Source organism: Nilaparvata lugens, chromosome 4, assembly GCF_014356525.2.
Source record: "Nilaparvata lugens isolate BPH chromosome 4, ASM1435652v1, whole genome shotgun sequence".
Taxonomy (NCBI): domain Eukaryota; kingdom Metazoa; phylum Arthropoda; class Insecta; order Hemiptera; family Delphacidae; genus Nilaparvata; species Nilaparvata lugens.
The window spans coordinates 65,509,704-65,715,245 of NC_052507.1; the positions used below are offsets into that span (position 1 = coordinate 65,509,704).

The 205,542-nt window shown below is 34.9% G+C and overlaps 5 protein-coding genes across 8 annotated transcripts in view; all 5 read left to right on the top strand.

Annotated features, from left to right (window-relative positions):
• The window catches only part of LOC120350922 (glutathione hydrolase 1 proenzyme-like), a gene marked incomplete at its 5' end in the record, with an annotated part of 52,537 nt that extends 26,735 nt beyond the window's left edge, over window positions 1–25,802 (top strand). The window contains 2 exon segments of the mRNA XM_039426219.1: window positions 23,838–23,951; window positions 25,214–25,802. Of these exon segments, the coding sequence (XP_039282153.1) occupies window positions 23,838–23,951; window positions 25,214–25,366 (267 nt within the window).
• A 15,190-nt stretch (window positions 25,803–40,992) lies between these two features.
• Window positions 40,993–55,231, top strand: LOC120348840 (NADH dehydrogenase [ubiquinone] 1 alpha subcomplex assembly factor 2-like). 3 transcript variants are annotated; one of them, XM_039426221.1, is made up of 3 exons: window positions 41,016–41,145; window positions 53,415–53,861; window positions 55,091–55,231. In XM_039426221.1, the coding sequence occupies exon 2, from the start codon at window positions 53,419–53,421 to the stop codon at window positions 53,839–53,841; it is 423 nt and encodes a 140-aa protein (XP_039282155.1). In that variant the 5' UTR covers window positions 41,016–41,145; window positions 53,415–53,418; the 3' UTR covers window positions 53,842–53,861; window positions 55,091–55,231. The 3 variants fall into 3 exon arrangements, with proteins under 3 accessions (XP_039282154.1, XP_039282155.1, XP_039282156.1); XM_039426220.1 differs by lacking the exon at window positions 55,091–55,231 and having other exon boundaries at window positions 40,993–41,145; window positions 53,415–54,002; XM_039426222.1 differs by lacking the exon at window positions 55,091–55,231 and having other exon boundaries at window positions 41,028–41,251; window positions 53,415–54,002.
• A 10,074-nt stretch (window positions 55,232–65,305) lies between these two features.
• On the top strand, window positions 65,306–84,637 carry LOC111051054 (claspin). The gene is made up of 10 exons (XM_039427063.1): window positions 65,306–65,460; window positions 65,901–66,299; window positions 70,597–70,689; window positions 71,072–71,152; window positions 71,844–72,034; window positions 72,507–74,815; window positions 75,797–76,097; window positions 77,816–77,966; window positions 78,573–78,788; window positions 84,039–84,637. The coding sequence occupies exons 2-10, from the start codon at window positions 65,916–65,918 to the stop codon at window positions 84,330–84,332; spliced, it is 4,020 nt and encodes a 1,339-aa protein (XP_039282997.1). The 5' UTR covers window positions 65,306–65,460; window positions 65,901–65,915; the 3' UTR covers window positions 84,333–84,637.
• Window positions 84,638–87,056: 2,419 nt separating this feature from the next.
• LOC111051047 (acylphosphatase-1) lies at window positions 87,057–98,787 on the top strand. The gene is made up of 4 exons (XM_039426223.1): window positions 87,057–87,264; window positions 91,948–91,964; window positions 96,564–96,673; window positions 98,536–98,787. Exons 1-4 carry the CDS (start codon window positions 87,105–87,107, stop codon window positions 98,648–98,650), a joined length of 402 nt encoding a protein of 133 aa, XP_039282157.1. The 5' UTR covers window positions 87,057–87,104; the 3' UTR covers window positions 98,651–98,787.
• A 2,484-nt stretch (window positions 98,788–101,271) lies between these two features.
• LOC111051045 (cell growth regulator with RING finger domain protein 1) lies at window positions 101,272–191,545 on the top strand. Of its 2 annotated transcripts, XM_039426225.1 has the most exons (7): window positions 101,272–101,712; window positions 104,015–104,035; window positions 114,759–114,916; window positions 176,798–176,969; window positions 184,796–184,937; window positions 187,559–187,666; window positions 189,607–191,545. In XM_039426225.1, the coding sequence occupies exons 1-7, from the start codon at window positions 101,603–101,605 to the stop codon at window positions 189,994–189,996; spliced, it is 1,101 nt and encodes a 366-aa protein (XP_039282159.1). In that variant the 5' UTR covers window positions 101,272–101,602; the 3' UTR covers window positions 189,997–191,545. The 2 variants fall into 2 exon arrangements, with proteins under 2 accessions (XP_039282159.1, XP_039282160.1); XM_039426226.1 differs by lacking the exon at window positions 104,015–104,035.
• The last annotated feature ends 13,997 nt before the right edge of the window (window positions 191,546–205,542 follow it).

The window sequence follows — 205,542 nt, forward strand, 5'->3', positions numbered from 1 at the left end:
TAAAGCCTTTTTCGACAATTCGAAAGTACGTTGAATACGATAGAAATATTGCTCAAGTTTAGCTCGTTTGAGCTTTAACTTCTTTTCACTCATGATTGGATATTGGAAAGGTCTTAATGATTTTCATTTACTAATTTTCGAATAAAATTACGAATGCAACAATGAACGATTTTCATTGATGATTCAAGCAAGCAAAATGATAATGTTAGTACAAATTGAACAGAGAAAGCTCAATAGACGAAGCAAGCTAAGCGATAACGTTATCAGCATTGCAAAGTAACGGTTCCGATCGGACAATAGAGATAAGAGTGAACCAACTTGATCGGCTCAATTCATAATGTACAAACAGGTTTGAACCCTAGCATGCACAAACGATTTACAATAAAATTGGATAAGTGCTTGCCAAATATTTGAATAAAAAATAGCCAATAAAATCTGGCCTGGTGGACCAATGTAAATAGCATAAATAACTTTGAGCAGAGATCAAAGGTCGGTCAAGGTCTTTACTTGAGAAAGCAGAGAACAGCAACACCTTAGACATTATATTGAGGTACAATCAAAATCATAATGCTATACAAATATGTATATATTGGATACATAGCAGATTAGATTCATTATGCTGGAATCATCTGTGGAGAATAGACATTTTGTCGATCAACTGTGTATCTAGAACAATAAAGAAAATGGTACTCCTATTCTCAAAGTGGGCCGACTATGGTGAGACAAATTTACCATCAATCTCCCCATTTGATCTGAAAATGGTTGAGGATCATGTAGAAGATGAGGAAGAGGAAACTGATATGAAGGAGGACAATGAGGTAGAGGTGGAAGAGGAAGAGGAGGAAGAGGAAGAGGAGGAGGAGGAAGAGGAGGAGGAGGAAGAGGAAGAGGAAGAGAAGGAGGAAGAGGAAAAGGAGGATGATGTAGTGGTGAGAAATACTACTACACCTATACTTTTGACTCGAAGGAGCATCAATTACCTGAAGGAAAGAGGTTGTGAGGTGATTCAACATCAATGACAGGGTATTGTCTCTAGCTGAAACAGTGTTCTAGAGGTATCACTGAATATCATCTGAAGACTATCAGACAACATAGAAGACTTGCCAAGGACTAGTGCTGGAAAAGGAGTCTACTACCTGGGACATCACCTGCTCGACATGGACCAAGGAGAAACATCATGGATACATCACTTTTCTGCACACTCAATATGATAAACAACTTGGATTTTGGAACAGAGATATACCTGCTTGTAGTAAACTTTTCAATGAAATGGATGTTGAATTAATCAATAAATAGCTAATTGTATTCCAAACTGTTTACTTATTACCTACCATCTCCTTAGATATAGTTCTCTTTAAGTATATTCTGAGTGCCACTGACTGCACTCAGAATGCTCATGCTCAGCCGGCGGGACAATTGCCAGCCGCAGCAGGTCGACTGTTGGTGGCGGTCAGACGACCGGTGAGGCGACCGGCGGGGCGACCGGTGGCCGGGCGAACGGTGGCGGCCGGACGACCGGCGGCGGCTGGACGACCGGCGGTGGCCGACTGGCGGCGGCCGGGCGACTGGTGGTGGGGCGACCGGTGGCGGCCGGGCGACTGGTGGCGATAGTGGGGCAACTGGTGGCAATAGTGGGGCGACTGGCAGCGATGGTGGGATGACTGGTGACGATAGTGGTACGACTGATGGCGATAGTGGGACGACTGGTGACGATGGTGGGATGACTGGTGACGATAGTGGTATGACTGGTGGCGATAGTGGGACGACTGGCGGCAATAGTGGGATGACTGGCAGCGATAGTGGGGCGACTGGTGACGATGGTGGGGCGACTGGTGGGGCGACCGATGGGGTGATTGGTGCCGGCCGGGCGACCGGCGGGGCGACCAGCGGCGGCCGGGCGATCGGTGGTGGCCGGACAACTGGCAGCGGGATGACTGGCAGTGGTGGGCCAGTCTACCCACTACATACAAAAAATATATCCTCTGGTTCTGTTGATACTGACCTTTAATACTTACCTTTACCACCTTGGATTTGAGCATAGAACCTCCAACTCAGAAAGCTGACTTGCTAACCACTACACCATAGAGGATTTATGTTTAAAGACTTAAATTATATAGAATATGATACTTCTTCCGATTGGCGGCGGCCAGGCGACCGGTGGGGTGACCGGTGGCGGCTGGGTGACCGGCGGGGGCGACCGGTGGGCAGTTCAAGATCAGTAGGGAAATTTATTTTTCCCTTTTTTCCCTTTTTCCCATTTATTCCCAACCTTCTTTCCCTTTTTTTCCCATTTATTCCTGATTTTTGTGTTTTAATTTTTTTTTTTTTTTAATTTTTTTTATTTAATTTTTTTTTAATTTTTTTTTTTTTTTTTTTTAATTTTTTTAATTTTTTTTTTTTTTTTTTTTTAATTTTTTTCAATTTTTTTTTTTCAATTTTTTATTTTTTATTTTATTATTTTTTTTTTTTTTAATTTTTTTCAATTTTTTTTTTTTTTTTTGAGGTTAGAGTGGTTGACCTGGATGACCTTGAGGTAGGTGTGGTTGACCTAGATGACCTTGAGGTTGGGGGTGGTTGACCTGGATGACCTGAGGTTAGGGTGGTTGACCTGGATGACCTTGAGGTTAGGGTGGTTGACCTGGATGACCTTGAGGTTAGGGTGGTTGACCTGGATGACCTTGAGGTTAGGTGGTTGACCTGGATGACCTTGAGGTTGGGGGTGGTTGACCTGGATGACCTTGAGGTTAGGGTGGTTGACCTGGATGACCTTGAGGTTGGGTGTGGTTGACCTGGATGACCTTGAGGTTGGGGGTGGTTGACCTGGATGACCTTGAGGTAGGTGTGGTTGACCTAGATGACCTTGAGGTGGGTGTGGTTGACCTAGATGACCTTGAGGTTAGGGTGGTTGACCTGGATGACCTTGAGGTTAGGGTGGTTGACCTGGATGACCTTGAGGTTAGGGTGGTTGACCTGGATGACCTTGAGGTTAGGGTGGTTGACCTGGATGACCTTGAGGTTGGGGGTGGTTGACCTGGATGACCTTGAGGTTAGGGTGGTTGACCTGGATGACCTTGAGGTTAGGTTGGTTGACCTGGATGACCTTGAGGTTGGGGGTGGTTGACCTGGATGACCTTGAGAATTTGGCGGTTCTGGTGCACTCGTGCACCAGAACCGCCAAATTTATACTACTCATACGTCCATACTGGCTTTAATATCTGTTTGTACAGAAGTACTTTGTCTCGGATTGAAAGGATGGAGTTTCTTCCGATTAGCCAATACAGCTTCTTATATTTGATGCCAAGCTCTTCTCTCTTCTTCTTGACATGGGCCTTCCAGCGAAGCTTTGCGTCCAAGGTCGGATACTTGATACTTGGCATCATTAGCATATGGTACAACTTGGTTGTTGATAGTTATTGGTATGGGCAGGTCCTTCTTATTGGTAAAATTGATGTGAATCGACTTTGTTTCATTCAATTTCATTCTCCACTTTCTAGTCCAATCTTGAATTTTGTTGATGGATCTCTGTAGTTTCTCTGTTGAAATATTAATATTACTGTCTACTGATGATATGGCTTTGTCGTCTGCAAATGTTGCTGTAGTATTCTCATCAAGGCTGGGAATATCGCCGGTATAGAGTAGGTAAAGAACTGGTCCCAGAACACTGCCTTGGGGAACTCCTGCTTTAATTTCCTTCAAATCAGAATATGAATTTTCATGTCTGACCCTAAAGTATCTGTCAGTCAGATAGGATTGTAATATATCTGTATATTGCTTTGGTAGCACTTTTTTGAGCTTGGAAATGAGACCTTCATGCCATACTTTATCAAAAGCTTGCCCTATATCAAGGAAAGCTGCTAAACAAACTTTTTTCTCTTCTAAGCACTTCTCTATTACATTTATAATCCGATGCACTTGATCTATTGTTGAGTGTTTCACTCTGAAGCCAAATTGGTGATTTGTAATTATGTGCTGTCCCTTAATTATTGGTTTTGGCCTACTAAGTAAAATCCTTTCAAACAACTTGGATAGGACCAGTAACAATGATATTGGCCTATATAATGATACTTAATGTGGCTCTTCACCTGGCTTCAGTAGCATTATAACCTCTGCTACTTTCCATATTCCTGGTACGAATTTTAGTCTGAAACAAACATTCAAAATGTTTGTTAATTTCACTATTGCTTTCCTTGGTAGGTGTTTGAGGACTGAGCCGGTTATCATGTCAAATCCAGGGGTTTTTTGTTATTTAGATTTCTTATTTCTCTTTTCACTTCTTCTACTGTGACACGCATTATTACTTGATTCGGCTGTAAGATATTCTCATCCGCTTCTAAAGTTTCCTCTTCACCTGAGTTGATTGGCTGGAAAACGTTTACAAGATGATCCGCAAATGTCTGTGCCTTTTCATCACTACTCCTTGCCCATTGTCTGTCATGCTTTCTGAGAGGAGGAGATTGTTGAATGGTTCGTTTTATTTTTTTAGCTGCCTTCCAGAGTGAGTAGTCTGTACTGCATTCTGCTGTCAAGTTTCTCAAGTAACTATTAATTGATTCATCCTTGATACATTGAATCTCTCTCCTTAGTTCTTGAGTTAGATTGTTCAAAACTCTTTTGTCTTGGGGGGAACGTGATTGCTGCCATCTCCTTCTAGCTCTTCGTTTTTCAACAATTAATTCTCTGATTTCCGCAGGGTAATTATTTCCAGTGGTTCTTCTTCTGATTTGTAGGGTATTACACCATGCTGCCTGTTGGATATCATTCACAAACTTCTCCAACTCCCGATCAATATGTTCTTTGTTTCTTAATGGTGAGTTCAATTCTTTCCTCCAGCATCTGTTGGAAGCCATCCCAAGCAGTGCGGCTATTTGCTAATGCTGGACAAGTATTTTCGTTCCGTAGAATTGATTCACTAAGAGTCATAATGATGGGTGAGTGGTCGGAATTAAGGTCGAAACTATCCTCTAAATGCAAATAATTAACTGATATATTTTTTTGTCAGGAAGAAATCTATGAGATCTGGGATTTTCCTTGTATTGGTGGGCCAGTAGGTTGGATTACCAGTTGAAAGATCTTCGTACCTCATCTCTTTCATTGCTTCGAAGAGCTGTCTTCCCTTGTGAGTTGTTAAGCGTGATCCCCAATGCACGTGCTTTGCATTGAAATCACCACCAAGAATGAGTTTTTCCCCTAACATATCAAGCAATGTCGAATACTCCTCTCTTCTGATGGAATATCTGGGAGGACAGTAAATAGCTGCAACAACGAAGTGATAATTTACTGCTTGAACTGCTACACCTATCAATTGAATTCTATCACTTTCATGTTTCACTTCTTTATGATGTTGTAGATTGTCTTGTCTCTGATAATGATGGCACTCCCACCCCTCGCGACATTGCTGGGATGTAAAACATGATAGATCTTAAAGCCTTTGAATTTGATAAACGATTGATTTGTAAAGTGAGTTTCAGATATAAGACATATATCTATTTTTCCTATGTCTAGAACTGCGTCTAACTCCTGTTGCCATTGTAACAATCCATTTGCGTTCCATTCCATTATTTTTAGTGAATGAATCATTTGAATTTCAGTAGTCTACTCTGTTCTAACTTCTGAAATTTAGATTGTAGTGGGGTGATTGTTTGCTCTTGTCTATCCAGTTTTGCCAAGATTAGCTGCAAAATATTATTGGTGCCTTCTTCTACTTCACTTTTTGGTTCTTCCAATTTCGATCTATTTTCTTTTGAGACAATCTGGGCCAAAGTCAATTTCTTAACTGCACTAACATTGTTTAGATTGTGAGCTTCTGTATTTTCCGTAATTTTTGGTGGGATATTTTGAATGATTTTCTGTCGTGAATCTGCAATAGTTTTTGTTTTAGTAGAATTCCTGATTTTTTGCAATTCGATTGCAACAGTGCAACCTTGATAGCTGGCTGGATGTGCTTCACCGCAATGAATACATTTTGGTAGAGCATCATTGGGTTTCAAACATTCCTTTGTTTGGTGTTTACCTGCACACTTAACACACCTAGGCTCCTTGTTACAATATTTTTGAGTGTGGCCGTATGCTTGGCAACGTTTGCATTGCGGTATCAGATTGGCCTTCTTCAATGCTTCAACTTTCACTCTACAGCCAAGTATATTTTTCAATTCAAATACTGTTTTTATATCTTCTTCCGTGCTGAATGATACCATGAACATATCTAATGGTTCTCTTGTCTTCCACCTCAGCTTGTTTACAACTTCTAGAACTTTCAATCCTATACTTTCAAATCTTCCAGAATCATTTCTGTACTACAAGAGTGATGAAGCTTTTTAATCATCACTCTTATTGGTCTCGACTGTTTATCTTCATAGGAGTGCCAGTTGAGCCCATCTTTAATCAATTCTCTGTTAATATTCCGATAAGTTTCTGAATCAACTGCATTTAAATGCAGTTTTACTAGTGGAAGTGATCAATAGAGATCAATAAAAAAAATGTATTGATATCAATAGGTATTTGGGCCAATACACATCAATAGGTATCCATGGATATGTATTGATGTGTATTGGCCCAAATACCTATTGATATCAATACAAATCAATACATGTCCATGGATATCAATACATAACCAGCTGTATTGATATCAATACACATCAATACATTTCCATCGATATGTATTGATGTGTATTGGCCCAAATACCTATTGATATCAATACAAATCAATACATATCCATGGATATCAATACATAACCAGCTGTATTGATATCAATACACATCAATAGGTATCCATTGACATGTATTGATGTGTATTGGCCCAAATACCTATTGATATCAATACAAATCAATACATATCCATGGATATCAATACATAACCAGCTGTATTGATATCAATACACATCAATACATTTCCATGGATATGGTCTGGCCCAAATACCTAATGTTATCAATACACATCAATAGGTAGCCATGGATATCAATACATAACCAGCTGTATTGATATCAATCAATACCTACTATTACTAGTAATAAGTAATAGTAGGTATTGTATCAATACAGATCAATAGCCATCTATAAGCAGCCTGTCTCCTTCATAGAAAAATCCTCTTTTATATCTAGGAGAGCAGCTCAGGATGAAGATAACATTTGCAAGGATTATAATATTTTAACCCAGCTGCAACTGGCATTAGACAATTGAGTATACCTGTTTAATTATCTATAATTAATATAAGTGAATTGGATTCAGTGAATAGATGTCTATTGACATATTGATGAAAAATTAAGGGATGTAAATAGTTAAGACATGAATAATGTGAGAAGTTTGTTTATCAAAATAACTCATATGCATGTCATTTATCTATTAAGAAAGGTCCTTATTGTGGTGCTCCAGAATACTTTAATCTCTTCCTGTTTGAAGTAGCAATTTTTTGAGCTACATACTGGTTTATGTTACTGCACCTCAATTCAATCTCAATTTTTGTAGCATTCAGATTTTCCTCCAGGATCCGGTGTTTGAACATTTCTAGAACAAATAACAGTTCTAAGTATACAATCTTTACAAATTAGAAAATAAGGATTTTATTTCCTGAATTAATCTGCTAGCAAATGTATTTAATAACCTAAAAATGTATTTAAATATGCATGACTTGTATCATTTTATGTGCCCACTGGTTTTACATTGGCCGACTCATATTGTAGGAATACAAAAACGCATGGTGGCTCATCTATTTTGATTAGAGACTCATTGAGATTCAAGAGAATGGACGTATCAGATTTCACATCAGACAGCCTCTTTGAATTGTCTGCCATTAAATTATTGCCAGTGAATTGTATTATCCTATGTCTGTATAGAGCACCAGACTCCAATGTTAAGGATTTCCTTGTCAAGCTGGAGGAGCTACTAATATATATTACTTCTAAACCATATTCGTATGTTGTCTTAGCTGGTGATTTCAACATGAACATTAACATATCTGACTATGAGAAGACAGACGTAAAGCAATTTATAAATGTTCTAAGATCGTTTGATTTGTATAGCATGCACTTTCATCCAACAAGAGGTCATGCTTGTATAGATAATATTTTTTCTAACATTGATACTAATTCATATGATTGTGAAATCTATAAGCAAGACCTTGTATCAGATCATGCCGGAGTTTTGGTTCATATTCGTCAAGATAATTTTCTTCTCAAAGGGCCTAACCGACAGGATGATGAAAACAACTGTTGTTTAATAAGAGTAGTGTCTCCTAGTAGGTTATACAACCTAAGTCAATTCCTTTCAAGTCTGGACTGGTCACAGATATTCTATGTATGGGACGTGAACGAGGTAGTACAAAAATTTATGAATATACTGTCTCAATACCTGACGACGTTTTGCCCTATGAAAACCCACAAAAATAGAGCCAAGGACTCAAACATGCATGTTAATAGTTGGTACACTCCTGAACTCAAGACCATGAAGAACCACCTGTTAGTCTTGTATAAAATTTGGAAGATCCGAGGTGCCAATGAAGACAAAGAGAGATTCAAAGATTTCAAAAAACTACACTGAAGCGATTGCTAGGGCAAAGTTGTCACTCAACGACAAGCTGTTGACAGAATCTAACAATAAATGTAAAACAGCATGGAAAATCATCAACAATTAATCTAAACACAAGAATAAGTCATCAACTACAATCAACATTCCTCCTGAGAAACTGAATGATTTTTTTCTTAGTGCAGGAGTTCATGCTCAGGATATGTCTATCTCTACATCAGTTACAATGGAAGATATGCTGGAAAAATGTAATCTCATCAATTTAAAAAATGTGGCTGCACCAAGATTTGCATGGAAAGAGGTTGACATTGAAACGGTGAAGTCCATAGTGAGAAATCTCAGTTCCTCAAGAAGTGAGGATACCTTTGGTCTTTCAAATTATATGGTGAAGAACATTATCGATTCGATTCTCCGTCCACTGACATGTGTAATTAATTTGATTATGATACTTGGAGCTTTTCCTGAATGCTTGAAAATGTCGATAATAAATCCAATCTACAAAAAAGGTGAAAAGGAACTGCCAGAAAGCTACAGACCAATAGCAATAGTCTCGATCGTAGGTAAAATCATTGAGGCATGTCTACTGAAACAGCTGTATGAGTACTTTGTAGAAAATAATTTGCTCAACCCCAATCAATTTGGATTTAGACCAAATCATTCAACAACTATGGCGATTGAAAAGGTTGTCAACTACATTCTTGAGAGCTTCGAAAGCCAATGTATGGTTGCTGGTGATCTACTGGACCTGAGTCGTGCGTTTGACTCCATGTCACATTCAATATTGTTTGAAAAGTTGAGATACTATGGTATTGAAGGTAGCGAGCTGACTCTGATTCAAAGCTTCTTGAGCAATAGACAACAGGTGGTAAAAGTAAATAATAAACTATCTAGCCCAAAAGCCGTGAAAACAGGCGTCCCTCAAGGGTCTGTTTTGGGGCCGTTTTTATTTCTAGTGTTCGTAAATGATTTCAGTTGTAATATACCATGCTTTTCAATATTGTATGCCGACGACACTACAATTCTCAATTCTGGTGCGAATGCGGAAAATCTTATTCATGACCTTGACGTTTCAACAAAAACCTCAAAAATATGGTACAATGCCAACAGCCTCCGTCTTAATGAGACCAAAACTGAGAGGATATTATTTTCCTTGAAGAGCAGAATAGATCCTAGCCTAAAAAACTACACAAAGCCGGTCAAATTGCTGGGCTTAATGCTGGACAGTAAGCTATGCTGGGAAGACCATATCGAGTTTCTTTGTAAAAAACTATCGAGAGTCACCTTTCTTCTACGTAAACTTAAACTATCAGTCAGCCCTGGAGTTTTGATGATGGCATACTACGGTCTCTTCCATTCACATTTAAATTATGGTCTCCGTTTATGGGGCAACTGCTCTTCTGCCAGCAGAGTGTTTCTATGGCAGAAAAAAACCATAAGATGCATTGCAGGACTCAAATTCAACGAGTCATGTAGAGATGCTTTCAAGAAACTTAGCGTCCCAACCCTTGCTAGTATGTATATTTATGTAAATCTAATTTACATGAAGGAAAATGAAGATAACTTTATGAAACAGCAAGAAAATCATGATCACAACACAAGAAATAAATTTGACTTAATAAAACCTTCTATAAGGCTGCACAAGACTTATAAAAGCCATAAATACCAGCAGGTTATTCTTTTCAATAAACTTCCCTTAACATTTAGAAGTCTTCCAAGCAGCAAATTCAAGAGAATAGTAAAAGAACTGCTGAGACGTAACGCATTCTATACAATAGAGGAATATCTTGATAGTCAAATATTGCAATGTTAAATTTACACATGTTAACTTTTGACGTGATAACGTCTCATAAATTGGTTTGCCGGGTGGCACTTCAAGAAACTACGTTACGTTTCCATGTTATGCGCTCACAATGAGTGCGAGTGAGAGCGTTCGTTTCGGTTCACGGTCGTCTGGAAAGAGCACGAATAGGAGCAGTGGCGAGCAACGAACGCAACAGCAACCTTCGACCATTAATATAATTATATTATATTAAATATAAATTATATTAATGGTCGAAGACAGCAACCGGAAGGCATTCACCTGGAGAGAGAGAGTGAAACGGAGCAGTCAACCTGCGCAGGCGCCGCAAGCAATCTCCTGCGACTGCGCCTGCTTAGGTGAATGTAGTAAACCTGCTTAGGTGAACCTGCTTAGGTTATGTAGTAGTAATAACAATGTTGTGGTTCAGTGCGAGATTCTTTGTATAAATTAATGTTTTAAATATAATTCTTTGTATAAATAAATGTTTTAAATTGTTACTATTATTCCATCCTTCTTCCTACTATACGAATGAATATTCACATTAAAATTATTTTACCACTCAAGTCGTTGTCACATAAAACTTTCGCCTGTATACCGACTTTACAGGCAACCATGCAATTTTTTTAAAATGAGAATGAACTACTCACCTTGTTTTGCCTGCTTGTACGGAATAATTTTATTGTCGCGACTAATTTAAGACATTTTCACATGGCATGACTGTACCTATTATAGCCTATTTATTTTTTATTTGTAGTTTTTTAACTTGACACGATCCATATATGTTATGTTATATTTGTTGATCAATAAACAATTCTATTCTATTCTATTCTATTCTGACTCTCCCTCTCCAGAAAGGAAAGTCCAAGATAACACAAGAGCGTTTTTTTCACGTGAAAATTATGTCCTCACAGTTTTACATTATAACGTCATATTCTGGTGGAAAAGTCGAGAAAATCACATTTTTTCAAGTGAAAAAAAGTGTAAATGTTCCAACTTTTCACGTGAAAATTACGTGAAACTGAAACTTGAAAATAACATTTTTTTTTGTTTCTACATTTTCACGTTATACTGAACTCTCAGAAAAGAACGAATAAAACGGTTTTTTCTACATTTCTTGTCCCACATTTGGTCATTTCTTTCACATAACAATTTCCAAAAATTAACATGAAAATAACGTTTTTAAAATACATTTCTACAATATTTTATCGTGAAAAGATGGAGAAGGATTACCTTGATTATTCTGAATGAATAACCTTTTCAATTCTTTATTTTTACATTAAAAAACTATAAATCTTATAAAACTTTTGAATAACCACAATATAATGTGAAGTAAATTCTCTACCCTAACTTTACAATAATTTTACACAAAACTGAATAAAAATTAAATTCAACTATAAAGTCTTATTCAGACAAATGGATTTTTCCTAGTAAGTAGTGATATATTATGCAATCTAACAGCTGGACACTATAATTACAAAAAGAAAGCTCATTTTCATTTGTAATCATTCAACAGCTGACAAATTTCAAAAATGTTTCATGTAAGCTTCTTTTTTCAGCTGTTGGACTTTGTATCAGCCACGGTATTTAGATAATCTTCTTCCACATACCGTGGTATCAGCCATTTGCTTGTATTAGCTTTGCATCGATAAAACCATAAATGTCTGGATGGCCAATAGGGAGATTTTTGCTTTAATAAAATGGTGAAACAACAATAATTTATATTAAAATTGAATTTATTTTCAAAACATCACAGTTTTCAACCCTTCAATAGTTGGAGACTGTTGTAGATATAATAATGTAACTCTCAGGATAAGTTATTGGTCAAATACTCCACCTATTGACATACAACTGAATTTCAACTCCTCATAAGGGGGTGACTTGGGGGTTGTAAATCAAAGATTTTGAATGTAAATTCCCATTGTGTATTATCTTAAAAGCCTTCTTAAAACGAGAAAGATGAAATCAATAAAAATCTTCTATGATACTTTTATCCAAAATGGCAGCTGATTGAAGTTTTTGTTTTTAAAGAAGTAATTGATAAAATTCAATCAGCTGCCATTTCGGATAAAAGTATCATAGATTTTTATTGATGTCATCTTTCTAGTTTTAAAAAGGCCTTTATAATGATGTATCACACAATGGGTGTTTATATTAAAAATATTTGAGTTATAACCCCTCATTTCTTTACAAACTGTAACTTCAATCATCCACCGTTTTGGATTCAAGTTTCATAGTACATTTTAATTGATGTTATGTTTCTTGTTTTGGAAAGCCCTTTAAAATAATGTACCACACAATAGGCGTTCACATTAAAAATATTCCAGTTAAAACTCTTGAGTCACCATATTATACATTCTGAACCGTGTCAACCCCTTTTGAAGGGGTTGAAATTCAGTTGTACCGTACGTCAAGAGTTAGAGTATTTGACCAGTAACATCCTGAAAGCTACAGTATTATATCTACAACAGTCTCTAATTTATTGAAAGGTTCCCATACATATGACTCACCCGGTGTGATTACTAACTTATAATGATTAGCACAAGCCTAGAGCTCATGTTTATTTATTTATTTATTTATAAGGTTAGCAAAAAAAATACAAGAATCCGAAAAGAAAAACAGTATATAATGTATATAATGTTGTGCCAAAATTTATTTATTCTTTCGAAATTATAACTTTTCCAAGATAAAATTTTATTAGAGTGCTGGATTAACATTGTGATTTTCCCATGGTATCTGAGTAGTTTCATGATGTCATTCCACACATTACATAATTAAATTCTGATATTTCCTCTATTGTTTTCAAACGTTTTCTTAGAGTACTTAGAATTGTTGTAAATGCAAAATCATCATAAAAAATCAGTTGAATGTCCATTCTATTGCTGAGTCTTCTACTTTGATCGAGGGAATTTTCCTGTATTCTGTCTTTGTTAGTTGTATTCCTTTCTCGTTCTATTGAGGGAAATTATTGTCGTCCCCACCACGTCCTTTGTAATTTGGTATTTTCTAATGCATAATATTGCCAGCCCTGATACCTATTTTTGAGCCTGATTCGGTCGACTTGGAGACCTGAACAGGAGACCGCTTTTATATTCTGTAGAGTGCAAACATGTTTTCTGAGCTTAATTATTTATTGGCCTGATTGAATAATGTCTTTTCCAGACAGTTTTTTATTCTCTCCTGGAGACTAAAATTATCTTATTGGGAATCATTTATCCCATCAGTTTTGGAATCGCTAATCCTTTTATTAAATTATTAATGGCATAGTTAATTTCCATTCAGAGCGGTTGACTGCTGCACTTTATTATTATTGTAGGCTATGGATTAGTGACAGTCGAAAACCCATTTAAGGGTGAGTAATGAATATTTTATAGTATTGTTGTATTGTCTTTATGTTGATAATTTTGATATTACTTTGATATTACAGGTAACAACCCCTGATTTAACAATTCTTCTTTATCAATTATTGTATGATTGAAATTTTACTCAATTTTGCAGTCTTACATCTGAGATGTATGACAATATCCTAATGTACAAGAAAGTTATACTAAATGGAGTATATTCCTATTTTTTATTGATACAGTCATTTATATCTCTGGAATTTTGTAATGGTGAGTAAAGTTTGGAATAGGTACTCACTGGTTGTACATCAACTGTAACTCTGTAACTGTTCATCATTCTTTTAACTTGTAATTTCTTTTCATAATCCCATTCATTATAGATTTCAAATTCTACAATTAAAACCTATAGTATTCCTCTATTTTTATATTTAATGTAAATTGTATGTATTGTATTCATTATATAACTTCTTGAGAAATCATTCATTGGATGCAATATTTAGTATGTTATCTATTTTAGCATTACTATAGCTGTGACTTGTGTTGCAGGTTTTTTTGTGTGTGTGTGTATTCTTGAATACTCATTCCAGGATTGTGCTGTAAATATGCCTTGCTGTCGAACGAGGGCTTACGAATTCGCCGACCGAGATGGCCGGTGATATCGGACATCTGACCTTGCTGTGCGGGGCTGAAAGACGATCTTCGATCTGACGCCACTAGCCCGATGCCTGGAGGCCATAACCCTTCAACTTCATCCATTACCCTTTGGACACCGGACTCGAGGACAACAGATCTTAGATAAGTACTTGGTACCCCCACTACAATATCAGATGTGCCCCATAAATTTGGTCTCTTAAAGACATATTGTATTTGGTCTCTTAAAGACATGTGTATTCGGTCTCTTAAAGACAGATTGGTTATTAGATTATCCATGTAAAGATGTATTTTGTAATATTCTCTATATTATTCTCGTTATTATAAGAGCAGTCAGTCAACCACATATCTATGTTTTTAATTCCAAAACCCTCAAACCCACTAGAATTAGGATCACATTATTGATCAGATAAAAATCCGCAGATCTCAGGGTCTAGCACAATTTCAACAACTAAGCCTTCTCCGACAAAATCATTTGTCACCAGGAGATCGGTTTCAATGTGGACATCACCCATAGAAAAAAATTGTTTGACTTTATATTCTGTTTTAAATTAATCAAAATTGAGACTTACTTAGATTTCTCTTTGCTGGTAAACCGAGTTTTTGGAGACTTCAGCCAGTATTTGATTATAGTACTGCTTGTATGTCTTTTTCTTTTGTGTTGGAAAATTTCATTACCACAGCTCCTATCAGAGATGAAACAAAAGTTTACTTATAATTTAACATATTTCAAATAATATTTCTTGACTGGAAAATTGGAAAAACACACATGTTGCAAACACAGTCTCACTCTCTCTTATTATATAAAATATAATATTGCTAAAATGAGAGGACTACACCAATAGTTTTTCTGAATTGGAATGAGATATAAAGCTGTTAATATAAATAAATGAATCAATTGCTTGCTGGAAAAAGTTTAAATAAAGCCTGCCGGTCCAGAAAACAACTGAATAAATTTTAATCTATCAATCCACAGTCATATATTATTGATATTAAGTTCATTATAATAACATGAGTGTAGATTAGTTTGTGGTGACTTCAATTAGGTCTACTTAGGTTAGGCTAAATAAAAAGTTTTGCTACACATTTAAATTTATATGTACCAGCATATAACCCTGGAATGTGTCTGCCTGGAATAATAATCATCTTATTTCCAGCAATGATAAATTCAACAGGCTTTTCTCTTATTATTATTAGGTTATGTTATGCGTGGCCTATAATAGTCTTTCAAAAAGATTATCATTTAAATATACAGGGTGATTCATAATTATGGTAAAATAATTTAATACGTGATAGTAGAGGTAAAAATAAGAAAAAAGTTCCTATAAACATATATCCATAAACGCTTCATTAGTGAGCTATACACGGTGAAAGATTTCGCCCGGAATTCAGTTCCTCTGGTGAAATACACTGATGCTGAATTGTTTGGGGACTAGTTTTTGAAAAACTTATGCTGGACTCATATGGAAAAATATCTGAAAAATTGAATAAAACTAGTCTGGAATCTGTAGTGTGAGTAGTTTTTGAGAAAAAAGTTGAAATATGCAAAAAATCTAAGTAGAAAAACACAGACTTCTATGTTTGATGCCCAATAACTTTCTTTAATGACCAGTAAACAGATAATTTTTCGCAATAAAAATTGTAGAGAATGTAATTCTGAAAAAAATGATGTAAGCTGTGTAAACTAAATTTGAATAAAAGGTGGATAAAATGTATTCTTATGTAGTACATTACACCACAAAATTTGCTGTTTTATGAGGAGAGAACTAATAACTCATAGGTCGTAGCTGATTGCAAATAGAACATTGATTTTAAGAACAGCTGTTCCAAAACAGCTGATTCATTTTGTTTTAAATAAAAAAATATTTAAAAGAAATTATCAGCTGAAAATTATTTTCAGAAATATTTTAGCTAACTGTTGAACAAAAAAACACTGTAGCCGCGCTGTGTTTTTTGTTTAACCTATTAACCAGTCATTTGTAACCATTTCACTTTGATTTTGTGTTGAGTGTTAACTTTTTAAAAAATGGCAGGTAATTTTAGACATTATTCATACTCCGAATTAGCTGACATGCATTTAATGTATGGAATGGGACACTACTGTAATAGTACTGAAGCAAGACGTTTGTATCAAGAGAACTTTCCTAACCGAGTATGTCCAAGTTCAAGGTTTTTTGCCACTATTCATCAACGTCTGTCTGAGACAGATTCTTTGATATCCAAAGAGCACATTTATGCAGGCAGACCCCGATCTACTAAGACTGTTGAGTTAGAAGAACAAGTTCTTAATGAAATTTATGAACATCCTGAGAAGAACACAAGAGAATTGTCAGTGCAGTTTAATGTCAATCAATCTATTATTTTTAGGATACTAAAAGAGCAACAATTACATCCATATCACCTCCAGAAAGTTCATACTCTATTGCCACGAGACTGTATTCCCCGTGCTGGTATTTTCCGATGGTTTTTAGTAAAACTTGTTTACCCAAACTTTTTAACAACCGATTTATTTACCGACGAGGCACACTATACAAGAACAGCTATCGTTAACGTCCACAACTAACATATTTGGGCAGCTGAGAACCCTCATGCCATCAATCCCAATCTTCCACAACATCAGTTTTCAGTAAACATTTGGGCAGGAATCATAGGAGATCATCTACTTCTGTTTGAGCTTCCTCCCAGTCTTAATGGCATAATCTACTAGTCTTTTGGTATAAGTTTAATGTCATTTAGATATGCTACTTTCATATAAAGAAAACTTTTCATAAAAAACCGAATATTTTATTTGCAATCAGCTACAACTTATGAGTTATCAGTTCTCTCCTCATAAAACAGCAAATTCTTGTGGTGTAATGTACTACATAAGAATACATTTTATCCAAGTTTTATTCAAATTTAGTTCACACAGCTTACATCATTCTTTTCAGAATTAAATTCTCTACAATTTTTATTGTGAAAAATTATCTGTTTACTGGTCATTAAAGAAAGTTATTGGGCATCAAACATAGAAGTCTGTGTTTTTCTACTTAGATTTTTTGCATATTTCAACTTTTTTCTCAAAAACTACTCACACTACAGATTCCAGACTAGTTTTATTCAATTTTTCAGATATTTTTCCATATGAGTCCAGCATAAGTTTTTCAAAAACTAGTCCCCAAACAATTCAGCATCGGTGTATTTCACCAGAGGAACTGAATTCCGGGCGAAATCTTTCACCCTGTATAGCTCACTAATGAAGCGTTTATGGATATATGTTTATAGGAACTTTTTTTCTTTTTTTTACCTCTACTATCACGTATTAAATTATTTCACCATAATTATGAATCACCCTGTATAAGTATTTAGACCTACAATAAATTTATTCTTTCATTTTACGGTACATCAATAAAAACAAAATCACTCGACTTACCTATATTTCCTGGATAAAATCACAAAAATTACCATTGTTCTTTGCAAAAAACCGTTGGTCCTTTGCAAAATTCATTGTGGATTGTGCAATGTGCATCATGTAATCATGATCATTCTATCGATAGACCCAAAATGTCAATATAATATTATCAATACATCGATAAATAATAATTATCAACTATTAATAATTACATATTCTCAAACATCATCTACATCTTTGTTTGGAAATGCGTTATTCAAATTACATAGTTTAAATAAGTAAAAGTAGAATACAATCCTGATTTCTACATTTTTGAATGCAATATAATCAGTTTTCACCGGGAAAAAAGTTAGAATTAGTTTGATATATCGATTGTTAAGTCTTTGATATTTCCATTTCACAGTATCAATATTATTGATAATATATCGATATTTTCATTCGATACCATAGTAATGGTGGCAATTTCAAAATTATTGACAATGTTACTGTTATTAATACATTTGATATTAATTTCAGGTGGAAATTATTGATTTTTATGGGGGGACATTTGTGTTTGACACTGAAATAATGTTGGAAACGATAAAATAATAGGTTGTTATTATTTGAATTGAAACCCCAAAAATCATTTCAAAGTCTGTATGAGTAATTCCAGATACTGCATGATTTTCCTCATAAACTGTGATCTAATTTGAAAAAGTGTTATAACTTTTCCAATTTTGAATGGAATCATTTCAAATTCTAGGACAAGGTTGATAATATGAACAGAAACGTTCATGAATTTTTTCAGAATTTTTCATGATGAACCAAATTTTTTATTAAATTTTAAACGTCAGTAGCACGTTAACGGCACATCTGACAGGATTTTCACATAGGACAAAAAGTGCAGGAAATTCACTTCTACACCCGAATCATTCATCAAAAATACATTGTTCAAGGAAAATTGAAAATCTGCCAAAATTATTACAAAGTTTTTAACTGCATTTAAAATTACCGCAAAAGGTCTATAAATCGTTAACGGTGCATTGTAGACGATTTTTGCAAGAGACAAAAAGTGGTGGAAATTCACTTCTACACCCGAATCATTCATCAAAAATACATTGTTCCAGGAAAATTAAAAATCTGCCAAAATTATTACAGTACAGTTTTTAACTGCATTTAAAATTACCTCAAAAGGTCTATATTGTTAACGGTGCCCTATAGACGAATTGTGCAAGAGGCAAAAAGTGCTGGAAATTCATTTCTATACCAGAATTGATTAACAAAAAGCTTAATGTGAGACTTTTTTGGAAAATTCAAAAAATTTTCCATCAAAAATTTAATTGGCATGACATTTTTTTTATCTCAATAACAGTGTGTTGTAAACGATTTTGCAACAGATAGAAAGGGGTTGTTAAGACTATTCTCTATCTTCAAACAATCTTTTTTTTTGATTTTTGTATTGTCATGTTTCTCTGCGCAGTAGTTATTAGTTTGTATCTTTGCAGCTGGAGCGCTAGTGGTCCACTGCCGACCTGATACTGTGCATTTTCGCTGCATATTTTATTTATGTTTGTTTTAGTTTTTGGATATGTTCTGAAGCCTTTGTCATTTTATTATTGTATTTGTCAATTTGTTGTTCGGCTTCCGGATATTTTTTGCATCTTTTTAAACATCAATTTTATTGGTGATTTCTTGATCAAGGTAGCACCTGCTTGCTATCCACTTCCTGTCTTCACTGTTTATCATTTGGCTGTCTAGCAGCAAATTCGTGTGTGTCTCCATTCATTCTACTTTATTCGTAAAAATTGTTTCACCTCACCCTGTTTTGCTTGTTTTATTTGTTGGAGACATTTTTTCGGTTCTTTGGAGCCATCAACTTTAAAAATCGCATAAGTAGTTCATTTACTATTTTATTTCTAATTTGTCAACGTGTTCGGGAACTCTTGTGTGTGTGTGTGTGTGTACACCTTGTACAATATTATAAGTTACAACTTGAACTCTCATGAAAATAGTTTTCACCTCGCCCTGTTTTGTTTATATCAATTGTTGGATATTCTCGACTGGTTCTGTGGAACTATTATTTGTTTTTCAAGACTTGAACACTTCGATTTTACATACTTTATTTCCATTATGGCATTCTCAAAATGGCTGCTTGTGTGTGTCACCGCGTCTGTCTACAAGTTTAAATTTGTTTTACATATTACAGACTCTTGTTTTTACATCGAATGCTAACCTTGTTCAGTAATTCTGTGCTTGCATTGTGGGACTGAAAGTTTACCCATCATTCATTCTATTGATAATTATTGTGATATATTGCCAATATCACTAATTAATGTGACTCTCAATTGTAAATCGCATTTTACAAATATTGCAACTGAATATTTCCAAAACTTGGGAAATATATCCTTCAAAACATTGATTGAAAACTCTTCCTCTTCAACTGGCTGCTGTTTCATCGGCATTTCAAACAAGTTGGAATCTTGTTTCTCTCCTGATGTGTCCATTTGAGCTATTGGAAGCTCACGCTGTCTTTGAAGGCCCTAGACCAAACCGGGACCTTGACTTTGGCCTATTCGAGCTATTGGAAGCTCACGCTGTCTTTGAAGGCCCTATACCAAACCGGGACCTTGGCTCTTGCATTATGTTCAGCAGCTGAGTATTTTTTGTATAACTTACTTTGTATTTTTATTACTACCCTAATCTATTGTTTTTAACTTTCAGGTTAGGAATTCATGGTTGTTCATAATCAACTTCACTTTATTTTTGAGTTATTGCTCTTGAGAATTGTTTGTCAGTTTTTGTAATCAATTCATGAATGTTCTGTGAACATTGCAATTATCAATCCTATTTAATTCTTTGCTATTATTCTTTTGATTATTGCTAAAGCTTAGTTTCTGCATTTTGCAATTTTGCTATTTCAGTATAGACTACTGTTATTCATATAACCATTATGTTTAATTTTAACCTACCTGTTTTCTTTTGTTGGTATCAAACCAATTCAAATGTTGAAGCCTTGCAATTCAACATATTTACATCTCAATTTTCCTAGGTGTTGTTTGTTATTAGAAATGACAATTGTAGGTTTAATCTAAAGACTATTTATTATAGACACTGGTATTCTATTAAACGTTTGTTTAGTAACTGTTTCATTATTCCATTTTGATAACCAGATAGATTATTTTCTATGTGCATTACTGTTATATTCATAACTTTTTACTGTCACTCTTTAATGATTAAAATTCAAATTATTTCAAATTATTACTATTTCAAATTGTTACATTGCAATCAGTTCTTGCATTCAGATTACTGTTTTTACTTGTTCTTTTTTGCTAGAATCATTTTAATACTGTTTTCAAGTTTTGTTCATGTACTTAAATCCTGTTCTAAACTTAATCCTAATCTTGTTCATAACAAAGTTAAATTCTATTCCAATTTATATGTCGACCAATCACCCTGAGGGGTTATTTCATGTATTCAATTTTTTATTTCTTGTTCATGTGATTTGACATTCTTTACTGCTGATTAAAGTTTGTATTTTACTAACCTACTTTTTCATTTGGCATTTCACTTTAGCCTACATGTTGTTGATTAGTTTTAATACTGAGTTGCCTGAAACTGTTTTGCATTCATTCCAGTGCACAGGTTTTTGAATGCACAACGGTTCTTGCACTCATGTGGAATTTCAGTCAGGTGTCAAATCAGTCAAGACACATCGTTTCTCTTATTTCAGAATTTGATTTATTTTCTCCTATTTATACAGTCCACTCTTTTCTAAGACTAAATTCCACAGGGGTTGAAATTTGATTTTTCATCCAAACTGTTGGTCAGAAAGCCTAAATTGAGAGTTGAAAAAATGTTTGATTTTCACTTTTAACATTTTCATATTTTATTCATGTGAAGAAACGTGATTTTCACATCGTGTGTTAACAAGGGTAATATCATCCTGAGAGCTCAGAAACCTGTCCTTATTGATATCAATGAAGATTTTATATAATCAATAGAAGCTCATTGACTGTATTTACCATGATTTCTGTTTGTTTGTATTTACTTCTAATGATACCCATTTACTTTTATTGATATCACTAAAAGTTCAGTGATAACAATAGATTTTTGTTGACTGTATTCACCATTATTTCTATTGATATCCATGAGCACCTATGATATCACTGAATATACAGTGATATCAATAGAAGTTCATTGACTGTATTTACCGTGATGTGTATTGATATCCATGAACTCCTATTGATATCACTAAACTTGTAGTGATATCAATATAAGTTCATTGACTGTATTTACCGTGATTTCTATTAGTACGGTATCCATGGATTTCTATTGATATCCATGAGCACCTATTGATATCACTGAACGTACAGTGATATCAATAGAAGTTCATTGACTGTATTTACCGTGATGTGTATTGATATCCATGAACTCCTATTGATATCACTAAACTTGTAGTGATATCAATATAAGTTCATTGACTGTATTTACCGTGATTTCTATTGGTATCCATGGATTTCTATTGATATCCATGAGCTTCTATTGATATCACTGAACTTGCAGTGATATCAATATAAGTTCATTGACTGTATTTACCGTGATTTCTATTGGTATCCATGAACTTCTATTGATATCACTAAACTTGTAGTTGTAAGTTCATTGACTGTATTAACCGTGATTTCTATTGGTATCCATGGATTTCTATCGATATCCATGAGCATGTATTGATATCCATGAGCATATATTGATATCAATAGAGTTTTTCTATCGATTTCTATGGATCTCTTCCACTAGGGATTACTTTAAATGTTTCTTTACTTAACAGTTTTATCCTAAATTTGTCAGCTGGTGACACTTTTTTCAAACTCTTAAGAAGTACATTCAGATTCTTAATACTATCCACAATGATTGGCGGTGGTGGCATTTCTTTGTTCTTCCTCTTCTCCTCCTCACTGATTGGTTTTCCCACAGGAGTGATTTTATTATTCAAATTTTGTTGCTTCTTTTTTGCAGACTCATTTTTGATTTCTGGCGATGGGGTGCTAAGCTTCCTCTTCTTGGTAGCCCGCTTAGTACGAGCTCTGATCCATTCAGTTTCTTTAGCCAATTCTTCTTCATTTGTCGAGTAGTTCTCGGCTGCTGAGCTGGTAGGCTGTGTGCAATGGATCTTTTTCTCAATATTGAGAATTTTTTTTCCAAATCCTGCATTTTTTGCAAGAGTTCGGCGTTGCTTCTCTCTAGCTCCTTCCTCTTCTCATCAGATTCCTTCCAGGCGATGAAAAGTACCTGCTCGGCTGAAGATTTGAGTTTATTTGCTTTGATGTATTGATCCAGTGAACACTGGATTTCTGGTGTATTTGCCATGTTGTTGGTGTCCATGTTCTCGTTAGTGGCTTCCTTTTCTTCTTGCTCTGATGCAGGAAAACTTGGTGGCTTCACTAAGTCGGACATAGTGCGATTTCGCTACCATACATTTCAAACAGCACTTGTAATCAACACTCACGCACACGGAAACGCGAACGGAGCTATATTACCGCCGCGAAAAGCAGGTCGCTTTGCTTGCATAAAATACCGCGGTTGACGACCGATACTAGATGCAATATTTTTGTTCCACTTTTAATCGCAAACAAACTGCTGACTCACTACTTCTACACTACACTATTACTACTCCACTATACGTCCGTTCTCTACGAGTTCTAGCTCAATACTGTGTTCATCCATATGAGCACCAAAACTAAGCAATAAAATTTCAAAGTACACGAATATTTTTGTATTTATTAAGAAAACTTATTATGAAGTAACTTACAGTGAATTCAATGCCTACTTGACTTGGATATGTTGTACGATGAAGCTTTTTTTTAATATCTTTATCATTGAAAATGGTTTCAAATTCAATTCAGCTGGATTGTGAAACTCACTAAACAGACTAATATTGCATTTTTATGATTTTATTGGCGTGTAGGCCATATCTACATAATTGGAGATGTTTTCAAATTCAATTCAGTAGGATAATGAAACTCACTAAACAGACTAGGTATCTAATATTACATTTTATGGTTTTATTAGCGTGTAGGCCTTTTGTTATGGGTAGTTTCACCTCGCTATCTGTATTATGATAAATCTTTTTTTACAAATTTAAATCTATTCCAAATTCCTTAGGTTATGATAATCAACATATTTTATGGGAGATCAGTGAAGTATGCGGTGGACTGTCCAAGGATACATCATCAACTTTACCCAGTGACTGTTTTCTATGAAGATGGAATTCCAGAGGTGAGAGGACAACATAAGTTTCACTTCACTACTTTACTTTTTTGCCCAAAATATTCCCTATTTATTGATAAATTGATCTGTATAAACAGCCGCAGATTTTTTCAAGAAAATTATGTGCCGAAATGGGCTGAATAAATTGAAATAACCAGACGTGCTGTAGCACAAATGGCTGCACTTACTTATGGTAGTAAATAGACGATTTTCACCAGTCACTGCAATTTGCTGCTTAATTAATGCTTAAGTTTCTGAAAGTCCTACTACCTTGAGCAAAATGAATCATAACTCCTGAGTATAGCAATGATGTATATTTTACGATTATTTCAGCTACTCATCAGAACTACAGTTACTATTATATCATATTCTTTATACAGTAAGTGTAATCATTAACGGTATCTACCTATTTACAAGTTTCCCCAAGTTATTGTCATAAGGTAGGCTAAATTATCAGATTTTTTTATTAAGATTTGGTTCATTCTTGTATCTATTTATTAAGTTATTGTCATAAGGTAGGCTAAATTATCAGATTTTTTTATTAAGCTTTAGTTCATTCTTGTATCTCCAAAAATCTCATTAAAGTCTTCAAAGTTGTCATTCTTACATCTTAGAGTCTCCTCCATTATGTGAGACAAACACAGAAAAAAAAACATGATAAAAATCTCATTTCTTCAGTCTCGAGGCCGTTCTTGAGATTGACTTCCAATTTATTTTATTTTGAATAGAAGTGCACTCCAATAGGGCTCATGCCTAGGTGTGCCCATCTTTATTTCGCTTCATGCTTTTTCTTACACAGCAAAACAAATTATATTAAAAGTTGTATTTCCATAGTTTTTTTTCATTATTTCTTGCTAGTTACGATGTTAGTAATAATATATCATGTTGTACGAAATAGATTAATTTTTTAATTGAAAAAAATGAACTTTCAGTACCTATGATCCTACAACTGCACTAGATATATGGATTTTGATTTTTCCATATTTTTCCATTTAGGAGCCTTGACACTTTCGATGGCACATAAATATAAACCACTCATGCTTATAGTCCACACTCTCGCAAGTCGCACATCCACACTGCAATGTGATTATTCGTGGATGCTCAGCTAGTCACTTGCCTTCACTCGCCTCACCTCGAAAAAAATCGGAGTGAAAGCAAATGAAGGCGAGCACTGGCAAAAGCCACACTCACGCTCGTCGTCATTTGTTCGCACTAGGCGAAAGTGGATAATTTTATTTAATTCAACAAATCTTCCTAATGTATTTTGACAGGACACCACTACTATAATGTCAGGAGCCTCCTACTCCTACAGCATGCAGAAGGAAGCCAGAGCATCTGGAATATCAATAATTACACGAAAAAATAAAGACACATTCCAAGCATATTCAGATTGGTATCTTAATGGGGCCTGTGATGGTTATTAAAACACGTGATAGAAGTAGAGATAGGATAGCTTTCTCCAAAGAATGTAAACTCAAATTTTAGTTTAAACCATCAGCTGACTCAATTAAAACACATTTTAATGAACTCAACCATACATTGGTTAAACGAGTTTAATAGTTAAACTTACTTTGGAGAGAGTGACCATTAATATAATTAAGTAAGTATGTAAAACTCAAGTACAGTAACATTCTTTATAGAGAAGTAATTGATTAACACTTGCAAATAAAAAAGAGGTGGATAAAATTATTATACATAATAATTATGTTTTAGGTATTTAAACAATAAGGTAGTGGATTGATATGGTAAAAAATTTGCATTTTATAATATTCATTAAGATATGTATTAAGTTGCTAATGAAATCAATATTAATAATGTAAATTATTATATAAGAATAAAAAATGTTTTTCATGATATTTATTCTGCAATACATTCTTTCAAATATCGTCCAATGTTGCTATAGCAAGAAATTTAAAAGCACATTTTTGAGCAGATCAGCAAGGTAAGATTTTTTGGTTGTTCTCTAATCGTTTTTCAATTTTACTGCATTATTCTTTGCAAATGTTTTATTAAAAATGAAAATAGCAAAGAAGTATAAGAATAATTCTTATAATTATTATTAAAAAATGTCATTCTTCAAATTCACGAAACTTAAGTTCAAATTCACTACAAATTGGCGTGAAGGGTATGCGCCACCTTAGTCCTCCAACACACCCAGAACCTGACAGGAGTGGACAGCGACTATCTCATCCATCGACACCGTACACCAGCGACAGGGAAAGACTGTTTTGAAAGAGTCTCGAATTGGTGTGTGCGTTAGATGCCAAAACCGGACACTTTTACATCCGTACAGAAACGACTAAGTCAGACACATTGAGTCTCTGACACTTCCAAAAAAAGATGGTCAGGTTACTTCTTGGACGGACTGTACTACGCAGAGCTGTCTGGTTCTCAAACAATGGTCATTGTTCTGATGAATCCCCACATGTAGGCTATTCTTAACAAGACCATTGACAATTTATTTCTGAAGCCGGTAAGAGAGAGAGAGAATGAGAGAGAGGGAGCAAGGGAGGGGAAGAGAGTGAATGAGAGAGGAAGCAATAGAACTAAATAAGGTTGAGATAAGAGACAATGTCATGCAGGAGTATTGTCTGATGGTGGTCACACACACACTTCTACAGTCACACTAACTTATGAACAGAATATTTCAAAGAAAGTACAGTCTGTACCAAAATTGAAACCAGTTTACTTCCTAGCTATTCTGCCAGCTTAACTGACATAAGGGACAAAAGCTGATAGCGACAACCAGAGACTGTTTTCCAGGTAGAGAAATTAGTCACAGACTCGCCCCACCAAAACAAGACACTTCTTTTTCAGCACAAGAACGACAAAAGTAGCCACCGCCAAAACAAGACTGATTTTCAGTGCTAGGATGGATGTGTCTGACTTTGACGGTGGTGTATACTGACATCGCCCTGGCGCGAATAACGAAAAAAAAATGAGACAAATTGGGCTATTTCGTCAAACTGGGACAACGACAAACTAGGTCTTTTTTTCGATCCTGCTTGTTGCTTCACACACACAACAAGCTTGGTTTACTCGCAGAAATCCACCACCACTGGCCAAAAAATTCTATTGGCCAAACATAGGAAACGTATTCCAACTTGTCGAAAGTGGCATCTTTCTACTGAGCTGTAGATGATTATTTGTCAATGAGTTCAGATTCATATTGTTGGTTGAATCACACAAAAATGTAATTTATAAATATTGTTTGCTATTTTTTGAAGACATAACATAATTATTATTATGTATATAACTTATATTTACTGTACCAGTTGGAATATATTGTTGGGCTCTATTTATTTATTCAATTTAAGGTTTTTAGTTGAATAGCATTAGCTTTAAAGCCATTAGACTGTTATAACTGAATGTAAATATTTTTGATTTCTGATACAGTACTTCTGCCGGTACAAACTACTTTTCAGTTTAACCGCCAAGTTCGATTTCACAAAATCAAAATGTAACTTGCAGGGTCCCAGCAAACTGCATTGAATCTAATTGCATTAGTGTAAACGGAGGGGAGTTGTTTCTACTCTTCTATAATATTTGCTAAAGTTTAGTGCTATCAATCCATCTACCGGTATTTGAATCCTTGATTGGTTGGGAGCTTTTAGTGGATTCGTTCATTCAAATGCACAGATTATCATCATTGTCACCTATTCTAGCAACTATAGTAACTACGAGCCAGGAACTTCAATGAAATTACTTTTAAAATTTAACTTCAGGTTTATTGAACTCTAAATAGGTAGAACGAATTAATAAGAGTCAGGTAACATGTCAAATTTTCAAACAGAACAAAGTTATTCAGCAATTGATTCAGGTCAAGAAGACATACTCCATTTTTAATCTATACATTTTGGGAACCTGCTATCTTGCTGCATTTAAATTCGGGCCTCGGTCATTCTATGAAATTAAATTTTGAGCTTAATAAGAAAAACAACAAAAGTTTGGCACTCACCATTTAAACAATATTCAAACTTGGACTCTTCAGAAACACTCACATACGCTTTAATAAAACTCACTATACTTGAACTCACATGCACAAAAAATTTCCTCATTCTACTCCTACTAACTCTATAAAATTTGGTTTCCTATTCAACTAGATAAAAATTACTGCTAACTGAAAATTTAACAATTTGTCCCTCTGAATGGGAAATGGGCCCATTCAGAGGACCGAGGCTTGCACACCGTTACATGTTTTCCCAGTTACATCTCAATTCGAACTGTGGCCTTTTCACTGAAAATTATTCCCCCTCCACGAGCGTTGAGCATAACTTCCAGTGGAAAAGCCAAAGCTGCAAAAAGGTCAATGCTCGTACAGTTTTCAAACACAGTGGCTTTTTCGACATGAAATTGAAACTGCACTTGGAAAATGCACGAAAATTGCTTTAATTTTGACAACTAAGCAACAAGTTAGCAAATTCAAACAAGACAGAGTCAATTCTCACACTAAAAACGCAGGGTTCAATGAACTGTAAAATCAAAGTTCATTTCAGTTTAAAAACCTGAAAAATAATATAAGATACACACAAACAACTACAATTTATAATACCCACTCAATATTCACACTATTACATTACCCCCTCCCCTAAAAAAGACGAATTCACCAAAATTTCATTCACTTTTTATTTGCTTTCACACTAACACTTGACACTATTATCTGGTCGACATCAAGCCTGGAGCTGGGACCTGGAACAGCCCTTCGATATGGATGGGGGTGGTCGAAGAGATGCACCCATGAACCCGACGGTAGTACCCAGACATTTCAGCCCATGGTAGGTGGTTGACATCAGCACAAACTGCAATACAGCTGTAGGTCAATTCTGGCAGTCGGAAGCCAGTCAGCTGTTCGCTGGCCTCAGCGACATCAGGAAGTCAGCATCCTCCCGGAACAGTGGACATCACATCAGCAGTAGCAATGATGTCATCGGGAGTGGGGCATGGATGGAATGGCCCCATCACTCTTGCACACAGTAGCCTCTTGTAGACAGGCCGTGATATCCCAGAAGACAAATCACTGTTTCTTCCAACAGGAACTAACCTTTTCAACTGTTATCACTCAACATTTCATCAAAACTCACAACTTACATGAGAGTTGGGTGTGCCAGACCCAGAAAAATTTACTAACACTGTAGCTCAAAATAGAAATGACCGGGCCCTTCAAAATGAATTCAACTCAAAATATTCACTTTCCACATAAGACAACAATAAATTTGAACGCATAATATATTTTCTAAAACTTCAAATAATTTCCCAAGTCATTATCAACTGTCATTTCATTATTTCGTATCAATTAATTTCGAACTAAATTACAATTATTCTATCTCTCTGTATACGGTTTCAGAACAATAGCCTGCCAGCTTGCATTTTCAGATTAGCCTTCAATATTGTAGTCATAACGTCCAACTTATTATTGATTCTATCTATTACGTTTTCAACTAATTTTCCGTTCCTTTCTACCACTGTTTATTCTATATTCCTTCTCATCTGCTTCTTTTGTTTCATTTCTACTCTCGTTCACAAAATAATATAATTACGATTTACTGTTTTACTCTAATTTCCATTGTTCTCATCGTACAGTCCAAGGAGTATTTTTTTCCAACCCGTTACTTTCTCTCTCATTCTCATTTACACTTGTTGATATCTACACCATCTACACTTTTTCTCTCTTTTTCCAACATACACTTTCAAGTCAGCTATCTCTCTTTCAATTATTCAGGTCAGATCCACTCGCAGCCTTAGCTTAGTCGAATAATAGAACTAAACCATGAAATAAAATACTTCCACTACTTCTTATTGATTGGCCAATTTCCCTATCGCCCTCTTAAGAGCCAGCATAGTCGAAAATGCCTACAATCAAGAACTTCTAAACAGCTAACCTATGGATGCCCGATCCATGTTCATAACACCAGTTCACCTAACTGTGTTATCTCTTTCATTGAATTTCCCGAATTCAATCGCACCTTGGAATTCCCGATTCCAAAACCTCTCAGTCCCGCTGAATCGTCGTCATCACTCGATAACACCGCCTGTATTATCCTCAGTACCTCAGGCCCGCTGAGTAAAAAAAATCACATCTTAATCCATTTTACCTTATTTACCAATAATTTCTGCCCAGAATAAACCGAAATCTCAAATTACAACCTACTTGATCCAGCCGTAAAGTGAGTATTCAGTTCAAACGGGCGGAAATAATACTATTCATTCATCATTCTTCCATATCAAATCTAATCATCTCAATCTCTCGCACATAACTTTTTTTTTCTCGAAATACAACTTGATACAAAAATCAACTTCATACCTCCTTGCACTATCTCTTACAAAACACAAAAAAAAACCACTTAACATTTTCCATAATGAAAATGAATAATCACATTTGAATAAAAAGTTACAATACAAAGTTTTTCAAATCAACAAAATCATTTCTCTCTATTGAACAATGCGTTCTACATTTTCTATAATTCCATCAGTCTGGTGCAATGTTGCCAGCTTTGGCAGTCACCGGAAAGCTCATTTTACAAATTTCTATTCCATTGTTCCAGATCTTGGAATCAAATTTCACGTAGCAATATTCTCAAGCTCAACAACGAATTACTGATTTCTATCTTCATAATACGTTCAACTACAAAATAATGTTTAATTCAAATTTCCAGATTTCAAAACTCCTTTCATAACAGAAACTAGCACTTTTCATCTCAAAATATTTCACGTATCACACTTACATAGTTATGTTATCACAATAAAATGTTATGTTCCTGCTCGTGTTACTAAGAAATTATTAATTTTGAAACATGCTGTTTTCTCAATACTTCTTATTAATCCACAAAACTATTGATTAATCTGGCATTTGAATGTTTGTCATTTTTGCAGACAAACCCCACACACATGACACCATTTCTGTAAGCGGGTGGACGTACCTTTAACCCTACACCACACCTGACATCATTTCTGCAACCGGTGACATATTTGTTTCTATTGAGTTAACCTTCCAAAATATGAAATATATAAGAATACATGTGGATCGATAGTCATTCTTGCAGATTATACCACCACTAGCCACCAATGTAAACGGAGGGGGGTTGTTTCTACTCTTCTATAATATTTGCTAAAGTTTAGTGCTATCAATCCATCTACCGGTATTTGAATCCTCGATTGGTTGGGAGCTTTTAGTGGATTCGTTCATTCAAATGCACAGATTATCATCATTGTCACCTATTCTAGCAACTATAGTAACTACGAGCCAGGAACTTCAATGAAAATACTTTTAAAATTTAACTTCAGGTTTATTGAACTCTAAATAGGTAGAACGAATTAATAAGAGTCAGGTAACATGTCAAATTTTCAAACAGAACAAAGTTATTCAGCAATCGATTCAGGTCAAGAAGACATACTCCAGTTTTAATCTATACATTTTGGGAACCTGCTAACTTGCTGCATTCAAATTCAGGCCTCGGTCATTCTATGAAATTAAATTTTGAGCTTAATAAGAAAAACAACAAAAGTTTGGCACTCACCATTTTAACAATATTCAAACTTGGACTCTTCAGAAACATTCACATACGCTTTAATAAAACTCACTATACTTGAACTCACATGCACAAAAAATTTCCTGATTCTACTCCTACTAACTCTATAAAATTTGGTTTCCTATTCAACTAGATAAAAATTACTGCTAACTGAAAATTTAACAATTTGTCCCTCTGAATGGGAAATGGGCCCATTCAGAGGACCGAGGCTTGCACACCGTTACATGTTTTCCCAGTTACGTCTCAATTCGAACTGTGGCCTTTTCACTGAAAATTATTCCCCCTCCACGAGCGTTGAGCATAACTTCCAGTGGAAAAGCCAAAGCTGCAAAAAGGTCAATGCTCGTACAGTTTTCAAACACAGTGGCTTTTTCGACATGAAATTGAAACTGCACTTGGAAAATGCACGAAAATTGCTTTAATTTTGACAACTAAGCAACAAGTTAGCAAATTCAAACAAGACAGAGTCAATTCTCACACTAAAAACGCAGGGTTCAACGAACTGTAATAGTATATTTCGCACCTAGGGCCGAAAATGAGACTTTTCCGGCTCGAAATCGGTTTTCAAGTCCGAGGCCGTAGGCCGAGGACTAGAAAAGATTGAGAGCCGGAAAAACATTTTTGCCCATGGTGAGAACGTTATTTTTCGCCACACAGAAAGATAAACAATATAAATATGAGAATAATTGTTTATTAGGCACTTTTGAAAGCAAAACAGGAAGGTCATAGCTCTAGCAAATCTGAGGTAATCTGAATATTAGGAAATTGTCCAAGTATTTTTATTTTTTATTCTGATTTGTCTAAATAACCTAAAAGATTATGTTCAATTATATAAGAGGTTGAGTTTATACTTTTTATTCTTCCAAATGACAATAAGATGATATTATTATAAATGTTTTGATTCTTGAATAATAAACACAAATAATGAAGTTTTTTGATCAGCTGTTTTAGCACACTTGAAATTTGGCCAATCTGAATGTCAACGTCAACAATGCTTGTTGTCATTGACTTCGGAAGTTTAGGTTAGAAGTTCTATCCTACTCTGACAATCGAATTTGAATAGTTTATAATATATATCTTATCTGTATTTTATTCATCCAAATAAAATGACAGTATATTATAGCAGAATACTTTATTCAATTCTAGAAGCATAAACTGATTCAGTTTCATAAACTATTTGTAAAAACGTTCAGCACCATGGATATTGCCCAAGTAGTTCCAAAATTATCCAGGTCTCGTGATAAACGCAGTACTTTGAGGTTTGAGGTTAGATTCTATTATACTCTGAAAATTGAATTTGAATAGTTTATAATATCTTATTTGTATTTCATTCATCCAAATAAAATGATAGTATCTTATTGCAAAATACTTTATTCAATTCTAGAAGCATAAACTGATTCCGTTTCATAAACTATTTTGTAAACACGTTCACATCAAATTAGAATCAGCTGACTTCAAGGTTATTTTACAGCCCTAGGGCCGTAAAAATTTTACCGGCCTGGTCAGAAAACAATCACTTTCGGCCTCCATATGACGCACGAAAAACAGCTCATTACATCCAAGTGGGGCGAAAAATCAAAGTTCATTTCAGTTCAAAAACCTGAAAAATAATAAAAGATACACACAAACAACTACAATAATACCCACTCAATATTCACACTATTACATTAGATTTTTTTGATCTCAAGTATACCTCGAGTTTCCAATAAAATGAACAAGAATTTGGTAGTGATGGAATTTTTACTAATTTATTATCACTATTCCTGGAAAAGGTGCTACATTCAGCTTCTGCCTATGCTATAGAAGGATAGAAATCACTCGAAAAGTTGAATAATTTAACATGCTACATCGTTTTTATCATGCATTCATAATAAGGTGTCCCTATACAATAGGGTACCTAGTTTGTTATTTATAGCTTACCGGTATGGCAGATAATATGAATAATAATTCTATTTCAATATAATATCAACGTTAGTATAAGAAATAGATAGTATTCCATTTTATTCACCATATTCAAGTATCAATTTCGAGTAACTAGTCGAGCAGTCAATGGTTCGGTCGATAGAATTTTTCGGTTGAGTAGAGCCAGGATGATGATCATTAATAATATTAGAATTACTAACCTATGAAATAGATAATGCAAATTGAAGGTGGTCACCTTCTCTGATCTGAGCATATTAAATCTGAGCCTATAAATATCTTAGTTTTGTTTCCAATACAGTTAGATACTAGAAGGAGATTAAGGAAGAAATTATATTTACTTCAAGTTTTCATAAATTTGATTCCCTGAATATGATGGAATTCCCCAATATAATAATATTACTAGAACTAATGATAACTCCTTTAATGAACACATTTACTTTTCAGCCTTTTTAATGTTACTACAAACTAAGAGGAATACAGGTTCAGTGCTGCCAAAAAATGATAGATGTAAAATAGGAATAGACCTATAGTAAGGTCCACGTTATAATGGCAGTGGATAAAGATGGAAGAATAGTGATGCCGATTCTCTGCATTAATTAATTATATTTTTACACTGTCAAAATCATAATTGGCATTGTTGTGGACCTAGAAAGGGATAGTACCACTGGCTTTGTCAAATGATAGCAAAACCAAAGTTGATCAAATACTGTCATTATAACGTGGACCTCACTATAGTTTGTCTTTCATTGTTCCACTTTGGAAGCGTCCGTGAAAACTGACCATTTTTTGGCGAATGGCGGCTTTCAGGGTTGGCGGCGGAACTCCGGCGACCCATGCTGATGGTTGATCTAAAAATATATTACAAGTGTGTGGAAAAAAATTGGATTCATAGGAAAAACATAAAATAGAAAATATGAAATAATGTCAATATTCTTGAAATTTAATTGTAGATAATAAAATTTTATTTTTCATTATATTCAGTATCCCAAGACGAGTCGCCTAAAGCCTTGTACACACGTCCGTACAGATTCGCGCGAACAACCGTATGCACACCTGCCTCGGCATTCAAAAACTGTACGTCCTTGCGGACGCGTTCCACGTATGCCTCGGCATTCAAAAAGCTATCTGATTTGCAGACGACACGAAGACATGATGGATGTAAATTTTCCACATCATGACAACAATGGCGTCATTCCATCATTGAAGATAATTATTACAAAATGCAGCTGTATCATTTATTTCAATGACTTGTATAATAAAATCGAAAATAAAACTCAACAAACGATGTTGGTGGGTTGAACGATTGTAGGTTTAAGTAAGGAAATAAATTACTACATGACATAAGATATGAGATTGTCAATTCAAACTTTATTAGGATGTCAAAACATTATTTTGTTTATATACGGTACTGAAACTAATTCAACTAGTTATCCAAACAAATGATACCATCATGAGGGAAGCAATAACTTCACAAGAACGATTGGCCCTAACTTTGAGATTCTTTGCATTAGGCGATTCATTTGTTGGTTTCCAATATCTATTCTGAATCTCAAAAAAGGAAATTTCTACAATAATTCCAGAAGTTTTGATGACCTAATCAAAGTACTTAACACTGTCCTAAAAAATTGACAGTCTCCTTTAACGAAATTAGCCACAAAGGCACAAATTGAATCAAATACTGAATTGCTGCCCATTTTAAACTAACTCTGCTCATGACAAAACAAGATTCTCCAAGAAATCAGCTTCAAGATTTACCTTTAAGGAATACTAGTTCAAAGTTTGAATAAATCTCTCTAGAACGAAATTCACAGCCACAAAACTCGCCATGCTACCAATCTGGAAGTTCCTCGCAGCCGGTTGGCCAGCACGCAGAGAAGTTTTCCGTCAGCTGCACTAAGATTTTATAACAGACTCCCAATTGAAGTGAGAAATAAACCTCGCACTAGATTCTGCTCTCTCATCAGACAGGCATTAATGAATAGACCAATTATTTATTCATTGACTGAGCTGGCTGAGGAGCCACTATTTTAAAACTGTTTTATTCATTGACTGAGCTGGCTGAGGAGCCACTATTCTAGAATGTTTTAAAACCTTTGACACAGTCTGTCTGTTACCCCCAGTCAAGGACGAAGACATCAAGTATCTCTATGGATAGCCCAGCTATCTAAAACATATTATATAATATTGAAGATTACAATTTTAATTACCAACTCTGATTGATAACATAAAACAAACACAACATGATTTGATAGCCACAGTAAGATAATAAAATGTGAGCTATACTTTTTTGTAGGAACCCTGTAGAGAAGCTATTTTCACTTAAATTATGCAGTTCTAAATTTGATAATCGTGATACAAATTATATACTCCATGCATGTTTCTATTTAAATATTTGATAATCCACATATCCTACAAAATCACAAAAATCCTACAATTTACAATTAGTTATTAGATCACAATTTGATTTGTCATTCATTAACCTAATTCATTGGAATTAGGTTATGACGCCTTCAATGTTTACGTTTTGCCTCACCCGTATGGCAAAAACGCGTCCACACGTACATTCAATGCTCGCCCGAGGCGCCTTTGAGCACGCCAAAATACCGACTGGAGCCGTCATTCCATTTTGATGATGATATTATTATCCAATGATGATTTATCATTATATTCGATATGATAATCAATATATTATCATCATTTCATTCAATAAAAGTAAGAGTACCTTTCAATAATATAATTAATAGAATATAATGATTGTTATTTAACTAATGTTGAAAAACACTATAGCTAAGTCAGCATATTGTCATTTCAAAGCGAAAACCCAACCCTCTAACCTCCCCTTTCATATTTAAAACATTAATAAACATGAATCTTTGTAAAAACCCGTAATCCCTTCCAGCATATTGCAATTTCAAAGCAAAATCCTAACCCCCTAACCTATTTTTTCACCTTTGAAATATAGAAAACCATAATTTTACCTGTACCCTAGCCCTTTCCAGCATATTGCAATTTTAAAGCAAAAGCCTAACCTAGCCTTATGAAACAATTTTAAATATAACTTGAAATAACCTAACCCTTTCACATTCAATACTTTGGATTTCAAAGCAAAATCCAAACCCCCTAACCTATCCTTTCACCTTTGAAACAACAAAAAACATAACTCCACCTGGACCCTAGCCCCTTCTAGCATATTGCAATTTCAAAGCAAAAACCTAACCTATCCTTATGAAACATTATGAAATATAATCTAAATAAAACCCAACCCTTAACCCTATTTTGTCAATTAGTTGAATTTCTACATTGTTGATAAACGATGTGGCAACCTTGCAATGCGTGAAAGAGATAGCGCCATCTGCTTTGTTGAATGATACACAAGGATAGCAACACCATTGCAAATCACACACTGCCATTATAACGAGGACCTCACTATAGATACTCAAAGAATACTTTTGAATAACTATGTGATAACTGTGACCGTTGCTGGCCGTTACTCTATCTGTGACAAAGAGAAGCTGCTGTCATTGGCGGCACAGAGAAGAGGTTGCTTTGAAATCCACTGAACTCTATACTAACTGGAATGGACTAGCAACACAAATAAAGTGAGGCAGCTGGTAAAGATAGGCAACTAGCATTGCTGTGGGATTCGTCATTTTGTAACACATTGGCTCTTATGGAAAAATACATTGCACAGTTTCAATTTCTATTCTATTCCTATATTGTATGTCTTATTCTATGGAAGCGTTATTTTTCCTTTATTAAGCAGTTCATTTTTAACTTTTTGAGAGCAAAAAAAATGAAATAGGTTGAATATGGATAAAGAAAAGATTTTTTTCATTTGTGACTGCAGTAGTTTTAGTATTGTCAACTTTTCACAAGCAAGGGAATAACTTTGGGCCAGATTTCAGAGAAGCGTATCATCTATTCATTTAACAAGGACAAATATAAAATGTCATGAAATGATTGGGAATGAAAAAGCAGGCTCATAGTCCTTATTATTCCAATCCCGAATTTTGTTCGTACACAGTCCAAAGGAGGGCTGTGTTTAATTGAAACTATTGAACACACTCTTATGTTTATTTTGATAGGATATACTATTGTTTTTTGGATTATATGATTTAATGTTATTGTTAAAGGAAAGATTTATGATTTATTATTGTTTAAGGAAATATCTCAATTTAATAATATAGGCCTACTTACAGCAGGCTATAAATGTGGAATTATGTAGGTGTGCATTGGTGTAATTTCAAATCATCTAAGAGTGGGAGTTTCAGAAATGAAGCAAATAATGAAGAAACATTTTATTATATTGTATGACTATGATAAGCAAACAGTAAAATATGCTACATAATTACCAGAATACAATGAACAATTTGAAATTGGAAGGTTTCAAAAAAATTGCATGGTTGCCTGTAAAGTCGGTATACGGGCGAAAGTTTTACGTGACAACGACTTTGAGTGGTAAAATAATTTTAATGTGAATATTCATTTGTATAGTAGGAAGAAGGATGAAATAATAACTCACAATGATAGTGAGTGAGAGGCACGAGTCCCTTCCACTCGGGCATGGTTAGCCCGCGCCCGCCTAAGAGTGAGAGAGACAACCATTGACTTGACATTTTGAAGTAGCGGCGCAGTCGCAGGAGATTGCTTGCAGCGCCTGCACAGGTTGACTGCTCCGTTTCACTCTCTCTCCAGGTGAATGCTTCGGGTCGCTGCTGGTTGCTCGCCACTGCTCCTATTCGTGCTCTTTCCAGACGACCGTGAACCGAAACGAACGCTCTCACTCGCTCTCATTGTGAGCGCATAACGTGGGAACGTAACACAGTTTCTTGAAGTGTCTCCCGGCAAACCAATTTATAAGACGTTATCATGTCAAAATTAATTACAATTCAGCTGATAACAATCTCATATTTTTCACAATAATAGTAGATAAATAAAATGAACTATGTTGACACATGATGATTATTAAATATGATGATTATTAACACAGGATTATTAAATATATGATGATAGCAATGTACTGAGTATTCTGATAATATTTCAAATCATGTAAGTGTGGGAGTTTCAGAAATGATGCAAAGAAATCTATGAAGAAACATAATTATATTAATTGTATCATAATTATGACCATATGATAAGCAAACAGTAAAATATGCTAAATAATTATTATAATATTGTAAATTGAACGATTATTCATTTGAAACGGAAATGTTTCAAAAATTAATCACAATTCAGCTGATAGCAATATCATATTTTCCAAAATAAAAGTAGGCTACTAAAGTAAAGTAGGTACCTAAAATAAATTATGTCATCTCATGATGATAACACAGAAATTATTAATCATTTGTATTTATTCTTTTTTGAATAAGGATTCATTTCTTCTCCAACTATGTTTTTTATTTTAGATGCTAATAAAGTAGGCCTAAATTTTCAATTAGCATAGAAACTATCAAAGTATACTAGGAATAAAACCAAATTTGTTGTTTTATTTTTGGTCAAATAAACTGATCAATATAGAAAAAAGTATTGGAAATGCATGTAAAACAAAAAGGTTTCTTCAAATTAATTAATAGACTAAAAATGTTTGACTTACCTGTGAAATGGTATTCCATTTCCTTGAACATGCCCATTCTTGCATCCAAATGCAACACAATACATCACCATTTTTCGGTCGTATTTTTATTCAATTCTACGCATTTTACAACAAATACATCACAATATTTAAGAGAAAAGGTTGTGATCTAATACTGATAGCCCTAATACTCATTCAAATCCATTTTTCAACTTTAAAAATGAAAAATCATACTCAAGAGCTGCAACAACCTGCTTTGATGTATGAGTACGAGAGAGAAGGGAATCCCACATGGTATGCCTGTCTCACTTACTCCGCCTTACACACTTTTAGCTGTAGCTTAGCATTGGACAGCCAGTTAGTATAGAGTTCACTGTTGAAATCCCTTCTTCTTTGTGTTGGTGGTCAGCTTTGTCACAGAAACAGAGTAACGGCCAGGAACAGTCACAGTTATCACATAGTTATTCAAAAGTATTCTTTGAGTAACTATAGTGAGGTCCACGTTATAATGGTAGTGGATAATTTGCAATGGTGTTGCTATCCTTGTCTATCGTTCAACAGAGCAGAAGATGCTATCTCTTTCACGCATTGCGATGTTGTCACATCGTTTATCAACAATGTAGAAATTCAACTAATTGACAAAATATTTTATCTCAATCATGAAAATTTATTATAATATCTTTAAGAAATATATTTTTTTGACAAATAAAATATGATTTACTATTTTCAAAAATGATGAACACTTGAATTCATCAGATATACCAGTATCAGCTGTTTGGGTGGCAAGGCTGAGATCTGGCAACCGTTTTCTCCTATCTTCCTACTCTGCCATTACAACGTGGACCTCACTAGCACTATACCAGCTTATTGCTTGTCAGTAAGATTCAACTTATGCATCATAAAATGGATATGTTTAGTTCTAGAAAATTAACCACATGTTTATGTTTTGTTCTAAAGATGACAAATAAATCTAAAGTATTCATATGAAAGGGTGAGGGTTAGGTTTTATTTTGGTTATATTCATTATGTTTCATTAGGATAGGTTAGGTTTTTGTTTTGAAGTTGCAATATGCTAGAAGGGTCTAGGGTCCAGGTAGAGTTATGTTTTTTGATGTTTCAAATGTGAAATGATAGGTTAGGGGGTTAGGATTTTGCTTCGAACCACATGTTTGTGAACATGTTCATGAAATGAACCACACATGTTTATGTTTTGTTCTAAGGATGATGAATAAATCTAAAGTATTAAATGTGAAAGGGTTAGAGGTTAGGTTCTATTTAGGTTAGGTTTTATTTAGGTTATACTTAATGATGTTTTATCAGGATTGGTTAGGTTTTTGCTTTGAAATTGCAATATGCTAGAAGAAGCTATGGTGCGGGTAGAGTTATGTTTTTTGATGTTTCGAAGGTCAAAGGATAGGTTAGGGGGTTAGGATTTTGCTTTGAAATCTAAAGTATCAAATGTGAAAGGGTTAGGGGTTAGGTTTTTATTGGATATATTTAATAATGTTCCTCTTCCATAAGGTTAGGTTAGGTTTTTGCTTTAGAATGGCAATGTGCTAGAAAGGGCCAGGGTCCAGGTAGAATTATGTTTCTTGATATTTCAAAGGTGGAAAGATAGGTTTGGGGGTTAGGATTTTGCTTTGAAATTGCAATATGGTGGAAGGGATTAGATGTTTTTACAAAAACTTATGTTTATTGATGTTTTAAATGTAAATGGGGGTGGTTTGAGGGTTCGGTTTTTGCTTTGTAATGACAATATGCTGACTCAGTTATACTGTTTTTAACATCAGTTAAATAACAACCCTTATTTTTATTAATTATTTTCTTCAAAAGTACTCTTTCTTTTATTAAATAAAATGATAATCTATTGATTAATATGTTTAATTTAATGATAAATCATCTTTGGATAATAATATCATCATAAATTGAATGATGATTGGCTCCAGTTACAGAGCTCGGTAACCATCATCAGAAAGAACGTTACATTCAAAGAACTGACTGAATGGAACGGGAAAAACCCGTTACTAACGCATGCGCGATACGGTGCTGATTGAGACCGAGAGTGGTTTGTTGGTGGTCACTGGTCAGTCAGTTTTAGAGGTTATGACTTATGACATAAGAAATAAATTGAAATGCTTGTCTGGTTGTTTTGTTAAACTATTTATTGTGATTTGTGACAAATGTAAGTAAACTTAAAACTATGATATAATTTTCACTTAATGCAATCCTTTCCAACAATTAAGTTCCAGCCTATATTATGAAAATATCAAATCGAAATGCTTCTCGACGTAAGCAAAATACAATATTATTAACTTATTTCAATGTTTATTTATGATTTTTAGTGATGTGTTGATTACTTAATGGTAAACAAAATGCGATTCAATAATACATCATCATTAATTATTAGTCCAGTCAATGAATGCTCAAAAAAGGCTATAGAAGGAAAAGTTTGGAAGACAATTTTTGACCCGGCAGCTCTGTTTAGGGTAGTAGAGGACTGGAGGTAAACGTATCAGAACCCCTACCAACTGCGTTAAGGAGGTGGAGGTGGTTCCAAGGTACCATTTTTGGGTTTCTCGCAAATAAATCGTAAACTATGAATCTTACGGACATGACTTTTATATACAAAATTAAAACTTGCATTATTTATAAACTTACCTACAATATTTATTCTACAACTTTCTCTATATCTTCAATAGTTTTCGAGATATCCGCTCTTAAAGGTGTGACATTTTTGAAAAAAACTCGTTCGCTTCCAATTTTTTAATATTTTTGCTCTTATAACTTCTTAAAAATCGATGGAAAAAATCCATACTGATTATGAGCTTATACAGCATCAAATTCTCTTCAATTTTATGATTGTATAACTTCACACTTTTACGCATTTTCCTAAGACTTTTGCAGAAGCTTTAGTGTTGCGTGTGATATCTACAGTTTTGCAATAATAGACCAGTTGACAAAGGAATTTGGAAGGAGTGTTTTGAACACAATTTTTTACTCAACAGCTTTGTTGGTACTAGCTAGGAGAAGAACATATCAAATGTCCCTATCCCTACCCCATGTGCTGAAGTGATAAGGGTGGTTTTAATGTTGCATTCTTCAGATTTTTGCTTCCACGCTTATAATCTTGGCAACAATGCGTTCAACAATTTGATCTATCAGTCTCAAATTTTGAAATTTGAACACATATTCTTCAAACCTTTTTACAGATCAAGTTTGTTGGACAAAATAATTTATCGAATCCTTTGTCCTTTATTCAGAATAAATCTCTATATATAAAAATGAATGTCTGTTTGTTTGTTAGTTTATTTCTTCCCTATAGACTTGAAAACTACTTGACAGAACGGCATGAAACTTTGGGGATATGTTTTGTAAATATTGGGGATGGTTTCTGACCAAAAATTTCAATAGGGGGACTAATAATTTATTAATAAATTTTACTGGCCCATCTTTTGGAATTGCCAAAACATGATAATGATGAAATGATAATGTCAAAAGATAATAATGTTTCAAGATCACAAAAATTAGCCCCCTATTTTCAAGCCTGAATAGCCGAGTGCATAGAGCTTCTGATTCTGATGCTATAGGTTGCAGGTTCAAATCCCGTCACAGTCAACTTGCTCCAAATTTTCTACTGTATTAAAGTGTTATTTTATAATATTTTTGGTTGGACTTCTATAGAAACTTGACACTGGAATTATTGACTTGAATAGGAGAATGAATTCTTTTGAAAAGTGTAGTGTTTTGCCATCTAGATTGAGTAATAAGAATGCCACAAATAATTCTCATCCAATGGTTTCAAATAATATTGAATCTACAAATGGACACAGTGCTGAGATTAGTGTATCTTATAGTGATGCTCTTAAGAAACCTGTTACTTCTGTAAGGTGAAAACCAAAAGTACCAGCTAGAAAACAATCAAATACTAAGGAAACAGCTAAAACAAAATCTGATACTAACAGCTCAAAAATTTTCTGTGCTGATAAAGTTGGTGGATCGAGAATTAAGTCTGTAGATAATAGAGAATGGCTTTTTGTTTCAAAGCTTGCACCTGATGTTTCGATGGAGAATCTTCAATGTTTTGTTAATCAATTTAGCTCGAAACCTGTTTACTGTCAGGAAGTAAAATCAAGCTTCAATCACTACAAATCTTTTAAGCTTGGGGTTGCTGCAGGAGACAAAAAAAGTTTTTCCAACCTGCCTGCTGGCCTGATGGTGTTTTGGTGGCTGATTTTAGATTATCCAAGCAAGTCAACAAGAAGTATTTTTGGCTGACAAAGCCTCCCCTAAAGATAAAATAGTGGATACTGCTATTAATAATGAGCCGGATGAGGTGGTTGGTGTAGTAATCCTTCCAGCATGAACTGTAGTATTGACAAGATAATAATTATTATGATATGAGTGTTTTGACAAGAGTAACTGACTTGCTGATTTGTTTTATTAATGTACAGTGCCTGCGAACCAAACTGGACCCACTGACTGTTTGAATTGAGGAAATTGATCCAGCCTTCTTGTGCATATGTGAACACTGACTCAAATCACAAGAAGTCGAATTTTACCAAAACCTTGGTAATATGACACTAACCAGTGTGCAGTGCCGGGACTCTGTGAGCTGTGGAGGCACAGCAATCTATGTTGACGACAGGTTGATGGCTAATGTGAAGCCAATAACCTTGAAAATTTTAGTAGTGACACCATTCTGGAGTTGTCTGCAGTCATGTTTGTTGGTAGCTCTGTTATTATTTTGTCCGTGTACAGGCCACCTAACGGTGACATTCAGTGTTTCTTTGACTCGTTGGAGGACTGCCTTGTGTATCTGAGCTCTCTGCAGTGCCAACATATCATCATGGGAGGTGACTTTAATATCCACTCATAGGAAAATAGCCCAGCTGTGAACCAATTCGCTGATCTGTTGAAGAGTTTCGATTTGCTCATTAGAAACTGGAGACCTACAACGGGTGAAGCATGCGTAGACACCATTGCCACTAGCTTGGACTCTTGGGACTACACTGTGAAAGTAGTGGAGTCTGTGGTTGCTGACCATCAGTCATGAATTATGAAGATTGTCAGCTTGTCCGAGGGAGATGGGTGTAGTATACCAGATGTTATGCAAAACACATGATATAAATTAGTTAATATTATAAATAGTTTGTTGATATGGAATTACTCTCTCTCCTACATGTTATTATAAAGATCACACACGTATCTTGATACTCAATACTCAATCTTGTTATTCATTTTATTCTAATATTCTACATGGCGCAGTCTGTGAATAAAAGTCACAGCAAATGTCAACCATTTGACCGAACAACCGAAAATTGGATTTATTGGCATGAAAGATTCAAGATTTTCCTACAAAATGAAAACATAAAAAATGAAGACAAAAAGCGAGACTTACTACTTAAGAATCTGGGACCGCAACCATTCAATATAGTTCTTGATTCTATGCATCCGACCCCCATAAACAACATTGGATTTAATGATGCTACAGAAGTCTCAAACGCAAGTACTACACGAAACCACAAGCACCTCTATCCCAGAGAGTTTGTTTTTCTCGACGATTCCGGAATAAAGGTGAGACCATAACTCAATTTGAACTACATTTAAAGTTTCTTGCAGTAAATTGTAATTTTGGTGATATTCTAGATGAACGTTTAAGAGATCAGTTCATATTGGGTATCAACAACAATAGTTGGCAATTGGAGTTATTGAGAATACATGCACCAACACAAACAATTTTCACAAAGATAGTAGAATTAGAAAAATTGCTAGGAACCATTAACCTTCAACAGCAGGAAATTAAGAACAGTTCTACAAATTTGAATAGAGTGAAAATTTCTGATGAACATCAGGCAATGGAATCTAACCCTCAAAAGTACAACGAACAATCAACTCTAAAATTGTACAAAAATACACATTGTCTCCGTTGTGGAAACCGGTGACATTCTGATGGTGTTATGTGCACTGCAAAGGACAAATTTTGTAAAACTTGTGGAGGTAAGAACCATTTTGCTAGAGCATGTCTAAAAGTAGGGAATGCTATAATTGTAAAAGACAAACAGATAAATCAGGTTCACGAAAATTTATTAATAGAAGATGATAGCCTGTCACTTTCCGATATTGAACATATAAGAACTCTGGAAAAAGGTTAAACTCAACAACAACACAGTAAAAAAGCTGTATGATCCAGGTGCTGCTTACAGCGTTATTAACAAGAAATTATGGAAAAAATCTGAAAACCCACTCTGAAACCGACAAGTAACCTTACGGCATACACAGGGATTGACATTGAAACACTTGGAGAAACACATATAAATGTCAATGCTTTTGGTGACTCTAGGAAATTACCAGTAATTGTTATAAAGAAAGATGACATACCTTTGTTTGGACTGAATTGGGTCCTCAAATTCAATCTACCCTTACCTCCCGGTACTGAAATATGCTCAGTAAAAAAACTGTTTTTTAACTTTTGAAACTGATAAAGAAGCCAAGCGTCTGCAATCAGATGCTGATAATATTATGCTTAAAGAAAGAAGATTGAACATTGCTCCCACAATTATAAAACAGGCGTTCCCAGCAAGAGTTTTGAGGCGACTACATCGCCGCCTCCCAACTTATAGATGAGAACTAATAAGAACTTATAGATGTCCTAGAAATAGCACATTGGGACTCAGGAGGATAACTCCCAATACCTAAGCAGTTTTACATGTCCAATAATGGAATACCTTACTATTTTAAAAATGGGTCTGCCTTCTTTCAGCCTCCCCAACTTCAGGCTGCTCCTATGCGCGTCGCAGCAGAAATATATCCAGTTGCTGCATACATGCCGGCTCAAGCGCCCCAGGCATACGCATCGATGATGTATCCAAACCCGCAGCTGGTTTACATCTCAAATCAATATCCGCAGCAGTACCAGCCTTTGCCCAATCCGATGATGTTTATGCCTTCGTTGAACAACGGCATGGACACACCTTCGCAGATTTCAATGTCACCCCATGGCACCCCGCCCTACTTTGTGCCACCCCCGGCTGCCGGCGACTACTACACCTACGGTGCCCCTCCCGCCATGGTGGCCGCCATTCCCGAGCAGCCAGCGCTGCAGTACTGGCACCTTACAAGAAAAACTAAATAAGTTCCTATTCGCCCATAGAACGTCCCCAAAATGGGCAACAGGAAAAATACCTGCTTTTATGATGTTTGGTCGCGAGTTACTCTGCAAAATAGATCTATTGCTACCAAATGTTAACGACAGAGTAGATGAAGAGCTAGTTAGACAAGAGTACAGCAAGCCGAGAGTCAACGTGAAGGTGTTTGGAGAGGGCGATGGTGTATGGGTGCTAGACAGATCAGGCAAAGGCTACAAAAGGGGAAAAATCGTTAAAGTAAATAGACCATACTCCTACCTAGTGAATGTTGAGGAAACGATCAGAAGATGCCATGCAGATCAACTGCGATTTATGCAGATTGAACTTAAGAAGAAAGGGGGAAGATGTAGTATACCAGATGTTATGCAAAACACATGATATAAACTAGTTAATATTATAAATAGTTTGTTGATTTGGAATTACTCTCTCTCCTACATGTTATGATAAAGATCACAAGCATTAAATACTCAATCTTGTTATTTATTTTATTCTAATATTCTACAATGGGAGTGAGCCAACTTGGGCAGATAGATACAGCTTCACATACAGAAGGATTAACCCTGAGAGTCTCCCACTCTTTGCCTCTGCTCTTTGAGGGATTGACTGGGAATACCTGGAGGCACTTTGGAGTCCAAATGTGGCTTTCAGTGAGTTTTTCAATGTAGTCTTCAACTCACTGTTCAATGTATTTTTCCCCTCTAAACTGAAGAGGTCCTCTGGTGTCTCGAGTGGTAAGCCTTCATCAGTGGAAGCCAAGCAGTGGTATACAGCCGATCTGAGCAACATCAGGGCACTGGTGCTAGTTGTCAACAGGCTCTACAAGTCGGCCATTGCTGGTGAAGTGAAAGACAACTATTACTCAGCCTATCTCAGACTCAAGAGGATTTATCAACAGGAGGTGAAGAGGGCATAGAAGTCTGCTACTGAGGATGTGATAAGACAAACCCCCAATCCCTGTAAGGCTGCTTGGAACTATAAGAATTATAGGTGATCTTGAAGTAGGATCTGCCCCGGGCATTGATAGAATTCCAGCTTCGTTAATTAAGAAAAATATTGATTCTTTGAAAATACCATTACTTCATATTATTAATTGTAGCTTCTTGCAAGGAGTCTTCCCTAAAAACTTGAAAGTTGGAAAAGTCGTTCCCATACATAAGTCTGGCCCTAAAAGTCATTTTGTTAGTTACCAACCTATCAATTTAGTCAGTGTCATATCCAAAGTCATCGAGAAAGCAGTTAGGCAGCAATTAGAGAAATACTTGATAAATAATAACATTCTATTTGAGAATAAATTTGGTTTCAGAAAGGACAAAAATCTTAATGACAACCTTTTCCTCTTAACCAATCAAATACATAATTTAATTTCTGTTAACAAAAAAGTTCTTCTGACCTTCATTGATTTAGCTAAAGCTTTCGATTCGATTGATAGGGATATTCTTTTAAAAAAACTGAAGTATATTGGTGTTCGGGGTGCTTCTCTCCAGTGGTTTGAGAGCTACTTTAGTGGAAGGAGTCAAGTTGTTTCTATCTTGGACAAAGAGAGTGCACCAATGAATAACCACTTTGGAGTGATCCAGGGTAGCACTCTGGGCCCAATACTGTTTTTAATTTATATAAATAACCTGAGTAAGGTAAATATTGATAATAGTCATATATATTTGTACGCAGACGATACCGTGTTGCTTTTTGAGGGGAACAACTGGGATGAGGTTTTTCATGCAGCTGAGGTAGGATTGGGTGTTGTGAAGGACTGGTTTGATGATAATCGACTAACCATCAATATCAGCAAGACGAAATACCTACCTATTTCCATTAGAGCCAATGGTGATCCAATCAGTCTAGAACTGAAATTACACACCTGTGGCGCACAGAATAATTATGTACAATGTCAGTGTGAGTGTATTGAACGAGTATATGAATATAAATACCTCAGCGTGATATTTGATTGTCGGCTGAAATGGAGCAATCATATACACTACCTTAGAAATAGGCTCCGAAAATTCATTTATGTATTTGCATCTTTAAGCGGAATCCTTACACCCACTATAATAAAACAAGTTTATTTTGCTTACTTTCAGTCCATCTTACAGTATGGTATTATAGCTTGGGGTGGTACATTCAAAACTACATTGACTTCTTTATCAAACTGTTCAGAAACTTATAATGAAAAGCGCCTTACACAAACCACTAACATATCCATCAGATTATCTCTTTGAAGAATTTAAGGTATTAAATTAATGTACAACAATTATACATAAGAACCCTAACTTTGTATATATTCAAACACAAAGTAGCTATATTTTCTAATATCATTCACAATTATAACACAAGAACAGCTGTAAATATCGGTATCGTCAACCCCAGACTTACTAGAACTTTCTCCTCCACTTCGTCACATTATAAAATGCATTTCCTTTTTCAAAAACTGCCCATCTATTTGAAAAATCCTGACAATTTGAGAATAAGTCACTATAAAAAATTAGTCAACGATTGGGTGACTTCCCTAAACCCAGAGGAGCAGGAAGGTATTTTAGTATCACCTTACTCTTTCTGATGATTGTACCTTTTTTGGCTAATAATTGTACATTACATAAACATTGAGAGTGAATAACGAATGTGTGAATGAGTGCGCTTGTTGGATGTGAGTGTTCTCGATCCTTGGTCAAAAAAGCAGGTTTTCAACAATTATTGTATCTTTTTTAACGATTTTTATTTTGTTCGTTGATCTCACCGTGCTTCCCACTTCGTTTTTAGTTTACCCGATTTGGTTTATTTTAACAAAAAAGCAGGTTTTCAACAATTATTGTATCTTTTTTAACGATTTTTATTTTGTTCGTCGATCCCACTTCGTTTTTAGTTTACCTGATTTGGTTTATTTTATTTTATTCATAATAATACCTCTCTCCAGATTGACTTTTGTTTTATTTGTTACACTAGTCTATTCTTTCTTAAATAATTTTTTTATTGTATTTAGTCATATTTTCCATAGCTATGAATAGTTTAATTTAAGATTATGTATATTGGATGCTACTAGACAACTCGCTCCTCTCTCACAGGCATGTGCCCATAAGAGGAGCCTCTAATGGAATGTATTTTTATTTTTTACATGCAAATATAATTGTATTGTTAATCTTTTTTGGAGAATAAAGAATTTCAATTTCAACATTATTAACAGTGCTAGTAGGAAACAGCCTGTTATGTCAAAGAATGCGAGTCCAGACGACTTCAATATCTTCTCTCTGGACTCTGTAAAGCTGTTAGTGGATGGTTTTCCTGGATCTCCTGCGGATGCTGTCAATGGGATGCCTTTGTGTGAATTCCAGTTCCTCAGATGGAAAAATATTACCACCCAGGACCTTCTTAATATAATGCATGACTTCAAAAATTCTTCTAGTCCAGACATCTTTGGCATGTCTCCTTTACTCATGAAGTCTGTGATTGGAGATATAGTGTTTCCATTGATCAACAGCTGCTTGGAATTTAGAGTCTTCCCCAACTTGCTTAAGACTTCTAGAACAATTCCTGTCTTCAAGGAGGGTGGCCCTGAGGAACTGGGAAACTTCAGGCCAATTTCAATTGCCCCTGTGTTTGGCAAAATATTTGAAGCTGTTTTGTACACCCAACTCAGTGCCTATTTTGAAGAAAACTCACTCTTCTCGCCTCAACAGTTTGGATTCTGAAGGGGACGTTCTACCACAGAAGCTGTTCATAGCTTGGTTGAATCCTTGCTGGCAGCAATGGCGGATAAACACTCAGTGGCAGTAACCATGTGTGACCTAACCAAGGCCTCTGACTGTGCTTCTCATTGTATATTGTTAGAGAAATTCGAGAGATATGGCGTTCAGGATGTGGCCCTTGGGTTGCTGAAGGATTATCTGGCTAATCGTAAGCAGGTGGTGTCAATGGCAGTGCTGTGTCGGATGCTCGTGATGTGTGCTGTGGTGTGCCTCAGGCATCGTTCCTGGGACCTCTCCTCTTCCTCATCCACATTAATGACCTCGGGCTGGATGGAAGTGCTCTGCTATTTGCTGATGACACAACCCTCTAGGCCAGGGATGAGGATGTCGACGTGGCGATACACAGGTCTGCCCAACTATTGGAGGCTGCCAGTGATTGGCTCCGGGTGAAAAGACTTGCACTGAATGAGAGGAAGACGCAAAATCTACTCTGCACTCTGAGGCAGAACCCTCCAATCTTCGGGGATTGCAGTGTGAGGCTGCTCGGATTCATGATGGATGCCACTTTGACATGGGAGCAGCATGTTGACATGATCTGCAATAGACTGTCAAGAGTCTCTTATTTGATGCGTAAGCTGAGGGGTCATGTTTCTTTGGAGTACCTGGTTGCGGCATACCATAGCCTCTTCCACAGATATATCAATTATGGCATAGTGCTTTGGGATCATGCAGCAGGCTGTAGAAGGACCTTGCTTCTGCAAAAGAAGGTGCTCCGGATCATCACCTCATCCCATCGGCTGAGCACTGTGTGCCAATCTTTAGGAGGCTTAGGATTATGACGGTCTATAACCAGTATCTCTTTAGTTCCCTGTTACTGTTGAGAAGAGAACATCATACCTTTCAGCAGAGAGGACATGTACATAGTCACTTCACAAGGAGGAGGAATGATTTGCCTCAGGTCAGACTGACTCGATCTCATAATAGCTTCCCTGTCCGTGCACTTGAGATTTACAACAGGATGCTGGTGTATTTCCGTGAACAGGAGGAAAAAATCTTCAAGAAGGCACTTAGTGAGAAGCTTGTGAGTCTGGCTCTCTACTCCCTGGATGAAGAGTCAAGCCAATGTTTTCTGAGATCTATAACTGGCCTCCCATCTTGATCTCAGTCTAGTTATCAAGTTTTAGGTTTTATTTTTTTATGACGCAATCTATCCAGCAAGTGCTGGTCATGGATGGAGACTACTGAATTACTGAAAACTCTTTCCCGTATGTTCTGTGTTTGACCTGCAAAAAAAAATAAACCACATGCAAAGAAAAATGAGTAAAGAAAGTGTTATTGATTTTAGAAACATTTATTGTGTAAAGAAAAATCTTATCAACGATTCAACAGAGAAAATTAGTTTCTTCATGTATTAATAATATTTAAAAGTTTATAAAGTGATAGAATTGCAATTGATATTATTGAAAGTCGCCGTTACCATACTCAAGGTTGGTTTTGAAACAGCTATATCTAATATTTAAATTGAATTTAATTATTTAATTTCCTGGGCCATCTATTGACAATCAACAACTATGAAAACATTAAATTCCTCTTTGAAGCACTGATTTAACCTACCTATTTTTTTAATTCAACACTTTAATGGTAGATATTACTACCAATTGATTGAGAAGAATATGTTTCCGGAATAATAAATGCTGTATAACTAAGCACATAGGAAGTCCGTATTAAGATGTAAATGAAAATATGGATTGTCAGATAAATTTCACCAAATCAAGTCAAGTGTGACATGAGATACATTGACTTTCTAACGGTACTAAGTTCGCCGGATAAGCTAGTAATGAAATAACATTGAAAGTGCATAAGGAAATAAATTGTTGTGATTTATCACTAGTCAGCTGGATTATTGCATGCAAAATTAATAATATTCATTTTTTCTATTCATTCAAAACATCATCTGGTGCTATTTGGAAGTAATCACAGACTGTTGCTTATGTGCTGAGACATGATTTCAGCTCATAAAAAATATGCATTTATTATTAAAACTTGATATGAATCAAAATTTATTTTTTAAGAGAATTAGGTGGCCATGGGAAACATGATTTCAATACAGAATTCCAAGAGAAAATGAATGGCCAAAATCGCACATTGATATCTCAAACCCTTTCAAAGATATTCACATTTAAAAATACCAATTATTCTACAGAAATGGAATAAATGAATAGCCTACATTAAAAATACATCAATAAATTTTCTAGGTTTAGTGATAGAAGAGAAGCTACTTTGTTTAATAACATTTTAAAAAATACATTAAGAATTTTTTAGTTTCTCTTATTCTTAGGTCTATTTCTTTTTTGTATGATTTATTGGTATCTTCAGATGCAAATATCTTTAAAAGAGTTTGAGATAACAATGGTCGGGGTTCGCCTTCCATTTTCTCTTTGAATTATGTATGGAAATTATATATTTGTTTATCAATAACACATGACCTCCTTCTCATTTAAAAAAATAAGTTGGATTTATATTGCGGATTCAATATGGAGGACAAAAATTTTAATTGTAGTTCTTTATTCAGATTAGAATCCCCAATGAAACCTACTGTCAAATTATCCTTTTAAAAGAAATATTTCACTGTTTCCATCATTTTCACCAACTCTGTATAATCAAAAGGTGCCGAGTTCAATGATACAGCAGTTCATGAGTGAGTTCTTCAACCCAGGGGGTCACTAGTTATATTTTTACATTGTTAAAAACTGATCTGACAAGGTGGAAAAGGTTGAATGATAGAGAAGGATAGCAACACCAATGCTTATCAAAGACTACTATAATTATAACGTGGAACTCACTACAGACAGAGTGTACGTTAAGAGGGGCATTGACTGTCATATAAAAACCATTGTTAACAATAAAAACTCCATTTAAAAACCATTCTTAGAAAAGCAGCTGTAACTGAAGTGTAGTTACTGAAGCAAGAAATACACTGTAACCTAATAATTTTTGTTGAAAAAAAAAATTGGTTTTCTTCTGTAATTCTCAATAATAATATCCCCAAATTTAATAACAGAAGTTTTCGGCTAGCACATGTTTGATAATCCTTTTATCGTGAGTTAAGTGGAAGAGGGGGCCCTTATTGCTTCAAATTCAATTTTTTTTTAAACATTATATGCGATTATGAAATACAAGATAAGCCTGTAACAGTTTTTGAATCCCCCTACTAGACTATCCATCTGTGGAGAAGGGGAGAATAATAATAATTATTATAATTATTAGGTATGTAGTTTAGCTACCTATGTATTTACTGTATCAACGTCGCCTACAACACTTGATTTCATGTAAATTTAGTCTGATAAAATACATAATTTTCCAGAAAATTATTAAAAACATGAGATACCCTTGTATTTAGAACATTTCAAACAACTAGTTTCGGCGTAATGGAATAAACTGAATGTCTTTTTTATCTCAATCATAATATTGTGATCTAATTATCTAAATAGAATGTTCAACTTCTCCTCGAAGCAATTCTCAATCAAAATGTATTTCACAGTAGGAAACAATGTTTTAGAAAACAATGCATCTTGTGATTCATTGCAATTTATAAAATTATTCATGTGAACAACGCTTACTTGTTCCAGAATCATGTCGAGGGAAGGAAGAGGAATCGTTGTGTCAATTCTGAAGAACTTTTGGGACTCTCTGAAGCCGAGACAATTCAGAGGAACACTAGTTGGTGAGGACCATTACGGCACCAAGTACTACGAAATCACTGGCGAAGGCAGGCAACGAAAAGAGAGGTACTTTGTGCCTTTGACCAAAGAAGAGTTCGACCAAGAGATACCCAGCGAATGGGAGTCGTGGCTGAGAGGTCGCAGGGTGACTCCGCCCACAAAAGAAGAAATCCTCAAGAACTACCAGCTGATGGTGTCGAAAAAAGAAAATGCCACCGAGCTCGATCTGAAGCACAAAGGAGCGGCAAAGATCGAACAGGAGAAGCAAGCTACTGGTTTTCATTCGTTTCCTGTCTATGAAGAATACAAAGACGACCCTCTTAATAAGAAGTAGATCACATATTTAAATGAAACCAGCTTTAAATACGTGTAAATAATTCCTTTCTGTACGGTACTATTATTATGTAGCTTAGTTTGAACGTGTTGAGTATCTCATAATGCGGAATGTGATTTTATTCTTATCTATTAAGAAAATATATTGTTATTTTAAAAATATCATACTTCATTTCTTCGCCATTACTGTCGCCATAACAGTGAGTGTATCTGACTTGGTCCTAGTGACGATTGGCAATGGATTATGTCAAACAAACTTGGGCCCGGTTGCACAAAAGCCTGTTGAATTCTAATCATGATTGAATGCCACAAGAACCAGTCGGAAAAGGCCTTTTGAGAAAGAAGGCTTCTTTGATTGATTCTCTTTATATTCAATCACATGTTTAAAATTCAACAGGATTTTGTGAAACGGCCGTATTTATTGATTACAATATGAGACTTGTAACAGTTAAACTTATGATAAAACCGAATTTAACAAAATAATCATATTCTCACTCTCTAGGGCAGTATTTCTACCATAGGTATTTGCTGCATCAAAGGTTTCTCTTTAGGGCGATACTTACTTAAAAATAACTTTTTTTATAGTTTCTGTCGTAGGTTGTTTTAAGTCACCGGTCATAGGGAAATGTGATATATTACTTACTTTACTTGCAATTACTTGTTGTCGTCGTCCTTGACCGGGTTTACCAGACAGACTGTGACATTAAAATAAAGGCTCATTAGCTAATTCTGCCAACGAGTAAATTGCTCTATCAATCAACTTTTGCCTGACGAGAGCGCTGAATCTTGCACGTGATGCACTTTTTACTTCAGTTGGGAGTCCATTGTAGAAGCCCAAGGCAGCTGATGGGAAGCCTCTCTGAGTAGCAGCCAACCGACATCGGGGAACATCCAGGTCAGTTGCATGGCGTGTATTGTAGCTGTGTATCTGATTTCTTGTTGACAGCTGCTGCAGGTTGTCTCTGACATACATCAAGGAGGACAGGATGTATTGGCTGTGGATGGTGAGTATCTTCAGTTCCTTGAAGAGTGGCCTGCAATGCTCCCTGTAGTCCGCAAAAGTAATGGCCCTGATTGCTTTCTTCTGCAGGAGCAGCACATCATGGCAATAAGGCGCGTGTCCCCACAGGAGGATTCCATACAAGATGTGACAGTGTAAGTAAGAAAGTATACAGTGTCAGTAATTTCCTTGGGGATAGCTTTGAAGTAATGTGATGCCACGCCATCTTGATTATATAGTTAAATGAAACCAGCTTTAAATACGTGTAAATAATTCCTTTCTGTACGGTACTATTATTATGTAGCTTAGTTTGAACGTGTTGAGTATCTCATAATGCGGAATGTGATTTTATTCTTATCTATTAAGAAAATATATTGTTATTTTAAAAATATCATACTTCATTTCTTCGCCATTACTGTCGCCATAACAGTGAGTGTATCTGACTTGGTCCTAGTGACGATTGGCAATGGATTATGTCAAACAAACTTGGGCCCGGTTGCACAAAAGCCTGTTGAATTCTAATCATGATTGAATGCCACAAGAACCAGTCGGAAAAGGCCTTTTGAGAAAGAAGGCTTCTTTGATTGATTCTCTTTATATTCAATCACATGTTTAAAATTCAACAGGATTTTGTGAAACGGCCGTATTTATTGATTACAATATGAGACTTGTAACAGTTAAACTTATGATAAAACCGAATTTAACAAAATAATCATATTCTCACTCTCTAGGGCAGTATTTCTACCATAGGTATTTGCTGCATCAAAGGTTTCTCTTTAGGGCGATACTTACTTAAAAATAACTTTTTTTATAGTTTCTGTCGTAGGTTGTTTTAAGTCACCGGTCATAGGGAAATGTGATATATTACTTACTTTACTTGCAATTACTTGTTGTCGTCGTCCTTGACCGGGTTTACCAGACAGACTGTGACATTAAAATAAAGGCTCATTAGCTAATTCTGCCAACGAGTAAATTGCTCTATCAATCAACTTTTGCCTGACGAGAGCGCTGAATCTTGCACGTGATGCACTTTTTACTTCAGTTGGGAGTCCATTGTAGAAGCCCAAGGCAGCTGATGGGAAGCCTCTCTGAGTAGCAGCCAACCGACATCGGGGAACATCCAGGTCAGTTGCATGGCGTGTATTGTAGCTGTGTATCTGATTTCTTGTTGACAGCTGCTGCAGGTTGTCTCTGACATACATCAAGGAGGACAGGATGTATTGGCTGTGGATGGTGAGTATCTTCAGTTCCTTGAAGAGTGGCCTGCAATGCTCCCTGTAGTCCGCAAAAGTAATGGCCCTGATTGCTTTCTTCTGCAGGAGCAGCACATCATGGCAATAAGTTGAAGTAGTTAAAATTAGTTCTAGTCCTAGGGTAATCTTGGAAAATTGAGATTAAAATTAAATTATTAGATGAGCGACAGTTCAATTCTATCTTTACAAACCAACAATATAAACATCCTAGTGTTCATCATTTTTACAAGAACTATTTATTTCAGAATTTGATAACACAAGAAACTTACGATATGACGTCCGCCAAATTTAGAAATATAAATAAGCTACATCTCACTTGATACCGTAGCCTATACAGGCCTAAATAATCTCACTGTTTTCTTGGATCAGGTTAGAAATCACCTGGTGCAGAGTCTCACCTAGAATCTAAAAAAAATCTAAATTTCCAATTAGAAATTTTAAATTATATTAGTACCTACTCTATTTTAATATTAAATAAGAAATGAATAAACAAGAGGACTGTATCTTAATATTTAAATTGGATGATAAAGCTTAGTGAAGAGGAATAAAGATAACTTCCTCTCTGATAATACCAGAGAAACAAAAATTTTCATATCCCATTGGCTAGGATGCCAACCCAAGTAAAAAGCCAGTTGGCCGTCAAATCCGGTTTCACGGCTAAACGCAATAAGAACTAATGCCCCGCGATTTTCTCGGAAACTTGGTGTCCCACTGTCCCAGTTTGTAATTGTATAGAATACGGTATGTCTATATGCATCTTAACATGACACTGCGAGAGGTTTTTGTACCCTTGAAGGTGCAATTCCTTAGCGGCGTCTCGAGACGCGTAGTTAGAGCCGCCGCGGCTAGAGCATATAACCTATGAATTCATTAGATTTGATGACTTATTTTTATGAATTTTATGTTGGCAGATATTAAAAGTGTTGGCTACTATATTGCTTCTAAGATTCATATGTAGTGAGACACGCGTCTCGAGACGCCGCAAAGGAATTGCACCTCCAGATTCATTCAATATGGTTTGGTAGTTTGGGGAGGTACGTTCGATACGCATGTAGCTCTTTTATTTAGAGTGCAAAAAATGATAATAAAAACAATATTGAATAAACCAACCATTTATCCCTCAATGAGTGCTTTCAAGGATATTAGAGTCATGACAGTAAGACAAATGTATGTTTTGAGCGTGATTAAATATTTTTGTAGATACAATTTTAATTTTATGCAATTAAATAATGAAAATCATAGGACTAGGTATAATTTGTACAAATTCGCATCATATGTTTCAAACCTAACACTTATTCGTAAGCAATTAATTTATATAGCTCCAAAACTAATAAATTCTATTCCACCGGGGCTTATCATAGAACTACCTTCCAAAAGTGTACCAGGGAATATTAAGAAATGGATAACTGAGAGTCATTATTTTGATTTGTATATTGTGTAGATAATTTAATTTACATCCATTGTAATTGTACTACTATTCTGCTAAATTTAAGAGTCTCGATACATAGCTTGATTAATTCTCTTAGAATATAAGTTGTAATTTATTTATGTTATTTTGTATACATCTTTTTTTTTTGTTTTAATTAGATGTGGATGACCGAAGTTTGACAATATGCTTCTCCTACTGGCGAACAAGTGATTTTTCACTTATGCCAGTGGTTTCATTTCCACCTCTTGTACCTTTATTTTGTTGATAGAATGTAAGTAAACTAGATTAAGGTACATTATCCTAAATTTTGTAATTGTTGAATTTTGTGGAGGAAATAAATTTGATTTGAATTGAATTGAATTGAATTTATCCGCTTAAAATGCTCATTCCACACTATCGCTGGTGAGCTTGGCAACGTTGGTCTTGCCATCCACAGTGCGATGTGACCATTTGTGGATGCTCGGCTGGCCACTCGCGTTCGCTTGGCTGGTATTTGTTCGACAAAAGTTGGAGCTAAGGTAAGCGCTGGAAAAGCAGGCATCCACACTCTCGCGCACGTCATCATTTGTACGTATTGGGCGATACTTTGGATCCAGCATTAGTCTTCGAGAGATAGTGTTTCCAGTGTCCAGTATACAGCATCCCTTACCTTGAAAATATCATTAATGCATTCCATTCAACCAATGCTGGCAGTTTGATTTGACGCCACTTGAAGTCCTTAAGTAGTTGAATGATATGAATAGAAAAAAAATAATTTGGTAAATCAAATAAGGACAATAGTGGCGTTCACTAATAGCCACCATTACAGTCAAAACCAACCAACCCCCTTGATATCAAGCTATTCAATTGACCAAAAATGACTTTTTTGAGTTATTTTTTGTCATTTTTAGTAAATTGAATAACTTTCTCAAAAATTAATATTTTCAAAACATTTTTGTTTTATTAAATCAACAATACCATGAAGAATTCATCCTCCAAGTCTCATGGACTTATCTTTTACAGAATTTGAAATGTTATGTCCCAAAAATTTGAACTTAAGGCGCTCATATCTCAAAAAGCAATGATCGGAAAAAAATGTTTATCGGAGAAAACTATTTTATTTTGATAGCTTGATGATATACAAATCGAAAAATATCACCAGTAGAAAGTTTATTTTTAGCCTTAAACTGTCGGTCCCGGCTGAAGTATGACAGTCGTAAGGCCCATTGATGGCTCAAATTATGTATCCAGACGGTGGGACCTTCCCACAAGGGACTCCCCACAAATAAAAGCCATACGAATTTACTTTTGTAATACGATGGGTTGGATTGATTTTGACAATAATTCTATTGTATTTGTGTATTGTTCTTGTAGGAGCTGGAGCGACTGCTACCTTCCTGAGTGTGGGCCTGTACTACTTCGTGAAGGGCAACAGTCAGAATCAGCAATACATGATGCGGGCCAGAGTGGTGGCCCAAGCGTTCACAGTCGGCGCTTTTGTTTTTGGAATGAGTGCCGCTGCCATCAAATCCGTTTCAAAGACTTGATTATTTCAAACACCTTGACAGCTATATCTTTAGAAAATGTGTAATATTCTTGTAATTAAAATTATTGTTGTTTTCAATTTTTTGTGAAATGGATGTACAATAAATATGTTTTACAAAAATTGGTCACAGACTCTGTCATCAGTCAAGTTTATTCAACTTCGAAGAATAATTTTTTTCTACAGAGTAGGGTATAATTTATAAAAATTATATTTTGTTGGTTTTAAGTTATTGTAAAATGAAATCAAATATACTATCATTTATGAATGTTTTTACATAAATTCTATAGCTCTGCCATCTAATCTATATTTTTTTAAATAGTTTTACACATTCACGACAGAACTTAAATTTGAGGACCAAGCCCGACTCAACATTGAACACTAATGTGCCTTTTAAATTCTTGCTATTATCAGACTCCCTATTTACTCGATTATACTCTCATATTTCAATGTTTCAGAAGTTATAAACAGATAGCTTAATAGTCCGGGCGCAAATGTCATTTTTGAGTAACAGCCGTGGGAAAGATGTCTCAATTTCTTTCTTAGGTCTAGCATAATAAGGATCGTGATGATAAGTCGAAATCACAGGCAAACACCTCGGGGACAAGATGGCCGCCAAAATTTTCAGGGTTTTGCTATATCGCTTGTATTTCAATAACCGTTCAAGATATTCAACCGTTTTTTCAGACAAAAATATTTTTAAAATCTTCCTCTACAATTTTTGTTCTATAAAATTTTCCTCTAAAACGCATATTTTTTTAGTTATAACCTTCAAAAGCCTAAAAAACAGTTTTTTCTAAATTTCTTCAAATTTCGTTTCATTATAACTCTCTTTTGTGCAAAAGTTACAGAGCAATTTTGAATCTATGAAATTTAGAGCGTTTTTCAACTTTGAAACGATATACCTTCGTACGCTGTACGTCAAAAAATGAGTTCTCCAGCGCCCTCCAAAGAAAACCCTGCATGATTTCTGGTGCGTTTTTCCATATGCATGAGATGACAAGCTAGAACTATGAAATCGATTTTGCAGGACTACTTCAAGATAGAGACTTGCAAATGGTCTCAATCTCTTCGTTACAACAAGCCGAATAAGAATATTGATTATGGAAACAACGAAAATATTCGACATCATCGAAAAATACAAGATGGCGGTCATTATTGACAGAAATTTTTATATAGCTTGTTATTCAGTTATTGTGAGAGATATCGATTTGTTTTTACCTCCAAAGTGTTAATAGTCCAGGCGCTGGCTTACATTGAGCATACATGAGAGAGTCAGAGAATTTGACTTCGGATTATTGTTAGGGGGTCTTTAGTGTATATGAAACTCGATGTCGTCACGTCCCAGGGTGGTCGACAGCTTGGGGTGGAGGGGGGTAAGTTGTAAAAATCGGGCGTTTATAAAATCGCCTGTCCTGCAGTTACTATTCATAGTAGGCTACAGCTTTTAATTTTGTCTCAATATTATGTACACATAACTGGCTTTCAATGTGGTCCTATACATTTTTGCGATAAACCGGATAGTTTTTCCGTAAAAGAATAAAATATCTCGAAAAATGTATTTTTTTATTATGGACTTTTTGTTATTTCTCGAATATTCAAGTAATTAGCCGACTTAGAGGAAAAGGCTCCCAATAAACGTTGTAGGCCGTTTCGTGCTGAATCCAATGATATATATAGTTTGAGGGTTACGATCATAGATGCGGCGGTGGGAGGGGGATAAGTAGCACTGTTACGCTGCGGCGCGGTCCTCCCCATGATTAATGCGCGTTATGGCCTGTCTATCGCATCGCTCCTACTAGTCTAAGCATTCAAATTATGTATTTCAGGAACGCTATCTCATGTATTTTCGGTCGCTGAACACGATTTTTCAACTCTCAAGCCTTAATAATTGATAATTCTCATCATAATATACTAATTATGGTCAAAATTACAAACTTCATCTCATTATCATTATTTATGATTACATTGTAATGATAAACCATCCTGTTAGGAATCCTAATGTGTTTCTCAGTCGATAAAAAACTGATATTCCATTAGGAGAGAATAATTATTCGATTTAGTTCAATGATCACTTTGGAATTGCGAAAGTCAAGTAATGGAGTAAGTTAAACAAATAATATAGGCAACCCCATATAGAGCACCGTGTAAAAGGAGTAAAATATTCTCTTTATATAAATTTACAGTTGAAGCACAAATAATGCCAATTACTCCCATGTGATATGACTAAATATTTGATTACAAAGGAAATACAACTCTAAAGCTGCGTTTACACCAGAGTTATTAAGGAGATTTTAATATAACTTAATCTTTATAGATTCTATTATATTGAACATAACTTATCATACATATGATGGACATATGTGTTTGCCAAGTTCCGTTCAATCTAATAGAATCTATAGAGATTAAGTTATTAACATTCAATCTAATAGAATCTATAAAGATTAAGTTATTAACATTTTGTTAATAACTTTGGTGTAAACGCAGCTTTATCAACTGATTTCTGTAACTTGTATCTACGAATCTCACTTTTCATCTGGCTGAGTTTGACTGATTGTCTTGGGGTGGTACTTGAATGAAAGTGGAATGAGAGATATCTTTGTTGAATTTGAAATATTTGGAGAGAATACTGTTGGAAATCTATTGAGGGGAGATCAGTATAATTAAGGTGTGAGAGCAAGCAATCAATTCATTGAAACAACTACAAGGACTCATAAACGGTTCAAATATGAGAGATTGTCAAAGTATATTTGAAAGAAGTCAGGAGCTATTTGTGGAGTTTTTTAGAATCAAAATCAATGACTTCTTGAAATTTATGACTGATTATTGTAACATAGCTTAAATTATCTTAATTGTATTCATGCTCATAAGGAAGGACTCTGGTACTGCACATAGAAACTGTACGAGAAAAGATCCCATACTTTTTTCATTCAATCACAAAAACTATGTTATAAAGTCTGTGTTATATCTAGAAAATATGAAAAAATACCCATAGAAGTAGAAAATAATTTCTAATAAGGAAACATTAGATCTATACAGTCAATACATTGACTCTCTGTCAAATGAAACCTTGAAAATTTAATAAATGTGACAACCGATCATGCTTTGAAGCAAACCCTCATTCGATCATCCAAAACTGAGTGATTGGAATAGCCAGTTCTTCAAAGGCTTTCCTAAAATGGCTGCTACTATATAAATAAATCTTCCATCAAAGATATTCTGTTCAAGTATGTTGACATTATTATGGATATCACTGGAGATTGTGAAGAAAGTCATCTAATGAAGTAAAACAAGAATAATGAGAGGTGAGAATGATTTCCAGAAGCATAATCTTCTCAAGAGAACATAACATTTTTCTTCAAGACTCTGATGGACAACAGAATCTGCATAATGTTATCAATAGTCTGGAAGCAAGTGAAGAAGTGTGTGATTATCTTTTGAACGTATAGAAAGAAATAGTTATTCGGTCTCCAACGATTTTTATCTGAACATAGTTGTGGCAAATTGTAAAAGTGTATTCTCACCTATAAAAAGAAACAGAGTTCTTTCATTCTCCATGATGCAATCCAACAAAAATCCTAGTCTTAGTTAATTCTAGAACAAAAAGATCTGATCTCTGTATTTTTACTAGGTAGCTGTTTAAAGATAATTCAGCATTGAAGTTTTAGTGCAGCATGCATTTCTACAATAACCGCAATCTCTGTCAACATCTGATGGATATTTGAAAAAAAACTCTTAATCTCACTTGGCCTAAAATTGTAAGTGAAACTAGTTGTGGATTTGACTAAATCCCTAAATATCGTTGACAAATTCGCATAATGATGACATGGCTCTCCTGAATTCAACTCCTACTTCACTTTTCAAAACTTCAATACGCTGCAAGATTATGGTAACTTTGTGATGAGAAGAGTTATGAAAATTCTCAATAAAGATGGAGTGATACAGGTGGACATAGCTTTTCATGTCTATGGTCTAAAATCAAACAAAGGTAGTGAACATATTAGAAGCAGCAGAGTAAAAGAATCACTCCAATAATATGCTCTCCAAACCATCGAGACTTGATTTCTAAATCTGTGGCAGAGATTTATTAATGTGACATGCAAGAATCTATAAAGGAATAATCCATAAGTTAGCTACGTGCAGGAATACATAAATTCATTCATTTGTGGATAAAATTACAAATCATATAAATATGTTTGGGAATGAATAACAGGCATGGCCCAAAACTATTCGAATCCCAAATTTTGATACTGAATAACTTGTTACCATTTCAAAACAGTCTACAAAACGGGAATACCATAATGGATGAATCAATCAAAAGTTAGTGAAATATCATTATAATAATACTGTTAGAAATAATATGGATGAATATTTAAATTTTCATTTCATTTTGATTTGACACATATCTATATTATTATATTTGATATAATTTCTCAAAAGTTCACGACAAACTGAAGATTCACGAAAGATTAACATTTTCATTCTAAACTTAATCATTATGATAATGAATGAATGATGAATTCCATTTCCACCATGAAGAACTAAGAAATTCCGCAAATATTTCTTGGAAATTAACTGACCACTATATCAAGTAAGCGTGGCCAGTGTGCAATTAATAATATAATTTAGCCTGCAGCGCATCACAATAAATTAATTTGAGATAAAAACAATAGAACATAAACATATATGAATATTATCTTTATTCTATCCTAATATATTTCTTGAAACCCAAGTTTCGTTCATTTCAAACAGTCATTTCTTAGTTTCCTTGCAGAATGAGATGAAGTTTGTAATTTTGACCATAATTAGTATATTATGATGAGAATTATCAATTATTAAGGCTTGAGAGTTGAAAAATCGTGTTCAGCGACCGAAAATACATGAGATAGCGTTCCTGAAATACATAATTTGAATGCTTAGACTAGTAGGAGCGATGCGATAGACAGGCCATTACGCGCATTAATCATGGGGGAGGACCGCGCCGCAGCGTAACAGTGCTACTTATCCCCCTCCCACCAACCGCATCTATGATTGTAACCCTCAAACTATATATATCATTGGATTCAGCAAGAAACGGCCTACAACGTTTATTGGGAGCCTTCTCCTCTAAGTCGGCTAATTACTTGAATATTCGAGAAATAACAAAAAGTCCATAATAAAAAAATACATTTTTCGAGATATTTTATTTTTTTACGGAAAAACTATGAGGTTTATCTCAAAAATGTATAGGACCACATTGAAAGCCAGTTATGTGTACATAATATTGAGACAAAATTAAAAGCTGTACTATGAATAGTAACTGCAGGACAGGCGATTTTATAAACGCGCGTTTTTTACAACTTACCCCCTTCCCCCCACTATAAGAGAAAATGTAATATACTTCTTTTTTTTTTGTAATTTACATTTTATCAAATCACTTTGAGAACGACATAGCAATCCGAAAATCAAGTAATTCTACTTGAAAGTACGGTACTTGTAAAAACTGTTACAAGATTTATTTGGAGCTCCACCACATTTTTCAACTTATTGCAGAACATAAGTTTTTAGTGCCTACTAAAAACAGCAATTTCTCAAATAAATGAGTTTTAAATCTTAGAAGAAAAACTAACATAATATTCTACCTATAAATGCTTGTACTCCATGCACTCAAGATAACTATTACTTTAATGGAACAACATAACATCAAATGGATAGTATCAGTTTCCTCTTATGGAGCATTGTTTTTTTTTTTTTTGAAAACGCACATATTATTATAATTTATGTAGCATGTCTAAAAAAAGTTTTTTTTTCTCTTCCTACCACTCTAGTCTTGATTACATTTTTACCTTTGCCAAGTGGTAAATTTTCGTTGTTGAGTGCCAACTTGTAATTTAGTTTTTTAGGTATCAGAATACAAAATATCTTTGTTAATAATATTGTGGTAGGACAGTAGTGACATTCTCTCGCCTTTAAGTTCAAATCACCTTGAAAGTACAATCTCGGGAGCATTTACGTCTTTCAAATTTAACCGCAGACCATTTTTGTAATTTGACAACCAATAAAAAGTCGGAAATTACTATGACGTCATTGATCCGCGGTTCGCTTCGTTTTGATCTAATAACCTTCCTTATAGAGTTTAATTAGAAATAGAATTAAAATTAAATTAATATATTGAATGTTCATTAAATCATTGATGAATAGAGAGATATGAATTTTATGATTTTTCTAGATTGTCGATACTAAACAATCGACTTTTCAGCCAGCTGTTAGCTTCCCGCCAATTTATTGTTTTGTTTGCCGCGTTGCATGCAAGAGGTTGTCAATTTTTCACGTTTTGGTTATGAAAGACACATGAAATTAATAATAATTATTGTATTAAAATAATTGCAATTTGGTTTGCAATCATATTCATCAATCATCACTTCTATTAAAGCCAGGTAATTCAAATAATCTAGATATTTGCTCATTATGTACTTGAAATGAAATACCTAATATAATTGATAAACTTACTAACCTAATAACTCTTAGTTTAATGAAATTGCTATGATTTCATCTTATATAAGTGATTTAACACTACAATTTAATCAATAGAGTCTTGAAGTTTCCTCAATCATCATTAAAATGCATTTCTATTGAACATATTATATTTTTAAACAATTAAGTGTTCATTAAACACTTATAGTTCTATTCATAGTTGGTGTCATCATCATAAAAAATAAATTTAAAGTGTATGAAAAAAATTAGTTTTTTTTCAATTCTTGATGTTACTTTATTATTGTTATTTATTTCCTATTTATAAAGTTTATATTATTGAGTTGATACGAATTTATTTGATGAATTATCTCTGGAATCAAAACTATTGGTTTTTTGTGTTTAGGTGCTGGTATTAAAAATGCCTTCGGAGTATGATTCACATTCAGATGACGATGAGGAGATTGTTGTCTCAAAAAGGAAAAGAAACGTAGTTTTGGATGATGACTCTGACGAGGACACTACCACTGATGTCCTCAATCAAACAAACAAAATTGATTCAGACGATGATCTCAAAAACAACGACAGCCTAACAAAAGATGATCCTATGAACGACAATGCAATTTTGGATTCCAGTAAAATCAAGGCTTTGCCAAAGGATGAAGTCAATGAAATTGGTTCAGATGATAATTCATCGGAAGATGAATCTTTCAGTAAAACTCCAACTAGAGAAAAACATGTAACTGATGATGAGGATAGCAATCATAGTGAGACTTTGTCTAAGAATAGCAAGAAACAAGAAGAGGTAAGTTTTAAATTCATTTTACAATTTTTCCTAGATAAATCGATAACAATGTTCTCAACATAGGGTACTAGTATACTGTACTACTAGTCAATATCAGTGTTTTGTTTTCTACTTAAATTAGGATGTTTGTAATTAAATTTTATACTTCGGCAGGATAAAAATAACGAGCATAATCATTATCATAGTAACTAGATTATGATTCTGCTCTTTATCATTTCCCTGCTTAAGGATAAGATTAAATTATAATCGAAACTGATTATGTTCTTGTTACTTACTTACTTACTTACTTGTTACTTGTTGTAGTCTTCTCCATGGTCGTTGACCTGGGAATCGTCAAATTTCTTCCCAATCAATGGGGATTCACGGTCGGTGATGCCGGTATGCATGGTCGTCTATGAACTCTGCCAGTGCATAGTAGGGTCTCATGATCAGGTATTTCTTCAGACTTCTAGTAAAGGCACCGTAGTCCTGAATTGCCTTAAGCTCCTTGGGCAGAAGGTTGAAGAGTCGGGCCCCAGAGTAGGCCGGCGACCTGCTGAATTTTGTGAGCCGGTGCTGCTGGAGCTCAATGTCAGCTCCATTTCTTGTGTTGTGGGCATGTCTATTTCCCCTCAATTCTGGGCTACTCCTCACAGCCAGGGTTGTTACTTCGTATATGTAGAGTGCGACAACTGTGAATATGTTATGCTGGATGAAGAGCGCCTTGCAGTGGTCCATCATATCTCTTCTTAGGATAGTTCTCAGGGCCCTTTTCTGCAATCGCAGAACTCTATCAATATTCGTCTGGGCTGCAGACCCCCAAGCCACAATGCCGTACTTTAAATGAGACGCAAATAGAGAATGGTAAGCCATGAATGCAGTTTTCTCCTCTGTGATATTTCGGATCCTTCGGATTACAAAGATGGCAGATGACAGTTTTTTGCAAAGCAGTTCAATGTGGTGCTGCCAGTTGAGGTGACCATCGATCAGTATGCCCAGGAATTTAGTATTTGTCTGTGCTGGTATGCCTATGTTTGTTTGGTCCTCAATGTTTCTATTTTTTGGGGTGAAGCGAATGTGAACTGTTTTATCCTTATTTATGGTTAGATTTAGTTTTTTGCATATTTCGTTTGCTTCGTTGAGTGTTGTGTCCACCACTTCTTCGGTGTGTTCATGCTTTTTATATGGTATTAAGATAGTGGTGTCGTCTGCAAAGAGAATACAGTTCTTCCTATGGTCGATTTCTGTGGGGAAGTCATTTATATAGATCAGAAATAGTAGTGGCCCCAGTATTGACCCCTGAGGAACACCTTTATAGACCGTCCTTAGAGAGGATCTGTAGCTTATTATGCTGTTTTTCTTCTGATGGTTGATTTCAACATATTGCTTTCTATTCAGGAGATAGTCTTCCAGCCATTGTAGGGCTCTCCCTTTGATGTTCAATATCTTGAGCTTTCGTTTCAGCAGGCCAAGGTCAATGGTGTCGAATGCCTTCTGGAGGTCAATAAAAAGACCTGAAACAGTTTTACCCTCCTCCCAGTGTTTGCTGATGTTGTTACATAGTTCGGAGATCGCTGTAACCGTTCCAAGGCCCCTCCTGAATCCGTGTTGGTGTGCTGAAAGTAGGCTGTTGTTCTCAAGGTATGCAATAAGTTGGTCATATACAGCTCTTTCAATCAACTTTGATGTGATAGGCAAGTTAGCTATGGGCCGATAGTTCTTTGCATTCAACCTGTCACCTCCCTTGAATTTGGGAAAAATTTTTGAGATTTTCATGCTCTGCGGAAAAACAGCCTGGAAATTGATGCATTTACTATGTCAAGGAGTGGCAGCTTTAGTTCACGTTCACAATGTCGAATTATCTTGCCAGTGATATCGTCGTGTCCTGATGAGTTATTAGGTTTGAGATTTCTAAGGAGTTGCTCTAATTTGGCCATTGGAATGGTTTCGAATTCTTTGAGCTCCTGTTTATTATTTGCCAGGTGGATATGGTCAGAGGTATTTTCAGAAGCAGTCTCAGAGGGTGGCTGCGTGAAGGCAGAATTGAGGAGGTTGCTAACATGATATGGATCAACTATCATTTTGTTAGTTTTCTTGAGTCTTAAGTTGTCCATTTTTCCCAACCCGCTTCTGTTTCTTTCCTCATTTATTATCCTCCAGAGTACTCTGGTTCTGTTATCAGCTAGTTGGATTTTTTGTTAATGTAGGATTTTTTCTTTCTTTGGATGTCCTGTTCATAGATTTTCTTAAGTTTTATAAAGTTCTGCTTATCCTCTGGTGATCCTGTAGTAATGAACTTATTATTTGCCTGATGTACTTGATCCTTTAGAGCAATGGTATTGTTGTCCCAGAACACGTTCTTAGTTGATGTAATTTTCTTTGGTTCTCTGGGCATTGCTTCATCTATGTTGAGGCGCAGGATCTTTACAAAGTTTGAATATTTATCCTCTATCAAGTCCTGGTTTATAACCTGTTCCCAGTCAGTCTGACTGAGTCTGTATTTTAGTTTGTGTAGGTTATTTTTTGAGTAGTTTCTGGCAAATTTGAACATTACTCTCCTGGGTTCTGTTTTATGCTGAATCTGGCAGAGAATTGAATTGTGGTCGGATATCTGGTTTTGGCAAACAGTGACTTTGATGTAATCAGGTGGCAGGCTGTGGTAACATCTCAAGTTCAACTGTTGAGCATGATCAGTTTTGAAATAAGTCGATTCCATTCATTCTGCTCAGAATCAATGATTTATAGACCATACCAGCTCTATTTGTTTACATAGCTAATTAAATTTTAAAATATCTGAAATAGCTTTATCAATAGAACTTGATAAAAATTATTTAAAATAGTGTCGCACATTGAACGGGAAACAGTGTTTACTGTTTCTTATTTCTAAAGTCAGTTTTGAATAACCATTAACTGAATGAAAAACAGAAAATATATGAAAAGAGATAAGAGGTTCTCTCTCTGATATCATTCAATAATTTTATTTTGAAAAATTCAATATAGGCCTACAGAGTTGGACAGGAAGATATGAATGTTGAGAAACAACAAGCTCGTTGACCATATCTTTTTAACTCCAATTAATTATTCCAGTGTTCAGCTTAGATTCTGCAATTAAAAATAATTGCTCAAACTCTTCTGATGCAGTTCATGAGGAATCACTCAATTTTTTTTTATAATTGACGGAACGTAGTGAGGTCTATGTCTTAACTCGGATGTATGTATGTAACGCGATTACGGCCTTACACATTGATAGAATTCGATGAGAATTGGCAGGAATATTATTTTTTTCAACTGCGTGTCGATGTAGTACACAAGGTTTTTTGAAATTTTGCATTTTAAGGATAATATGAAAAGAAGAGGAATTCCTCCATTCTCTGATATCACTATTATTTATCATCTACTCTTGAGATAGGATTAATCAGACTATAGAATTATTCATAATCAATCAGCTGACAAGTGGATTACACAGATGTTCTGGAGAAGCCGTGTCTATTTCTTTAAGGTCAATAGTTTCAATCAGAGACCTTAAAGAGTTATGCATCTTTAAGGTCTTTGTTTCCAATATTTTTTTGCAGTCATGGTATTATTATGCGTGCCCATCAGTATCAATATTCTCACATTTGAAAAAAACTAATTCGATAGATGATCAAAAATAATCAAATGAACTAAATAATGCTGAAAAAATTATAGCTTATCTTTAATTTATTGTAAAAAATAATTTTCATCAGAAGGAAATATTATCGCGGAACTGGATGAATTATATCATATGGAATACAAATTCAAACGTGAACTGAGTTTGTTAACATTTCAAACAGGTGACATCCGATACTTGTGGATGAGAAAACTTCGTGAGGTCTACTGTTGACAGAACTACTAGTATGTTCTATTCAGAGTTCCAAGTCTTCATAGTCTGTAAATGTAAACTTTGGTTGGACATAGAATGCTTCAGAGGAGTATGAACAACAACTCAAACAGAGTTAGTTGATGGAAATAGCCGCTATGCAATAGATTCAACTAATTTGTTATCAATGTTGATTTTTTCTTCTTATTTGTAATGGCAGCATCTAAGCTATTCGTTGAAATGATTGGTTTAAAATCGAATTTTGGTTGAAAAGTGAGAAGATGTAAAGTTATTTCTGATGATCCATACCTACCTGCTCTCCAACCATGTGCATACTACATTCTCGCTGTAACTCATGACTTATATCACGGAACACTTAGCCTACTCCTTAATTCTCCTGGTTTTATTAATACTCCTTAATACACTCCTGGTTTCCTTACTCCGTGCTTATATGTTCTAATTGGAAAAATTGTTTTACAGAAGAAATATACGTTTGACCCTAGTATTTATGATGCTGAGGAATCGGATGAAGAAAATCGCTCTAAAACCCCTGAACCAATTGTCGAAGACGAGGTGAGTATTTTCGTTTTGCACCAAAATTTTCTTCTAAACTTACCTTGTGATTTTAATATTCTGAAATGAAATTTTTGCGTCAAATTATGGTTTGGATGAATGGCTTTTTAAATATGTTAAAATTGGATTATAACTGTGAGTCAAATGCAAGAATAATGAAGCTTTTATAGCTTCACCTTATTAAAAATACTATAAAAGTATCTTATCTATAAAATAAATTTTGCATTGTAAGCGTGATTAATATTGTCTCCATTCCATATAACTGAGTTCCATAGATGCATAGAAGATAATAATTTGATTGTATGATAAATTAATGTTTCTGTATCACCCTTGGAATATTATAATTTTTTTTTTTGTTGATTGATTTGTTGTTTTTTTACAGGGGCATTATGAAGTTCCAAATAAACATACAAAAAGTAAGAAGTCGATAGGAAAAGAAAAATCATCCAAGCAGCAAAATAAGGTGAACACAAATTATTCTCTGTTCTTAGCCATTCTTTCCACGTGTGCCAGCCAGATTTTCCTACTAGCCTTCATTAGCCTTTCTCATAGTGCCAATTTCATTTTTTGTAATTTTCATTTTTTTGTTATAGTATTAATGACGTTTATCGACGTGTTATATTTTTATTGATGTTTCCTATTGCATTGTTATTGCTTTAATGGAATAGAAGTATTCTTATTCTTAAGAACCGAAGAATATTCTTGCCTTGCAGAATTGTTTCTATTTGAAATATTTAAATTCAATGTTGAAAATGGAATTTAAGTTTTTTCTCACAATTAAGAACAATGAGTACTTAATTAAGAATATTTCATACTCCTCCATCGAGAATAAAATTAATTCTATTCAATATGGTTGACATATTTTTATTCTCTATTAACTTATGTAGCTGTTCTAGTTCACGTTTTGATGAAACTAATAATCAAGTTATTGTAAATCAATGTAGTAGTGCTATAATTTTTAATGATTGTCAGCATTGGTCGAATAATGTCAGCATTGATGTTACCCCTAAGAAATGCTGACAGTTTGAAGTGAATATCTCTCATCAACTTATGTTCCGATAAATTATTTCCAATGAATTATTTACATGTAGGATAATTTCAATTGATTCTATAATAATGATGAAATTTATTAATCATTCCTCATTCTTTTACAGCCCAAGAAAGAAAAACCAAGTGATAATATGCGTGAAATAAGGAGAGAGTCTCAGCGTATGCTAAGGGAGTCACGGATCATCCTTCCCTATCATATTCCCAAACAGAGAACTTTAGCCGAGTTCTTGAGTAGGAAAAAATCTGTACCCTCAATTCCAATTAGAACAACAGCTGAGCAACTACTTTCATTAAGGTACAGTTATATAAAAATTATTCAAACTGTTTATTGATACAACTAATTTAATTATTGTTTGTTCTGTTAATAATTATGCACAAGAAGGTGTCATAGAACTTTTGCGCTCAATTCGAGCCTCATTATTATTTATGACCCTCAGTGCAGCTTTTTTATATGCTTTCCAATTATTTAATCTATTTACGCAAGCACAATGCTAGTTACTTAACTAATTTTATTGATACATTCAATTTGTGTTTTCTAATAAAAACATACGCTAGTTACTAAACTAATTTTATTGATACATTCAATTTGTGTTATCTAATAAAAACATACGCTAGTTACTAAACTAATTTTATTGATACATTCAATTTGTGTTTTCTAATATAAAAACAGATAACAAACACACAAACAAACTTTTAAATTTTCTTACAAAATTCAGTGTTATTTGTCTATTCTATTCGTTTAATTGAGTTTTTTTTCATATTCCCAGCAAACAGATCGAGCAACAGGAAAAAGAATCCCAGGAATTTTTCAAGTCGGACAGTTCGGATAATGATGAAGACAACGATGATAAAGATTATGTTCCCGATGATAAAGACGATTTACCCAACAATGAAAAGAAATCAGAAAATACTTCAGCTCAAGATGGCAAATCAAATGACGACAATAATAAGTGTGATAGCAGTAAAGTGGATGAAAATTTTAATAAAGAGAAAGTAACTGACGATTCTAGTCTTGGGGAATCAGGTGGTGTTAAAGCTCACGAAAATGTCGCGAATCTGTTAGCTGAGGTTGCAGAAAAACTGCAAAACGAGGTGAGTGATAATTCTGTGGAAGAATCTGGTAAAAATGAACAACTTGATGGAAATATTATTGACAATGAAAGTTTTCTGGGCGAGAAAAATGATAGTACGACAACTAGAGATGGAACAAGTTCAACCTTGCAAGAAGGTAATGATGACGAGTCAGATTGTGAGGATTTCACTCTGGATCTGACAATGCCCGAAGACGGTGAAAATACAGTAGAAGAAAAGGAAAGGAATACAGGAGAATCGTCAACTTTGAAACCAACAGTGATTGGTGTTAGTGAAACTATTGTGGAAGAGGATAAGGAAGAGGAGGATTCGTTTACACTGGACTTGACAATGCCAGAAGATAGTGTAAATATTCTGGAAGGCAATGAAGGTAAGAATAATGGAGGAATGTCAAGTTCTGTTCTAACAAAGTTGAAAGAGGATAGTGTTAATGTTGTGGGGGATAAAGAGAAAGAAAAGTATGAGGAAGAGTCGTTCACTTTGAATTTAACGTTACCTGAAGATAGTGAAACTATTGGAGAGGAAGACAAAGAAAAGGATATAGAAGATAGTGAAACTGTTGGAGAGAAAGACAAAGAAAAGGATATAGAAGATAGTGAAACTGTTGGAGAGAAAGATAAAGAAAATGATATAGAAGATAGTGAAACTTGTGTGAACGGAAGTAAGGAAAAGAATGTTGGTGTTGTTAGTAGTAGGAAAGATGGTAAATCTAGTAAATTGAAGAAATTAGAATTACTGTCTAAAATACACTTTGATCTCACTGAAGTTCCTACTTTATCGAAAAGTTTCAAAGGAGAAATAAACCTCGATTCACCGCCGAAAAAGGCGGAGGTTATTGATTTCAGAGAACGTTTTCTAAAACACTACGCAATGGACAGAAAGAAGAAGCCGTCGAAATCACCTGTGAAACTCAGTGTGGTTAGTGCGACTGTTGATGATAAGGGGCATGTGGAAGATATCAGCACAGAGATAATTAATACCTCAAGTAAGCCCGATGAACAGTGGCTGGAGGAAATCAAGGAAGCTGAATTGCCAGGCGCCAAACATTCAAAGCTCAAACAGTTTCTGCAATTGAAAGCTAAAGCCAAGTGGAAAGAGGACTACGAGAAACGTCTGCAGGAGTACAAGATGAACGAAGAAGAAGCGGTGGAAGGTGATAAGGCCGATTACGAACACGAAGCGATACTCGATGATGAAGATGAAGAGGAAGACATGACGAACTCGGAGGAAGAAGAGGAGGAAGAGCCTGAGGAAAACGATGTGGAGCTAGTGGATAAGAAGAGGAAGCAAAGTAAGTTTGTTGAGGATGAAGCCGATGAAGAAGATGAAGATGATGATGGTGATAGGGAAGAAGAAGAAGAGGAGGAAGAAGAAGAAGAAGTTGTGGAGGAAAATGAAGATGTTTTGCTTGGTTATAATGAGAGTGATGATGAGAATGATGATAGTGAAGAGAAAAGGAAGAGGAGGAAGAAGATGGTTAAAAAGAGGAAAACGGTAAGTGATGGAGAAAGTGGAGAGGATGAAAGTGAGGATGAGGAAGAATCAGGTAGTGACTCCCCGAAAAGGAAACGGAAGTTGATAGCAAGCGAAAATGAAGAAAGCGATGATGATGGCGACTCTCCCAAACGAAAAACAAAATTAATGTCTAGTGACAATGAAGAAGCGTCTCAATCTATGGAAGATTTGGCAGGTCTATGTTCGGGCAAATTCCCCACCCAACCCGTATCGTTCTCACAGTTGGAAATGGCCGATTCTGATAATTTTTTGAAAGGTTTTGCCGACTCGCAAAATCTTGACTTGTCTCTGCCGGAGCAGTCGCAATCACTTGACAGGTCGAAAGAAGACAGCGAAGAGGAGGAAGAAAAAGGAGCCACAAAGAGGATGAAGAAGTCAATACTGGATTCTGACAATGAAGATGGGGAGGACGATGGAATTGTGCTGAATCGGTCTCATAAGAAAAAAGCCAAAGCTGTTGAATATTCAGGTAAGAATATATTATACTGAGGCTAAGTCCCTCCTATGGCATTATCAGGTCAAATAAACCATTAGATCTTCGGTTTTAATGGTCCTTTAGGTTTAATTATTGTCCTAAAAACCGGGCCATATTCCAGATCCCAAAGTAATAAGAATATCACCCTTAAATATTTTAATGCATGTAATTTACTGTACTTACCAAAAATAAATTTCACAATAAATTAAGGAATGTGACTATGGTAAGATTTACATCAAACTGTCAGCATTAGTCAAATGGGAAGCGTTGATGATATTTATAAGGAAAGCTGACAATTTAAAGTAAATCTTACTATAGTTACAGTTGATTGTCACAAACTTGACCTATCTTGGAGAAAATAAGAAGTTGTAAGGGAAGAGGATGTAAATGATATAATGCCAAGTATATTAAAAATATCTTCATTCTTGTACAACAGTAGTAGGCCAGTATAATTCACTTATAACAGTAAACAGTATTGTAAAGATGGTTCGAATTTGTAATCCCAAACAAAATACAGTAGGTAGGAACAAGTCTGACTTTTTTAAAAAATAATTATCTCTGAATTATAAAAGAGAATATTCCTTGAGAGCGGCCGATAAATTAGGACATCTGAGTTTTTGAAGGCCAAGTTTGCGAGACCACTATATTATATGACTAATTACGCTACAAATATGTATCCAGTACTCGAAATATAATTTGAAAACAACAAATATTCCAAAGTAAAGTAAGATATTTTCACTTTATTGTATATCTCCTAAACATTTTTCAAATATCTTCAACAATTTCTACAAGTGAATCCAGAAAGATTTCCATTTGAAAGCCAAACATTACTTAGCCATTCCATTGAATTAATAATCGCAGTTCGTGATAAAATCCAAAGTAAGAAACTTAATTTTATCATTTGGTAAAGTTTTATTCAAATTCTGTTCAATTTTATCACAGTTCTGAAGGTGATTTCCTTTTTTTTTTTTGCAGATGATGAAGATGAAAAAACTGAACCCCAAAATGACGATGATGATGTGGGAAGTGAAAACAGCGAAGAGTTGGTTTTGGATGAAATCGGAAACGAAGATGTAGAATTGGAGTACGATTCAGAAGAGAATGAAGTCATCAGAGATCCGAAAGCGTTCTTCGACAAGGAAGCCGAACTGTCCGAATCGGAATGGGGCAGCGAAGATGAGGACGAAAAGGATCTGGATAAATTCGAGGAGGAAGCAGGAGACCAAGAAGTGCTTGACCAGGATCAGGTCAATAGAGAACTGGGCAAAATCCATATGTAAGTTTACTTTTAACATGCATTTGATTGGTGAATCAAGAGTAGTTTCAAGTAGGCTACCTGAAGGTGCATTTTAGTTTGAGCGTAAACTTCCGCAGTCGACGACGACAAGCATTGTTGTCATTCATATTGTCCAAATTTCAAGAGTGCCAAAACAGCTGATCAAATAACTTTCCATTATTTGTGTTTATTATTCAAGAATCAAAATATTTATAATACTATTAACCTATTGCCATTTAAAAGTATAAACTCATCCACCCCCATTAAAACATAATTGAACTTAATCTTCTAGGTTATTATTTGGACAAATTGAAATCTATCCAATGTGAGATGCTCACCCTGTCGTGGTCGACGACGGCATTTACGCACTAACGAAACCCCAGCTTTAGATGAGATTCATATTATAGTCAGTGAATGATGTACTTATTGTATGAATCAATAAATTCAGTGCCAAATTTCATTTTACACCGCCTTTTATAGTAGATAGCTGAGTTTCAAATCATCCCAGTATATGACATCACTGATATGACATTAATTATTGTTGAATCTTGTCAATAAATAATCTACTATATTATATCAAATATTTTATACATTATAATTATTTACAAAAAATCTAGGTTTTAATCCGATTAAAACTTGAAGAACCGGCTCTGCTAAATATCATTTATGAGTTTGAAAATCACTTCCTGGTGGTTCGGAACCCACCTAAAGCTGTACGTCCACTCTTGTGACAGGTTGATGATCCTTTGCTGATGCATTTATTTTTCACTTGATTAAATAAATGACCCTTTTCATCAACCTTGATCATATTAATTCATCTTAACTTATTACGTCAGAATACATAAATAATTTTGATTAGCCTATACATTATTGAATAAAAGTCCTGAAAAGAATCAGAATATATCTCAATCACTTACATTAGAATACATTATTGAATAAACAGTTTTTATAGCCATCTATTTTTAATTATACGAGAAACCAATTCTGACTGTTGATCCACCATTATCAATTATTGTTACTGATGGTTGATCGATTTATTAGAGGTTTATAATAGTGTAATAACCAATCTACTAGCTATTGCTTATTTTGTAGCAACGGAAACTAGTTTCTTATAAATATGTTTTAGTGACTTTCAAGTATTTTTACTCAATATGAATATCCATCGCAATATAACCTCCACTGTTACATAGAGTACCTTCATCATGAGAATATTAAATTGAAGAGAATTGATGAATTTAAAAATTTAAAATGTGTTTGTGTTGAACTATCCGATTCATTATAAACCATTATTTTGCAAATGCTATATTATTGCGTGAGATCTTAGAAGATACCAGCTTAGTTAGAAAATACCAGCTTTATCAGCAAAGTACTATCTATAAAAGTTTGTATTTATATGTGCATTCTCTTTATGAAGAAAAAAAACCCTGATAAATAGAACACTGTAATTAGAAATGTTTTAGAATTGTTTAATGAAGGAATGAAAACAATCGAAATCAGGGGGTTTGTAATAAAATACAACTTGATTTGGAATTACAACGATTTACTGGTATTCTCATATCTCATTATATTTCAAACACAACTAAAATTTTTTGTCATTGAACTTTCAAATCGCCCTATCAAAATACGTCCTTATATGAACCTATTTTGTTTTTATTTTTCATTTATTTCATATAAAACTGTTTATTTATAAAATACCGGAACATTAATTATATTTCAACTCATTTCGGTTTTATTTCCATTACAGATAGTGGCTTTGCTGGCGACGCCAACACAAAAGACTCTGATGAAGAAGATTCCGATCAGGAGGAAGATGAAGAAAATTGGAGGAAGAAGAGACACGAACGTGAACTGTTTCTAAATAAAAAGAATGTGAGTGGTCCTCTTTGTACTAAGTGTAATGATGATATCAGTTCAAGTAAATTCTCAACTCAAATCATTTTTATCAATACAATTCTACAAAAAAACATTCTGATCTACTATTTTTTATAGCATTAGGCTATCTATCTATAATGATTTTTACACTATGAACAGAGATGGTGAGGAATTTCTTCATATTAAGGTGAAATAAATGAGATGTTGTTAGTTCCACATAATTTATTTGAGCTATACTTAAGTTTGAATGCACTTGGCATCATCATTAGTGGTATTTTTGATCTTTTTTCAGTGGGCCACTCACTGATGATGATGCCTCAAGTGCATTCAAACTTGAGTTTTGCTCAAATAAATTAAGCGTAAATTACAACATCTATTTAATTTCACCTTAATATGGAGAACATGAAAATAGAATGGTTCCATTAATGGATTCAATAGAATACATTTGAAATTTTATTTGATGGTTGATCTTCCCAACTATTGGTAACAAATAATATTGAACCAAAGTGACTATGAAGTTTGTATAAATTGTTGGATAACCTTTTGGACTGAACTCGTTTTTGTGAATTGGAAGCGTGAACATATTTATTTTTTTCATTTTAGGAGAGACTGAAAGAACTTGGCATCGAAGAGGAGGACGATGATGATGATGATGATGATGATGAAGAGGAGGAAGAAGGAGGAGGGTTGCTAGGTGTGGGCAGAGCTCTCGTGAAAAAGCTGCAAACCTCTGCTAAACCAGCCGCCGCTGCCCCCCCTCCCACTAGCAAAGTCACTGCTGCTGCTGCTGTTGCTATGAATTGCAAATTTATGGCAAAGGTAACACGTCTCACAGTATTCCATCCTTATTCTATAGTGAGGTTAGTATAGAATTTATTGAATCACAGACGCACTAAATAATCAAGCATAGCTCAGTACTATGATTGTGACATGTCATAGTCGTTTTATAGAGTTAAAATATATAGTCCAGTTAAGGATAACCTTTCCTAGAGGGAAAGGTTTGGAAGACAATTTTTGACCCCGCAGTTCTGTTTAGGGTAGTAAGAAGATAAACATATCAAAAGTCCCCACCACTACCCCCTGTGATAAGGTGATGGGGGTGATTCAAAGGTACCATTTTATGGTTTCTCACATATAACTCGAAAACTATACGTATCTTACGGACATAACTGTTTAACACAAAGTTGAAGCTTAAATAATTTCCTAAAATATTCATACCACAACTTTTTTATATCCTCTCCAGTTTTTAAAATCTCCGCTCTTGAAGGTGTGACATTTTTGAAAAAATTACGTTTGCCTCCATTTTTTCTGTTTTTGCTCTTATAACATTTTAAAAATCGATGGAAATGTCCATGCTGATTATGAGCTTGATGTATAATTTCACACTTTTACGCATTTTTCTACAATTGTTGCAGCTTTAGTGTTCTTTATTTCTATAATTATTGAGATTAAATATTTTGTTAATAATATTTCTACATTGTAAAAAACATCTGGCATCGTTGCGGAGCTAGAATATGATAGCGCTGTCTGATCTGTAGAATGATAGACAAGGATAGCAACACTAATGTTAATTAAATACTGTCTTTATAACGTGGACCTCACTATAGCAATACTCCATTATTGGTTCTCGTGGAATTAATCACGGTTGAAATTTAACCGGCTGTTGTGCAACCGGCACTAAAAGCAAAAGCGAATCAGCTGATGAAAAATCTCTAAAATACGTGAGCATTTGCTCCAGAGTTCAGGAGCATAAGGTAAGAGTAAAATGTAAAGCTTATTCATATAAAAATGAGCAAATGCTTTTGCTCATGAGCAAAACCTTATGCTCCATGCATAATGAGCATTTGCTCTGATTTTATTAATATGGGCCAATGATTAACCATTATTGTCATGCATTGTTGTTTAATATTGATTTTCGATTCTTGAGCAAGCTTGGTAACTAGAAAGCTTGATCAAGCGAATCGAGGAATTACTCATTTATAATTTCTATATCCAGGCTTATAGTCCAGGCAATGAATGCTCAAAAAGGGTATAGAGGGAAATGTTTGGAAGATAATTTTTGACCCCACAGTTCTGTTGTGGATAGTAAGGAGGTAAACATATCAAAAGTCCCCATTTTCATTGTTCAATGAAATTTCGTGATATTCCCAACAGTTCCCGAGATATTCGCTCTTGAAGGTGTGTCATTGTTAAAATGACAGGTTTTTATGCCATTTTTTTCTCTTCAAGGGCTTATAACTCTCCAACAATGCATCATAAAAACTTATGCTAATCGTAGGTTTGTAGAGCATTGAATTCTCTTTGAAATGATGTATTATTTCTCTAGTCAAAGTTTTCCTCTCATTGTTATAACAGCTTTAATGTAGGGGATGGAATTTTCATTGCTGCAGTAATTGATCGTTTGACAATGACCTTTGATGGGGGTGTCTGTGACATAATTTTTCACTTTGCAGCTTGACTTGAACTAGATAGTAGGTGAACATAGCAGAAGTGCGCATCTTTATCCCCTCTGTTGAAGGTGTGGAACCGCTGAGTTGACACGTATTGCAGCAATGAAAATTTCACCCCCTACATTGAAGCTGTTATAACAATGAGAGGAAAACTTGGACTAGTGAAATAATACATCATTTCAAAGGGAGTTCAATGCTCTACGAACCTACGATTAGCATAAGTTTTTATGATGCATTGTTGGAGAGTTATAAGCCCTTGAAGAGAAAAAAATTGCATAAAAACCTGTCATTTTAACAATCACACACCTTCAAGAGCGAATATCTCGGGAACTGTTGGGAATATCACGAAATTTCATTGAACAAAAAGTGTAGAGAATTTATCAAGCTTCATTTTTGAATAGTTAGTTATGTCGGTTAAACGCATTGTTCTCAAGATATAAGCGTGGAAGTAAAACGCTGTAAAATGCAACTTTTAAACCACCCTCATCCCCTTAGCACATGAGTTAGGAATGGGGACTTTTGATATGTTCTCCTCCTAACTAGTCTCAACAAAGCTGCAAAGTCAAAAATTTGGTTTAAAACATTCCCTCAAAATTCCTTTGTCAATTGTTCTATTGTTGCAAAAATGGAGATTTCACACTCAACACTAAAGCTGCTTCAAAAGGTATAGGGAAATTCGTAAAAGTGTGAAATTATACATCAAATTGAAGAGAATTTGATGCTCTACAAGCTCATAATCAACATGGATTTTTCCCAACGATTTTCAAAAAGTTATAAGAGCAAAAATAGAAAAAATTGGTGACAAACGTGTCTTTTTCAAAAATGTCACACTTTCAAGAGCCGATATCTCGAAAACCAGAGGAGATATAAAGAAAGTTGTATAATGAAATTATGTAAGCTTTAATTTGTTATAGGACAGTCAAGTCCTTAGGATACATTGTTTTTGAGTTTTATGTGAGAAACCAAAAAATGGTACCTTTAAACCACCCCCACTCCCTTAGTACAGTGGGTAGGGGTGGGGACTTTTGATATGTTTACCTCCTTACTACCCATAACAGAACTGAGGGGTCAAAAACTATCTCCCCAACTTTTCCCTCTATAACTTTTCCTTGACTGGGCTATTTATTACCTTTACAACACAACTACAGTGTGCTCAAATATTGTGAAAAAATGAATTTTGAATATAGAAATATGATGGAAGATTGGAAGAACGATCAATATTCTGGAAGATTGTGAAAGATTATTAATTTGGAATATAGAAATATGAATAATTCTGGAAGATTGTGAAAGATACCGTAATTAATTTGGAATGTAGAAATAAGAATAATTCTGGAAAATTGTGAACGATTATTCATTTGGAATATACAAATAAGAATAATTCTGCAATATTGTGAACGATTATTCATTTCTAATATAGAAATAATGAAATTCTGAAGTCATCTAAATCTACATTGTGATTTACTTTGTATGGTATAGATTCATGGGGGTGTGCAGCTGACTATTTGTTGCACAGAGTAGAAAGAATTCAATTAAGAACCCTGAAGTGCATAACATCTCGATTGCCTCTCATCAATTCAAATATTAACTTTGATAATCTTTATAATGTACAATTTTTTTACCATACACTAACTCCAAAGAACTTCTATATTTACAAGATTAAAATATTTTTCAAGAATAATATTCAATACAGATCCTTTGCTCCACCATCTCCTTACAATTTAAGATCACCAGTTATATATCAGTTACCTCGATTTAGAAATATATATGGAAAAAGATCACTCCTCTACATACCTCCTAAATTATTTAATAAATTGCCTCTGAATATTCAAGATTACTCGAAAAGTGATATTCTTAGCTATGTAATAAATAACAATAATCTCATATAAAGAAACAGCTAGCAGAGATTTTGCTGGTACATTAATTTTATTGAGTCACTGCCGCCAGCTAGAGCAACCACTTATAATTATTTCTTGAAATTCTAATTTCATCTTCTCTCAATTTTTTCCCCCATGAATGTTTATTATAATTTTTGTTTTCATAAATAGTGAATACTCATTTTCATGATTTATGATTTGATTGATATTTTTCTTTTACTTGAGTAGTTTATCTAATTTCTTTTCTTAAATTTGTATTATTTTAGTTCCTAGATAAGTTTACCTTCCTCACCACCATCCTTCCTTTACATCCTCTTCTTACTTCCCAACTTCACTTTGCATGCAATAGTATATTTCGCACCTAGGACCGAAAATGAGACTTTTCTGGCTCGAAATCGGTTTTCAAGTCCGAGGACTAGAAAAGATTGAGAGCCAGAAACACATTTTTGCCCGAGGTGCGAACGCTATTTTTCGCCACACAGAAAAATAAAACAATATAAATATATGAGAATATTTGTTAATTAAGCATTTCCGAAAGCGAAACTGGAAGGTCATAGCTATAGCAAATCTGAGGTAATCTGAATATCAGGAAATTTTCTAAGTATTTTTATTTTTTTTCTGATTTGTCTAAATAACCTAAAAGATTATGTTCAATTATGTTTTAATGTGGGAGGTTGAGTTTATACTTTTTTAATCTTTCAAATGACAATAAGATGATATTATTATGAATGTTCTGATTCTTAAACAATAAACACAAATAATGAAAAGTTTTTTGATCAGCTGTTTTAGCACACTTGAAATTTGGCTAATCTGAATGTCAACGTCAACAATGCTTGTTGTCGTCGACTGCAGAAGTTTAGGTTAGAAGTTCTTTAGTTCTATCCTTCTCTGAAAATCGAATTTGAATAGTTTATAATATATCTTATCTGTATTTCATTCATCCGAAGAAAATGATAGTATCTCATAGCAGAATACTGTATCTAATTCTAGAAGCATAAACTGATCACATTTTATAAACTATTTGTTAAAACGTTCAGCATCAAGGATTTGCCCAAGTAGTTCCAAAATTATCCACACGTTTCGTGATAAACGCAGTACTTTGAGGTTTGAGGTTGGATTCTATTATACTCTGAAAATTGAATTTGAATAATTTATAGTATCTTATTTGTATTTCATTCATCCAAATAAAATGATAGTATCTTATTGCAAAATACTTTATTCAATTCTAGAAGATGATTCCGTTTCATAACTTATTTTGTAAACACGTTCACATCGAATCAGAATCAGCTGAGTTCAAGGTTATTTTACAGCCCTAGGGCCGTAAAAATTTTACCGGCCTGGTCAGAAAACAATCATTTTCGGCCTCCATATGACGCACGAAAACCAGCTCATTACATCCAAGTGGGGCGAAAAAAATGTTTTCTCTCTTCCTCTTATCAAATCTGTTAATTTTGTTTCTATGTAATATACGATTCTATAATTTACTATGTATACTTATATAGGCACCTACTGAAAAACCTTCGGGTTTAGTGGGACCTCGAATATAAATATTTTGTTCAATAAAACTTGACTGATTGACTGTCTGCATGTTTGCAATGAGAAGCATTGATGATATTTATAAGAAATGTTGACAGTTTGAATTGGATGTATCTGAACAATAATTTGAACAATTTTCATGAATTATGTAATACTGTAGATGCAAATTTCCGTTCAAAGTGAGTGTAACTGTTGGTTTTCATTTTCAGAACATGAGAGGTTCTTTCTTGACAAGCAGCGACCACTATTTGTCTCGTCTTGCGCATATCACTACTAAGGTTGGCTCTGAAGGCAAAGTCAATGGTCCCAAAAACTCCAGAAATTTTGTATTTTCAATTATCAGTCCGAAGAAGGATGAAGTGAAGGAAGCGGAACCGGAAGAAAGCAACAAAATGAAGAAGAGGAAAGCGTCCGAAAATGCTGCAAATGCCAAGAAGAAAATACATTTCTCCGATGACAAAGGAAATCAGAAACCAAAAAGTCTGCTGGAAGCTCTGGGTTAATTTTATCACCTTTAGTCAAACATGTTCAATCTTTTAGTTCAATCCAAAAGATTCTCATATTCTACAGTCAGTGCCTTTCAATATAGAAAAGTATTATTTATAATGTATTTACTGTAATGTGATATATTCAATGATGTAAATTTTGTATGAAATAAGTGAAAGTAGTGTACTCTATTATTTTGTATTGAAGGGATCATTTATTTTTGTAATTTCAATGACTATTCAAAATATATGTTTAATACTCTTATCTAAATTTTTATCACTATTAAGTGAATTTTTTCAATAAAAAGTATATTTTGTTTTTATTTCAGTTGTTATTCATTAATTTAATCATGGTTATTTATTTTAGAAATAGGAACGAGAGTTATTTTTTCACTTTGAAGCTTACTTCAATAAATTTCAAATATATTCATTGAGAAGATGAATTGACATAAAGATAATTATCAATTTTTGTATAACTATTGTGCTGATATGTGAAACATTAATTTAATCATGGTTATTTATTTTAGAAATAGGAACGAGAGTTATTTTTTCACTTTGAAGCTTACTTTAATAAATTTCAAATAAATTCATCGAGAAGATGAATTGACATGAAGATAATTATCAATTTTTGTATAACTATTGTGCTGATATGTGAAACAATGTCTATAAACGTGTTAAGGTCTATTCACACCAAACTATTTTGATCTGCAGAGTGGCAGAGCAACAGAGTACAGATATCTGAGTGTCCGCAGAGTTTGTATTCACATAAAAAAAAAAATCTGTTGGCCGACAGAGCTTTTCGCTCTACTCTCAGTTGCGCTCTGGCCGAGGGAAGATGTCAAACCAGTATGTGCCGTGTTAATACCTGGCATTCATTTATAAAAGTGTTCCTTGGCTCAATAGGGGCAACGATGATAGCAGTGACGATGCTATCTTCTTTTGCTATACTCTTGTAGTAGTTGTGGTTGATCTCATTGGGTGTACCCAAGAAATAAGAAAAGAAAAAATTATGGCGAGTTCCATCACTTGATGCGAGATCTCCAAGCTGATGAAGACAAATTTAGAAATATAGGGAGTACTTCAGACTAAGTAAGGACCAATTCAGTGAAGTTTTATCATTTATTAATGATAAAATAAAAAAAAGATAACCAACTACCGTAGGCTACAGAGAATCTATAAATAGCAGAGAACGACTAGCTGTCTGCTTAAGGTTCAGACAAAATATTGATGATAGTATATTGATAGTTACTGTTCATTTATCATTGTATTAATTATATGCTAGAAGTAAATATATTATTGAAACTTTTTTTTGCATCGTTTGTTATATGATAGAAAAGTCAGCGGCAGTCGGCATGATAAAAAGAGAAGAATAGTCAAAATAAATCATACAATACTAGGATCATATTTCATTAAAGAAAACCATGCCTACCAACTTCAGAATAATAAAAATACCTTTGTTCTGAGCAAATTTCTCTGTTAGGTGTTTGAGGTAATATTTAGAAGGCGTTTCTTCAAGATCTCTGCCGAGTTAAGCAAACGCGATCCAAATAATTAATTTTAAGGCGCTGAATCCAAATCTGAAATTAGAATAACTTTTCTATCCATTTTTAGAGAGTTTTCTTGGAAACGTCGGCTGACAGATATCGGCAGATCACTGATGGCGGTGTGAATACCTGCATTTACAATTACAGATCTTTTTCCATCCACAGACCCTGCAGAGCTGCCGAGTTTGATGTGAATACTACTTTACTTTTCCATTTAAAAGTTGATTTCAATTAATATTGTATTCAAACACATTATTTTATGCCTACGATAGGCTTGCTATAGTGTGGTCCACCTTATAATGGCAGTGGATGAAGATAGAAGAATAGCGATGCCGATTCTCTGCATTAATTAATTACCTATTTCTACACTTTCAAAAAAACATAATTGTCATCGTTGTGGACCTGGAAAAGGATAGTACCACCGCCTTTGTCAAATGATAGCAAAACCAAAGTTGATCAAATACTGTCATTATAACGTGGACCACTATAACTGTCATTTTCATTACTCCGGTAAAAATATTGAAAATACTAGGATCTCTATACATTATGAATCTAATCTAATTTCTTGCATGAGAAACCCTGTAAATTACGTTTTTAAAAGAAAAGTGAGTATTATAGATATTATATAACTGGACTGTTAAAAATTTTATTTTTACTGGTGAAATCCAGTGAGTCATTGTAGCCTACAATAGAAATAGTGTCGAAAACTGAAACCTCATATAAAATTTTCATTAAGCCTATATTCATAAAATTTAATTTGCTACCAAACGCCGCCCAATGAGAGCATTAAATTGAAAATTTAATGAGACGAGACTAGTGTTAAAAACTACCGGAATGCTTTTATCATGGCAAAAGTAGTAATGCTATAGTGAGGTCCACGTTATAATGACAGTATTTGATCTACTTTGGTTTTGCTATCATTTGACAAAGCCGGTGGCACTATATTCTTTTCTAGGTCCACAACGATGCCAATTATGTTTTTCACAGTGTAGAAATATACGGTTTAATTAATGCAGATAATCGGCATTACTATTCTTCTATCTTTCTCCACTGCCATTATAACGTGGACCTCACTATAGATCTGATCATTATCTCTTCTATTCATAGTAGATTATTTCGTCACAATGCAAGTGTTACATTTTTGAACTATTCAAATTGCTTTATCACTGTTATCATTATCAGAGTTCAGATGCAAAAAGCAGTCATTCAGTCAACAGCTGACTGTTGCTCTGTGTGGTTGGTAGTCATGGCTACCAAAAGAAAGTTGTTTATTTTTATCTACTCCTCAATCATAGTGCTAATAGTTTTCTTTAGTGCTTATCCGTTATTTGACAAATTTTTATATTATAACAGTGAAATGACACGATTAAAAGCGGTTGACTTTGAAGTTTTTGGCAAAGTGCAAGGTAAGTTATTTCTAGAAATTTTGTGATTGTGAATTGAACTTTGTACTTTCGTATAACCTTACTTTGGTTTTTGAATTGAAAACTGATATCTATGCAATAGGCAACAATTTTTTGTTTTTCCAATAAGAAAATTAAAATTATGATTTTAACCTTTCAACAATGCTTCGGTGTAAGTGCAGGTCCAGTGCCAACATACCTATTATCAAATTTTTGGTTGGGATCGATTTAGTATGTTATTTTGAGCACAAAATCACAAAAATTAAACGGCGCTCACTATTGTTTTTAAAATAAACTAAGTTCAAAGTAGCAGAACTCTACATGCATTTAACCTAGAAGTAGCAACCATAAGTAGCTAAGGTTAGGAAAAGCTGTAGGTTAGGAAAAGCTTTAGGTTAGGAAAGCTTAGGTTAGGAAAAGCTTTGGGTTAGGAAAACTCAGATTAGGAATATCATAATTTGATGATTTAAATAATCAAAATGGCTGCTACTCATAGGTTAAATGCATGTAAAATTGTGCTACTTTGAACTTAGTTTATTTAAAAAACAATAGTGAGCGCCGTTTAATTTTTGTGATTTTGTGCTCAAAATAACATACTAAATCGATCCCAACCAAAAATTTGATGACAGGTATGTTGGCACTGGACGTGCACTTTAGCCCAATGCTTCTTATAGAAATCATGATTGAGAGTAATTCAGATTTTTAAAATTAAGCAAATTTTTATTGAACAAGCAGGACAAGACAACCAACCGGCTCTTACAAATTTCTTGAAGTGAGAACTTACCTTGAAGAAAATTTTATTTATTTCGCAAACTGATCATTACATTTACAACATTGGCCGTTTTCACACTTACCAATCTACCAATTATTACCATCTGCTTCATCTAGCCTATTACCCAAGCTTGTAAGGTTGGTTGCGTCATAAAAAACACACATACAGTTATAAAATTACACGTCATTAAATTCAATACACGGACGTAGTTGAACACAAAACAATTCAGATGGCAGATCCAAACATAACTTACCACTTTAATAAAAATTTAAATCATCACCCAAAAATTCATTCACCTTGTCATACAGCAGCTTCAGGACGGTTCTTTTAAAGGCGGCCTTATCCAACTGCTTTACACCAGGAGGCAGCTTGCTGAAAAATTTCAGGGCAGAAATACTATAACTGGCCTGTGATCAGTGAAGGCGCCTGATGTAGTAGGGAATGCGTGTCCCTACGGGTTGCCAGAGTATACTGAGTATCCTCATGACATACACCAACCTCAGGAGGGTTTAATGGCTGATGACCGCCAGTATACACTTTGACAATCAAAGATAGGCTAGCTGTGGGCAAGATAGTCGCTGCCGGTTATGACTCTCACAGGCCCCTTTTGCAGCCTCAGGACATCAGCAGCCCCTGCCGAGTAATCCCGAAGGAGTAATCCATAGGTGATGTGGCAATGGAAGAGAACGTGATACATCATCACAAGATACCTTTCAGTTACCAGGCCCACCATCTTGAGCAGCAGGAGCAAATGCGTGAGAGTCGGCTGGTTACCCGCTGTATCTGACTGTTCCAGCTGAGTTTGTAGTCCAAGACAAAATCCAGCAGCTTCACTGGATCCTGAGGGTCACGCAGCTCTTGTGACAAGCTGCAGATGATCCTTTTAGCTCAGTCCTCATTCAGCTGGAATTGATCAGCAAGAAACCACAAAGTAGCAGATCAAAGATGCTCTGCAGATGCCAAAACTGCTCATACTCAGCACCCGATGACAGTAGAGATGCATCATCCGCAAACATGAGAAAGGATTGTCAAGTTCACTTATCACGACTACGAACAGTGTAGGTCCCAGCACTGATCACAGGAACGCCAAAAGTTACAGACATGCACCCACCACCATGGGAGACAATAAGCTGAGTCCCTTAGACCATAGAAACTTAGCTTTCTGAATAGAATGCCCTGGTCTTGACAGTCGACGGCTCAGCTCAGATCACACAGAGCAAGAGCAAGAGACTCACCATCCGTGAAGGCATCAATCCGCTCAGCTATATGTTCCACTGCACCCACTTTCGATCTCCCAACTCGGAAGCCAAACTGCATGTTGGAGAACAGATCATTCTCCTCAAAGAAAGCCTCCTGCTGAGGCTATTGATCACTGCCTCAATCACCTTGCCAAATACAGGAACTATGGAGATTGGCCTGAAAGTACAAAGGCCCTTACAATCCATCTGGAAGATAGGGACAGTTCTAGAAGTCTTCAAGAAATCAGGAAAATTTCCAGATCTCAAACACCCGTTGACAGATGCAGAGAGAGAAACTGCAATGCCATCCACAACCTTTCGAAGCCTGCTCACAGACTTGTCAAACACATCTGGGCTTTTAGAGAGATTAAAGGGCGTATAATTTTCTTCTAGGCATCTGATGTTGGTGGGCAAAAGAAGGAGAGATGCTCATTTCCCGGCTGGATTTTTCCTCCCAGCAAAACAATTTGATCAATGGCAGCATCAGACAGGGCACCCACTATGTCCTGAACTGAACTCACAAAGAAGCCGTTGAAGTCATCCGGGCTTGCAATTGTCGGCTGACACTCAGATGTGTCATCTGATTGGCTATTTATCACTAACTGCTGATTCTCAGCTAATCGGAGGACAATCAGGGAGTCTTGACGATAAATGCGGGCCGACAATTGTTAGTAAGTGTGAAAACAGTTATTCAGATCACAATTCTGAGTGTCGGCCCACCATCTTGAGCAGCAGGAGCAAATGCGTGAGAGTCGGCTGGTTACCCGCTGTATCTGACTGTTCCAGCTGAGTTTGTAGTCCAAGACAAAATCCAGCAGCTTCACTGGATCCTGAGGGTCACGCAGCTCTTGTGACAAGCTGCAGATGATCCTTTTAGCTCAGTCCTCATTCAGCTGGAATTGATCAGCAAGAAACCACAAAGTAGCAGATCAAAGATGCTCTGCAGATGCCAAAACTGCTCATACTCAGCACCCGATGACAGTAGAGATGCATCATCCGCAAACATGAGAAAGGATTGTCAAGTTCACTTATCACGACTACGAACAGTGTAGGTCCCAGCACTGATCACAGGAACGCCAAAAGTTACAGACATGCACCCACCACCATGGGAGACAATAAGCTGAGTCCCTTAGACCATAGAAACTTAGCTTTCTGAATAGAATGCCCTGGTCTTGACAGTCGACGGCTCAGCTCAGATCACACAGAGCAAGAGCAAGAGACTCACCATCCGTGAAGGCATCAATCCGCTCAGCTATATGTTCCACTGCACCCACTTTCGATCTCCCAACTCGGAAGCCAAACTGCATGTTGGAGAACAGATCATTCTCCTCAAAGAAAGCCTCCTGCTGAGGCTATTGATCACTGCCTCAATCACCTTGCCAAATACAGGAACTATGGAGATTGGCCTGAAAGTACAAAGGCCCTTACAATCCATCTGGAAGATAGGGACAGTTCTAGAAGTCTTCAAGAAATCAGGAAAATTTCCAGATCTCAAACACCCGTTGACAGATGCAGAGAGAGGAACTGCAATGCCATCCACAACCTTTCGAAGCCTGCTCACAGACTTGTCAAACACATCTGGGCTTTTAGAGAGATTAAAGGGCGTATAATTTTCTTCTAGGCATCTGATGTTGGTGGGCAAAAGAAGGAGAGATGCTCATTTCCCGGCTGGATTTTTCCTCCCAGCAAAACAATTTGATCAATGGCAGCATCAGACAGGGCACCCACTATGTCCTGAACTGAACTCACAAAGAAGCCGTTGAAGTCATCCGGGCTTGCAATTGTCGGCTGACACTCAGATGTGTCATCTGATTGGCTATTTATCACTAACTGCTGATTCTCAGCTAATCGGAGGACAATCAGGGAGTCTTGACGATAAATGCGGGCCGACAATTGGTAAGTGTGAAAACAGTTATTCAGATCACAATTCTGAGTGTCGGCCAACAATCGATAATGTGAAAACGGTCATATAAGTCAAAGAGAGTTTCATAGGGTGGATGTCACCCTATCAGGACAGTCCCTGGCTATTTTTTCAATATTGAACATAATAAACAACAGACATCTAATATTTGATGTTGCTTTCCATGAGAAACACTATATAATAACTTTGTTGTAATTCAGACACTGTGTTACTTGTAAATATATTTTAAAAAACACTTACTTTTTCTTAGAGTGTTGAGGAATGCATTTCACTCCTGAGGAGGGAGCCATCAGGCTGATGAAGCTCCTCCTCAGGAGTGAAATGCATTCCTCAACACTCCAAGAAAAAGTAAGTGTTATTTCAAATATTTACAAGTAAAACAGTGTCTGAACTACAATAAAGTTATATAATATTTCTCCACTGTCCTTGAAAAAGCTATTAGTAGGCATACCTTACTGTCTTCCTGATGATTTTAAAACTACTTCATCAACCGTACAACAACTGTTTCTACATTATACTAATGATTTAGTGAGAAATATATAATTATTCAACATCTAAATCGACTGGATAAATTAGGTCTAGACAACAATACTTCAATATTAATTATCATTCGAAATATCTAAATTATTGTGGAGAATGGAGCATATTTATCCATTTGGGGTGGCTTAAACTTTAGCAGTTTCATTTGTACTTTAATTTAGATGGGAAATTTTTTTTTGGAAAATCATGTTAACAAAACTCTTTTCTTATTGCAGGTGTCTTCTTCAGGAAGGTAAGGAATCATTTCACATTATCGGGACCATACACTTACACAATATGTATACAGAGTGGGTGAAAAGTCCGAGAACGGCTTAATATCTCATACACAAAGATAATTTGATGGTGGGTGTGATTGGGGATCCTACTCAAATTGAAAATACTACTTTACTATGACTTCAAAAATATGGTCCGCTATCCAACTTTACTTTTTTAAATAGGAAGGTGGTCATGTGATACATGATTTCGATACGAAATTTCAAGAAAAAAATGACGAAAACCGCATATCGATATCTCAAACCGTTTAGAAGATAGTCCACATTATTAATCAATACTATTCAAAGCAGAAAGGAGAGAAAAAAGTCCGAGAACGGCTTCATATCTCATACACAAAGATAATTTGATGGTGGGTGTGATTGGGGATCCTACTCAAATTGAAAATACTACTTTACTATGACTTCAAAAATATGGTCCGCTATCCAACTTTACTTTTTTAAATAGGAAGGTGGTCATGTGATACATGATTTCGATACGAAATTTCAAGAAAAAAATGGCGAAAACCGCATATCGATATCTCAAACCGTTTAGAAGATAGTCCACATTATTAATCAATACTATTCAAAGCAGAAAGGAGAGAAAAAAGTCCGAGAACGGCTTCATATCTCATACACAAAGGTGATTTGATGGTGGGTGTGATCAGGGATCCTACTCAAATCGAAAATACTACTCTACTATGACTTCGAAAATCTGGTCCACCATCTTAAATCAGCCTTATTGAATGCAATTTTATTTTTTTTCAAATAGGAAGGTGGTCATGTGATACATGAGTTCGATACGAAATTTTAAGAAAAAATGAATGGCGAAAACCTCATATCGATATCTCAAACCGTTCAGAAGATATTCACATTATTAATCAATATCATGCATACTAGTAGTTCTGTGAACAGTAGACCTCACGCAGAATTCTCATCCACAAATACCTGATTTGAAACTACCTTATGGAAATACAGCAATAGACTGGCTTCTCCACACATCTGTGTAATCACTTGTCAGCTGATTTATGATGAATAATATTCTTAAGTCTGATTTTTACTCTAATATTGGCGTATGAAGGAGGCTCTTTTTTCCTTTTATATTATCCTTGAAATGCAAAATTTTCAAAAACATTGTATATACGTCGACGCGCAATTAAAAAAGGAACATACCTGCAAATTTCATGAAAATCTATTCCGCTTTTCGCCGTAAATGCGCAACATATAAACATTCAAACATTTAAACATTAAGAGAAATGCCAAACCGTCGACTTGAATCTTAGACCTCACTTCGCTCGGTTTAAGAAATGAAATACATAAGTGGTATTGGTTAATAATGTGAATATCTTCTGAACTGTATGAGATATCGATGTGCGGTTGTCACCATTCATTTTTTCTTGAAATTTCGAATCGAAATCATGTATCACATCATCACCTTCCTATTTAAAAAAAATAAAGTTGCATTCAATATGGCGGATCCAAGATGACGGACCAGATTTTTGAAGTCATAGTAAAGTAGTATTTTCAATTTGAGAGCGATCCCCAATAACACCCACCTTGGAATCACAACCTTTTATGAGATATTAAGCCGTTCTTATACTTTTTCTCTCCTTTCTTCTTTGAATAGTATTGATTAATAATGTGAATATCTTCTGAACGATCTGAACGATCCAGGAGGGTAAATCCACTGAAGACGCTATGACTGAACTGGTTAGAATAGTGACCGATAATTTCCAGAATAATAAAAAAACATTGTCAGTGTATCTGGACTTGGCTAAGGCCTATGATACCATTCCACACAATACCCTTCTGAACAAATTAGAGAGAATAGGTTTCCGTGGACCAGTGTTGAAGCTATTTAAAAGCTATTTGAGTAAAAGAATCCAGACTCTTGGTTCTAGTAAAGTTACACTGTCAGAATATGGCCTTCCACAGGGGACAGTAATCTCGCCGATTTTATTTTTGATCTATATTAATGATCTTTTGAGGATCCAGATGAATGGTTGTCATGCAATCTCCTTTGCTGATGATACAGCCCTAATATTTACAGCATCTAACTGGCGAGAGGTCAGGAGTTTGGCAGAATCTGGTCTGGCCCAAGTTAAGATGTGGCTAGATCACCACACTCTAACTTTAAATATAAGAAAAAGTGTTTTCATGATTTTCTCACCATCTGAAAGGTCCATACCTGCAGACATATTTCGTAACGGAATAAAAATTCACTCAGACTGCTGCGCCTATCATTATAACCATAGTGAAGGCTTACAGGAGGGAGGTGGAGACTGTGCATGTCAATCATTAGAGAGAGTGAGAGAGACCAAGTACTTAGGTGTGATATTAGATTCTCAACTAAAATGGAATACGCACATAAATAAGACTTGTCAAAAATTGAAACATATTATCCACAAGTTTTACAGATTGAACGGTCTGGGAGACTTATCTATTTTGAGATTAATATATTTCGCTTATGCTCAGTCTGTATTTCAGTATGGGATTAGGGTTTGGGGTGGAGCATTGGACACACATTTCAACAAAATTTCCTTGATTCAGAGACATATAATAAAAGCTGCCCTTGGTCGACCCAGACGATACCCCACACATCTTATTTTTACAGAATTCCCAGTCTTAACAGTTAAACAACTTTATGTGAAAAATATTATACTTTATATAATTAAAAACAGAAACCTATTCACACCACAAATCAGAACTTATAATTTTCGAATGCAATCCAATTTCCAAATTAACAGAACTGACCTTACTGTATGCCGGAGACAATTCACATATATAAGCAATAGGTTGATCAATTTAATACCATCGAACCTAATTACAAGTAAGACAACAAAAACTAATATAAAAAAAATAGCAGACTGGATCAAATCAATAAACATAGCTCATTTTATACACATATGAAGTACTTTTAACAACTTTTTTTAAATAATTAGGTCCAAGTTAATTTCTTTTTTCTTTTTCACTTCAATAAATTTGTTAGTGTTGTATTTTGTTATTGATACTCGCTGCCAGCACACAAACCTTAGAGGTTTTGCAGGCAGCGCCTATATAATAAGTTTTATTATCAAAGTTTATTTTTATGTACTTATAGAAATTGTTTATATTAATGTGTAAAACTTTGTATTGTCTATTTTGATTTGTATTTTCGATATTATGGCAAATAAATTTGATTTGATTTGATCTGAGATATCGATGTGCGGTTTCCACCATTCATTTTTTCTTGAAATTTCGTATCGAAATCATGTATCACATGACCACCTTCCTATTTAAAAAAATAAAGTTGCATTCAATATGGCGGATCCAAGATGACGGACTAGATTTTTGAAGTCATAGTAAAGTAGTATTTTCAATTTGAGTAGGATCCCCAATCACACTCACTATCAAATTACCTTTGTCTATGAAATATTAAGCCGTTCTCGGACTTTTCACCCACTCTGTATATACATATATATTTCTCTGAGGCAAGCTGGTGAAGCTGGTTAAAGCTAGAAAAAGATGGAGTAGGAAGTATAAATCGTACATGTAAAAGAGGGGTACAAGAAAAATAAAATTGAAAAATAAATATTGGAGTAAAAAAATGTAAAACTTACTGTAAGTTAAGCCTACCTAAGAATAAAACAAAAACACTGAAAAGATAAAATAATAACTGGAAGTACAAAAAGGAAAATTGAATGGAAATGACTAATAGTCTACTATTTATTTAGAAATAATTTAATAATATATAAATACATCCCAGTGGGTAAACCTAAATATCTTTCACATCTTAGCACATACATGTAAAAAATATTAAGGTATAAACAAATCCGTTGCAAAGTACGGGTACATTTTGGTACATACTTATCACACATTCGGTGATTAGCTTAATTGATTATATAATCATAATTTATAAACCACATTATTAGGTATTAAAATAATTTATTGAGGTCTTAAAAAATGCGTCGTCACATAATTTTCAAATCTTATCAATAGCTACAATATTTAAATCGAGTTATTGGGAAGATGATAGTTGGAAAGCTGAAATTCTCAACCAATCCAAACGTGATTTTTAACAAGTAATGGCATTTAGATAAGAAAGAGAGTGGGTCACAACAACCTATTGCAATCTGCGCGTGATTATTATATTTTTAGTAAAATTAATCAGGAAATAGCTCTAATTTATTATCATAAATTGAGAATAAAATAATGTTAAGAATAATTTTATTTTAAACTGAATATATCTGTTCATGATCACTATTCATAAAACTTGAAATTATAAATAAATTACTTATTCTCTAGTGAGTAAATAAAATGATGTGTGAACAAGGTAACTCAAAAATATGCGTAAGTCAATGCAAATATTGTTTTATTATATATTTGTTTATTTCCAATGTTACTCGCAACATGCAATGCTACACTAACTTATTTTAATGAATCAAAGTTATGTTTGTATGAATGTTCATATCATGTTAACGCATCTGAATAGCTTATTAATTTTTAAACCGGCGACTCAATGTAACCAAACTAAATACAATTATCAATTTATTTATTGTTTTTATTATTGAATACTATTGAAGATTTTAATTTGTTTGTTGCAGTACACTGAAGAAAAAGCTAAAAGTTTAAATTTAGTTGGTTGGTGTGAAAACACAAGTCATCAAACTGTGAAAGGACAAGTGCAGGGCCCTAATGATGGCATTGAAGAAATGTGAGTGAAAATATTTGTTATAAATAATTAATTCTAATACAATTCTCTAGTTACCAGGATATGATTTACTCTGGGAAAATACTAGTCGTCTGTAGCCTATATAGTGAAACACAACTAACAATTGTCTACAATTAAATCTTTTGCCGCAAATAGCTAAAACTGTTACTAAACAAATTAAAATGTTTGCAGTGATGTAAGAGTTGTCTCTGAACTAATTATCCGATTTCTTATTATATTTCATCTATTAGGAAGATGGGCTCAACCGCTTCTTATCATATGTGCATGATAATGCATCATAAGTGTTCAATATGTCCTCTCTTGGCTACACAAACAATATTTAGAATTTTTGCGATTCACTCTTCATTTTATATCTGTGTTGGTGTTTTGTCTCGTTATAACTGTCTATTTTTATAGTTGAAACAGTTGAAAACATCATACTTTTTAGTAGAACATAGCCTAATTCGTTCTAATTTTCTTGAGATTTGATTTGAATTATATTTTCAAATTACATATTAAGGTGTTCATAGTTCTGTAAAGCCAAGGCTTTTCTCTAAGCTGAGTTATCACTCTTATTCGATAGGTATATTTGTGGTGAGTAATTGTGCGTTGCATGATGTAGCTCAACTGTAGTAGTACAGTACTGATTTTTTCTGTGCCAAGTATTTGGACAACTGTTGCCTGCCTCATTATAAATGTGGGTTATGTTTTGGATTGATTGATGACACTCCACGCATCTTTCATTCTTCTTTGAAAACGTTATTGTTTTCTCAAGAAGGATCATGATTGTAAAATATATTATAATTCAATTTGTTAATCTAATCCAGTTTTCTTGGATACTTCGATTTAAAAAGGTTACTATTCCGTATACGTCCAGAATCCAATGTTTAATCAATTCAGAATTAATTTCTTAATAATATTTTGAATTGGAAGAAAATGTGAGTCTTCGTTTTTCAGAATGTAACGGACCTGTTACATCGATTTCTCCATGCAACGCCAGAGCACCCCCATGTATTAATTTTCAGATTGAGGCTTAGGAGGTTTTTTCTTCAGCGGTGTGTTGGTTTCTGTGTATAAAAGTGGATTCTGGGCTTAAATAAAAGATGCACATTATACATATATGAATACCTCATCAAAAATCTAAGTAGGGCAGTCTTTGCAATATCAAGGCTAGCAAAAGTAATAAGTCAGAAAGTAAGCTTGATTGCCCACTATGGATACTTCCAGCCTCTCCTGGCCTACGGCTTGATATTCTGGGGGTTGTTACAGCACTCAATAAGGGTATTTGGGATGCAGAAGAGAGTTGCTAGGATTTTTTTTAACTCACCAAGAATCTTCTGTAGAGGTTCATTTAGAAGTTCAATAATGCTTACTCTTCCTGGCCTCTATATTTATGAATATTCAATGTATGGATTCAAATTGCTAGAGTCCTGGTTCACAGGGGCATATATTCACGTATAACACCAGAAATAATAGAGAATTAAGATTTCAGGCCCGTATAACTACATTCTATGAGACAACCCCTCAGTATTTGTTCAAAAAGATTTTGAATGCTCTCCATACAGAAATTACCAACCTGACAGATAAAAAGGAATTCAAGAATTGCCTCAGAAACTGGCTAATAAACAAAGAATTATATTGTATGACAGTTCTTCAGGGGTGCTTTCATATCTGTCAACTCTTGACTAATTGTTTGATTGATTTTTTGTTTTGTTTTTGTTGCTTGTATTATTGTTGTTGTTAGTTTTCATGTATAACGAATTGCCAAACATTTGTAAAAAAATGTTCATGCAAAGAATAATTCATTAGATAATTAAATTAAATTTCTAAGCCTCTTCGACATTTATTTGAATTTTTTGTTGCAGGAAAGTCTGGCTTAGTAAGAAAGGAAGTCCGAAAAGTCATATTGATAAGGCAGAGTTCAACAATGAAAGTGAAATAAGTGCTCTCACATTCACAGACTTTAAAATTCGAAGATAAGATATGAAGTACCTTGAACATTGTTGTAAAACAACAAATATCTCAGTTTACTGATATTAAAGAAACATTGGTAAGCTGGTATATGTCATGATCTCTAGTCTTTAATTTATTGTAAATAAATTATACAAGATCATGTATCTACTCTTTTTATTTTTATTAATATTACTTTTTCAAAACGTTCTATGGTAACTTTGAATGACTAACAGTGACTGGATGAATCTTGTCTGTGGATCGTTTCCCATGTTTCTATGTTATCGAATGAAAATACTATATATTGTCCAACCACAGATAACAGTTTAGCAGAGATTGATAAAGTTGTAACAACCGAAACCGGTATCTCAAATTTATTAGTAAATCGGTGGTTGAGCAATATCTATTATTTTTATTCAGTATGGATAGCTACAATAATATCACCTTCACAACTACTTAGAAAGTTTTTATGTTACTTTGAAATTATTATTGGTGTTCTCATTTGAATATTTCTGAATAATGTGTAAGTAGTTGAAAAAACAATAATCAAACTATATACAAACGCACTTTTAATGTATGAGGATGATAAATTCAAGAAATTTATCCTCTCTCCAGAGTTGAAGTTATTTTTTAATCAAACAGAGTGGATGAAGACAAATTTGAGACTACAGGGCTCATAGAGGATAAAACTCCCTACAAATCTATACCAAATAGTTACTTGTCATTTTTTCTTGCATTAATCTCTAGTTACCTAGTGGGTAAAGCGAGTCTAGTTAGTATTTTTTCATTAACATAAAAATACATTTTTGGCTTCTTTAAACTTACTTAACTAACTTCAAAACTATTTATTCCTAATTTAATTTATTGCACGTAGAAAAGGAAAATTTCTGGCCCACAATTTGAGACCAAATTCAATTTTGTATTTTCAAAGGGCATCCGAGGTGGATTGCACTGAGAATAGAAAAAAATACTTTTAATAATAGTATTTCCGAAAACACAGTGTTGGTAAGAAGTAGGTCGAATTATAATGTTATATGACATCAAATTTTGTATATTATCTATTCATCCTTAAAAGGATTAAATCAAAGCCAGATCCGATACCTTGATTTGGAGTCAAGATATACTTTTGTTTTACGAAACTATTGCAGTTTCGGACTTCAGGGATGTCCTAGGGGGGAACCAAGCGGTGTAACGATGGGGACTTTTGTTTGAGACTATGTACTACTCCCAGGCACTATGGGCCGGTTTCCGAACTCGGGATTTAGCTAAGTTCTAGACTTTAACTAGCTTTAAACTCTGGAGTTGGAGTGGAGTGGCCGTAGTGGAGTGGATTAGATGCTGGCTTTGTAATCCAAAGGCCCGGGTTCGAATCCCAGCCCGGGCAAGATATTTTTCTCGGGCCACTCCCGTGTTTCGGACGGACAGGTTACGTCGTCGGTCCCGGCTGCCTAAAAAGCAGTCGTTAGGTCATGTCAGAGGCCCTGAAATTGATCAGTTGCGACCTGAAAACTCTGACACCAGACCTGAGCCAGCCAGGTCACACGCTATTATTATTATTAACTCTGGAGTCAGAAAATTGGCTTTCCGAGTAAGAGCGTTAACTTAGTTGAGGACTTAAATAGATTTTGGAGTTTAGAGATCATGTTAGACCCTGGAGTTTATAATTTCGCTTTCTGAGTGAAGGGCTTATAAGTCCAGGACTTGAATTAGATTCTCGCCTCTTTCCGAGTCAAGGATTTATCAAAAATTTATCAAATTAAGTCCAGGACTTAAAACAGCGTGATTTTAAACCCTCGACTAGGGTATAGGGTTTAAATTCAAGTTCTAGACTTAACTGAGCAAACACAATTCAGTTATTGTTTTGGAGTAGATAAAAAGCCAAATAGATGTCATGGAATACCTAAATTATTTGGATTAGTCCATCTAAATTCATAATTTATAGTTAGCAAGTTCATTTTGGAATAAAATTGTATCAGATTATGCGAAAAAACCTAACCTCATTTTACGACTGTGACATAACCTAAAAATGTTCAAGCAAAATAATACAAGAATTGCCTTGGAATTTATATTCCAATCTGAATGTTATTAATCAATGTCATATTCAACATATCAATAATAATAACAATGATAAATTATTATTCCAGTATTTTTTCAAAACAAATACGTTTTCAAACTCAATAGCCTAATTAAATTTTTATTCCAATGTCACTGGTTAGAATCAATAATAGATATAACGTAAAATGAGATGTTTATTCATTCACCTTTCAAAAGTTTTGCTTTGAATAGGCCTACAAAGAAATCGAAACGTATTTTTACAAAATAGTTTTTAGAGCATGCTCATTTGAATTGTCCCGCTGTAATCAGCTGTTTCCGTTTTGCTATAATGCCAACAATACAACAGCAAAATATTGTGAATTTCCCTTCTAGCAGTTATATCAGGAACATTATTGATAAACTTATATATTCTCACGTTTTAAAAACCATGATCAAACTTCAGTTAATTTTAAATGTTTTTGCTGATATTTATAAATTTTAAAAACTCATATTTGAGTTGAACTCTACTTGATAAAACAAAATTGTAGAAGATGATTTCTGGGAAATTTTATTTTTTGAGCAAGCCTGCAGATCAGCTGTTCTGTTAACCAGTATTGTGTCATACGTCAAAAGTGGACTTAGCAGCAAGAGTTGCATTTTACTTGGCCAGTGTATTTTCAAGATGAAATTGAATGGAGGGGACCAATAAGAAGAGAAATGGTAAAAAACGATCGGAGGTCGCGACGTTCTTGTTTTGGTAAACCACTTTCACAATCTCCAACCTCAGTCGGCTCCGGGATGGCCTGAATTAAACGTGCTTGACTCCAATCAGTGCTAAGTGCGTGAGCGTTGTATTTTGAACGGTTTGTAATAAATATTGATAAAAACACACAAGTTTATTTATCTAGACTGTTCTTTTGTTAATCGCGTGTTTGACATTTAATTAAGATGCTGGTCGCAATGACAGCTATGTTAGTTTCAGTGGCAGAGTTGTCAAACATACTCTCTGTGTTGGCTGTACTAGTATGCTTCTGTGGAATGGTCTTGTTTATCATGAGGTTAGTATATTGGTTTAAAAATAATAAGCTAGTTTTTACAATGTACCTTCTGCTATTTATATTTGAACATGCTTGTTGCACCTACACTAGATTACCCTATATAAGACATTGGGCAAAAGCTTTTTAAAACCTCTTCAATGTTTCTATCATTCTTTATCAATTATTTTTCCTATTTCGGTCATCCCAACGGTCCTATGTCCGAGGAGTCGTCATGGACTTTCAATGTAGATCATGCTAATTGCTAACAACTTAGCCTATATTGTATTATCAAATTAAAATAAAAAAATATAGCCTGCAATAGCTTATGAGTATAATTTGAAAACAGTATTCTATTGTTTTGTAGGATACTGTCAACAAACTTGTAGATCTTGAAGGAAGGTAGTTATTAATAGAATATAGATTCTCAATGTTTATTGTTTTGATATAATAAAACCTAGTTGATTCATCCAGCTATCTGCAAGATTGTAGAACTATAATTATTGCATCAGATCTTGATGCAGAATAAAGCTTTTTATTTAAAGGTCTAGTTATAGGCTAACTTAAACAATCTTTGGTAACAGAAATCTTGATGAGATCAGCAAATATGAGATAAATATGCTAGAAAATATGACGCCAGGAATGTTGGCATATAAACTGCAGTAAACATACCATATTTATTGTTCTTCAAGTTGAGTTCTGTGGACGTGATACCGGTAGCAAATTAAAACAATTTAACAGCATGTGAAGTAATGTCAATAAACTCTTTAGGCATAAAATTATATTGCTTACTTTCTTGAGAAAATTAGGGTAATATCATGGGAGTTTTCATATTAAGGATTCAAAAGCATTAACTAATGTAGCTTAGTAACTTATAATTTAGGAGGTTTACCCAGTATTAGAATGATCTTGGTAAAAAATATCGTTGGACGAAACTTGGAAAAATGCCCTAAAATTGAGAGAAGAAAAATAAAACTTATTAGGCTACTACATAGAATTTGTTTTTTATTTATTAGAAGTCCTCATCATGATTTCTATCATTCCTGACGGTTGTTTTATTGAGTTACAATACAAATATTCATAATAAGGATAATCAAGTAAACAACGGCGGAAATGATAGAAATCATGAGAACTTCTAATAAATAAAAAAACAAATTCTATGTAGTTCAAAATTCTTTGTAGTTTTCTGTAAATTCGTTTTCAATTATTTTTGAAATTAGTATTTGTGCCGGTACTGAATTCTATAGAAACCTTGTTGCACAATATTTTATCAAGACTATAACTTTAAAAATAAAAATTATTAATGTGGGAGGAAAATATTGACTTACTAAGAAACATTGAATAAGGAATAAATAAGAGGACAGAGTTGGTCATTTGACGTCAATGAAACCTACTGTTTTCATCCATAGACGACACATCAAACCAAGTCATTTTCTTTTCCATTCATGGTCAATTAGAGTTTCGAGCTGCTAATATGTTGCAGATCAATGTCTTATTTATATTTTAATAAAACATCTTTTCGAGGACAATCCCAATATTTTTATGTGGGTTCCAAACTAAAAGGAAACCTCAAATTGCACCTTGTCTGACAGCTCTACGGTATATAATCACTAGATATTTCTGTTACTGTTCACAAATGTTCATCAGTTACACAATCATCCTAAATAAATTCATCCTAATCGTTAACATTTTAAGGTTTGTATGATTAATGGTGTAGCTGTAATTTACTTGCTAATGACATGACCGTTAATTGCTCAAGGGGGGTAATATCATCTAAGATAAATGTGAATTCTCAATAGTTGAGATGAAATATTCTATTGCTACTTACGAATTTCAGTAGGAGTTTGCATGTCTTATATGATCCAATCAACACTTATCAAACCGATTCACAAAATATATTTATCAAACCGAAATTATGTTACAAAACAAATGGAATGTTAAAATGGTTGTGGATTTTCAGCCTTACTGGTAAAAAATTAATGTATGATTAAAGTTTCAAAGCCTAAAACATTTTTTTTAGAAAATAGCTTTGGAAAATTGAAGAAAATTTGTAGAGGTGCCATACTGAAAGAACCTTCTACTACCACTTACTACCGTACTAGGCCCACTTCTATTCATTTTCATACTACATGCATGTATTTTACATTCAGTTACAATTGCATTAATTCTACAATATTAAATTATTCTCAAAAATAGAAGACTCGTTAGTTTTATTTTAAATATTAGTGACTCTATTTACTTATTTCATAGTTTATTCCCTAGACTTTTTTAATTTTTCAAACGATATTATTTTCAAATCAATTAAAAGAGCTATTGTTTTTTGTAGATGGGCCCTAGCTGCGATAAGGTATGTTTGAAACCCAAATGTCCAGAAGTTGATAATTTTTGGTACAAGGTGAAAGTTGCATGAAAACGGTGTTCAACATTAATTTAACCCCAAACCCACTTAATAAGTTCAATAAATTTTCATCACCAATTAAGGAATAGGTAAATTGCATAATTCTTTATTATAGAATAATAAAATCTAAATAAAGTTGAATTAACATTATAAATTTAGCCCATGACTTACTTTAATAAAAACTTACTAACGAGTTTCTAGTCTTGAAGAATCACACAAACCTCATGAATGATCTGAAATATTGTCACATGATCACTTAAAATCATTATTCAAATCTTGTGCTTCACTATGATCTAATAATTTATCATTGATTATGCATTCATCATTTGAAATTGTTAACCTCATTGGTGTGGTGAATTCTGCTCTAATACTTGGCTTTCCTGTCCTGTTGCAGGTTCGATTCACGGTGAGATCAATCATTTTATTAATATATCATATAATATTCATAATTCATTAGCTATAAAATTCTTGTCAATCATCATCACCGCTGATCATATTAATAAGCTTAATCATCAATCACGTATCATCTTTATAAAAACATTAATGAGCATAACCGTCATCACATTAACATCTTCATGAGAATCATAATTATTTGACCACATTAATAATGCGTTTTCTAGCTCTTTTAATTTAAAATATTCTAAATTCGAGATGTATTGTTTGAAAGAAATATCGTTTGAATCAATCATCCAATTATCAAGCTCTTAAAGAAATAGAGTAATCTAGAATTTACTGCAGCTATGTAATATAACTGGAGAATTTTAAGTTTTACAGTGAATATTTGGCTATATTTTATAATAGGGAATTTCATAGGTCAAAAGAAAACGAACAAAAACTATTCTCATTGATTAATAATGCAATGCATTCTTGAATAGAATATGATGCTTTCCTCAGTAAAACTGGTTGATATATAATTTTAGAAAATTCTTTCATTTTTTTAAATTTGAGGGGAGTTGGGAGTTCTCTCAAAAAAATTTTCTGCATGATGTCCTGGAAGTAAGGCCATGAATGAAAATCCTATTGAAATGAAATGATGAATGACCCATCGAGGTTCATCTTCTAAGAGTCATACGGCTGTTTTCAATATAAATCCTGTAGGCTTCCGGTTTATAAATGTTTAATGATCTGGTATTATTAATCTGTATAATTGATATATAATAATTACAAATTGGCTATTTAGATGAAAAATCCATGATAAATTTCCAATCAATTAATCAAAATTTGAATTGGTTAATAGAAGACAATATAAATAGCAAGGAGAGAACCAATCTCTTGTATCCGTGCCAAAGTGGTGAGTGCCATAGGCCAGAGGTATCGTTTTTGCGTCTGTTCGAAAATCTGCTGCATTTGTAGATGCTGTCCAAGTTATAAAAAGTTTCAATTCGTTTTGAAAATGGATAATGCAGCCCTTGAAAATAAGTAAGCAAATAAATCAGCCATGTCTTGCAGACATTTGCATATGAATTAATGTGCATTCTATCACCTTATGTTGAGTAGGAATGTTTGTTGCCCTTTTCTTCAACTGAATAAATCAATGGATCAAGTTCGACAAAGTGAGATTCCATATTCTATCTAAAGTAGTTTCCATGATTCAATACTATAAAGCATTCGTTGTTCTAGTACAATCAACACGAATGATCTTCAATATGGGATGTAGCTCAATGATCGGGCCCGTATCTTAGTGATCTTAGTGCTCAGATGTGATGTGACTCCCATGAGATCTCATGTTGCACTCCCATGAGATCTGACACTCCCATTAAACAGGTGACCACGGAGGAGCCGACTCCGTTGAATATCATTTATGAGTTGAAATTCGGTTCCCGGTAATTTAGAACACATCCAAAGCTGTAGGTTAACTCATCTCTAATGATACCTCCCACCACCCATTCTCAAGCCTGGAGTTTAAGTGGGCATCACCCTCAGGAAATTTTGTATTCTGTACAAAATTGACTAAAATACTTGAATCTAATCTAGTAAATGGTTTACCATATTGAATAAGGTGAATTTCCTTATTTTGCGTTTAATGTTTTCTAAATTCAGTCATTAGTGTCCATTTTTGTAATTTGTATGGTCATTCAATAAATAAATAATTTATTTGGTTTGTGAATGGTACTACTTACCTTACATAATTGTAAGCTCTGGTCTTTGAAGCATATATGGTACATGAATTTAAAATATTAACTCCAGATTTTATCAAATACATTTTTTTATCAAGCCTTCATTGAGGTTTTTGTAATAGTTATTTGTACTTAATAGACTCATCGCCAATATAAAAAAATTAAGCATGAAGATTTCCTGAAAATCAATGATCGCACAATAATATTATGGAAATGGTTGGCCCAGCAGTTAGAGCCGTATCCAATCGCTCAGATCAAATAATTAGCGCCATCAAATAATTAGTACTTTCGGTTCCTCCATTGGAAGAGTGGCTGTTTCAGAGCAGCTCCACTAACTGACAGCTATGAGCTTCAAAAAATTACTTCTCGGTGGTTGGGAAACCACCTTATAGCTCAGGTCTATTGATCTCTTATGGTTATCCCTCCCTTCACTCACAAACAATCTGTGATCATCTTCAGTAGAAAATCAATTGAAAATATCAACTCTGATAACCTGTCACTCGGAAAAAGTCTTATGTCGGCATAAACATCCACATAAAAAAATAATTTGTAAAAACCAACTGTGGTAATTGGTGATCTGCCACTCGGGCCCTGCCATGCTCATAATATTCCACAATATTTGTCCACTTTCTGTCCTCGGCACTCTCCATATTCCCTCACGTGTATTGGTTCTATATATTTCTAAAATATATTTATATACATGAGATGTGAACGACACACAAGGTCAACGGTTGGCTGAGACCATTTTTTCTGGAGTAATGAAACCGCTATTTTAGAGATCAAACAAGAAACCTTTCGGTTGGTTGTTGCCAAACGTCTCGTGTCGCCTACTAAAACTGCATTATCGTTCAAGGCTGCAGCAAAGACTGAGTGTAGTTTTGAGATCTGATTTTTTTATTCTAAATACAGATTGAAAAGTCTGACCACAGTTATACTCTAACGATCATCACATTAAAAGTATATCAATATTGATTGAGTAGGCAGAAATATACCACAGTGATTGGTAGGTTTATTTAGAAGAAATGTGTTGTGGTTCATGAGAGTGAATTTATATTTTTAAGCCGTGAAAGTATTGGAGGTAGAGTAGGCTGATTATTTATACTAAGGCCAACGTGTGTTACAAAATCAGTTTGTAAACTGGTTAGATATCAGTTTTCCTTAAGTGCCTTCGTTCTAGAGTGTTGAACTTTTGTGTCAAAGTCGTACGGTTTTCCCGATCACCGATGTTAATGTTCCAAGAATCTTTTACTATCCATATGGGATTCGTGGTATTGCCATTTGAATTTAATTTGATATTCATCTTGTGTGTTGTACGTTTCCATTGCGAGTCTCAAATTTCTTATGTGAAGTACCATAATAAAAGAAGATGATGTGGGCTCGCCTTATATTGCAGCTAATTAAAAGTTGGGTCCATAAAGAACAACTTACAACCCATTAAAAATACCATAAACCACTATAATATGGTTTACAATTTAAGGATATCTATACTATATCATATTAAAATTTTCAGAGAAGTCCGCTTTGAAATGTGCATAGTATGAGCATCAGTTCTCAAAACTATATCATTTTGAATTACAGAGATTGAAAATTATTGTATAGCATTCTAAACTAGTCAATGGTCATTTACTAAAGAAGAATTTACAAAGATAATAAAGACCTTGTTAAGACAACAATTATTCTTCGTATTCAATAACTATTATGAATAGGCTATCTACCACAATGGCACAATATCACTGCATGAGAAGATTTTTTATTATCTTGTGGTTTTCTTTCGTATAGGGTCTAAGAAATAAATAACAAATTTCCTGAATTATGCTATCAAACATTTACTAATGAGCTATAAAAATTCAATCCTGCGATAGACACTCCTAAAATTTTATTATAGTGTGATGTAACCATTTAATAGCTGTATTATATGTGGTAGGAGCGTAGTAATAGCATTGAAAAACAGAATAGAATTTATTCTATACTCTGTCCAGACTGCCATGAGCGCTGAAAGATTAAGCCGACCCTCGCTCCCCCACGCCCAGGCACACACGCCCGGCCTACCTGCGCCATTGATATACTATGTATACTCCGTAGACCCCGTCCCTCTACTCACACACACAAAAGGAGACTGCGCTTGTGTGTGTGGGTAGTAGGAGGGTCGGCCTAAACCTTCAGAGCTCATGCCAATTTGGACAAAGTATAAACTCAAACTAACTAAACACTAGTAGCTTCATATTGTCTTTGGTAATAGTTTTCATACAGCCGTCAGGCTCAATTAAGTGACCTCATACACCCCTACATAGACAGTTGCTCTTGTAGGTTTATTTCATAGATTGCTTCAAAATATATCCTCTTTTGTATAATTTTTACCACCATATTTTGAAGAAAATATGATTCCTTATTTTATTCAAATAGTTGATTTTAGTTCTATTGTAGTAGTAACCCTTTTTTATAGTAGTTTTTCTTGAAGTTTGTTATGGTGGGTAGCCGAATTTGTGTTAATTTTTTAAACATTGTTTTTTAATGACCGAACTTATCTATTCACAACTATGATTCTTGGAAGCATTATCTTATTCACTCAAATTCCATGATACAATGAAAATTACGATGGTAATGATGATGATGATGATATGGAATAAAATTCTTCAAATTTATGATAGAGAATTGTGATAACCAACTTCTATAAAATGATCTCATCAATTGGCACAAAAACTCTATTTCATACTGGTTTATACTATCATTTCACTGAACTTGGTTCATAAAAGTCTCATTTGAAGCATATTGGTTGATGAAGTAATAAATTATTGCAATATTTGGGGCGCGGCAGCATAACAAGATGATTATAAAGACGCAACCTGATATTAGCCGAGGGAACTAGTCTAGAACAATGAGATAGATAGTTTCAGATAGAAGTACAAATAGAAGTATTGCATGCTAATAATAGTTATTAAAAATTCCACAAAATGCTGGCAATAGTTCCAGTCTTTGTCTCTTTTAACTGGTTAGTTATGGGAAAGTTCTATAACCTCCATGATAGCAGGTTGAATGTTATACAATCAGTGACAAGAATAAAACTGTTTCATGCATTTTTAAGTTCAGTTAAAAAATGGGCTATAAAACATCCATCTCCCCGATAATTATTTCATTAAAAATAATTTATCAAAATTTTTAGAACACGGTAATAGATACAAGATACCATAAATTTTTACATATTAAAAAAAAATAGTGAAGCGATTTGGTTTTGTGGTCGCTCCATGCTCCTACTATTCCCCTTGTAAGGGTGGCCACTTCAAGAGCGAAACTCCTCTAAATATCATTTTTTATTTTAAAAATCGCTTCCTTTTATTTTAAAAACCCACCTAAAGCTGTAGGTCCACACATCTCATCATCATACGTCTCATTACCCACGCACACGTCTAGAGATCATGTGTGAATCATCATCCAAAAAAGATGGAATGAGAGATTATCAGATTTTTCAAAATGATGAAATGAAAGAGTCAATTTACGGTTATTTCATTGTTGTAGATGTGAAAATGTGATGAAATAATTTGCTGATACATATCCAATGGCTAATAATAATAATAATATAATAATAATAATAATAATAATTTCAATTTTAATAATAATTTCAATTTATTTCATTTAAAGTTACATAGTATCATATACATACAGTGTTTTGTTGCTCCTCTAGCTTAGAGCTAATTGAGGAGTATTCAAATTTCATACTACATCATAATAGTTATATATTATATAATAATACTAGAAATGAAAATTTTTGTAAAGTGTTCTATAAATTGAATTAAAAGAGTCTATTATAGTTTCCATCTGGGATTTGATATTCAAAGCTCTAATTTCTACCACCTGAATCACAACATTAGTCACTCTATAATCTACTAAATCGGTGCTCAACCTTGCAGACAATAATAATAATAATAATAATAGTGAGGGTGATGCCCACATAAGCTCTTAGGCTTGTGCGTGGGTAATGAGTGAGAGGGATGATGATGAGAGATGACGACTACATTTTAGTTAGACGGGACCGACGGCCCGTAAATACAGCTAAATGTATTAGGTACTTGTATGTAGGAATAGTGAAAAGTGAAATGAAAATCACCAATTTATCCTTCCTATAACATTTTAGAATTATTGATGTATGCAGTTACAATCAGGTTATTCTGTTAATTTGCTTCATAAGCTATTGGTATATCATTACAAAAATGTATTTGTTGAGATTTAACTTGATAGTATCTCTCGTATCAGCCCGAAAGTATCTCTTTTAGAAACTTGAATCTCAAAGTAACTTGAAAGTATCTCTCGTATCAGCCTATATTATTGTTGAAGGGTTTGATTTGAGGTTTTAGTAAAAAAATAAGTAGAAACTTGAAAACTTCCATGAGTCTAAAATACACCCTTCCTTTTTACAACATTACAAAGAAAAATCTTTAACAAGCTCTCTATCTATCATTCCCCTCCACAACCTTAAAAAATTAATTACAGTCTTTATTGTTCAGCCTAGAGGGAATATCAATTTCTTTTTATCAATTTAGTATCTCATCATTGTTTTATATGCCGTTATCCGTTGTTGTGAGTAGGTGTCACTAACCCTTCGGGGGCGGGCACACTGTTAGCTCAGTGTATTGTTTCTTTCAAACTTGGCTTAATTACAACATGGTACCAGTATACCTGTACTGTGTAGTACTGTAATAGTAGGCCAATATTACAGTAAATGAAAATGTGTGATGGAAAAGTATATGCACCTATTGTGAGGTCCACGTTATAATGGCAGTATTTGATTAACATTAGTGTTGCCATCCTTGTCTATCATTTGACAAAGCAGATAGTGTTATTCTTTTCTAGCCCCACTACGTTGCTAGATCGTATTTTAACAATGTCGAAATATAATTAATTAACAAATATCAAATATCAATAACAGAAATATTATGTAGTCTAATCATTGAAAAATATTTTTCTTGGCGAATTGAAATATCAAACAAGAGCATTTGATACTACATCATATTTACCGATGTCAGCTATCCACTTTGGAAGGCAGTGGCAAGACATCAGAGGCAACGCTGTTCTCCTATCTTTCTCCACTGTCATTATAACGCGTACCCTTCACTACAGTAATATTCACTTTCTTGGTAAGGGCTACTCGTATTCACATAAAAAATCAAAATTTCATTTCATGAGAAATAATGTTTAAAAAAGGGTAGCCTACTTATTTTTCAAGTTTTTTTTTATTTTTGGGCCTAGTTAAAAATTGATATTTCAACCGCCTGGTGCAAAAACACTAATATTGAATATCTATTTCAGTATATAAATATATATATAGTTTATATATAGTTCATGTATATAAATATATAGGTTGTGAAGATAAATAAAAGTAAATCATAGACTCGAGCAAATGGCAGTTTAGCCGCTTGGTACAAAAACCCTAATAGGGGTATTACAGTATCGTGGGCCTTTATAATATGATTTGGAGTAAAACTATTGTAAATTACCCAACAACATTTTAGCCGCCTGATAAAAAACCTAACCCTTCAATGGTTAGACGTAGAAGTTGTGACGTAGAAGTATAGTCAATTATAAAATCCAAGTAACATTTTAGCTGTGTATTACAAAAATATTAAACCCCTCCATGGTGTGAAGTAAAAGTATAGTAGATTATAGCATCCAAGTAACATTTTAGCCGTCTGATACAAAAACCATAACCCTTCCACAGTGTTGAAGTAAAAGTATAGTAGATTATAGAATCCAAGTAACATTTTTAGCCGTATGATACAAAAACCATAACCCTTGCCTTGGTCACCGCTTTTTTATTCGCGCGAGACCATTGTCTGAAAACTATAGCCAATCAAGAATAATCCATGACTAATTTTTAACGGAGCAAAGACCTTCGGTTTGACAATAGGTTTCGTCTATCGTATCAAATCGCCGTCAAGGTAACATGTTTGACAGTTGTTTGTAAACAGCTGTTTAGGAGCTCTTTTCATATTTCAAGGTCAGCACTGTTTGATTATTGTGAATAATGATTGTCGCTTCTGTCATGTGATAACGATCCCTGACTATTCATTACAAGGGTCATTTCGCCGTTTCATCTTGTATCATAAGATTTCCTACTACATCTTCCGATTTCCATGTATTTTATTATAGAATGCAATGTGCATTCTTATAACTTGTTAAGACAACTGTCATGCAGCTTTCCGATCCCACTCCGATCCGATAACGGATGACAACGGCCTAGAATGGTGCATGACACACATGTCCGTCATGTGATCTGTCCCACCACTACCGTGTAGGATCGGAACGCTGCATGAAAGGTGTGTCACCGGCTTTACAGACTTTTTTCATTAATTTATTAATTGAGAACTATTTTCACGATAGGTTCCAATTGATTTGTGTAAACTTTTCTAATTTGAAAAATATATATAGTGTTAACTTCACGAATTGACACATTTTCAATTGAATTATAACACTTTTTAGATTTTAATTTAAAAAAACTCAGCTTCAGCTAAAGATTTGTACCATTCTTGAATTCTTACAAATTCTTACAAGTTTGTTCCAATTTAATAAAATCCAAAGTTTTGTTTCTGTACAATTCTTTTGAAAATAAACTTTTTTATTCTTTTGACAATAAATACTTTCTAACATCATCAATGCACCTTCTTTCTCTGCAAGACGCAGATATATTTTTTATCACAGTTCTGTAATTCTATGAAAGGGTTATAATTCATGAGTCATGCAGTAATCATAATTCAGAATAATATACAGGTACAATACTACATTCAATCATTATGATTATACCCTCTATCTCCTATTCTAGGAAAATGTTTTGAAAATTCCAACTTCAAATAGAGGAAATATTTGAAAAATATTCCTTCTATTTCAGAAATACTAGACGTCCATTGTCTGTCACAAATAAAATCATTAAATTTGTCAAGTTGCTAATGACACATAGAAATAGTCGGATAAAAATAGATTAGTTACGGCTGAGTTTATTATTATTAGTCTTGACCTAGAAATAATGGAAATTAACACAGAATAGGACAGAGTTTCTGAAATGGCATCTGTAAATAATAGGTACTGTATTGCATTTTGTATGAATAGTTTTTTCGAAAGTTGTTACTGAGCGTTTGGTATATTCATCATAGGATTCTACAATTCTCAGAATTTTTAAACTATAGATTAATAATTTGCTTGGTACAATGGACTATTTAGAGAGTTTTCAGAAAATTTATAATCTAAGATAATTAACTAATTTGCTCGATAAATGTTATTTTTTAATGGATTATTTGCAGAGTTTTCTTTCATAAAATTTATAATTTAATTAACATAAACAATTTCTCCCCTGTTGAAATTTTAATTCTCCAATAAAATTCTAAAGTATCTCTTCACTTTCATCTAAAATATCCCAAGCTACTCAGCGTATTCTCCAAGAACTAAATCAAAGTTACTGGATTAACTCACTAGCCTGCTATAAGTCTAGTTACTTTCGCTAGTTGTACATACTCGTAGCAGTCAGCTCTTTCAAAGATTTCGCAATGTCACCTGACCTAAAAAATGTCTCCAACAAGATTTGTCTCCTAAGTTCTGATACCCATCTAAACAATGGCAGCGACAATCTTTTTATCCATTTGGTTAAGTATAGAGTAGTTGTAAATGAAACGCACTTTCTCCATAGGCCTACTCTCTTGTCTCATTCGACAATTTGCATTTGTAAGTTGGGCCTTATGAACTGATGAGATAAGGTTCACTATCGTTTGCTCCACCCTATCTCACTATTTAATTCATGTATCGTGTTGTCTGCCACAGCGCTATGATAATAATGTGATGGAGAAAGTTTTGATATTTGATATGAGACATTGAATAAAATTTATGTCATCCGTGTAGAAGTGGTACATAGGCTTGTATCATATTATTATCATAGGTATAGTCATTATAGTTTATGTGATGTATGATTTAGAATGTACGTTCAGTAACTGTGTTATACTGTTTCTGCAATAATGTAGTTTGTACAGTGTTTATTACAGTCATACATTCTTAGAACTTGTATCAAATATCATAATTATAGTTCAAGAAGGTATCAATACCAAGGTACTTTTCAATCTGTATTTGACTGTAGAATTATTATAGATAAATAATTTGTGGGATGTTGTAGAGGTGATATTGATCGTTACATAACCATATTTAAAAAGTCGTTTTCATTCCAAAAATAATTGAAATTTTGAGATGCATTGGACAAGTCTTACTAGATACTTTATTATTTTTTTAATCAATTTTTTTTAGTGCCAAAACATTTGAGTCAAAGCAGAGAAGGTAGTTTCAAGCTGTAGAGTGTTGAAAATGATGCATGTATGTGAATGGGTCGAAACATATTGAAGCAATATGCATTATTTCAACAATCAAGCTTGAGGCTAACTTCACCGATCCACTATGATTAGATCCTTGACCTTTGACCCTTTTGAATATCTCAATAATATATAAAAATCTTGTTTCATTAGTGTTACAACGTTACAGTTGAAAATGCAATCACTGACTTGATTTTGTAATGAAATGTTGTTTTGCAGGAACATGACTGTGTTCTGGCTGCAAGGCGAGGAGTTGATGTTCGGTGGTTCGGTGCACCCAGCTGCCGCGCAACCCAGAATTCCCCAAATGAAGATGATGAAAGTGCACATACCTTTCACATTCAAGCTGCAGGAGACTTCCAAATCATCATACTCAGGTTAGTATTCAGCTAGAATTACTGGCTTCCTTATTCTTTTTTCAAGATACTCCTTCAGGTACTTCTTATAGGCGTATTCATGTCATGTTATATGTTGAATAAATTATTTATTCATTTTCATTTAAAATTGTTGTTAATTGGTGAATAAAATTTGATTTGATTTGATATGTTATTTCTATCTCAATAAAAGTGGTAGCTGTAGAACAAATTTAAGGATAAATTTGTACATGTGGAGTCGCTTACTTTTGTTTTGGTACCGGTACAAACCGCATATAATGTGGTCCTAAAAACACGTTAAAACATCATATGAGGATCGACACTTTTCTGTGAATTATAGATGAAAATACTAGAGGGCAATCTGGATGATTATAGAAAGGTGTCAATTAATATTAGTTATATCACCTATTAATATGGATTGAATGGTAATTAGACTATTCTAGAAATTAATCAGATATATTTCTGAGAAATCTACTGCTATATCCATGGCTATTTTTTGCAGATCAGGACTCAAGCGTTGTCTAATTTTGCGCTTACTATTGTCCTGGTCCCTGAAATTAGACTAGCAAATTTTAACACGAATCGGGTTAGTGGATAAATCTTCATCAGTTTTAAAAATCTATATTTAAAATATGCTTATGCCTCTTATCGGTCGACGTATAGGTTGTCCACCTTTTATTATAGTCATACAAGATTTTATTCAATTGAGTTATAGTATTTCATATTATATTGAAATCTAGGGAAACTTTGATGAAAATGTAATAAACTAGTAGTTCTGTGAACAGTAGACCTCGCGCTCAGTGAGTTACATTGACCTGTTGTTGTTTTCTCAAAAATTAATAAATAATTTATCAATTGAAAATGTCTAGAAAAAATCCTAAATAAACATAGAGCTTTCTGTCCTATATCGTACCGTGACGTGTCGTCCCGGAATGTGAGTGTGAGCGCTGTTATCAGGTCTGGCTGCAACTGTCTACAACATCAACGTTAGTATCAACGGGTAGTATCAAAGACCTTAAAGGTGCATAGACTCACATGCAGCGCTAGTGTCGTACTTGGAATTGAAATCCGCCATTGAGGGGGCAACCCATAAGATTATTACATACCAATGCCACCAATGCCTTTGTGATCTATAGTATTACAAATAAATAATATATAATATCTCGTGCTAAAATACCCCAATGGCGGCCTTCAATTTCAAGTAAGAGCTATCATTGGAAAGGCATAGGCATTGTGGGTCTATATCTCTTTAAGGTCTTTGGGTAGTATTATAGTCAACTGTCTACTAACGTTAATGGAAAGATACATTTTCAAGATGTTCGATGTTTTTGAACGGGTAGTATTATAGTCAACTGTCTACTAACGTTTATGGAAAGATACATTTTCAAGATGTTCGATGTTTTTGAACGGGTAGTATTATAGTCCACTAGACAGCTGATTTATGATGAATAATTCTATAGTCTGATTTTTACGGTAATATTGGCGTATGAAGGAGGCTCCTTTTTCCTTTTATATTATCATTAAAATGCGCAATTTAAAAAGGAACATACCTGTCAAATTTCATGAAAATCTATTACCGCGTTTCGCCGTAAATGCGCAACATAAAAACATATAAACATTTAACATTCAAACATTCAAACATTCAAACATTTAAACATTAAGAGAAATGCCAAACCGTCGACTTGAATCTTAGACCTCACTTCGCTCGGTCAATAATGCTTCTCATAATTTATAACAATTGTGATGTCATTCTTAGCGGTTGTGGTATACCAAATCGTTATCTTGACATAATTCATTATGTTGTGTGCTTAGTTAATAACAGAATACTCACTATCAGCTTTCTTGTTTTCCTATTCGTTATTCAAGCAAATATCCATTTGAATTCAATTCATGGTTGTTACTCAGTAATTGTAGGTAAATACAGTACTTAGTTAACTTGGTAATTTGAGGTACCGTACTTCCACTTCTGTAGATAGAGTACGCAGTTATCTTCTAAATTAATTTACTTCCACTGGAGAATATTGGTAGACTGTAAACTTAATGCTATTGCATAACGTTTGAATGAACATTCATTACCCTTTAGTTACATGAAATTCCAATCATTATCTAGTTTATAAATAGGTAACAAAATTCATGAATGGTCTAGCTTGAAAATTTAAATTCATTTGTTGAATATTGTGCTAAGAATGGAATATATTAATCTGTTGAAAATGTATTATTTATGAATATTCATAGTGTATCAATGTATTCTTCCTACTTCAATGCAGAATTTCAATAGTTAAATTAGTAGACCATTTACCAATTAATAGAGAATCGAAAACTTTCCACTCATAATCAATCTATTAAAAACTCAGTTAATAATAAATATTATTATCAAGAATAACTGGAAATCGATTAGTAGCTATAACCATAAAGAAAATATAGCATTATATGTTATGCTATCTCTTCTCTATGTAAAAAAATCTTGAATGGGGTAACATTTCTTACACTCATCTCAATAAAGGAGTAATTCAAAAATAATTATCTCAATCAGTGTAGTCTCTCCAACAATCCATCTATCCAATATAAAGATGCATGAAAAGTATTCTGATGAGTATTGAATGAAATTTTCTTCTTTGCACTCTAATACTCATTTTTAAGAAAATGTAAATACAAAATGTATGGTCGTCAAAAATGGTTATTTTACAATATTGAAGGCTTTGTTGTTAGAATTAAACTCCATATTTTGCAAATCATAAATTAATAAGAGAGCATTTAGTAAAAAATAAGTATACAAGTAAAGTTTATGCACTGAAAAAATTAAAAATACAACCAAATCCAGGAAATACTTCTCATATTTTAGGTTTATTGAGTAGTTAATTTCTTTTGAGTTTTCTTTGTTCCATAATAATCAACCGTTGAAGTTTTTGCGGGTAGCCTAATCAAGAGTTGAAAAGCAGGTTTATTGGAAACAGGTGATGGATTGATAACCACGAACTTTTTATCCTCTGAAACTAGAATCCTATTGTATAATCCACCTGTGCGGGTCCATCTGCTTTCCTCCGTTCACCTGCTTCTCCTCCTCCTCCTCCTCCTCCACATCCTCCTTCTCAATATTCTTCTTATTCTTCTCCTTCACCTCTTTTTCTTCTTTCTCCTCCTCCTCCTCCTTCTTCTTCTCCTCCTCCTCCTCCTCCTCCTCCTCCTCCTTCTCCTTCTCCTCACCTGAGAACAGAGAAGCTCTCCTTCTCCTCACCTGGGAACAGAGAAGCTCTCCTTCTCCTCACCTGAGAACAGAGAAGCACATGTGTGTTACTCTCAGACGAAATTCAAGTTCTATAGTAAGAATAACTTGAACTGTAAGCATTTATAATAAATAAAACCAACGCTTTCTATCTAACCACTGCTGACAATTTGAAGTGAATCTCACTTTCTGTCTATTCAAGGTTCAATCCCCTTTTTTAGGAGCAGGTAGTTTCAGAACAAAGCAACACTATCGAATAGAGTATAGAATAGAATATTTTGGCGGGCTTGATTTCGGGGTTCACAATAATTGCTGTGAAAGTAAGTCAAGAATGTTCAAGATACATTGTATTTAATGTTTCTATGAAGAGGAAATGAATGAATTCGTTTCATTCATTAATTCAATCAATTTTAATCAAAGTAGGCCTAATTACAGTTGTCTTTTAACCAAATGCCAAAATTGCATCATATAGATTAGATGATGAAGAAATGAAATTGAACTTGATCATTAAAAATTAATAAATTGGTAAAAATATTCCTAATAAACAGATGTGTGTTTCGCTTACTGTCCAATGTTACATTCATGTACTGAACTTTTAAAAATAATACGGCAATTTTGCATTAATGTTCCCTGTATTCAAAGAAGGAGAAAACAAAATTTTGCATCAATTGATCATAATTTTGATCAAATCTGTTTCTTTCTAATTTGTACAATTTTTTTTATATATTCAACGGTACATTGCTATCTAGTCTAGGGACTAATGAGCAACTTTTTTCTGTCCTATAATACTAATAAATACTTCATACAGGAGAATCCTCCATAGGGTCTCCTATTCAAATTCTAATATTATTAGTACACTATGACTGTACTACACAGGTGGGTTTCACTCATTTCCACTGCTCTGCTTTTCACTTGACACAAGACACTTGAATCAGCACTAGACCAGTTCAAATGGCTTCTTCCTTTTCAGCCTCCTCACCAATCCTTCATTTTCCAGCAGGTGGATTGCTTCAATGTTGTTTCAATTTATACAAATGTAGAAAATGTCATGACATGGGGTTCAAGAACTAATCAATTCATCATCTAATCCAATACATCACAACTACATTACAAACATTAAAAAGTACGTAATTATTATAATTTATTATATTGTGCAATTTTTCGCTTATTGTTATCTATTCTCAATCCTCGACACAACTCGTCTCTATTACACTTCTATTTCCACCATCATATTTCCCAAACAATAGAAGCAATTTACTAATGACATCAACAAGTAACAAGCTCAACCTCTAAATAATTCGCTTCTATTGAAGTGAGGATTTTAACCTTAACGTGTATGGACTGTAATCATTATTCACCACATACTTGTGTGTCAAGGTCTGAAAAATATACTGCAAGTGTGAATGCATCGTTTGACATTTTATTATCTGTTCTTTTATGTTTTCCTTTATTCTTCTGTCAAATACTGTGTGGTTTATGAGGCTCACTGGTAATTAACAACGTACACAAAGTCATAAATTGTAGGCCACATCCCACTATGAGCTCAGTTAATTATTGTTTCGTCCATTGTTATTTTTTACATTGATCAAACTTTTGTTTCAGTCATTATAGGACTGTGGTATTTGATAAATTAGTCTTTCTATTCATCAGTCTTATTGAAATTGATTCATTAAAGTTGAATAATTCTGTATTATTTCATGTGTGTTTCAAAACTACCAAATCTAATAGATTCGTCCAAAAAATAAACAACATACTTAGTAAACATTAATAGACACAAAACATAAGATTGGATTATTGTGTGTATTTTTACTTCTATTTGAGATACCCATCACTAGTGAACCCCCCGGCTGGAGAACTCGTTCAAAATGCCACTGATATTCTGTCAGCTGTTTTCCATTGAAATCTACTGTTGGTATCGATTTAAAATATTCCATATTACTTCCACATTTATTTCCTCTCATGATTATTGATGCTATCCATATTATAAATCAATGTACCTACAATACCTAAAAAATACCTTGGTACCTTGGTATAAATAATATATAGTGATATTGAACATATATCCTTTCTCGCCTTGAGAGGGATGAAGGATTTGGCCAATCTCATTATCTAAAAAACTCAATCAGTATAATGGTTCAAAGAATATGCGTTGAACATTTGAAGTTGATTGATAAAAGCATTCGAAAGTTATCCTCGAACAATACACACAAACCACAAACGAACAATGACTGTAGCCTCATGTCAAAAGTAGGAACTTTCAAAATGAAACCTCAAATTAATAATAAATCCAAAATCTATATTTATGTTTACATATTTGTTACAAACTGATAACTCATAGTCAAGTCGTAGTCAATAATTTCTAACAACTATTTTTATTTCATTTTTTCAACATTATTTTATTAAATCTATAGGAGAATACAGTAATTTTATTAAATTTGCTACGTTGATTTCAGTAGAGTTTTCGAAAGCTGCTCGATTCTCAATTATTTTGGCTGCTATAATAACTTCCTCCTATTACTATGATCAACCTCTTATTCTCGTAACTATATCAGGTGATCAAATACTGTAATTGTTCTGTCAAGTAGTATCGGAGTAAGCCTGGATGAGTTCAGTAGCCTAGTTGAAGAGTTCACCGCTTCCTCTGGGTTTCATGGTACATTGATTGTTGTAATAAGATACCATCAGAGCAGATGATTCGAAGCGTGATTCACGAATGCAAGAACCGAAGAACTTTCACAGGAAAACGTTATTTTGAACTTTCCACGGATAGGAAGGAGGTTTATTCGTTGAAGGCGTGGAGGAAGGGGCTCGATGGGGAACCTGTGGGGGGGGGGTGAGGGGAATTTTCGATATAAAACCGACAGGTCACGATTGTTTCGACAACTCTGCTGAAAACCAGAGAGCATGATTTACTTGGAAATCATGAAACCAACTATTTTAGTGGCTTACTTCCAGTCTACTTTGAATCTACTTATCTTTTCTTGCAAGTGAGAAACACAAGCCTCTTGTTATTGCTGAGTTATGTACATTGTTCACGCTACCTTTCTCACCATGCTAATAATTTTGTGTATCTATGAGGATCGTTCTCCCTTCTAAACAGGTCTATCTGAAAAATGATTTTTGATCAGGTATCGGATGTAACGGTAGATTTATTTTCTTATTAAAATAAAAGTCCAAAGAGTTGAAAGTCCAATATTTCTGAATTTAATACAGAACATTTTTTAAAGAATTCACTAAATAATAAATTAGATAATAGGATAATATTTACAATAATAATAAAATCCTTAAGCATTGAAAGATTTTCAAAAATCAATGACTGCAATTGATACAGTTATATTGGGTTAATTTTTATGCGGTTTGCGCGAAAAAAAGTCAGGCGGTCCTATAACGTATATGATGTATGGGAATTCTGAATTTCTGTGAAACGGGCTCTGGATATCAAGATTTGAGACTTTGTTCATAGTTCCTAAATCAAGTGAAAGCCCTCGATTTCATTATTTGAAAAATTGTTGTTCTAAAAGCATTGTCAACCCTATTGTCTCTCTCGAACAACACAACCAATAAATCATCTTCTCAACTCATTGACTATCAACTAATATCACCAAAAACTTATTGCCTATCAACTAATATCAACAAAAAAAAGTTATTGGCCCGGTTGCGCAAAAACCGGTTATCATGATTAATTTCATGAGAACCAATCTGAGAAGGCTTTTTCGAAAAGAAGGCTTCTCTGATTGATTCTCGTAAAATTAATCACGATAAAAATTTAACCGGCTTCTGTGCAACCGGCTCATTGACTATCAATCAGTTAATAACTATTGATCCTCTAAGATCAATGAGATAGGTTGATCTAATAGTCTATTGTTAACCCTAATATTCTCTTCAATCATGAAACTTCAGCAACTAACACATCCTGCTTTCGTTCCTGCGTGCTGTACCTAAAACATGATCTTCATCTCATCATCCACTCACTAATTACAAGGAACTTGAACCAAATCCGGTTGTGGCAAATTGAAAATGGATTTCCAGTAATAACTATCATCCGAAAGTTGTCAGTTATACCAGGTTGATAAGACGTTATCTTATCAACGTGTTGCATAGTCATCGAACAACTTGGTAGCACATGGTGTGACGTCGAAAAAGCATTCAGGTTTGATGATTTTCAAGGATAACGGTGGTCGGCGAAACGTGTTCACGCGGATCCCGTTTGAGTTCATTTCGTCGGATGGGGCAATTTTCACCGGTGCGGTGGTGCTTCAACCTGCAAGAAAGTGAAAAGCTGTGTGACGTCACCACCCGCTCTGCAAAAAATGATGAGTTGGGATGCAAATTTCGATGATGATGGTTTTAAGTGCGACTGGTTTCCAGTTAACTGCTAGAGAAGAGAGTAGTGAGAATGTGTTGGAGCAAGCGAGAGAAAGAGAGAGAGAGAGAGTGAGTGAGGGAGTGAGTGTGTGAGAGTGGTTGCAAAGTGAAATTGCAAAGTAGCACCCAACATTTTTGCCAACCTTACAATTCCTGTTCCGAAAGAAAGTCGACAAGATTTTTCTCATCTGCTTTCTTTCTTCCTTCCATTTCACCGCATAAATTATGTTCTTCCTTCCATGCATGATTCATAGTCTGGTCACATGTGATTCTCTCAGTGCCGTTTGTCTTGTGCTCTACTGACATTCACTTCAAACTGTCAGCATTGACTGAAAGGGAAGCATTGGTATTATTCATAAGGAGGCTGACAGTTTGAAGCTAGTCTATGTCAATATATCAGGAGGAGTTTTGACTGTACTGTTCCCTGATTCCAGCAACCTGTGATATTTGTTGTCTACCTGGCGGTCTGTTGATTTTTTGTTTAAAGATTTCACTTTTGTTTTCAGTGTGCTCTAACTTTCTCAAATTTCTGGTTTTGTTGTAGTTATTGATGTTGAGCAATATGTTGTCAAAATCTAGTTCCAAGTTCACAGTTTTAGTTCCTTATTGTACTTGATCTTATTACACCATTTAGGAAGTTTGGGTGGGCTCATAGTTGTTCTACTATTTCAAATATTGTAGAAGTCGAATTGATACAAGCCTTGTTTGGAGATTTGATTATGAATAAAATAAATTATTCATTGAATTCCTTATCATAAGCTTTTATTAACTTTGCCTTACCACTAAGAAGACGCTCTAAGAAGACCAGATTTATTAATGATGATAATAATTATTAGCTAAAAGTTCCACATATTTTGATACTTATTACAGTTTTATTTGCCATTCTTTTACTAATTGTAATATTTAATTCGATTTACAGTTTTTCATCATGACAACTGATATCAATATTTTAAAATCGAATTAGGTGGAGCAGTGATCCTCAACTTGAATGCAAATATAATTTCCCTGAAGGAATTATTCCTGGAATATGACTTTAAAATATATTTTCATGTAAGCTGTATAATCTCTCTCCTGGATCGAAATCGGCTCTCCTTGAATAATACTTTGTTTGCAAACTTTTATGGCAAATTATCATCTAATTTTATCAAGAAACTATAGTCTATTTTGAAAACCCATTTTTGTCAACTTTAATGGTAAATTATCATTTATTTTATTCCCAAAAATATACTTTACAAGGAAGGTTGATCTTTTGAGAATCTCCAGCCAAGTTTAAGAATCATTCTCTATTTGACAATCTTCATGGTAAATTATCATTTCTTTCATTCCCAAAAAATACTTTACAAGGAAGGTTGTTTGTATCACACTTTCCTCTTGACTCCTTAGTTTTTCAACGTATTCTTATAAGGATTGATGGGCTACAATTCTAGAAGTTTTGGATATTTCTGCTCTGATTTATAGAACGGAAGTTGAAATTGGAATGCCCGTATCCAACATTAATTAAGAAAAAATGGGATTTTTTCCCTTTCTAGAATTTTTGACACGTTTGTTCTCGACAACACATCAAGCATTCAATATATGGCCAGCATTAACTTTATTTATTTTAGAAAATCATTCTAAGTTTGGAACTTAATTATCCAAGTTATTCGTGTTATTCAAGATTCAAGAAACAAGAGAAAAGTGACCGAAGAAGACAGTTTTTTATAGTGCTAATCAAGGGCTGTCTTTGAGGGTCAGTGAAGCAAAATAATTTATTGAAAAAGCTTCAGACTAGCCTACGTTTTCTCCAGCCTTTCGTCTCAAATTAACATTAGCTTTTGGCAAGCTGCCTTGAATTAGTGTTGAAAAGAAAAATAAGTAAATAAGGTGAAGAATGAACGACAAAAACGAAAGAAGAGAGTTACTATGGGTACCACTCTCTTAAGTTTCAACCAGAGAGGAAATCTTCCCTTATCTCTGGTTTCAACATTGGATACATGTGTCACCCATAACATTTATACTATACTAAACATTTTTTTCCAATCCATTGCCATGTAAATTCAAAAAATACAGTTTTCAATTTCATTCTAAAACGCTTTTTTCGATTAGTATACAGCAATGGTTGATATTTTGTTGCATTTGAAGCTAATAATCCTTTTGTTAACGAATTATTTGTAACAATCGCTATCAAAATTTGGGAAAGGAACAGTTTTTGGCTTTAAGCCTGTTGTTCCTTTCTCAATCATTCATAGTTGAGAATTATATTGTATCTATCATAGTATAAATGAATAAATGAATGAATACTTTTGCAAAACTAATGACAGGTAGCGTATCCTCAATATTAGGCCACTTTTGATATGGTTTGTGCCGCAACAAACACTACTGATTTTGTTGTCCTATATCTTCAGGTTTCATTTTACTTGAAAAAATATTTATTGGATGAAAATGATTGAATCAACCTACATATGACACTTTTGAGCATTAACAAAATATTGGTTTTCAAACAAGACAGTTTTTATTTGGTTTTCATTTAACAAATGAATAATTAAACCAATGCTTTTAGTATATTTCAAAATTATAAAATCGTTAAAAAATCCACGAGGCTATGGTAAAAGCTGCGTTGTTTTAATAGAATTTACAAGGCTTTGGACAGGTCAGGTCTAGTTGAACATGAGTATTTATTCAGTAGAAATCGGGACGTTCCGTTTTTGTAAGTATGCTAATAAGTTGCAGTTGCACTGATGACCCGACTCCTGTTATAATTGTCCAGTTGTCATGTTCATGTCAATTAATGTTTCCTGATCAAGTCCTTGTATTGTATGTTAATCTACCTTTTTGACATTGAAACTGTCTGCACAGCCTATTGGCTATTACTCAGTGCATAAATTATACTTAGTTTCTGTTGGTTTTTTAGGGAGTCCAAAAACTGATAGACGTTGTTCATTATAATTTTACGAATAAATTTAATAAAAAAATAAATAATATCATTTATATTGAATAAAATTTTATGTGAATTACATTGTTTTATGTTTAGTCTCATTGTTAATTATAATGTGGTTCGGGTCCCACCTAAATCTATAGGCCCTCTCATCTCTCATCATCTTCACCATCCTTCCCATTACGTGCATACAATCATATCTAGGCGTCTTTCTCAGCAATAAATAAAGGAATGAAATATTATGATATAATAATATTGATATTATTCTTCCATGCTAAGATGAATAACTTCCAATATAATCTGTTTTATGGGCATTGTAATCCTATTTTAGCTCTTGATCTGGCATATTTTACAGCGTCATACAAACATTCTGCTATTTATAAAGCCTGTTACTTATCAGGTATTATAAAGTCTATATTCTACTATGGAGATTATTCTAAACCCAATTCAGTTATATGCTGTACAGAATATATTCTGTTAAATGCGCATTGTAATCCTTTATTAGTTCTGGATCTGACATATTTTACTTCATCATTCAAACATTTTTCTATTCAAAGCCTGTTACTAATCAAGTATTATCAAATCTATATTCTACTACGGAGATTATTCCAAACCCAATTCAGTCAATGCATATTTGGAAGATTTCAATACTTATTGTTGAGGAAATCTTTGAACATCTTTATAAATCCTGGAATATCTCTTTATAATTTCACTCTTATTTGTATCCTAATATGTCTAACAATTGTTATAAGTTGTATCAGTATATCAGTTGTATCTTTAGCCGGTATCTTTAGTCTATGGTTGTATTCGTATCATTCACTTTCAAAATGTGATATTCTGTGGTAATTGAGGATGATCAGTTCCTGATCCTATTATACCTAGAGCGGCCAAACGTAATATTTTTTCGATAAAACTTGAGCTTGTAATCAGAATTTCCACTCCAGAAAAAATCAATCTTATGCACATTCAGATAAGCAATATTAATAACGACAGGATGCATCTTGGAATTCCTTCTATTAATTAGTTGGATTTTTCAATCCTTTCACGGATCGACGTGTTCTCCCTGAAACTAGTTATCAATGAATAAATTTGAACTGCCATCCATCTCAAATACTATGTTGAAAAACTATCTCATTCAAGTCTTAATAATATCCAGGAAATACCTATTAAAACTCTTCTCTTGTATGTTGAGTTTTTATGTTATCAGTGTTACTTCTGTTGTTTTTCATTGTAAAGTTGTTTCCAATTTTCCATATTTGAGTTTTGATGAAAATCTTAGATTATATGGATCTTCATTCGTTCATGCTTAATCAAGAAATTATCGTATTAATAGCACAATAGAAAGGCCCGCTAACCCTGATTATGTTATCTACAACACTTTTACACTCAATTTTTCGTAACAAAAATAACAATTTTTTGAGCAATAAACCACAAGATTACTTAGTTTATCAGATTATGATAATTTATCAGTTTATCTAGATATAGACAATTAGATAAGATTACCTGTGTCCAAAAATTAGTAAATATTTAACACAAATAACCTTACCTTTTCATACTATTTTATATGTTTGTTTACCAAGTCACTCAAGCAAGTTCAAACTGTGTAATGTTTCCCTGAATTCGTACTATAACCTTTGATAGTATGTATTATTAGCACGTAGCGTCCCCGGCGCATTAACATTGAATAAAAGAGACAGCCTTGCAATATTAATGAGCTATTTGTCTCTCTCACTCTGTCTCTTACTCTCGACCGACAAACCTTCTTTCGGCAGCCATTCTCATAATTTCATTTGTGCTTCGAATTCGGCCAGACCGTTAAGTTTGTTATTGTTGTTCTGATCTGTTTCCTCAATCTGAATTAATTTTCATGAATGGATGCTTGTTCCCTTGACCGTGAAAGATGGTGCTATTTCATAACTTTGCATTAGGAAGATAGTGCTCAGTAGGCCTACCTACTATTATTCTATTTTCTATGCACTGCTGATTCCAGACTAGATGCAATGGTATATCATACCCAGGTAGCAATAATTATTTATAATATTATTTATTGAGTTATTTCTCTTAGTTCTTCGGATTTTATACTGATTTGAGGACAAGGTGTCATATCGAATTCCAAGCCATAAGCAACTCTAGAACATTGCTGTAATGTATATCTTTCTGTATGAGTTCTTTCAAGAATGAATTCAATATTCAAGAATATTTTCCAAATAAGCACATAATACTGCACGATCCATATTTCCTTGTTATATTTCCATCCTTTTTACCCAAGCTACAACATCAATAATTAACCATCATGATTCAGCAAATCTATAAAGCTGGGTTTTTCGTTCGTGCGTTAATGCCGTCGTCGACCACGACAGGGTGAGGATCTTAGATTGGGTAGATTTCAATTTGTCTAAATAACCTAAAAAATTATGCTTGATTTTTAATGGAGGAGATTGAGTATAGAAATATATTGATATTATTAGAAATGTTTGATTCTTGAATAACAAATAATGAAAAGTTATTTGATCAGCTGTTTTAGCACACTTGAAATTTTGACAATATGAATGTCAACAATGCTTGTCGCCGTCGACTGTGGAAGTTTACGCACATACGAAAATGCACCTTAAAGGCTGAGTTCCAGTAGCATCTGATTTTAGTCCCTAGTTTAACACAAATGTTTAAATTGAATTCACCATAATTATTAGCTACCATGTTTGGGTAGATCTCTATAGACCAGCTTCACATATACGGCCAGATTCTTTGTGTTTTGTTTGACCAGCAGAGTCTGAGAGTCAACAACATCCATCTTGCCTCGACGACACAACACAACCAACACCCATCTAATGGAACGGTCACTTCAAACTGTCAGTTTTGTTGCAACGAGAAGCATTGTTGTTTTTATATTTAATCAGCGCCTGCAAAAGAAGGATTCGATCTAGAGACAAAGACAAAGGATGATCGGTTTGGCGGCGTCGGTTGGCCTTGGACGTCGCGGCGTCTCTTTCGCAACTGCGACGGGGTGTCCGGTGTCCGGTCCGGATCGGATCCGGATCCTTCGATGGTATCTCGGGGGTTTCGTCACACCGTCGCCTTGCGTGTGTATGATGTGGGCGGGCGTGTATAATACACTCTTTAGGCCTACCTATTAAATATGTACATTTTACGTAACCCGTGCTCCGCAAGGTTCCAATTAAAAACTTGACCTACTGAAATCTTGAAGAATTTAAAATAGGCCTTCAACCATGCTTGGTAAATTAAGAATCTATATGCAAAATTTCAAATTAATCAGTCCAGAAGTTCAGACGTGATGATGCGTCATTCGTGAATTTCGTATCCCGTACGTGTATAAGCCAGATCTTTCCTTTATTATATTATAATAAATTGTACTCAGTTCCTCCCTACATTTGAAACATAAATTAGGGCCCGGCCACACAGAGCGCAATATGCGATCCTATAGATATCTAAGATATAGATATACACACCTATAGGATCACTGATATCTCTGTGTGGCCGTGCCCTTATATATCTTATTATTATCTTATATACCTTATATTATCTTACTAAAATCAAAAAAGTTTGTCTTTTCATTTAAACATAGACACTGTATTTCATCTGTCATCTAGTCGTTCATGAAAGGAAAATTCTAAGATCCAGCCCAGTTGAAAAAGGAGAGGAGTGGAGGAGAAGAACCAATCCAGAGCTCGATTCATTGATAAATGATCGAAATATTGTAAAATGTATAAAGGCCGCTGCGGCTTAGGTGGTTAGGCCTTATCTGTAGAATGAATGACAACAGAATTCCTAAAATAATATTCAAGAAGGAAGAGAGGAAGGCCGAGAATAAAGTAGGAGTACGAAGTGAGAAATGATCTCCAATAAATGGGATGTAGAGGATGGAGACGATTGACAGAGGACCGAGAAGCGTGGAGAGCTGTAGTGGTGGTGGCCAAAGCTCATATTAGGCTTAAAAAATTTCATTTGTACTCTGATTAAATAATAAACTAGGAATTGTATATTCTGTTTATCATTCCACTGCACTACATGCCGTGTAATTCTGTTCGTGGTATTCAATGTTCTCCGTACTATAATTCTATATTGTTATAACCTACTAGATCTGTCGGCTCCTGTAAGTAGGTCTCTGCTCTGTGGTCTGCAACGCAAAGCTTCTAGAAACTTGTGCGGTCTCTCTTGCTCTGTATTTCTCTTTGTTTCTGCGTTGTCCAGTCAACTTGTGGGTCAGCTGAGTGGGTAAAGTAGGTTGATGATGTGGGTCAATGAAGGGGACTGTACTAGCTTTTTGCCCTTTCTTTTTTGAGTCGCCAGTTAGGTATCCAAAACCATCAATAAAATACTAATACACTATGGAGTATGGTATTCAGTATCCTATTCTATTAAGCGAATAATATCTATATATCTATATATGTGGTTGATTATATTTATGTCTAACGGATCTCGAAAACGGCTCTAACGATTTTCACGAAATTTGGAACATAGTACGTTTATGATATGAAAATTCGATTGCACTAGGTCTCATACCTGGGTAAACTCGCTGAAGAACATGAAAAAGATAATCCTTGGGAAAACAGATTATAATTTCGTCGTCTGTCGATAACAGAAGATGCGTGTGCCTTTGTGGGAGAAAAACAGAATTAAGTCCAGCTGTGTAATCAATCAGCTTATCTCACGAGAAATATTATCTATAAATTTTAATCGACTTGATTAAAATAATCTGATTTGTTGACATGACATGATATATCATTCTAAATAGGAGTATATCATAATATTTTCAAAGTTGATCATTATTTTACAGTTTTAAGTGATTAGTGAGTGTTATTTTGGTATTCAATTTGGTTTATAAACAATCTAAATTAAAACTTTCCTGTTTTCAAATATTTGGGTTGAAAATTGGGCCCGAATTTAAGTGTATGAAACATAACCCACTTTTTGGAGTATTTATAGTGTATAAATCAAATTTCGGGGAAGAAACCGTTTTGGGCTGTGCCTGTTAGTCCTTCCCCGATAATTTTAAAGAATTTTGTTCTGTTTATCAATAAATAAATAACTAGCGAAGCTCGGTTCCTCGATGTTAAAATTAATATAATGAATTCATCAATCTAATACTATTGGTCAAGTTTCATGTAAATTATATTACTAAAGTTATAAAGCTTACTGAGTATAATCTCTAATTTTTCCATGACTCTTTGTTCAGTTTTATATTTTCAAGATAATGCATTAATCATGCAATGCCATTATGCATTTCATCGTGAATCTCCCAACATGGCTTTCAAAATTGGAATAGTTTATTGCTAACAACTTTTCACACTAGTAGATTAATCATGAAAACACTAAAGACAAGATCAGCAGTAAAGCAGTAAAGCTCAACATGAATAGACAAAGGAAGATATAACCAACTAAAAATTTATGATATCTTGTGATTGTATTCATCAGAATGATTCCTTTGTTAATTGCATTTCATAATCTCCTCGATTTCTATTGATTTTCATTGACTTGAATCTATCATGTTTTACTGCTAATGAATCTCAAGACTATAAGATTTATTAGGGGGAATACATGTTAAGAAGACAGGATTTACTGTCATAAAAATGCATTCAAATATAATAGAATATCTTTAACCTTGATACCCTCTAGTAGAGAAATTCACCGGTTTTCGTTTTTCCTAATTTTGGTAGATTAGGCTGTAGTTGAGGGAAGAAATAAAACTTGGCGCCTTATATGAAAATTTGAATTTTATCTGAAATTTATTAGAAAAAGGTTGCAGAGTTGAGAGGGGATTACGTGTCTGGACCCACGTTTTTTCAACTGAAACAGAACAAGTTCCAGAATGCAGCGGCCCATAACCGTGTATTACATAAGATGTTCATTTTAGAAGTTGTGTTGGATACTATACAAAGTCGACCTTGACTGCCAGCTTTTTGATTTCCCAATTGCCAGGTGAATGTTCTGGAATCGTCCATTTTGTAACTTGAGCGAGACCGAGTCTAGTGTTTTCTTTGTCTAGATTTGTGTGCAGCTGTAATCTATGCCTGCTAATGAATTTTTAGTGTAGAATTTTGTGCCCAAAAGTAATCTGTTCGGTTAAAAGTTATACCTTTATATTTTCACAAAAATTGGCGAATACAGCGTTTTTTCATAATATTCTGATGAAGATGAAAATCCAATCTTGAAAATCAATTTCTCCGAATACTTTTTTCCTGAAAAAATAATCAATTCTGTCAAGCCCAAATTGTAGTATACAATTGATAATTCGATTAAGGTGAAACGATCAATTAAATTTTTTTTTTCAAAAAAAATCATCAATTTTAATGAGAATCGTCAATATTTTTTCCACTAAAATTGGTGAATAGAGTTTCTTTTTCTCTCAGTGTAGCTTATAAAGTCTTATCAAGTATTCTTAACAATAGAATTAAGGCCTACACAGAACAAGTGCTTGGAGAATATCAATGCGGATTCCGGCCAGAAAGGGCAACAGCAGATCAAATCTTTACAATCCGGCAAATCGCAGAAAAGTTTTATGAGCATGACCTGGATTTACATATTTTATTTATTGACTTCAAGCAAGCCTTCGATAGCATAGTGAGAAGTGAGCTATGGAAAACATTGGAGCAATACGCCTTACCAAAAAAGCTCATTATCTAGCAAAAATGACAATGAGTAGGACTGCAGCAATGGTCAAAATTGGTAATAGAAGGAGCAGCACTTTGAATTTAACACAGGTGTCAAACAAGGCGATGGACTATCTGCAATCCTATTCAATATTGCATTACATAGAGCTATTGAAGGATTAGACAGGAGAAATATTTTCCACCGAATGTATCAGGTATGTGCATATGCGGACGATGTAGCAATAATTGCAAGAAGGAAAGATGTCCTACAGGAAACGTATTTGTTGCTAGAAAGAGAGGCGAATAAGATTAGCTTGATAGTGAATGAAAGAAAAACGAGGTACATGAAAATATCAAGTAGTTAAGCAAGAAGAGTTCCACAAAACCTCCGAATTGGAAATAAAATCTTTCAAGGTGTAAGGAACTTCAGCTACTTGGGGGTTGAACTAAATAACGAGAACAAGATGGGTTACAGCATAAAGCAAAGAGTATTGGCTGGAAATAGAGCATACTTCGGTAACATGAAACTTTTGAAGAACAGGCTCATATGTAGAAACACGAAACTTAAAATATATGAGAGCCTAATTCGACCTGTTGTAACGTACGGCTGTGAATCTTGGACGTTATCAAAAGAAGACAAAAACCATTTAGGCGTTTTTGAAAGGAAAATCCTATGAAAGATTTATGGTCCAGTTAAAGAAGGAGAGGAGTGGAGGAGAAGAACTAATTCAGAGCTCGAGGCATTGATGAAAGGCCGAAATATTGTAAAATTTATAAAGGCACAGCGGCTTAGATGGTTTGGACATATCTGTAGAATGAACGAAAACAGAATGTCTAAAATAATATTCAAGGAGAGGCTACATTCAAGAAGAAAGATAGGAAGGCCGAGAATAAGATGGGAAGATGAAGTGAGAGACGATCTCCAAAAAATGGGATATAGAGGATGGAGACAATTAACAGAGGACCGAGAAGCGTGGAGAGCTGTAGTGGAGGCGGCCAAAGCTCATATTGGGCTGTAGTGCTAAAGGAGAAGAAGAAGAAGAAGAGTTTCTTTTTCAAATTCTTGATAATCTGAGAGGTAGACGTCCCAAAAGAAAAAACATTTTTGTTTGTTCGTCGTCTTCTTACAGGGGTAGAAGACGACGAAAAACATTTTTTTTTGGAAAGGCACATACATAATCGAGGATTGCATGAGAGTCGTTCCAACAAAAATGTCCAAGATCACTTTCAGGTGGTTCGGAACCCACTTACAACGGTCCATCCATATCGTATCATCGCTTCTCTCTCCACCTACGCATAAACCTGGAGTAAGATTTTATTTTCTCTGAAACCTCAACTGTGTTCTAATGCTGAAAAAATGAATGAATTGAGAATGAGACGTCGAAAGAGGGTTAGAGGAAGATACATCCAAAGAAATAGGTAAATCCCAAAATAAGGTATTCTAGGAAATCAGGATAACTCCGATTATCTGTTGATCTGTCAAATAGGATTTGAACAAGTTTTTGCTCTTCCTAAAAGAAAGCCATCCGATTAGACAATTGCACATAATACCACTTTCCTTGTTAGTCAACACCAACACTCAACATTGCACTGTTGAGTGAAAACTGGCAAATTTTCTGCACGGTTCTAATCAGCCAAAAGTGTTTTGAGTTCTATTACCGAATCGTATGTGTGTTTACTGCGAGACTCACTCTGAACTGTGAGCAGTCCTTATAAATGACTTCAATGCTTCTCATTCATTAATCAATGCTGACAGTTAAAACTGAATCTCACTTTAGTTGAGGGAGTGCGAGGTAATCGCTTTCAAATAACTTTCTTCCTTTCTCCATTAGACGGCGAATAAATAAAACGACTGAAATGCAAACACCCCACTGTGATATTCACTTCTTACTGGCAGCATTCCTTTCACATAAAACCAATGATTTCTATTTAACTATTGATGACAGTTTGAAGTAAATCTCACCATACAAGTCTTTCACTTTCATCTGGAGAGGTTGAAATTCAAGTTGTCCGTTCTGTCATCATGGTCGCCAAAGCTTAGGACTGCTTTCAAAGCTAAGTGACAAATCGGTCTTGCTAACTGTATATTTGACCTTTCAATAATGTTTACTCTCTTCTTCCATCTCAACTACACAGGATTCTTTTTCTCTTGTTTTGGACTTATTTCTCGTCATTCTATAGATCTACCTAATTGTTATGAATTTGTTGAAAACCATGGTTTGTTCATATGCTCAACATTCAAATTGAATTTGATTATATATCATTTTTGATTAAATCATTATAAAATATCGGGGCACCGAGCTTTGCTCGTTATTTTTATTTATTGATAAACAGAACACAATTCTCTAAAATGATCGTGTTAATATTTCACAGCTGGCTATATGTCATCATGAATTTCGGGGATGCGATATTTTGATTTTTCACATACTCACTCGCTCACTCATTTTTTATTATCCACAGACGACGAAAGTCTCAGCTGTTTCAGCCAAGGATGAATTATCCTTTTAATGTCGTTCAGCGTGCTTTCCCAAGGATGAGACCTAGTGCAATCGAATTTTTATATCATAAACCTACTATGTTCCAAATTTCGTGAAAATCCTTAGAGCCGTTTTCGAGATCTTTTGAACATAAATAACTAGATATAAATATAAATAACCAGATATAAAAATACAGAAATTGCTCGCCTAATATAATAGGATTCAATAGAAACACTATTTTTATTTTTAAACACTCAGGCCCGGTTGCACAAAATCGTGATAAATTTTAATCATGATTAAATTCCACGAGAACTAGAGAAGGTTTTTCTGAGAAGAAAGCATCTCTGATAGGTTCGCGTGGCATTTAACCGGGATTAAATGTTAATAGGTTTTTGTACAACCGGAGGTTAGTCTTGATTTGAACGTGCTCCTGATCATACTACAGATTTCTTTGTTATGAATTCGTTACAAACCATACCTATTATTACTCTCTCGGTTTGTTTGTATTCCTCCTAATTTTTAAGAGTCAATTATTTCGAAAAATATTCCTAATTCGTAGTTTAATTTGTGGAAAAACTGTTGGAGATACACAGATACTTTATTTGGAGTTTCAGATCACATCTTCGTCTTGCTTGTAGAAAGAACTTTGAAAAAACTTGGTAACTTGGAAGATTGGATCATAGCAATGCCATTTCAGACTAGATCCAGTGAACAAAATCCGATAGTGGTTTGCATTGCATGGAGAAAAAACTTTGTAACTACCACTGCATTTTGCGATTATTGGTCAATATTCGTGTTGGAGAATGACGCCAGTAATAATTATTGTCTGATTTGTGGTTAGAAACAAGGCTATTGAAATTTCAATACCAATTGGTTAAAATATAGGTATCTGGGTCATTTTTCAGCGATATTATTTCCCGAAGTATTATTGTGGTCAAGATTGTTTTGTTATTTAGTATACTATTCCATACTAATTGCTTCTAATTATAATTGTCTTTATTGTGGTTTGTTAGAACCCACATTTTTTGTAATAAAAGTACCCATAGCACTCAACGCACCCAAAAGACTCAATGAGAAAGTCACTTAGTTTTAAACAATATCCTCAATTCACCAAACCCTCAATTTCTGCTGATTCCTTGACATACGTTTACTGTACTCTGGTTTTTACTGTATTTAAATTTCACTATCTACAAGTCGTCAGAAATTACTTTTTCGCTATTTTTTGCTATTGACATAGTAGATCAATTGGTAAATACAAACAATTGGTTTGAAACTATTTCAATACCAATCATAATAGTTGATCAGAAAAGTCATATTAATATTATTCCCACTAAAAAAAACATAGTATTTGCCTCGAAGTGATATAGACAAGTATAAATATCATGGCTAATTTCACTAATTTTAGATTTTTACGATTTCTAACAATGTCAATATGATAATAATCATTTAGCAATTACCTGAGTTGATTTACAACTTCTACAGACTTGGAATTCAATTTATCAACAATAATTATTGATCAGAAAGTACTTATTTGAAACGTTTCACTGTTTCAACTGGCTTCAAATTCAGTCTTCTCTCTGTTGAACTTATCCAACCTGACCCAAACCCAAAGTGCACGTGTCTTAGCATCATCACAACACGCCAAGTTCAACGATTCCAAATTTAGATATGTTGTGGTTTTTGTGACCCCCTCCCCCCCCTCCACCTACTCATTTCCCAGTTTTTATTCAGGAGTTTTCCGCGTGTCTGTCTGGCGACCGATTAGATGACGCTCTCTGCTCACTTAGCGAGAACCACTACAATCTGTCAGCATTGGTTGAATGGGTAGCATCCATGTTGCTGATAAGGGTTGCTGACAGTTTTGTCACTATAAACAACAACTGGTTTTTGGCCGCTCGGCTATGACTAATCGACCTACGTAGCGCGGCTTAACTACAGTCAGATTTAGATTGTCAGTGATGACTGAATGGAAAGCATTGGTGTTTTATCATGAGGAATGCTGTCAGTTTGAGGTGAATTGCATTATAACGGCAACTGTTGACTGGCTGTGTTTTATATAGTTCGGTTGCAATCAGTTGCGTCAAGATCACACCATGCCATTGTAGATCATCTTCAATTTGGCTTCATCAGTCATCACACGATCACACATTGTTGACTGAGGCTTTGTTGAGTCAAGTTTTATTAATATGAGTGTTTGTCAATGTCAATATTTTTCTCGAGTCAATGTAATATGCCACCAATAAAAGTAGTAGTCTTATGTATGTGTAGTTATGTATAAAGTAGTAGTAGAATGTGTATTGATTGTAAATACTTTATTCAATTCAACATATACATGGAATAACCCTGATAGAACATAGCATAGCCACCTCTAATACAAGGCCCCGGCCTACGATATTGCAACGTCGCAGTGTACAGTGTCAATACCTAATATTGCTTATAATAATATAGAAGTAATAGTAGGTATTGACAGTGTAGGCCTAGAATCTAATTCATGATTGGTGAAAAAGATTTTAAAAAATACCAGCTGACCTTTTTCACCAATCATGTATTAGATTCTAGGCCTACGCTGCGACGTTGCAATATCGTAGGGTGGGGCCTTGTATTAGAGGTAGCTATATAGTCATCGCCATTATCTTTGATTATGTTGAACGTACTCGTAATAATATTCAATGAAAAACAAGTAAAAATTTTATCAAGAAAATAGTTCTAATGAAATTTTACTTTCAGTTCCTTGAGATTCGTTTTAAGGAGGTTCAACTATCTATTTCAGTTCCTTGAGATTCGTTTTAAGGAGGTTCAACTATCTATTTCTGGTGTAGTTTAAAAATCATATTTATTATTGCTGATGAGGCATACACATGAGAATTTTTGCTTGTGCGTGGGTAATGGGAAGTGTGAGGGTGAATTGTGAGATGATCAAAAGTCCATGCCTATTCGATGGGATTCGAACCCGCGACCAGGTAGCACTAGCAGACTGAAGGATGCAACGCCTTGGTCAACTCGACTATCTGGCCGGATAACTTTGAAATACACAAGTTTTTCTTGAATATTTTCCTGCTATTCGAATAAAATAATTTAATTCATTTGGATGATTCTCACAACCCCACACAAGCTTCAAACATAGAAAGATACATTCTTCAGAATGTATGATATTATTATTAATTATACTGTTTAACAATCTATAACAATAGAAAGAATAATTTCAAATTTCGTGCATGCTCGGAAAGGTAATAATCCCCCAATACAATGGTATTCCTCCTTATAACATAGTTACTGGTTTTTTAATACTCCCTTTTTAACAATAAATGTGATTATGAGTTCAATGTGTATAAAAATTTAAACGACTCCGTCTCTTTTTAACTAAAATTTCAAATCTGCAGCCTGCAGCAGCAGAATAAGTACTGCTAATGGAGCCGTTTCATTGGTAGTTGGCTAGCCTATCAAAGTTGGCTTGTTTATCAAGGAGAAAGGTTGTGATTGGCCGAGACAAGTCACGCCCATTGTGGGTGGAGTATCATACTACAGCTGCTTCCTCCGTCCACTCAGCTCAGCTCTGTTAAGAATGGACCGCCTACAATGAACGGGTGTGTTATCGGCCAATCTCAGCCTTCCATCTTGTTAATCAACTGCCAATCATGTTGCTATATATATATATATATATATATATATATATATATATATATATATATATATATATATATATATATATATATATATATATAGGAGACACAAGATATAGATTGAAAACACTTAAAAACTTACATTAGAAATGGGGAAATTTTCGGGAACTGAGTTCCCTTCCTCAGTCAGTCAGGCAGTCTGCTCGGTTGAAATTTCCCCATTTCTAATGTAAGTTTTTAAGTGTTTTCAATCTATATCTTGTGTCTCCTGTTTTAATTTATATTACAAACTTTAAATTGTCTTCTGTTATGTGCTATATATAGCTGTGATATAGGCTCTTTATTTCTTGTAATGTTTATTATATACGTTTTATACTATTTATTTTCTACTGAAGATAGTTAAGTGATGAGAAAAAGCCTTTCATTTGCAATTTATATTATGCTGCTCTATTTTTGAAATATCAATTTCCTAAGGATTGATAATGTCGTGAAAACCGATAATTGTTCATTAAATTTTCAACCAATAAGTATTAGAATGGGCAGATATAAGATTCAGAACAGGCAGAGATGCCTAAACCCTGAAAGGTATAAGAAGTGTCAGCTTCAATGCCAATTAGTTTTTTCAATATTTTGAGAAAATAAGACAAATTCTTACTTTAAACTTCATTAGAAAATATGCTACTTGTATATTTACAGCATATCTTCAGTATTTTATCGTTCAATGTTGTCCAGGAAAAGTATTTCTTACATATAATTCGACAACGATCTCCTATTTTAACTGAAAAATTCAGACAATCTTTACCTTATCTTTTTGATCTGTGATAAAACTTATCTCTTATCTCAGTCACACTTCTTTAGCTACTTCAAAATATTCATCTTCTCCACCTCTTATTTTCCTTCTTCTTCTTCTCCCAATGCTTACATCTTCACCACTTTCTTCATCCTATATTTCTTGTTCTGTAATGATAAGAGCTTACACATGAAAATAACTAAGCCACTCTGGCAATAATTGACTCTTTTGAAGCTATCAAATCTACAAGCCGGATCATCTCAGTTCATGGTCAAAATAAAACACGGATTCTGTTTTCGTGTTCTACTTGAATATTGCAACACAAGCACAACCTACTTTCAAAAATATGGTAAGGAGATTAGTTTTTTAGAGAGATATTATTGATAGATTCATGGACTGACTATGATATATTAATGATACGAGTTATGAACTTCTATCAATGACTACTATGAATAAAGGAATAATAAACGCAATGTTGGAGAGGTATAAACGCGGATTTAAAATAATACAGCAGCTGCTGGTAGAGCATGACGTTGTTAATTCCGGGATTGGCGCTATTTATTTTTTAGTAACTGCTTTTTATGTCTGTTGATTAATGAAAGTATTCTCATTAATTATTGTAAGTGAGCTCAGGTAAACTACTATGAGTTTAGTCAGTGGGAGTGACCAATCTCTAAACAGTTTAATACAGTCTAGCCTAATCCTTACGTGTTATTTATGTGTATGATGAATAATTATAGACTGTAGTATTTATTTAGTACACCGTGATAAAGAATTTAGAACTTCTTGTCCAGGGATTCCAAACCCAAAATCATAATGGTTGAATTATGTTCTGGCTTGAGAGGCTCGGTATTTGAACGTAAAAAATTATGTTTTTCGCATTCAATTTCCTTTCTGCTACAGATTCTCATCTTTTTATATTTCTGCTCCTATTTCTCTGCTTAAAGTTTTTTTCTATCTTCCAAATTTCCAAGATTTGCATATGCTTCAGTTATCCTGCTCAATTCTCTTCAATTTTTTGAAATTATTTTCTCTTTTGTTTTCAATCATTTTCGCATTGTTAGGTATCTTTTATTAAATTTCCTTCGTTATCCCCCCCTCCTTATCTTCTCCCACCCTTCCACTCTTCTTATTCTTCCTAGATCATCTTCTTCAACGTACTTTTCATGTCTTGTGATGGTTTATCTTATTTTCTTTTTAAAACGTTGTTTATCTCCAGTCCCAGCTCACTCTTCCACTTTTCTATTGATTCCTTCTCGTGCTCTCTATTTTCATTTTGTTTATCCTATTTTCTCCTTCTAATTTTTCTCTCTTCTTGTTTTTTAAGTGTTCACTTCTCTACTTGTACAACATTTGTACACTTTTCTGCTTCTACACTCCTTTGTTTTTCGTTCCTCAACTACACTTCTTCTCTCTTCCACTCTGTTCGTCTTCTGTTATGTCTCTCTTATTCTCCATTCTCAACCTTCTTATTTCAACTCCTGTTTTTTTCTGTTTCTTCGGCTATTCTACCTTACTACTCATTTCTACTTCACTAGCCCTTACTCAGGTATGTTATGTTTCGCTCATTCTTCTTCTCTAACTTTGTTTCTCAACGTATCTTGTTGTCCTTTTCTTCCACCAATTCATCACACTTCTCCGTCTCGCTTCACCTGTTTTTTGCCTCCATCAAAAATGTTGCAGGCGGTTAAATTCAAGGCCGCAGACTACGGTTTGAGAATGAAATGAGATCACCGACACACGGCAACTAATATACACCGCTGCTTTTCAAATGAAACCGCACACGTAACACGTGCAAATTTACTACCAGCTATTATATATCTTTAGTGGAAACTTCATTCAGCTATTTTGGCTACATACCATGCTTGCTGATGATAATTCATAAATATCTATATAGGATGTCTATATTGTCCATATAAGAATTGTAGAGTTATAATTATTCTAAATAATTATAATTAGTTATAATTATATAATTATTGCCCATAATAATTTTGAAATTGTGAGCCCCTAAATGGGATGATCTCAGTACTATCATGATATTCAGGAGCTGATTGAATTCGAAATTTATGTTCAAAACACAATAATCGCTATTGAAAAGTTGATTGAGTTTTTGGCTATTGATTTACTAAATACGTTACATTCAGAATCAATTCTTATATAAATGAATTATCAGGTCTACCCAAGTTATGTTTTAATTAATGTCTCTTTAACCATTGAGATTCAAGATAGAAACTTTAAACCAGTTTTATTGAATTCAACACGACGCAATACGATCAGTTACGGTACATAAAAATAAATTATTAATCCAGTCGAAAATAACTCAAATAACCAAGACAAAATTGAAAAATCACGTTTTGCAGCACATTTTATCAATATAAAACTCCCAATTTTGCAATCACATACTGCATCGTATTGAACTTAACTACTTAACCATTCATAAAACATGTTGAATGGTCATGGATAAACTAACTGGAAAATAGATTTAAATTTAAATAGATCTAAATTTTTTTAAATTGAATAGTTTGTTTAACAAGATTTTGGAATAAGGTGGTGGAACTGGGATCTCTTTTTCACGACATTCTGTGGTCTGTCCTCTTTAATGTAATAAAATCCTTTTTCATACAATGTATCTTCTATTTTCTTAAGAGTAAATAAGTGCAGTGGTGCTGTGATCAACCATGGAAGATACTCTACAATCTACACCTTGCACTATCGCTATCAGTAGCAGCATATAATGAAATGTATAGTATGGTTCATTTTCGAGAATAAGAATGCAATATGGGGGCACCGAGCTTTGCTCGTTATTTATTTATTGATAAACAGAACACAATTCTTTAAAATGATTGGGGAAGGATTAACAAGCACAGCCTAAAACTGTTTATTCCCGAATTGATTTATACACTATAAATAGTCCAAAAAGTAGCTTATGTTCCATATACTTGAATTCAGGTCCAATTTTCAGTCCAAACATTTGAAAACAGAAAAGTTCTAAATTAGATTGTTTTCAAACCAGATTGAATAACAAACTAACATTCACGAATCACTTAAAACTGTAAAATAATGATTAACTTTGAAAATTATTATATACTCTGATTTGAAAGATTTTCCTTGTCATGTCAACAAATCAGATTATTTTGATCAAGTCGTTTAAATTTCCAAATAATATTTCTCGTGAGATAAGCTGATTGATTCAACAGCTGAAAATAATTCTGTCTCTCTCCCACACTCGCATATTCTGTTATCGACAGACGACTAAATTATCATATGTTTTTCCAATGATAAATTATCCTTTTCATGTCGTTCAGCGAGTTTTCCCAGGGATGAGACCTAGTGCAATCGAGTTTTTATATCATAAACCTACTATGTTCCAAATTTCGTGAAAATCGTTAGAGCCGTTTTCGAGATCCGTTGGACATAAATAAATAACCATATAAATAACCAAATATATACAGAAATTGCTCGCTTAATAGTATAGGATATGCTTATGAAATGTAGAGTATGGTTAATTTTCGAGAATAAGAATGCATATAAATGGTGTGCTATAGTGTTGTGATTAACCATGAAGGATGAGAATGATTTCTCTACACCTTGCACTATCTTTATCAGCAGAATCAGCAGCTGCAGCAGTAGCAATGATAGCATAGCAGCAATAGTAGCAGAGCACGACTCTGCGCGGCGCGGTGTCCGAGATCAACCTTGACCGAAAAGTGCATGCTGCTTGTGCTGTCTGCCCCACTGCCCCTTACCACCAGCCATCAGCCACCAACTAGCAAGGAGCAACTACTACACTCTTTCGTAATGCCCCCTCTTATGAAGGGACAGGTGGGAGGGAACTGTACCCCACGTGGGGGGGGGACAAGCCAACCGATGGACACCATAGATTGTTTAGATTTAGTTGTATCGTTGGAGTAGTAGAGTCACGTTTCTGGATTTGAAAAGTATATGAGTGTAGAATTGAGCTTGATAATATTCCGTAAATCTCATATACAAAAAACAAGTATTTCTCTTGAATCATTCAACATGAATGAGATAATATCAAATAAGTTGAGATATAGAAATTGCAATAACAAGAATCAGATAAGAAATAAAATTTGGTTCAAGCAATAAAATTGATCTTGAAATTTCCGAAACTTGATTATGACATTCCTGATACTTCGATTATTACTCTTTAAAGGTGCGTACAGACTTTCGCTCTGCTCCGCAATCGAACGTTCATGATCACAGCGAGTGCGGAGCTTGCGTGGAGCGATTGCTGAGCGAGTGCGGAGCTTGCGTGGAGCGATTGCGGAGCTTGCGTGGAGCGATTGCGGAGCTTGCGTGGAGCGATTGCGGAGCGAGTGCGGAGCGTGTTGGAAGCGCGTATATCTGTACGCACCTTTAGAATGACCATTGGCTACTGTATTGAAGCAATATATTTATATTCATATTTATTCATTGATCAATTAAATACATTTCATTAAAGTATAACACTTTCCTAAAAGTTATTCCTAAAAGTTTATAATGCTATTCGTGAAATTGCAAATATCATTCTTTAAAACTGATTTGAAATTTATCTCAATCGATTAGTCAGAAGATTATGTGGAAGCCTAATTTGTTTCCAGCAGTTCAATCAAGCACTATGTAATTTACTTCAAGGGTCCAATTCCTTATATCGGGGTATTCTTGATAATTTTATTGTGTATCTCAAGTTTGAGTACATCCAAGAGTATAGAAAATGAATAAAGTAGGCTACTTTATAACAAGGGATGAACCCTATTATAAAGGAATGCCAATATAATATAGTATACCGAAAGCCACATTCAGATTTGAAGCCACAGATATTATAACCATTTATTTAAATCAATTCATATTCTAATTACAAATTATAATGTTGAGTCCAATCTAGAAATAAAGTATCAAGAACACAAATTTTAAATCAATTTTTGGCTAATACTGTTACTAAAAAAATCGGTTCTAAAAAGTACAAAAGGAACAGTAGGGTAGAAATAGAGTTCTAACCATAGACAGCGTTTGACTCCACAGGCTGGCAAAGACTCGTCTGACTGGCGAGTCGTGTTGTTGGGTTGCCTATGGTGCCCCTTCAATGCTCGCCATCACCACTCTCCAGCCTCCACCGCTATCCTCCAAATTCACATAACAGGCCATCTATTCCCGTTGTAAGGCCGCAGACTGCAATCAGATGTACCACTCTCCACCATTATAAGATCATCTCTGAATATTATCATTATCGCAAACCTTCAACAGAGTCCAATAATTGAACCTCATAATTCTGACGGTAATAATTTCTCCAGCTATCACTTGGAAATGTCAGCATTGGTTGGAATGCTGACAGTTTGAAATGAAACCTATCATAGTGTCGCCGTGTGTTGTTGCTGTTATAAATGCGAGTTGCTTCATCCAGTTGCCAAGGAGAGCGGCAGCAAGGGGACCGACCTTGTCTCCAAGAGTGGCCATTATTTTGCTTGAGTGTGATTTGGTGGAATCTGGAATGTTGTTTGGGGAATGTTTATTTATAGCGAACGTGTGTGAGGATTTGGGTTGAAGTGCCCTTCAATGTGTGTTAGCCAATAGTGATCGAAAAGTGAACATTTTACTGAAAGTAATCCAATAAATTATTAATCGTTCATGGTTGACGTTTTGCTGTAGATTTGCGAAAATTAATTAGTAGGCCTATCTTTCGTTTTTCGATTTCTTTTTATGCTGAGAATGATGCCTACTTTAGCGCTAGGCTTGTATATGAGTAATGTGATGATGATATAAAATATTCTCAGTTTATGGAAGGTTTCGAATTTTAGGAACTGATTTTTTATTGAATTGACTGTGAGTTGTGCAGCTGGTATCAAACAGTCACCCTCTACCGAAAACACATAACTAAAAAGTGATTGATTTATTTATATGATTTGAAGGTAAGTCGCTATCAACTTCGAAAAACATAGAATGTAGGATTGTCCATGATAATTGACCGAGCGAAGTGAGGTCTAAAATTCAAGTCGACGGTTTGGCATTTCTCTTAATGTTTAAATGTTTATATGTTTTTATGTTGCGCATTTACGGCGAAACGCGGTAATAGATTTTTATGAAATTTGACAGGTATGTTCCTTTTTAAAATGCGCGTCTACGTATATACAAGGTTTTTGGAAATTTTGCATTTCAAGGATAATATAAAAGGAAAAAGGAGCCTCCTTCATACGCCAATATTACCGTAAAAATCAGACTATAGAATTATTCATCATAAATCAGCTGTCGAGTTGACTGTAAATTGCATGCCATGACGCATGCAATTCAATATCTCAATGTAACTTGGTAAAAAATTAACAGCTGTGTAGACTATAAATTGCATGCCTCATTGAATGCAATTTTTATGCACTATTAAAATAGGATCCAAAGAACAAAAGCTCGTCTGGGCGCCCAGATGTCTTCTGGTTTTCTCGCGCTAAATTCTGGAAAGCGTTATAATGATAATTGAATCTTGTGTAAGCATGATCTGATCAAATAAATAGTTAGTGTATCAGTGTGGAAGTGCTTATGGTTTGGGACGTCGTTATAACTGCGCGAGGTCTACTGTTCACAGAACTACTAGTTAGACTGACTGTTGAAAGTGAAACAAAATACATACATATCCATAAACATCGATCAAATTTGCTGTAATTTATAATTAGATTCTACTAAAGCAATTCAAACTTGAAGAAAGTTATAAACTTTGGTTGATTAAAAAACCAATCGATCTTTTTATCAACTTTAATTCATATGAACCGCATGTACTATAATATGACAGTGTATATTACTGGATACATCTCAACTAACATATCGACGGTTATAAGATTCAAAACTACTTTCCGGTGGTGCTGAACCCACCTAAAACTGTAGGAATCTCCTTATCTCATAGTCATCCCTTTCTTAGTACAAGCCTGAAGTTCATGTAAAAACCATAATAAAAGGTAACTTCTTATTTTAAGAATCATACTTGAGAAAAAACCTATTCTGTAAAAACACTTGTTTCGGTGCGAATCTGAAATCTCAGGAAATGACAATTACTACCGCAGTAATTAAGATTGTATAATTAACAAGAAATTATGCTGGGTTGCAAATGATGATCCTTGGCTTGGTTGGATGAGTTAATGCATTGTGGCTCGGTCAATTAGCCCGCTCAAGGAACACAATATTTTTCTGGTGCCGCTTGCCCAAGTCGTCCTTGAAATGCGAGGAATATGTTGATCTGATGTGCAATCGTGAATTGGGTCACCAGCTACATGAACATTAGTTCCTTTGTAATGATACCTTTAATGCTCTGTACGTGTTTGCTACACTCTGGATTCCCAGGCTATTTGGTGAGATTGAAATGCTGTTGTTCTATTATTATACTATGGTATAGATCGGTTGATTATATTAGATGTATCTAAATTATAAATTTATGAAGTATGAACTACATTCCAGATTTTACTTATTTACGTTAAAAGTGTATCCAAGAGACATAGCTATTTCCTATGTCTAAACATTTTCTTTTTTATATACTGGCTCCCATTATTCATATCAATTTTCGTTCAGGTTTTGCTTTTTATTACTGTACCTTGAAATTTATAATAGGTCAGTTGTAGCATTAATGTGCTAAATATGAAATTTATCAAGTGGATATGATATTGAGAGTTGAATTGATATCTTATTAATCCTATTAATTTATCTAAATCAGAAGACATGTAAGGTTGTCTGGTACTTATAGTATAACTTATAATATTTAATAGATCGCCAAACAAATATTATTGTATCAATAATTGCCCGACTGTAATTATAACATGAAGTTTAACTGGAGTTATATTGATTCATAGTTAACCTACTAGAATATGTCTATATCTTGGCTCCAATGTGCTTGCAAATCAATCAAATGGAGCGCATGAATTAGCCATGAATATTGGGAATCAAATTTGTGTTACATTTCAATAATAAATCATCTATTATTTTCCTGACTCCTGTAATAATCATTAACTACTCATAGCTGTAAATATAAACTTCTTTAAATTTCATATTTTTCTCAATTCAATTGCAAACCTACAAATGGCCTATTGATTATGATAATTGGTATAATTAAGTGTAATGCCAAGTTAAAATTTGTTTTATATCTCTATAATTTACTTCGCAGACTGATTGTGAATGGAATTCACTATCAAACATCCAAATTGATTCTCCCACGTGGTTCGTAAAGCATGAAATTCAAATTACAACCTGAAAACAAGCGTTTATAAAGGGCGTGTACTCTTCAGCTCACCTTTAAGGATGTGCATAACGGGCACCTTTAAGGATGTGCCCGTTATATAAAACAAAAATTTACATGGACAATTCAATTTCGTCGACAATAATTATTATTATGTGATGATAAAAATGTATCTAGCATTATGTAACAGGTTAACAGTTGAATCTAACTCTAACCTACATTGAGGACCTACGTCGCTTACATAATCGCTGTACTGTAACGTTGCTCAACTTGCTTACTCACTTTTTGTGTGAGATCTCCTCTATAGACAGACTCACTGCAAACTGTCAGCATGCCTTATAGATTGCACCAATGATACCCATCCAACCAATACTGACTTTTATTGTGCGATATCTGTATTGTGATTCACTTCAAACTGTCACAATTCTCAATAGATAACACCCATGCTTCCCATTCAAACAATGCTGACAGTTTTAAGTGAATCTCACCAAAGTCACAGCTCTATTCGCTGGTTGAGTGATTGGAATAGTGTTCACCGGTAATTATAGGAATGCTGTTATTTCTACACAAAAATCAGCGCCAGCTTACTCTAATTTTAGTAATAATTCTTCAGTTTCATTGTTTTCCGTTCGTTTCCTACGTGAGAGTAAAGTAGGTGAAATTGCTCATAGAATGTGGATTTCAGTTTTCACTGATGGTCTGGCCTGTCTAGACAGTCCAGAGTCTTAAGAGATAGAGATTCGGACATTCTAGCTGTGTTACAGTGATAATTTTTATCAGTTTGAAGCGAAAGTATGCTTGTTGTTCAAGTAATCTATTGTAATCACACTATTGGATGAATCGATTCCATTTTTCCTGAAGGCAGGGAATTATTCACTGTATTGATTCTTATGTAACTAGAAACATTTCTGATAGAATGAGAAATTTAATTTTGATAAATTGAAATGAAAAGCAGAGAATCACAGAGAGATATGCTCATAAGAACTTAATAATAATAATATCGGGTGACCTGGCTGGCTCAGGTCTGGTGTCAGAGTTTTCAGGTCGCAACTGATCAATTTCAGGGCCTCTGACATGACCTAACGACTGCTTTTTATTCAGCCGAGATCGACGAATAACGTGTCTTATCCAGGTCTGGATTTGAACCCGGGAACTTCATATGTCGTCCTTCCTCAGTTTAACCCAACCTTCTGATAACTGATACTGATGATGATGATAATAATACTGATAATGATGAATATAGTACCAAGAACATAGAAACTGGATTTTCTGTTTGAATAAAATCATCCAAGTAGAATATTTATATCATATATTTTGTTTGTTTTTTTATTAGGGAAGAATTTTCCGATTTCTTTGTTCGATTCTATTGAAATTTATAACTCTAATTACCGTATTGAATCCTTGGAAAATAGAAGAATTTTTATTACGGTTTATACGCAATTTTACTATTCTTTGAAGGATTATCTTTTCCTTCCATATCAGTCTTGGTTTTTCTTATTCGAAACCTGGGATTCAACGAATAGTAAGTCTTGTAGACTAGCAATCTTTGTCTTTCAGCCAATAGGGACTGAAAGTTAGTCAGTAACTTTCTAACGTCCAATCGTTAGAAAGTAATTTATATTTTTCTCCTCTCATACCATGTCCCAAGTATAGCAGTTTAGCTCTAAGCCAATCCAGTGCTTGGGATTTCAGCCAATAGCAGCAGGCAGTAATATGTCGCTACATTTTTCCATTTCCAATCTCTTTGATGTCGAAACTTCAGTATTACACTGAAATTGTTGTTTGTTATCTGATGTTTAAATGGAATACTCTATCCAGCCCTTCCTGTATCAGGATGCTTACAATGAAATTATCCAGGTCTTGATTGCTACATTATTATCATTAACACTCTGTTGTTAAGTATTCTTCTTTTCAGAATGAAATACAAGTATGGTAAAACGACACTGATGTCTTCAGTTGTGTTAACACTCAACAAAAGAATACTTAATCAAGTTGCATAAGAAGAGAAAATAATCGTAAAGTACATATTCAATTCGAACCATGTTACTATTGACAGATTCAACCGAGTATCTGCACCTCTATTAACTAGTAGTATACTATAGTAATATCAGTATTGTATTAGTAGCATAGCTCTGTAAAAACTATTTTACTAGTAGTATGCAATGGTAGACTGTAGGCCTACCTATCGATATTATTATCATAATATTGCTGCAAGAGGCATGAGAACTATTCTTCAGTGATATTATCGTTGTCCCTGGTGAATATCTGATTTTCTACTGATAACTTTTATCAAAACCCATAAAAACGTATCAAGTAAGCATTTTTTGTTTACAGTTTGTTGCACTTACTGTGATAGGCTGAAAAGAACGTTTATTATAGGTTCATTGTGTTAAATGATAGCTTATTGCTCAACACGGCTGAGTATAGAGGTTGTTGGAAAAGTACAGTCTTTTAATTACCGACTTTCCCATGATGACGTTCGTGTTCATTCATGAATCAGCACCGATTTATCAATGAAGTTAGTGTAATTAATTTTGGATAGCAATCAACGATTGTTGGAAGTTATTATTAGGTACAAGTGTGCATGTCACATCTCTCTAAATATGAATTTAATGTTATTTTAATCGAATCCTAATTCTTATTCAACACAATTCAATTGAAATATAATTAATTATTTCTTCTTATTAATGAAAGTATGGTCGAACCACTTTTTGTTACTGTATTTGTCATTGATTGAAAACTATTACTTTGTAAAAATCGAAGAAATCTTACTTCATTAAAAATTATTAATAAACGAGATATTTTCGAGCTCAAAATTTATGTATTTAATAGAATTATTTTGTGAATTTGATGTTTGTTTCATGTTTTTACGAAAGTTTATTATCAATCTATCTAAATTTAAAATTCTTTGTTGCATTCTGATTTGTATATTCAGATTTATGATATAGTGTTTAAATTGAAATGGACATAACCTACATAATAGTTGGACAATTTAAGACAAAATTAGGAAATAGAAGAAGTTTTGGGCAATAGCCTGTTTTTTCTTTTCCGACTATTGTATTGTTTGATCTATCCAATAAATACATAAATCAAATAAAATATCCTTGATATAAGTCATCGAGAGAGAACTTGATAGTTCCAATGATTTGAATAATTGGTTGATTATATTGATGCATTCAAAAGTTTGACTGTCTCTCAAATATTTACTTTAAATATTATATTTTGAGATTATTTAGTTTGTTAGGAAACAAATTTATCTGCTGCTTGCCGCTCCAATTTATTTCTGGAATATCACTGTGTGAATCTTCAGAGTGCAGGTTCAAATATTCAATCCAGAATCAGTAGATCTGAGAGTAAATTAAGAAGCGATAAACTTGTGTCATTAGCCTAATCTTAAATGTTCAGTTTTTGAATTGTATGGAAAATATGAGAAGTATTCTGTGAGATTTCGCCGAAGGGTATTTTAGTTAGCAGCAGAAAATCATTGTACAATACGAATAATGTGCTCAAGCTGCTAAAAGAATAAATGCTGAGAGAAACTAATGATGACTAAATCTGGAATAGACTGATTCATTGTCTTAACTAAATCTGAAACTCTTATCTTACGCTATAATTTTGTTATTGTGCTTGATCGTTTGGAAGATCTTGTCAAAGGAAGCTAAAGATCATTCACATGAAAGAACCATACGTTCGCTTCTGAACATTGTACTTTCATTTGATTTATTTTAGTATCTTGGAAATTAATCAATACCATTCTTGTCTAGTGTGACTGGAATTGTTTTCTGGTCTCCAGCTTCCATTCTCTTCTAGATTTTTAATGTGGATACATTGTTGGAAAATATGATTGAAATAGCAATTTACTGTTAGTCTTTGGATATTTGTGATAGTGTGTACAAACTGTGCACTTGTTCACGAGTTAACAATGATGGAAATATTACCTATGAACCTAATATGCCGAAAAACACAGAACAGGACAGCAAAATAACAAAAGAGAATCTGATTGGAACCATGCCTCCAGTCACACTTTTAAGCATCCACTACTCTCTCCTGATTGGTCATTATTGTGTAGATCCGCCTTCTCTTCCCTGATTGGCCAGCAAATAAATCAAGACTTAGTTTCAAATTCTGCCACAAAATGGTAACAGTTACTGGGTGCAACTGCTCAGATTAAACAATGAAGGGGCGGTGCTTTGTGCCGTTTTCAGACTAGTATATTGTGTTTTAAAATTGGGACAAGTAGATCAAAGTGTTTGTTTTAAAAATTGGCCAGAGATCGAAAATCGACCAGAAATTCACTAGCTTTGACTGTTGAGTATAAATGAAAGTTTCAATTAGGAACAGTAGACCGACGATCCACTTTCAAAAACTGATCAGAGAACAGTAATTTTGTATTGGGTTTTATTTAATTGGGGACAGTGATCAAAGTATCACTTCTAAAAGTTGACCAGAGATCGATCTTGTCGCTCCAGAAGTTTGAGGCGATTTGACAGACACAAAGTACTAAGCGTTTCCAATTTTCCATAATTACGATCAAGTCTTTCCCAGCTAAGCGTGCATTTCTAACTGTCAGCATTCCTTATGTATGATTCAATGGTCCCCATTCAATCAATTCTGACAATTTAAGGTGAATCTGGATGTAGCTAAGCGTGCACTGACCCCATTAATTATATTGTTGCTGTTCTCGTTTTATCATAGCTGGTTTCAGCTCAAATGTTATATAATCAGCGTTGAACCTGCATTCCTTTTGAAGGCTTGCTGGCTCATTCTTCAGATTATAGCCTACAGTCAGTTATAGCCTATATAGTATGCAGTGTTGACAGATGGGTTGTCGGTTGTCTGCATCTGAGGTTGAAGCACATTTTCCATTGATGCATCATGAATGATAACAATTTTAGCTCTGTAATTTTTGTACAGTTATTTTGTGGAACTGGTTGATGATTCCTGTCATCCGCCCCAAAGAAACATTAGTTTCTTTTGATTCTTATCTTTACGCACTATAGTTTTATTTATTTTCTCATAATCTCTCTAAAGTTGATTTTTCCTGGATTAGTCTCCGCTGACATAATTTTAAATTATGTTCTATTCTTATAATTTTAAGATATCCACCAGACTATGATACCCCCTCCCACCAAACTTTGAAACTGTCACCACTAAAATATTTTCCTCTCATTGCTTGGTTTCGTGATTGGTTGAATTTGTACTCAACTCCCATTGGCTATTGTCATGATGGGGATATCCTCTTCCCTTGTGGCTGGTAATTGGTTGAATTCTCTCTTTCTCAACCACCATTGGCTACTTCTACTAGTTTGTTCGGCTAATAGTTACAACTTAATAGTAGTATGAGCTAGAATGAACAGTCTCAATGTGAAAATAAGATTTCAAATGAAATTATGGATTTGCTGATTCATTTCCTAACTTTTAAATTGATAGAATTGATACTTCATTTAAATTTTACAATTTATTTTTTACATGAATTTATTGTCATAGAATGATTCAAATAAACATTGTTCAATCCTATGGTACTGGTTGTCTAGTTATTATTTTAATAATTTGTTGGTTAATTTGTCCATCCATACAGAACTTGAATAATTGAGTCTAGACATCTTACGAAATAGTAATACAATAATTCCAACCATTTGGAATAAATTATATTTACTGTAATTCTCAAACTGGTATCCAACCTTGACTATACAGCTTCTTTCTTATTGAAATTTGCATAATTGTTGTAAGAACACAGAAGACAAAGCAATCCAGCATTGTATGATAGTGAAACTGATGATAGTGCTTCTTTAATATATTGAAATTATTTTCCAATTTCAATTTTCAATTATATTCAATACAGTGTGAATATATTCATGTATTTCATGAAAATATTTACAATAAATTCCAACATAGACTAAAACCGATTGTTGAGAGAATCTTATATTGGTTCGAGGAGTCTCGTAGACCTGTTGCTTATTAGAATAGATGGTTTTCGTGACTCCAACATTCTCACGAAAGAATCCCAACAGCAGTTGGCTTATAAACACGTCACATTCATCCCAATCCCAACCCATTTAGATAATTTCGCGCCCAACACTTCTCTTGGCTTATAATTTGTGGACTTTGAATGCCATAAGCCTCACCCCAGGCTTCAACAACAACTTTTGAACACAAAGAGCTTTTGTTCATTATTTTACACGCATCTCGTGTTCTCACAGCTAACGCAAGTTTTGATTTCGCCAATCAATGTAGAAAATACAAATGTAGCAGGAAAACTAGTAGTTTATTTGACAAACTAAATGTTGGGAGAATGGAAATTATCGTTTAGATACGGTGTCTTGTGCTAACTTAATTCCTTCTTTTTTCCTGAGCTTGATAATTTGTATCATCGTTTAGAAACAAGGAGTAGTGCCTCTGAGTTATCTCAACTTATTCTTTTTTCTGAACTTGGTAATTTGTGGCACGTCTTCAGTATTCTATATTAACTTGTATCTTTATTAGACAGTTTAACATTGTTTTCACCTTGCCTGTGTGAGGATCACTGTTATTAGCATATAGACTAGCTTGAACAATCGCCTGTGGTGTAGAGGCAAGATACAAGTTGGACACTTTATACGCCAATTATTCGCAAGAGATACAAGATGATTGAAACGTGATATATTGTATACAAACATTTTTATCACTTCATTTAGGGGGCTTGTGTTTCTTTGACGTCATGTCTTGAAGGTAGGACCATGATGATTGTCACCTCTTATCATTGTGTAGTGTGTGTGTGTGTGTGTGTGTGTGTGTGTGTGTGTGTGTGTGTATTTTTTAATTGCTTGGTTTCTGTCTTTGGTTTCAATGTATTGCATCTAAATTACACATTTACTCTTGATAACATCCTAATTATTACAAATTTTGTATTGGGACAACTCAAAAATACGTATTTTCTTATTCAGTTTCAATACAAAAACGACAAATGTTTCTTCGATTAGGGAATAATTTGTGAATTTGGAAGGTTGGATAATCTTGACTCTGGACTTGAACACCTTCATGTTGTTTTTTCCGAAGCTCATATGAACCCTAGAGTTGTGCGTAGCTAATGGAGAGATGATTGAAGCAGTTAAAGGAAGCAAGAAATAAGGACAGAACATTTTTTTCTAATTCTTTTATATATTTTGCATTGTATTCCTATAACTTTAGGATGGATTCATAAAAGGTACTATTAGGTTTGTCTGTTCTATTATCAAACTCATTCACTCTTAATTTTTTCCAGGTTGGTTGACTTGATTGATATGCATAAGAAATTGTCGATTCTATCACTATAGGAATGGTAAGTGGATCTTTTCTCTCAATATGAATCAACTCTCTTATTGGGTAGTCAAATTAATAGTTTTTTTATTGTTTCTTTAGAAGAATCTGAAGAACACTTCTCAAAGTATAATATATGATTGCGAAATATTATTCATTAAAATAAATTTATATAACTGTTGAATAAATACAACACAGTTGAATATTTATGAATTTTTTTTAGATATCAATTTTAACTATTTGGTTAAGCAGATTAATTAAATACTTGAGAGCCTGCGTGTGGAAGTTTAAAAAATAGTACTAGACTACTGTAGTCAGGGATAATAGAAAAGGAATATTCAGTTCTATTCTCTCTGACTGTGGTATATAGTACACTATAAGAAAGAAGATCTCAGCGCTATTAGTCAGATTCGTCAGAACTCTTTCTATATCTAGAGTCTAGACTGAAATCTGTAGTGACATACTTTTCTCCTAATTATTAGTTTGGCTGAAGAGGAAATTTATATTACTCACCGCATCTATTAACCCTAATTTATTCCGTACTAAGTTGTCGGTTTCTAATGATTTGATTGGTCTATTATCTTTATGTGTTTGATACTGCAGGTAATGAACGAACGATCACCTTTGTCGTGCATGTGTACTGAGTACTTTAACATTGAAATCTAGAACGCTCGTCATTTCAGAATTGTGAAACTTGTATCTCTTGGACTGTCTCTGTCACTTCTAATTAATTCTTAAGATAGATTTATCGTCTGTCGATATCCTCTGATCGTGCTAAGAATATAAATTGCTTGCTGATAAATTATTGCTTTCTCACGAGAAAATTTCAAATTATTGAAATCATTGTTTTATGCTGTTCAGTTGGGTTCACCTTGAATGTCTATTAAGTTTTTGTTCTGTGTTGAATAGTTTAGTTTTTGTTAATAGATAAGTTGTAGGGATCTCGTTTCATTGGAATTCTGTTTGAGTTGATATGTGAGATGTGTTATTACATCTGGAATTTTATAAAAAATGACGTCTTGTGTTGTTGGAATTTGAACATTCTTAATCGAATTCTTGTAGATGCTTTAATAAATGCTTATAGATGTTTGTAAATAGATTTTTGCTTCCTGATCATGATTGATAAATAATTAATTCTAAAATGGTGATATTTCACTGCAATGCTGCACAATGACTGATATACGAGTAACTGGTTTTTATTTAAAATTTCAGTATATTATGAGAAAATGAGACATTCCTAGAGTGGAAGATAATCTTGTTCCATATAAGATTTTCCTGAGAAAACTTCCCTTTTCTGTTTGTTGATCTCACTTCTGAGCTGTTCTTTTTCAAATGTTTTCTGCTCTTTTGAGGTATTATCACTTTCAACTACATTACTCACTATATAACTCCATTATTAAGATTCTTCTAGTTACAGTAAATTCGATAGAAGAAACTGTTCTAACTTATTGATTACCAAAACTTATTATAATTTCCAATAAATGAAATTTGAATAAATATGTTTTAAATCTCTCAAAATAGATACTGCGTACTGTTTTGGGCTCACAGAAAATTCATTGAAAAAATCTTTGACTCTGATGATTAGTTTTCATTTATAGTACTAAATCAATAAAAAGGTATTTTAAATTATAATTTCTAATAGTATAATAAATGAATAATAGATGATAGTAGTGATCGGATTGTTAATTAAAAATAAGTAGCCTACTGGACCCAGAAGGTATCATAGCTTTTATTGGACCGTGAATTCCATAGAATATGTTTTAATTATTTATGATTTAGCTGATTGAAATTCGCATCACACAGCACAGTTAGTCGACCTTCATTTCAGTTCAAGTGACACCCATGTGGCCTGACTGGCCTTAGGCCTTAGGACTCGAACTCAACCCAAACGTGCACCAAATAACTAAACTCAATCATTCTCAAACGCAAACTGTCATTCTGTTGAGTGGCTCCTCTCTGCCATCGGGCTTTGCTGCTTAATTTATGATTTTCCACTTCTTCTTCTTCTTCTTCTTCTTCTTCTTCTTCTTCTTCTTCTTCTTCTTCTTTTCTTCTTCTTCTTCTTCTTCTCCTCCTCTTTCTTCTTCTTCTTCTTCTTCTTCTTCTTCTTCTTCTTTTCTTCTTCTTCTTCTTCGTCTTCTTCTTCTTCTTCTTCTTCTTCTTCTTCTTCTTCTACTTCTTCTTCTTCTTTTCTTCTTCTTCTTCTTCTTCTTCTTCTTCTTCTTCTTCTTCTTCTTCTTCTTCTTCTTCTTCTTCATCTTCTCCTTCTCCTCCTTCTTCTTCTTCTTCTTCTTCTTCTTCTTCTTCTTCTTCTTCTTCTTCTTCTTCTTTTCTTCTTGTTTTCCGTTTTATCCGTTGAGAATTTTGACAGACTTATAATTGGTGATGAGATGATTAATTTGCAGCTTTCTAGAAAAGTAACATCATCTTTTCAACTGGTGCCTCAATTTTTCAACTTTGTTCGTGTCATCACTCATCCTAAAAGCCTGCAATGCAATCAAACACAGTTGATCGGTTTTCTGTCTCCATAATTAGAATGTGGAAAAGAAGTTAATTTTTTAAATGTGGAGAAGAAGTTAGTTTTTTAAATGTGGAGAAGAAGTTAGTTTTTTGAATGTGGCATTATTTTTCAATTCTAATGTCTGAAGGAGGACGATAGAGTCGTTTCTGAGTAGCGATTTCTAATTGCCCTACAATAAATTTTTGTAATCATTTTTAGAGATACAATATAAAAGTATAATAGTGAGAATAAATTGTTGTAATCATTTTTAGAGATACAATATAACAGTATAATAGTGAGAATATATTCTGTTGTATATCCATACTTTTTCACTGTTAAAATTTAAACTTGAATTTAAAAAACACTTTTGAAGTGAAAATACACTTACTTTTGTAGTGACGATCGTTTCGACCTGTTGTTGGTCATCATCAGACTGTCTGTTTAAGTTTAGAGAATATATTGTTATCATTTCTAGAGATACAGTATAATAGTGAGAATAAAAATTGTGAATTTCAGTAGCGATAATTGCTATTGTGATCAGAAGTAGCGGAAATAGCACCGAGCAAATAAAGTTTTAACTAAATTTTTATATTGCTCTTTGGATTTGATTATAGAAGTCCAGGAGTCCAATCAAAGATATTAGAAAGACTCAACATAATGCTTCAAATCTATCTACAAAACTGTAATAATTAATATTGTTTCAGAAGAATAATTTGTCTCGGTGATAGCGTTTATCGACCTGAAAAAATACTAATCTAAATTCCTTCATTCATCATCGAAAGCAACTACCGCATTCTTGACAGGTCGAGACGATCGTTGCTCAAAAATAATCAAAGAAATGAAGTCAAGTGGTCTCAGTGGAGATTCAGACACGAAACTCTAGTGAAAAAAGATGAAACTACAAAACAAGGAAACAAAAAGACGCGTTCGAACTCTTCCGTGTCTTTTATTAATATGATTTCTTATTTTATCTAGAGTCGCCCCTACTACAGAGTAGTCTATACTACAACCTCTTTGAGCACAGCGATAAAACAGCGATCCTGTAGAGAAATTCTCTTTATTCTTTCAGCACTTCTCATAAATATCATCAATCCCTCTAATTCAAACAATGCTGACTGTTCGAAGTGAATCTCGCTTTAGTCTTTTTTTTATTTTTCAATGACCTTGAAGCTACAGTTTAACGTTACTAAAACGTGTCGTTAGTGACCTTGCTACAGTAATCTGTTCTTACTATAAAATAGTAGGCATACTACAGTAAAAAGCACATGGCGCAAATGTCATTCATGATAACAATGAAACCTTAAAAATTAAATGTCAATTGGAAGAGGATTAGTATCAGTAAGGTAACTTGATAAACGATTGGGGTATTATCCTGTGACATTTCGGTTTAGTGTCTAGTTTCTTTTCATCGTCTAATAGGATCAATAGAGATACGAGCTTAATAGTTTAGAAGGTAAAGAAGGGCCAAAAATAAGAAGGTAAATTGATAACCAATTAAGATATTGAACAATACCTACCTTTGTAACTATGCCATATATTATTTCTTATTTTATCTAGAGTCGCCCCTAGGTTGTATACTACAACCTCTTTGAGCACAGCGATAAAACAGCGATCCTGTAGAGAAATTCACTTTATTCTTATATTGTTAATATATACTATATCGTACGTATAGGTATTATTCTTGATCTAATTGCTTTAGATTAATTTTCACTAATTCATCAAGGGAAGAAACAGTAGTTCAATTCATTGTAGTTATTATATTCCGTACAAAATAACTTTTGACTTGGAGGAATATGCGGCGCAGAGAAATGGAGGGAGATCAGCCAATTACTGTGATAGTCATAGGTAGAAGCGCAGTTGCCAATTTGTCGATTAGAGTCAGTCGACTGAAGGCTTTCAGAGAGGAAACTCCGTAAGTTTAGCATGAGCGCTTGAATGCTCACTAGAAATATTAGACAATGCTGGCCGGTTCAGAACGGAAACATCACCGTTGTTTTATGCCTTCTCTGCTGCGCATGTCTCTTCCAATTCAGAAGTAATTTTGTATGGGGTATAATGGTCCACGTCAATAACCATGTAAATAAAGGATTGCTCTGCATTTTATGAAATATCTAAATTATTTAAATAGAACCCTGTGCAGATGGTTTTGTGTGCTAAATTGCAAACTGAATTGAGGTAAATAACTATTAGTAGTTATATATAGCTCCAAAAATAAGAATAATTTATGGTTCGGAAATCGAAGCTGTGGTTGAACATTGGAAATTGTTGAGATAATTGAATGAAAGAATGCATTTCCATAAAAAAAACTGTCAAAATACAGATGTAATGCCTGGGAACTAGTCAATAAGAGCCAATAGGATGTATGGTATCCAATAAGAAGTCAACTACTGTAATAGAAAAAAAGATGCAGGATTTTGGCTGACGGGAGGTCAGCCAATAATAGCAAGGCTGAGATTTCAACCAATGGAAATCTGGCCAATCAGAGTGCATGAATTTCGGCCAATGGAAGGCAACCAATCAGAAGACTAGGATTCGAATAGCGAGTTACCCAAAAGGTAATTATAGTGAGATCCTCTCTAAACTGACAGCATACCTTTCTAAATAACATCAACGCATCCCATTCAACCAGTCCTGACAGTTTACAGTGAACTCAATGTAAACAAATTATCAAAAACCATTAAATAGAATAGGACTTTTGAATGCCAGTTTTTTTATTGTGTTCTTTTTCGTAGTGTATCTATGTTTTGCATTTTTGTATGTTTCATTAAGTTTTTGTAGAACAAAACATTTACGATATTTTTCTATTGTGAATGCTCTTAACTATTCAAGTAGAGCATAACAAGCATATAGCAGTCTAGACTCAAATAGATTTCTACTAATATAACACACCTATTTTATAGAGAAGAAGAGTTAAAATACATAGGGAACTTAATTCATGAATATAAATTTTCATACAGAACAAGCCCAAAATAAACATATTCCCCATACAGCCATTAGTTGAGTGTGGGTAAATTATACATATACAGAAGACTCTATAACCTACTGACTGTATATATGGTCGTTGAACTGTTCCAATGCTCTGAAACTCCAGTTATTGTAAGTAGAGTTTTTACGATCAATATAAATTCACATTTCCATTCACCTGAACTGCTTAAAGCACTAAGTACAACCCAAGTACCTCTCATAAAATGGCAGCTTTTTGTTTCTGTCCATAATATTCTGCGGTAGACAGTATATAGGTTGTAGAATGTAAACTTTAAACACTATTGAGGTCATAACCCCCATACCGAGTTCAACTTTAGAATAAGCTGCTATTAAAAGCCTCATTTCATTCAAGTTGCATTATGTAATCTGTAATGGTTGAAGAGTTGATTTTTACCTGGTTTGACCTGTTCCATTATACCATTTACTTTACTTACATGTGGGATAACTTATGTAATTGAAAATGCTGTACAATCAACAATTGGAAACAATTGTCGATAACAACGTAATTAGCATTTGAACAATTCTCATATTAATGGTATTATTGTGCTGGTCAAGAACGTTGCTTCTGTTAGCGATTGAACATTTTTGATTGTCTTTTAACCCGTTGATCATCCTCAACTTAATCCATTCTCATTGAATTGAGATTGCAATGAATCTTTTCAATTACCAAAAGTTGTTATATGATTTATACTTAATATTCAAAGTTCTCTTGTGGCTTTGAAATGACAATAAATTCTAGTTAGCCTACTCACTGTTTTTTTATGAATTTATCATTTTCTTCTCTTGGTCCAACCATCTATTTAAGACAACTCATTGCTTCCAAATAATTTTTCAAAAATTGTCAAACTTCAGTTAAAATGAAAAGTTAAATTTCATTAAAAAGGTTATTTCCACTTTATCTCATTGATACACGGAAATTTTTGATAATACGTCCTAGAAATATTGTTTGTAATTTTTACATTTTTCACGCGAAAGAATATAAAAATGGTTACAATTTGTTGCTTCTGCAATCACAATGAAATTCCATCAGTAACCGTCAAGCAGTTCACTACTTATATAATTATTACTTTCACAGCTTCTCTACTCTGTTATTTACTGCAATTATTTCTCTATTTTTTCACCTTGGGGTTTACATTGTCTAGCCAGCACAAAGGATCATCGAAATCTTAATAATTCATCCATGAAATGGAGAATCCAACACTGCTACCGTGTTCTATTGTATAGGAAACTGCAATTTATTGGCTATTTCATAATTTTGTAAGTTACTATATTTTTATAGCTTTTAGCGAGGTATCATAGAAATGTTACAGGAAGGTGCTGTAATTCAGAGATGTATATTTTCTATAATTAAATAAATGGGAGGTAATCATGAAAGACAAAGGTAGCATATTCTTTGTGACGAATCTGTGTTAAGAATTCAGGGCTGGGTTCATTGTTGAGAACAAACTTATTCAAGCTAGGGTTGGTCGCGTAGCAACCAAGAACTAGAATTGCTTGATTAGTTGGTATTGATTGCTATATAGACACCATACCTTGCTGCTGCCCTCAAAATTATTTTCTCGAATCGCTTTCGTAAAAGTTGGGAAATCGTCAATATTGGCGTGGTATTCCTGGGCAACCTTTTCATCATGCAAGCAAGCTTCAAATTAAAAATACACATGGCTCCCACATCATAATATTTTAGTTCGTTATCTATGCGGAATGAATGATTAAATCACTGTTATTCACCTTTATATTGTCTTATTGTGTATAGTCCAGATTGTCTTATATAGATACTCCAGAATGTATTTAGTGTGAGCATTCTGATATCCAATCCTCTGTTGTCCTAATTTGGAGAAAATCAACTTCAAATATAACTCCAGTCCAAATCTAGGTTAATGATGTCTCATAAGAGCATGGCAATGGAAAATTCAGCTATCAAATATAATCGTCCCATAGGAAACACAACAGAATAAGAAAGCCGTCAGTTTTGTTTACATACTAATTACTATTCCTGAGTTGTTTTGTTATAGGAAGATTCATTTTGATCTGTCAGGATTCCTCATGAATAACATCAATGCTGCTCATTTAACCAATGATGACAGTTTGAAGTGATACTTACTATAGACGTTCAAGGTAGCAATTCCAGCATAGACTATTAAGACATTCTCTTATCACTGTTTTTGTTACAAATTGGAAGAATTTTTCACTAGAAATATTATATAATTGAATGAATATAGTTGTCGAATATTGTTTTATGAGTTCTTGGATTAGGTTGGAATGCACCTGAACAAGGATTTTTTTTGGTGAATTTGGGATGGAATACATTTGAAACCTTTGATAGAAATATACTATACTTGCTCTTTGCTCTACTATTGCTTTATGCTAATAGTCTACAAATACTTGAAACAAAGCCAACCTGTAGATTACAATAAGGCCTCGAGTAGTGGTTTTAACAATACTTGTGATCAATTTACAATGACATTTCTTAAATTTTACAACACTGCAATAAATTTTCAAACAATTACTGACCGAAGCGAAGCTGAGGTCTTAGTTTCGACTCGATCGGCTTTCGTCTGTCTGTCTGTTTGTTTGTTTGTTTGTACCGCAGTTACAGTCGCAGTTATTGTCCGATTTGGATGAAATTTGGTATGCAAGTTCTTTGAAACAAGGCGCAGAAACGTATGTGTAACGATTTTTGATAAAACCTCTGGTTTTTTTTTGTAATATTTAAAAAACAAAACTAACCTCAATCCAGAAAGGATGTGTCTTTGAAGATACAGCGATTCATTGCCATACTTTTTCGCACCTATTGTTACGAGCACATGGTGGGCGAGTTGGTTAGACCGTGGTCTGTCACTCTGTTGGACCCATGTTCAATTCTCGTTCCTGCCAGTTTTGTTTTGCACATAATACTAATATTGTTTTATCTTATTCTAACTAGTAGTTCTGCGAACAGTAGACCTCGCTCATGAATACAACTTTCAATCTGATGAAAAGGGCCAGTACAGTATATTGTGAAGATTTAGCCATGATTGTCATCTATTATTTTCTCCATTAAAAGTGCTAGAGACACTGTTTCCAGGGACACCGGACTTATCAAGGAGTACTTTTATATCAAATACATACCTTTTAAATGAAAAAGACTAAGAAATTTTCAAAAAAACACAGATTTATTGATACTCAGAAAGACCGGTTTCGGTCATTATCAGAGTTTATCAGAGATTGACAATGGTGTAATTACCGAAACCGGTATTTCAAAGTATCAATAAATCTGTGGTTTTTTGACAATGTCTTGGTCTTTTTAATTTAATGTTAATAATTACAATATCAACTTCTCAACTACACAAAAAGGAAAAAATTTACCTTTATACCTTTACATACACATTTTTCTCTACAACTGCAGTATTGGTCTCTAGCACTTTCAATGGAGAAAATAATAGATGACAATCATGGCTAAATCTTCACAATATACTGTAGCACTTTCAATGGAGAAAATAATAGATGACAATCATGGCTAAATCTTCACAATATACTGTAGCACTTTCAATGGAGAAAATAATAGATGACAATCATGGCTAAATCTTCACAATATACTGTACTTACTGTACTTACTGTACTGGCCCTTTTCATCAGATTGAAAGTTGTATTCATGAGCGAGGTCTACTGTTCGCAGAACTACTAGTTTATTATCCTCTAAAATTTGGAGTCAATTGATTAAATATATGTTCAGTAGTATAAATATAAAGCATATAAAATAATTATATGTTTGGTAGTATAAATATGTTTTTGTTGTTAATAAAAAAAAACGTATAAAATGTTAATATACTCGTATTAAATAGTGATACCATTTTATTATCAAATACTGCAACTGCAATTCTATAGCCGGAATAAACAAATAGAATCTGTTGGTAACAACTAATGCACTTTTGCTTGAAAAAAGTAGCTAAACCACAAACCGAAACCGTTACTGCATTGTGACTGCACTGGTTTCCAACCTGGTTTTACCTGTTTCGCGTCACTTGTGTCCAGTCAACGTAAAATCTACAATGTTTTTAGCGGCCTATTACCTAATTTACTAAATCTCAACTGAATTGAAAATTCTTCATAAAAGTGTTTGTTTGAAGATTTTTTTCTGGGTGCTGGGGATTTTTGGAGTAACCTACTGTGAGCTCAATAGTGAAACAACAATAATTGCAATTTGTGTTTCTATAGTTTGTGTAAAATAAGTTGAGACTTGGCCCTCCATTTGAAGAAATTACAGGGTTGAATCGTGTAAAATTGCAACTTTCTCAAATTTCCAATTCAACGTCAGAATTGAATGTAGAAAATGACCCCTAATATCCTAGTAATACTAAAAAAGCTTCAAGGTTGAAGGATTAAAAGGAAATTAAACTTTTATGATAAAATTGGAAACATCGCGAAGATTTGTTTTTCTTTTGAATGTCACTTCTCTCAGAATCATGGGGCGTCGTAATGCTTAATAATTTTATATAAAATTAACGGGGAGAATGTCTCCTTTCTATTGAAGTCTGGATCTTTTTTATCCGACTTATAGTTATTTTTTAATTAATGATTATGTTCGTTAATGTCGAGACATTTCGAGCAGAAAACATAAAATTTTCGACATGCTAGAAACTTTTTGTTTCAAAAGATAAGTAGTTGGTGAAAGCGTGAAAGTTTCTCAGAAATAATTGAAATTATTTTTTCCTACAGTTACGTTGAAAAGTGGCCATTGCTGCACTGATTACAGAACGCAAAGAATCACTTTTCCGCTCTAGTGCGGGAAAAATTTTTCTGCACTCCAGATTTGCAACATGGCAACGCAAAATACTTAGTAGGTTATATGGAGCAACAGTGCAGCAAAATCAAAATGAAGTTGGTAACAGTGACTGCTGTGGCTGCTATAGTGAGCAGAGGTGCAACGAAGCACAACGCGCAAATTATTATTCATTATATATTATAACCAAGGACAACGAGGACTTTAGGATTTTAGGATTAAGGTTTTTATCAATAATAAAATTACACAGAAAAACATTTTATGCATTTCAGGCAATTTTACCCATAATTACCCACTTTTCATATTCAATGGTAACTGTAGGAAAAACTTAATGTGAAATACGTGCACAAAGTTCCTCTGCTGCACTCAAGAAACCATTCCGCCCTCGCCTACGGCTCGGGCGTAAACGTTTCTTTCGGTGCAGCAAACTGTCACTTTGCGCACTAGTTGCACAAATAACTATTCCAATTGGCAAAATTATTCGGAAAATCGTATTTTGGTCTCCAAGGAATTTGGAGGTTGGATTGACATTCTTATACTAAATTTGAAATGAAATCTTAGTCTCAGGTACTCCATCAAGAAAAAACCAAACACTTATTTTAGTAATAAGAAATATAATATTTCTGACACGGATACGGATGAAATGCCTTGAGCTCTGTTGACTTTTTGAAAATCCTACTAATGCACAGCAAAAATATCAATGCAACATAATATTGAAGTTCCCAACTGATTTTTTTTAAAGTGTCAAATCTTTTCTTGTTAAAAACAACAACGATGAAACAATTTGACATCATAAATATGGGTAATGTCAACAATTTTGCTCATTGGGTTTTGATACAAGAGCAGATTAAGTGACCACTTAATGGCTCCACCATTATTCAATGTAGAGACGACGCTGAAACGTCCATTAATCATGGCACAATCATGGAAACAGTTATTCACAATCTGAGTGACATCCAAGATTGATGATGAAGATTACTCATTCCTAAATTACATCAAATGATTGCCAACAAGAAATTCAAACAAGGGTGGTGAGGGGAGTAGTGTATGATACCTAAGATAACCTTAATCGTTCAAATGATGCGTTGAGTCTTCTAAGCTTCAATGCATAGATTTATCTTTTTCTTAATAAGATTGGTCACTTCAAGCAGATACCAGTTGATATACAGTAATCTACAGAAACTTTGAATCTACCAGAACCTTGTCCTAATCTTGAAGAACACATTATGTGAATGTTGATAATTTTTTGATAATTAAATTCCTCAATTGATAATTCTACATTCCAGCTTTTCCTGCTCGAAAGATGACTTTCAATAGTAACATTCCTTACGGCTACATGGTCACAACAATCAGGAAGTTTCAGCTAAAAACACCAACTCATCATGAGTTTTATAATATTTTCATCTTGTTTTTCCTGGACAGGGACTGTAATTAGGAGCTACAATATATCAATATATTACTTCATCAATACTCATCTCAATCTTAATTAAGACCTTTCAACGATTACTTTTCGATTTGGATTGTGGGCAACTTGAAGACCCTATTCAATGGTGAAGGTAGTAAGCAATAGGTTACAAGAACTGTCGATACATTTTTTGTAAAGTATGTAAATAATCAATGAAAAATAAAGATGACATAGTAATGGAATGTTTTTAATAAATAGGAACTGGTATTTCAAGATTTTCTAAAACATAAGACATCGTTTGCCCACTAAATTATGGAATAAAAACTACTGATTTATTGAAACAATTTGAGATACTAGTTTTGGTTATTGTACCATTATCAATTTCTAGTCATTGGAAGCTTGAACACTGAGCAGTAGAATACACAATGTGGGTGAAGCCCTACCATTGGCCTTATATCAAATCGTTTTCAAGCAATATGGAATTTCACCACAACACAGAAATATTATGCAAACTATATTAATTGAATGAATTGTTGTGACGCATGCTTGGAATATGAGAAAATTAAATAGTTTTGAGTTAAAATTGATCACTGATAAAATAATATAATTTATAGTTTGTGTAAAATAAGTTGAGACTTGGCCCTCCATCCGAAGAAATTACAGGGTTGCCAAATCATGTAAAATTGCAACTTTCTCAAATTTCCAATTCAACGTCAGAATTGAATGTATAAAATGATCCCCGATATCCCAGTAGTACTAGAAAAGCTTCAGGGTTGAAGGATTAAAAGGTTCAGATGTAAGATTTCCATACAGTGGTATTAAAAAAATTTAAAAATATTCCTTCATTTATTCTTTCTACAAGTCATTGTATAATCGCCCATCAAGTCAGTTGCTCCTTGAAACTTTTCAACAATCTACCTTCAATGGTCTTTGAGAGTTCCGACAAAAAATGTAGGTCATAGTCCAACCGAAAGGAACTTGTCGGAGGAGGAAATAGTAAATCTAACGGTTCAATAGAAAACTAGACGCCGTTATAAAACTATTTTTAGAAAGATACATCCCACAACTATTCTGCAACCTATGCCTTACCAGCTATCACACACTCACACACACACTCATCACAAGTGTGCCAAATAATTTAGCACCGGTTCTCGATTAGACGAACTGGTTTCAGTGATGGCTGTCTGTGTTTTATGCTGTTCCAATGACCCTTCGATAAAATAAAAAAAATCGCTAGTTGCTATTAATTTTTCCAGCTTTGCAGACTAGTTTGTATGGTGAGATTGACTTTCAGCTTTGCTTATAAATAACATCAATGTTTGCCATGCAAGCAATGCTGACTGTTTGAAGTGGAAGTTTACTGGCGTGTTCTGTAAAGTGGTGTGCAGTATGTATTGGAGTTAATTGATACATTATTAACTTATATGCTTTGAATGCAACTTGCAGTACATAAATTATGTATTTGTACAATGTATCGGGTTCGTTGAAGCAGTGAACTTTACTAGTATAGCATATCAAGGAAGTATATAAATGTGGGACAAGCTGGGTGTCTACACAAGAGAATGAAGGTGCAGACTGAACCAAGTTACTGTCTATTAGTGTGAGTCACAAGCTAAGTAGGTGCCCTAATCTGAGCTGTATGTTTTTAACATGTCTTATATTCTTTTGAACTTCTCTCTATATCTTATATATTTAACCATATTGAAGTAGTATGACTGTTTATATTAACAGTACATGATGTGTGCTATCTGTTTACAATAATACGATGGATGTATTAAGTACGTTAGCATGTATATTATTTATAAGTACAATTTGTTCATAAACTTGATTTGTGCAGTATGTTATGTTTGGTACGTGATCATAAAATAATTTACATATTTGTAGTATGTAATAATAAACAGTATAGTGCAGTATTTGATCCAAAAAAGTACATGCAGTATGTGTTTAAGAACAGTATATGCTTCATGTTTTAAACGTTGTGTTTTTGAAGAATGTACAAGATCTGTGTGGAAATGCGCTTCCCCTGTTCTCAACCATCCTTAAATAATTGCATTATGTCACTAATCGTGACTACTTTTTCGCATAATGAAAGAGAAAGTATTGTGCTAATATGATAATTGACTGCCTGTTTCTCGGCGGATGGTTTATTGCTTTATAATTGTTGTTTTTCTGGCGGGATTGGTTCGATTTTTGTTCTGTGATGTTAATAGTTTGGATTTACATTCAGTTTGGAAAGTGCAGTATAGCCTACATATTATTACAATAATTATTTTATTCTAAACTAAACTACACATGCACAAGTATTCTTCAGAGTATATCCTCGGCCAGTGACATTAGAGCTCAACCTTTATTGGTCAACAGCTAATTGCCAATCGTAGGGCTTCACCCATACAATATATTCTGCTGCACAATTTTTAAGCTCTCAGTCTACTAGAGGTTGTAACAACTGAAACTAGTATCTCAAATTGTTTTGAATAAATCCGTGGTTTTGACAGTATCAAATCTTCTTCATTCCATTAGGTTATCTACCACAACGACATTTCATTTCTAACCATATAGTCTTGAAATTCCAAGCAGAAATTGTAATTTTGTTGATATGATCAACAGCGTTCCAAAATTATGTTGTCGGAAATCTATCCATGTAAAATATATCAAAATTGAACAAAACATGAATATTTTGTAGGATTCGAAACCATATCGCTACCAAATCTTAACTATTCTGTATTGTTTAGTAAATTTGTACGGCATCCGGTTTTTATAGTAATTTGTGGCTTATTTCATTGTTTTCTACTATTGTCGGTCTGTGACATTCAGAATGAATTTTCCCATTATTTTCGTCAATTTTTTATCCGACTGCTTCAACCTGCACCAATTTTCCATTTCAATCTAGATCGTTGTTTGTAATTTTAGTTTCAAATATTATAAAATCTCTTTCCAAAATCAGTAAAACGGGAAGTCTACTAATGACTCTGTATTTGGTTTAATGTCCATCGTAGCTTGTGTAATTTAGAGTATTATTGATTCTGGATAAAACAGCTATGATTTGGTTTACTGAAATTTGGTTTAAATAAGTGTTCCAAACGCTGGATTGGCTGAAATTGGACACTTGAAACGGATCATGAGAAATAAAGGATTCTGCATGGACTATTCTTATGAAAGAATAATCAATTTCTTGTCCAATCAGGTATATTTTCACATAATATATTGTTGAAATTTCTACTAAACAAAATCTGAGCCTCCACTGAAGCTACCATATTTTGTTCCAAATTCCACGAGTAGGTCCAATTCAATTTATTTTTGAAGAGAGCTATCTGCAATCTTAATGGTATCTTTATCTACCTATATCCTCCTGATCGCAGATCGCTGTCTGTGTGGCCGGGTCCTTATGGTGATATTTTTGTTTTCAGCAGAGGAATAAACTCAATTTCTCATTCAATAATTTATCATGAAACTATTCTCATTCGATAATTTATCATTAAAGCTCACTCTTTATTCACAATAACAATAAATTGTCAAACTACACTGTGTTATTTGTTACCAATACAAACGCTACCAAAATAGTTATTTGTGCAACTAGTGCGCAAAGTGTCAGTTTGCTGCACCGAAAGAAACGTTTACGCCCGAGCCGTAGGCGAGGGCGGAATGGTTTCTTGAGTGCAGCAGAGGAACTTTGCGCACGTATTTCACATTAAGTTTTTCCTACAGTTACCATTGAATATGAAAAGTGGGTAATTATGGGTAAAATTGCCTGAAATGCATCAAATGTTTTTCTGTGTAATTTTATTATTGATAAAAACCTTAATCCTAAAATCCTAAAGTCCTCGTTGTCCTTGGTTATAATATATAATGAATAATAATTAGCGCGTTGTGCTTCGTTGCACCTCTGCTCACTATAGCAGCCACAGCAGTCACTGTTACCAACTTCATTTTGATTTTGCTGCACTGTTGCTCCATATAACCTACTAAGTATTTTGCGTTGCCATGTTGCAAATCTGGAGTGCAGAAAAATTTTTCCCGCACTAGAGCGGAAAAGTGATTCTTTGCGTTCTGTAATCAGTGCAGCAATGGCCACTTTTCAACGTAACTGTAGGAAATAGTTATTTGTGCAACTAGTGCGCAAAGTGACAGTTTGCTGCACCGAAAGAAACGTTTACGCCCGAGCCGTTGGCGAGGGCGGAATGGTTTCTTGAGTGCAGCAGAGGAACTTTGCGCACGTATTTCACATTAAGTTTTTCCTTCAGTTACCATTGAATATGAAAAGTGGGTAATTATGGGTAAAATTTCCTGAAATCCATCAAATAACTTAGTAGTGTTTGAATGGCGAGGCGGCTGTGTGGTGTGTGCTGTGGTGGCACTGTGCTGTTGCTGTCCTCGATATAATATATAATAGTAATAATTAGCGCGTTGTGCTTCGTTGCACCTCTGCTCACTATAGCAGCCACAGCAGTCACTGTTACCAACTTCATTTTGATTTTGCTGCACTGTTGCTCCATATAACCTACTAAGTATTTTGCGTAACCATGTTGCAAATCTGGAGTGCAGAAAAATTTTTCCCGCACTAGAGCGGAAAAGTGATTCTTTGCGTTCTGTAATCAGTGCAGCAATGGCCACTTTTCAACGTAACTGTAGGAAATAGTTATTTGTGCATCTAGGGACTAAAGTGCAACTTTTTCTCCCTGAGGGAAACTGTTGTCGCCCGATGGCGTAGCCGAGGGCGACAATTTCCCTGAGGGAGAATAAGTACTTTAGTCCCGTGATGCACACAACATTTTTCCTCCACCTACACCAATACCTATAACAATGAATAATTTTACTACATCTTCAGACAATATGCGAGACAATATGGTAACAGTGACTGGGCTGCTATAGTGAGCAGAGGTACAACGAAGCACAACGCGCTAATTAGAGGTGTGTACTTTTTCATATCCACCAACGGTTGAACATAACCTAACAATCGAAATAGAGCTACTTATTTCCTAGAGCTAAAATATTCCAAAGATCGAAATAGAGCTCTTTTACTTTTCCTCTACCGACCACGACAGTGTTGCCACATTCCTCATTCTTCAATCGCGGCGTTGTCGGACTTCTTCCCATGTTAATCTTATGGGTTTATTTTTACTCCCTTGGGAGTAAAAGTGATCACTTTTCCCGCTGGGAATTATTTTTAGTCCCATGGGAGGAAAAGTAGTACTTTAGTATTCGATTCCAGGGTGTAAAATGAGACTTTTGATAGTAGGTGGAGGAAAAAATATATTTTAATTCAGTTCCACATAATTTCAAAAATTACAAAATCGCTTTTCTTTCACCTTAAAATGGTGAAAATTCACAACATCTCTGTTCATAGTGGAGAAAATCTATTTTGTAGCTCTTCAATGTTTCTCAAGAACGTGTAATGAACGTTTTCCTGGGAAATCTAATTTCCTAGGGATTGAATCTAATGTTGTGTATCTTGTAAGAGAACAAACTTGACGCTTGAAAGCAGCTTACCGCTTATGTATTTTTTTATAGTTGTTTGATCGATACCTGGCCTATTGTAGAGCAGAATAAATTTAAGCGCGAGCCGTGGCAATGGGTGGTAGCCTTCATCCCCTATCATTAAAAGATGAGAGTTGCGTGTGAACTCGTATTGTGAAATAAGGTGCGCTTTGGGAAAATGTCTCTATCATCCAAATCCTCCATTCTTCTCTCTCAATCCTCTTATATTTTCCTTCTTTCATATATCTACATACATCTTCTCCCTTTTCCGTCATCCTTCCTCCTTCATCCCACTAGTTTCATACATCTTTATATTTATTTTCCCATTTCAATTAATATATCCATCTCCTTTCCCTCTTCTTCCTCTATTTAGACCACTCGGTATGTGGTAACCCTTCTCTTTGTTTCTCTTCCATGCCTCCCACACGTTTCACAATCCCACAATTACCGTGCTAGGTGCATCTTTACCCCTAAATGTCCGCTGAAACGTATTTGCTTCACTCATGATGAATTCTGAAATAATATTATTTGTAATGGGTTCTGAACATTCAAAAGCTTTTCAAGATTGTAGTTATATGCTGGTAGCTTCATCACAGTTACGTCCTATTTCAAAGGGTTGTTCCTATCGTAATTTTTGCGTTACGTAATTATTTGAGGCTTTCACATATCAATATACTCACAGCTGTCAGTTATCTAGTGATTCATGGGATGAAAGGGATGTAAATTCAATTTCAATTTATTCTTTTAATTTAAAGACATGATATTCTCAACACAGATACAAAGCTGAATAGATACTTTAACGTGGCTAATCAGGACAGGACTGTTTATCATATCAAGTCTATCGCAAGGGATACTTCTTGGAAACGCTATGGAAAACAAATCATGTGTAACGAAAAATAAATTTTAAATAATTTTTAGTTGAAAATTTACTAACAAAAGAGTCATTGAACCCACGATCCCCTCCCACTGTATGCTTCCCTCTTGCACATATTTTACTACATTTCTCATTCGTAATTGCCAGTAATTAAAGCTATAAAATTGCAAACGTTTTAATCAATTATTACTGTCACTGCGGTTACTGCACACGATCGCAATAATTAGAGCATGCACTTATGTCCCAACCCAATATTCCGCTTCAATTAATCTTATTCTCTCTTTTTCTCTTGAAATAATGATTTCTTTCATCACTGAACTATTTTTTGTCCCTCCACCTTTTTTTCATTTCTTTTGCCTGTTCCTCTTGGTCGTCCATTTCCTTTTCCTCCTCTTCATATTATTTTCTTTCTTTTCTCTTCTCTTTTTCTCTTGTCTTCTATTTTTTTCTACTTTCCAGTATTCTCATCAAGCATTCATTCTTATTTTTACCTCTTTAAATTGTTTTCTTTTTGTTGCCTATCTACTTATGTTTTGGAATGAATGACTGAATTTTGATTATACTCCTTATCTTTCTTCAACATCGTCCTTTTATTCTTGTTTTTCATATTTTCCCTTATTCATCTTCCACCTTTTTCTCCTCCTATTCGTCCTCTTTTTATATTCTTCTTACTTCTTGTGTTCTCACTTTTTTCTATCCTTCTTTCACATCTTCCTCTTTTTCCTACTCTTCTCTCCTTCTTCCTCTTCCCCACCGAAAATCCGGGTTCCTTTATATCCATAATCCTCTATATTTTCCTTACCCCTTACTATAATAATCCTTACCCATCACCTAGCCTTAATATCCTCCCACTTTTACCTTTCATATTTTCCACTTTCCTGTAGATTCTGCAGATTTAATTCATTCATATCACCCATCATTTTCATTTTCAGCATGAATTTTCACAAATATGTTCTATTATGTACTATTATTGTAATCAATTTTTTCAACATAGAAGTGTTATTATTTTGTTTTCGCCACACTTGGATGTAATGAGCTGGTTTACGTGCGTCATATGGAGGCCGAAAGTGATTGTTTTCCGACCAGGCCGGTAAAACTTTACGGCCCTAGGGCTGTAAAATGACCTTGAATAACAGCTGATCGTGTCCGATCTCACAAAAATCATATAGATAATCTCATAACGACTGTAATAATCTATATAATTATGTATCGTGAATCGCGGTATCATGTCTATAATATATTTTATAAATTACTGTTTCATAATTTAATATTTATTATTGTGTTTTTGATATCAAACAATAGAATACGATCATATCTCCATAGCCTCAACAATATAATGTTGGCTGCATTGTCCATTGTCAGAAAGGTACGTATCGCAAGTATTTAAAAGTGAAGAATCGAATTTGAAATCAAAGTACAATAATTGTATCAATATTTAAAAGTGAGGTAAAGTAATAATTGTTTCTTTTTTATTATCGAATTCCACTTCTTAATGCAATACAATCAAGAATAATAATAGGAAAATACAGCAGAGATCTGAAGTTTAAGGTAAGCCTACTGGTGAAACTCAGCCTTGAATGAAAAATTCCTAGTAATTTTTCCGTAATTCATTATTAAAACTTTTAGATAATTTTTCTTCAATATCAAACCATATAGAGAAAACATTAGGCCCACTCAAGATTGAATCTTCGAATGTTTTCTCTATGATTTAACTATTTTCAGGGCAATATTTTGTTGTGAAAATGCCGGCAAACCGGCCTCAAGTTTGCCGCTATACACTATATTATAGTAGCCTACATACGTTACCTGACTTACAGGCCCTTACGATCAACAATACTCAATGGCCGAGAGCGTAAAGGCGTAATACATCAGAACTCAAAGCTCAGTGAATTACAAACATGATCTAGGTTTGAACCTCGGTCAATGACATTTTTTTTGTTGATGAATTTCGACTTTTATTAGCTATTTTTTATATTAGTTACCGTAATTTAAATTTCAATCAATTTTTTAGATATATTTTGAGACAGAACTGTGAAATATGCAATTATATTAATTTTTTCATCACATTATTTCAAAATAGTAATGAAAATTCTATTCATCCATCTACCCATGAGATATTGCACCGGGCGCAAAGCGAGAGCTATAAAAATTCAAACAATTATTCAAAATATTAATAGTATAAAAATATTGTCACTATTGTAAATTATTAATTAGTAATATTGAAATTAATTGACAGTAAAAGTTGTCATAACCAAGATTCAAACTATCAAAATAGGCTGTTTGAATTTTATTTATTTTTCAATTTCTTATATATTGGGAAGTTTTTTTTTGGTGTGGCGAAAAATAGCGTTTGCAACACGGGCAAAAATGTTTTTCCGGCTCTCGAACACTTCAAGTTCTCGACTTCGTCTCGAACTTGAAAACCGCTATCTCGAGCCGGAAAACGTACATTTTCGACCCTAGGTGCGAAATATACTATTATCATTACCAGTGTTTGCCATAGAACTTGTCTTGTCAGACCTGGTAATGTAAGATGTATTAAATAAATATCATCTCCTTTTCCTTAATAAAAATCAATCAATCAACCAATCTGCTTCTTCTCCTTATTCTCCAGTCTCTTATTGCTCTCACTCTTCTTCACCTTATTTCTTATACTCTTCTCCACCATCTCTGACTCCCACCCGTTAAATGTGCTGTTATACTTATTCTTTGGCGCCGACCGCAGGAAGGACCATTTCTTTAATCATGCCATCCGCTGTCGTTCCTTATTACTGTACGTTCACCTTTTACTTATCCAAGTAATATAGAGCAGCAAGTACAGTGAACGGTAGTTGTACTGTACTTCTTCATTAATTAAACGTCGTGGGAAGCAGCTTAGCGTGGCTCTAGTTAATCCCACCGCCTTTTGTAATACTTTATTCCTTCTCTCCTCCTCTTCCTCCTCCTCCTTCGCCTCATTCATCTTCTTCTTCTTCGTCTTCCTTTCCAATTTTCTTCTCCTCCTCTTCATTCTCTACCCCTCCACCTCATCATTCTCTTCTTCATCTTCTTCCGCATCTTCTCCCTTTTCATCTTCGTATTTTACCTCTACTCACTGTGAGAAAGGAGAGTACAGTTACCTGACCCGACCACTATGGGATTTGGAAAATAATTAGATTTTCTCAGTTGTGTTCACGTTCACGTCTGACAATTCCTTTCTAACATTTTTGTTGTTCAGGGAACTATTTGTGGTTACCTGTACCATAGTTGCGAACCTTACCTACTATTATGGATCTCCAGTTTATTATATTCGTTATTAATGTTTGTTTAGGTGAAAAGTAGGAATTAGAAGTTCAGTAAGGAATTAGGACTGAAACTATCATAATGCCTCTCATCGTTTGTATTCCAATAATTCATCAATAATGAACCTAAGACAAAGGTTACTCTATAAACCTGAACATTTATTACATTATAATGTATTATTTTTACACTCCACTTGATACAAATGGGAAATAACTTTCCGTTATTACAAATTAAAATTTTTAAAAAATATGCTCCTATGTATGTATAAGCCTTGTTATGTGACCATAATATTCAAGGTTGTGCCCCACGATTTTGGAATCTTATTACCAGTGACATTTTTCAAAGTATTTCGATTTGGATACTATCAAGTTACCAGAAGGGAACCCCTTTTTCAAGACAAAACTTTTTATCATTTTTTTTATATGTGGGCCCCTACATTTGAAATCTTTGTTTGATCCATTTCAGAATTGAACTCTTAATTTTTTTTTTTATTCCAACGATACATTCTCCAAGATATTGTTTGTCTAATGACATTAGACAAATAATAATATTAATAATATTAATAATATTATTTAACAAATATTAATATTATTAATAATATTTTATATTATTAATAATATTTTAATATTATTAATATTATTATTTATTAACACTAATAATATTATTTGATTTCTCAGAATAACAATTATTGTATTATTCGTAGGACCGATTTTTTTCAACTAGAATAAAAATCCCATTTTTAACTGGATTTCTCTAAAATCCATGTACTAAAAAATCAAGTATTGTATTTCATTCAATAAACAATACCTTGAAGAATTTGCCCTCAAAATTTCATGATTTTATTTTCTACCAATTCTACGTCTTTCCCTGATGTTGCTTAATGTTGGAATATCCTTCAACACTGTGCTTGTCTTTTGTAATCTTGGTCCTAACATTACCTCAACTATATATTATATATAAGATGTATGAAATTATCCATTAAATGACATTTCCTTCTTTATTTCATTCTCAATATATTATACCTTGAGCGTTCTTTTCATTTTGTGAATTTGTTTGTTTCTTCGTAGCTATTTGATGAAATTGTGATAGAAATTAATCGATTCGATTTGTTGTGTTTGTTTCGCAGAAGTGCAGTACACAGTGAGCAGCCAAGCTGCATACACATTGCAGGCGTTCTGGGGAGTGTCGATCAGGGAGCTGCACCTGTTTCTGTGGAGGCCGTGGAGTGTCATCAATGCAGCCGTGCAGCACGACATGCTGCTCAAGGGCCACTATCAGCAGAAAGGCGCCTGTATCAGGTATGTCTGTAAACATCCTTACAAAAAACTGATTTTCCTCAATGAAATATAGTATCAATAGGTTCACCTATTAGACCGTGAGAAATATTAGGCCCAATATAAATGAATGATAATATCAATTTAATCCATTATTGAACAAGCGTTAGTGAGTTCTTACTTTTGACTCAAAAGGCCTCAAGTCAGTCATTTTCGGGGGGACGAAGAAGGAGCTTCCACAAAGATTGTTTACAATCGACCGCTACACGAAGAACACAGGCGTCCCCTGGAAACGACTTAGTCGGCCAATCCTTCTAACACCAAGATCACCAAAGAATAATAATTGATGAAAAAAAGTCATATCAATCGGCCTTTTTCAAGGCCAGCACTTGTGACTACCTCACTGAATATTGAGGAACTCTCTGTAAATGAATAAATTTTAATAGCGGACATGTTCAAGCAACGAAACTGTGACATTCTAGTCCTGCAAGAGACACATAGAAGCCCTACTAGTTATAGACCAAAGATAGCCGGAATGGAGCTAGTCCTTGAGAGACCCCACTGTCAATATGGAAGCGCCATTTTTGCAAAGCCTGACCTTGTCATTCGATCAACTGCCTACACCTGCAACAATGATGTGAGATTTTAACCATAGAGCTTGTATCATGTACAGTAACCTCAGTGTACAAGCCACCAAACACAACCTTTGAATTCGTCAAGCCTGGGAATTTTGATAATCAAAAAGCCAAGATAGTCATCGGAGATTTCAACTGTCACAATGTCACGTGGGGATATCCAACAACAGATGTCAACGGCGAAGCTCTTGAGTTATGGGCAGAACACAATGATCTGAAGCTAATCCATGATTCCAAACTCCCACCTTCTTTCAACAGTGCTAGATGGAGACAAGGCTACAATCCAGACAACCTCTTCGTAAGTGAGGCAATAGTACAACAAACTGTCAAATATGTTGAAAGTCCCCTTCCCAGGACACAGCATAGAGCATTAACGTGCAGTATAGAGGCTGTTATAAAGGCAGAAACTGTCCCTTTCAAGCGAAGATTCAACTTTAAAAAAGCAAAATGGGACATGTTTGCTCAAGATTTGGACAGAGAGATAATAAAGCTAGAACCAATTCCCAAATCTTATGAAGCTTTTGTGAACATGGTGAAGTGGATATCCAGAAAACACATTCCAAGAGAATGCCAAGTAAACTACATTGCTGGCCTCGACCATGACTCTCTGGTAGCTCTTAATAACTATGGGAAACTGTTTGATGAGGACCCCTTTTCAGATGAGACTATAAACACCGGTGAACAGCTACTGTCTCTCATAGCAGAATCAAGAAGAGAAAGATGGTGCAACCTACTTGAACAGCTAGATATGAAGAGAAACAGCCGCCGAGCCTGGAAGCTACTGAAGAATATAAACAACCACCCAACCACAAATAAATCGAACATATTCTTCGAACCTTTTTACAACTGGTCACTTTCGTTGGATAACGTCCTTAGTCCTTTTTCAGACCAAAAAGGATAGGCCCCCAATCCAATTTAAATTGAAAAATTTCAATTCTGTGGCTTAAAACATATTTTGGTCCGCCAGCTTGGATCAGCCGTATTGAATCCAACTTATTTTCTTGTAATGGGAAGGTGTTCATGTGATACATGATTTCGTTAGAAACTTTCATGAAAAAATTAATGACGAAAACCGCACATCGATTTCTCAAATCGTTTCAGATATTAATATTCAAAGATTCAATCAATAATTTTATTCAAATCAACACAATATACATAAAAGAAATCAAACTACAAAAAATCACAATTTAAAATAAATTTCTAATAAAATTTAATACAAAAAGAGGCTTCATGGTGGGGTGTGCTGAAAAGAAAGAAAGGAGGAAAAATACCTATCCAACTATGGTTTTCCATGTAATAGGCAGGTAGAGGGTATAAAAGTAAGGAATGAAGGGTGAAGAGGAGAAGAAAAGGGAAGTATTGGAGAAGAAAGTAGGAAAAAAGAGGAATCATTGGTATATTCCAATTTTCATAAAATTAACCCATCAAGTTACCTACATTTACGTGAATTATTGGAATCTGAACTAAGTTATACTGAATACTGTACCATTCGTTTGAATGCGGATTCCCATATATCAGAGGCAGTGAAAATATAATTCCCATCTGTTCAATGGGAATATTCCCACTCAGCCCGGCCGAGCGATAATGAATAGTCCCACTAGAACACATGGGAATAATATTCTTACTGCACCGGACACGTTCACTGATACTGATATTTGGGAATCTTCCTTTAAACGGTACAAATTCTGATGGCTTGAAATATTGTAGATGTAAATACAAATTGACATAGTGACACAATTCTATGCATTTATTACAGTAAGCCTGAACGCCTGACAAAATTTGTGTCACAGTTATTCTAGTACACAAGACCTGGGATTTACACTTTTGAAATGTTAATCTTAAGAGGCCATCATGAAATTTAGTAATTCCCATATAATTTTAGCCTATTCGTGTATGCTTGCTTGCATGACAGTGTTTGATCAGTACCGTACTTAATAGCACTCAATACAACTGACGCGTATCTTCAACATGAAATTTGAAAAATAAATCACAGATTATTGAATTCTTCAACAGTGACTGTTCAAAATAGAAGAGTAATATTTACAGTATTTCCCGTTCTTTGTTTTAAAAATTATAGCTTCCATATGGCTGACCTTCACGACAACTTAGCAGTTCATTGCTGAAATTCAACTTGGCATTGTAAATTCCAGTGATTTGAAAAATTGCAGCTTTCAGTGCATCTGTTGTGTGTTTTTGATAACTGTAGCCTTTAAATGATGAATTATACTTCTTCGTATGTTAATGATGGTAATTTTTTGAAACCTCACCGAGAAAAGTTATTTGTCCTCCAACTTTTAAGCCGTTCAATAGACCTTTTCAAAGGTCTGCGAAATAATAAGTAGATCATTTCAAGGTCTCACCAATTTGTCTAACCAATATAGGTCATGTACTACATAAACAGTATTTCATGAGCTTCACCCTCATAATTGTACAATCATATTTTTAAAAATACACTGTTCTTATCAAAAATAATTCTATTAAAAATGAATTATTTTATTCATACAATTTATTTCTTGACAGTTTCAATAGGGTATGCAACAACTGTACTTAGTACCATGTTTGGCGTTGAATGTCGTTTGAGTTCCCCCTTCACTTAGGGCACTGTTAATAATATAATCCACTTACTTAATTTGACAACTTGTTTCATTGTGATACATTACATCCGGTCGATCCTAATTGAGGATTACGAATTGACGTACTAAATCGTATTTAAAAATTAGCTGCATGTCCAAATCCATTAAGTAGCTACCGATTCTGCTAATCATCAATTGAGATCTCATGTTATTGGTTGTTTTTTCAATGCTTTAATTTCCATCAACGTAGCTTTGAAGGAGTTGACGAAGTCTGGAAAAACGTTGTCTCAAAACTCTTCCTCCACTATATTATCCGTGCTTTAGGGCACTATTCCCTCCAGTCTCATGAATTTTCATGGAAGGGCATAATAAGAAACAATGCGCCGAGTAGACTGCATTGCAGAGAGAGGGAGATGAGTGATAAAGAAGATGTAGAGGATAAGAGAGGAAGATGCAAATGAATGTTGAGTATTTTGTGAACTATGGCTTAGTGCAGCCTTGGTGACGGAAGCTGTATATTTTCGTAGCAAATATATTTGATATTAATAGACTTTTCAAATTAATCAAGATTACTGAAGAGAAACAATCGTGTATTAAAATTCAAGGTCATCGAACTTGGATTATAGTAATTGAGATAAACTGAACGATGAATATCTGATACTCAAATCCAATATCCAGTTATGCTCAACTATTATACAGTAATAATACAGAAAACTAAATAGATTGTATCTCGAAATTAGGATAATTGATTGAAAATAGTTCAATTACTGGATTGCTGCACCTGCAGGTAGGCCTATCATTGGTTTTTCTCAGCAGACAAAAATGGAAGTTTTTTCGGAGCTTCTTCCTTACCTCCTCCTTTTTCTATTTCTCCATCCTTTCTTTATTCTTTTATCTTCTGCTTCTTAATATTCCCCTTCTCTCATCTTATCCCCTTTTTTTCTTATGTCTTTCTTATTTTTTTCATCATCCATGCTGCTGTAGATCCGTTCGGTTCGGTTGGTCAAGACTGGCACGCTAATTTAGCATTCTGAATTGCTAGCCCACTTCCTCTTGTTTATAGCATGGATTTCCCCTGTATTGTTCAGGGTGACTGAATACAATATTTATCTTATTTTTCCAAACGCCTCTAAAGATTTGGTCTGCTGGGCTTTTTCATTGGCTTAACAGCTGGGCCTAATTGAATAGTAGACGTTTTTATTCGGTTGCAACCTAATGAATTTCCTCAAGATTAATAGCAAAATGTTTCAACACGCGATCGAATTGATTGTTGAATCGTTAAATCAATTGAATCATATGAGGAACTAAATATAAATCAACAGGTTGATTTGTTGAGTAGTACTCTGGATATTTGACTTGTAATGAGGGTGTCCTTCCCTTGTATGAATTCCACAATTTTTCTCAATCCTTTGAGAGGATCAGGTAAAGAATTTAACGATGAAATTTTATGAAAGATGAACCCTCTAGAACTAGAATGTATATCAATTCTATTAATTTTCACCATTCCATCATTATGGAAACTTGGCTCCAATCGATGATATTCTTTCAAATATTATCATGTACAATGCCAGTGATTCAATATTGATTAAATTCAATCAAAATAAATTTTCTCATCATGACGATAAAAATTCAATATTGAAAAAAAACGTTGAAATTATAATAAATAAATTGAATGTGCAGAATAAAATATTGGATCAATATTTTACCAGTTTTTCTTCTTGAAACTGTTTAGATTCTACTTGAAGAAGGATTACAAAACATTCCGATGGAAAGAGTTTCGGCTCCTGACATACGAGCGTACGAGTAGTAAAGGGAATTTACCAAAAGAGTAGAGTTTACCAAAGTAATTGTTTAGGGATGACTTGCCGAAATGGATAAACAATAGTCGAGTTCTTAGTAATCTATTTTCAGTTTTTTTTATTACTAACACATTTAGGGAGGAGCTGTGATTGACACTTGTAATGAAATGAAATCCTTTATACTTGTTAACATAGTTGACCTTGAGTGAACTTCAAGGTTACCTTGAGCGGTCCGCCGATTTTTTCTCAGTTTTTAATTGTAGGCTTCTTGTTTAGAAGAACAATTGACCGGGAAGTTTGGCTGGCCTGAAGGAAAGGCTAGCTGAAATAATAGATCACATTGAAATACTTGCAGAGATCCGTGTAAAAACTGCTCCACTACTGGATACTGTTCAATGAATGCTTGGCTATTCCCACTCATATTGTTCATATAATTACAGTATTATTGTTCAAATAAATTATTCGAAAATGTTACAAGAGTCACTTTCCGGGATGCATTAAGGCAGATGAATTCATTCAGATCCTCAACGAAGATTTTAATATTTCGTTTCGTAAATCTGTTCAAATAATTTTTAAATTGTTCATGGAGTTGATGAATATCAATCTCTACATCATAATCATAATATGGATCTCTGAAATTTTACAATATTTCTGAGAAGTTTTATGAGAACAATTCAATAACTAGTATAATATGAATGAATATACAATGAATATTATTATAATGACATTCAGAGTGAAGAAATTTGGTAATTGTCTAATTTATGTTTACAATTAATTAAATACGTTATTAAAAATTGGTCCAATATTGTTATGGTTCAATTAAATCGAGTTTACATAATTCTTCAAATTACGAGATGTTTTAAATGAAATATTCTTTTGTAGATAATACGTATTAAATATCATAATAAAATTATTCAAATAATCGGCCACAATTATTAAATGAGTTAGTGAAATGCTTCCTAAAATTCCAGCACAAAACTTGCTTACCAAAATGAAATGCGTTTTAAAATGTGTAAAATTGAATTTTATCACAGTATGGCTTACAACATGTAATACATTGAGTTTGGTACTAGATGTACATATTTATTGATGTCCACTGTAATTACAGCACTACAACTTCAGATCTTCCTGGTCATTATTTTTCTAAAAATGGAATTAGGGTTAGACACCTCCCACTATTTAAACAGTGGACCAACCTCTTTTCACGTTGGAACCCACTAACCTATAAGCAGGGGACAGGCTGTCAGTGTGCTATACTATATGCTGTTATGCAACATTATATACTATTGCTAACCGGTCCCAGCATTCAGGTCTGAAGCAGCATACTACATACTTATATACGACATAACATAGCATATTACATACATATATACAATCTGCTGTAGCATGTCACATACATATATTATAGCTGCTGTACTATAGCAACAGAGGTACATTTACACTACAACATATATGCATCACATGATTGTATTCTACAGTATAGCAGCTCGTGAATGATAGATCTTCAACTTCTTTTACTACATCTGTGTTGCGGTTATATAAGAATATAAGCCATTGGTTGTAGTGCCGTTGACTCATTTACGGCTAAAAGTTGGTCGTTGGCATCAATATTATAATCATTTTTGTGATGTATTTTTGCTAGTCACCTCGTTTTATCGGTCTGCTGATTCAATAACCTATTTTCTTTCTCTTTTCTCTCACACATACACCGGCCGGCCGGCGAGCGGTTCTCTTTTAGCTCTTGTCTCCTTCCTGCTTCTGTGTTCTACCTGTTATTGGTTCTCTTGATTGGGATTATCAGTTAAAGAGTGATAAGTCCAATAAGTCTAATTATTAAATGAGTCAATAAGTCAGTGTGTGTTATTCGTTGTCTTAGGGAGGCTAATTAGGAATATTTAAAAAGTGATATGTTCAATAAGTCTTAGAATAATGATAAGTCAGTTAAGAGCCCGGCCACACAGAGAGCGATCTGCGATCCCATAGGTTTCTACAACTATACCCAATATATAGATATAGAACCTATAGGATCGAAGATCCCTCTCTCTGTGTGACCATGCCCTGAAGAGTGTTGAGGCTATAAACTTGATTTCATTTGTGGAAACTACTGTAAAAATATTGAATTATACGGTTAAACCCGTTAAATTGACCTTCGACCCAGCAAATGAATATTCATTGTATGAATGAATATTAATCAGGAATCAATAATGCATATTTTAATGTTTACATGACTCTGTCATTTGTCATCTTGCCAGGCAATATAGTAACTCGTGGTATTGATACAAACACGTTAAATATAACTACAGAGAAACTTCACTCAAACCCTGTTTTGCAATAAATTTCTGTTCTACTGAGAAGAAATAGAAACGATTATAATGAATAATCATTTTATAAGGAAAAATACAATATAATGATAGAAATACATTGAATGATAGAAACTCGAATTGTATTCAATTGTTGAGCAGAAACAAAACCATTAAAATGAAAATGCATTCATGAGGGAAATTATAATATACAATAATAGGCATAGAAATTCGAATTGTGTTGGATTTGGAATTGAGCAGAAGCAGTGAGAAACCTGTTGGTTATTGAGTTTGAATGAGCAGAACAAAAATCAACTGGTCTTGTACTGCTCATTAACTAACTAATGAAATAACATGAACATTAATCAGCATTTTTCAACTCTTTGTAGAACTTAAAGATTTCAAAATGTTTTGATGTGTAGTTATTATTAACGATATATTTTATGTGTTATATATTTACTATATATATTTGTTATATCATAGATACGTTGTTAGTTGTTAGATTTTATGAAAGTTGAATCTAATTAATTTTTTTTTTTGCAGGGAAACATCTCATGGCGAGAAGCTGATGAGGATGTCTCTGCCAGACCCTGCACTAGACCTGGGCACCCCTCCACGGCTCTGCTATCCCCTAGTCATATTTCTCATCAGAGATAATCCCAGCACTTTACATCCTGATGAAACGGTCAGTCATTTAACGAGGATATTACAAACAATGTAAACTACAATGTATACTTATATTTATTTGTAGTACAAGTATTCAAAAGTAATTAATGAATGAATATTCATAATATCAAAAGTAATAATAAATGACAGATTGAAATTACTGGGATGTTGCAATTATTCAAATGCTAATGAATTAATAATTATTATTAAAAGAAAATCCAAAGTATATTACAGCATTTACTTTGGATTTTCGTTTAATAATAAATGAATTAATCAATGAATGAATGTAACAGTGACATGAGTGTAATTAATGTTTTAATAAGAATAGAACAGTGTAAACAATGTTACCTTATTTTTCCTCTCCCTATCATTTTGATAATGTACTTATTGTATAAATGAATGAAGAATATTAAAGTAGATGTAAATAAATAGCGATCCAAAGGTATTCAAAAGTTATAATGTTGAAAGTTGAAAACTTATTTATGTACACACAAAAATATATTACTGTAAAACATATAATATAAAAACTTAATTATAAACAAATATAAAAGTGAATGCTGATTGCTGATTAATGAATCAATCAACCCAGTACTTTAGGTTCTCACTCTTTTTCAACAACGAAATTGTATTTTCTTGTTTCTGCCAAATTCAAATTTATTTGAGAAAGTTACCACCCGGAAGAATTAAATACTGGACCGACCAAATTGAACTAGTTAACCATTGTTTTAATGTCTATTTTTGTAATAGTAGTATTCCTGTAGAAAGTTTTAGTTACAATGAATTGGAAGAAATTTGGATACTAGGAAGCTATCTCATTTTGTTTTTATTGCTTTCTGGTTTGAAGCGAATGGTTATTTTCTACTTTTTTAGGCAAAGAGTTTCTTGTGTTGAGACAAGCCTCATTTCCAATTGAAATTGAATCGGAGAGGATATTCTGTCGTTGATTGGAAACAGTATAAAACGACAATAATCTTTTGTCTTAGATAAGGCTGTAAAGTCTTAAGATTTGAGACAAATATTTATCTTTGAAGCTTTAATATTTTAATCTTTATAAAAATTATAAATACTGTAATCTTTAGTTTTTATTTTTCTCAAAATTTGTGTTTGAATTGGTACAATGTTTTTCATATTACAAATAATTTAAAATTCAATACTAGGTACTCAATTTTGAGATTTTCAGACTTTGAGTCCTTCTTTAGCTTTAATTCTTTCTTAATTCTCATAATCAATTTATACTTTTTATTAGCTTCTCAAAATGTTCATCAAACTATTATTTTATAAACATTTATGAACAATAATATTAATTCAAATTATATACAGTAAACATGAATGGCTTAATCTAAATTTACAAGAAAAGACGTGATTACTCTATGATATGATTATTATTTAAAAGTGATACTTTTGTAATATCTTGATTTTGTTTAGAAGACTTTAGTTTGAAATTTATTATTTCACATTACCATTTTGACAGATCATTTAATAATCTTGGAAACAACTTTCCATATTCACAACAAATAATACCATAACTCTTTTACGCAATGTTTTAGTGTTATATTATAAATCCTATCACAAACTACTGTAGTAAACTATATTTCATACCTGTTGAAGAAGTTGCTTATTACTTGAATTCTAGAATGCGGATCTGAATATCCAATTACAGAATTACTCATTTGATATTCATAATTTTCTCAACAGAAATACTCTATTCAAGTGCAAAATAGGTACTGGAAATATTATAAATTTATTCATGAATTCAAATATTTCTTGTCAGCTAGATCACGTCTTATCAATGCCAGACAGTTGAATGATGACAGCTTTCAGAATTCAAGAATAAATCATTCACCATGAGTGTTACATATCATTCAATATAGTGAATATTGGTAATTTTGTGTTTTATAGCGAAGGTTAAGTTGTGATAGATATCCATATTAAATGAAGCCGGGCCTAAATGTCTAAACAAATAAATGGTTAATTCAAAGTGGTTTTGTTTAATAAATGGATATCTACCGCAACATCACCTTCACTACTAGTCAAAAGGTAACAATGGAACCATGAATAATTATTATTAAACGAAAATCCCAATTAAATGCTGTAAATCACCCCAAAGACTTCTGCTAATAATAATTATTATTATTAGTCATTTGAACAAATGCAACTTCCAATTCATTTCCATCTGTAGAATGGTAGCTTGAACTTATTCAAAACATAAATTGATTATGAATTGAGTCCGATAAATAGTTTTCATAAATGTTTTCAGTTAGGCGTTTCTTTCCCAGTACATGTCGTAGTACAGTATAAGCAGTAGGTATTTATCAAATTCACATTTGACTCTCAACACTTGAAGCTGGATTCGTATACAACAGTGACAGTGAAAATATAATTCTCATAAGTTCTAACAGTATTATTCATACTCAATCGGCCTTTTGAGTGGGAATAGTCCAATTATAACCTGTGGGAATTGCATCTTCACTGTTGTTTGCGAATCCAGCTTTACACTAATTATTTTCAATCGACATTAGGTATTAATTTATTTTAATATCATTCCATTAGTGGTCAAGTTGATATAGTGACTGTTAGTCTGACAAGTCCAGACTGTCGACAGCGAATAGCTTCCTGATAAGTTTGCTTACTTTTTTGCAGGTTGCTCTAATCAACGTGGTTCACATAAAGGATGCAGTGTGCACTCTACCCACCAGCATACTGGCTCAGTATCTCAAACAGGCCAACGGGCAACTTTCATGTCTCAAGGTTACAATTGCTTATTTCATCCTAGATTGTACATTATTCCCTCCTCTATCAAACTAACTGTTAGGTGCAGTTTTTTTGTTACTCTATATGCTCGTTCATTTTGAAGTGTCAGATTTTTGTAGTGGACTATAAATGTTGTAAATTTTATTTTTGTAGCTTGAATTTTCAATGTAATGTACTGTAAAGTGTCAGGTTTTGGTAGTGGATTATGTATTGTAATAAATTTATCACTTTTTTACTTTTTTTATTCTAAAGTTTAGATTTTGGTAGTAGATTGCTTTATTTATTTTTTGTTAGGTACCGTACTTTTTTCTTCATTTGCATGATGTCAAGTTTTGGTGGTGTATTGTATTTACTTCTTCTTACTTAATCTTCAAATTTATTGTAAAATGTCATATTTTTTAGTAGTTTGAATTCTTATTTTATTTTTGGCACAAATATTTTCCCTTACCGTAGGTTTTGTTGCATATTTATTTTCATTTTTTTTTTTTTGTAGTTGAGAAGTTGATATTGTGGTAATTATTCATATTAAATAAAAATACTAAGAAATTGTCTAAAACCTCAGATTTATTGATAAACGAGAGATTGACAATGGTGTAACAACCGAAACCGGTCTCTCTAACTATCAATAAATCTGTGGTTTTAGACAATTTCTTAGTCTTTTTATTTAATATTATTTTATTTTTCATTTGGGTGAGGTTTGTACTTATCTTTTAACACAAAAAATTTTTTATGCCAATTCTCAAATGAGATTCCCTGATTTATAACAGTTTTGAAAGCTGACTAACAGGTTATAGAGGCCGGCAGACTATTATGTAGCCTACTGGTTCTTGACATCTTGTAAAAAGGTGTTAATTTGTTTTTGTCGCTCAAGTCCACTTGTGTGGTTCTGTTCATAAGAATTTAGGTATCTGTGGTAGGCCTCAATTATAGCATTATAAATTCTATAATTATAATTTAAATTATGTGTGTCCGTCTGTGATTTATAGTGTGTCCTGATAATTCTTTTCTAATTCATGGTTCAAATAAATACAGCCCTTTCTTTGTTCCCTACTTCTTCTCTTGATTGATAAAAGTTGATTAAATTTTGTGTATCATTTTCAAAATTTAAAATTTTTGTAAGCTTTACTGGAATTTGCAATATTTCTGAAAACGGTACACTAAATTTTCCAAGTTTTCCATTAACTATAAAATCAAATGAATAAAATTAAAATTAATAGAAGTAAATAGAATTAAAATTAAAACTCGATAGATATTCTGTTTCACTGTACATTTTGGAAAATGAACAATTTCTGACTTTTTCTATGTAAATGCACTATGAATTTTCAGAAAATGAATACTCCTAATTTATTGTTCAGTGTTTATATATTTAGACTTTAAATTATTGTGAAAATTGTAAGAATTACTATCGTAACCTCATTAAGACAGGCTTATCAACTATATAAATTCGGGAGAGAAACAGTTTTGGATTATTCTGTTGTATCTCTTTCAATATTTTTTTAAATTTTGTTATTGTGTAACTTGAATTAATGAAAATTTTTACGTACCTTACACATGTACACACACTACACATCCAAGGCTTGCCTTTTTAACGGTAAAACATGCATGATAAACATACATGTTCATCCAGGCAAAAACACATCTATTTATTAGGTTAGCACAAACAATACAACGATCGGAAAAGAAAAAAACAGGCTAATGCCCAAAACTTCTTCAATTTCCTTTCAATTTCACATGTTCATAATGCATGCTTTGTCATCAGTGAGAGGCTTCTAACATAAAATAAACAACCAATAACAATAAATAAACTACTGGAAAATAGCCTTTCGCTGTGATGACACAACAATTTATGTCCTATCGTTAGTGGCCAACCTGAGATTGTAAAACCTTACACGTGTACAGTGAATGTTAGAAATATAACAATTTGTTTGTTTTTGCAGCAACTGTACTTGGCGACCGGCAACCCGCTAAGCTACGAGGACGAGCTGCCATCGCCGCGCGGAGCGAGCAACGCACTGCTGTTGGACTCGATGACGTGGAACAACTCAGCTGCAGCTGCAGCCACCGCAGTCGAACAGCTGTGTGTAGTCTGCCAGTACTTCCCTCTCTCTCGCGCACTGCTGCCCTGTCGACACACGTGCATCTGTGCCTCCTGCTTCGGCAAGCTGGACACCTGCCCGATGTGTCGCAGCCCTATCAAGTCCTACTTCTGCATTCGCAGCGAGGAGTATCTACCCGAAGCGGCCAGCAACTCGGCGCCGTCCAAGCCCGAGCCCATCACTCAGTGGCTGCAAGACAGACTGACCGATTTCCTCGGATTCCACCGATAATACCACCATCCCTCCACTTCCTTCCCATCTCCTCCAAAATCTTTAGTAAGTGTACTCATGTTTAATGATATAATAATAGATGAAATCACTTCACTTAAATGGGCTACTTTTGTTCAAATTAATAAAAACAATATAACAACTTGTAGTGCCTTTTATTAAAAACTTTAACATATTTTAACAACTAGTTTCGACCTTAGGTCATTTTACATTTCAACTTGGAAATGACCTATGGTCGAAACTAGTCTTTAAAATATTTTAAAGTTTTTAATAACGGATACTACAAGTTTTTATATTGTTTTTATTAATAATAGATGATTATTTATTGTTGTCGATTTTTATTGTTAATCATTAATTATGATTATATACACTACCATTCCCCCTGCTCCTCCCCACCCCTTCCTTAATCCTCCAATAAAAATTCCTGTTTGATGATTATTTATTATGTATTGATCCACATCTCAATGACCTCTATTGTTCGGCCGCTGTAAGGGCGCAAATATAGTGGAGCGGTGAAGGTAGCTTCAGGCTTTAGAGAGTTGAATATGGATGTAATGTAATGCATGTACATAAAAAATGGGTCGAAACATATCGCAACACTATCCGCAATCAATTGAAAGACTATATAAAATTCATTTAAAAGAGTGCTGTCAAAAGCTAGTATTTTTCTCGGTTTCATGTTGATTTCAGTATTTTTCAGGTACTGCCTTGGTTTTTAGTAGATTAGTATTCATATTTTTCCTTTGTATCACTCTTAAACTCATTTTATTTAAGAACTTTCAGTGTTTTATAGTCAGTTTTGTGTCGTACTGTTCTTATGACAGTCGTAAGGCCCATTGACGGCTTAAATGATATATTCAGGCGGTGGGACCTTCCCGCAAGGACTCACCACCAACAAAAGCCATACGAATTCACTTTTACTGTTCTTATATACCACCTGACTGTAACAGTACCGGTACCTTAGAAAACAAGCTACCGTATTCCCTTGCGTGTCATCATAATAAATAATCATTGAACATTGGAAAAACCCCCCAATATTACATAACCCTCCTCGATTCCACTCTGTGTATCACACACAACCATTTTACCCCCTCTCCCTCCACTGTGTTTGATGATGATTGTTATTTATTAAATTAATTGATAGTATTTATAAATTAATTTATATTGTCTTACTGAGCTTGATTGCCATCCCTGTTCCTGCCATTTTATTTTTCTGTCGCCCACATTTCGACTTCATTCGAGTTCACATTCATTATTTACAAAAATGTCCATCCTCATTCGAACAACAAACATTTGTTCTAACATTATCAGTAACACTACTGTACATTAAAATGCACAGAATGTATAGAAGTGTAGTTTTACTGTATATAGTTCTGTATCTTGGAAATTGAAGATGTGACAAGATTTTAGTTATTCCAATAATATAAAATTCTTTGAATCTTTTAAAGGTCTAATTTTCTTCTTTAATTGTATCTTATTTATTTCAAATTTAAGTTGAAATGATACTAATCAACCAAATCAAGAATAATGAATTATACATGGAAAATGACTACATAAGCAAGATATATCGACCACATAATTGTAAGTGATGGATAAAAATTCAATAAATTTCATGATCAGATTATGCCAGATTCGATTCACAACCTGGAGAAATTTTTGTTGCATTCAATGATTCAAAATCACCTATCAATTATGTTGTCAATCATTGTAACTCTAGTAGAATTCATAATTATTCACTGCTTTAAAAAGATATTTGTTTAATAATTATGTAGTTGATTTCAGAATCAGTTTTCATTGAGTATTCCTATACTGATTATTATAAAACAAAAGTTATACAGTATTGTATAGTACAGTATGATTGATTACTGTAAAAAATATCATTTTCAATGCAGCTTGTCAAAATAATAAAATTTGAAAATATAATTATCAACAAGTGGATAATTATCATTATAATTTCTTCTATATATTATTCTGTGATGATTTTTTTTTAAACTCGACTAAACATTTTTTTAAATTAAAATGATATTTATGAAATAAGCAAACAAAATATCAGTCTTTAGTTAAAAGTGTTGAGAAAATGTAATTCATATCATTGAATTAAACCATTCGTAAATTTCATCATCATTTCATTCATTCAAAACTTTAAATGAGTACATATTTAATTTTTAAAATTTCCAACAATTTGAATATTACCTACTTAAGTCTGAACCTTAAACTAGTTTGTTTTATTTATTATATCAACCTCATTAGGTTATTATCTTATCAAGCTTCTATACCTAATGTTTCTTGATTTCACCAATCGCTGTATTGAAGTTTAATATTTATATATAGATATGTTATAGTGGGAAATTCTCAGAGGGAGAACTAATTTCATTTTAGCTGCTTGAAAAGCTTATTTTAAAAATGCTATTTCAGTATGCCAAAACTATAAACGTTTCTTGAACCGGCTAAATTATTCTTCTACTATCATGAACTTTAAGAATTTAATTTTGCTTTATTAGAGTATGTTAAAAATTTATATGTTGTGCACAATTCTTATCAATTTTCCTACACAAGTTCAACAAATCTGTTCTGAAAATAAATTTGATGAAGATCCTCTAAAACACATCTATGCTATCAGGATAATTATAGCTAAAGTAGGATATTCCTAAAAGAGCTGTGAAAATTTTTATTTGGAGTCTACAAAAAACACGACCTCAAATTAGAACAATCATCTCCAATTTTTCTCATTTTGTATAATTTCATTTTTAGTTTTTAAGTGATATTAAATTAATGATTTTGTGAATTATTTAACTTTTATTGCCTTTGCAAATCGTAATTCCTTCTCATAAACTTCACCCTTATTTCTATTGTAGATTAAGTTTATTGTGAACAATACAGAGCTATCTTATTCTGTCATTGATAATTTAAATGTACCATAATGTCTTTCCTAAAGTAAGATAAACCTGTTCTACCAATAATGTAATAACTGTTAATTCCGTAAAACTTGTAATGTCTCATGATCAAACAGTTTCCATTTTTTCTTATATGAAATTATCCAGTCCCACTGGGCTAGTAGCTAGTTAACGCTGATATTTTAATATTGCTAGTCATTAACAATTTTTATTGAATATTTCAATACTTTGGTCACATTTTTCGTTTCATCTATTTCATATCATTTGCAAAAAAAATATCATAATTGTGAGCATTCTCTAAAATGTCTATCGTTTTAAAACATTCAGCTTACTAGATTTTGTTACCTCATTCATCATTAGCGTGTAACTTTGTATTTTTCTTAATTTCTATTCAATAGAAAACTCGTTTTGTAAATAATTGAGTAATTAAGTTTCTTAATTAATAGATTATTATAATTTGTAAATAGTAGCTATAAATTGTAAATAAATTGATTCTAGATTAATTATTAGACGAAATTCTCATTTTTCAACCCTTGCCGTATCATTAGCGTAATCCAATCAGGCACGGTTGGTTGAATGTTTATTTCTATTAAATTTATAACATCGTTCAAATTACGCATTCAACTATGAGCAAGGCAGCTCATTACATCCTATACTCTCTGAGTCTAAGGTTTTGCCTTTATATTACATCTTAGGTATTCGAATATATTATATTTATATTACATTTAGGCACTAATCGAATAATTAAGATGGTACAATAATAATTATTCTTGAACGTGAGAGGTGATATGATATTGACACCATGGGTGTCATTATGCATTGAGTGGGTAAACTAGTATTTAAGTATTAGAAAGTCCTATTCCACCCTCTAGGTTTTCTAATAATTGCGAAGTATTGCTACGACGCGGACTAGCTACAGCCGGGTATGGGTCGGGGTCGGTGACCGTATTGACTGGTGGAGATACTGGACCTACACTTCTCCCCCTGTCCTGATTCTTTACCCTCTGTCTTTGACGGGAGGTATTTAATTTGAAGGGAAGAGTGTGTGCCCGTGCCGTTGTTGGCCGATTCGGCCCTCGGCTCTTGGAATTCAGGTTGGGTGTTAGGGAGAATTGAGGTAACCTTAACCAAGGATACGGATCCGGATATCAGATCCCCACAAATAATTATATTTGTAAAGGTAGTACGCAATCTGAACCAACTGCGAGTTGACGGCGAGCAAAGCTGTACCTGCAAGCCCGGAATAAAGGTTGTAGGTGGAGGAACTCGGGATGGAGTTTAACAAGGAATGATATAGAATTTTTGTTACGGTTTTCGCAATCTGAGACTGCGGGCTGTCGGTGTGCAGACTGAACCTGCGCACCCGGTATTAGATCAATATGATTGGAGAGGTGCAAGTGGTATAAGGTACAGGATATGGTATACCGAGTTAGAGGTATAGGGAATATTTTATCGGGCCTGGGGAATGGAGATTCGTTAACAGGATTGTTCCTTCCTGTAACTAATGGGGTTTGGTTCAATAACTCGCGATCTGCGAATCGCGATAAAGTTCTCAGCAAGCTGAACCTGCTAGTTAAATACAGTATATCAATTACAATTTTATGATAACTAAAGCTCAATGGATGAGGTTTCGGGTGTCGGATTTCTGAATCGCGAGCCTGCAGCTGCGAAAGGATTTTCAGCAATTCTGAAACTGCTAAACAGGATTTCCGCGCTGATCTGATGACAGCGCGCCGGTTATTAAGAGCCAATCTGTAACTGCCCTTAAGGGTATGGGAATCACTCTCAATCGTCCGAAACGCTTTTAAATTAATAGTCAGTATGTCGACTATTATGAGAGGATAGGGAAGGGCTTACAAGGATTCTCCTAAGCTTCTCGCTGGTCTGAGGACCGCGACGGGAACGATCTCTAGTCTGGAACTGAGATCTCGCGATATACAGGGCAGGAAAAATTTAGAGGAAGGAAGAGAGAGGGTGCCGCAGTCTGGGAACTTCGGCAAGGGCGTCCTCAGGCTGTACCTGAGAGCGGGAAGCGTCGCAGTCTGTGACTTCGACAAGGACGTTCTCAAGCTGGACCTGAGAACAGGAAACGTTGCAGTCTGTGACTTCAACAAGGACGTTCTCAAGCTGTACCTGAGAACAGGAAACGTCGCAGTCTGTGACTTCGACAAGGACGTTCTCAAGCTGCACCTGAGAGTGGGAAGCGTCGCAGTCTGTAACTTCGACAAGGACGTTCTCAAGTTGTACCTGAGAGCAGGAAGCGTTGCAGTCTGTGACTTCAACAAGGACGTTCTCAAGCTGCACCTGAGAGCGGGAAGCGTCGCAGTCTGTGACTTCGACAAGGACGTTCTCAAGCTGCACCTGAGAGTGGGAAGCGTCGCAGTCTGTAACTTCGACAAGGACGTTCTCAAGTTGTACCTGAGAGCAGGAAGCGTTGCAGTCTGTGACTTCAACAAGGACGTTCTCAAGCTGCACCTGAGAGCGGGAAGCGTCGCAGTCTGTGACTTCGACAAGGACGTTCTCAAGCTGTACCTGAGAGCTAGAAGGATTATAGAATAGGGAAGGTGAAGAGAAAGTAAGAGGAAGGATGCCGCAGTCTGGGGACTTCGGCGAGGACGTTCTCAAGCTGTACCTGAGAGCAGGAAGCGTCGCAGTCTGTAACTTCGACAAGGACGTTCTCAAGCTGCACCTGAGAGTGGGAAGCGTCGCAGTCTGTGACTTCGACAAGGACGTTCTCAAGCTGCACCTGAGAGCAGGAAGCGTAGCAGTCTGTGACTTCGACAAGGACGTTCTCAAGCTGTACCTGAGAGCAGGAAGCGTCGCAGTCTGTGACTTCGACAAGGACGTTCTCAAGCTGCACCTGAGAGCAGGAAGCGTCGCAGTCTGTGACTTCGACAAGGACGTTCTCAAGCTGCACCTGAGAGTGGGAAGCGTCGCAGTCTGTGACTTCGACAAGGACGTTCTCAAGCTGCACCTGAGAGTGGGAAGCGTCGCAGTCTGTGACTTCGACAAGGACGTTCTCAAGCTGCACCTGAGAGCAGGAAGCGTGCAGTCTGTGACTTCGACAAGGACGTTCTCAAGTTGTACCTGAGAGCAGGAAGCGTGCAGTCTGTGACTTCAACAAGGACGTTCTCAAGCTGTACCTGAGAGCGGGAAGCGTCGCAGTCTGTAACTTCGACAAGGACGTTCTCAAGTTGTACCTGAGAGCAGGAAGCGTTGCAGTCTGTGACTTCAACAAGGACGTTCTCAAGCTGTACCTGAGAGTGGGAAGCGTCGCAGTCTGTGACTTCGACAAGGACGTCTCAAGCTGTACCTGAGAGCTAGAAGGATTATAGAATAGGAAAAGTTAAGAGAGAGAAAGAGAAAGGATGTCGCAGTCTAGAAACTTCGACGAGGACGAGCTCAAGCTGCACCTGAGTTCTCTAGGAAAAGGATTGGGCTTTTCCTACTTGGAATTACAGCAAGTCAGAAACTGCTAAGCGAATTTAAAATACAGGGCCACTCTATAGTATGAAAATTAATAAGGAAAATACATCCCTAAAAACTGAGATTACCTTATTACAGAAGAGGAAATGCACACAAGTGACCAGTCCTAACATACAGTTACCTGAATCACTGCAGAATTAAATACGGAGAATAGCAAACAAATTCCCGCACTAAACTTAAACGTCGTGAAGCGACAGAGTCGAGACTTAAGAATTAAGCCCTCAAAAATAATTTGCTTAAGAGCCTAGCTAAATTTCCCCACTCAACTGTTTGTAGCTCAAACTTGAGATCCCTTACAGGTTTCAAAACCAAGAATAATTCGTTCACCCCCAGTGATACGAATTCGGGAAAAAAATAGCTGACAAGAAAGAAAAACCCACAAGGTAATTCTAACTCCGAGTTGTTCGGAACTCGACCTACAATATTCTACGTTAACACAAGATAGAATAATAATTAGTGTCGGTAACGTCGTAAGGAGAGGAGATTCGCGACCCGATCTCACGCTCAACCACCGAACAACTGACTCTCTCCCAGGTCTCCTTGAAGCCACACCGGGTCGCTGAAAGTTAGGAGGCCGGGGGAAAAGGGGCTTGCTGACCAATGGGAGTCTGAAAAGACGATCACGCCACTAGTCATGTGACAGGGTTTGAATCCACTAGTGCTGATGATAAGGGTGCAGCTAATGACGACACTGATACTAATTACTACACTAATTCAGGCCGGTAAACAATATTTCTATTCCAGAAATTTCATGAAGAGCGATACTGGCCCGACTCGGTAGCCGCTTATCGTTTAGATGATACGAATGCTGCTAATTTAAAGGGGTTGACGGCGATAGTGATAATGTATACACAACTACAAATCTAACAAAATATATCTGGCAGACGATCCTATTCCTATTCTAAAATAGAATAATTTCGCTAATTTTATGCTGGACGACGGCTCTCTATCCGTCACAAAAATTCACTTTGTGACACCCCACTCCTACTAAGGAGGGGGGGGGATTGGCGTTGAAGGTACAAGGCGACGTCGGGAATACCGGCTACAACCACACCACCCATAATTTCAATAGGAATCGCCCACTGCGCTTCAGTAGATATACGGCACAAAGCGCCGCGGCGCTCTCTCACTGACATGTTCCAATGTCGCACCTTCAAACTACGGAACAACACACCATCCTCCCTACTTTTCACATTACGTGAACGCATTTCAGCGATGGATAAAAAGCGATCAAGTAGACCAAGACGAGGCGCCATACTGCTAAGAGAGTCGAAGCACTACTGAAGCAATAGAAAGACGACTAGATGGGCTTATACAAAAATATTCAGGTAACGACAGTGTAGAAAGACAAGATTATCATTATCGGGAACGCGATAAAAGCAACCCTACAATAAACAGATAACAAAAATATCCTGAAAGAAAAGGTTCGAACGTCTTATGCGATGCGACGAGAGAGGAGCAAGAAACCAGTGAACCAACCCTGTCGCGGCATCTAACGGGAAACGTAATAACTAGTTGAATGAAGTGCTGCCCCCGCACCTTGCGCCGTCTAAGGCTAGTATAGGCAACCCGCACTTCACTCCACCAACGCAATTTGCGTTCGCCTGTTCTTCAGAGCTAGATTCCCCCTCCTCCTCCTCTACACATGGGGGTAACAACTTAATGTCTTTCACATGAACAGTCACAGATTTATTCTCTGCTACTTTAACCTTCACTACTGTAGGACTCAATATCTCAACCACCTCCCAGGGGCCTGAGAACTTTGGAGCGAGTTTCGCGGCGAACTGGTCAACTCCCGAAGATAAATAATGTTCTCTCTTATATATCAACTGACCTGGGGATAACTTAACATCTCGCCTCCGAAGATTATAATAACGGCTAGCATCCCTATATGCTTTATCCAAATTATCCACTACAATTTTCCTGGTTTGAATTAATACCTTAATATTTTTCTGTAGCGTGGCCTGACTACTTTCAAAACCCTGCGTACGTGGATCGTCTTGAGACTCGAATGCGGACTCACCTGGAGCCCTCAATTCCCTACCGAAGTTGAGATAAGCTGGAGTATATTGGGTGCCTTGATGAATAGTTGTATTCATCGCAAAACAAAATTCTCTTAAATATCGGTCCCAATCCGAGTGGTTCTCTCCTACAAAGATTTGTATCATAGTTTTGAGTACACGGTTCACTCTTTCAGTAGGATTACAACTAGGAGAATATGGGGGGGTGAAAAACACATTCACGCCATTATCCTCACAATACGAGCGAAAATACTTGCTAGTGTATTGGGTTCCATTGTCACAAATGAGCATCCTAGGTGCTCCATACCGTGTGACAATCAATTCACGGAAAGCTTTCGTGACTCCTGCGCTATCTGCCTTAGATAGGGCGGCCACTTCCGTCCACTTAGTGAACTGATCTTGAAACACGACTATGTAACGGTGTCCTAACTTGGAACGGGGTAACGGGCCGACTAAGTCAGTACTGACAGTCTCCCAGGGTGAAACAATTTACGGGGATTTTTCATGCGACCATATGGGGTCCTCTGTTCTACCTTAATTTTAATGCAGTCATCACACCTCCGAACATAGGTGGCAACATCATTAAACAATCCAGGCCAATAATATAGGCGCGCTATCTTGTCATATGTACGATATATGCCAAAGTGACCCGCGGTAGGAGCATTATGATTTTGTTGTAAAACTTCAGAGCGACAGCTCACTGGGACACAAAGCTTCCACCCCTCAGCACTCTGCTCTTCCTGGAGCCGCCTCCTAGGCCAAATATGTCTATACAACAACCCATCTCTAACTGTATAGTCGGGGAATTTCTCGGGGTCTGCAATCAGTAATGATTTAATTTTCTTTACCCAGCTATCGTCGTTCTCTCGACCAATAGCGATAGGGGCCACCCCTCCCTCGGAGTTCGTTTCTCCCGAAGTGAGCTCCTCCTTACAGGGGGTGCGTGAGAGTACATCTGGAACTATGTTGAACTTCCCTTTCCTATATTTTATTTTCAAATTATATTGTTGCATTTCCATTACCCATCGTGCTAAACGACCAGTGGGATGGGGAATGGCATGCAACCACTTCAAGGACTGATGGTCGGTAATCACAGTAATTTCGTAACCTTCCACATATGACTTAAATTTTCTCAGGGCATATATCACAGCTAGACACTCTTTCTCGGTTGTGGTATATCGGACTTCGGGACCTCTTAAACCCCTACTCGCATAAGCAATAACTTTCTCCTCACCATTAATCTCCTGAGTCAAGACAGCTCCCAACCCTTCGTCGGAGGCATCGGTCTGAATCACAAAGGGTAACTCAAAATGAGGGTAGGTTAATACTGGGGCACAGGTTAAAGCATCTTTGATTTTCTGAAATGCCGTTTCCTCCTCTTCTCCCCACTGCCAATTCACCTTCAATTTTAACAAACGATGTAACGGATTTGCTAGCTCTGAAAAATTAGGGACGAACCTACGGTACCAGGAGGCTAACCCTAGGAAGCTCCTGAGAGATTTAACACGCTGCGGGGTAGGGAAATCTCTAACAGCCCTAATCGTTTCCGGGTCGGTACGGAGGCCTTGCTCTGTCACAATATGACCTAAGTATTTCAGCTCAGATTTCAGAAAATTGCACTTATCTTTATTTATAATTAGACCTGCGTCTCTCAACCTCTGGAAAACCTCTGCGAGATGTTCTCTATGGGATTCAAGAGTCTCCCCTAATACTACCACATCGTCTAAGTACGCGAACGCATATGGTTCGAGTTTAGGCCCTATCACCTGATCTAGCAAACGTTGAAAGGTAGCTCCAGCTGAGTGTAAGCCGAAAGGCATCACTTTAAATTGAAATAGACCTCTGCCCGGCACTATGAAAGCAGTCAATTCTTTACTCTCCTCATCTAACGGAACTTGCCAATAACCACTCTTCAGATCAATAGTAGATATATACTTAGCATCGCGAAGCCTGTCTAAAATACCAGTCATATTGGGAGGGGGTAAGCATCTCTATGAGTCACAGAATTAAGTTTACGAAAATCAATACAGAACCTTATTTTCCCATTCGATTTTTTTACTAATACGATAGGAGAACTCCACGAGCTACAGCTGGGTTCTATGACTCCCTGTTCAAGCATTGTATCGACTTCCTCATCGATCACTTTTTGCATGATAGGGTTCCTGGGATAGGGACGAAGTCTGAAGGGTTCAACTCCTTCCTGGAGTTTTATTTTATGTTTCAAGATATGGGTCCGTCCTGGGAGTGAAGAGAATTTCCGGATTTCTTCTTCCAGAAAATTATCGAATTTCTCCTGCTCAGAGACAACTGATAACCTACCTTCCCCTTCCCTACTCCGTAATCGGACTCCCTGGGGTTGCATTTCTAATACAGCTCCCATCTTACGCAGATTTTCCACTCCTAAAATCATACGAGGTTCAATATCTGGGACAACTGACACTTGCCACTTATACTCCTTGCCACATACAGTGACCGGTAAAGTGGTCTCTCCTTCTATTTTAAGACGTTTCGCGATCTCACTAGAAACGTATGACTTTTGAGATGAGGTATCTATAGCGGCATTCAGGTCCACCCCCTCTACTCCTACGTACATGTACACCCCGTTATCTCCGACCTCCTACTTGGTCTAACGGCAGCTACAGTCGACACCTTAGAAGTATTCGCTGAACTCTTACTACCACGTATAGCTCCCACTATCTCTGGTTCCCATTCTACTCTATTATGCCTCATATTGATAGTTAAATTATGCTGAATCATAAATGACACTCCTAGCAACACGTCAGGCTTAAGGCCTTCCATCACTACAGCCTGGAAAGAAACAGAAATATTTTCTATTTTCAATTGGGTAAAAACTTTTATCGAGAGGAGAGCAGACTTCCCATCAGCGAGTATCGCTTTATGTGTGCAGTTTTCTTTCTTTACTGACCCCTCACGTTCTAATGCTCTCAGAACTTGTGTACTGATGTAGGATTTTTCCGATCCTGTATCAATCAAAGCGACAAATTTCTGGTTCGCCAAACTCACATCAATGAAAGTCCGTGTATCTCCTGACACGGTTCTGGGGCTTAAAATCTTTGTTGAATGAATAACTGAATTTCCCGACGATCTTTTACTCTGGGACTTACAGTTACACTGATCATGATTTTTCCCACATTCCTTACACTTAGAAAGCTCGGGGCAAGTTGACCTCCAATGTCCTGTCTTTTTACAATTCCAGCACACAGGACCCTGACTAGTACTACTCTCTTCTATCACTTTAGTCTCCCGTGGTTTAGTAGTTGCCTTAGCTGAATTTTCTCCCCGTTTATTGTCCTCGATTTTAGTATTCCGTGAGGACAACCTAGAGTGTTTTTCCTCAGCACGGATTGCCTCATATTCCCTAGTTATATCTAACAGCTGGTCTATGTTTTGGGCTCCTACACTTCGGACATGTAACTTATATCTGGGTAATAAATTCTGATACACCCTCTGATATATCCTATCCCCGTCGTAACTTCCTAATCTCCTCATTAAAGTGAGTAGGGCTTCGGCATACTCATCAGCCGGTTCGCCCTCCCTCTGCTTCCTTGCAATGATTTGACTTTCAAGATCGTCACTATAAGTATGGGGATAGTATCGGAGTTTAAACGCCTCTACAAAGTCAGCCCACGTCCTCCACTGGGAGCGACGATTCCGCATCCAGAGTAGGGCCCCTCTCTCCATCAGCTCTGGTAGGGCTATAAGAGATTGTTCCCCGGATATCCCATATGCGCTCTGAAGTTCAGTGAGCCTCTCGATAAAACTGGGAGCATCTGATACACCATCAAAACGTAAATTCCAACTTCTTACCTTATCACATACAGCGCCCTGACTATACGTGCCTGAAGAGCGGTGTGGTGCCGTCTCTATACCTGTTGGTCGATTCACTCTGTTGTGGAGGGACGGCTCGGAGTAGACACGGCTTGTGCCTGGGATAGCATCGTCCCGGCGAGTCTGAGAGGTCGCAGCGGTCCGGGACCGATGGTGTTCAACCATCCTCCTCCTCAGCTCCGTCAGAGTCCCCGCTGCCGACAGGCCAAAACTCTCCAGGTAGCTGACCGCTTCCTCCTTACTCAGCCGGTACACCCACGACACTCGAGGGTCGGTTTCTCGCTCCGTGGTGTCTGTCTCGTGATCTCCTGGTCCTCCTCGTACTCTTGGAGTGTAGACTCCTCTCCCCGTTCCGACATCGTGCACTGGGGTTTACTTAACCTTTGCTCACGATCTACTTGGGCGCCAGACGTCTTAGCCTCACGTTGGGAGACGTCAGTTTTATTAGAATGACCTATTCCACCCTCTAGGTTTTCTAATAATTGCGAAGTATTGCTACGACGCGGACTAGCTACAGCCGGGTATGGGTCGGGGTCGGTGACCGTATTGACTGGTGGAGATACTGGACCTACACTTCTCCCCCTGTCCTGATTCTTTACCCTCTGTCTTTGGCGGGAGGTATTTAATTTGAAGGGAAGAGTGTGTGCCCGTGCCGTTGTTGGCCGATTCGGCCCTCGGCTCTTGGAATTCAGGTTGGGTGTTAGGGAGAATTGAGGTAACCTTAACCAAGGATACGGATCCGGATATCAGATCCCCACAAATAATTATATTTGTAAAGGTAGTACGCAATCTGAACCAACTGCGAGTTGACGGCGAGCAAAGCTGTACCTGCAAGCCCGGAATAAAGGTTGTAGGTGGAGGAACTCGGGATGGAGTTTAACAAGGAATGATATAGAATTTTTGTTACGGTTTTCGCAATCTGAGACTGCGGGCTGTCGGTGTGCAGACTGAACCTGCGCACCCGGTATTAGATCAATATGATTGGAGAGGCGTAAGAGGTATAAGGTACAGGATATGGTATACCGAGTTAGAGGTATAGGGAATATTTTATCGGGCCTGGGGAATGGAGATTCGTTAATAGGATTGTTCCTTCCTGTAACTAATGGGGTTTGGTTCAATAACTCGCGATCTGTGAATCGCGATATAGTTCTCAGCAAGCTGTACCTGAGAGCTAGAAGGATTATAGAATAGGGAAAGTGAAGAGAAAGTAAGAGAAAGGATGCCGCAGTCTGGGGACTTCGGCGAGGACGTTCTCAAGCTGCACCTGAGAGTGGAAGCGTCGCAGTCTGTAACTTCGACAAGGACGTTCTCAAGTTGTACCTGAGAGCAGGAGCGTCGCAGTCTGTAACTTCGACAAGGACGTTCTCAAGTTGTACCTGAGAGCAGGAAGCGTCGCAGTCTGTGACTTCGACAAGGACGTTCTCAAGCTGCACCTGAGAGCAGGAAGCGTTGCAGTCTGTGACTTCAACAAGGACGTTCTCAAGTTGTACCTGAGAGCAGGAGCGTCGCAGTCTGTAACTTCGACAAGGACGTCTCAAGCTGTACCTGAGAGCAGGAAGCGTTGCAGTCTGTGACTTCAACAAGGACGTTCTCAAGCTGCACCTGAGAGCAGGAAGCGTTGCAGTCTGTGACTTCGACAAGGACGTTCTCAGCTGTACCTGAGAGCGGGAAGCGTCGCAGTCTGTGACTTCAACAAGGACGTTCTCAAGCTGCACCTGAGAGTGGAAGCGTCGCAGTCTGTGACTTCGACAAGGACGTCTCAAGCTGTACCTGAGAGCAGGAAGCGTCGCAGTCTGTGACTTCGACAGGACGTTCTCAAGCTGTACCTGAGAGCAGGAAGGATTTTAGAATAGGGAAAGTGAAGAGAAAGTAAGAGAAAGGATGCCGCAGTCTGGGGACTTCGGCGAGGACGTTCTCAAGCTGTACCTGAGAGCGGGAAGCGTCGCAGTCTGTGACTTCAACAAGGACGTTCTCAGCTGTACCTGAGAGCGGGAAGCGTCGCAGTCTGTGACTTCGACAAGGACGTCTCAAGCTGTACCTGAGAGCAGGAGCGTCGCAGTCTGTAACTTCGACAAGGACGTCTCAAGCTGTACCTGAGAGCAGGAAGCGTCGCAGTCTGTAACTTCGACAAGGACGTCTCAAGCTGTACCTGAGAGCAGGAGCGTCGCAGTCTGTAACTTCGACAAGGACGTTCTCAGCTGTACCTGAGAGCAGGAGCGTCGCAGTCTGTGACTTCGACAAGGACGTTCTCAAGCTGCACCTGAGAGCAGGAAGCGTTGCAGTCTGTGACTTCAACAAGGACGTTCTCAAGCTGCACCTGAGAGTGGGAAGCGTCGCAGTCTGTGACTTCGACAAGGACGTTCTCAAGTTGTACCTGAGAGCAGGAAGCGTTGCAGTCTGTGACTTCAACAAGGACGTTCTCAAGCTGCACCTGAGAGCGGGAAGCGTCGCAGTCTGTGACTTCGACAAGGACGTTCTCAAGCTGTACCTGAGAGCTAGAAGGATTATAGAATAGGGAAAGTGAAGAGAAAGTAAGAGGAAGGATGCCGCAGTCTGGGGACTTCGGCGAGGACGTTCTCAAGCTGTACCTGAGAGCAGGAAGCGTCGCAGTCTGTGACTTCGACAAGGACGTTCTCAAGTTGTACCTGAGAGCAGGAAGCGTTGCAGTCTGTGACTTCAACAAGGACGTTCTCAAGCTGTACCTGAGAGCAGGAGCGTCGCAGTCTGTGACTTCAACAAGGACGTTCTCAGCTGTACCTGAGAGCTAGAAGGATTATAGAATAGGGAAAGTGAAGAGAAAGTAAGAGAAAGGATGCCGCAGTCTGGGGACTTCGGCGAGGACGTTCTCAAGCTGTACCTGAGAGCAGGAAGGATTTTAGAATAGGGAAAGTGAAGAGAAAGTAAGAGGAAGGATGCCGCAGTCTGGGGACTTCGGCGAGGACGTTCTCAAGCTGTACCTGAGAGCAGGAAGCGTTGCAGTCTGTGACTTCGACAAGGACGTTCTCAAGTTGTACCTGAGAGCAGGAAGCGTTGCAGTCTGTGACTTCAACAAGGACGTTCTCAAGCTGTACCTGAGAGCAGGAAGGATTTTAGAATAGGGAAAGTGAAGAGAAAGTAAGAGAAAGGATGCCGCAGTCTGGGGACTTCGGCGAGGACGTTCTCAAGCTGTACCTGAGAGCTAGAAGGATTATAGAATAGGAAAAGTTAAGAGAGAGAAAGAGAAAGGATGTCGCAGTCTAGAAACTTCGGCGAGGAAGTCCTCAAGCTGTACCTGAGAGCGGGAAGCGTCGCAGTCTGAA

Excerpts from the sequence above, each read along its gene's own strand:
- LOC120348840 (XM_039426220.1), top strand. The coding sequence starts at position 53,419 with ATGTCGAGGGAAGGAAGAGGAATCGTTGTGTCAATTCTGAAGAACTTT.
- LOC111051054 (XM_039427063.1), top strand. The coding sequence starts at position 65,916 with ATGCCTTCGGAGTATGATTCACATTCAGATGACGATGAGGAGATTGTT. Across the intron at positions 66,300-70,596 it reads ATAGCAAGAAACAAGAAGAG|AAGAAATATACGTTTGACCC; the intron begins GTAAGTTTTAAA and ends ATTGTTTTACAG. Across the intron at positions 70,690-71,071 it reads AACCAATTGTCGAAGACGAG|GGGCATTATGAAGTTCCAAA; the intron begins GTGAGTATTTTC and ends GTTTTTTTACAG.
- LOC111051045 (XM_039426225.1), top strand. The coding sequence starts at position 101,603 with ATGCTGGTCGCAATGACAGCTATGTTAGTTTCAGTGGCAGAGTTGTCA. Across the intron at positions 101,713-104,014 it reads ATGGTCTTGTTTATCATGAG|ATGGGCCCTAGCTGCGATAA; the intron begins GTTAGTATATTG and ends TGTTTTTTGTAG. Across the intron at positions 187,667-189,606 it reads GGCAACTTTCATGTCTCAAG|CAACTGTACTTGGCGACCGG; the intron begins GTTACAATTGCT and ends TTGTTTTTGCAG.
- LOC111051047 (XM_039426223.1), top strand. The coding sequence starts at position 87,105 with ATGGCTACCAAAAGAAAGTTGTTTATTTTTATCTACTCCTCAATCATA. Across the intron at positions 96,674-98,535 it reads AATGATGGCATTGAAGAAAT|GAAAGTCTGGCTTAGTAAGA; the intron begins GTGAGTGAAAAT and ends TTTTTGTTGCAG.